Source organism: Cimex lectularius, unplaced genomic scaffold, assembly GCF_000648675.2.
Source record: "Cimex lectularius strain Harlan isolate CLEC.00 unplaced genomic scaffold, Clec_2.1 scaffold59, whole genome shotgun sequence".
Lineage (NCBI taxonomy): Eukaryota > Metazoa > Arthropoda > Insecta > Hemiptera > Cimicidae > Cimex > Cimex lectularius.
Genome location: NW_019392794.1, coordinates 1,061,487 through 1,302,575, shown reverse-complemented (window position 1 = coordinate 1,302,575; position 241,089 = coordinate 1,061,487). Strand labels below are relative to the sequence as shown.

The following is a 241,089-nucleotide window of genomic DNA, read 5'->3' as shown; positions in this document are numbered from 1 at the left end:
TTGTTAAATATTATTACATAATGTGAATAATATAGGATCTAATTTTTTATTTCTCTCCTCTCTCTCTCTCTCTCTCTCTCTCTCTCTCTCTCCCCCCTTCTTTCTTTCCCTCTTTTCTCTCTCACTCTTTCTTCTTTTATTTCTCTCCCTTCTTTTCTTTCTTTCAATAGTTGAATAAGGAATTAAGAGGACCTGAACAGTTTATGTACCCTAACTCTCTATAACTATCCATCTGTGTTTTCTTTTTTCTTTAATTAAAAAAAAATTAAAGATTTCTTTCCTAGTTTTCACAATTTTCCAAATAAATTTCTTTTTTTTTCCCAAACAAAAATATATATACGATTAGCGAAAGCAATTTCTTTGGCCAGTGGATGCCACATTGAAACGTGGCCAGACACGTTTGATTACTGTACATTAATGGCATAGAATTTGTTCAAACCTTGTGCAACTATCGTTCTATTATATTTTTAAATCTAGAGTTCATTGATCATTCTTTTACATTACTACTACCGGGGAGAAAATCCATTCGAGCCTGATATGTTATAAAGCCCTTTAAGCCTTAAAACATCAGTACACTTCAGGTCGACTTGTGGTTCCTCATTCTTCAGATTGCCGATTGGGGTAAAAAATCCACGAGCCATTAACAAGACCGCCCAGATAAATCAGGATCTCTAAGTGGAAAATAACAGGCGCTAATTGCTTAATGGGCCTGCTAAAAGGATAAATTACCGGTGTGGCTTCAATGAATCACTATTGATGTCATATTGATTGATAAATTTATATATCTAAAGTTCCTTCGCTTTACAGACACGAATAAATTATCAAAGCTCATGCCAGAAAAAAGCAACATCCATGGGAACATAACATTTCCATGGATACGGGAAAAAGGGTCAAGTTTTGTTAAGTAATTATTTCCCTTCATTGGTTGAATGATGATTAATTTCAGTTTAACCAACTCAATGAAATGATAGTAGTAATGACCGAAAAACTGACTATGCGACATAAGTAAATATTGTTTTTAAATGAAATTTCTGTGATATTGATTAAAAAGACGCCTCTCATTACAAAAAGATTGATTCACCAATACATGCGACAGCGGGATGTTTTAGATAACGACAAAAATATTAAAGAAGATAATCTGCTTTCTTGATAAATTATTATCATTCTATGTGTGCACATATATTATAGATGTAATCTTAATGATAATAAAACTTGAAATTGATTAATTTTCGTTTTAATAAGGAGAAATGACATTAAAGGATACTTTTATTGATATGGTCAGGGACTAGTCATCTCGAGATATTTTAAAATTTTTTTCGTCATTATCAATCTTTTTTTGTTTTAAGTTAATTACTATTCAATTATTTTTAAAAAATCGTCAATTTTTTATATAATTTTTTATCCACATAAATGCAATTTTCGTGATGCTGATCTTTTAAGGAAAAGTTATTTACCAGTATATAAAATTATACGGATTTGAACTGTAGTAACGTGAATTATTGCCAATATTTTTGGTAGTCAACATTTGCTTTTAGGCAACATATTATGTTGATGAAGAAAGAGAAAAAGCGTATATAAATTTGACTAGCCAATCGATTTAACTATTTAATTTTGTTGGAAAGAAAACCTTTTGTTTCTAGTAACTGACAAGAATTTGAATTTGCTTAAGCCAGATAATTAAGTGAGTGTGTAAGCGAGAGAGAGAGAGAGAGAGAGAAGAGAGATACATAGATAGATAGGTAGATTAGACATATATATATATATATATATATATATATATATATAGAGAGAGAGAGAGAGAGAGAGTGAGCATTTGTGTTTGATTGTGAGTAAGTGTGTGTGTGCGCGCGCGCGTGTGTGTGTGTGTGTGTGTGTGTGTGTGTGTGGGAGATACCTAATTTCTAACCAAAATGAAATAGGTTTTTTTATTAATAAAACAAATAATAAATAGGACGAAAGTAAAAAGTTTTACATAAACTTTATTGTCTTTTTTTTTGCGGATAAACGAGTAGTTAAAACATATTTTCTTTCCTCGTTTTCTTTCAATTTTCCTTTGCTTTATTATCTCTTTACATCCTTTACTTCACTATGCTATGATTTCAACCTATTCGTCTCAGAAGCAAAGCCATTAACATTACCCAACCAATGTAATTATGTGTACTATTTAAATTAGAGATGGTTAGATTTTGGTTTTGGTTTTGTTTGGTATTGTTCAGTTATTCAATCTTGGCGTCTCTTGTAAGTTTTTGAAGGCGTTAAAAATTAACTGATATGCAGCTTCATTTATTTGGTGTTCGAACAAAATTTACGAATTTTTTACGTCGAACAAAGGAGTGATGTCTAGCCCTACCGCAGTCAGAAAAAGGTAGCAGCAGTCAAAATAGTTAAAAATGCGTCAGTAACATTGTTTGTGTTCATATATTTTCAGGGGTGTTTTGAACGATTACTGTTGCAGCTTTTCTCATAACTAAGACCATATTAATCGTGCTGTGAATAGATAGTTCAGATCGGTTTCTATTATATACATTATTGATTTTAAAGATCTCGTCAAGGTGACACTATTGGAAAATTTTAGTCTGACTTTTACACAGATGTGTACTACATGTGAAGAACCTTATGCCTTGCATACAAGGACTAATATTCGTACAAATCTTCGAGTAACTTCCCTAGAAACAGCCTATTGTGGATGTGGTGTCATGATGTATGCAGAAATTTACCTAGGCGGGAGTAGTATGCTGCTATGAAAGGAATCTTTACTGCTGAACGGTATCTGAAGAAATCCTCAACGAATATGTTCCAACAGCCGGGGAATTGATTAGTCACAGATATATCTATTCACTTGTCTTTTTATTTATCAGCATATGAATCTCATTAATCGAGCGTCATAATATATACACAGATAGACACGCGCACACGCGCACACGCACACACACACACACACACACACACACACACACACACACACACACACACAAATATATATATATAAATATACATATATACACACATAAACTTGCACAAGCCACACTGCAATAAACCATACGATACATGATCTATTATTTGTCTACCAATAGCATACTCTCTTTTCAATGCGAGTAAAAAAAAATCCACTGGCAATTATAAAAGCCCCTCAGATAAATCAGAATCTTCAAATGGAAAATTGCAACCGATAATTGGTTAATGGGGTTCCTAAAGAGGTAATTTCGGCCTCTCGGGGAAATGAAATATACGGAATCATAATGTGCCGCTTTTGTAGTGGCCTACGAGTCCCTTTGGGGATAGATAAATCTCGGCCGGGATGCGCTCCGGTCACTAATTGAGGGCCGACGGATTTATGTTGGGGCCGGGTGCCGGGCTCATTAAGCCCGCTAAGTATGTAAAGAATCCTTGACAAATTGGATCTTGGCTTACCTGGACGAACGGGGAACGTCTGGGATCGGCCGAGGCAAATTAATCGCGTTGCCTTCAAATCAACTTGGCAACGATGTCTCAAGTAGGACTTGACTACGTCTCAATCTGTTGATACTGCCGTTTCTTTGCAACAGGTATCGACTTATGTTAGAATGGATGGTTCACGACTGGGTGGACTTTGGGATGATCGCACGGTCGTCCGGTAAGTATTCGAGCTCTAAATGGCCCAACGCATATTTCCACTTTAATAATAAATGAATTGTGGAAAATGTGGTTGTTAGATAGTCGAGAATTATCTGCAAACTAGGTTGTACTAATTACGAGTTCTGTCCGATCTCTCGCTTTTGTTCTGGTCCTATTAAATCGTTATTTATGTTCTACCTAATCTAAGGCCTGACATTGAACGATTCAATCAAAACGGTCGACATTTTCTCAATTTTTATTTAATGTACCCCTTTAACATTAAAATTAGTCAAACAATTAGACAGTTTTCTGGTAAATAAAGTCATTAAGACCACCAGACTGTGTAAGAACAAGTAGGAAAATTCTCTACCATTTAAAAAAGTCAGTTAACTCTTTAAATTTATGGTCACTGCATCCGTTTTTAAATGTATTCACTAGCTTTATTTGCAAATTTTAAACCATTAATAGTTGTAATAGGGCCATTGACCTACCTATAACAACTTTTAATAATTCATTTTTTGGCGGGGAAATATTCTGGCCTATTTGGCTTTACTTATTATTGACTTGTGAATATACCCACTACATTATAAATAGTTATATTTGCTATTACAAAGCGACTATATTCACACTAAAGAAAATAAATACAAGTAAAGAGTAAAACGTGTATAACTAATTCTAACAATACGCCATATAATCAACGGATTGTATACCAATTAATTGTAGTTATAGTCAACTACAAGTAAAATGATAAGATATGATAAAGATAATTTTAAAAAAACCTTGAATTTATAAAGTGTTTTTTTGTCCGAGTAAAATAATACTAGTGTTCCAAAAAAATCGTTATTATAAATCAGTTTTTAAGTAATTATTCAAGTAACATAACTGGCTGGACAGAATGTATAAGAATAATTACAACAGAAAATAGTAAGGACAATAACATAAAAAATTCTTAATTAAACTGTAGACCAGATCTACTAGAATTAAATAATTTTTTAGAAAACAATTAAGAGGATATCTAGTTGGAAAGAGTGGGCCGTGGCGGTATTACTGCCTCCTTGAAACCCAAACGCAATTTTTCAAGAACTTGATCCCGATCAAAATGATTTTATATTCGATGCTTGAAATGTGTGAAGATTGATAGAAATAAATCGTTATTATAATAAAAAAGTTCTCCAATTAATAAAAACACATCGATTTTAGTATATTGATGGCAAAAATTATACGGACTATATGATTTGGCCAAATCATAGAAATGGAAAGTTTTTATATTAATGCATAATTAAATTTTACAGATGTTTTAATGTTTTGAATTTTATTATTAACAATAAGTAGCTGCTTGATGAAAATGATGTCCGAAAGTAGTTACCATCTCAGTTTGTTTGTAAATAGATGGTACGTTGTATCTGATTATTTACCTAAGCAGCATAACCCAAAATAACTTTTTAATTCAAGAAATGTAAAAAGGTGGTACCTCAAAATTCTAGAAAGAATTAAGATAAAGGGTTGATTTTAACAAAATGAGAGAACTCGACTTTGGGTGGTGACCTATCCAAGTGAGCATAGTTAAAAGAGACCTTCGGAAGAAAGATGCCCCCAAGTTTCAAGAAGGGGCTCTAATATGGTGCACAAATGGATCAAAGATGGAACAGGGAGTAGCTGTAGAGATAAAAGACTCAAAAGACTCAATCAAATCCCCTTGGACTAACCCCAACAATTTTCCAAGCCGATGTCCATTCAATACAACTCTGTGCACAGGAATTAAAACAGAAAAATATGAAAGTTGCACAGATTTGCATACTTTCAGACCAGGCAGCCATAAAAGTACTAAATGCGTCCGCTTTCAACTGATTCAAATTTGTCTGGGAGTGCCTAAATTGCTTAATGACTCTGGAAAAATAAAACAAGATTAACTTTAAGTGGGTTCCTGGATATAAAGGCATAGAAGCAAGTGAGCTGACCAACTAGAACAAGGGACATCCCTCTCATCTATGGGACCAGAACCACAAGTAGGTGCAGCGTGCTTAAGTTGGAACTGGAAAAATGGCTTGAAAAAGAAAAACACAAAACTGGGCAACAACACAAGGTATGAGGCAAGCTAAGAGATTTATGAATCTCTGAAAAAGGAAGACGAAGGAACTCCTCTCTCTCGCTCTCTCTCTCTCTCTCTCTCTCTCTCTCTCTCTCTCTCTCTCAGTAGGCAGGATTTTAGAAAAATTATAATTCTAAAGAAGATGGGCAGAGCTGAATGAAGGCATAAAAGAAATATATACGTTTTAATTAAATTACATTTTTAAAAATTTTCTTGGCTCTTAAAGTCTTAGGCAGAATGCTCAGACTATCTAACATTTGTCGACTAGTATCACCAAAAAGTGTTTCAATAAAACCCGCGTCTGTTGCTTCTCCTTGTAGGATATGACAAAACGTGTAACGGTTTTCAAAAAGTGCTTTTTTAAATCATCGTAGTGCAATTTGAGAACGTTTAAGCACTTTAAGCAGTATTGTGAACACGAGTTTTGTAATCTGCGAATAAAACGTTTTATAATGAGACAATAAAAATTACGAGACCATTTCTCCTGCTAAATCGTATTTTGTCCTTAGGCATGGACTTTATCTTTTATCAAGACAATTTTAAAACCAGCCATTTCCCCGTTTTGCACCGAAATAGAATTGATGACAAAATACAAATCTTCTGGAAAATGCTTTTAACGTCTCCACAATTTACGGTTCTACCAGCAGGATTATTTATGGCAAAGTGAAAAAAAATCAGGTCAAAACCTTTGAGAAACCCGCTATTTATTTAGTTTATTTTAGTTATTTTTAAAATGTCATACTTAGTAAATGTTCTGGACAAGTTATGTTAGTCGGGGTGAGAAGTACATTGCGCCGTGTAAGAACTAACGAATCCCCCGTTCTGTGCTTATAGCACACCGGTGAGTCCTAGTTCATCAAGGAACTTGATTAGTAAGTCCTATCCCAGTGGTTTAACTTCTTCTACTGTTACACAGGGCATCCCAAAACACTTTCTTCTGCGGGCAAGTGAAGCACCACAGTCCGTATGTTCTGGAAAACTGGATGATAGACGACTAATCTTGAGAATGACAACACTTCAAACTGATGGGAATTGAGAAATGTTTATTGTTATCGAATACGGAAAAGTCAGATTTTTTGCGCGCTTCATAATATCAAATTAATATACGTATCATTAATCAATAAACGTAATTAAAAGTAATTAGAATAGTAGCATAGGAGAACCAGAAAAACGCTAATTTAATAATGGGATTTTATTGACTTTCGTTATCACATACCATTACGAAAATTTTGCTTAAAAAATAACCTACATTGATATAACCTTTGTGTTTGACATGTATTGATTTTTTTATATGTATTTCACCTTAAGAAATTTGACTTGACCAATAACCAATCGTAATTTATTCCTGAAAAAGGTGATGATATTCATTTACGTGGTTATGGTTGGGTGACTGTATGGAAGTTTGAAGTCGCCACGTAGAAAATAGATACAAACATTTGGCAATAATTAGATTCTTTATTAATGAAAATTTATTTGTAAAAAAATATTTACTGATTTTTGACCGATTTTGCTAATAGGCGAAAAGTATTGTCATCATCAGTAGCCAAACTGGCAAAAGAACGAATTAAAAACTGAGAGATTGAGCCATAGTAATTCATTTACGAACAGTAAGACAGTTAGGTAGCAAGATCACTAGAGCGAATGATTTGAAAATAAGACAGAATATATTTAACAATGAATAACTGTGAGTCTCCCAAAGTTGTGAAAATTGTATTCGTTAGGGCTTAAAATAAACAAATTTTTGACGGGGTCACAGACAATACCAGGTCTACCCGGGCTGCCAAAACAACAAAGTAGTCATGCGTTTATAAGTTAATTATGGAGTTATAAGTTAATTATGGAGTTATAAGCTAATTATGGAGTTCCGTAGCGAAATTGGTGTTTCACTGTCTTGATAAAAGAAAGAATGTTTTTAAGATAGAACTAGTATTGGTCTGCAACAAATTTTTGAATTGTTAACTACTACACGATGCCATGAAATACCTGTAAATACTAACATGGGTTCTCACCAACACGACAATACGACGAAAAGATTTGTTGAAGAAGAAATGAAAACAGACAATACGATTGGATTGTTGTATACAAAATAGCCATAGGAACCCTAGTTTGGCAAAGGAAGGAAATAAACAATGCACTGTATGTAATTTTGGCAAGGGATTTTAAAATTGGGAACACATAGGAAAGAGAAAATACGAGGCAAGGTGTTTGATGAAGTATGATGAATAGAGGATTTGCTATGTGACTTAAAATGCCCAAAATATGATTTGACATGCTTGCCATTGCTTATTGTAACTACTTAAACAGGATCGAGATTCCCATGTATAAGAAAAAAGCAAAATTTGAATTTATTGTTATTTCATATACACAGAAACATTCTCTCTCTCTCTCTCTCTCTCTCTCTCTCTCTCTCTCTTTCTCTCTCTCTCTAATTAAGGATAGCGATCTCCGATGAGAATTTCCAAGATGGCTACCCAAATTATCGAGCTGACAACATTCTAATAACTGTCTCGTTTGTTTCAAAGGTTTAGCACAATTCATTCAAATTAATTTCAAATTAAATGTGATAAAAATGCTAAATTTGCTTGTGTATCATTACGAAAGAGGAATGTGAATGACAGAAAACGATTTTCTATCTTTCTTTCCTCATCTCTCGCTTTATTTTCTATCTTTTCTCTCCTCACTCTTTCTTTCACTTACTTTATCTATTTCCCTTTTTCTATCTTCTATGTCTCTCCTCGCTATCTCTCTCACCCTCTCTCTCTATCTCCCTCCCCTCGCTATCTCTCTCTCTTACGCGCGCGCACATACACATACACACACCAACACACTCGAGTCATCGCACCGTTTTCGTTATAATTGAAAACGAAATTAAATTGGTATTACGATAAACACTGATTTTTGAGTGCGTCACTACAGATTTTGCCAACAACACACACATGTAATTTGGTCTGTCAGACGCCCATTGGAGATGACGAGAAAATAAAACGCTTCTGATAGACCAAGGCATCAATAGGATTAAATACGGCCAAACTACTAGAACATCGCAAACCCCAAGAGGAAATCTCACAATTCACCGTTGGTTCAAAACCAACTTTTTTTGTCCTTCCTCTACATCCCAGCTACAGTTTATGCCGTGAGGGTCCTAATTTGAAAATTTCCTGAATGAAAGCCAGCTCCTCGGGCCACACAGGCCGGCCGGGGAATCCATCATCGGGCAAACAACATAATTAGAAGACGTTCCATGTGCCCCGGAGGGGGATCGCAATACTTCACCCGGCTATAATCACGAGTTGCAACCGGTCATTTCCAACCGCACGGACGTATTGGTGGATAATGGCTTAATTTCATCTGCCCACACCGACCAACACTTGTTCTCGAGGTTTTTTTTTTTTTGTAATGTACATGGTAATAAAATGACGTATGCCAGTCACTAATGTTGGAATTTGTCACTTTATTATCAATCTTGAAATATGACAAAAAGGCACAAAGTCACATGGTGAAACGCTAATGAGTTTCTTCGACCAACTGTTTAAATATTTATTATTGTTTATTAAATATATATGATTAAACTCAATGATTAATTAGTAGGTCATTGACTGTCAATGTAGCAATTCTTTTTCTCGTGTCTTCTTGTACCCACAGTTATATCTCCATTGAGCGATTGTTTCGAAATTAATATGGGTGGTAGTTTTTTTCTCATTCTATAACTTACAAATCGGGTCATCATTGAGTATAACCATGTATTGAAGGTATTTTCTCAGATGCGAGTAATTGGTCCCTACCACTCCCCTGAGTTTTATCTCGTCTAACTAAATAACAATGTGTATGCATGTTTTGGTTATTAATTCTAAATCAACAATTACTCAAGCTATAAATCATCAAGACAAACATGCTATTGAAATGTCCCATTTATTCCTGACAACACGATGACCGTTTCGTGCGTCATGAAAATCTCGTAGAATAATGTGATGACAGCCATAACACGGAATAAAACAATTGTCATTAGTGCTTAATAGCACGATTCGGCGTAGGGCACGTGAAATTATTGTCATAAAAGGATTGAGCATTTCCTAGACGTCAATATGAGTTCGTGACAACAATTTCATAAACGTTTTACCTAGTTGGATAGATTGAAGTTTACTTTTCGTGTTTCATATCGAACAGGGGGGATTCTACATAAAAACGGAACATTTTCCAAGCTATGGATGAAGTTATTATTGGGTTGTCCGGAAAATAATGCAGGATTTTAAGTTTTCATTAAAAAAAATCTATATAAAATATTCTGTTTACGTTTACAGGATTACTCATTTGTATGAATGTCAACACTTATTAATCCTCTTCCAAATGATATTGTTTGTTTACCTCTGTAGCATTCCGCTACTTGGAAATAATTCAGTCATCCTTATAATGTCAAAGCGAGAATTTCGTACGATTTTCTTTTACGAGTTTAAACTCGGCCGAAGCGGAGCCCAAACGGCTAGAAACATTAACCAAGTCTGGGGCGAGGGTTGTGTTAATGAGTGCACTGTGCAAAGGTGGTTTAAAAAATTTCGGGAGGGAGATTTCAGCCTTGAAGATGAAGAAGGTCGTGGAAGGCCTTCCTCTCTTAATGATGATGTTCTGCGATCAGTGGTGGAAGAAAACCCCAAAACAACTGTTCGAGAACTTGCAGAGCAACTCAAAGTCAGTAAAACGACCGTCGCTGACCACCTCAAGGCGATTGGAAAAGTGAAAAAACTCGAAAATTGGGTTCCACACTCATTAAACGATCGCCTAAAAAATCAGCGCTTTGATGTTTGTGCATCACTTCTTTGTCGAAACAAAAATGACCCATTTCTGGCCAGAATTGTTACATGTGACGAAAAGTGGATTCTCTACGATAACACTAGACGTTCTGGACAGTGGCTCGACAAAGGAGAAGCTCCAATACATTTTCCAAAGCCCCCAACTCATCAAAAAAAGGTAATGGTTACGGTATGGTGGGCTTCATTTGGTTTAATACACTACAGCTTCTTAAATCCTGGCGAAACCATCAATGCTGAATCATACTGTAACCAAATTAATACCATGCATCAGAAATTGGCAGTAATGAAGCCCTCTTTGGTCAATCGGAAAGGGCCCATTTTGTTGCATGACAACGCTCGACCACATGTGTCACGTGTAACGACACAAAAATTATTGGAGCTTGGCTATGAAACTTTGCCTCACCCACCCTACTCTCCGGACCTCTCGCCTACTGACTACCATTTTTTTAGACACCTGGACCACTACTTACAACACATAATATTCAAAAATCAAACGGAACTGGAAAATGCATTTATTGACTTTATCAATTCTAAAAATTCTGAATTCTACTCAGACGGAATTAATAAGTTACCAACACGTTGGGAGAAATGTATTAAATTATTTTGATTAAAGAACATTGCTTTAAAGTAACTAGTTTCTTTTTTTTTGTTTAATACCAAAATCCTGCATTATTTTCCGGACAACCCAATATCACACAACCGATTACATAAAACTAAAAGTGATTCGAAAAGCTGCAGACTTTATGATGGTTAGGGAGATGGCAAATTACATTCAAAACCAAAAAGGCCTAAGGAAGGAAGAACGGGAGGAGATGGCGAACATAGTACATACAACCAAAGTCGTAAGCTGGGCGCTTGAGAAATTCCGCCTATATTAAGGAATTTACCCAATGTTACTACCCAAAGGTCAAAAAATCCTCACACCATACTTAGTGAGAATAAGCAATCCTGCCTTGCCTAGCGTTCCTAAGGACTGGCGGGAGGCACGAGTGATATATTCGATAAGTAGGATGTTCCACTAAATATAAATACAACTCGTACAAACCTATCAGCCTTACATCATTCATACCTTTGAAAGACTGGTAGAGATCAGCATCAGGCAGAAATTAAGGAAGAACAAACCCCTCAGTGAGCGACAATTAGCATATCAACCAGGGAAATGTCACAGAGCTGGCCCTGGGAGACCTGTGTTAACACATAACCAAGTCAATTAATGACAAGGAGATAGCAGTAACACTCTTCATGGATATAAAGAGAGCTTTCAACAATGCAGCCACGGCCTCTAAAACAATTGAAAACAGTGGAGTTTCGGTAGTGGACTGCCAATGAGTGGGAGAGTGTCAAAGAAATAGGATAATTATATCTAACAACCACCCGAGCTAGAGGAGCAGAGGACCCAAGGTAGTATTCCTACAAATATTGGAACAAGAATTCTAGGCCTTTCCTAGTAGCGAAAGGCCGTCATGCCGATGTACAACGAACTCTTAACCTGGTACCAAGCACAACCAACATTGTTTTCAACCAGGATAGCTAGCGCTCGTCCCCATGTTTGTTTGCAGACATGTCAACAATTGTTGGAGCTTGGCCGGTATGTTCTGCACCACCCACCATATTCGCCTGTCATGTCCCCTTCAGATTTTCATTTATTACCGTCTCTGCAAAAAGTTGGATACACTTTTCTTCGAGGACAGAATGCACATCAAGTTGTTCAGGAACAAAATGGTTAACATATTGTTAATTAAATTTGTTTACAAATACCTTAAATTTTCATTGAATTTACTATAAAAAACTACGGACTTATTTTTCAACTTGATACATTGCAGTCTTAGTTTTGTATATTTTATCAGAGTTCTAACATTTCTGTGAGATTTAATTTTTGTTGCTTCTTAAGCACAAACATAGAGTATGAGACGATGAATGTTTACATTCCGAACACAGTATACATAATTTTGAAATATATGACCTGTCACAAAAAAATAAAATGCTGCTAATCTTATTAATATTTTTTCTTGATATCACTTGTGAACACCTTTTCACCTAATCCATTTTTTAATCTATGCAATTCAATTAATTGTTCAGATAAGAGTTTGAATAACCGTGGAAAATTTGGCTTTCAGTAGTTTTAATTTTTAATTGTGTGCTATCATTCAGAACACGTATGGCCTGGAAGAAATAATCCTAGTAAAAATTCTTCCAGCGGATAAAAAGGAAATTATGGCATTCCGATGGAACGGCTTTTGACAAACGCCGCCCCGATGTTTTCAAAATACCTACGCATAATAAAAATTCCACCCGCCACCCCGATACAAGAGTGGGATTATGGGATCAGCCCGGCCCCAGTCTTGAGATAAAATTTTTCACATAGTCGTCACATTTTTACAAAAAATGTATTTCGCAACTTTCCTCACGTCAGCCTCACCTGACCGTCTTAAACCCAAAAAATTTGATAACGGTTCCCACCCAATGTTGATGGTTAATGTCACGAGTAAATGTAAACAAAAATGAGGCGCCGGGTGGCCGCAACTCTTCATCCACATGGTGAGTCACCAATAGGTCCTGGGTTCGAATCTCAACGGCCTTGATATTCGAACTGAACGTTCTTCCAAATCGAGGGAGTTGATATGAAAATAAAACAAATCAATAAATTATGTAGAAACGAGAATTATGTAGAGATGGGGCCAGTTAAAAATCATAAGGACTGCGAAACCTTAATTAATAATTTAAAAGATTACTAAACATGAACTATATTCACACTAAAATTATTTATGACATATTTTGGTATTAGGATGCATTAGGCATATTAATCTGGTGCTATACTGTCTCAATATTTAATGTCATTGTACTACCATTGAGGAGAGGAAATAATCCACTTTATTTTTTGCACTTTACGAATTGATAACTTTTACTCAGAAAGGAAGTCGCAGGTTTAGTAAATTGTATGTTTGTTTTAGCATAGATTGCGGTCCCATAAGGTTGTACAGTAGATCGTAACGTCTGTTTATGTCTTGTTGTTCTAGTCGGTATGCTGATTCCATATGTGGGTTTAGGTGTACCCTAAGTAAAATGAAGACAGATATGGGGATAGGAACATTATTGTAGTTTAATTTCGCGGAGAAGCATGCAACACCCTGTATAATTTACAAAAGTACTAAACTAAATATATAGTTAACTAAAACTAAAACTCAATAACCAAATAAATACTGGCGTTGGATGCGTTTTTTACTCAGGGTGTCCTTTCAAGATGGCGCAGCTGAAATTCTCTTGAATAGATAGCGCTATCGAAAAACCAAAAAATATTGTGTTTAGTATTTTTTAATCTAGTTTTAAATTTTTACACCTTTTTAAAATATTTGGTATCAGACTATTTCAGATCCATACAACTTCGCAATTTTAAATGAGTACGTAAACGTTTTATTCATTGTTTTAAAGGATTTTTTTACACTGAAAAGGATGGCGCAATCAGATTTTAAATCGGTCCAAGAATAACAAAGTTATGGTGACATAATGTAAAAAGAAATATAATTTCGTTTTGATTATGAACTATTTTCATTTGTTTCATTTGGTCTGCTAGCAGTGAGTACGCACGTTTTTAGTTAATAAATGGTTATATTTAAAAAAAAAAAAAAACTACTTACTTGCTACGTACTTTACATGTTTCGAACTTTTCGTATTCCCGTTTGTTGATCTTAATGTTTGAGACATGTAGATTACCTACAGAATGTAGCCGTTTATTAAGTAAATACGTGCGTACCCCTCTGCTAGAGGACTCATCATAATAATCCCAAAAAATGTATAAGAATTTTCCATAATGTGTTTTTAATTGTTTTCTTCGCTGCTTTGTCAATGATTGATTTGATATTTCTTACACAACTGGTCTTAATTGATTTAGACAACTTGGAAAGCATTAGAGCTACATTACAACTTTTATTTTCCTCCGTGAACTTTAAATATCCTTCAGTAATTTTTTATCAGTCAGTCAAAATGAGCTGAAGGGAGCGTTTTCTGATCAAGATCGAGAGGATAATTATGTACGTTGCTTTCATTGAAAGTGGAGGAATTGCTCCCTGTGCAGTCGAGTTGTACCCCTAGAAATTTCCAATCGCTCCCGAGTAAACCACAAATAATTTATTCGTGTTGCACACAATTTGATAAGATACGGATCCATTGGGAGCCAATCAAAAAACTGGTCACAACATTTTGATGAAAGACTAAACATTTTGATGTATGTTCTCGAAAATCCAGTTCTCCCTTCGAAAGACCCTTCGAAGGAAGGGTTTTGGATTTTTCATACAGGAAAGTTAGAGATGTTCTCAGAACACACATTTTTAAACCACACATCGTTCTCATCTTGTCCAGGTGCTCGGAACAGTGATTTTGATGGCCGGTTAATTTCCTTTCAGAGATGCCCCAGATTTGGGACACCAAAGAAATTTGGGCCATCGTTTTCATTGTGAATCCTTTACAGTAGTGTGTATAGAAGTACACGTTCTCAAATTTCAATGTTGTACTTGCTCTAAAGTACCCTGACAACCATTATTAAAAAAGGGTAAAAATTTAAAGCCAAACTAAAAAATATTAAATAGGTATTTTTTGGTTTTTCCATAACATTATCTGTTCAAGAGAAATTCAGCCGGACAAAACTAAAAAGGACACTGTAAACGGAGGTTTGTGAGAAAATTAGTTTGGACATTTTCAGCCATTTACCCTGTATTTTATGTATATATATTTTACAATTTTTGTTCTATCTCCCTACAGTGTAAAGTGTGTATTCCCTTGAACCCTTCTGTGATTTATTTGGCCGGTTACCGAAGGAATGCGATTACGCATAAAGTATTTCCATTTTTATTGTATTGTTGTATCGTAAAAATACATTACGCATTTTTATAGCGGTCTGGCCCGTAAATCTGTAGCATTAATGAGACAAGCGCGTCAATAAAAAAAGTGGCTTTCAAATCAAAACGGCCCGTTTTGGCGGGACGGCGTGGTAAACAAAATTCCGCCGAGTCACTTCTAAGAATTTGCTTTCCAAAATTTTGATAACCGACCAGTTTGACCGGTCAGCTGGATAAGGACGTCGGCAAAATTGATGTTTGTTAACATTATCGTTTTAGCGTTAAGAAATTTTTCGAGAGCTATACATATTGTTTGCAATCAGCTCAAAAAATATCGAAACTCTCTCTCTCTCTCTCTCTCTCTCTCTCTCTCTCTCTCTCTCTCTCTCGTTCTCTATGTATGTACATATATTTTCTGTACACAGGGTGATTGACGAATAATGTGTCAACATCAGAGGGGATTTTACACCTAAACCCTGTCAGAATTTTCTTTATTCACGTCCTAGTGTTATAGACGCCAAGAAAGAAATGGATGTGAACAAGCAGTGGGCAAATTGAACTGTTTTTGCAATAAGCAATTCTCAAGAAATATGAGGTTTTCAGGTTTTTATATGCCACATTTATTAGAAAAGCGGGTATTCGATTTTAGAGAAAAAAATATGTATATGTGTGCATGTGTGTATGTGTGAATATGTGTATGACTGTAGATGGATGTATACATGTGTTTATATATGCGCATGTATGTATATGAAAGTGTACATAAAGGTATGTGTGTGAATATGAATGTATATGAATGTAAGTGCATATATATGTATATGTGATTATATGTAAATAGAGAGAGTGATTTAAAAAAAATAATATTAATAAATTAAAAAATCGAAAATAAAATATATACAGAAAAACACAAAAATAAATAAATATAAGCTTTAGAGCAAATGGCTATGGTACCCCCACCAAGGCAAAAAAAAAAAAAAACAACGAATAAATTTTTTGTTCTAACTACTCATATTTCGTCTTCTTTCCTTTGACACCAGTTTAATGGATCCAAATACTGAAAGGGACATAAATAACTGGTTGCGAGGGAATGGCTGTAGATTGCCAGTTTGTCCGAAACCTCCGCCCTTTTCAACCGATAACTCGCGTTTTTCAATTTCTCCCTAAATTTAAGCCGCAATCGTAAATTTGTGTAAAGATGCAATTACACCCCGAAATTACACTCGAAAAATATCTATCTCATAACTTGCACAACATTACTTAATCAAATCAGCGAGGCTAGGCGGGCAAAAAAATCACGACAGATCAATGAGAAATTTACCAGTTCTCTTAAATTTGGTAAACAAGGTGTTATATATATGCAAAATAATCAGCTTTTTGATCATAATTGAAACTAGTGAGTTGGTAGAGCAAGAAACTTCTTTGTTCAATTAATGTTATGTATAAAATACGAAAAATTTACTTTTCAAGTGGCTGCCGTATCTTGGCACATTAAAAGGATTTCACCTTTCTTTAACTGAAATTTAATGTTGCAGATTTTTCTGTTAACGAGTTTAATCATTTTATGCAAAGGTGGTTCATGTTGGCTTTGACTACTGCTTAGGCGAACGACGTATCTAGTTGCCTTAAATTGATCATACCACTCTAAAATATATTAAAAATACCAAACTGTGTGGGGTGAAGGTACTTATAATTTGCCCTACTTTTCGAGTAACTTACAAAAATAAAATAATCTATTATTGGCTAACGGTTTTTAAGTTTTTAAACAATGGAATTATATAAGTAGCGGTTTACCCGACGGATTGTCGGTTTATTTAAATCAGTTACAAATTAGGGGCGAGGGAAATTCATTACCACCTTCACAAAATCGTAATTGATTCATACGCAGTTAGCCTTAAAATACTAGAAACATCTTAAACGGTAGGAGGACCGTATTTTCGGGTCTTCTAATGTGTCGGCTTAGATTTTAAAAACCTTTATTAAAAAATACGACATTTTATGTGCCCAAATAACCCGTATCAAGGTGGGTCATTAGAGAGAAACTGGTGGTTAAATGTCGAAGAGGAGAAAAAAAAGGGCGCTATTGGCTTGTAATTACAACAAGTGATGGATTTAAAAAAAACGAATCCGTAATGAGCGACTGGTTATCTAAGTGATAAATAAACTGCATTTGTTATGCAGTTGCTTCGACGTGGACCACACATGGTTTGGAATGTCACTTAAGACTAAGTAGACAGCAGCTGATATTGCGATTTATTGACAAATTTTTAGACTAATTGGAGCGTTCAATCCAGCAATTACCCGCATTCAACCCTGTGTTCTTACAAAGGTTGCTTCGCAGCAATCCAGGTATGCCGTCATTACGAGCCTCGCTAATCCACGAGCATTTGCATTATAATTTCAATACTCTTATTAAAAAAATAAATATTTTTACAATCACAAGTTACATATTATTAAACTATCCATCCACATAAGCAAGCATCTAAAAATTTATCTCTACTACTTATGTTTTTTTTTAAAGCCTTATTGCCTCTATATTGGCTTGTGTGTATATCATGTATGCGTATTTTTGGTAAAGAAAAAACGCGTGAAAAACAGGTCAATGGTGACGCGATGGTGTGAATTGAATCAACGACGGCAGGTCTAAAGGTGGCTCCAGCGAGTGGTCAGCATGAGAGACTCTCACGCCGCGGTCGTGGGTTCGATTCCCACCGTGCCCTTTTTTCACAATAACCCCCCCAAATTTGAACACACATATATGAATTGTCACATGGCTAATATGCATAGTTCATAACGAAAAAAAAAAACTCGAAATGCTCGTCTTGGCATTCGCCAAATAGCGTGGCTACATACACGTATACATACATGCGGGGTTTGTCCAACCACGCAGTTTGTGCGGAAACAAGGCATATTCGCCAAGTGCCGTGCAAGTCCTCAACTTACTATCAATCGTGATCGACAACAGCGAAGCTGCAGTTACTGTTTTGTGTAGTTGCTACAAATTCGTCTGTTCAATTATTTCGATTCTGTTCGATCTGTCATTTTCGATCTGTTTCGATGCATCAAAAATCTTTTTCCGATTTTTATGTCTGGGAAGAGAAACGTTCCAAATTATTGACTCATCTTGATCGAGACACTCCAAGACTTTAAGGTTGGGCCAACAGAAATAACTGTAAATAACTATAAGTTGTTCTTACATTAATAAATCTATACTCGTTGAGAATCGTTTATTATTAAAAAATAAATAGCAGTAAATAGAAGTAAATAATAATTAATTGATAATAAATAATAATTGATTGATTATTACAGTTGATTTAAGTATAGTACCGTTGATTCCCAAATGTTTAGATGCTTTGAGTTCGGCTACTTCACGAATAATAGTAGTACTTTGAAGTGTATAAGAACACTGACAATTAGCCGAGCATGGCGAGCTCCGAATATTGTTGCTCGGCAAATAACCGAATAAATGTCTAGAGCCAGCTTAAAATGCTGACCACTCGGCTACCGCGTTCCTCGGTTGACGAGGACTTGATAGGATTGTACTAGGCAAACGGGTAAACTAAAACCCACGCACACGACTAAACGAAAATCTACACAGCCTTTCTACATTGACGCTACAAAAACAAAACTTGCAAATTGCACTACTTGACCCATAGACTGGGTGGAATAATCTATGGGACAGAAAAGATCATCAGTTCAGTACTCCTCCAAGTCATTCACTATTACCAAACCCTACTTGACACCCATTTTAACCTCAAAATTGATTCTAATCCCTTCTCTCGACCCTACTTCCCCTGGTATATCCTTCAAAAGTGCTTAAATAAACGACGTTATCATACTTGAGAGATCTAGATTGTCAAGTTTCAGGATCAGAGAGTGCCTTTTTTTCTTATGACGGGAGTTTACGGAAGTGGGATGGGGACGCAACGGTTTAGGCGTTGACACGGCTCTCATCACTGTAAGGTAAATATCCGGATTCGAATCCAGCGACTCTGAATTCGAAACCGACATACTTAAAAATGAGCCTTTTTTTCAAAAACACCGGCATCCCGAGTGTTCGTATAACCGTAGTTGAAATACCCTCGTCAAAATATTAGTAATAATAATAATAATTAATAAATAAGAGAAAGATCCGATTTTATTGAAACTCATTTGGTGGAACTGGAATGTCGCAAATTATTAAACACAGCGTTCTTGCTCATCTACCCGAGAAGTCAGGAAAAAATTAAGTAAGTAAAAAAATATATTTTCAGCCTTCGTTGACCATGTAATTTCAAAGTAAGGATGTAGTTAGCGACCAGTATTTACCACATGACCACGTCCCCCATCTTCGTCTATCATGTACTTTCAAAGTCATCGTATATCAGTCGATTTGATTGTTTACTATCACGTTTAATTGTTAATGTTAAACCACCCTTTAAAACTCGTAAATACGAATTTTCATAACAATAAATATACGTTTTTAGACTATGTCGGCAATTTTTATTTATGTCATATATTTCACTTTAAATTATATAATCCACCTGGATTTTAACTAATATATAATGACTCTGAAATACATGCTCAATGAAGGCAAAAATTCCTACTATCCTCAAGACACATTGTATTATTACCCGTAGCATCATCAGCTCAAATGAGTTTCGTCTTTTTTTATCTTCAAGTTCAAAGTTTAATAACTTCTTTATAAAGGATACAATTTATGTAGTTTTTATTCAGCGATATTCTAAGCAAATGAAGTTGATATCACCCAAAGTTTGGAATTATGCGACACTTTGATTCGGATTCATATTATCGAACACTCGCCTATTTAACAAGAGACAATATATATACAAACACATCAATAAAGCCGAAATGTGTTTGGCAAACCGAAAATATCGTGAACAACTAAAATAAAGATTCATCAGTTCACTATTTCAGTTCATAGCTCAGGAAATTACTCTATAAACGTACAAAATTATTAATGACAAGCCCCCCCCCCAAAAAAAAAAGGTAGTAATTGACTGGAATGTAATAGGATATTATAAATGCAATGATCAAAGTTGATGACAAATTATCAATTTCTACTTTTAACTGGATTTTAAGGCCTGCGATGATTATGAAAATTAAACTCCAAATTAATTTGTTTTAAGACGAAATCGGTTTAGTTACAATAAGACTATTGAATTTCGTCGTTTGCTGCGGTTTAGTTTTTGAAAGATAGAGATGTCACATAAGTGGGGCTCGTTTTCACCATCGTACCGGTCGCTACCATCCATAATGTACATGCCATTTCGGCTGAGAAACCAACAGATCTGTATGGAAATAGAAATTAACAGGGCTCATCAGGAAGGCGTCATCAATCACAATTCTGTATAATAAAGGCGGAATTTCGATTTGTTAACACGTCATAAATCTGAACGGCCGACTTCCACACGTCCTGACGCTCCAATAGCAACAGTTCCGCCCAGGATCTGTCCCTCGGATCAGTTAACGTCAATTATATAATTTTTACGAGCCTTGAGCCCTTCACTGTTGAAAAAAAGCCCCCTCCGCATCCAGAAGAGATTTCCATTTAAATTGAACTGAGCGACGACTAGTTCCTCTCTATAGAGAACAAGCGATCAGCCCCCGTTACGAAATCAAAAAACAGGGATCGCTCCTTTTCCATGCGACTTGGGAAACAGGTTGATGAAAGTCATGAAAGTTTAATTACATGTATAAAAGGAAGTTATGGGTAATATCCAACGCAACGTTTCTAAAAACTAAAAATGTCTACTTTAATATATGTTAAATCCATCAAGCCTCCAATTCAGTTAAAAAAGACGGACTAGCATAATCTGTAATTATTTTAAATTATTGCCTTTTATAGTAAATCGACTAATTTATCCACGTGAAGTTCTTTTGGGTGGCCTGCAAGTTGTTGAAATAAAACTTCTCAACAGTGTGCACTCTCTAACAATGGTTTGCCACAAATCTTATAAATCCTCGACACATTTGTAAAAAGAAAGGAAATAATAGTAGAACAATGTTGGACTTATTTAACGTCCATCAAAACCGAGATTAATCAGTTGATCACAAAAATCAGAAAAGAAACCTCCATCTGAAGCAATTGTTAGGTAGTAAGTTGCAATACTCTCTATGCAGAATTCCTGCTATCTTTCTACTGTTAGAGATTGCAATAAATAAATAATTTAAGGCTTTAACAGTAACAAGTTAGGCTTTAAAACCGTCACTACATTTTGTAATAGAACGGCAGATATAATAGTCGCTAGTTCGAACGCGGTACGGTCCATTCCTCCTTATAGTCTTCTGACCTCCTGACTTGCCCTCTACCGACGCCCAGAAGTGGCAGAGGGTCGTACGTCGTTGCTAAATCATCCATCCATCAGACTGATATGGAAATATTGCAATATTCGTCTTGGCTCAGCGGCAGAAACACACATTCCAAGACTCAATATGACACGGAATAGGAGTTGAAGTTGAAGAATTATCACAGGAAATCCGTGGTAATACACCCAGCGTCGTTTCTGTCACAAAAGCAACGTGCACTACCCTAATACAAAACTAAGAACTAGATAAATTCACTAGTTTTCGTGATCCGCTTGACCAATTAATATCTTTCAATTAATTAAGGTTTTTAGTTGTGATAAAAAAGTCAGTGTCACAAGCGGGATTCGAACCCACGACCTTTGGCTAGATACGCCGCTGATCTACCACTTGAGCTATCGTGACCTCGATCCACTTGGACACTAACTTTCCATCTCAACCCCACCTTTTATACAATTATATTATATATAATTATAATTATATTCTGTCAAAGATTTTGCATCCGTCCATCATTACAAACAAGGTGTCAAAATGAGAAAAACATCAATAAAATTCAAAAACCGTTATAGAGCCAACATTGATTTGAAGCAATAAACAAATCGTAAACGAGAATGCACGGCTAATTAATTTATTTTAGATTTTTCACACTGTTAGAATCGTTGACCTCCTTCGTGGGGTTTATTATTGCCAATAAAATGAAGAAAAAAATTCGATTTTGAGAGATAAAAGGAGCGATCAGATTGACAGGATGTCTGAAAGATCCTTGATTGGCATTGACATTGAATAGCTGCCTCGTGAATAATCACGGAGTATTGAAACAGTTTGAATGGAATGGTATTTCAAATATTTTGTTAGTTTGTTTAACAAATCCAACGCGTTTATTAACTTTTAAAAACGAAAGAAAAAATCACTGAATAAATGAGGTCACCTTTTGTGAATCTTGCATTTTAAAAATGTTTTACATCTCAATTTCTCTAAACAAGTGATGTTATATTATTGTGGATAATTTTATCTCAAAGTTCTGTAAAAAACAGACACTTCTCATGTTATTTTCTTAAGAGGTAAGATTGCATAGCATATTAAGTGTGTATCGTTTTAAACTGTAGGCAGTCAATTGACAATAAATGTAAACTTTGGATTATCAAATTTAATGAAACCAATTTTCTTGACAGTTCAAAAATATAATACACGTCTCGTACGATCTGCCCTAGGAGTGGATAATTTTTAAGCTAATTTAAGTAGTTTTTTAAAATATATTTTTCTGCCTTTGTTGTGCGTGCATTTCAAAGTATTTAAGGTGAATCCGTTGATTAGTTTTATCACGTAGGATAACAAACCAATATATGCCATTTTATTAAATGAATTAGATTATATGAAAATTTACAAAATAGAAAAGACATTTCTAATAAAGAAGGACGAAAATTCGTTTTCAAAAGCTTATTCGGATTCGGTTTAAGCTCCCTAGGAAGCCTACAACGTGCATTTTTAAAGAAATCAAATAGTTTAGGCTGGTCTAGTCCGGGACATTTTTTTCCGAATGCCACATAAAAATTTACTCGCCCTGGTTTTTATCTACACCCAATTTTATAAACAACCGATGGAAAGTATTGTGTTTCTTGTTTCAGGCTATGTCAAGAATATTTAGATTTTATGCCATTATAAGTAAAAAAAATAAGAATTAAATTAAAAAAAAATAGCTCTCAAACGTATTATTTTATATCTCCGGTACTAATTTATTAACGGATTTCACATTTAACAATTATGTGTAATTTATAAGGTTTCCAAATTATTATAGTTTTTGTGTTTTTATTAAAAATCAAAAGTATTTAAGTTAAGGATAAGTCTGTGGATTTTTTTTGTTTGTTTGTCAAATTTGAGCATTCAGGGAGTTGTGTTTTTTTTTGGAGGGCAAAAATCGAATATCAACTTTTTCTAGATAAAAAAAGATTTTAGCCGCTCGGTCCTAATTATGTATTTCAATATCTACGAAATACATGCTATAACAACATCAAGTATTTTTTTAGCAAGAAACAAGGTAGTGAGTCCTATTTGTCCCCTCAAAAAATCGTACCTAAAATAAACATAATTTTTTTATTCTTCTTTTTCGGTTGTTGACTTTTTACATTTCTCGGGTTTCTTTTCTGGAACTAGGCAACTATCAAACTAATGTAATATAAAATATATTAATATAACTAATGTAATATAATATACAAAAAGAAAAATTTTCTTCTTAAAATTTTCGCCTTTTAAATGCTTCTATTTTTTCGAAAATCACAAAAACAGTCAGGACTCTTGTATGTTACAAGGGGTGCCATTCGAAACATCGACTAGGTAAATAAATAAGAAACGTGAGATATAAAAATAAAACGTTGGAGGATCTTTTGTTGAGATCTTCTTTATTTTTCTCATTTATAATTACATAAAATAACTTTCTGAAAGAAACTGTAAGTAGAACCATTCAGTTTTCCACGGTTGTCAAAACTTGAACATTGAATTTGGATAAAATCAAGCAGGACTCCGAAAAAATTGCTATCTAGCCGTAAATGACAAATTTAGTTCGCAAAATAATCGAATTTAAGGGCTTTAAGGGGTAGTAAATAATACATCTGTATCAGCCATGCCAGATTGGCAAGTAATTATTAAAAAAACACACTGTACTATAAATTAAAAGACAACGACTAGAGGATAATGGCCAGGTGTGTACATAAATAAACATTGTAGTTTGTAGATCAGTTTGTTGAGTATCCTCTGAAAGGCCAAAAAACAGACTGGATAAGTAAACCAAAATAATTAGAAACAACCAAATACAGGTTCATCACCCCGCAAGCCCGAAAGAGAAAATTGCAATAAAATTGATATTATGATTTAAACGGCGAAAGGACTTTCGGTGATTATTTACTAAAAAAATAATCAAATGATTTAGAATGTTCATAGCAATAATAAACCTCTCACAAGTTGTTATCTAATGAAATGTATGTTCATATATCTAAAAATAATATTGTTTAAATATTACAGGCTTCGATAATGCTCTCAGTTTGAAATTCGTTAGTGACTAAAAAACCGTCTGGGATATGACATACGGTCAATTAATTATAAATGACAAGAAGGGTATGTTCATTGGGTCGAGGGATAAATTACCGAGCAGATCCAATCGGTAAAATTTAAAAAGGTCCTAAAACCTCGTTTCGACTTTACTGGGCGATTATTCCTTAGGGCACTAATGAAGACGGTCGCGTTTTTCTTTTAGGGCCGCGATAACTTTTCGGAGGTCATAACCCTACATCTCCGAAAAAGTTTTACGACCCTCCCCGCCTAAGTCAAACAGGCCAGGCTCCAAGAGGGTTGGAGCGAATAATCTTTGGATTTATGCTGATTGGAATGGGCCGGCTAGCACTAAACAGTAGTCTTTACCGGGCAAACGCCCGAAGGCCTGTCCTCTCGGGAAATAACGATGCCAGCAACTTCTCCCCACGGCGGCAGCCTTTATTTTCATACATTTTTTTACAAGTGACTCAAAAGCATATATATTTCAAGAGTACTGTATTCAAAGAACAAAGACTACATACATAAACCAATCGTTTGTATATCCAATTCTATCTACAAAATCAGAAAAGGTGTTTCCATCTTTGATTTATTTGCAAACATTGTTCTTTGAATTAAATCATCCAAACTCCAACAGAACCTAAAAGAGTCACATCAGTATGCATGTGCTACAATTTTAAAGCCAAAGTTTTTTAATTTGTTCTCTGCATTGAAACATGAACTGGGGAGTTGTCATGAAGACGAAAGGTACATTTCCTGTCCATCAGTACTGGTGGCTTTTTCCTCTTCTTTATAGGACATTTACAACTGTAGCATTGACTACAACAAGGAAATTCAATGACTTGTATGATCTTGAGCGGTGAAGACAGTAGTAACACTCTGATTTAAGTAGCACTCAATAGTCACTAGCTGTCGCTTCTCATGACGTCGCGGGTCAGTAAAGTTGGGTTACTAACGGATTGTTGTGACTGTGAAGAGTGGAATTTGTTATATCGGAACGTAGTTGAACACAAAGAAAGGAGCGTTTCAAATACAACGGAAGGCGTTCGACTGAAAGATACAGACTCTAGGAGTCCGATGCTTTGGCTGAACCTCACATTTAAACATATTATGTCCATGTTGATTTGAGTAATATGTTTTAGATTAGTCTTTTGTTTCGAAAGTCTATCTAAGGGTTGAAAGAGAAGTTAGTCTCATTAATTAGGTTTATTCGTATCAGTCTAGTATAAGGATTCCACGTGAAAACATTGTTGATGTATAGCCCCTTATTAACAAACGCAGTTAGTTGTGATTAGATGCACACTGTTAATGATTACAGGGGGGAAGGTTTGTCAATGCAATAAGAAGGTAATATACTGGCATTTAATTTCGTTAAATTTTATACTTCACTGCTTTAGCCACAGTTCAAGGATAAGACTTTAATGAACGAAGGACTAGGTATCTGTGAGCGGAAAAGATGTAGAATCGCCTACAAGGAAGCTTTGAGATGATTAGGGTAGTGAGAAGTATATTTCGGCATTTTTCAATGTACCATAGAAAAACAACGCCCCACCTGGTTAAATGATTTCTAGTGCAAATTTTCTAACGAAAAACTAATTTATTTGTAAGCACTGACAAACATTTACAATTAGTTCAAATAAACTTCACTCAGGAGAAAGATAGTCGTTGTCGAGATTTGTCATCTGCCTGTTCTTATTTGGTTGGCCTGCCAGATACGTTTTGGCATGTCGCCACCCTCAGTGTGCCTGTGCAATTTATGTGATAGGCAGAACAAACTGATCAGTGACCACCAAATTATATGTTCATCAGCCCTACTACACGAAGAAATCTCACAATATTACGGAATTTAAATTTTCGAAGCTTGTAGGAAAATGATTATTCGGAAATCGTGAGATGCGGTCTGGTGTGATGTAGGTTTCAGAAAATCATTTTCTTTATCGTGCCAACGTTTCGATCTTTACTGAGATCATCTTCAGGGCTAAGAAGGCTTCATAAAGATCGAAACGTTGGCACGATAAAGAAAATGATTTTCTGAAACCTACATCACACCAAACCGCATCTCACGATTTCCGAATAATCATCTCACTAACCGTCACTAATCACCACACATTTCTTGGAGGAAAAGTTTTAAAAAAACCTGGCAGCCATGTATTCACCATAGTTCCAGTATGCCAGTCATCAACAGCTTCGAATCTGCTGGGAATGTTAAATTAGGTCGTAGAGCAGGTCACTGCCATCAAGGAGTGAGCGAGAACGAGCGCCTATAGAGATCTTTCTTCTCTATATAAATTATAAAATTTAAACAAGCCAATAGCAGAATGCTAAGCGCAGTTTAAGTTTTCAAAGCTTAGGAGAAAAATTAAAAATAGACTACCTGGACAGCAAAATCTTCACAATCACACTGAGTGATTAACAGCTTCGAATCTTGTGAGAATATGAATTTAGATCGTAGAGCAGGTCATTACCAGCGAGGAGTGTGCGCATCTGAAGTTTCCCTATTAGTTTCCATATAAATTCTAAAATCTAAACAAACCAATTGCAGCATGTTCTACAAACATTTGATGGTATCTGGCCAGTACAACTGAGAAATTTATTTACATGCTTGGTAGAGAAACAAACCCAAGTTTCGGAGTCGTGATTTTCTTCAATTAGAATGTTTCGCGGGCTCATTGGCCTATTCTCAGCAGACCTAATGGATTAATCCACAATCCGACACTTCATATGACGAACGATTTGATCTACAATATAGCAGGCCAGATGGTTGAGTAGGACAGACCGTACACTACCCAAAATTAAATTCGGCAAGGTGGAAGACTTCAGGATGAGGTACAAGGTAGTGTGCAGGATGCCTTTGTCTTTACAGGGCAAATACAACAATACAACATGCCAGCCCTGATCGAACTTTTGTGCAAGGTCGAGAAAGAAAGCTGGGTGTGTTTCTCATCAAAGGATGTGACTACAACGCGGTGACATTTTTGAACTGCAGAGTGTACTTGTCTGAAACCGAACTGATGACCGGGGATTAAAGTAAGGGTATCAAGTTGGGGTAAAGACATTGAAGAGAGAGTTCAAGGATCTTTCCCATCAAGTGAAGGAGACTTTTAGGGCGATAGGAGGATTGTGCAATGGTTTGTACGTGGTTCTAAGAATGATTTTGAAAAGGTAAGTAAAGTCGACCTTCATGTTTAGGTCATGAAATCATAACCTGGTATTTCTTTTACCAGGAAGTTTGTTGATATACGTTTGGTATCGGATGATAAAGTGGTAGAGCTCTGTCTAATACATTTTTATGCAAAATGCGATGGGTCAAATTCTTGGCACTACGTAGTTGAGTTCCTGTTTCCCGCTTGGTTTGAAAGCAAAATAAATGAACCAAAGTGCAGACAGTCACCATTTTTTCCGGATTAAAATGCTTATTTTGACAATGCACTTTCAATATGTTAGTTTCGGTTTGTTATATTATATTCATTTCATACCTATTTATCTTTTGTTAATGGCTGATTAGCCTATTGCTCCGTGTTTTTTTTTTCAAAACCGTTGTATATTTCAGCCTTTTTTTTAATTTGGAAAAAAATTTCAAGGTGTGTTCAGAGGCAATCTTAAAAAATACCGATAGACGTCTGTTTAGACAGGAAAATATTACAATTGTAGCTATTATTTTACAAGTGAGGCGGTTATGCTAAATTTCCCTTGTCCTACCGGCAGCCACAATTTCGGAAGCCACATCAAATGTCAAGGGTTTCCATCCGTTTGCAATGAAGTCCTAAAAATCCAGATAAAAATGGCTTATAAGGTGAACGCGTTTTCTTGTCCTAATAATCCGTCGGGCTCGCTGGAAGTCGAAAAGTAATACGCATGGTGATCTAATGATGATGTGATCCACGAAGGGCGAGTGAACATGTGTCACAACGCAACGCTCGGGCATAAATCATGAGCAAATTACTGTGTAGTGGCGGTTCCGTCTAATGGGCTCCCGAACAAGATATTAATATCATGTTAATCATGTTAATACAATCATGTAGGCGGAATTATCATACCCTGAAGGCATTACCCATACGCCACGACGGCACCGCGCACCTTGTTTTTTTCTTTGGCTAGTTAACTATTGTTTTCAGTTTCTTATATATTCTACACGGACAAGGATTAACACATGGAAGGAAAATTTTAGCGTACGTTACAAATTTATAATATCTTTTAGCAGATTTGAATATATATTAAATGTTTACCTAGTAACCGCTAAGCTTCAGAAATTTTGACGGTTTACACCAAAGAATTTTACAAGTGATAGAATAAGTGTGTACAAAATAGTAAATATTTAAATTTTATAATAGCCAAAGCTGGTCAATTTTTTATTTTCAGTAAAGTCCAACGACCTATTCGGAAACAAGTAATTCTGAGACATATTACCGAATAAATGATTATTCGGAGATCTTGAGATGCGGTCTGGTGTGAAGTAGGTTTTAGAAAAACATTTTCTTTATCGAGCGAACGTTTCGATCTTTATTGTGTGTCGTGTTGAGAGTCACAAGAATGGCACATCTACAGGGAAAACAAACACTTTGAGCGCTGAAGATGATCTCAATAAAGATCGAAACGTGGCACAATAAAGAAAATTTTTTTCTAAAACTTACGTCACACCAGACCTCACCTCACGATCTCCGAATAATTATTTACTAACGGTCACTAAACGCCACACATTTTTACCGAATAATTACCATTTAATCATGCAAACTCCCATTAGACCTCACGAGATAATTTCAAGCCGATAAAGTTACGCTAAAACTCTGACATTCAATCAAGAATTGCACGCGAAAATTGGTTGTTTACGCGCCCTAATCTTGACAAAAAATTGTGGAGTAAAAAGTTGGTAATGTTTCCAGCACCTTTCTGAATATTAAAACGTTGGAAAATAAAGTCTAACGCTTTGAAATGCTGCCGATATACTCAACCGATCTTTTAGGCATTTAGATTTTGTATGTTAACAGTTATTACTGTTTATACTAGTTTGAATAAAATGTTTATAAAAAAGGAAATGGGTCTTCAGACATTATAATCGCAGAACTAGGAAATGCACTTCGATTTGCTATTTTCCATCGTTATTAACATTGAATGTATTTTATAAGCTATTTTCATTTATAATAGGCTGAATAAACAGTTTATAAAAAAGAAATGAGTATCAAAGCTTTGTAAAGACATTGAGATATATTATCTCTCAGACTTCCAAAACATGGACTCATATTCTGCTAATACTGTTTTTCAGAAAGAAGTTGGTAATAGTTGGCATGGGTATCACTCGCACAAAAATGGAAGGTTGCGCGTTGTATTACTCCAAATACAAATATGAATATCTTATTAAATTGCCATACGAAAACAGTATTATTGAGCTGAATTATTTTCAATATCGAAGACAATTATTTATGTAGACTCCTTAAAACAAAAGAAAATTTTGATTATCTTTGATTCTCTTAGCTCGCTGGCCAAATTTAAACATCGCAGATACCATGCCTCAGACAACTACATCAACGATGAAATTACATCGATGCACTTTATTTTAAAAAAAAGAAAAAAAGGTGAAACTACTGTGGGTTCAGGTCCATGCCGGAATAAAAGGATAAAGTGAATAGATTGGCGGGGTAAAACAAAAACAGCGATTAGCGATGATGGGGGTCAAATTGTTCAGGGTTCCGTGCGCAGAGTATATAAACGGTCTGCAAGGAAGGCAAGCTTGGAAATGCAGTACAGTGAATCAGAAAAAATGATTTTAGAAACAAATACAGCCTCATTTCCATTGAAGGAGCGGCAACTAGCAGAGCTCTGGGCAAGACGATATCAATCGACTCCGCTCGAACCATGCCATCTGTGGTTATCACATAAACAGAGTCCATGTGACGGACTCACCAGCTTCCGAGTATTGCGGAGAACCATGGAGCTCATACAATAGTAATTGAATGTCCGGGGGGCCGCGGTAGCCGAGTGGTTAAGGCGTCAGACTCTCAGCTAGTAGATCCCGCGGTCGTGGGTTCGATCCAACCGTCGCCTCTGGACTTTTTCTGACGCCTAAGGGGCTCGGTGGCCGCTATTGAAAGAAATTGACACGGCACCCATCAATGGAAGGAGCGGGATCAGATCTCAGTGACTCTGAATTTGGTCCCAACCCTCTTCAAAAATGAGTTTCTTCGATGGAAGAACACCGGCAAATTCGCACTGGTGTTGTGAGCCCCCAAAAATGGAGCCAAGGATAAAGTACAATAAGCTGTACAGCTGCAGTGGTACTCCAGTTCCTGGTTAAAAAATCAATTAATATTTTATTTGACAAACTTAAATAAAATATTAAAATAGCTTTAAAAAAAACGGCCAAAAAACTAAAGTCAAAATGGAATGGCTATTGAATGAACTAAAGCATCTAATATAGCTTATGTTTCATTATAAACAATTTAGCTCAATAAATGTTAACATCTACGACAAGGTCTAACCATTTGTAAAAGAAATAAAAAAGGAAATTTAGAATAATAAATAAGTAAAAGTTGATCAATTGTCAAGTCTATGAGACAGGAAATATACATGCACTTAAAAACAAGAGTTAGAACTTAATCATTGGTAGTACTCCAATGATACTACAATGTAGTGCATTCAATTAAAAATTCTGCCAATATAAATATCCAAGGAGAGGAGATTTCGCAGGCAGATTCCGTTCCATGAACTCTGGGCCACTATTATTGGCCGTTATTTTTAGTATAGGCCAAAATTTATTACTGATTTGTATATAAGCTCAAAATCTGCACATGCATGTATATACACACATGTGGGTAAAGTTGTCAAAGTTGAACCTAACCCTTCTTGTAGTCCACCGATAGTGGACTTTTGACTTTGCATTGAACTACCAACCGGCAGCCTGGAGAAATACCCATCTCTGGTGTTGGCCGGAATCAGACCTCTGTCTTAACTGTCCACTAGGGCTCCAGGTGCTATCATAACTCAATAGTAGCTATCAGCACCCAATGCAATCAGTTCCTAAATACAAACCCATTTACACTCTCACTCACTCTTACATACATTCTTTCCTATTTACATGCCATTTACTCAGTTAGGGTAGTGGTGAACTCGATATTCTTCCACCACCATTTACACCTATTATATAACTAACCTAATTGAGGGTGAATAGGAGGTGCTCAATATTACGCCATCGTTTATCTTATACTAGACATTCTATCTAATAAGTACATTCACTCTCAGCACACGCTAGGAACACAAAACTATCATTACTACATACAACAAAACCATCCTGCTCCATCCAATAATCGAAACAGGGGGGGCCCAAATACTGCCATGCTCAAGAACGATTCAAACATCGGGTTGAATTCATAAGCGTTCTTTATATGAAAACAGGGAATTGCATCGTTCAATTAGGTGGAATATAACGAGCAAACTTTATCTGCATGCCGGACATATACACGGATGGCCCATTTTTGAATCGGGATCCGCGTACGCAGTCCCGACTAGGGAAAATTACGCGCTCGAAATAATCGCATTTGGGATATTCGCAGAGATCAGCCAAGCCGAATGCATTGGGAAGGCTTCATCCGGGCTAATCCGCGTTGTGATCACGGTAGCCCGGAGACCAGGTAAGTATTATGTTAAAATTATTATTTGTCAAGTAAAATATTTATGGGTTTTAAACGTTTTTTTAATAAGTGGTTACAATGTGGGATTATACTGAAATGGGATGAGTAAATCTTCCATTCAGATAATCAAAAAAAAGTACTTGTCAAAGAGATTATCGGCATGGTCTACCTGTGCTATAAAAATACCGGTTGCTAATAATGAAAAACATGTGATGACTACTAAATGTAAATATGAGGCGCGGAAGTATGAGATATCCAAACATGCTCCGTGTTTGTTTAAACGTTTAAAATATTTTTGTATTAATTTACAACGACTGTTATCTATTTTTTTCAAAGCGCCATTAATCATTTAATCCAAAAATCACTCTTTTTTTCAAGTAACATCAACATTTAATATGTTATTAAGTTGTTACGTATAATAATATATAATTTTTATTTTTATATTATACTTGCATATTATTAACTGAAATAATTTTAATTTAAACAAATTGCAACTGGTTGACGACTACTTTTTTATATCATTTGGTGGATTGTTTGTTCAAACCTTTAAAAATCAGTTATTTTTAATATTTTGCAGAGCCCCTGGTCCGATTGAAGGAAACAGGGCTATCTTATTTTATATACTACTTGATAGATGTATCGTCTTTTTTAAATTTTTTTTCTTGTATATATTCAGAGTAAATGTATTTATTAGTGTTAACGTGTTGTGTGTGTAGGGGTCGATGCCGGAATGTTGAGTATCCCATAAACCCCCTCAGTTAGATTAATTGGATATAGATAGTATGTGTAAAGGGTGGTGGAGTATTTGATATTCCTCCATCACCCTTTAAACGTATATATATAACTCATCTATGGAGGATCCATGGAGTAATCAATATTCCACCATCGGCCCTCTCACACTGCACATTCACGCTAATAAATAAACAAAAGGGAACGCAAAAAGACAATCTATCACTACATTCGGTTGGGTGTATAACTTTTTTCAGTTTCAGAAAAAAGTAAAATTCTCAAAATTTTAATGTATTTTATTTTTAAATTGAAAAATTCCTTCGATTTCTATAACGTGCTGGCAACGTTTTGATAGCAGAAATATCTCCTTTTTGTAACAATCCGATAACTTAGACGAAAAAATCTGTTAGTCCAATTTGCATTTTAATACCCTACCTTTTAAGTTGTTGTTAGAACAACCTGAGAGAGCAAGCAAAAATCTGAAGAGAGCGGTCTCGTGAGCATGGAGGGTGGGACATTTGGTGAACTCAACCAATTTATTCTTAGGGCAGCTGTGTGGCCTGGCATTGACGTGGTGAAACCTCTGACGTTGCTTCTGTTCAACCAGGGCTGGATGTTTCTCCTTCAACTCTGACGCAAGGCGCTATAGCTGCGCACACTATACTTCTACCTTTAGGGTTTGATTGGGAGGTAGCAGTTCATATTAAATTACCAGACAGCACGACCTTATGAGGAGGCAATTCTACGGCTTTTAACAATTTTGTAAAGGACCCCTCTTCTCATCTCCAGTGACCAAATATAAAATGAACCCTTACGTACCCCCCTCTATTCGTATTCAATGTGAAACGCAACAACCTATGTGGTCTTCCTTGTTCCTGAGCGATTTTGCAATGTTCATGCGTCGCTAAATGAATTCACGCAAACAAAAAATTGTAAAAAAATATCCAATTACGAAAGAACTTGTCAAATGATGTGTTCAAAGAGTTACCCTTAAGCCTTAATTTACGTTTTCATTCTACGTTTACTATCAAATCAGTTTTATTAAAAAATTATAGTAAACAAACATGTCGGGATGATACAAGCCAGTACACCTGAGAAATTTTATTTAGATAGTTGGCGGAGAAAAGAAAACTCGTTGCGACGAATAAACATTTCTTTATTTACATTAAGGGCTCTTTTGCACATCTCTGAGTCTCCGTACAACAGACGATTTGACATACACTACAACTATGGCCATGTATTTGATAGTTGATTTTTGCAGGTGGTGCATTGTTTTTCCTATCGTTCATCAAAAATGCACCACGCTGCATTTATTCTCTGTCCAAAACTACCTTCCCAACTAAACTTCGAAATATTCCGTTTTTATGGCGTAACTTGGACAGCAAAGCGATTGGACGATGCCCTTTGTATGTTTTCACTTTTCGGATCACTTTTCGTCATATTGAAACGACTCCTTTTCATTTTGTAGCGAGATAATAAGGTAAATTATTGTAACGGACAATTATTTTAAATCTTAATGACCTTCTCAGTCAGGAGGACTGTATGCTATGCAATTACTGGGTGAAGGAAGACACATTCCAATTTGTTGCAGGGTAAGGGGCACCCCCTTCATTTCACTTATCAGTATTTCGCGAAGGATTATTTTCGCTAGATAGATTTATAAATCTGCTAAATAGGCCAGAAGTAGTTACTAACTTATGTCAAAGCAGTCTGAACATACAGCAAATTATTAAATGACGATTTTGATTACGTTTCTTCGCCATTAAATTTCCTTATTTACGTTTTTCCAGTTTATTTCTTTTCTTTTGGCATGTTTTTTTTAAACTGATGATACTTCTTATTTATACATGTTTTTTCATCCAAAATCTGTATTTTATGTTCATACATTTATCGGGAATCAAACCCCCACTTACCATGCCGATTTAAGTTTATATATTTATTTGTAAACTAATATTTTTATTGTATTTTTATAGTGCAATGAACTATTATTATTGACTGACAACTGTTTGGACTCCCTTTGAGCAAAATAAAGACTTTGAAATCATGCTGAAATGCAGTTCAATTTTATAGTTTGACACTAAACAAGAAAATAAAAAGAATCTAAAAAAATAAATAAATAAAATCTATCGAGTAGGGGAGTTAAACAAAAAGATTCGGAAAACAAGACGGTCGCTACCCCCAATCGGCGACCTCATTTCCAAACTAAATGTTATTGTAGTTCTTTATAAAATAAAATTTAATTTTCTATACTACGTCTAATACTATTAATCTTTTATCGTTTCGAAATAACGACGTGGAAATTTTAGGTATCAGTTCGTCTAACGCCGACTAAAGTGGAGATTATCTATGAATTACAGCCTTCTGTTATCTCTTAGAGCCGGGCTTAGGTTATTTCCTAGCTTTGCACACAAACACACGCGCAATAATTTTGTTTTATTAAGAACACTAGATAAATACAAGTAGCATGTGTCTAATTTCATTTTATTATCATATCTTTGTAAAAAATCATCCAACTCCCAGTTGGTTTCATTATAAGACTAATAATTGAAGGATTTATTGATTCTGACGCCCGGTTTCAGGTGAAAATAGTATTTTTGCCATCGGCTAACGGCAAAGGATCTTGAAATTATTAAAATAGCCTCTCATACAAAATTCATGCGCGTTATTGCCTTGTGAGAAAAAAAATCAAAAACAAAAGGAGCGTTCTTTGACATTCCATCGGCCCGGCTCACAAGGCGGTCGGAGTACATCGTACACAGTTAATAGGTCGTTGTGTGGGCAGTATTGAGCTGTAAAGTCCGGCTCTAATAGCCGTACTGTTCTAAATCAGCCGGGGGCAATCGTCTCCCGAGGGCAGGAGTTTTTAACTACCTGAGCTACTTGCTTTATCCTCCCGGAGCTTCCTCCTGCCCGGTTAACGGCTATTCGAGTACACAGCTCTTACTCATACGGAGACATTCCGGCCTGATTAAAATGTATCGGGCCTCATGGGTTAGGGACCACCCTCGAACAGGGTACTCTCGTTTTGAACATTACTTTCCTTCCCAGGCAATTAGGAGGTTAATTAAAATTGACTAGAAAGTAAACATTTTTGTTTTGTTAAAACTGTAGAAATTAATAAGCTACGTGAAAATAAAAACAGTATTTTAAAATGACCTTAATCAATCAGGAAGGAAATAAGAAAAGTGGTTCTAGCCAGATTAAGCATTGGTCATTATAAAGCCAACAAGGGTCCATCTAATGGCAAGTAAACTCGCCTCCATTACATTTATTGATAGCATGCCAAATTTGCAATTAGCAAAGGCTATGGTTTATTAGCACCCACTCACAAACACACACACACACAGAGAGAGAGAGAGAGAGAGAGAGAGAGAGAGAGAGAGATTGAAAAAAGTAGAAAAAGTATATATAATGTACCCTATACTATATTACTTCATAAAGGGCAAGAACTGCTAATGCCATCTCAGAATCTTCGGGACCTCTTTAGCCTCTTAATACCCTCAGCATGGAGGATGGTTAGGTTGGTCTGGTTGCCAAAACTTAGGCAAGGCAAAATATCAAACCCTAAATTCATACAGAAGTAAGTTTTTCGACGTTTATGCAGAAATCATTGGAGAAACTGATTAACTATATTAGGGACGAAGCATTGAAAACTGAAAATAGGGAATTTTACAGACCAAGCCCTAGATTATTTAATTACCTTGACGCTGTTTATGGGCGAGGAAGGGGTTTTTAACAATGTCATTACTTCGTCCCAGATTAATATGCAGAAGAACTGACGGTAGTCTTAAATGGATGAACATAGGTATCACAGAGTGGGTGCAATACGCATTTAACATAACACACAAATGGTGTCAAAGAGAAAAACGATCAATAAACCCCAATAAAACCATCGTGGTTTCCCTTAAAAATAAAACAATATCAAGAGTATCAAGAGAGCTTGATACCATTTGTGCCAAATGGAGCCGTAGTTCCTTACTCTAAAGAAGTGAAATATCTTTGGTGAAATCTTTGACCGAAGCCTTTCTTGAAATAAGGAACTAACTATAAAGAAGTATAAGACTGGGGATACGCGCTATGGTTATATACAGCGGTTGTTAGACCCATGATAACCTATAGATCGGTGGTATGGGGGAGGTAGGCCATACTGCTGATGGTGGTAAAAATCCCTAGTACTTCCCAAAGGCAAGAGTGCCGGTTTATTGGAGCAAATAGAATGACCTCCACTGCTACCCTAGAAGTCCTCCTAAATCCACTTCCTAAAGCATCTTTCTTCACGGAGAAGAGCACCATTTTACTAAGGCTAATGTAGAGGAAAGGTTTCAATAATCTACCTACTAAAAAAGGATGAAACGAAGCTTCGACAGCTTTAGGCAATGATGTAGAAGGCACAATAATCGAACATTGAACTCGGTGCATATGATCGTAAATAGCAGACACCTAATAACCGAAACTTAAACTAGTATCCCTACTATTTATCCTATACCTGCTAGGCAATCTAGCAAATACCTACGCTTATAGGATTACAATTATTAAATTTAAAAAAAAACTGAAAAACTGTAATTAATCCGTACCTATCCGTCAGTAGTACTGAAAGCACGTGGTTCTAAATAGTATAAAAGATAAAATATGATAATTTTCACAACACTTCACAAATTAAGCATATTATGTAACATATGAATCCTAGAAAAACTAAATTTAAATGCTAAATAAAAAGTAAGGAGAAAAGTCTTAATATTAACACGTTAATATTTACGTATTTTCATCGGTATTCTGTTGAGAGGCATAAAATTTCCTGTTCGCCGAATCAATAAGCTACACGAGCCAAAGCAGAAGACAGTCGGCCATAAAAGGTTATATGTGTCTGCTATTGATGCAATATGCCATGGCGTCAATAATCCCTTCCCACCCTTATGTTTGTTCACCCCTAATATTAAAGTTCGCAACCCGCATATCATCTATGGGGAAGAACGACGTATTTTACCCTAAAGCAACCCTTCGTCCTCTTTCGTGAGGTTCCGTTAAGCAAACATCTTTTGAGGATTTAATTAGTATCGATGCCGGCCCAAATGATCGTCCCTGATGAGAAATGGGGAACAAGCTTAAATATTTCAGTTTGCGAAAGAGTGTAAACATCGGGGTAAAATTTGCTTGCTGTACTCTTTAACAGACGGCTTGTAATTAGTGAGCCCGCGTCTGATCTGAGCCATTGAACCTCCCCTAAAAAATCTTTTTCTATTCCTTTTTTAAATAATTTGTTTGCGAATCGACTTAAGGATATTTTTCTGCGTATAACCTGGCACGTAGGCGATATGCCTTGAAAATGTGCTTCAATACACTGACGTATTTAATTAACATAAAAAATTAACTCAAGTAAAGAAAAAGTAAATAACGTAATGTAACCTCTCATAAAGAGAGGAGACTTAATGTGAAAATATTGCTATATGTTGTTATTCAAACGACTATAGCGTCCTTGGCATGGCATTCAGACCTGTCCGTAATAATTACAATTTACTAGTTTTGATTACTAAAATTGTTGTTTTACATTAGATTTATAACCATTTGTTATCAAATTATTTGTTCGTTTATAATAAAAAAATGGTTAGTGTGCGTGAAAGTGACCATCATCAAGTTCATGTGATATTTGCAAAAAAAAAAATCAAATTTATGACATGAAAAGAAATTAAAGATAATTGCTTTTTCTTAATTAAAATATATGCATTTGAACAAAGACTACCGCCATAATCGTTTATGACCCCTCATATACAAAACATTCAAAATACTGTATTATAAATTTTTCCATAGCTTAATTCTGAGGCATTATGCGATGATGTGTGTATCGATTTTTTATGTAGGATTAATACGGATGTGGGATTAAGTGTAGATAAAAATTTTCATCCATTCACTCAACTTGAAACTCGGAGAAACTCGAGAGAAAGAGAGTGAGCAGGGAAGGCAAAACGAGAGGAGTGAGAGTGAGGAGGGAAAGCAAAACGAGAAGAGTTAGAGAGAGGGGGCGAGAGAAAGAGAGAGAGATTTATAATAATAAAAAGCAAAAATGAAAGAAAGCTACATGAGAATCGTAATGTTTAGAGAGAGAGAGAGAGAGAGAGTGAGTGAGTGAGAGAGAGAGAGGAGGGAGAGAGAGTGTGAGAGAGAAAGAGAGAGAGAGAGAGATTTATAATGATAAAAAAGCTACAAGAGAATCGTAATGTTTTGATAATGAGGGAGTGAGTGATTGAGAGAGAGTGAGAGTGAGGAGAAAAGGCCAATGACAATAGTGAGATAGAAAGAGGAATAATGAATAGAAGAGAGAGAGAGAGGGGAGGGAGAGTGAGCAATGGGGTAAGGAAGAGCGTGAGAGGTGAATATATAGAGATAAATACAGAAATAGAAAGAAAGAGGGAGAGAATGAAAGAGATGTAGGGAGAAAGATTGTGAAAAGGGTGAGGAGGTAAGCCGGATAATAAGAGACAGAGAAAGGAGTGAGAATTAGATAGAGATAAATAGAGGGATACAAAAATAGAAATAAAGAGACAGATATAATAATTAATAAGAGATGATAATTTCTTCAACTCATAGCTTTACTAAAACAGTATAATGTTTATATTTTGTTAGGTACAGGTTGGAAAAGATGCCCCAAAACAAAATTAAAATATCCTTTAATTGATAGTACCGTTAAGCACACCTACGCCTTACCCAAATAAGATAAAAGTCGTAATTCATCTGCCTGTCAGTTTTCATTTGATTTAATTAATTTCCGCCCTCATTACAATTTTTAATAAGGACCATTAATGAGGGATGTATTCAGAATTTATAGAAAAATTAAATTAAAAAGTATTTATTTATTGTATAATAGAACTCTGAGAGATCCAATAATAATCGTCTCTTCATAACACTACATCATCTGATAAAAGGGATGCCTCCGCATTGGAGTACTTAATATTTTAAAGATTTATTTCAGGCATGATTTATTTTCAGTTAGGCGAGGAACTCATTAAAGCTCCAATCCAATTAATTACGGATTTATAAAGGCCCTGGTTTGTGAGCAATAAGAAGAGCTAGATGGCTTTTGATTGATTGTTTTGTAGGAGGAAGAGTAGGTCACTGTGTGGTTGTCACGACTCGATTGTTTGCGTTGTCCGAAGCAAATAGGAAATGTTTACGCTTTATCTGTTGTCTATGTCCACTCCGGTAATTACACAATGGTAGGCCGGCTTGTTTTCTATGATGTTTGTTTTGTGCTTGTAAAAAAAGACTCGTTATAAAATATGGGAAAACGATAAATATTTTTAAAATCAATAAATCAAAGTGAATAGCACTATTAAGAAAAATGAATTATTCTTAAGGTTGTTCAAAAATGAAAATATAAATATATAAAACTAGACTTGTCGGAAAAGAAAATTACCATAATAATGGTTCGTATATTTTAGAGTGTAACCATATGCGCCCACGTGAGAAAACTAATAAATTCCTGCATGAAAGTTTGAAGAAAAACAATGCATACATCTTCTCATAAATTATATATCATAAAATTATGATCTTATTTGCTTTTGAAATAATTGTACACAAGTAAAATAAAAGTGAAGAATAAAATATTCCATAAAAATACATTGTTAAAAAGATCATTTTCATTAACCCTTAAATCACAGGGTCTTTCTAAGGTTCATAAGTGAGAAGAACAATCTTTTCCGATTTGGACATAAAAATTATAATTGATTAATGGTTGTTGTTATCATTACAGTCCCTTTTTTATTTTTTATTTTAATATACACTTTGGTACAAAAAGGTCAATGTCATGGATGGTATCCGAACATTCAATTTTAGAACAGTACCCCGCTCTAACCACCTGACGCGTAACTCAGACATAATATTAATAACACAAAATAAGATATCAGTTGATATAAGGTCGTATCTGAAGATAGAAGTCACGGGGCTTAGATGGTTAAATCGTCGGAGAACAATTCCGAGACCGTGGGTTCTAATGATCCATAAGAGTGAACTTTTAACTTCCGGCTACCGAACTTAGGCCCCAAGGCAACAGCTAGGACATTTAGGCCCTCAATGAGAGAAATCTATATAACCTCAACTCTGCACACCTGCACACATACAAATATTTACAGAATTGAGGTTATGGCTACCTAACTCCTACTTCGGTGTTTGGCTATCCTGGATCATACCTCGGTCTTACCTTCCCTGCCATCGAGATTAGGCTCGAGGGGCTGTTAACAGCTACATCATTTCAAACCCCAATGCATACAGTTTTTGAACTTAGACAAACTCACACTAACACATATTCTTACACGCATTCTTCTATTAAATAACACAAGCTAACAATAAAAACATCTGTCAGTACTATTACAATAAAACAGCCCTGTTTCCTCCAAAAATTGTAACAGACGACCCAAACACTCGCTGACGTCCTCAAGCAAATTTGATGGCATTCCTGCAAGCTCTCTGTCTGTAGCGAAGGAATGGCACCCTTTAATTAAGTGGGACATATGAAGCAACATTTCTCCTCTTTGGCTCAATTCTAAGTCTCTGTGTATGGCATACTCAGAGTATATTCTTTCTTCTTCGATTCAGATCTTCTAAGCACCATTTACCGACCGAGCTCTAGATACAAGTGCATTTTTTGCGGGAGGCGTTCAGTTGGTAGGTGGCTCTTATAGGATCTGAATAGATTAGAAAGAAGAAATAGACAGGTCCGGAGGTTGGGACATCCCAGAATTAGCCACCTCGTCGGCCTTTTCTTCCATAATTTCAGTTCGGGAGCCCTGACAACTACCACCGTTTTGCCGAGACAATCCATTTTCAAGTATCTACCCAACAAGATCTCAGTCTGTGCAGACATGGTAAGCAGAGCCCCCAGCCTCTCAGATCTCTTCATGTGGGTGAAAAATCGCAGAATATTTTACAATATACTATTAAAACTATTTAATGCAAATTTACAATGTAAGAATACATGTTTAAAATATTCCTCAAAAGTCAAGTTGGATGGCGAAGTTACTCTTAGATAAGTGTACTTCTTTATAACCTCAATCTGTCCACCGTTACACCAACACCTCTCGTTACGAGTTGCTGGCCACCATTTCTAAAAAGACAATTTTTTATTTGGCCGCATAGGACAATAACTTTATTATTGGGCTTTTCTTTTGTATCCCTCCATCCAAATAATATTCCAAATCGGTCAAAAATAAAAAGTGGGGAATAATGAACACCGTTTCATTTCTTTTCAAGCCCCCTCGTTGGCAGCCGGCTTGCGCGGTAGTCCCAGTTAAAAAAAGTTACGGAAGAGATCCAGGCGATAGTTGAATTCCAGTACAATTTAGAAAACTTAGTCACCGCTATTCAAGCGGCGTACGCAACCCTCGACACCCATGTGATGACTTCAAATTCTATATTAAGACGGTGTTAATTCAATGTTTTTCTTCGTACTGATCAGAAATTCAAATTTGACTGTAATAAAAGACTCCCTGGCTGATTAATCCGATGTGCCTAGACGGTTTGGCAGTGTCCTCTGGACTCCTAATTAATGCCCACATTGAAAAAAGAATCTGACGTCCTGGCTCATTGATTAGGAAAAGTAACCTCTGTCGAATTTAATTTGGATAAGCCATTTTTTTTCAAATTTGCCCTCATTTGTCAATCCCTGATATTGTCAGGAATCGCGCAACCTACTATTATTTGCGTTATTTTTCGTTTAAACTAACTCCGTCAATTAGAACGAACCTGCTGAACTCTAGCCTTACGCCAATTTAATGATATATTTAGCATTTCAGTATCATCATGATTCGTTGCATAAATGATAAGGAATAAATAAACTACACCATGAGATTTTAATAATCATTAGTGAATTCGGCATAAGGCTTAATGAATCATTTCTTCAAACTCATTGGTTAAAAAGATATTATTGGTATATATCGAGTTTCAATATAAAGTTTTAATAAAATGACCTTTAGAATATCGGTAGTTAGAAATTAAATCATTTAAAATCCCACAGTATGTTTTCTAATTACTTTATGATTGTAGGGGGTAAATTTATAAATTCCACTCTTCAGAGAAGACTCAGGTCAATTGTCATGTCAAAATCCTCTTTGTAGGCGACATTTATCATGTTGCGAATGAGGGATCATCTCGTGATTAATGACCAATCATGAATTAATTTCCCACTGGACTTACGATCACCCTTTTGTTCTCAAAATGTAACACCCGTCCATTATGGTTTTTGTTTTAGTTTCGGCCTACTTTCACTGTTTACATTCCGAGAAGTCCCTCTTACCTCACCGGGCATTTGAAACGCCGAATTTTTATCATCCGTTCCATTTACCAATAATCATATAGATATCACGGAGGATCGGGGACAGCCTTTAGAAAGATCAAGGGTAAGATGAGTCAGCTCCTAATGGCATACTACTAACGAGCCTAATGGAAACTGGAAAACCAGATAGGATATTATATGTAAGTTTATCTGACGACCCCGCCGAGTCAAACTTTTATTTGATCTTGATACGGCGAAAAAATATCTCCCTGATTCATTGAACTGACTAAATTCATCTTTTCATAAACAAAACACCTTTCCAATGAATGAACAGTAGTTAAAAAATAAATAAGCATTAAAAAAAGGGCTCAATTTCTATGATCTGCCTTTATTTATCATCAACTGTATAAAAACCTAACATTACATGTTTCCTGCAGTGATACAGCCTGGGTTGCTTATAAAAAGGTCAAAATTTGCAATGTTGAAACTCAACTAATTGGCGGTTTTTCCTAACATCAAAGAAATGTACAATCAAACGGATCCACTCGACATTCGCATCGTTGTCTACCTCTGCTTACCATTTATTACTATTTCAATGGGAGTATAAAAACAAGATGCAGGGGTGAAATATCCAAAGGAAATGGGTAAACCGGACGAAGACTGAAAGAAGAAGATGGAATATCTGTTGACTGTCTGAATAAAAATGTGTCCTGCGGTAGCACTTTGTAAAGGTTTACTCATGAATAAAGCCAGGAGAACTTAATGTCATCGTATCTGTAGACCCTTTTCTGTACTCATTGTCTCATATAATGTGATGATACGGAGAAAATATATGCGTTAATTATTTTGAGAAAAAATTTCACGTAAATAATAAGATTAGGGATGGTTAGGAGAAACGTCAAGAAACTATTTCTAGTCACCAGTTTTTGAATTAGGTCCCTACGAACTATCAATGTCATCGCGTTTCGGACGTCATTTCATCCTCTCTTGAACAGAAGCAGTGTTGTTCGGGTGTGTTCCTTGAAATTAGGTCAAGCCTCTGACAGCCCAAATTCGTACCTGACTGACCGTTACTTAGAGTTAGACAAGGCACAGCGATATCCTTTATCTACTCTATCCAAGCTGACGTTCCACAAGGGATCATTCTTCCCCTTTACACGGTATATACTGCTGACATTGCTCTCCATACAGTAATTTTTCCCCGCATATAGAGAAACCTTCAAAAACCATTTAAGAGCCTCGTCGTTGGGTCCAAAAAGTGGAGAATCAATATAAATGAATGAAGTATCAATACATTAACTTCACTTTCAGACGTATTACAGTACTACCTGTTTCCTTCAAGTGATTTCACTACCACTTGTTGAACATGAGACTTCACGAGGGCAAACACTTACTTGTAATTCGAACAAGACTAAAACGAAACGAACTAAACGGGCATTACAAACTGTTGTAACAGTTAAATTCATTAGTTTTCGTGGTCCCCCTTGACCAATTAATATCTTTCAATTAATTAACGTTTTTAGTTGAGATAAAAAAGTCAGTGTCGCGAGCGAGATTCGAGCCCACTACCTGCGGCTAGATACGCCACTACTGTACCACTTGAGCTATCGTGACTTCGATCCACTTGTACACTAACTTCCCATCTCAACCCCACCTTTTGAAAAATGGCAAAAAGGAGGGAAAATTCAGGTGGGGTTGAGATGGGAAGTTAGTGTCCAAGTGGATCTAAGTCACGATAGCTCAAGTGGCAGAGCAGCGGCATATCTAGCCGAAGGTCGTGGGTTCGAATCCCGCTCTTGTCACTGACTTTTTATATCTCAACTGAAAACCTTAATTAATTGTTTTAACAGTGTTAGCAAACACCACTACTGACAGACGATCCAAACTTCCACTTAATTACAAAGCACTGATTCTGGTTATCAAACCTATGTACACTTATGGTATCGGACTCTGGTGGTCGACCAAGCATTCCAACTCCAAACGCATGCAAAGATTCCAATCAAAAGTACCAAGAAAAATTGTTAACCGTCTTTTTTATGCAACAAACATCACCCTACACTGAGACCTTAATATTCCCTTTGTTCCAGAAGTAGCGAAAACCTATTACGAAAAATTTCATCAATCCCGTTTCTTTCATCCTTCCAGTCGACTGAAACACCAAGGGAAACACCGATGGTCACGTAATTCCCTACGTAGTGACGAAGAAAGTAAAAAAGAGAAGTCATTATTTATTTCTTCCATAGGAAGATTACAACTGGGTGAGTTCTCCTCACACGTTTTTCATGTCAATTGTTTTGTTCTTACAGCATTTTTACTGTTGAAATTGGTTTACAAATGTACAAATTAATAAAAAGAGAAAAAAGATCTTAATAATTAAGAAAATTTATGAACACCAATATCTTCACACTTGAATTAATAAATATTTTCTAAGGTAATATATGTCAATTATATGATACAATAAACAACATTGTATCATAATATATGCTCTTGTATTGTTAAAAAAATCGCGTTTTCATATTATATACATATAAATTTATGTTACCCGTACTTTCTAGTCTTGATTGCTTACAAACGTATCGTCTCCTCACGTGGGATGTGTACAGTTCAGAAAAACCGGATCTGTAAATCTATGTTGGCCCTAATTGGTACAAAAACTATTTTACAAATCTATAAAGCACCAACCGCTATTATTAAGGTATCGACCCAGATCTCTGATAAATAAACTTTAAATAAAATAAATTTGATAAATAAATTTTACGTGCCCCCCAAATTCCAGGTGATATTTAATAATTGTCACGAGTGAATATTTAATTTTAAAAAAATTTAGCCGAGCTGAACGACACCCAGTGGCAACAATGTTTTTTCCAGGCGTATGAATTATTCCCAAGTTATTAAGGAGAAAATATAGAATAAACGAGAGTTTCATTTTGCAATATTATCGGTTAGGAAAGCTATTAATTTATTATTCAACTAAAGTTTAACATTTAAAAGATATAAGTGACCGTAATTACCATGTTAATATACTATTTTTATACGTCGCGCCATATTATAATATACCATATTAATATATCAAGATGATTACGAAAAAAATTAAAATATTGGGGTTTATAAAGTTAAAATACATAACTATATAAATTGTTCAGAACTTGAACAATGCTATACAAGTAAATGGAACAGACACATTCACAAAAATATTTATTTTGTGAGATCCCGGGAGCAGTGGAACAAGAAACTGCAGTTTGGGATTTCCGGTCATTTTTGGTCTACCGATGAGTAGGAGGGTGAAGTCGAAACGCGTCTGACAGACCAAAACACAGCAAGGCAATTCTCTCAAATGATCGCCAATGATCTTCAACATTTCTTCATTTAAATTTAAAATAAGAGTACAAGATTATGGTATGATATTGTATCAGATTGATAAATGACTTTTACATCTAATTCTCAGTAGAGAAGTCTTCAGTATGATTGTATGTACAATGTATGATTGTATTTTTCAGATTTTGGTATGAAGCGATTTATTTTGCCACATAAATTAAATGGAACAAGTCAAATGGCGTAGCCGGACGAACAGGCCGTTGGAGATGTCATGTTTCGACAGGACTCATTTCTTTTTCCTCCTTTTCCTTTTTCTAAAGGTCTAATGTGTGCATTCTGCCCTGACGGGAATTCATGGACGCAATGGACATGCGGTTGATTTGAAATGAACTCAAGGGAACCGGAAGTGGACACCACATATCCGACGATTAGAAAGGCTCGAAATCTGTTAAATCGATACCATTATTCAAATATTGTGATTGGACAATAATTATTAGGATCTGTACTAACCAAAAATTTTAATATAGACAAATATTTAATTAATCAAGTCGAGGCGATATAAAAATCTGTTATGAAAACAGCAAAGAAAATATTTTACTATTTATTTTGCCATATGTTTATTAGGAAAAAGAGAAATGAATTAAAAGAAATACATGAACACAGCCGATAAAATCATAATAGCTGATTAAAAAAACCTACATATTTTTGATAAAGCTAGAAAAATACGTGCGCACTCACATTAAAGTGTGCAAAAATAGTTAGGAAGACGTAAAAACTATATTATCTTCTACATTGGTAAATATATTTATGACTAATAATACAGGTACTATTTTCAAAACAAACAGTAAACGAGGAACAAAACAACCGTTATATAGTTAATAAAAATTTAAGAAAATTAGAAAGCTGAACGAATTTTGGCACAACTGTAACAAATATAGCAGTAACACTGCCAATAAAAATAGCAACAGTTGATGAGAAAAAATATGAAAAATACTCATGAGTCACGGTAGTTTGATATCAATCAGATGGAGCGAGGGAGGAGAGAGCAAGAATAGAGGAGAGAGAAAGAGAGAGTGAGCGAGTGAGTGAGAAAGAGAGAAGAGTGAGAGAGGGAGTATTTTAAAAAAAATTGGTAAAAATTTGTGCGTAAAATCTCCTTCAGAGAGCGACAGCTGAAAGACAGAGTTAGAGAGAAAATTAAAATTAGTGTACGAGGGAGTGAGTGTGAGAGGGAGAAAAAAAGACTGAAAGGGGAGTGAGAGAGAGAAAGTGTTCAGGGGAAAGAGAGATTGCTACGAAAAGACTGAATGCACAATACGCACGTGTATAATTACTCCAACATAAAGAAAATAGAAAAACGTTGTTCGTAAAATTTCATCTAATGCTTAATTTGTTTTGGCCGTGTAGCTTATGGAAGTACAACCCCAAACGTTCCAACACTGCTCAATTTTATCTCACGTCGCCTAAAGCCATGGGGTGCACCATAACGCATTTTAATGTGCGTCTTCAATCCGGGCACTGCATCCGTGGGTAGAGAAGGCCGCCTTTGAAGATCTTCACTTCTGTTTGGCACGCAGATCTCTCGAGATCTCAGATAGCCTGGGAACTAACAAGCACCCGTTGTACTACGTGTCTCAATTATACGCCTGTACAAGGCTCGCTGCACTCGAAGATCCTAAGAGCAGCTTGCGCAAGCTTCTAAACGCCGACTCACCGTTATTCTATTTTTATTGCCGGCGGTTGTTTTGTATAGGGAACGCCGATGACTAATCAAAACCGGACATTTTGAAATAGTTGTAAACCTGGGATTTTACTTTAGAAATTGTCATATAGCTTTCTTTGAAACAGTGTGATAACTGTTCCGATTGCCCTATCCTTGCTTAAACTATTCAAGAGTCGCGATTTCCTTGAGTGGAAACCATTGTTGGGTTTTTCTGCATTAATTTCAAATTTAAATTAGCTAATTTATTATTTAAATGTAATTGGAATTGTATAAATAAGAACCTTCAATTTGATATTATTCATTTAACGTAATATTGCAACATAAAAAATCATTAATAGTGCTTGTCAAACTACCTAACCCTCTACTATTGATATAAATTTTTACGGTCATAAATAAAAAAACGGATATTTGTCTTTAAGTGTTATTTATGACTATGGGTCGTTAAGATAAGACATCTCGACCGGGATATGTGGGATGTTGCCTTTAATTGTTTAATATCCCAAAGTTTTAATATGAAATATTGACTATACCTCTATAAACTTTGGAACTCGTTCCGTTTACAAACGAAGCGTGTTCGTTTGATGGATTTATTGCTGGACCACCTAGCGAAAACTGAGATTTTCTTGAGATAATCTATGGCAACTATGTTTACTTTAGTGAAGAAGCAAATTATTGGAGTTAACCACGAAACAAACGAAATGCGTTTTTTCTACACTTTTTGCCATAATTTTGACATTTTTGGACCAATTTAAAATCCGATTGCACCATTGTTTTCAGCGCAACAAATCCTTTAAAATGATGTGTCAGCATGTATTGGGTCGTATTTGAAATTGTGAAGTTGAACTGAATCTGAGGTACCCTGTATAATTTTTCTCCAAAAAAGTTAAAAATTTGAAACTAGACTAAAAAATATTAAACACCCTTTTTTTATAGCTTCATTAATTCAAGAGAAATTGAGCCGGGTCATCTAAAAAGAGCCCCCAATTAGATTAGATAAAAGGATAAATTGATAAATAAGAATAGATAAATGGATAGAGAGCTGAAATGTAAATAAATAAATAAATAGGTGGGTAGATAGATGGTTGGATAGACAGGTGCATAGATGGAGAGTTAGATGGATAAATGGATAGATATTTAGATAGATGTGTAGTAGATAGGTGGTTGTTTAAATAGATGGATAGTTGATAGATAGATAGAAAAATATATGTTTATAACGATAGATAAATAGCTGATAGATAGATAATGGATAGATAAATAGATAGAGAAAGAGAGTTTTTTTAAATTATTTACTTGTGAATAAATTTGTTTTTAAAAAACCATTTCTATTGTTACAAAGTATCTAAACATAAAAATACTTTCGTATACAGCCAATTAAGGAAATACCTCATCTAAAATATCAAGATTAATTCGTTATGGATGCAGGTGTTACACATGTTAATCATAAACTATCATTGGGTCCGCCCATTCTCGCCTTCGTACATTGTAAAATAAATTATATTTTGAAGCACAACAGAGCCGGAAATTGTTTTGTTATTTGATTAAACATTGTTAGTCATCTAATGTGAAATATAATTTACTCTGAATACATCATTTACATATTTTTCTCAAGCTGAAAAGCAATCAAACCTCGGCAAAACACGGCATAGATTCGAAAGGAAACGACATGATTTCACCCGTTTGACGACGAATCACACGCTTCAATTAAAATTAATTTATGGAAAAAAAATTATTACTTCGGTGTTTGCGACAAGTCGTATGTACCTATGTTTACGGACACGTCCGATTTCGAACATAATGGGACAGAGCTTCAAAGTACAAGACACGGAACAAAGACGTGATTATCAACGTTGAACACTTTACGAGCAACATATGTTCGCATGTTCGACCCTGGATTATATCACTTTTCAATTAAGTTTCATCTCGAACTTAGCCCCCGGCCAGATTCGTCGTCGCCTCCGGGGACGATCATGTCGATCCAAAGAAGATTGGCCACTTCGGCAACGAGATCAAACTTAATAATTATATAAGATCATCCTAATTGGTCGTAAACATCTGAATCTAGTGGAATCTAACTGGTCATTAGTTTCGATTTTCGATAAGTCGACATGGATAAATATTGATGTAATTGATTTTCTTAGATTACGCAACAGCTAATTTTATGATTCAAGTAAATAAGACTGATCTGTTGCCAGATTAAAACTGAAACTCAAATAATGTAACACATTGAATATTTAAAATATATATTCATATAAAAAAGTTTTGAATTTATTTTATTTATTTATTTTTTAATTAACATGAACCTAACGTAAGCAATGTTGACGTCCAGTTTTTCGTCAGGTCAAAGAGAACGTACTCTTTAGATTAAAATCTACTTCCACTAAACAATGATTACTAATTAATTACTTTACATTAATTACTACAATTACTAAACATTGATTAGACCTGCCATCAAAACTTTTTTTTAATCTCAAATGTCTACAATTTCACTTGATATCATTCATGAAAATTTTTAATTTAACCCAGCTTTCGCTAAATTCATTTGAATTCAAATATAAAAATTGATGTATTAAATATTTCATTTGACATTTGTAGCATAATATTTTCAGTTCATGTCAGCCACAGAAGGTGTGTTTGAAGCTTTATTTCTTAATTTTCAGAAGGTTTTTTTTTTTTTTTTGGGGGGGGGATGCAAAAAAGACAACAATTTTTCAACCCCAACGATTAAGACCACTGTGGAAAGTGCGCTGCTTTCCCATAAAACTATGCACTTTCCTCGTTACCTTTTCGCACACTTCTCCTGGTGTGAGAATTACCTTACTAAAGGGGCTATATGGACATTCGTGAAGTAGTCTCTGGTTTCACTAAGCAGAGGTCATTTTTCTGTCTATGTTTTTCGTATCTTCTTTAAGTGGGAGTTAAAAGGGCAGTGTCCGGTATAGCCTTCCAATTTGAGAGATTTAACGAACTCTTCGTATGAAGGATATAACCATCCTGAACCATCCCCAAAAATATGAAGGATCCGATGACATGACATTACATGTATAAAAAATTACAAAATCCCTTTGAATAAAGTAGGTAAATAAAAGTTTTTGACAAACCCCAATTTGCATTCATTTTTAGCACCCTGTAAAAATGCACAACCCCCTCCGGATTTTGCCTAAATTCAACCTCATTTCAACATTTGAAAAGCGGAATACCTTTTCATTCAGGCTTCGTCAACCATGCGTAGATTTTATGCTATTATAAGAGAGAAAAGTAAGAATGAATCTACAAAAACTCCTCAACGTTTTCGTCCGCGTCCCCACATCGGTTATATCCGTCATACCACCGAAATTAGGCACCAGGAGCTGCCAACAGCTAGGTCATTTCAGACCCAACACATATAGCCTTTGAACCGAGGCACACTCATATTCTATTCATTTTGTTTTCCTAATTATATACCAATCAGTAGTGTAGTGGAGTACTCGACATTCGTCCATTCCATATAAGAGGCTGTTATATAACTAATCTAATTGATGTCCATTAGGATAGGTACTCAATATTCCACCACAGGCCCATTCACTCTAATGAATATATTCACTCTCAACACACAAAAGGAAACACACAACCAGATATCTACATACAATAAAATAACCGTCCCCCCCCCCAAAAAAAAAATTTAAAAAATCCTGGGAACAAAAACTCAAGCACAATTCTATATCGGGCGGCATTTCTATTCGCTCACAAAGTTGATGGTCAACAAGCCATCTACCTTATTGTTTAAAAATGTTCTTCCTTTATTTTCGTGAACTGATTTGTTTTCGAAAGTCACTACTGTTTTCATTGGGATTTTTTAAGCTAATAATTCATTTAAAGTTTTACCTTAATTAACCCAAACCTGCCTATGTACGCTTCTAAAGTACCAATTTCGAAGCCAATAATTTGCTAAATATCCAGAATTGGCTTGTAATTAGAAAACTGGTCTCGTCCCGTCTGGCACTATCAAAGCCAGAAACTTGTAAACTTAATGGAGCACTGGACGCAATTATTGTTAGTCTTGATGACTGTTCGGGACAAGGAAGCTCTCCGGGGGCGAAAAAGGAAAGGATGAGGAGGCGTGTCAGGCCGAAACTATCTTTAATTGTTATTGATTTATCGGCGGCCGAACTAATGAAGGGCCTTTTTCTAACGACCTCATTGCAAATGTAAATTTTCTCCGTTGAATTCACGCCAGACGCGCCCCGCAACAAGATTTAGTGTGTTTTTTCGAAACGGCCTGGCAAATTGATATCACCTGCACTTGATATGAATATACCTACAATTACAGGTTTTCGTTTGATTGTGGGATACAATATAATTAACTTTGGTTTTTGTGTTGATGAAATTGAAAGTTCATTGGAAATTAATTTAACAATAATTGCACATAAATGTTGACGCTTTTAGCTTATGCTATCAACGAACAAGCAGCAAAAAGTAGCGATTCTTTCATGTCCGACTCTGCTTTCTGCTACGAGAGTATCGCAGGACAGTGTACGTGGTCAAATCCTCTATATTCATTATATCAAAAATGTCCCAGTACACCTACCTTGCACCCTTTGCCGATGGCAAGGCATTACTGCGAGTTAAGCTCATTTGGGTCTAAAAGGCAGCCAAAGAGCACACGAAATCTGGGATGCAGTCTTGGACTTTGTGGACTTTTCTTTGAAATGCTTTCAGGAGAGCCAACATTCGGTCTCCTATTTCTTAGGTCTTAGTATGGTCTTTGAATGTGACTGAAAACTTTTGCGTTTAAAAAAGTTAGAAATGCAATATGCACTGTAATTAATTAAGCCCGGCAAGATAGAATTGAAACAGTAAGTTTAAAGGAACACTCATATTTAAAATTATAAACCAAATGGTTTATCAATTAACGAAAATAAAACAACAATAAGATAAGTTTGAAATATCAATTTGAGCATTCGAACAACTATAATTCTGTTACTTTATTGAATACTACAGATCCTAAAACAAATTGAAAAACCCACTGATTATGTAGTCAAAAATTATAATATATTTCTTTCAAGAAACCTAGTCTCTCAGGTATCGAAAAGTGGTGTATGTACAGCACACTATGCTCGTTTTAAACTTTTTTATGTTGGAAATTTAAACAAAATTTCCGGGCAGGCCTAAGTACCAAAAAATAAAAAATAAAAATAAAATATATAAAAAAATAATGGTAAAAAGGAAAAGACAGCTCCACTGAGAACTGTCTGCATTCAGAATCCATGGGAAAGTACATCAGTAGTTCAGGCTTAAGTTATAACCCTGAACAATGGGTGCAAAAACATGAACATAGCTGTCATGCCAGATGACCAAGCAGCCATCAGAGCACTAAGCTCTAACATCATTAGCGGGCTGATATATCGCAGATAGGTTCTCAGCCCTTCTGTAGCATAGGGATTCAAACTAGCAATGTGTATCGTAGAAAGAACGACAGGATGAAAATTAGGAAACAGTGGAATTCACTCATCCAAGAACCTTCTAGCGTGTTACCAAAGGAAAGAAGCAATAGAATGCATCAAAGGAAACAAGAAAAAACTCCGAATAGGAACAAGACACTGCCGAATGATAGGCGTTTAAGAAAAATTGTACAATCCAAAACGGTACTTGCAGATCCTGCAAAGAAGTGTTGTAGATGTACAATGTAACTGTATATAACAATTGAAACCGGGCCTATTAATCACATTTACAGAAAGGGGGATACAATAGCTCTCAAAGTGTGCAGTACATTCCACACCCCGAATATCACAATATTATATCTACATCTACATCTTATTTATCATATGCCATATTGACCTGAGAATACTTCTCTGTTTGTCAAGTTGTTGGTGTCAATACACCAATTTAATGGGATTTCGTAATGATGTACGAAAACATGTAGAGGTCGAGGTCGGTAATGAGGTGATATAGATAAAAAGGTTGAGTTGTATATATTTAGATTGTATAAGTTCATCATACCACTTGCACAAAATAAAAATGAAAAAGCAATGAAATAAAAAGGAAAGAAGAGACGTGATAAAATCATCTCCGCTTTCTTTAACATTCTTAATGATCTAAGCATTGCAGGTACTGACTACCAAATTGACATATACACATAATCCTTGGAGGTCTTTGTAGTCATAAAACATGACTACTCCCGTTCACTCGTGGGTTCAAGACGTATTATATTCACGTAACGAATTCAAAACCAGAAATCAAGGATTAAGTTTTCTATGGGTTCTTAAGCATCAATAGTGTTAAATGTCTTGTGGCAATGAGGGTTGATTATGAAACACTGAGACATCACTGCTCATTTAAGTTAATTATGAAGTTAATGTACATGAAGATAAACGAAATAGTTTAAAGACAACTAACAATCTACAAAATGTTTAATTTTCGATTTGGGTGTACTGTACAGAACTGTGTGGTACCTCTAAACCTTCCAAAATGAAACGATTCTAATTCTTTCAATTCAAGTATCTAATATTAACTTTAAATGCTCTGTTTTATGTTTCAACGACCTCAAAATCCTGTTTATCAAAACATTAATTCCCCAAACATTTTTCATGTTCCACTGTAAACTTCTCCATGATCCCAACATGGAGCCGTGGCTAGATCTGTCGATAAGTCGACAAAGAAAAAAAAATCCCAACAGTTTTCCATTACATATATTTAACCAATTTTATAAGTAAACAAAATTTTTTTTGGCTTAGATTGTTTTAGAATGAAATTATGCTGCAAGTTTTAATTTTAAGAAATATAAATGGTATTTTAGAGTAATAATTTGATTTTTGAGCAAGAGTTTACTTCATCTTTACCAGCAATTAATGAATGATGTGATAAGCCACTTTTTCTCATTTGTAGAATATTTGTGTTTGCTTAAAATTCCCATGGTATTATAAAGTTTACTCATTGCACTGTATAAACAAGCTACTAAATATTTAAACTACAAATGGAAAAGTTCATATTATTGCATTTGATCCAGTTCACTGTAACTCTTACTTATTTAATTTAATGTTGAATCTAAAAATAACTAAGCCTATTCTGTATGAAAAACAATTTTCAAATTTTACATTCACCAGTAGAAATTTTCTTTGGTACATAGAAAACGAAAATGATTACTAAATTAATGATATAACAGACTTAATAGGGCATACGTTATTCCAATTATGACAATATACTCAAACTACATGAATTATTAGAGATAATTTATTTATACATTTGGGTAGCTCAACAAGGTGCGAGCCTAACATTGAACAGTTCATCTCCAATGTAGAGGCAGATTTTACTGGTAGATCATTTCTAGACTCGGGTCACTGAACCAGAATGAAATGGATAATGCTCACCAGTATAATAGCCTGAGTTGAACTACCATGTACTATAGACAAAGAAAACAAGTTGGACCACAGTTTAAGTGATACTACGTCTGATAGATCTGAGTGTAACTTCTGTCGGCAAGACAACTAATGCTGTCAGACTGTCAACAACACTAATACACCTTTATGACAAGCACTTTGTATATGACAAGATCATTATATTAGCTTTTATAAGCATATATTCCACTAAATTCGTATGTATTTTATTAATATTAATTATATTATATTTCACTAAATTTATTTGTGTAACTTGCAGTTTGGAAAAAGAATTACTTAATGATGTGGTTCTCTTGTTACTTCCTAGTTTTAAAGATAATTACTGTCAAATGTTAAAGGGTAAAGTTAACTATTACTGATAAAAGATATGTGTGATACTACTGTTTGAGATCTAGTAAATATAGCATTCACTAGTGCTAAAGAAAACAATTTTTTGATAAACATACAAAAAACAGTAAACAGAAATGGAACGATTGGGAATATCAGAGGGCCAGAAGTCATGTATTTTGCTTATTAAATATCTATAGAAAAACTTGTTTGGATTGGATTTTGATAAGCTTAAATCTGCACATGTACATATATTTATAAACACCAGCAATTCCGGCTTTTGTAATTTACAATAAATTGCCAGCAGGCCTCGAATAACCCACCTCGGGTGTTAGCAGAACAGGAACAGACCTCGGTCTTATCCATTCAACCACTGAGGTTTGACTCCTTGTGCTGTCAACACCTAGCCCAATTCAGCACCCAACGCATGCAGTCCCTAGATCCAAACCCATTCACACTCTCACTCATTCTTAAAGATATTTGCACATTCATTCAATTAGGGTGGTGGTGTACTCAATATTCCTCCATCACCTATTAAACATATTATATAACTAACCTAATTTAGGGTCAATAAGGTACTCAATATTCCACCATCGACCCTTTCACACTACACATTCATACCAATAAATATATTCACTCTCAACACATGTTAGGGACACAAAACTATCATTGCTATGTGCAAAACCAACCCTGTTTCCTCCAAAAAGAGAACAGGGGATCCAGATACTCGCTTCCGTACTCAAGCATGGTTCTCATATCGGGTGACAATCCTAAACACTCTACACATAGAACTTTGCTCAGAAAAGAAAACCAGTTCACTATTAATAATATAAATAAATTCCAGTCCAGTAAAGACAGTAAATATTTTTGGAAACAAGTGTGTTATTTTCATAATAAAACATTTCAATTCAAACCTAAACCGCTCAAAAATGAATAGGGATATTTGTAATTTATTCTTATTCCACTAATTTTAATTAAATTAATAGATATATTCTTGTTAGTTGGATAAAAGAAAACATAAAATACAAACCAAATACAAACAAATGTTAATCCTCATTTTTAATAATGGATTTACTTATGTTTACTCATGTTGTTAATAAACACCTTTTCTCGTCTTTAATCCAGTTATATTCTCTGTAACCATGGAAAGACATCATCTTGATCCAGCAGTTCATAATATTGAGTCTTCGAGGTCACAGGAAATGGATACTGCAGAGGCAAAGGGCATGTCACAGAGCATTGTCTCGCGGGCTTTAGCCCCATTTCGAGAGACTGGAAGTGCCAATAGGACGTAGTGGATCTCAGTGCATTACAATGCTAAGGTAGGAATAATTATTGTCATTGCTGCAAGATGGGATGGGATGGAATTTACACTAGAGGATGAACTCGATTCCTTATTGTTGAAGGCAACCTCACTGCAGTCCATTATTTCCAAGAAATTATCAAGGAATACATCCCTCAAACCAGGGATCTCATTGGCAGGGATTTTCAATTTCTGGATGACAATACCAGACCTCATAGCGGTAGAGTTGTTCACCAATGTATAGAAAACCTGGAAATTTCCCATCTGCCCCTTCCCCCATTGTCTTCAGACCTCAATCCTATTAAGCACACTACATTCAGAGAAGGTGCAGATCACCATCCGCAGCCACTTGACCTGCAAAAACTGAGTGCAGCGTTGCAACATTTATAGAGTGAAATTCCTAATGACATTAATTAAACGGCAACCTTATTAACAGGTGCACAGAGGTTTTAGCTAACAGAGGACATTATACGTGGTATTGACTGAGCATCAACTGCAGAAACCTTACACATATTTTGTTAATTTATATGTGGCCTTTGACTGAGTAAACATGTATGCCTTATTTTTCAAATTATCTCAGTGTGGAATATCAATAAAATTGATAAATATATTAAAAAGCTTATACACTGATACAAATAGTACTGTCTGGTCTCAAAAGAGGCTATCATTAAATTTTGAGAGCACAATGGGTGTAAAAGAGGGTTGCTTGTTCAGCCTATTGTTGTTTTCATTGTTGTAAATGATATTAAGATGTTTATGGAAGGAGGAATTAACGTAAATAATTTAAAAATTAATCTGTGATCCTTTGCAGATGTTATTGTTCCTTTGGCTTTTGATTGTTTGTTTCTTGAATTGATGATTAATGCACTTCAAAGTAATTGTAATCAGTGGAATCTTTTATTAAATTTGTAAAAGTTCAAAATAGTGGGCGACTTGCTGTTACTGATAAATGAACCTATGAATCCATTCAGGTTGTAAAAAGTTATATGTGTGTACCTGAGAGTGACTCTTTCTTCATCTGTCATCAGGACATTTCAGTGAGCAGTTATGTAGGGCAATGTTCTCTTACAAAAACTTTAATAAGCTGCTGTACAATAAAAGCTAATTAATTAATTTTAAATCCAAGTTCTGTTACAGTTTGCAAATATGAAGTTTCACGATGTATGAAAGAATTGAAGTACTTTTGCAGTTTTTTTTAAATCCCCCCCCCCCAACACCAAATTACAATTTGTACTCGACCAAGGTTTATCCAACATTTATATATGCGCATGAATTACACTTAAAGTATATTTATAAATGTGTGAGATTTTCATCTAATCTTGGTAATTAATGAGCTGATATCTAATAAACTATTCTGGTATCCAGAATGGGTGAATCTTTGAAATTATCTTAATATTTCATTACCTAGTCTAATTAATAGGGAACTGGACATACAAGATGTTATAAAGAAAATCAAAACAAATTTAAATAAAAAATATATATCTATGTGTTTTAATAGTACTTATCATTTATGTTATAAACAACAAAATAATGTTTAAAATTATGTTTATTGTGATGAATTTTATGAAGATTAGTTGAATATTAAAAGTTCAAGGAGTATTTACTTATACATCTTAACAAATATAATTTTGCAAAAAGTATTAAAAAATGTTCCCTCTACAAGAAATCAGAAGATGAGAATATGTTTCATTTCACTGCCAGATGTCCCATTTTGGGAGAATTTAGAACTATGTAACTGTTGGAACATTGAATATTCAACCAATCATGCCTTAATGCTACCATGCTCACTAACCTGGCTACCAATGAGGGAATTGACTTACAATTTGTAAATCTCACCTGGAAAAAAATAGAGTTAAAATTAGAGAATGGTAGACAACAAATATTTATAATGCTGGATTATTAGATCCATGAAAATTTAAGCCATCAGTAATCAGTTCAGACAACATTTGGCTGAATAAACCTGCTTTTTTCTTCTTAAAAATACTCTTTAGACTATTCTTTCATAAGCTATTTTCTCAGGAAAAAACACTAGGAAATTAATATTACGTCATTGGGCTAGTGTTTATTTTAGCAACATATTTTTATATGTGCTTTAGCATTACTTTTAATGGTTCTTTATTTTCCCCAGTGCGCTATCGTGTGGTATTATTTGTCATTGTATTGTTTGATAGATTATCATTTTCTTGACATATTTCTGTGGAATATATATTAAAACAATGTTAAATTTATAAAAGCTAACATAATCTTCTTAGTTGAATGCAATATACTTATCTAAAGATATTAGTATTTTTGGCAGTCTGAAAACAATAGCACAGCATTGTTTGATATAGATAAATAAATTATCTCTATTAATTCATATAGTATGAATATTTAGTCATAATCAGAATAACTTACACCTGATTATATGTGGTATATCATTAATCTAGTAATCATTAGGGTTTTCTACGCATCGAGAAAGTTTCTTTTGGCATATGTAAGATTTAGTAATTGTTTTTCTTACTGAGTATAGGCTTAGTTATTTTTAGATTAAATGGTAAATTAAATAAGTACTAGTTATAGTGACCTGTATCAAAGGCAATAATATGAACTAGTGTTTTGTATTTCTCGTAAACACTTTACCATCTGTAGTGTAAATATTTAGTAGTTTGTATGTAGAGTCCAATAATAAACTTGTTAAATGCCATGAGTATTTCAAGTGAAAACAAATATTCTATGAAACGAGAAAAAGTGGCTTATCACATTTAATTGCTCGTAAAGTCATAAGATGAAGTAAACATATCTTAAAAAAAAAAAAATTGTTTGCTAATAAAAATGGTTAAATGTACGCAGCGGGCAATGTATGGACCAAACTATTGGAATGATGGAGAAATTTACAGTGCAACTTGAAAAATATTTGGGGAATTAATTTTTTGATAAATAGGATTTTAAGGTCATTATGGAGTGTAGTATTTGAAACATAAAACAGAACATTTAAAATTAATTTTAGAACTTTGAATTGAAAGGACTGGAATCATTTGATGTTGGAGGGTTTGGCGGTTCCACACAGTTATGTACTATACGTTTAAATAGAATTTTAAACATTTTGTAGACTGTTAGTTGGTTTGTCATCATTACCATAAATGGTCGCCCCCTGGGGTTCAGCTAATAGCAACTATTTTGTTTACCTTTTTATACATTAACTTTGTAATTAACTTAAATGAGTAGTGATGTAGTCAATGTTTTGTAATCAACCCTCATTGTCACATGATTATGTTGATGTTACTAAAATGGATTAAATATAAGTGGTAGACAGTGTTCGAACCGAACTATTAGGATGATGGAGAATTGAATTGGAGAGGATTGCAAAGTTTATGGTGGAATCTGAAAAAATGTATGGGGAATTTTTGAGAAACAGCTTTTTAGGGTAGTTGTAGAGTATAGTTTTGGAACATAAAACAGAGCATTTAAAATTAATTTTTTGACTTGGAATTGAAAGGATTGTTAATTTATATTGGAATGTGTAGTTGTTCTCCACAATTCTGTACTGTTTGTCCAAAACAATTTTAAACATTTTGCAGATGTTAGTTTGTTTTTCATTGTTATTTTGGATAGATGTCCCATTAGGTTGTAAAGTCTGGTCGTACCAGTGCTGTAGGCTGATTACACGTTAATGCTAGGTTGAACCAAAGGTAGAATACCCAGTCAAATATGACAATGTGATCATTGTTGATAAGGTTATAAAATGAAATTTGAGATTTTAGCTATTGGCAATTATTTTTCTCTATCTTTCTATACATGAACTCCATAACTAACCTAAATAAGCGTTGATGCAAAGATAATCAACTCTCAGTGACAAATGACAATTAATGCATAAAACTCCCTGCTGTTTTTCAATTTTTTTTTTTTAAATTCCATATCGAGTGACAATCCCATTACTACCAAAATGGAGCCCCTGAATTATCAACAACCCTCATACGTTCGTATTATGTTAGATAAACAGGCACATAAAGAAAAGTATACAAGTGCACAAATTATGTGCACTACCAGTGTATAAATACAGATATAGAATTATAATGAACTCCTTTTTAAAAAGATAGTTCCTACTCACAGTAAGTTGTTTTGGAACGATCTGGATTTCGAGCTTTTTAGCTCATCATCAGTCCTTCAACCTGATGATGAGCTAAAAGGCTCGAAATCCGGATCGTTCCAAAACAACTTACTGTGAGTAGGAACTATCTTTTTAAAAAGGATTGAACACCACACTCACTCCATAATTTATCATGTCTATTATAATGAACTGGTTAATATTACTTGGATAAGCTTTGTAAAAGAAGGTTCTAATCACAAATTTGTAGTATACAATCATCTAGTTTTCAAGCTTAAAGCTCATCACTAGTTTGAAATGGAGTTACAAGCAGGTCTCTCGATACGAACTGTAAAGGCTAGTACATACTCATAGACAAAATCGTGTGACTGTCTACTGACAAATCGTCAATTTTGTCTGTAGACTGTTATGGAACTAATCCTAGATGACCTAGAACCTTTGTCACACGTCCCCACCTATCCGGCTCAGTTAAACTAGTTTCCGCAACAACATGATGAGTGAGATAGCGACATGCGGCTTTCCTGCTTGTGCAGTTTTAATTTTTGATCAAAAAAGGAAAATTAATCGTAAACATTGGTGTACAAGAAACATTTTAGCACTGGATTGACTCTTCTAGAAAAATCAAAATTAGAAGATAGTTCAGGTTTCAGAACAATCACCACGGATTTTGGAAATTTGTTACTTATAGTTGGAAATAAAGCATGCAAGCAAGAAACAAGATTCAGAGCAACCATTCCAGCCTCCAAATTACGAAATGTTGCGCAACATGTCTCAAATGTTCCATCCTAGCTGGAAGATCATAGACTTGCGATTTTTTGTCCACAGGTAATTGCAGAACAAGCGATTTGTTCCCGATTTGTTTATAGACAATCGCGGAACGTCTGCGCGATTTTGTCTACTAGTGAGTACTTGCCTTAAGAGTGGACCCGCCAACGCGACGTTCCAATGGGAAGATGGTTTCTATTGCCGCTCCATTTTGAACTTGCGAAAAACGTGAATTACAACACAACTAAATATTATCTGCTGGCTAAGGTTGTCTGTTTGTGATCCTCAAAACAAAAATTAAATGAAAAAGAAAAGAGGATGAATTTTCAGAGCACAAATTGCAAATGTCCGGACCCTTCCACCGTTCCCCCCCCATTCAATCTTCGTTAAAGGCAATTTTATCCGGTTCGGTGGGACTAAAATTATGTCGGCTAAGGTAGACTATATGTAGTTCATAAAACAAAAAGAAAATGAAAAATAAAAGAGGGTGAATTTGAAGGTGATTTCGAGTAACATTATATTGTTCTACTTACCCCAAATGGTACTCTGCCTTTCCTCACCAATCTCGATTTCCGTTGTCTTCCTCCTTCATCGGCTTGTAGGGCACCGCGATCTCCGTCGGATTCCGATTGTGATACCGAACGATAGCGAATTTGGAAGCTAGGCAATCGGAATTAAAGGAAACGAAATCACAGAAACCACTTGCTTTCGCGGCTCAACAACGACTGACTCGCCGACAGGCCGGCCACAACACAACATACAAAGGGCGGCGCTAACATTATCTAAATAAATATTGTAAGAAAATCAATCGAAATTAGTGATTAATTTGTATGTATTTTTATTAATTAACGAATGAAAATAAAATTAATAATATATTAAAAATTATGTAATAATAAAAAGCTACTCCAAAGGGGGGTAGATTTAGAAACATTATCTCAAAACCTAAAGACAAGGTCAAGGTGACAACTGGGGCTTACCAACCAAGGGAGGAAATAGTGGTTTGAGAAATTTGAAATTAAAAAACGTAAAATTAAACATGGATATAAATGCATAAATAATATAATAGATTTAATAATTAATTGATAAAACGACATACAAATTAATCACTCATTTAAAATGATTTCCATACTGTATTTACAACGATAATGTTAGCGACGTCGATGGCCTTTTTACTTTTGTGTTGTGGCTGGCCTGTCAGCGAGTCAGTCGTTGCCTAGCCGCGAATGCAAATGGTTGCTGTGATTTCGTTACCTTTAAATTCCGTTTGCCTAACTTCCAAAATCGCCATCGTTCGGTATCATAATCGGAATCCGACGGAGAACGCGGTGCCCTACAAGTCGACGAAGGAGGAAGACAACGGATATTACGATTGGTGAGGAAGGACAGCGTACGCTACTTTGGGGTAAGTAAAAAAAATATATATTATTACTCGAAATCCCCTTAACATTCACCCTCTTTTTCATTTTCGTTTTGTTTTGTGAACCACGTACAGTGCACATAAGACAACATAATCTTCGTCCCACCGAACCTGATAAAATTGCGTTTAACGTAGAGTGAATTAAGGGGTGGGGGTGGAAGAGTCCGGACTTTTTCAACTTGCGCCCTGAATCTACAGGTATCTAATCGTCACTCGCGCTCATTATCTGTAACTTGCCGGCACCGGGTTGAAAGGTTGGATGTGTTAGGAAGAAGGGATGAGTGCAACCTTTTCTGCTCAGTAACCTACTAGATGTAAACATCCTTTAATCCTAACACCAGGTCTTTATGACCACAGACTTAGTACTGTACTACCCAAAAATGAATAGGGATATTGCCAATTTTGTAGTATTTACTTTCCCTAATATTTTTATTTTATATAAGTTGCATTAAAATTTATTAGAAATGTTTTTTACTGATCGAAAATTTAATTAAGGGATTTTGAAAAATAATAAAAGGTTTTAATTCCAAAATTTAGTTTATTGTATACTATTTTTTTTAAACAATTGATACCGTATAATGTCCTCTGTTAGCTAAAACCTGTGCACATGTTAGGCATTCTGTTAATAAGGTTGTTACTAATTTCATTAGGAATTTCACACCACGGATGTTGCAACGCTGCACTCAGTTGTTGCAGGTCAACTGAGGAGATCGAAAAGCCTTCTCTGAACACATCCCACAGTGCTCATTGAGATTGAGGTCTGGCCACAATGGGCGAAGGGGCAGATGGGAAATTTCCAGGTTTTCTAACATTGATGAACAACTCTGCCTCTATGAGGTCTGACATTGTCAATTCCTGCCAATGAAATTCCTGGTTTGAGGGATGTATTCCTCGATAATTTCTTGGTCATAACGGACTGCGGTGAGGTTCTTTCAACAATATGGAGCCAATTCGTAATCTAGTGTAAATCCCAGTCCAGACAATTACACCGCCTCCTCTAAACTGCACTGAAGCGCAGTGCCCGAACTGGGGCATCGTACGCATCCCCTGTTCTCGGTAGACTCTTCGGCGCCTGCTATCACTATACCAATAGAAACGCGACTCATCAGCATTCCAATTGGTGTTCTCTTCTAGGCGCTTGCTGCACCATATTCTCCTGAGTTGGTGGTGGCAAACTGTTTCTGCAAGTCGTCTCACTTCACACATTGATAAAGGCCTTGCCAAAACATCTTTTATTTCATTTAGGATCTGGCGGGCACTGTGGAAAGGGTTCCGTCTTGCAGCATTGACAATATTTCTATCTTCCCTGGGCGTCGTAATGCGCTGAGATCCACTACCAGGCCACCTATTGGCACTTCCAGTCTCTCGGAATGGGGCTAAAGTCTGGGAGACCACACTCTGAGAAACGCCAACTGCCTCTGCGATATCCACTTGTCGGTGATCTCGATGGTTCATTCTCACAACTGGTGAACTGGTTCGAGATGTAGTCTTTCCATGGTTAAAGAGACTGATTAAAATGGTGAAAAGACGTGAAAAGGTGTTTGTTTACAAAATGAGTTTACAAAAAAGTAAATTTTTTTATTAAAAATGAGTTTGTTTTTGGATTTCATTTTCTATTTTGTTTTATCCAATTATCAAGAATATACCGATTAATTTAATTAAAATTAATAGAATAAGAATAAATTACAAGTATCTCTATTCATTTTTGAGCAGTTTATACTTCCAAGGAATGTAACAGGTGTGCAACTGTGTTACAGTCCTTGGCAACGTTAGGAATGAGTTTGTCTTCAAGAAAGCTTGGGGTCGTTTGTAAAAGAAAATTAAATATGCCAATCTGTAGGCATATTTAAGATTGTTTTGCCTGGATGATGACCTTAATATAGGTCGAACGCTTGGCAGTAACAATTGAATTTGCTTTTTTCTTCAAGACCATACCTTCATCCAGAGTGTTAGTGAGTGAAAAGGTGGTTGATTCTTCTAGCATTATAAATGTATGTTGTCTACCACTGTCTAATTTTAACTGTTTTTTTTTGTTTTTTTTTTCAAGGTGGGATTAACGACTTGTAAGTCAATTCTCACTGCTGAAGGTCAGGTTAGTGAGCATGGTAGCATTAATGCATGTATATTTTAATATTAAACGTTCCAAAATTTTAAAACATTAAATGGTCATTTAATTTCTCTTGCCACTTATCGCATACACACAGACTCACAAACATCCATTAAAATTTAATCCATCAGTAATCAGTCTCCACTACTTTGAAACAACATTTGGCTGAATAAACATGCTTTTTTCTTCTTAAAAGAACTATTTAGACTATTCTTTCATAAGCTATTTTCTCAGGAAAAAAATAGGAAATTAATATTATGTCATTTGGCTAGTGTTTATTTAGGAATACCTTTTTATACCTCAGCATTACTCTTACTAGTTCTTTATTTTCCCAAATCCGCTATCATTTGATTTTTTCGTCATTATATTGTTTGTTAAATTATCGTTTTCTTGACATATTTCTTTGAAATATATTTTTATACAAGCCAACAAACCAGCTTGGTTGAATGCGATGTACTTATCTAAAGGTTTTGAGGCAAGGTAAAGGTAGTTTTTTTGGCAGTCTCACAGCATTAGCACAGTATTATTTGATATAGATAAATAAATTATCTTTATTAATTGATATGAATTCCAATTATGGCAATGAGTATATTGTTTATAAGGAAGTTTCTTTTGGCATATGTAATATTTAGTAATTGTTTTTCTTACTGAATGTAGGCTTAGTTATTTTTAGATTCAACATTAAACACGTACTAGTTATAGTGATCTGTATCAAAGCCCGTAATATGATTGTGTTTTGTATTTCTCGTGAACACTTTTACATCTGTAGTGTAAATATTAGTGTAAATAGTAGTTTGTGGAAATAAGCTTTTTTCTTCAAGACCATACCTTGATCCAGAGTGTTCGTAAATAAAAAAAGGGGGATGATATTTTTAATACTGAAAACAAGGTATTTAACACATCAATTTTATTTTATGATTTATTTTTATTTTGCCGTTTATTATTAATAACGGTGTGTAGGTAAATATTCTATTTTTCCGTTTCTGAATTTCCATAATAGAACTTATTAGTTAACTTACGCAGTACTGTATAAAGTTTATATGCGTATCAAAAGTGACATGGAAATTGGATTTAAAACACTAATGGCTCAGAGGGAAAATATTTTTGCCAGAGCGCCATCAATATTAGACTAATCCAAAAACTTTGTCTCAAATACCCCAAAGAAACTTGGCCATTCAATGATTCGACCAGAAAACGGTACTATTTCTAATTTAGGCAAATAATGATAAGTAGGAGTGTGGGAAACCAGAGGGGCAGTAACCTGTGGCTCTTCTTTCTTGGCAAATTTTAGATAGGAAGCCTTTGCCGCAAAATTGATAACTTCAAACGAAGTTTGAACTTCGTTTACTTGACAAAAGAAGGACTACTTTTTTTAAATTAAATGTTATCGCTACACTCTGGATATCGTCAAACCTCTCTTCAAGCGTACACAATCATTCCAATCTTGGTACAAACGACCATTTTTCATAGTCGATAGGAATAAGCTTTTGATTAGCATTCAGAAATTTCAGAATCTTAAAACTTAGTGGTGAACGATATCATTTACCCGAGAAAAATTATTCGGTAGTGTTGACAGTTTCAAAAGATCGTTATCAAAACAAGCGAAGATTAGCACAAATGGATATAGGTAACATTTGTGGCTTCGGTAAACTGTCAATGGAGAGATTTGTAAAAGTCCATATTACGTCTGGTAATGCCTTCAAGGCGTTGGAAATCACGAATCAAACCGATTATTTTTTTTTAACTCTTGTCCTACATAACTTATTGGGCTTGTACAAAAATTAAGCAGGTTTTGAAAAGGCAAACTATTTTTAATTTTTATAAAATAAAGAAAATTTATTCGAAATATTTTCCATAGCAATCTATACTAGTAGATATCTAGTTATCTAATATATCTAGCTAATGATTCATTTGTGGTGGGGTGGCTTAGCCTAATTGTTGCTTCTTTTAAAGTTAATTTTTTTATTATTTTAACTAGCAACCTATCAATAAATATTTCTCGATATCCATTGTTTTTAGCTAAGGCTTTAATAATTTGTAATTCTTTTTTATAGTTATAAGAATTTAAAGGGAGTTTTATGGAGGATCTAAAAGAATTTCTCCATCGAATTAATTATTTACACTGTAATATAAATTTTACATTGGAAATTAATAAAGGTGGTTGTTTAAACTCGAACTAGACGTATACAGACACCATGATACCAGCGGATTCGTCTCACCCATGAATCCCAAAAGCTGCTGGTTTCATTTGGCTTATGAACCAAGTTAGTTAAAACTCCCTCCTATCAACAATTAAAAATTATGTTGTTTCACTGCAAATAAAGAGCTGCCAACTCACTTTCAATGCAAGTCGTCAAATATTCAAAATTCCCCCCCAATTAAAAATTCTTTCCTAACATGTGAAGAAATTGAGCTCTTTCAATGCAAAATGCACTCTAATTCTTCAGGATCAATTCAAATCGTCTTTGCAGCACATCTTTAACGGGAGGGTTATCTATCTCATAACGATCCCACATTATAAACAATGACGTTGATAACAGTTGAAAATGTGGTCTTGTTTCTAGGGGAACGGTGTCATTTCCCCTGCGGATGAGAGGCCCATAACGCTGTAATTACCTATAAACCCGCTGCAAGCATAATTGCAATTATCTGTAATTATCAACTCGGCAACTTACCCTCCGAAATGCTGGCTGTTTTCTTGTCCGGATGTCTTTTTGGAATGTTTGAACTCATACTTGGAATTTCGGTTTTGCTCGTTTGCTGAATGCTTAACGAAGTTCATTTTATTTTAAGCGTCTTCTAAATTAATTTTGAAAACGTTCTTTTATTCACTTTTTCACTTTCACATCATTTATATGTTTTTTCCCATCCTTAGACATGTTTTTCTTTATTCCTTTAATATGATTATTAGGCGTGATTTCAAGGCTCTCTTTTTTCTAACTTTTCCTAGTTTTTATCATGACTTAACTCATTTCTAAACAATTCTCCAATTATTTATGCAGATCGAAAGACAACTAGAAAACAAGAAAAACTGAAACAAATTACAGATTTTCTTTATGGCGGGTCTTTTCGCAGTATGCAGACACTGTAAATAGACCAACAGTGAAATTAACCATAATTATAAAAGTAACCTTCCCTATGAATGATCATTTTTTAGTTGTGAGATTTCCTGCTATGGTGTGCGGGGTGATCAACCTGTAATTTGATCGTTTCCGATCATTTTGATCAGCCTATAAAATTTGATTAATAACACACACACACACACACACACACACACACACAGTACTAAAGAAGGTGAAAAGACAGACCAAAATTATAGGTAGCGACTAAACTACAAGTCATCATTTTTGGAGGACCACTAGAGGTCTGAATTCCTGAGCAACGAAGACCTCGATTGAGAAGAATTCTGCACTTATTAAAGAAACAAAAATCTTCTACGAAAACCATTAGCAGAGATCGGACACAATATACGAAAGTTTAAGGGGGAAAATCTGTTTATTCTTACAGTTCTATCTTACCGTCTGACGGGTTCCGCCAAGACCTCCAATATCCTTCGAATCCTTCCAATCAAAAGTCCTCAGATAAATTGTCAAAGCTCCTTACTGTGACACTAACCGTTCTATCCACAACGACCGCATTCTTTTATTAGACAAACTGATACCGCTTCCAAATGTTCTATGCCAAACTTTCGATCTGTCTAACCATACTGCTCAAACATTCTCGATGTATTCAAGACCTTGCCTCACAATCCTTGTTATTGAGTGCCTGCGTTGGCTTATCTTAACCAGTTTCGTCCGGGTGCGGTCTTGACGCTAGTGACAGTGTTATACCGGAAGAAAGAAACAAACGAACATATTTGTAATGTTGTATTATTGTCTTGTCAGTCGCTATGTCTAGCGTCACTTTGGCCCACCACGATTGTACGGACTCTTCTAATGCTTATCCCCTTTCTTCCAGAGTGGCACTCCTCGAATATTCATATTCTATCAGCTGCAAGCTACCATAGTCGACTATTTTCACTAATACTGGACAGTTTGTTATTAAATAACAATAAATATGGTCTTATAGCATTTATTGTTGTTTTATAGCGGTTTATTTACTATTACGTTTGGTTATGTTGAGTTCTTTAATTTCTTTTTATGTCAAAAGCCAAATTGTATAAATAGTTAGTTACTTTTTTCGATTTCTGCAAAATGAATATAATTTTAAAATCAAACCATTCTCAATGTATTTGCAACTATGTTTCTTAGGTTTGCTTATAGTTTAATTGTAAGTTTAATTTTTATTCATCCTTCAAGTGAATATGGATGGTAGGTAGATTTTGGTAAAACAGCGCTGGCCCTATCCCGAAATTCCATAATCCATTAGTCTTGTACAATTTTCAAGGAAAATAACTATGTTTGTAAATGTTTGAAACCCCTTTTATTTTGTTTCCATTGACAAATTGGCCGGAGGAAGAACCACTAACCGTAATGCGATTTGACAGAGGGGGGACGGCGTTAAGAGATAAAAGTTCTTCTTTGTTATTAGCAAGGCCGCGTGCCGTATGATTGACAATCGGGGGCGGCCGATGCATGCCCACCGCTCCCGCACTTGCCCCCAATTTGTAACTACTTACATTACAATCACCCTCCATGATTTCCCATCCGAAACCGCTTTCGCCTCTTTCCAAACGGGACCCTCTTGTTTGTTTTCCGTCCGGCCGTGAGAAAGCCGAGTCAAAACGTGAATCGATCAGATATGCCGGCGTGTTGAAAGACGATACGAAGGATGGCTCATAGGAAAGATTGTCATCTAAATCTGTGGATTATCGACATCAAATGGCCTTTGATGTGTCCTATTACAATTCAGACTGCATTCCAGCTATACACTTAATAATAATAAACATAAAAAGTTTGTATGATCGCTATCTGAATTTTACAAATAAATCCGTTTGATTTTAATTTTTTATATCCGCAAATTATATTTTAGCCGTAAGAAATCCATTATTGGGCTGGTGCAAAATAAATCAGGTTTTGAAGAGGCAATCCAAACTATTTTTAATTTTTATAAAATAAAGAAAATGTATTCGAAATATTTTCCATCACAAGTTTACCTACACATACATTGCCGTAGTCATTGCGAGAAGCGGCCTGGTGTTATCAGGAAGAAGAATCGGCCCTTTACGGTTTATAAATGTTGGACAAAGACGTTGCGGTTTCCCGTACATTTTTTCAATTTGTTGGAAATATTTCTCTGTGATAGTCCCACCATAATTCAGGAAATTATAGTGACAACCCTAGCAGTACACCACCAATCAGTCACCATAATCTTTTTTGGGTGCAGATTTGGTTTCGGGAAGTTTTTCGGCACTTCATACTTGTAAAACCACTGACCTGTACGCCTCCTGTTAACGTACAGAATCCATTTATCATCGTACATGATGATTCGAACGAGAAATCCGCGCATGGTGTTGATCACCAACGTTTCGCCTTCAACGTCTTCAGTGATAAGTAGTAGCAATTTGCCTGTTTTGGCGACGGATTCCAGCACCGGCAGCATTTCGCGGATATTATATATTTTTTGTCGGCAAGCAGAATACGCGGGCTTTCCAGCTCAATGGTACCGGTTTCCGGCTTGTTGACCAAATACAGGGAGACATAACCACGGTCGAATTGCATCCCTTCGACTACATCCAGTTCGTCCTGCAGACCAGAGCCTTCTTCATCATCATTTTGGTGGCGCAACAGAAGAGACGCGCAAATTTCAAAGCTTCGATTTCTTTGGGCTTCGGTTAATTATGTCGGTACCTACTTGTTGAGCTTTTTAACATTACCAATTTGCTCCAGATGGAGAACAAAGTTGAGTAGTCAACATTAAGCTCTTTCGCTATTTTACCCGCAATTGTAATGAATTTACTTCAGGCAACGTTTTGAGTTGCATCGCTACACCGTGCATTCGCTAATGCTTCCTTCCCCCAAACTGTATTGATGTTACGCGCGGTTTGGGCCATAATTCGCTCAAGTTTAAATTTGTACAAATAAATTTGACGAAAATCTAGTTTGGACATATTTAATTTAGCAGGTCATCACTCTTATAAAATTCAGTATAAACTAAAATGTTTTATAGGAAAGAAAACAATTGAGAGGTATTTATTATAATCCATAAATTAGATTTAGCTTTGTTTACATGACAAGCACCTGCAAAAATAAAACAAATTTTTAAATCCTGCACTAATTTTGTACCAACCCAATATATCTGATCTATCGACACAACAGTTGTTCAGGAGAATCATTGAACTGTTTCGGTTCTAAAAGTCTTCGTAGTTGTCCTAGTCTTCTGTTTTCTCTTTGTTGTATCTTGTATTCCACTTCGGTCTGCCGTCCATTATAGGCCCTATGTATTGAATTAACCGGAAGTCGGTAGCTCCTTGTTGTTGATATACAGTAGAAGCAAGACTTTTTGAAATTAATTTTTTTAATGTAAATAAATGTACACTGGGTAGATTTTCCTTACTCATCCTTGTGTGCTTCTTTGGTGTTCTTTGGTCATGAAGTGAATTATGTCGTTTTTCTTGGCTTCAAGCAAGTTGAAACACTTTAATGATGTTTGCTGTTTAAGATTTCCATAGATTTAGATTTATGCAATGATAAAACAATGTATGATGTGAACATAAGAATAATTTAGACTAGTACGGTGAAAAAAGCATCCCTTTTTGCCATGGTTAATAGTAATTAATGTACTATGAACAAAAAGTTGGATATATAGATCTATGTATATGGTCTGTAATTGAGAACCATTCAATGATTTAAGAAACATATTTATTTGGTGCGGTATAGCCTCGTATATATATAAAGGCTCCAGCGAAGAGCTGCGATGAAAACAATAATCGAAAATTGATTCGGTACTTCTTCCCTGGCGTAAATAAAACATCGCCTTTGGGATTTCTTTTCTAGGAAAAAAAGTGGTAGGTGAGAAAGGGTATCACTAGTCGGTAAGTGTGAACGTGTTTAGAGAAATAAGTAGGCCCGTTTACCGCTCCCCCATGAACACTTCGTCCTATTATATGCTTACCCAATGTTCCACTACTTTTCTTTATATTTTTATTTTTATCCCTTTTCACATTTTTTATATTTGGTTTTTCTTCTCTATCGGGCGTCGAAAGGTGGGGTAGCGACCCTCCACGCAAATGGGCTCGCCCATGGGATCGTAGCATTGTGCCATTTAGTATCCAATAAAATGGATTAAACAGTCAGGGGGACCGACGCAAATAGTATAGGATACGACCCATCCAAGAGCGAAGTATTGCCAAGCAATATTCAGTTTGAAGCTAAGATGATATTTGAAATCATGCTAAATAAACAATATTTTACTCTAACGTCTTGATATTACTAAACTGAACTGTAAAAGAAAAAATGTATAAAAATCTAATATTTAATGGTTATATTAAAGAAATAAATATGATACTTTTCGAGATGAAGGGATATATCACAAACTCACAAATGTCTGTAAAGTATTGAAATAGATGCTAGAAAGCTAAGAGAAATAATCGCCAAACTAATAAACTGTAAAATAAGTAACCGTGTAACTTTTTCAGATAAATACCTCCTTGAGTTATATTGTACGTGAAAATGATGATGGGGGAATGTCGAATATTCCTCCAGTCTGAGTAAATGGATTTTAAATAAGAAACAATGTATTTAACAATTTGTTGGGTTTGTAGAGAGCGGTCAAGAATTTTTTATGACTGGTTGTTTGATAACTTGTTGGATTCTTGTCAAGAATGAGCTAGTTTCGAAAAACACCCTTTTCATGACGTTTCGACCTTATTCGGGTAATCTTCAATACATAAAGTGTGGTGTTATTCTTGTGGTGTCATATTGGTGTTGTGTGACTTTCAACAATTTCACACTTTATGCCCTGAAGATGACCCGAATAAAGGTTGAAACATCGGCAAATAAATGAAAAAGGTGGTTTGCTAAACTACCTCATTCTTGACGAGAATCCAACATGTTATTAAATAATCGGTCATGAAAAACGCACAATATATTTAATAGTGAGCAAGAGTGTTAATGGATTTAGGAACGTATTTCGAGTTTGTGATATATTAATATTTCAGAAATTGACTCGCGGTTTGGTATTCATAGATGGTATTTACAAATTCATTTAATGATTCAATAACAAATAGTCGTTTACCATAATGATGGCCATTTATTACAAATTGGGTTACCAGGCGCCTTATTATGGTCCTTTCCAATCACTTTTGTCCTTTCCAATCATTTTGGTCTGTTTAGTACTGGGTCTGTTATAAAGTTATGAAAGAAGCAAACTTACTTAGATAAAACACTGTCCTACTACTGAAGATGGCGAGAAGGCAGAACAAAACGATCGCTAACGACCAAACTACAAACACGATTATTGTTAGATTTCTCTTTTAGGCTCTGTTTTAGTCTGTCATGAGTTTAAGTTCAATATATTTTTATTCCTACTGTTCTACTATAGTTAGACCTCTTCACAAATTTTGACATATTATCAATGTAATTCGTAAAAATTTGATTAGAAACATTCCCCTTCCAGTCAGTTTCAGATTCTGTCTGTAAATTTTGTTCGTTTTTATAAGATTTTGTCAGGGTACAAGTTGAAGTCCACGCAAATAAATTCTTGTTGTTATTATGAACCTGAAATAAATTTTCTATAATTTTGATTTTCCATTTCTTAGCTATTTTGGTTCAGTCGCATTCTGGGTTCAAAATATAACACTTAAAAAAAAGTGTTCAAAAGCAGCTATAATCGTGAATAGATTTATATTCATGATTGAGTAAGAAATGAATAGGGAAAACGTTCAGACTATCAATTAATACACCTTCCACGGAATGGATTCGTAAATAAGATATAATTTCTACAAGCCACAGCAAGCATTGAACAAAACTTAGTGATATTTGACGGGATAAACGAATTTCGGCTTATTACTTTCTTCAGTGGTGATTTAATTTTAATATAATAATTTTAATTAGGGGTACAATAAAAAAATCAAATTAAAAAAGCAGTAATGCATAAAGGCGTCTGAAGGGCCCCAAACCTGCGAGGATAGGTAGACTAAAATGATCAGAAACCATCAAAATAAATTATGTAATTTAGGTTTTATATTACATTATATTTATATTTGGTACATATTGCGATATAATATACATATTTTTTAAATATAATTTTATATATCATCAAAACAATTTATACCTTCTAGTATCTTCCTCAATATCGAAAAAAAGATTTAATTTTCTTTTTCGAAAATGGTATATTTTGGATTTTGTTAATTTGTATTAGCAGATAATCAAATTGAGCGGAAACGTTAATATAAATTTAACATTTTTAATTTACCTATTTTCACCAAAGATTAACGCTACCAGAAGAAAACGTGACCGAGGTTTTTTCCAATCATCTACAAACTTAATCGTCTGACACAAAATTTATTCACGACACACCGCCCCGTCTTCACTGTTAAGTTTCAATTAATAAAATAAATATTCATAGTTGGCACAAGCCTTGCAAGGCCGTCCGGCGGGTGCTGGCGATAAAAATTCAGCGTTGAGGGCCTCTAGAAATGCAAATTTCGCCTATTCTTAAGGGCCAAGGGCCTACGAATTCCATATGGCATATGCGAAACAACAGGTTGGGCGACAGGAGCGCAATTAGATGGGCGTCCGGTCACGTGCCGGAGACATGTGTTGTGCCACGTGACCAGGGTCTCCACTATCACAGCTTCTCTGGACATCTGTCCTTTACTCTTTCTCATCCGAATACTTAAATTGTAAGCCATATATTTTCAGTTAAGTAACAAGCAAGGTGTATTTGGGTTATTATGAACAACATTATTGGTTTAAATATTTACCTCAGTCCATACGATGATTATCGATCGTACAAATACATAATAATATAAGTTAAAATTAAAAAAAAAAATATAATAAATTAATTTTTTTGGAAAAATTACTATGAATGTTGTGATATTACATCCATTGACGAAATAAGTTCTGAGAATTTTTTCAATCAATTTAAAATTCAAACAAAATATTGTTCGAATGTTATGAGCTGAAATTGTTTCAAGAAAAGTAGCGTCATTTTACAATTCCAGAGAAGCTAAATAACTTACGTTGAAGATTTCCTGGTTTAAGGACGGCACCACCAGAAATTATACAAAAAATAAGCAGTTTTGAGAACTAATTGATCATTCCAGTCAAAAAAAAAAAAATTCCCCTGAAGTACTTTGAACACTTCTTGAAAAGTGCAAGTATGGTGCTTGGATGAATGAAAGTCTCATACATAAATGATTCGCCAAGTTTCGGTGGCAATGTAATATTGAATAAAGTTTTCAATGAAAAATTTGAGAATACAAAATTAATGCATATACAAATAAAAAAGGTCCGAGATCACAAGGACATACCGGAACAATAAAAGACCAAGGCATAGTCTGCCAAAGGCGTTGATTTACTCATCTCACCATTTCTTTAAGCCTTCTTGGCTAAATAGCTTAGTTAGTTTGTGCGTTTCTTTCCCTATACATGTGATTTATTTAATGTAGAGTTTGTGGTGTAATTTTTTTATTCTTTTGTCGCTGACACATCATCACGACCTTTTAATAGCGACTTGACTTCACAAAAACCACATAGACACACTGAGGATGTCGAAATGCCGAAACGCATCTGACAGAACATCCCAGCGAGAATAGATAGGCAACTGAGCTGATCACTAACGACCAAATTACATTTTTATTGACAATTAACATAAACTTCGAAAATATTTTTTCTTTAATATGTAAACTGAGAGGTTGTCATATTTAACAGAAAGATAAAATAAAAACAACTGGACGAAAGAAAAAAATTTTGGGTGTGAACAAATATAAAAAAAGAAATTTTTATTATTCTTTTGCACAAGTACAGTAAACTAACAACGAAACTTATATACATTACTGTAATGTACACCAACAGGCCGTTATCCCAGGCCCAGTCTGATATAAGATATGTATAATTTTGATATTTACAATTCGTATGGACATTTTTCAATCTGATATTGCATGTGCCTCGTATATGTACAAAACTGTAACAAAATTTAACAATTTATACAAATCGACAGAATAAAATACAGACAAAATATGAAAAAGAAAATCCAACTAATTAAAAGGTAACGTTCGATGGCACTTTATAGTTAAAAACAAAAAATAAAAACACTTAAAAAATTGAATATAAAATTCAATACATTCACTCTGTTAATATTTCCTATAATATACTATTTTTTTAAATATAAAAATTATAAATAGAAACTTATAAAGGGTTCCTTCTACATATTGGTTTCGTTGTTAAGCTATTTCCTTTCCTTATACTTTTATATTTTTCTTTCTTCTCTTGTGTATTTCTTTGTTTGTTTGAAGGTTTAATTTTTTATTTCATAGTGAGGTATGAAAGGATGACTAGAAATGTAATAACTATACATAGATTGAAATTTTACAACTATGAGTTGTTTACACTGTACAATTAAATTCGATTTTCAAATTTTATACACCATATACAATTATTTTTGATCCGTATACAGAGGGTATAATTCACTTGGAAGTCGGCCCGACGATCGGGCTGTAGCTCTGCGAATTGCACGTCGGCAGGGCGAAGTGGTTCATAGTCGCAAAGGGTGACGAGACCATGCCTCCAACTCCTGCAACAAAAAAATATTAGTAATTTATTCTAGAATTGCGATATGCTGAAAGAGGAGATTAAACAAAAGTATCATGACTGGAGGTTTGTTTTAAAAAGTTGACGTGAAAGATTTTTATCTAAACCTTGGGATTGTTGTTATTTAATTTTCTTTGACTTCTTCTACAAAAACTAAAGGTCTACTCAGGTTTAAAAATATTATGACACTAGAACATCATTTGCTTAATTTCTTTCTACATTCTATAAGATATTGTAGTTTGAAAATATCATTGTATTGAAATATCAGTGGACTTGGACTCAATAAGTTAAAGTAATCAGTTAACTAATAATAAAGGCAAATCGTCATAAAGAGACACAAATAACTACGGAAACAAACTCAGTTCGCTAGGTTATAAAATTCAGCGAATAAGGTATTAAGAAACAATATCTCGCATAAAAATAAATAAAATGTGCAAAGGGGCAAGATTATGCTATGTCAGACACATTTACCGCTCGTAAATATGGCAATAAATTTTTCAGATAGTAACTGCTATCCATTAAACTTATTCTTTGATCGAGATATTCATTCTCCCTGAAAAATGTGAAACTGTACTGGAAAGGTTGTAGTATGATCACTTTGTTTTAAGTATCCTCAGGGTATGGTGCAATAGATATCTATAATATCTTACGCATTTTTCATTTTCATACGAGAATCATAGACAAACCTTTTGGATCTGCTTTAACGAAGAGACAATGATTATGGGATGTTTAGACTCAATATTACCTTTGTTTGGGTACCAGAAGCATAAATTGGCCAAGGAAAATTCAATCTTGACATCTATCGGCCCTAAATCCTTTTTTAGAATGCCAAATCGCCAAAAACGTACCATCAGCTATTGAGTTAAGCATAAGTGCCCAGTTCAATGTGACTGTATTACAAGACAGAGGCATGGTAAAATATAACTACAGAACAACTAAACCTGACTAAAATGACAGTATGACTGACTGCAGACGGTACACAGCAGACTCCGGAGTCATGTTTAGACGGATCAGCAGAAAAAAGCCTGTGTACGTATTGCCAAGAAGAAGACGAGTAGCAGTTGAACCTCTGTTCCTGAGAAGACCTATGCAGGCTGAGATTCTTACTCATTGGAGAGGAAACTCCAAGTCTGAATGTTAAAAAGGTTTTAACAAAGATTTGAGATATGTTAAAAAGCATTAAGCTTAAATAAGAGCTCTAGCCAATGATAGACATTTTCAAATATACCGACAACGGTCGCAGTGCCCAAATTCGTAAGAGGCCGACTCTTAGTAACCTAACCTTCATGAATTTAGTCGTTATTATAACAAATTTTAGTTTAGGTTCATAAAGACTGGGATTGTTTCTCGGGGAGGGGAAAAACCAAGGCGTGAAGGATACACACAGGAGCCCTTAGGAAAGTTTGGAATCTGGTAAAAAGTCTGACGCTTAATGAAAAGCTTTAGTCAATAATGGAGAATGCATAATAAACCAATCTTGGTCGCGGTTCGTTAAGAGTCCGACTCCTAGATTCATACAGTCGTTATTATAAAAATATGCAGTATGGTCGTTTCTCTTCATTTTAGTCGATCTATCTTTGCTGCTTGCGTCAGTCAGACACGTTCGGCTTCTCACCATCTTCAGCGGTCGATAATTGTGATTTTTAGTTAAACAGTTCAAAACAACGAGGACAGGGAGACCAAAGTGATTAGAATCGACCGAAGGTTTATCACTCCATTGACTCCAAAGAGGAAATCTTACAATTGCTGAAAACTGTCTTTTTTAACTAAATCGTTCTCATTAACAAATTTTAAAAGGATATAACAAACCAATGAAATAATTACTCAATAAAATTAATATTAAATCATAATAAAACTGGCAATAAATAATTAATAAAATTAGGTATTAAAAAAGAAATAGGATACCCGATTATATATATCCGGATGTCGTTAAATGTGTTATGGGTGACTCACTGGATGTGGAGTTGAATATCGCCGCCGGGGTGTTGGAAGGCTGCGTGGCCGGGGGATAGCTGCCCCCGGCCGACGGTGCGCTGTTGTAGCCCCCGTTGCTAGAATGGGGCGTGGACGTGCTAGAGCCATATCCACGAGGGGAGACACTACCGGCCTGACCCCTTCCGTACTCTTCTGTAAAAGCCATTAATCAATTAGTTGACGTTTGACCGAGGGCAGTACAGGGCGGGTGCAATGTAAACACGGTTAAACCGCCACCGCGGATCGATTTGCACTTCCGACTACGGATTGAGCAACTGTTTTACAATGATATGAAGGTTCATTGTACCTTCGGTCCACTGACCGTTGTTCTCGTGCACCGTCACAGCAAGCTGACCGGAGTACGAGTTGAACGAAGAGTTGTTGTTCGGGGGCGGTGTACGAGGCGCGCCCAGCTGGTTGTTCCTGGGCATCGAGTACAACGCCTCCGCCAGATCTGCAGCCCTTTTCAGTATGATTTCCTAAAAAACATAAATAATATCTATAATAAATATAAAGGTAAAAGGCAAAAGAGAACACGTGAGGTTATTGAAACAGCAATTTTAAAAGAAATCAAATAAAACGAAGATCCTTTCTTTCACAAATGCACCAAAACCAAAGCTCCAGGAAAAACCAGTGTAATTATAAACACAACGTATTGTCAAAAGAGCGATTAGTCGCACACACTCACAGGGAGAAATAAAATACACTTTCTGAAGGAAGTGGCTCGAATTATTCTCTCCCTTTCACTCTCTTACTTTCTATCTCTCTCTCACACACTCTCACTCTTTCTCTTTATTTTTCTCTCTTTCTCTTTATTTTTCTCTCTTTCTCTTTATAAATCTATCTGTATATCTCCACATTCCTCTGCTGTCTGTCTGCTTTGCTCTGACACACATTACACACGCACCTTCATTGGCTGAGTAACCGCAGAATCACAAGTGGTATTATGTTATTAATCCTTTTTTAAAATAAGCTTTTTTTATTGTAACCGTACCTTGGGCAGTTTTTCCGGGTCGCCTGGATGCCTGGGTATGAGCTTCTGTAACCTCTGAAACCCGTAATCGATCGTCGGCTCGTTCAAAGCTATAGACACAAGATTGATTAAGCATTAAAAACAATAATTAAAAAGAAGAAAAGAAAATATTGCATAAAAAATTTAGCTAGGGAACATGAAGGCGTATTCATATAAAATAAACAAATGATAAAATCGATAAACTGTCTCGATTGTTTGTTTCTCAATAACTAATTGTTCAGTCAGCACTTACAAACATAAACAAATCGTCCTGGAGCCCCTTTGCAAAACTGTTTACTTTTGTAGGACAGCGTGACCTCAACGACGCCCGGTATGTGCCTCGGGGGCGTTTGAACTCTGATGGCGTGAGATGTTATCAGCTGAAAAAGACAAATGATTAACACGTAAAAACCACTGTGTCAACTGAATGAAAGTGGATTAATTAATTATTGTTAATTAAATTGAAATAAAAAAAAGGCTCTTCACCTCGCTCCACACGAGCATTGTGCCGAACACGACTTGGAGACCGTCGAAGAAATTGTCTCCGATTATAATGACCGTCGAGCCTCCGTTTGTCCAGCCCTCGCTCGGCGATATTGCTTTTATACATGGTGTAGCGACAGGCAGTGGTGGGTATAGACCTGAAAATAACACACATCACCTTATAAAAATACCTTTATTTAAATTTTATTGTGTATGTATCAGTTGTTTCTTTCTACTTATGTCTCTGTCGGTGGAAAAAAGTGAAAAGAGAATGAGAGAAAGATGAACAGAAAAATTGGTGTACATAGATGAAGAGAGAGAACAAGAGAAGGGGAGAAGGAAAGATAAATAGATATATAGATAGAGAGAAAAAGGGAAATATATTAATAAAGAAATTGAGATAAATAAATATAACGAGACTAAACAAGTAAAGCGAAAGAGTGTGAGAGAGAAAAATTGCAATAGAGCTTAGCAAATATAGCAAAACGAAGGATGAGAAAGGGAAAGACAGGGAAGAGAGAGAGAGAGAGAGAGAGAGAGAGAGAGAGAGAGAGAGAGAGAGAGAGAGNAGAGATAGAGAGAGAGATTAAAATTGAATGTTAGAAAAAGGGAGACAAATAACGTGAGAATCGAATTAAATATAATGATAGAGAGAGATAGAGTGGGTGAGAAAGTGTAAGTGAGAGACAATGAGAGACACTGACTATGTCTGTGATGTAATGATCAATATTGAATTGAATTCGCTAAGCCACCTTGAGGTACAATCGATTCACAAACCCATACTTGATTTGTCTAAGGAAGGGACAACTCTATGACATGATTTTAATCTGTAAAACGTTCACTAATGACTACAAATTGAAAGGTAATAAAAAATTACAAAAAATAAAATAAATATAAGCCGACTAAAGATATTCTAACAGGGTCCGACCTTTCAACTAAAGTTGTATGAATTTAAGGTTTCGTCGTGCAGTCCATAAAAATTGAAAGGAACTCGCCTCGTATATCCGAGGACGCGCCATGTTGCAGGTAGCATTGTCCCAACGAATTAAAATCCCACCCCCGCGGGGCAAACAAGATGGTCCCCTCGTGTGCGGCGGGGTGGAAAATCATGGGGTCCCGAAGGCAAGAATGAGAGGTTAGGGATGTAGCATTCCGAGGGGTGGTGCAATTACGCGAAGGGCAATAAACCTAGAGGCCCTGAACCTTTATTTATGACAGACAAACATGTTTTGAACGAAAAACCTGCACTACTTACAATAATGTACAATTTTTTTTCCACAAGAAGAACATTACACATTCAGTAAAAACAGTAGCAATTAATTTCAAAAATATTATGTATATTTTATTATGTCGGCTGAAGAATGATTTTCATTCTTAACATTACTGTCCACCTCACCTTGCCTCTTCGTATCGTTTTATTAGGCCTTCTCCCTTTCTTCGGCAAAGAATTTTAAAAGCTTCTTGTTCTTCGCCTACACACATCATCGAACCCTTAAATATTACCCCCAATCCCAATTCGGATTCCACTGCTTCTACTCGACTATAAAGCAAGCTACCTCCCTCGAGCTTAAAACTGCCCTGGTTGTTGCCTTGACATGTCGCAGGCCTTTGATCGTTTGGCACGATGGCTTTTTATGGAAGCTAAAGGTCATCCTTCATTTTATATACGACCTTATCCTCAAATCCTTCCTAACACACTGCTACTTCCAAGTAACCCAAGGCACCCCTTCCTCTTGCATTTTTCCCATTTTAGCCGGCGTCCCCCAGGGAAGCATACTTGCTCCTTTATTTTACTCCTTTACAGCTGATCTCCCATTACATTCCGACACCTTAACCTTCACATACCCCGATGACACTGCAATGCTCTCCCCAAACATCGATCCTGTTTCTTCTATCCCTATGTGTATGTATGTGAATATCTTTGAAATAACATAATTTTTCCTTGTTGAATTTTGAATGCAGTTGTAAAATAAATAAATAAATAAATGAAAAAACCTTCCAACGTGAGGTATACAATTTATAAAATGATTTTTTGAATTTATTATTAAGCAAAAATATTGCAAATAACCTTTCATAGTACGTTAAAGTATTCTAAGTGCCTTAAATAAATGGCAATTAAACTTGTCTAAAACGAATAAATACAAAAGGACAATGCAAAAGTGCAATTTATGGAAGTGAGAAAAAACAAAAGAAAAAGTCACAGAGCTGAAAATTGCCAGGCCCTTTTGGTGAAGAGGGTGACAAAAATGATTATATTAGAAGGAAGCCTCCACCTTGTAATTCCACTTTACCGCCGGCATAATTAATAGGACACCCTTCTCTTGCCCAAACCCTGCCTACAACCTCATTCTTAATTACTATTTCACAAGAGGCTTCTGACTTTTAATCTCATTGCCGCGAGAATTAAAGCCTCTTTGCACCCATCCTCCCCGGAATGCTCCACCCTCTGTTTACCTCGCCCGGGATGCCAAAAAGGATGAAAAGGAGCCAGCTCGTCCGTCGAGAAACGCTGCGCAAACCATTTCGAATTTAATACTCCTGGGACGACCTTTGTTTTCTGATTCGACTCGATTTGTCTCTTGCTTCATGTTTACTTTCTTAAACGTGGTTTTATTTGCTGTCTTTGTCGTCGGGGTTCATCACCCACCCTAATCCACTCTAGATCCGTTGAATGGATGAAATAAACGAACCCTTACATTCATGGTTCCGAAGGAAAACCAAGACGGAGGACCAAATGGACAATTGGCCGATTTTAATTGTTCTAAATGTAAGATGAAAAAAAGAATGTTTAAAATAAAAAAATGTTTTATACTTTTTACTCTTATATATATTTATATATTTTTAGTATATTTTAATATGTAACTTTAACATTAATAGAAATCCATTATCTTTTAGTGGTCATATTGACCAAATTCCTTCTTTCAATTAATTAGTCTTTTTATGTAAGGTCTCGGTTGAGATGAAAAAATTGAAATGAAATTAATATAAATATGTACGTTGGTCGTTTCCGATCAGTTTAGTTTGATTGTCTTTGCTGGTTTGCTCTGGTAGACGCGTTTCGGCTTCTTGCTACCTACAATGGTAGATTCTGTTACGATTTTACTAAAGGAATAAAATTGGCAAAGTAAGACATAGACTCACTGTAAAACTAGTATATTTGACTAAATATTTACATATACACAGACTGCAACCTGACTTAGAAGTGCGAAAGACACTGGGCTTTATAACCTTCTACAACCTTACCAATGTAATCATTTTATCTTATTTTGCCTGTTACTGCGTTTGCGGGGAAAAACTGATTATAAAAGGACATTTCACATTAAAATATGCTATTTCAGTTAGCTTTTGGAAGATACGATTAATAGAATTAAAAATAATGTCGTGTTTGTAATTTTTTACTTTTACGTGAATTCGATTCCTCTTTGATATGATTAGTTATACAACAAAAGTTGCGTCACGAAAAATATACACTGTAATATTTAAAGGTTGTGGATGTAAAAGTGATACCGTTTGTAGATATATCCGGCTACTATCTTAAAAAACTCATACTCTTCCACCTCACTTCACCTGTGAGCGATTATCGTCGTGCTGCACGAACGCCATTTACTCTTACGTGAAATAGCTTCTGATCTCGATAGATTCGGACGAAATGCTATTTAACACCTTAGAATATCAGCTAGCTAATAATAGAGAATATTACCTCAATATGGCAATAATACATTTAAATTATAAATACACTTTTCTGTAATTATTCCTATTTGAACTCTTCGATCTTCGGTCAACGGTTTGTTTTGTTACAAACTGTTGATTTATGCAACAATTAGCACAATTATTTTAAAAATTATTATTCTTATTTAAAAAAATTTAAATTGAAAATACAGGGGAGAAATTAGGCGGAATTAAATAGTTTTGCCTTTACTAACCATATTTTTGGATACTTAAAAGATACAAATTTTGTTCTATGGCATTGCTAAAAACTGAACAGTTTGTTATTTACGAAAACGGTACTTTACTACATTTGTCATGCAATTCTTTTCAGCGTGTCAAACAGGATTTTTAAGTTTCAAAATTATCATTGGACGTTCAAAATCATTCCGTTTTTTCCGTATTTTGTGATACTCGTTTTCTCGAATTACCTCCAAAGCCAGGAAACAAGTGATGTTGTCATCATATCGATTCAATATTCACCGCCGAGGTATTAATAACTTAACAATGTCGAGATATCCTTCCTCTAACTGCCTTACGTGCTTTGCTTCGAGGAGGGCTCGGCTATTATCTTCTGATTAATTTTGCCCAACCCCCAAGCTCCCACGATAGTGCTCGCTATTACGCATTTTGTATAAATCCATTAGACACGCACAATAACACGTGCCTTTATGAATTTATAATAATAGATGTTAAATTATCGAGTGTAATTTTTGTGACTAAAAAAACCATAAAATATTTTGGTTAAAGAAATTACTTTATGGTTGATACTTTGTAAAACTATTTCAAAATAAAGTGAAATATAAAAACAAATACAACATAAAATTTGGACACTGTTTTACTTACAATAATAACTCATAAAGATTTGAAAACATGATGTAATACATGATTGCATAATTATATGGTTAAATTTCGATTTCTTCCAGAATGGTAAATGTCAAGAGATTTTTTTTGCACAAATATCGAATATGAGATAAATAACGCCAGCCTTGAGGTGGCTGGCCGGAGGGGTAGTCGTGGATGAAGTCCAATCAAAAATATTCTGTCGGGGGTCTCGAATGGTTGTAGGGGTGTGTTCGGCCATAAAGACCCGGCCTAGAAGAGGGATGGAGCAAGAAGACGGAGAGTGGAGATTATGGCTGTGCAGTTAGGGGAGAGGGATGGCGGACCTGAGATGAAAAACGCAACCCCCCTCCACGAAAGCTCACCCTCGTTGCCAGACAGGAAAAACCAACCCTAACAAGCCTCGGTAACGCCGGCTTTAATTGCAACAGTTTTATTTGTCGTAATAAATTTCCGGAAAGGGGCCGAAAAGTAGGGGGAGCATTTGTTTAGCAGTATCGCTCAAAGTTCGTAGATTAGGTAAAATATTTGGGGATCCTCAACTGGTCAATATGAATAGTTTTTTATGTAGTTCACTTTGTCTGACATAAGTCATACACTACAGTTGGGTAAATAATGAAAAATATATACAGTAGCGTTAACTCTAATTGAAGCATGTGAGGGGCTTTGAACACAGTAGCTGTGCTATTTTTTAAAAGATTTATTTACCCACAAAGGTCAGCAAGATGTCTCCTTTTCAGCCTTCTAGGTTCATGTGTCGGCTGCAGTACTGGACAAAATCAGTGAAGATGGTATTCGGGTACTCACTTATGCGTTGATACAATTCCTCATGTGCCTCTCACCATTTCGGGGACGTATGGTATATGTATATCCCGGTGAAATATATCGTTCCTAATATACCATAGTGCATTCGTGATAATCCACAGAACTCGACTTTGGTGAACTTGCAGTCTTTTTAATTGAGAGATACTTGCAGACCCCAGGAAAGGTGACACATACTGCCAAATAAGACTGAGAAACCTTTTGTTAAAGAGTGAAAGTGAAGCACTCTTGTCAAGGACGGGATCGCCCCAAAAGTCGTTTAATCTGATGACTGATAATTTATGAATATGTAACTCTTTTATCTAGTGGGACGCATTAATATTTTACGGAATCAGCTTCGGGTAATCGAGTTGCAGCCATGACTATCGGTGACGTTTCAAATCTTCTGAGATAGGTGAATGCAACTAGAGTAGACTTTTGAGGATTTACTTTCGTACGCCATTTTTCATTCAAGTCCATTGTCCTTTGTCATTCCAGTTAACATAATTTTGTAATTGCTTAGAAGCTATTAGACTTTCTTTGCGTCTACTTAGTAAATAGCAAGATCAACTGCAAACATGGCTGTCGTTGTCAAGATAGATCTGAGGATGTCATGGGCATAATAGAATTTAAGAAAAGTCGCCCATACATGAACATAATGTGAAAAAATTAATTAAACACATAACTTGAACTTTATTAAATTAAGAGTTCCAACCCATGAACAGACGATTAAAACCATGCGTGGAAAGTGCGTTCTTTTTCACAAAACTAAGCACTTTCCTCGATGCCTCTTCCCAATTTCTCTTGGTTTTACCAAGGTAGCTAGGCTATACTGTATACGGGTTAGTGTTTCACATCCATAAGGATATGTCTTTGGTTTCTCCTGATACAGTACACCTTTCTGTCTCTGCTTTGCTCATGTTCTTTACCTCAAATCTTACCTGCTGAGAAATGGTCCTTCACTTTTTTTTGAAAAAAGTTTTATTGTTTATTTTCTCTTAGCTTGCTCATACCGAGTGCTTTCGTCCAGCTCTTGAGTTATTGTTTCTCACGCCATTTCTCCACGCTCAAAATTTAGCACATCTTCCTAGTTACAATCCGATGGTTTAGAGTACTGCCCCTTCTTTGGCAAGTTCATTAGGCGGTTCGTTTCCATGTTTTTTGAAGTACCGGAATTCCCCCCTCAAGGTAATCTAGTTTTGTTTTCCTAGGGTCATTAGGCAATTTAGTCTTACTTTGCAGCAGAATGAAGAAAAATTTAGTGTTTTTATAGCTGCCTGACTGTCCGAAATGATTACATGAATGGACTTCAGCTTGGAAGACAGTTGTACCTAGTCCAAGGGGGTTTTGCTAGGATGTAATTCGGCGTCTTTACCCCTACTCTCTGTTCAATCTTTGATTCATCAATGTACCATGTAATGTCAGCCCTTTTTGACTTGAGTTTGCCTTTCCAATGATCTCTGTTGGAATGATCTGTCAAAATTGAGTTTTCTTATAATTTTCTCTTTACTTTCGTGATGGATTCTCCTTAGATTTTGTGTTATTTCTTTGTATCTCTGTTGTCACTATCAAAAGTATGCATAAAGGTGAAAGGGTAGGTCAGCGAAAAAGCTGTTGTGGACATGTAGCAAAACTTTTAGTACAAAAATTTTGATGGAAGGTATTATTTGGAAAATTAAATGGTGCTATAATTTTTTCTCATAATTTTGATTTGCCTATCCTCACCGTTTTGGTCTGCCTTCTACTTCAGTAGATGGTCTGTGTTGAGAAAAGCAATTGGTCTTAAATAGCCGTTTAACGTTATGTAAATTTTAATCCGAACTAAACCAAATGAATAGCTAACTTCCACATTAAAATAAGTACTGAAAGCAATTGTTTACACATTTCAAATTAGGCGTATTTTGTAGAAAAAAAGTTGTTTCCAATGATATAAAATATGACATGGTTTCTTAAAATTCAGTCTAAGAAAATAAGTGAGAGAAGTGAAAAATTCAATAAAAACGTGGCGTTTACCTTCCCCAATCTTATTCTCTTTTTACACTATTAAAATCGTATAGATCGTTTTCTCTCGCCTTAAGTCAAAACGTTTTTAATATTAGAGAGTTGATGTTTAGACTGATTTTTATGGCCGCTGGTAAATTGGTCAATCGTTTAATGCAAATATTGGCAATTATGTTTTCCTAGATAACAAAGTGCATTTGATCATTCAAGATTAAAGAAAATCACCGTCAGTAAATAGAGAATGTTTGGTTTGTTTTGCTTACCTGTTGGTTCTGTGGTATTGAAACCGTTAACCCAAAACGCCCTGTGCAAATAGCATTTGTTCAACTATCAAATAGAATAATTCAAAGATCATAAGTCATTCTCGCCCAGGTTGAAGGGTTCTTGCTTTAAACAAATTCACCGTCAGTTTACATTTGTGTTAGGACGGATGAGGTAGAGAAGGAGGCGTCCTCCGGGCGAATGATCTAATTTGTATTCAGCACCCCCGCCGCCCCGCAACCCCCGCCGTCGGAACAACGTGCCGCCCTCGAGCCTCAACCCACTTATGTCCGACCTCTCTCCTTTCGAAGGCCGATTGAATATGTCAGATATGTTTTTCTTCGATGACTTCTAAAATCTGCCGAGGACACAATAGTGCACCTGTAACCCCCCCCCCCCCCCCGACGATCCTTTTAACTCGAGATCTATTTGACCGGTAAATCTCACGTGAAACATTCTAAAGCTTGAGCGATACTAAGTGTGAATTTTCTTTGAAAATTGTTTTTCAATTATAAAAGTTCTGATTTGTTCAACAGGTTGTTTATGTTTCACAGCAATTTTGTTGAAGTCGTGAGGAGCGGTCAAGAATGAGGTAGTATAGAAACTACACCATTTTTATTTTTTTGTTGACGTTTCGAGCTTTATTCGGGTCATCTTCAGTGCATAAACCAATATGACACCACAAGAATAACACCATACTTTATGCCCTGAAGATGATCCGAATAAAGGTCGAAATGTCGCCAAAAAAATGAAAAAGGTGTTTTTCTCACTACCTCATTCTTGACCGCGCCCACGACTTCAACTAATCATGAAACAACGGGTCACTAAGAAACACACATTTCACAGCAACGTTAAAACAATTCATTGATTCATTCATTTTTAATGCTGAATGAGTTAATGAACGTCTTTACATACTTGACTCACCATCGGAGGGGTCAATTCTTTTTGCCCTCCGTCCGTGCTTGGAGTTGTTATGGACGAACATGTTGTCGGAGACGGCGAGCAGGGGTCCTTCGACGTTCACCAACGTCGATATAACAACCTGAAAACAAAAAAAAGGGGAAAAAATTAATCATTTCATTCATCATTCAAAATTCATAATTTTTTTTATATCGTTAAAAAGGGAAATATCAAATAGTGTGTGATTTAAAGTTAAAAAATACAAATTTTAAACTTGTGAGATTTCGAGATGAGGTTTCTGGGATGATTAATTAACAGCGTAATGAAGAATTTATTTTCATTCGTTCGGATGTATTTATAGATAGAAAACTCATCATCTTTTAATTCACGGAATATAGTATTCTCCATCTTACTTTCTCCAAGTGAACGTATTCCTAACCCATGTGTCCGCCTAGCACCATTTTGGCTGTAATGTTCTTAATCCAAAATCAAATCGATCATCATTAGTTTGTTTATGCAGACAGGTGACGTGATGACTGACAATTAATTTGTCCTAGACGCTTCTTCTACTTCTGGAAAGAGTGAACAAGCAATTTTGACGTGACGTTGTCAGAGACAAGGTCATTATTGCAATGAGAACATGGGCAAACGTAGCATGTGATTTTTGAGGCGTGCATATGGTCAAACCAATGCTACAGGAAGAGGCAAGAAAAAGAAAATCAGCCACCCGATTTCCAAGCAACATTTTGGTGTTTTTGTCCGTATCTCTTTGGTGTGAATTTCAGTCTCCAGATAAGAATCTAAACAACCGATTCAGATAAGAGATACGTTTCCTGTCTCATGTCACCAGTCTTTTGTTCTTGAATAGATAAATGAACATGGTTGTCTACCTCATGTCTTCAGAAATAATCGATATTAAACATTTTTTTAATGTTATCTTTAAAGTGTCTATCGATCATAGTTCAATTTTAGTTGTAGTTTGTTTTTAAAACAGTTATAATTAATTAAAATATACGAAGAAAAAAATTGTTGTTTCAAATTAAGAAATTCAGTAAACTCGAGATAATGGCCGAGGGGGGAGTGAAGATAATATGTCAAATTTCTCATTAAAAAAATGTATTTTTGTAATATACTTATTAGAATTTCGGTATATGTGACAAAATGAAGACTCAAATATACTGAACGCGTGGCGACTGGCCGTTTTTCACGGCGCCCTAGTGCTTCCCAACCGGCAAGACGTGCGTGTTTACACGGTCACATCTGTTACGCCGGGCTCAGGATGGCTCACGCGAATCGCGTAATTGGATTACTCGGGACAATTGCCAACAAATGACCCGACCAATCGAGAGGGATGAGCGTTTGATAGGGAGCACAATCACACTAAACGATCCCTCATCGTCCCCCGGAGGAAACTCAATTTCTATAACGGCGAAAGGGACGTTTTGACGGATGGGGCGGGACGTGGAAAAACAGGTAGATTGGGAAACAATTAGGCACGAATCAATGATGCACACGGTATAAAAATTTAAAAAAGAAAAATTAACAGCCACGCCAATGTCAAACAAACACGCTTTGATCCCTGACGAATATATATTTACATGAAAATGTCCGGCCATATATTTATTTTATCAAATGCTTCATTTCATTTGTTTATATATCTAGGTCGGTATTGAATTTTTGTTATTATTCCTTATTTAAAAATTTCGCATTTTAAAAACTGATATTCCCTCATTGAAAACAACTAAATAACTTGAGCTTAGGTACATTTCTTTTATTTTTTATGATAATATGAAAAAAACGTAAGTTAATTTTGGTAGTGGGTTGTTGGTTTGGGCGAACAAATGTTGAGTTCATCAACACTTGATCTTTTTTTGGGGCTCAACTTTCGCTAGTTCACGTTACTTTACTCCACTGATTTTGGGCTTTACGCCAACTTCAGTTAAACATACATTACATTTGAAGCGTATTGGAAAAATTAATTTTTATGAAAAGGGCAGTATGTTTGAAATCGAACCAAGTAAAATATATTTACGATTGGTTAATACTGATTATTCCAAAAGTCATCATGGATAATTTTTCATTTTGAATAATATTGACAAAATGACGATCAGAAAGAATAAAATCACGCTTAAGAAGATTTTTTTTCTGTGAGGGACGTGGCAAGCATAGAACCATGGATGGGATTCTACCTTGCAATATCGAGATAGCGATTTGTCTGAGATCGGGGCAGGTAAAAGGACGTTATCATGGATTATCACTCCTAATCGAGCACGTAATCAGAGATCGAGTGCGGATCGATTCCGACGACCATTTCCCCACCCTCCCAGCCCGTCCCACCCTCACGAACGGGAGATAATACAGCAGCCCACCCCCAACCCCTGCCCCTGCCCCGTCCCCATCCCTTAGGAGATTCTCCCGAGGGAATATAGCGCAGGACCACCGTTCCCATGGGGACCCCCCAAACTCCCCCCGCCACCCTAGTTCGATTTCTAACCTTGTCCCGAACACTATTTTTTTCACCCTCCGAGGGTCCGTTGGCGCTGGCCAGGATTTATGACCGGGGGATATTTCGGAGAAGAGCCGCTTTCCATAGCCTGAAACAGATAGAATGTAAACAAGGGAAGAAGCTTTTGTTCGATGCTTGCTGTCGCTTGTAAGAGAGATGTGTTTATTTTCGAATACGATCCATAACAGGTGGATTATTTGATAGTCTGGACGTTTCCCCTATTCATTACTTACTCAATCACAAATATAAACTGATTCCCGTTGTTTTACCTGCTATCTTGGATCTCGTTTTGGCATTCCATCTTCCTCTTTTTTTAAAATTTGATTAAATTTTAAACCAGTTTGAACTGAAAAACCATAGAAAGGCACACCAGAATAATAAACTTGTTGCCAATCATTTTGGTATGTTTTTACACCATCTTCCACAGAAGGCTGGTGGCGTCTTTGGCCAATCGTATTTGTTTTATAAGGTTGTAACAGAACCAGCACTGAACATTTGAAACGCTTTGACTGAACAAAATGATCAGTAACGACCAACGTACTGGTTCATAACTCCGCAAAATTTATTTTATTAACAATATAAATCATTAAACTTTTTTTATTTTATTAAAAAAAAAGTGTTTATGCAATACAACCAGACAGACAGATCAAGATGGAAATGTGTAGAAGAATAAATCACTAATATTTAACAGTAGAAACAACTACATGACATACAAAAAGGACGAAAAATGGAAAGCTTCAAATAAAACATATTCACCATTAAAATATCTTCCAAACAAAAATTAACAACAGTTCATCATATACACCATCCAAAACACTACAAATTTAAATGAAAAAGGATCGATTTTTGATCGTCCGGAATAATTTAAATACCTAAACTAAATCCAAGAAAGGACCAAAAATAAAGTTAATTCCAATAGACTCAACCAATCACCACGTCCTTTTAAAAGAGACTCACAGAAATCACTAGAAATACTGAGTATGGCGAAATGACCGAAATGCAGCCGAATAAAATGCTTTCAACTAAGCGTAGAAGGACAGACCAAAAAGGTTCATTACCTCGCTAACCCCAGAAGTATACCTCACGAATTCTTAAAATAATAAAATTAATATGAAGGAAAATGTTATTTTTAAGAGGTTAACTACATGAATGTACATTATTACATTTGTTAAATGCAACATTAGGCATAGGAGGTATAATATATGGAATAATCATTCAGCATCGTGACAGAGCGTTGTTCTACATTGACATCATTATTTGGCTACGGTCACGTTCGTAAAGAGAGCTAAATCAATCTTCCTCTGAGTAAATAACACCTATAATCCGTATAAACAGTAGCTACTCAGCGAGACGGCGGGGAGGGTTGCCGGTGATACCCCCGCTATATAAATCTATCTACTGCCTTATCCTTATTACCCTGGATTATATGTTCTGTCGCCCCCTTCTCTCCCTTACTCGGGGAATTGCCTTTTATAATTTATAGACTCGGCTAGATTTCACCCCTGTAACTCGGAGAACCCCCCGGCCCACCCCTCGCCATATTGGACCCAGTCCCGCGGCAAGGTGGTTAATAAATTATCTCCGCTATGATTCAGAGGGATAAAACCATGCTCTCTCTAATTGGCCGCGATGTATAACAGAACAATAGGAGATAGAAAATTTAGAAAAAAATCACTAGAAATTACAAATTTACACAAGTAAGCGGTGTTACATGTGAAAAAGTAGACTTCCCCACCAGAATTTTATAACTTAATTTTACGTAAGAGAAAGCTATAAATTTCTCTAACCGCAGGTTATTTCTTTTATTCACGAATAAACTTGATCACTTGCTGAAAAAACAAATTCAATTGTAACTGCCAAAAAGTTGTTTCTTCGGTGCAACAATTGAATTTGTTTTTTCATCAAGACCATATCGTGATCCAGATTATTCGTGAGTAAAAGTGTTCGAACATTTAATTCTTAAATTAGATGTTTCTTTTATTTCTAATAAAATACAATTAAAATATTAAAATATACAATAAACAAAAACTAGGTGTGGAACTTTTAGAAGGATTTTAATTAAAAATATATGTTGAAATCGTACAAATGGAATAAATTTTTCAACAACTGTAACATTGTTGAAAAATTAAAAAAATATCATCATCAGATTGAAAGTTGAGTTCAAACGTTTATTAAGGAAACCTCAACTTTCTTCACAGAAAAAAACAGTATGGGGAGAGGTAGAGAGGATGAAGAGAGAGAGAGAGAGAGAGAGAGAGAGAGAGAGAGAGAGAGAGAGAGAGAGAGAGAGAGAGAGAGAGAGAGAGAGAGTGAGTGAGAGAGAGAGAGAAAAGTAAGTCAAAGTGACATCTCTTCAGAAGACTTAAGAGGCGAGTTAACAAAGACTTGGATGACTTCTTTTATGACAAAAATCTATTTTGACCTTCAAAACTCAGTTCTATACAAGACGTTACTGCGACCACTTTGGACATACGGGCTGTGACGTGTGCATATATATGTAATATGTATTTGTTTATGAACAGGCTACAATAGATTATTTATATAAAAAGAAGTTATTTTTGAAAAACAGAAAACGGCCGGTAGTATTGACAAATGTTCGATAAATGTATTACGTGAATATTTTTATAGCATTTACAGAATGGTAAATTATTATTCTATTTCAATTCAATCAGAGATAGAAAGTTAAAAAAGGTTTTTCAATCTTTTTTTAAACAATGTATTGGACACATGCAAATTTAACAAATAGTAAAATTCTCTACTTGAGCATTATATTCAAAGTGCATGAACTTTTGTTTTGCTTTTTTGACTTTTCTCATTCCTTCCCTGACCTTCTTTTCTTTTTTTCCTTTTTTAATCAGCAGATAGAGGAGAAGTGAAAGAAACGTCCAGGCTCTCTGTGGGGAGAGAGGACTAATTTTCCACGGGGGTGTTTCCCGGAAGCAGGGGTTGGGTTTAGGTAATTGCCTCAAGGAAACTCGTCCAATTTTTCCCTCTGCCGCCCCATGCCATGGCCTGTGGGGGGTCCGCTCTGCCCTCCACCGACCACCCCCTTGCTAATTGTAACTGTAGCCGCCTCAAGGAGTCGAGGGTTAATTCCTTTACATTCCAGGAGTAGAGGCGTTTAATCGGGTCGACAGAACCTCGTTAACGGAAGCTCCTCTTTTCCTAACTCTTAACGACTCTTCCAATGAACACATGTTTGATTTTAAATTACCGCAATAAATTCGATATCGATCAGATGAACATGGATAAGTTTGATCAGAAGAAACGATTTAAAGTGTGAATTCTTCTTGTCTATGTTTCACATTTTACAAGCAGATTGCTGGACTGCTTATCTTTACTGGTTTGACTAGACGCCCCATCATCAGGGTTTGTTAAATGGGACGGTAAAAATAGATTTTTTTATTTTTATTTTGTCATTAAACTTTCGTCTACTGGGTCCGATTTCTACTAATGGTTTTCCTGGTAAATCCTGTCAATGTTTGTGCCTTAAAAAATCTTTAAAGAGGACTAGCCAATATATCCTCATAAGATGGTATATTCAAGAAGCTATTAAAGCATTAACATGTAAAAAAATCACATCAAAATAGTGACTGCAACGAAAATATCCAAATCCTGGAGGAATAGATTGACCTGTTGATATCTCGGGTACCAGGACCCAAAGGATTTAGGGATGACGAAAAATGTGACCCCTGGGCCCGAGGAGGATCTGCAAGACCATATATAGCCCTGAACCCATTCTTGGGATAACAAAAACAAACAGAACGACAAAAGGATAAGCGGATAAACTCTAGGGTAAACAAATGCTAAAACAACCCCCACCAAGGGTGACAAACTCACTGCTACAGTTAGAGGGTTAAATTCACTGGAGTGACAAGACTAATTGCCGGTGACTACAATCTGAGAAAACATCTTCTCAACATGAGCATATTCAATGGTGATCCCATTTATAGACTATGGAATAAGGAGAAAGAAACAGACACCTTATCATCTTCGAATGCGAAGCAACCGCTCAATAAAGACATTACTACGACGTTACTGAGGAACTAAGAAAGAACAAGCCAGAAGCTGCAACGTTTAGGAAATAAAAAACCCCATTTCCCAGTATATATATTATCATCATCATCACCTGGTAGATTTTCCTTTAATACGATATTCTAGCGCCTTCATTGTTCAGAAATCGTTTTTTAGCTATCAAAGTAGAGCCTCCTCTTGATATAATCGACATTGGTCACGGTTAAAAGTTCCATTTTTTAAGTGGAATTTTACTGGAGCATAGATTAGATATTTTGTTTTTTCCTTTTATCTTTTTTCCCCTGGTGTCTGGCATAAGTTTCCATTATTTTTTGTGTTCTGTTGTCATCAAAGATTCCAGTTCTTTGTTAGTTTGGTTTTTATTTATGCCATAAAAGAAATTTAGGCTTAGGTATTGTTCCGAGGCACTACTTTTAGCAAGGGTGTCTGCTGCCTCGCTACCTGACATTCCCTTATGAACTGGACCCACTGTAAATGTACATATTAAAATACATTGAATTGAAACATACAACAGACTAAAGCAGCGATAGTGAGCCCACAAAGATAAATCTAATAATAAGGATATTTGTGTGGTGTTTTGTGACCGTTAACCAATGATTATTTGGAGATCGTGAGATGAGGTCTGGTGTGACGAGGTTTTAGAACATTTTCTTTATGGTGGCAACGTTTCGATCGTTATTGAGATCATCTTCAGGGCTTGGGATTTATAAACATTGTTTAAATTTTACAAGTACATGTAGGATTTGGAAATGTTAATTTGATAAGCCTAAAGCAAGAATTTGGCCTATACACGACAAAGAAAATATTTTTCTAATACTTACGTCACACCAGACCGCATCTCACAATCTCCAAATAATAATAATGATATTTTTAGTGCTGTCTTTACCGATAATTTTGATCTGTCTTTTCACCTTCTTCAAAAGTTTGTCTATGGGTTATTTAACCAAACTTATTCATTTTATAAGTTTGATTCCATATTGAATGCGGCGAAATGTTAGAGCATATCTGACAGACTAATTTAGCGAGGAAAGGCAAACCAAACTAGTCGGTAACTACCAAATTCGTCACCCCACCGACTTCAAAGGGAAATTTCACAAGATTGATTTTACCTGCACAATATTTTTTATGGTAAAGCAATGATTTTATTATTTGCATGTTAAGCGATGAGAATCAATTTTATGATTTGATATAAACCCAGAATATTCCGTAGTAGGTTTAATGTTGTTGGGTAAGAATTTCAATTTTTCTTGATAAAGGGTGAAACTGAAATTTTTCCCTGATACTTCACAATTTAATTGTGGATGCCAACAAGGTGTTTTTCAGCTTCTCTTACTATCGATGGCAGAAAAATTGAAACTCATTTTAATGAATAATTTTTTCTCCAGTTCTTTTTATTGATTACCGTTTTTATAAGTTTTTTTTACTGTAAAACTGTCCCTTTGATGCAAGGGTTGAGAACGGAATTCAGTTTTATTTGATGGCTACTATTGTGAAGTGGTCAAGGGCTAAGTAACCCGATGCCACTTAGCGGTAGGCCTGAGGGCTAATAAGGTTCGCAGGCCTTATCTGTCAACTCGCCTAACCCTAATCATGTTTCAGCCTTGCCCCTACCCATTAGTAACTTCGATAAATATCTTTCGATTCGCCGGATTTGATTTTTTTCCATCGGCGAAAGTATAATGAACTGAGTCAACCCTGGTGGTAGAGGGGGATAAAGCACTAAGATAAGAGTATCTTGTTTACTTTTACTTAGGGCTAGGAGAAATAAACTGTTCTTCCCGATAAAAAAGGAAGAGAGGAAAACCACTTACTTTGTCCAACAGGGCTTGACGAGCGTAAGCTCGCTACTTGTAATCCCGCTTGGAAATAAATAACATGACTGACATATTTTTGTAATTCACCTCCAATGTTTTTCAAACTATATTTAACTTTAATGTATATTATTTTACATTTAATTTGCAGCATGAAACAACATAATCATTCTTTTTCTTAAATATTGAACGCTTCTTCATCATGTTTCCAATAGGATAACTTTCTCTCGCTGCTTCTTTATACATATCTATTTTCCCCCTCTCTATCACTTCCTTATTGTGTTTTTAAAAATATTTTAATTTAACACAATAGATTTCAAAATCTCTTTTTAAACAACCTAAAAACACACTTTCCCCACATTCTCTCTTACTCATTCATTCTCTCTCTCTCTCTCTCTCTCTCTCTCTCTCTCTCTCTCTCTCTATTTATCTAGCTATTTAGCTATCTATCTTTCCTTCTATCTCTTTCTTTTTCACACACTACCTCTCCATTCGCTCTTTTCACACTCTCACTCTCTATCTACATATCTCTCCTCACTCTCCCTCTATCAATCTATCCCCCCTTCTCTTTCTATCTAGAGTCCATCTATCTATTTATTTATTTATATTGACTCTAGGTGTAATCGTAAGTAACTGACTTAAGTGCAAATCGGTAGCTCTTGTGTTGTACTACAGTGGAGGGCAAGAGAGTTTTTGCGTTGTAATTTGCATTGGGTACATTCCTCATTAAGTCGTGTGTCTACTTTGGCACTAATCTTTGGTAAGTTCAAGGTGTTCTTGGATGTTGGAGGTTGCTTTGATAAGATTCGGGTTAGAAGATAATATTGCGGTATCAACCACATAGTGGTATTGATGGAATGAATAAGAACGCAGTATAAATGGTATACAGGATGGGGGCCAAGATTGCACCTTGCGAAACGCCTGAAAACAATTCGTCTATTATTGCATTTCTTTGACTATCTATGCTGTTTTGAAGTTACAGATAAAAACCAAATATAAAAGAGCTAAAATGATTAAAAATGACCAAGGTTCATCACCTCGCAGACCATAAGTACCATCGGTTATTTCACAATGCAATCTTTCACTTTTAGGAAGGTATTTCTTTAAATTTAATTTTAACTTCAATTACAAACTCCTGTTTTCCAAAGCCTTGAGAAAGCACAAAAATCTGATAATATCATATTATGTGTATAATTGCTAATATGTTACATATTTTCTGTATAAATGATTCTAATAGGATTATTGTAGACATTTATATGCTATATATATATANTAGTATATATTATATATATATTTTTGGTATCGATTGCTATACAATAATTATTTCGTTAGAATCACCTCCCGCAATAATTTTATTTGGTGTCCCGGTCTCGGTTATTCCAGGCTTATTACTTTTCTTGTTTTCGATAAAAATTAATTGGCCCAATTCCATTGGAATAGGAAAACCAATTTTACAGTGCGGATGAAAGAAGAGTCCGTCAAAAAGCCGTGTTAACGCTTTAAGGGTAGCGAACGGAGTAGTATGAGTATTTAAAGCAGCATCATTGCTCTAGTATGATGTAGTAAGCGGGTGGATGATGTGCTTTGCGACGGGTTGGGCCATCATCTCACCTTCCCTATGCAAATCCCCATTAACAATTCAGAGCCGGGCCGCGTAAAATCCCGGTTTATACCTTATAAAGTATACCGGGTCGGGGGATAATTAGCGCTCAAGTAGGAGGAGGGAAACCGCTCAAACCCCCTGGTCCGTCCCTTTCTCATCATAATACCAGGCTAGTATCTCATTTATGGATACTCTCTTGTCGTATCATGTCTTAATTGGTGTGCGCATTAACTTTGAGGGGTTCAGCCGGATCAGCTTAGTAGTTAAAGATAAATTGTATTTCGCGTTGACATCTTTTACATCTTTTTATATGGTTAAAAATCAACTTTTATTAAAATACACATGGGCCATTTTCCCAGAATGAGCAATCGCTACTTTCAATTTTCTGGAAACTAAAAGCGTCTCTTTCCAAAAAAAATCATGGATGATCTGTACACTGTACTGATCTAAATTTTACACTCGGTCGTACAGCACGTTGCTTCGTCCTGTTTTTACTCCTCATTTTTTAAACTGCAGCAATTTATCGTTATACAAAAATGGTAGCCGATCATTAAAACCTTAGGCTGGCAACTAGCGAACTGATACAAAGTTTAAATATACAGGGTGGTTTGCTATGAGATGTACACAACTAATTAGCTGATATTGGCCCAATAAAGTAGAATACTGCAAAAACTGATTTTCTAACTCATTCCGTCGGGAATATACGATTTTTTAATTTTTTCGACAAAACAAATACTTTTAAAAAAATCTCCGTTGTTAAAGATTTTTCATAAAAATTAAAGTCGCTGAAATCAACTTTACATTTTTTCCGGTCTCGTTTGGAGAAAAACGTTAATTTTTATTGAAAGTGCCTTTGTAATTAAGAAATTCAGTTTTTCTAGCATTATAAGTTCATTTCTTCGATTATACTGTAATACTTCTAATCATAATTGCTTTGATAATTTAGGGTAACGATAATAAAAAAATTGCTTAGTTGTCGATATCGATTGTCAGACAATCCTTGGCGACCAAAACATTGAGCAAACGTAAGTGACTGAAAAAGTCTAACAGCTTCATCAACCGATAGATCCCATAAAGAAATCTTAATTTAAATATCAAATTGAAACACTTGAATAATTGTTTTACTGTCATAATTTACAAAAAATATCTTGTTTGATAACTATTAATTAAACAATATAGAAATGTCTTACCTGAAACCTTCTCATGTCTCGCGGGTTCCCAGCGTTTTTCAAGCAATTTTGATTGCACTTGAGAAAAAATTTAAGGAAAAACCTGAAAACAGAGAAAAGAACAAGAGGTTAGAATAATATTCAAAAACCAATTTACACCGGCGTGGCTTCCTTCCGGGACTTACGATGGCGAGTCCAATTCCCGTAGGACACGTCGGCGGAATTGTGAGAGTAGTCAATATGCAGATGAATTTGTGAAAAACAACCGCCGGTGATTACAAGTAGAAATAAAGTGACTCCGCGGAACAAGTCTGTTGCAATCAAAATGCATGAGTGGGGCACCGAAGGGCTCGGTGCCAATCAGGACATCCCTCTTCATCAACGATTCGATCCCGACAATACGCCCGGGGTCGCTTAATTTAAAAAGTTTCTCCGGTATTCACAGTTGTGTGCGTGTGTTTTTTTCCCTCTGACATTTTTCACAAACACGGGCTTCGGTGCATATTTGATGTCGGCCGACGTGAACCTCCCTAGCGGAGATCGCCGGCGAAATTTGACGAACGTGCAAACAGCCACGTACAAAATGAAACTGGAGGGGTCCCATCGGAGCTTTTTTCCAGCCCGCTTGGACGTTCATAATTGATGAGGGAAATGAGGGTGGGTCTGTGTCGCTATGACTACAAGTCCTAGAATCTTATAACAGTCTAATATTACCGGATGATCATCCCATAAAGGATAGTTGAAGCGGGCCCACAGATAGCAGCAATTGCTAACATTAAGTAAACAAGAACAATTCGCTAATTCATATTCACGTTCAAGTAAAAATACATATATTTAAAAAACAACATATAATCTATTTACCGATTTCTCTTGGATTCTTCAATATGACGCGATTCGGCTTTACCCCATTTTCATGTGATGTCTTCTATGTGTCGGTTCCAATGCTCGGCTCTTTAAGTCTCCTAAACGAAAATAGAAAAAAAGTCGAAGGGCTTCGTCGAAATTGGCTTTTTCTTTTTACCCGTGCCCTTTGGCAGATTTGTGTCTTGGATCTCCTTGTTTTGTATAAAACGTTATTTATTTTGAGCCTTTCCACTCCCAATACTTATGTTGCAGGGAGTAGTTTGTTTATCTTCAGAAAAATTGTTTGAAATAATGATGGAATTACTCACTTAGTGCCCTTAGCCACCTTTTACATCCTTAGTATTTTATTATGACAACTGAATAGATATTACGTTTTAACTATTTTTACAACTTGTGTATTTGAGAAGTTGTACTTTCATAATCCCAAGGGATAAAATTTATATTCCTTGGTATAATTAATCAAGGTTTTTTTTTTGGTTTTTTTTTAATGAAGCCTCGGGGTGCCGGTGTTTTTGAAAAAAAAGCGCATTTGTAAGTTTGTCGGTTTCGAATGCAGAATATCTTCTTTTTAAAAATACTACGTACTGCAATTTCATAAAAATTCCTTTTTTCAATGGATCTGTAATGATGGTAGGAATAAACAGAATAAAAAGAGTACACGATATAAAGTTCAATCAATATATAAAACTATTGATGATTACTGCGGCTGAGGGAAAGGAAGAAGAAAGGGAGAAAGTGAGAGTGAGAAAGACAGTGTGAGAGGGCAGAGAGAGAGATTGAGTGAGAAAGCAAGAAGAAAGAGCAGATTGAGTGAGAGAGCAGAAGGAGATTAAGAAGAGAAAGAAACAGAGAGAGAGAGAGAGAGAGAGAGAGAGAGAGAGAGAGAGAGAGCGAGAGCCGAAAGAGATGTATAGATGGATAGAGATTAAGAAAGATTACATAGAAATATAGTTTCATGCAAGTTCTTTTATTTTGTCAATTGCAGTAGTTTTATTAGAAATTTTATACAAATTCAATAATAATTGATATAAAACAGCATTCTAGTCAAAATTATTTTCTTGTCACCTTTCTAGTTACTTTTGTTTCTTTTTATTCTCTGTATTAATGAGGCTATCATGTATTTTTTACAACTGTAATAGGATCAAATAAAAGTCAAGTAAATTTATTTTTGTATGACTATTGTAATCTTTATAAAAATGGAGCTTAATTTGTTATTATCGTAAATTGACTTATTTATTTTAACATATTGCATATAGGATGAGATGATAAATTTATATAAAATTGCAATAACCAGTCAACGTTTTAAGATCTGTTAATAGTTATCCCCCAAGCTTTTTATTTTGTGAAGAATGATTTTTTTCGTGGATTGACAAGTCAGGTGGCACGCTATATTTCACCCAGCCGGTCTTCGGCAAACACCCCCGCTTTCCAGATAATCTTAATTCAATAGGGCGCTCTCGGGACTATCGAGCAAGGGATCTAGAATCCAATTCTTGTCCTAACAAAAGAGCCGGGGGTGGTGCGGGGTGGCCCTCGCCCATTATTTACACACTGGTCTCATTGTAGGACGGGATGTCATCTGGTGAATTAGATACGAGCGGCTGTCAATCATTTCGGCAATCGCGGAGCCGCTGGTTTAAATCCTGCCCTTTTGAAAATCCCTGCGAAGCCCACGACGGCGGAAATTATCGATTGCGGACACGCGTGAGAGTAAGGAGTCGTTGGAGAAAAAGTGTAATGGGGCTACGAGGAGGCTGGCGTCGACTCGGCCAACCATGAAATTAATGTTAAATATTAGACATCGGATGTGTCTTTGTCTTATGCCTTCTATACACATCCCCGGCAGCGTGAAATCACCTCCTTCTACGCTACGGTGAAGAACGCTTAATGGCCGCGCACATTAATTTAGTTTGGAAAGAGCGAGTTTGGCAAGGGAAGTGCGGAGGAAGAAATGGGTGGAGCTTGAGAACAAATGTAAAATGTTCTTTTCGCTCTCGGTATACAAGTTCAATTTATCTTCATGCTGTTAGAAAAGCTATCTAGCTCTCGGTAGATTCATAATAAATTTTTCGTACTTCATCTCGTTAATTTACGTTCTCCGATAATAGGTGAATTCAAATTAACCCATATTTTATTAATTCTTAATAGCCAGCTTAAGCGCCAGCAGAGATAGGCGAGCAAGAAAAAAATCTATGTTCATATCAACCTGCTTTAATATCTGAAATTAAGAATATCCTAAGATTAAGGTATATAAAGGTAGCTTAGATTCCTGATGACTGTTATATTTTCTTGGCGGTATCGCTGATATTTTCATACAAAATTATGATATTAAAGGCTGAAAGAGGACCGCTATAGCCAAGTGGTGAGCATGTCAGACTATCGGCTCGAAGAACCGCGATCGTGGGTCGATTCCCACTGTCGTCTTGGGAATTTTTGACCCACTCTCACAAAACTTCGTAATCTGACTAATATGAAAACCATAGGGCAAACAAATATGTCAAGTTCTACGAAGATTAAATTGTCTAAATACATTGATTTCATGAATAGATTTTAAGTGTTATTTACGCAAAATGAACAAATCTGCTATGATTATGAAGAAATTAAATTCGAAAAATTGTACTATATTTAGATTATACATCGCTACTTTAATGGGTAATAAAATGTTTAGTATAAAATAATCGAACAGGGTGACTCAACTCACACAAAGAATTAGGGTGTTACAAATTGGCCATTTACTGCGGCTGAAAAAGCATTAAAGAGAGAGAGAGAGAGAGAGAGAGAGAGAGAGAGAGAGAGAGAGAGAGAGCGAGCGTGACAGTGAGAGTGAGTGAGAGAGAGAGCGTGACAGTGAGAGTGAGTGAGAGAGAGAGAGAGAGAGAGAGATCGTGACAGTGAGAGTGAGTGTGAGAGAGTGAGAGAAAGAGAGAGAGAGAGAGAGAGAGAGAGAGAGAGAGAGAGAAAGAAAGAGCGAGAGCGAGAGAGAGAGAGAGAGAGAGAGAGAAAATATGTGTACTTTTGTAGTTTTTGCAGTAGTTTGGCAGTATACAAACCTCGTAACCTACCTTGTTATTTTTTTCTTATTTAAAATATTAAGTAACGTGCAAAGAGAAAATATTTGTTGTAGTCAACATTGCCTCTAGTATAGAAGTATACAACCTATTGATTGAGTCAAATATTTATAATATTTATTTTGAACTTTAGTTCTTGCCACATACTTTTCTTAAGTTGAAATCAAGCATGCAGTTAGTTTGTTTTAAAACCTTTTAAATTTCATTTAAAATTTGAGTGATCTAGAATTTGAACGAGAAAACTAAAAATCTTTGCATTGCGTTTTTCCTATAATTCTAAATGCTGACGACGTATAACTATAAATATCAATGATTCAGCTTTAATATTAACAATACTGTTAAGGTAATAAGTTATTCATCAGGTCTTAGAGGAGGTGAAGACGGATTGAAGACGATAAATAACCGGAACGGAGAGGAAAAGGCCCCTCCTTACCTGGATGTCTATCTATTAGTAATCATAGTATCAGAGGAGGTGAATAATGTAAGAGTTCGGCCACATTATCGGGTTTACAGGTTTAACAAGGATCACGAAATTATGCCGGGAGGCGAACGTCCCGGATGTGGGGGTGGTGAATATTTTCCACCCGCCTGAAAAAAATCCAGTTACGCCTTACACGAATCTGTCTAATTGCCAGTTAAGAGATGGCGTGGCATATCAGTATGCGCATATCTGTTAAGGGAGCCATCCAGCGAGCCGGGTAATATATGCCGGCTATATAAATAGTGTGGCCCGGGGGCAAGTAGACCCGCCCTCGCTTTAAATGTATTAGCCGCCCCCGACCCGGCCCACCCGGCTAGACATCTATATGTATGACTTGCCGTAATTCGTTTAGCGACAATAGGAAGCTCACAACCCTCGCATTAGCGCAGCCCCGAGGCGATTGGCAAAAAGGGATATGTTATCTTTCGGTTGACATAAGCTCAGAGCTCACCTCACAGGAAGCCCAACAATTGTCAAGATAAAAAAACCCTATTTCCTACCAATCCGACTTAAACAGAAAGTGAATATATATACTATTTTCATGTTATTCGTAAAATTTACTTAATTCAATTAATTATTCCTTTTATCTAAGGTCTTGCCTAGGATGAAAAAGTTAGTGTCACGAGCGGGATTCGAACCCACGCCCTTCGGCTCAATATACCGAAGTCATGATAGCTCAAGCGGCCTATTGGGCTGAAGGTCGTGTGTTCGAATCCCGCTCGTGACACTATCTTTTTCATTTTAAACAAGACCTTAAATAAAAAGAATAATTAATTGAAACAATTAATATGGTCATTATGACCGCTAAACATAAATAGATTCATTTACTTAATTTTTAACCTTTTTGAAACATGGAAGTGCCATTATGTCTATTTGTATTTTGAAAAAGGTTAATAAAATATCGTTCAATGCCGCGATGAAAAGCCGTAAAAAGAAATGATTCAGCATACATTATTTTGTAGGTACTGTATTTATAGCAAATACTTGCTAATATACATTGTAGGTAATTAATCTTTAAAATTTCTCCTGATTCTTAGTGTTCAGAATTATATATACACTTATAAATGCATTTTTGTCAGAAATAAATAAATGAATTAAAATTTTTAACTGATCTATTCTTGATCACTTCAATGGATCCGATTACACTCGCTGGTTTTTATTTAACACATCTCTCCCTCCCTCTCCCTCCCTCCCTCCCTCTCTCTCTCTCTTACTCTCTCTCTCTCTACCTCTCCCTCTCCCTCCCTCCCTCCCTCCTTCTCTCTCTCTCTCTCTCTCTCTCTCTCTCTCTCTCTCTCCCCACTCTTTCTATGTACATATCTTTATCTCTTCCTATATGTGACAAAAAAATAATGGTATATCTGATTCCCAGTGGCGGTACAAAATAATTAGGTCACCTAGCGTTGAAGGGTTCGAAATGGGATCTTTTTCTAGATTCCTGAGGGCCCAATCGACCCTTTGTGCCCCGTTGGAGTTATCATTGCTAATTTGGTTCGCAGCAACCACTGGCATTATGACGCTGCATCTCTTGTCACAAGCTAGGCAACCGTATACATCAGCCCCCGGCGTTGAACTTATATCAACCTCGGACGAATATAACGGCGTTATATTTTCATGTTAAACGCATTGTTGGTTATATATGCGACAACTTCCCTATCTCCCGTATGACATGCCGTATAAAAGATGGAGTTTTTATTGCGGTCTAGATGTGATACGGAAAACTCAGAAACTTTCACCCTGTGGCAGGGGAGGAGAGTATATTCCTCCGCTATAAAAGATTATAAGAGAAAAAAGACCAAGATTAAAAAAAGCTTCAAGTATCTGCTGTTGTTTTTTTTTTAAAGAAAGTTTGTCTCCAAAATAAATCCCTTCCCGACTTTACCCTTGGCTGCTAACAATGTATATTATTATGTTGGAAATCGGATTTAACTTTCGAAAGAGGTTCTCCACGAAAACCGGCCGGGTAAATTAGCTGTTGTTAATAATTATTTCTTAGGTTGCACAATGAGAATTTACAGTGCAACTTGTTCCTGAGTGGCATGGGCTTTCTGCTCGCAGTAATAGCGCTCTACGGGCCCACCCTTAGAAAATCCCACCGCACGGTCCGAGTACCCTAACATCCAGTAAATCAAAATAATGAGGGCCGCCGGGGCTCCTTAACACCTAAACTAACTGACTCGATCCGTTCGAGATGTGATTCATGGCATCGTGATTTCCTTAACGTGACGCTTTTTTGCTCAAGACGCCAATTTGAATTGCTAAGGGCACAAATTGGCCCACTCAACACATATCGGGCCCATTTGCAAGAGTTTGTCTGTCAAAGTTGGATATGTACACATGGCCCGCCAGCAAATTTTTATAAAGTGAGGGTATGTTTGATATTTTTTCAGTAAATCTTGTTTATATGTTCATGTTAATTTATGATACATTTAGAAATGTATACGCTAATTATCTTTAACCGAATTCCAATTTTTCTTGTATTTTTCACTCATCAAATGTCGATCAGTTCCACTTCAAATGTGTTCACAGTCACGCGGACCAACAACCACCACCAATTTTAAATTTACTTATGAAATTAGTACAGTTTATTCGTATATAATAATTTTTGTCAATTATGTTTGTATATTGTGTATGTATGTAAGTGAGGAAAGGAAAAAAAGAGAGGGAGATAGCGGGAAAGAAAGATTGCGTAATATGGCATTAGTTCTTCGGGTAATGAAAATAGCTGAGGAGCTAAGGAAAGTAAATACTCCAAAATTGGCAATATCCCTACCCATTTTTGAGCAGATTATATAATCATTTTTGTTTTCGTAAATTTAAACTTAAGTGATGGAATGATCTACCGATGTCTAATATCTTGAATTAATATCTACAACCACAAGTTATGTACTAGAAAAAATAAGTTCCAGCTAATGAGCACTATAATAATGCTTAAAACAAAGAAGTTGCAGAAGAAAATGTAAGCCATTCTTCCTTATAATGGCTTTATAGTTAGAGATTCAAGAGAGCTCACGTTAATAAAGGGCTGGAATGTAAACACGCCGTTTGTCTGGGAAAAGAGGCCGTTAGCTGAGATAAAGTCAGTGGTTGCAGAATGGCGTGATGCAGCGGGGGCCCGACTGCATCTTCAAGCGGGCGCGTAGGGGGTGGGAGACGCGTATCCAAGGCAACCCTCCATCTAAACATGGCGATCTTGTAAGGAGATCTCTCTAATGCCCCTTTCATAACCGAAGACCCCCAGATCAAGAAATTGCCTTCGCCTGGTATGAAGACGGGGTTGAGGAGTGTATCTCAAAGCGACTACTTGCATCACCGTGACCACCTGCTGAATACCGATTCGGGGTTGAAGCATCTATCTGTTTTTCGACGAAGTGCAACATTATTGTAACCACCAACCTAAAGTAATGAATGATAATACAATAATGAATATTGAAAAATGTAAGAAATGGAAAAAATCAATTAATAATCAAAATCAATTTAACTGGGGTGCGCTGAACATGAAAAAACAAATGTACTTCGTAAATCAATAAAATTGATTTTCCTAAAATTTAGCTCTTCTCACACTTCCCACCTTAGTCGTTTTTCAATAGAATTGAACTAATCGACCTCACTGAAAATGTCATGAGTGCAACGTAAACCACAAAAAATAAATATATATATATATANATATATATATTCCCTAACCATCCATATATATATATACACGGATCGGACGTTATCAAGCTGAACATGAGTCCATTCACTCGCAGACCAACAAACCCGACAAATTTTGCTACAGATCCTTCATCTAGCAATACCAATAGTTTGTTGTTTCCCGACATCCTGATATGTCTACCCTCCTGGTAGGATTTTCGTATTTATTATCATTAAACTAAATTTTTATTATACGCCATACTGAAGAAGGCCAAACGTCTAAACGCGTCTGAAGAACAAACGACTAGTACATCTCCAGACTGTACTACAGCTTAGCAGTTTCCTGACCTATTGAATTGTATAAATACTATACTATCTACAGGTACATCACCCAGCTGTACCCGTAGTTTGGCCGTATACTGGCCTATATCCTTTAGCAATTTGCTTATTTTTATTATTAATTTCCTCAATTTTTATTACAGTTATCGTGAAGATGGCAAAATATTTAAAAGCTTCTGAATACCAAAAAAGTTAATCCCCACACTGTAGTATAGCTTAGTAATATCTAAGCAGGGTGCATTTGAGAGACTAAAACAGCGATTATTGAAACGATAACTACAGGTCAGAACTGTACGAGTAATTTAGCTAGTTTTTGCGTAATTTAATATTTTATTATTAGTTAACTAAATTTTAATTACACAAACCACTGAAAGTTGTGAAATGTCTAAGAGCGTCTGAAAGATCAAAAAAGGGTTGGAACGGCCTAGCTGCAAGTTAATCCCCAGACTGTACTCTAGACCTGCTGAAATGTCTATACACTTCTGAAAGTGCACTTCATTGAGAAATCTGAACTTATTATCTTTGTACATCACCCAGTTGTACCAGTAGTATGGCCGTTTTCCATCATCCCAATATACCTATCCTCACTGGTTTTAGCCTATTTCATATTTTATTACTAGTTAGTTGTTAGAACCAAGGAACATCTTGCCAGTTGTCTAACCGCGCCTGACAAACAAAAACAGGAAGATTGACAGTCCAAAATGGTTGGAAATGACCTAGCTGTAGGTTTGTTGTTAGGCCCTGCAGTCTACAACAAATAACTAAAGATTGTATTTAAGACTACATTGAATTAAAGATTTTCTAGCAAAGACTGTAGAAGGAACTGGGACAACTGAAACATCGAGATTTTGGATGGAATATGTTATAACGTTGCCTGCCTCTTCTTCAGCCACTCCAACTTTAGAGGCACCTCCCTAACCATATATGGAATTTAGCAAATAATCCGATTTCCCCACATTCTTAAGTTGTCTGCCATGCTTAGAATAGAATTGATCAAATAAGAAATAACTGGAGCAGCAAGTGTAGGTGGGGTTTGATTTTCGGAGACGACTGAACAATCTAAAGGATTTTTTGGAATATGAAATGCCACCAAATTAAATTTTTAATAATATGGACTTTTAATACGAAATGTAGACACAAAATACGTAAAAATCATAAAACGTTTTCGATGAACAATAGTCAGTCTATGTAAAACATAATTAACAATCCAGCTTTGTAGCTTCGTTAAAAGCAACTTCTGACCTTTGGTAAAAGAGCTAAGGGAATGTTTGTTCATTATTTGTGTTCTACAACTTTTTATAAGACTTTGCAGGGATATTTTCAAGTCAGGCTAATCTCATAGTCCGCCTTTAAATTTAGTATTACGGTAATACATATTGAATGTTTATAAAACATAAGCTACATTGTGTGGATGACATGCCATTCACCTTATTACTTTGTAATTTACTTCTTTACGTTTATTACACCAACGCAACAAATTCTAATTATATTAGAGTACCGTGATGTTGAATTATTCTTCGAAATCCTTGTAGTAACTGATTTTGGTAATAAACAAAACTACTTTATATCAGAATATCAGAGGATCTGCTTAATCAAGATGTGTTTTTAGTAACGTGAGGCTAGTAGAGTAAACTTTCTATATTGGGAAGTTTTAAATTTAATTCTCAATCAATCATCTAATTACACTAGTTCAGCATTTTTTTAAGAACCAACAGCAAATTGACTCATAGGTAGGTTTTATATTAAGTTTTAATCTATTAATTTTAAACTAATTATAATAAAAGCATATAAGAAGATCAATTATTACATTGACCACGGTTTAATCTATCTGTGCTACCTCCCTTTTGACAAGTTAGCACGGAGTTGCTATAAATCCGTTGGATTATTGCCCAAGTTGTAATATCCAACAAGTGGACCGTTTCAGAAGTTGATAAAGTCACGGTTGTACATCCATCGGCCCTTTTCCCTTAGCCACTCATTACTTATTGACCTACGCGGGCCGGAACAATTCCCATGTGAGCAAAGGTCTCACTTACCAGGCCGATCTCGTCTTCCTCGTCCCTTCAAACTGACGGACAACCCTCGTTTTCCTAACGCACCTTTATCTTATTGTACGATTGGCTCCGACCCGCCCTTAAATAAATTACGAGAGGAATATCCCTCCGCGATTCCAGGGAAAGCGGTAATTTGGGAAGGCATTAATATGATTGGAATCACGGAGGATTTACACAAAAACAGGATTCGACCGGCTGTACGTAAGTCAGTTTATAATTACATCAATTATTCGACAAATGGTGGTGCATGACTCATTTCCCTGACGTCTAGAAATTTGGCCAAATCAGATAAATGTATTTTACTACTATCATTTTAATTCAATAAGGCGTTAACACACATCAAACGTACTAGAGAAATTAAATAGCTATAATAGAGTCTAAAATAAAGTTTGTAAGCAAATTCACTAATTTCGTGGTCCGCTTGACCAATTAATATATTACAATTAATTAAGGTCTTTAGTTGAGATAAAAAAAGTCAATGGCACGAGCGGGATTGTTTGTAAGCAAACTTTCTCGTTCGTAAATTATTTTAATATTATAGATATGCATATTGATAAATAAATAGGCATATATAAATAGAAAGTTAAAGAAGTGAAAGAAGTAGGTAGAGAGAGAGAGAGAAAGAAAGAAAGAAAGAAAGAGAGAGAGAGAGATTGAGAGAGAAAGAGAGGTTTTAACATTATATAAGGTTTTAAACAGTTCAAAAAAATTAAAATTAAACTTTTAGGTTCTTGTAACAGGTATGAAGTTTTAATAGGTATAAAGTTGGGGTGTATGTGAAAAATAAAAAAGAAGAAGAAGAAGAAGAGAATGAGAGAGAGAGAGAGAGAGAGAGAGAAAGAGAGAGAGAGAGAGGGAGAGAGAGAGGTTTTAACATTATATAAGGTTTTAAATAGTTTAAAAAAATTACAATTAAACTTTTACGCTCTTGTAACAGGTATGAAGTTATGAAGTTTTAATAGGTATGAAGTTTGGGTGTATGAATGTGAAAAATAAAAAAGAAGAAAAAGAAGAAGAAGAAGAAGAGAGAGAGAGAGAGAGAGAGAGAGAGAGAGAGAGGGTGAGAGAGAGAGAGAAAGAAAGAAAGATATATTAATAAATGGATAACACAGTTTTGAAAAAATATTCGGTTCAGGATTATTTAATACATTGAGAATGTAAAGATGGGGATACGAGATAGGGAGAAAATAGTAAGGCGAACATAGATGGAATGACAGAGAAATGAAAGGGTGAAAGAGATAGAGAGAGACCCCTTTTTATTCATAGTATGTAGTAACTCTGTAGCTACTTTAAAGAAAATTAATGTTTTCTGAAACCTAATATAATGCTAACAATATCCGATATTTTAGCACGAAAGAAGACACAGTATAACAAAATTTAATTTACCTAACCTTGAATGAGTTGTGAAGCAAATTGAATAAAAGGTTCCAGTTAAAAAAAAGTGCTGAAGAGTGAGAATCGTGACACTTAGAGAGAGCGTAACTCAGAGAAAGTTAAGTTATGCGATAGTAAGTGAGAAATTGGAACATGAATATATAGATTCATATATCAAGATAGATAGTGGATGAGAGAAAGATAAAGAGAGATTCTGGGTTTGGGAAGGGTGAGAGCGATGTAACTCAATTATTTAGAAATATAAAAAGAAAAACCTAATTTATCATTTCATAATTATTTAGTTTTTGTTATTAGTTTTGATTTTCATGTTAAATAAGAATGCATACGTATGCAATTCACACCAATGAATTGGGAAAAACAAAAATCTCGGCATCAAGCTTTCCTTGAATATTTGTTAAAAAAGGATTCGGAAAAAATAAGTCCATAATTCGCACCCTCTCCAGGACTGACAGAAGGGCCAGATCGGGCGCGCGTGCCCGCGGACGAGGATAAAATGATTTATAAAATATAGTAAATCCGTTGGTGTTGGCGTCAGAGACGTGTAGGGGGAGGGAAGAGTGTGTATTGACTCGCTCCCTTGGGGCTTCCTCAGTCAATATACACTCAGGGGCAACGGGGAGGCCGGAAGGAGGAGAGGCGGGCGCCCCTTCTTCCCCTCGACCATTTTCTTAGTCCACCATCGGAACAACCCAAGTTTGAAACTCGCTGAGAAATTCCACGTCTGGCATGATCCATTCGTATGAGTGGAAAAAGTAAATTGGCCTATTTTCACAAATTTGTTTGAATCATTTATTACCAATTTTTCATCCCTTAGCTGAAATCAGTGTTGCATAGAATAGTCATGTCATTTTATATTTATCTCATTTTATTTCACCTTTACTTATTATAAAAGAGAAAGCAGGTCAAATATCTTTCACATGAGTCAAATTTTTTTAAATTTTATTTTATTACTTGATCAAGTTCAACCTTTGTATACAAAATCAGGCCATTATTTATCTCACCGAATTCGACTATATTTTGTTATTTCTTTTTCTTTTTTATTTTAGGTCGAACAGGTTTGGGGGAATTAGAAAGAAAACATTCATATTCTTTTTTCCAGCGTATGAGGAATTTATTCCTTTCATCAGGGCTATAAAACTATACTAATTTAAAATTTGAAAAATATGAACACCATTTACAATTTTGAAATCTATGAGTTCAAGTACAACAAAATTAAAACTGATACAAAAACCTTTTTGTAAAAATGAAGGGTTGAAAGAAACGACCTTATGCAATGCGTCCAATATTGCTCTATTGTTCTCCATCATTTGATAAGTTTAAACACAGCTATTAAAAACAGCTATTTGATAAGTTTAATGCATTTTAACCGCAGAGCATTATTAAGGGCTCCCTTGAGTATCCTTCAGACCTTGGGTTTTTCTTCCCCAGCAATCATAACCTTCAACTAAAGTTTCTTGTAATAAAGACTGTATGAATGTAGGTTAGGTTACGAGGTGCCGGCCCTCTTTACCACGTTGCGTATCGCGAACAATATTGGAGTATTGTGCAATCTCCATCATTGTCTAGATCTTTTCGTTAAACTTAAGGTTTTGTATGTAGGAATCTAATTCTGCATTGGTCTTTGGGTCATCCTAGTCTATACATATGCTACCGGAGTCTGCTGTGTCCATTCGGCATTCCTACTATTATTCTTGTCTTAAAACTTCTCCTAGGGTTAGTAGTTGGTCTTTTCAGAAACTAATTCTTATTTCTTTGTACTGGAATACATTCCCATTGAACTGAATATTCCTAACCCTAATGGATTGACGTTTGGCTGTTTAGTATGTCTTGAAAGGGGTTCAGGAAATTATCCTGATCGAACTTTGACTAATTTATCGTCCTCTTGTTGTCCCTTTGCGATGTATGCCCTGGTACCCAAACAAGGGTAAATTTTGTAGTCGCCACTAATCTCTAACTACTTTACTAACGATGACCTAATTGTCCAACGAGTTGTCTATTATTTTCTTTGTAATACCATGATCTCCTGGCACCGTGTCTTGAAATCAGTGGTACATTCCCCAAAGCTTATAAGAATTCTGGTCTTCTGTTTATTTATATAGATACCTTCTCCTGACCTATATTCGTATTGGAGCCATGCGGTATTGCATTTTTTTAAAATTAGTTATAATGTTTAATGGTAATATGAGATCTCTTGGACACCATGGTAATCCCATGAACTTGTACTGTTTCTTCTTTCTCCAATGTATGGAACATGCGCACAACCTGGGACATATAACTCCGAGGTCTGTAGTGTCTAGCAATCCTATTCTCATTGTAGTCTTAACCTTTCCTTATAGAATGTACGGGTTATGTATGGTATGATTCGTAAAATTTTTTCAAGTGAATAAAAAGTCAAAAACGTCCATTCCTCAATCAAGTATGATGAATGTAGATTTGGCTTTGTTCTATTTGTTCATTATCATAGGGACTTTGATATAAATATTTGTAAACAATTTCGATCTCCTGATTTGTGATTTTTCTTTTTGTAGCACATGAAAATAATAGTGCACTACCAAAAAATTACAATTTTTATTATTTAAGGGAGCAGATAAAAAAGTCAGACGGTAAAATCTTACCGACCTACTAACTTTAAAATAAAAAAACACATTATTTTCATAAAGTAAAATAATTTGTATCATTATTATTATCTTAATATTACTTTACTTCTCATCTTATTAACAATGTAAAATAATGAATTTCCTGAGATACAGGAGGCCTTAGCCCTTGGGTATCGCGGACGAGGGTTCAATACCACTTTATGGATTATAATTTTCGATTTTGATCGAACTTATCAAATAAAGGATTTCACAGACGTCTTATTTAAGAGGAATCACGATTCTTGACTGCTCCCAAAAGGATCATTAGACCATCAAAATATAGCACTAACTTTCAATGGGTCAAAATTTGATCATTCACTAATGATGCTGAGTGATGTTTTCAATATGCGTTGTAATTTTTAATCATACATTAACGTCTTTCGGATTATTGAGCGATTTGTGCTTTTCTATACACTAGTGTTTGCTACAGTATCATTTATTTTTTACAAAATACAGTAGAAAGACCACAAAATTTCGGTTCATTGTGAGAATAAATAGAACTTACATAAAAGTAGGAACTGGTCTGATCAGTAAAGATGAACCTTTATGATTATAATTTTGTTTTTTGAAATTGACAACGGTATTATGATAAGAAGACTTTTGATCCGTGAAATCTTCTATTCTAAACCTCACTCTAATTTTGATTAGGAATATAATGATTAGGAATCAAATTAACATCGTTTTGTATGTGTTCTAATTAAGAAGGAATACCTTTTAAAACAGAACGTGAATAAAGAGAATTATCAGTACCTTTACCGTTTAAAACTAGGAATTTCTTTTAATGTAGAACTTCTCGTTAGCGCATAAAATCAAGTGTAGTCTTGTGTTTTTGTTTTCAATTCTGTTAGTGTTTTCCCAGCTCGTAGTAGGTAAAAATAAGTCGCCATGCGGGAATAATAATAAGCTTTCGGGTTATAGAAACAAGTGATCAGGGAAAAGGGATTTCAGAGGGAGGAGCGGTGTACACTGTGATTGTCGGAGTTGGTAAAGGGTGGCGGAGTAGAACGGGGAAAAGGTCGGGGGCGGAAAGTATTAGCTCGCTCCGAGCCGGTGGGGGTGTAAACAAATTGGGGTCGAGAACGGCGGTGCGGGGGCGGCAGAGGAGGCGCGTAGAACTGGAAACAAATGAAATCCAGTTGGGAAAGAGGAAAATGAAAGTTTCCACCCTCCGCTCACGTGGACATGCCAATGTATACCCGTCTCCTTGGGAACTGTCGAGTCTGTTTATAACAATCCCGGGGGTAGGGTAACAGCCGCATAAAGCTTTACTGTGTCAACAAGCTGCAAAGTCCCTAAACAAAGTACCACCCATCAATCTAGACACGGACGTAAATTATAATTATATCTCTAACCTGTGACTGCTGTAATTTTTCCTTCGGTTTGTTTTACAAATAAAATATCTCGTTTTTAGAATGGTCTTTAAAAGAGAGTCTGTCATCAGTGACAGAATTGACCAAATGGCTTGGCCTTAATTGGTTCCCTCCTTCGAGAAAAACCCTAACAAATTGGCCGACGACAAAATAAGATTACATCCAACATGCAGTCGTGTTTGCCGTCATGTACTAATAATGCAACTGGGCAAGTTTATTCTAACTTTTGAAATAATAAAAGTTTTGTTTTTACGAATAGGAATTCATTTTTTTGTGCAAAATAAATTAAAAATTTGTCAATTATTTATTAAATACCTACTAAGAAACGCCCGTTACATTTTGACAGCTTGGAGTTACCCAAATTAAATTGGGTCACGTTAAATTCTTCAGAATTTTTTTACAATAAATACTTTCACGAAATATATTTTCTTTTGTATTCCTTCGAAATATTTTAGCATATATATTTTTCAATCAGTTAATGAATAGCGAAGATAAGATATAACAAACCACATTAGAAATTAACATCAAAAACATTTGTAGAATCAGTATTTATTTATTTCTTTAATTTCGGCGTTCCTTCCCTTCACCTACTTCCTCAAAGTCCGATCATACTTGACTGACCGCTTCTTTCAGTTCAGCCAGGGATCATCTTGCTCTGACTACTATCCTGTAATCCGCAGGGGAGTATCTTCGGTCCGATCCTTCAACCAACGTACACTTTTGCGAATAATGCTGCTATCCTATCCTCCAATAAAGATCCCGTCCTCTCACATCGCACCTTACAGGCTCACCTAATCAAACTAAAACCTAGGTTAAAAAGGTGGCATATAAAAATAAATGTAGATAAAAGGATTAATGCCTCTACTATATCTACATCACAAATCCCTTCCTATACCTAACTATAAATCGAGAAACGACTAACATGGAATCCCCATACAAGGTTAAAATGCAAGAACTGACTAAACGCCACAAAACACTCTCACGAGTCCTAGACAAACGATCAAAATTGACGTTCTATTACTACTTGTAATCAATAGGTCGGGGGAAAAATAACACATCCACACACAACGGAAAAGCCATTTTTAATCCGTCAAAGACAGACATGGTTAATACATACACCACACTTTGACCTTTCACCAGCATATAAACAGGGCCAGACTGAATAAAAATATTTTAAAAACCAATCAGAGTAGAAGGTGAAATGTCGAAACGTGTCTGGCAAAGCTAAGCAACGAGGATAGCTGACCAGGACGATAGAAAATGGCTCGTGCATAAACCCTTAATACATGCAACTTTATGATGTAGGCGATCATTGCCACAATAATGTGCTAAAGCTGGGATTTATTATATTAAACACGCCGAAAAACCTGAAGTGGGGAATGTGAGAACGCTGGAACGGAAGAGCTTTTCAGCCCGGTGGGGCAGGTTGGCTAAACACCGGGGATGGAAGTGTAAAAGTTATTTCCATAAAGCAGGGGGTCACACGGCGGGTTGCCTCACGGAGGAAGCGTTTAAGTGCCTCTGTGTTTTGGTTAGTTTGACAAATTGCTGTGGGAACTCTTAGCACTTCCTCTTCCTTCATTCATCACTCCTTTGGGTGTTAATTTCGGTTCCTAAAATTTAATTTAAACGGCAGAATCGTCAGTTTTTAATGTCTGATTTTGCGGTTGTTTATTAAGAACAATATGGCTGAAAACACAGCCAAAAATATATAAATAAATTAAAACTAAGCGGACACCGCTAGAAGTCTATTTCATTTTCATTTAGCTTCTGTAATGCAATTGCGGATATTTTTCTAATCTCATTTCTATAAAAACTATTTTTTATAAGGTTGTGTACTTTTTTTTATCAGGAAAGGCAGTAAAAAAGTCGAGCCAGAATGATTAATAAACTTAGTTTATCTTGTAAGCCACATACTATTTAATTTAACTTATTATTGGAAGACCATGTCCATTTTTATGACATACAGCCACTAGGCTGCTTTGATTTTTATCAAATTTTTATGTCGTACAGCGAATATTATGTAAAAGTAAAATCCTACCATACCATAAGGGTATTAACGTGTAACTATCTATTAGATGTCGAGGACGAGGGATGTAACTAATTAACAATACTTTTTCAAATTTTCTTACTTAAAATTCCGTGATGGGATTTAGATGCCCTAACCACTCAAAGCACATATGTAATATATCAAATTTGTGACTTTTCTGACCAAAGTAAAATATAGCTGGTCGAAAGGCCGAACCAGAACGATTAATAAGTGTACAAATGTGGATTTTATTTGAAGTGTTACATATTTTCTACTGAACTTGATAAAGAAAAGTTTAAATTTTATTATAAAGAACAAATTTGAGTTTGTGTATTATAAAAATGTATTTACTGATGAAATGAAATACTTACCACGAGCTGTAGTATCGTCGTATTGTACGAGTTGTACATGAACTAACCATCCAAATGATAGAAAGTAATTATATTGGTTTATGAAAAGATTTACATTCAAAGTATTTTGACCGTTTTGCGATAAAAGTCTATATTTTTGTCTTTTCGGGCTTTAATCGGTGACAGTTGTTAGCCGGGCAAAATATTTACCCTCATGCGATCTTGGTTGTTATTCCTTCTAACCAGTAAGCATTAGCACAAAGCGGCATTTAATCCAGCCGAGGGGGCGGAGGTAAACAAGAGGATCCATAAATAATTAAGTGGACTCTCTGAAAACATCCCGGTCAAACAGTGTCAGCTGTTGGAACCGCAAAGGAACAGATGTGGCCCTCTTCGATGCCCGCCCTCCCAACGAACAGTCACTCATTATTTAACCCACTTCAATTTTTTATTAGCCCTTGTCAGAATTAATGGGCCCTTCTGATCTTGGGGGATGAGCGGGGATTTGATTTATGCACTTTATGACACCCTTCGATCACCCTACACTTTTGTATTTTTTTTGTTGTAAGAAACTCTAACCTGTCCGCTAATGGGGAATTACATGATTCATTTTGCCATGACGTTATTATTTTAACTTCAATGATTCATCACTATTATTCCAACTACGATGAAATATTTAATAAAAAGCAATTGTTATTATTTTGTTTTGTTTTTAAAGGAATGGATTTTGTGTAGTAAACACAGTATCGAATACGGTTAATTGAATAGTTAAGTAGAAATATCTATTGAAGAAATTGACAAACCACAAGGGTACAAATCAATTAATATGTAAAGCTATATTTCAAAGCATAGAATCATTATTAGATAACAAATAAAACAGAACGTAATAGACGTTTATCCTTAGATTTGGAAAAATACTTCTGGAGACGATGTGCTGTAAGGTATGGACTGAACTGAAATGGTAGTCAGTTGAAATATTTTCCAATATACCAAGAAAAAAATTCACATACTTTATCCATGTAGGGTTGAAAAACCGTGTATGATGTATGTGGTAAATTGGAAAGGACCACCACGGAAAAGGAAAAACTTAGAACTAACTGGATATGGTTGAAGAGAATTTGGCGGGTCATGACAAACCAGTGACAAGTTTTTGGAGGTTTGGAATTATTATTTAATATTTTAAGGCAACTAAAACACAATAGAAAGGCCGTAGTGGAAAAAATCAGGTGCCTCAAGTTCTAGACTAATAGCGATTACAGACTTGCCAATAGACATCAGTTCAAATTGAACCAATTCACTACTAGTTAATTAACGGTTTAATTTAACCTGTAAATCAGATCGGTTAAAAAATGTCAAGCAACATTTTGTGATATCTATTGGGAAACTTTTTCATTTATTACAAGTGCATTAGGCGTGTTTCCGTTTAGAGCTGTCTCCTTGGTGGTAGTCGGTTTATTTGTTTTATCACTAGGCATTCATTTAGTAAAAAAACAACCTAGTCACGAGGATGAATTATCGCCCTCAGCCGAAAAACGTATCATTTCCAATTACAAGAGAAAAACAGTTGTTGCGCTATAGAGTCACAAATTCAATGGCAGGGCGTTTTAGAAAATTAAGCCAGACAGAGATAAAGATAAAGTCGTCTAGAGCGGTCTTTTTTTCACCGAGGGCTTTAGATAGAAGCGGGAGTGTGGTTTTTGCTGGTGCGGCCTGCAAGTGGTTAGTGGTAATTAACCGACCCCCGCATTAGCACGACACTAAATAACCGAGAGTGTTTACACAACTGCGACACTCCTAGCCCCTATCTTTCCACGCCCTCTTTTCTTTATTTGGGCAAATTACGGAAATGAATACAAACATTTTCCTTTCTCCGGGTGCAGTAGAAGCTGTTATCAAAGCTCCCACCGATGCTACTTGGTCGATATTATTTGAAGTAATGGTCAAGTTTTCTGATATGGCCAGAAGTTCTTTCTGTCTAAACTTTTAATGAAAAACATATTTGATGTGATGTGATGGTTTGTAATAAAAACTATGAACATATTTATGTAAACTTGTTCTCAACTTATCGTTATACACATTCCTAATTTGATGCAAGAATAGACTTGTTACAGAGTTTGACGTGTTAAATATAATTAGTATTATCAACAATTCCAAATATAACGTACAAATATCGTACGTCTTTGTCGTTTTTCATTAGTTTATACGATGTTAACAGTATAAAAATGGAAAGTGAAATTTATGACATTTTGATTTGTAGTTTGCTTTTTCCGACCATTTTGAACTGTCTATCCTCTCCGTTTGGGTTTGTTTCGGTGGCCAACTTCAGTGTTGATCTGACAGACGAAAAGAGCAGCGCTAGGCGGACTAAAATGATAGGAAACGTTCAAATCCAGGTTCATCAACCCACAGACCACGAAAACAAATTTCACTTTTTTAAATTTATTATTGTAGTTCGTATAATAATCTAAATTGTGAGTTAAAGTTAATTTTACGTTCAGACTATTCCTAGGATAAATTTTTTAAAAGACTCTATATACCAATTTTTCATTTTTCTTCCATGCTTCTGTTTTATTGTAGTTTGACCACAAATATTTTTTCAAGCCCGTCTTTAGTGTAATATTTTTATCATTTTTTTAATATACTAACTTTATAACAGGCAGTGGAAAATTTGTGACACCATTAAAAGTGCTCAACCAAAGAAAAGTGAAAATAGTAGAACAAAAGATTTTACAATGGCTCCTCTAGCAAGTTATTCATAAACCAAACTAATTCCTCTTAGCAAGAAAAGCAGAAATAAGTAGGCCGTGTTTCAACAATGAAATGCAGGTGAAATAATTATGCAGCTTGGAAAGATTGGCAAATCATAAACAAAAAGTATTCAACCTATATCTAGTGAGAGCATAGTATAAACAAGAAGCTAAAAAAGCTCATATTGACTACAGAAACCACCAACTAAAGGCGGACGATGGGCAAGACCTGGAGGCCCGACCATCGGACTAAGCACCGCGAATGCAATAAAAAACGTTATTAAAAGAAACAAGCAGCGTCGTGGGCCGGATCGGCAGAGCAGCTCAACGGTATCAAGAGAACCGCGATAGGTGGCCCTCGGACGATCTAACTCATAGAAAAAGGGTCATACTCTTCCTGTTAAAGATAGGCCACGCGCTGTAGGCACGTGGACACTTACTTTTGGGTAAAACCCGCGTATATTCCGGCATGTTGAGAAAGGTTGCTCGTTTTCTTATAAAGAGCGTCTAGGAATACCACCTGATAAAGCTGGTAGCGAGTATGTGCCCTCTGTTCTGATTTTTGGAGTAAACACGGTTGTTTTATTCTATATAATACTGAGAGTTTTGTGTCCCTAGAGTGTGTTACGAGTGAAAATATTTGTTGGCGTGAATATATCCAGTACGCCACCACTCTAACTAAGTGATAGGCTTGTAAATAAGAAAGAATGTATTTAAGAGTGTGTGAGAGCGTGAATCGATTTGATTTTAGGAACTGATAGCGTTGAGGGCTGAAATGATTCAACTGTTGGTCGGAACCTCGGTGGCTGGACGGATAAGACCTATAAAAAATTAATTAGATGGAAACTAAAACTTTCGGGCATGCAACAATAATAAATAAAATCAGACCCTCATTTTTGTAAATGGGGACTAACGACCCTGTAAATAACTGAATTTACATTATGTATGTTATATATTTTCGTTGGATTCTAATAAGGGTTGGAAAGAACAGTTTCCTATTTATTATATTTTTGCTGTATGCTGTTGTTCAACGGGTTTTCGTTTTAAGCCAATAATTATCACTAGGTCTAATGAAGTCATTGACAATTAGTTAAACACGTTGATCTTAAATTTAAAAGTTTTTTCGTTTTATCGATTTATTTCTTTGAAGTTGCTTATTGACCCACACGCAAAGTTTATCAAGAAGGCGTAAGCCATTAAAGCCCACAAGTGGTAATAAAACAAACCTCCATTTGACAAATGTCTGCTCGTTAGGTCTAATCCGAAAATTCGTTCCGCCCGATCTCGCCACTTATCTGCCCCCGGTGGTGTCGCGCGACTCGAATTATACACGGCGATCAAATTATCGTCGCTCCCCCTAATCTTGTTAATTAAATCCGACACCACGGGTTTTATTATTGGGACGGGACGTGCAGGTGGAACTGCGATCGCGTCTAGACACAAGAGACGGCCGACTCCACGTGCTTCTGTTTACTTCGTTAGGGCGGAGAATGTCGATTTACCACCTCCTGTCAGTCGTAAATCCATCGCCCTGAGCTCGCTTTGATTCTCAAACCTGGGATTTCAACACTCTCTGACGGATGGATTTGCATAGAGGGTGTTATCCAAATTCAGAAAAATATTGTCATCAACACGGATACACGGTCCACACGAAGTTCTAACATTCAGCGCGTACGACTTGTAATTGTACTTTAAAAAATCTGCTATCAGCGCAACAATTTTATTAGAGTTTATTTATGGCTGTACATATGATCATTTTAATATAATGCGTTTTTGATAATTAGAACTAAAATTAGTGTTCTAACTTCGATGTTCCTCGAAGTCCTCCCCAGGGAAGTCAACAATGTAGTTTCAATAAGCAACGAAGTTTGTAATTTAATTCTATTCACTCATAATTTTTAACTCATTATTATCTTACCAGAAATACTCGATATTTCTAAATCATACCTATGCACAGATAATATAACTAACAAGTTATGTTGGGCTACTCAATAATCCGCGTAAACAACTCATTCCAAACATTCATGCTAATAAATACATCCACTCAGACAACATGTTTTCACTATATACAATCAGAGGTTCTTTTTGTAATGGAGTATCAAACCCAATCAGAAAGCTCACTGGTTTGCTCCAGCAGAATTCTCGGCGTACTTTGGCCTAAAATTATGCGTACCTGTGATCTAATATGAATCGGATGGAACTGTACTTCCTTTTAGATTATTTGGAGATCGTGAGATGCGGTCTTCCTTTTAGACCTAAGTTATCCTGAAGACCATCTACTAACAACACCCAAGATGACCAAGATCTCAAGGTGTTTTGTGCCAGTTGGTCGAATGCAAAATGTCAGTATTATCTATTTACTCCTTTATCGATTGATTTGTATTTTTTTTATGCGTATTAGAGTAGCATCACCGTTGTAGTTTTCACACCCGTCCTACAATGATTCAATCCTGCACGGTCCTTACACCTTTTATGTTGCTGACTTTCCTATATATCCCACTATCATCATTCAACCGGAATCCAAGCAACGTCCAACATCCAAGAACACCTTGACCTAATCAAATACTAGTGCACAAGTGGACACATGACTTAATGGAGAATGTATCCAGTGAATATTTACAATGCAAACTCACTCTTGACCTTCATTGTACAACAACAAAAATACATACAATAAGCGACCGACTTCCACTCAAGGCAGATACTTACGGCAGTAGTATAGCAGATTGATGTAGATCCCCACACAAGACTAAGAAACAGCTAAACAGAAACTTGGACTAGGAAGAACGAAATATGTTTTGACTGTCGCCTTCTACCAAGTCATTCAATATCCAGCGCATCCTTCCACTCAAAAGTGCTCTCTACTACGTTACTATCATCAACGACTTCAACATTACTTTTGTCTAAGAACAGGTCCTATCCAGCTTCCAAAAGTTCCACACCCGCCTCAGCTTTACGGATGATGGCATTGATAAATATATTGAGTGACGGGTGCCTCAGGGTGTAGTGTCACTGTTGTGACCTGTAATACGTATTGATGTTTATAGCTTACAAACCAATTTTGTTTAAATAAAAGACAAGAACAGTTTATTTTTAACGCTGTTTATACTGTTTATCTCGTCCTGGGAATTGTGTAAACCTGTTGCCTTGATTTTAATGACTCTGTTGAAGAACTATGACCTATGTTTATTGGGGTGGTATTTACGAATCCTGTTCTTGGCCCTCGAAAAATATATCCTATTCCTGTGGTCATCTTCCTTTAGTGTCAGTGGGCAGTATTGTGATTTACGTATTATTCAGTATTTAATCAATTATTTAGTACCTTGTTGGTTATGCTATATTCTGTGAATTCCCTGTGGGGTCGTGTAAAGTATATTTTGTTCATCACATTAGGAAATACTCTTGTACGGCTGAGGCTAAACAAAAACACCGTTGGTACTGCAATTTGTATCATGTTTGAAAAGCTTATTAATTTTCTTGAGAATTGTAAATGGAACACTAATGACTTCAACTTCTGCGGTTTTTAGAGCATTGAGATACTTTTTGGGTGTAAATTCGTATTCTTTTTTTTTTTTTTTTTTCGCAGTTTTTTTCCCACACCATTTACAAATTTGGTATATTCATAATTCTAAAGAAGATTATTATGGTTTAAGGAATGAGTAAATTGAATGGGTCTATGTTCTTGATACTACCTTCTTGTCAGTAAGCTTGTAAGATTTAAAAGTCCAAGTGTTTAATCAATGAGAATAATACTTAAAAGTTACAAGAAAAATAAATATGCTGACTTCCCAAAACCAAATTAAAAAAAAAAATAAAATAGATGTTTCATTCTCTCATATAAATAATGTTATAGAAACAATAAGGTTCTAAGGCAATTGTTTTTATTCTTAGATAGTTCCCTCCTATATGTAAGCTTTCTCTCGGCTGGGAGAGAAATGATAATTCATATCAGGTTGATATGAGTAAGTTATGGGGAAGGATCTTGCGGTTCTTCCTTCTACATTATTAGCCTCTGCTTCCAGCTCACTCACTCATAGCCCCTCTCGCAACTATCCCTCTCCCTCATTCGCTCCAGACGTGAGTTATGCCCGAGTCCCTCTCCAAGTTGCGCTTTCCCTACTTCATTACAACTGCCTCCCCGCACAGACCGCACTCGCCTAACTAATTCCGAGATGTGTTTGCGGTGGAAACTTTATTAAAAATAAATAATCTCCCTTCTGAATAGCGACTCTGGCTACATGAATTAGTTCACCAACAAGAGTTTCTCCGCCTCGATGTAACAAGTATCCGTTATTTACTTAGTTAACTAGTACCAACTCGCAAAGTCTAATTGACACATAAGGTAATAAGTTGAAACCGTATTGTATCGATGAATAAAACTAAGCAACTCGCCCTTGATATTAATTCCTGAAAACATACTTGACATTGTGCTTCCCCAGTTTGTCTCGCTACGTTTACTGGAAAACTAATGTTAGGGTTAAAAGGAGTCGACCTCATTATGACCTTACGTACCGCGACCAATATTGTGCTAGTTCTTCTTACGCTTGTCTTTTTATCATATTCCAAAGCTTTAAGGATTTCCGTGTGTATCGTTTAGACCTTGGCTTTTAGGAATAGGAATCTCAGCCTGGTTTGGTAGAAGCCTTGTTCTACTGATTCTTACAACTGCGCAGGCTTCTTTCTGCTGTTCCTGGTCTATACATACAGCCCTGGAATTTGCAGTATCCAGTCAGCAGTCCTACTATCATTCTAGTCCTAACACGTGCTAGGTTTAGTAGTTGTGCGATGGTCCTTTAATGAATTTTTTTACGTGGCTCTGTCATGGAATGCGTTCTCATTGAACCGATGACTTTTCTTTCCCCTAAGGCACTTTGTTATGGGTTCAGGTAGGTTTTCTGATCGAACTTTCTTCAACCAAATTATCTGCATCCTCGTTGTCTCTTTGCACTGTATACGTTGATACCCTAAACAAATATAATTTTGTTGTTTTCCCAAATTTCTTATAGGGCCTGTACGCAATTCCAAACTCTTACAGATTTAACTACCGCCAAGGTTGCTTTTTCAGCGCAGCCTGGCTGTTCGAGTATATGGTTATTCTTTTGTTCGTAATAGCGCGCCTTTTCTCATTGGGGCAGTATTCAGAACCACGGTATAACCACTGTGAATATATTGCATATTGGTTATAGCTTATATGAATAGTCCTTGGTGTATTTCTATAGATATCATATCCTGCCTGATAGTCTTGGAGCCATCAGTATACCGGGCAATAACTAGGAAACTTTCTAGCAGCGGGCTCTATCGGATATTTTGGTATGAAATTTCTTATTAGATCTTAATTTTGAGATCATTTCTTCGAGGAGACCAAAGAGCCTCAACTGCCTGAAATTCTTCCCGAAATTTTAATTGTTCTTATTAAGTGAGAGGATAATGTAGGCCTATCTTTGATGAAGATATTTAGTGGTGGTAGATTTAGGAGGACACCAGGAAATAGTGATTGTTGTTCTCATTGCTTCAGTAATGCCCATGCACCTTAGCCTTTGGGCAGTAGTTCTGATCCTGACATCTCTCAACTGTAATGTCTTCGTCCATCAAACTACCATCCTGTAGGTTACTATGGATTTAACTACCAATGTACACAGTTTACGAACTATAGGAACCTTTTTGGATTTAGTCTCCAGATTTTTCCGCAAAAGCTTTTTCGTAGAGAAAAATTCGCATTAATGTTTTCAGTTTTACTATTAACTTCATCAAACTAACTATTCTTAATCAGGGTTACATATTTTGTGATAACTCTAATTCTTATTCATATGCAAAGCCAGATTATTAGTTATAAATAATAAATAGTTATTTTATTTATTTTCTTGATGTATAATCTACCCTTTTCATTGTTAAAAAACATTTTCTTTTGAGCATTTTTCAATAAGAACACTCGTTTCTTTTTGTTATTTAGTACCAGTTGCTGCATAATTGAATTATATTTTTATACTCATGCTGTTTATCAAATTTCAATTGAGAAAGAAATTTTTTAAAGTTAAATTGGGCTTAGGCCTTTGTTGTTCACAAGGGTTTCCTTTTAGGAGGTGACGGTGTATTTATAAATAACGGCCACCCCAGGCCGACTACGTTCGACGTTGCCCTTAAATAAAGGGGTGGAAGCATGACAGAGCTGCTGATAAGAGTGGGCCGTGTCACAGATAAAATAATAAGTCTGATATATTGCCCTTATATCTTCGGCGAGCCCCAGTTAAATCATATGACTTATGCGCCAAGCCCTTAGTGCAACAGTTTTTTTCTTGGACACGTCGAAATTTGATTGTAAAAAATGATATAGTGTGGTCTTTGATATAATTTAATTATTATAAAATTTCTTGAAACAAGTTCAAGATGGCTTTCAATTTGACATATTTTGACCGAGTTTTATCCCAAACTGATATTTTTCCAAAGCTGTTTTCTTCACATTCGAACTATTCGATTTTTAATTATGTTTCCGGTATCGCTCATATTTGAATATTCAATCAGCGTAATAAATAATTTTGTAAGAATTAACTTACATAGAATGAAAGTCCTCAGAAAATAGCGGTTTCTTTCAGTAACCCAGGCTTAGAAGTTTATAATCTATGATTTCTTAACTTACCCTTTGTCATCCGTAGGATTGAATTAAAGATTTAAAAAAAAATTCTACTGATGACTAAAGCAAGATGCCAAAAGTAGTGTCTAAACATTTTGAAAAAGTGATTTTATACCCTAAAAATCAGATTTGGATGATTTCATTACGCAATCCTCGATGAGTCGAGGAATCCGGTTTATAAGGCGTATTCAAGCAGCCCTCTGACGACCGGCCCCTTCGGGTTAAACGTCCCGAAACCCGTTTGAGGATCAAAGGTTGGAAGGGAAACCAGGTGAAGGGGTTGGAAGGGGGAGGATTCGTAGGTGGGGCTTGAAGATACATAATGTATGAAGGCGCATTTCAACACTACCCTTCTCCGGCTCTTATTTCCCAACACGTGCACCCTTCAAGGTCGGAACAACTCTTCCGCCTCGAAATAAAATACTAACCCCTTCCTGAAAGCTCTCCCCTACGCGCTTTTCCTAAGAACAACGACGAAAAACAGTCAGATGACGGGGTAGGTCGGGTCACGTCTGGTATACACACGGCGAAATGGGCCGATTACAGTTGGTTTTTATAAATTAGTAATTATTTAAAATCTTAAAAACAACAAACATTTTTTAAGCAAATTTATTCCACCTAACAGCAAAAGTATCAATCCTAAGACCCAAAACGATATCACGTTCGCTTTGTAAAAGTTTAGCTAATTTCTGTTCCATAAGATACAATTTTTTACTGAAAATGCACTTAGTATGTTGTTACACATGTTTTCATGTTCAACATATTTATTTTATGGTTAAGTGTTGATTGAAGTAGCTATTAAAGCTAGTTGTACCTATTGATTCCCTATTCAGATTGCTTTTTTAAATTATGCCTTATTATTTGGTCCAAGAAGGCACTTGGTCCTATTAAAACGTTTCAATATCAGTTATGTCACATTGTTTCGTGCTTTCATCTAATAGTGGATTTCATTAAAATATGGAAGGCTGATGATACTTTTCCAGGAGAGCTTGCAGATAAGGCCATTTCTATTGGTGTAATTCAACTCTTTATTGACACATGATTTGTTTATGTCATAAGGACAAGAATTAAAGTAAATCTAATGACAGTTTGAAAATGATCATACTTCTGACAATCTTAAGAAAAACTTGAAATAAATTCACAACTTAGATATTCTGTTCTAGCAGATCGACTTAATGTCAGTAGACAAACAAGAGAACATTTATTTTCACAAAATAAGGACAAGGGCAAACGACCAAGACGATGAGTAATGACAAAGCCTCTGCAGAGAAACACTTCCTTAACACAATTTGTAATGTAAAATAAGTGTGAAAGACGGAATATAGTTTGTTAAGCTGCTAGTTTATTGAGAAAATTTGCGGTTTATTTAATAAACTTTAAAAAACTACCTTCTAAAAACTCCTTTAACAAACTGGCATAATAAAAATGATCCATAATGCATGAACAGCTTAAATGCTTAGACATAATCTTAACTTGGCGTGTTTTATTTTTTGTAACGACATAACTTCAGATTTCAAATTTGGCTAATCAGTCTTCTTCATGAATGTTTTATGAATGGAACTTCACTTGGCTTTCACTACAACATTCGTAAAATCATTTTTTTCTATTGTTTACTTCCTCTCAATTACTCTTGACCAAACGATATGTTTTCCTTATTCATTATTGAGCTTATCTTTCAATTCTAATTATTGAATTTGTTGTGTATTAAAATTAGCTTATTTACTGATTTAACATATTTTAACGTTAAATGTTTTATCGTAAATTATAACATTATTATTTTTATAATGTATTTTTGCCAAGACTACAGAGGTTTTAAAATTCATTTTATTCGAAAGAGATCTTGTTATTATGCTTAGTTTTATTTATTTTTAAACCCTATATGACGAGTTGTAAAATAGGGGAAAAATATTTTTTCTCTCATACCCAAAACACGGGGAATTAGCACGTCGAGAGTGATTGGGAACCTAATCTGAGGATGATTATTAATTTGCCAGAAATTGATGACGAAGATGAATAATCAAAGACAAGAACGTTTCAAAGTCCCAGAATTGGAAAAGTGTAACCTCTATAATGTGAATAACACGATTTTGCTCTCCTTTACTTAGAGCAACAAGGTACATCTTCCTTTTCACTAATGAAAATGCCGAGAAAATTTGAATAGAACCGTTGTGTTTGGTACTCTTTTTCATTGATATCATTTTCTTTGCGACATCATATCATCCAAAAATCATGCAGTTTGTAACTTGTTTTAATTTTTTAAAGTTAGTTTTTATAGTTGTATAACACCAATTTATTCTGCATCATGTTAATATGTACACAGCAGTAGTTAAAATCGTTTTATAGATACGTTACGAATAAAGCTGTTGTAAAAATTCTTAAAAAACAAACAAAAAACTGGAAGTTAGTTCAGGGTTTGTCTATACGTGCAAGGATAAAACTCTCCCTAGATCTCTAAGCTAAAATTTAATTCTTTGAATTTTAACTTTCCGCGTCTAATTTATAAATATGACCACGCCATCAGCGAACTTTGTTATAAATTTTAACAAAAATAAATTTTTCAACGAATGTATACTTGAAAGCTTGATTGATGCTGCTAGTTGTATTACCCGGCTGCATGATGTAAGAAACTAAAGTAATCCCTGTTATATAGGAGGACTTAACGTCCCAACACCCGTTGAGTGTCGCAGACTAGGGGTTAAATTACATCACAATATGTACTTCTTCCCATCTCCATGAAAATGACATGGGCTCTGTGAGGATTCGAACCCTGGACTGCTGGCGGGCAGTCAGTCGCCCCAATCAGTTGAATACCGCGGTTTGAAAATTGAAACTTATAGATCTGTTAGATCTACATATGCACTCACCCCAGGCAATTAGTGTTGTAACGCTCGACTTTTTCCTTGTCTTAGAAACGAAACCGCTTTCCCAGATTAACAATATACCATTTTATAAAAATTAAGAATGACTTTTAATGATGAGATTAGAAAACAATATGGTTTTGCAGGTTTATGTCACTTTTGTCATTAGCAAACAATCGAAGGTCCGCAAGTGACGAACCTGTAGTTTGTTTTTTCCAACCACCCTGGTTCACCAATCCTCCCTGTTTTATTCCGTTAAGCGCGTTTCATCATTTTCACTCCTCAGTGGTGGGTACGCGCTATCAAAATTAAATTAACGAACAACAAGGTTAAATAAAAATTATTTATATGGTTTGGTCGTTCCTGATCATCGCGGTCCTCTTATTTTGGTTGGCAATCTTCCTGGTTAGGCATTAATTGTAATCCGTTTCAGTATTTCGCAAGTAGAAACAATTTGAGAAGGTATAAATGGAAGATGGTCTGAAGTAGATGGTTGAAAACGAACAAACTGCAGGTTATTCAAGCCATGAAATTATCTACTTTACAAAGAAGCCTAAATACCGAGAAGCAATTAATGAACTATAACAGTCTCAAAATGGATAATTTGTAGGTAATAATAGGTGGGTTTTTTAACATCTGTGTCCAACAGCATGACAGAGATAATTATTTCATCTAAGCGACATAAAATAACATGAAATAATGTTCAGTAATGATGTACTGCATGGCAATAGCGCGAAGTGCGATTTCTGAAAACTCGGAAAAGAAAATAGCATTTTGGGCCTTCCCCTTCCAATTGTTTCATCGGAGTAAAACGGGAAACGCATCCGAATGCCGACCATCTTCGCACACTGACGAATTAGACTGTAGGAGTGGGAATGGAATTTTAAATTCAAATAAGAAGCTCGCCAACGTCTGCTTCCTTCCTTTTGAATAAGTGAAACGGGGGAGCAGGACAGACGAATGGGGTGAGAACGGAGCACCTTAATTCATAAATAAATTAATTTCGGTCTGGGATGGGATTGGGGCTGTGTTCTTCCATCGGGGTGCAATAAACCAAGGAGGGGCCGGGAGAGGCAACCAATTCGGACTCCGTCTTTTATTCAGGGACTTTTCCTGCTTCTTCCCGACGCATCCCGTCGACAACCCTAAGCGTTTGAATCAACCCGCGTTACAGAACATTTCAGCCATCCCCACCAACAGCCATTCTAAATCTCTCCATTTATCACCGATTCGTGCCCATATCTGCGATCTTTTTATCTCCGATTTCTTTTAAAATGTATGTGATGCCCTTTTCAGTACACAAGGAAGCTAGATTGTTTAGTTTTTTGAATATTCGATAACCTTTAACACTATGTACTTTTGACTGCTGTGGCCTAAGCAAGGCATATTAATGAAATAAACATTAGAAATTGAGTGATAATATACAATTTATATTTCACAACAGACGGCGTTTTGCTCCTTGCTGAGACGATAGTAAATTGTTCTTTCAATAATATTGTAAATCTTTGGTCAGTATATTTAATCTTTCTTTATTTGTGTACGTAGTTGAAAAAAAACTAAATTTATTTTATACTGTTATTCATCAAAATCAATCAGGTTCTTAGGAAGTTAACGCTCTAGTATTTGGTAAGATCTATGTGGGTTTTCATATTTCTCATTATGTAGTTTGGTCCGATCATTTTGGGACTCATTTTAGTCTAACAGATGTATTTCTGCTTATTGTCATATTCAGTGGTACGTAACTAGAAATACACAAACCCACTAACAAAGATATCAACTGAGCTTCGATAAGTTAGGAATTACCTTTACTTCTCCACTTAATTGATCATTAATTAAATTTTGAAAACACGAACCCATTACAGAAGGTGGCGAGAAGTCAAACTCGTCAGACTAGCAAAAACAGGAAGGAGAAGAAACATCCATACCACAGACTTAAAGTGCTCAGAGTTGGCATCTTATATACAGATATCTTACACCTTTTACAGCTTTACAATAAAGTTAAGCATTCTCACTTTGGCTTCCCGTTCTGTGCACAATCTAATATTTCGTAAATAGATTTATGCTCATAAATCATTGACGATGATGTTCAGCCTAATGGTGCATCACTGATGATGTTTTATTAAATGATCGACCATAATATGGTGCTTTCAAAATCTAATAAACAAACAATTTTTTAGGCTGAATAAACGGTAAGAAAGATGTGTTGCTTTAGTTACATTGTTGCTTTATCTGAAAAAAGCTTCTTGATTTGATAAGAAATATTTATGCTACGTTTAATTAAATTATAATGTAGGTGTTGGAAAAGTCAAAAAGTCTCCGGTGCACATTTTTAAGTAATTATGAACGTCTGATTCATGGCAGGAGAACATAACGTCAACAGCTGCACGGGCGGAGAGTTACGACCGGTCTGCAGGGCGTTCCTGTTTACCGATTCTATTTCTTCCCTTCCGTCCCCCGTTTCCTGACTGGGTGTCAAAACAATAAACGATAAAACGATAAGAACCGGCATGGTTGTTTTTTTCTAACCAGTCCGGTGGATCAACCCTGGGGGAGGAACATCTTAGCAAGGGGGTGGACAAACTGCAAGATGATGACCAGGAGAGCAATCTCGGTTGCCCGGCAACGGGGTCCGGCCAGGCTGGACATCCTTTTACATCCCTACTCACACACAGATCCCGGTTTATCAACAGGACGTAAATCCTTTATCAGCATTTGGTTACAATTTTGAATAACCATTTTCACTGGCCCAAAGCAGAACAGTTGGAATTTTTCTCGAAATAATTTATCAAACACATTAAAAAATAGAGCTAGCCCAAGTTGAATATCATGTATGTATCATGAATATCATTTCGTTGAATATCAAAAAACGCCATTTCCATTATATAAGCTCAAGTCATAAAAAAAGAACTTTTAGTTTTTTAAAGGCTATAATAATAATAGTTGTTTTAAGTTAACCATTTTTAGACACATAAAGTTCAAAAAAGTATTTTAGGGTTTCATTCACTTATTAATCTTCGGTCATAGCAGTTTAAGAGCTGTCTGTTTACCACCTAGATTTTGCGAGCCCAAAAAGCTTCTTTGAAAACAAAAAATTACCAATAAAGTACAAATAGGTAGGTACAAATACTAAACATTTCACAACTCTTAGTCGGTTTTTTTGTTTTTTTCATTCGGACACAGATGTCCGTCATAAATTTTATTACCTTGAGTTTCAAAGCTCCCGAAAACCCAGATTCCACTGTTTTAATTATTCGCCCATCGATTAAGCCCGACACGGCTCATGCCACTGATCTCATGGACCATCTGTCCGCTCGGTTTCGCTAGGGCTTGCACGCATTTTTCACGCTCGGGCTGCTCCGGTGTCTACCTAACACGGGGGCGGTGCCCCATGTGTCGGAGGCGTCGACACACGCATAAGGAGCTTTTACAAACTCCAATCAATCGTCGGCGGAGAGGTGAAGCGAAAATGTTTTGTTTAAGTACGCCAAGCCATTTCTGCCCAATTTTGTCAAAAAGCTGCATGAACAATCCGTCGTATTTGTAATTCACAAAAATTAAATGTTTAGTTGCATTCGATTTAAATCTATATTGAAAAATATCTTGTTCTCATTTCATCTGTATACAAAGTTAGACCGAAGATGTGTATAATGTTTTCAACAGCAAAAGATAAGAGACAATATGCAATTAATTTTGGAGATTTTATAAGATAATAATATAGTGTTAATAGTTTTTGTATGAATATATTGGACGTTCTAGTTTTCTATCAGATAGCCCTTACTATCAAACAGTCAGATCTAAACTCGGGTTCATCATAAATTCACCAATGCTCTTTGATATGTCTTAATTAAACACTCCACTATATCCTTGATAAAATGACCTTGACATAAAAAAAGAAACTCGTTCAAACCAATTTCAAAATTTACATAGCACGCTTTCTGTTTAATCTCTTAAACAAACCACGAAAACTGATACGATCCAAGAGATCTCAAGCAGATTGGGAGAAAGGGGTGTCAGTTAATGCCAGTTACTAGGTAGATAGTATAGGTCAGAGGCTTGTAACTCCAACAGCCTACTCTCATAAAACGGTCCTACTTCTTCTGGTAAAACAGTTCTGGAGATGCCTGGCGAAATCATGATCTCAACATTCAAATATGACCAGAAATTTCAAAATCAAAATATCCGATAGTGAAAGAGATTCTCCTGTAAATGCCGACCTGGTAATAGAAGGCTCCAGGATCGAGTATGGGTTAGAAGCTGCTATCTGTAGAAACAAATCGAGGACTAAGTTTCATATAAGCTTTGGGATCTATGCCACTATATTTAAACACTGTATTGAACACTGGGCCTGGGAGATCAAAGTGTAGGGTAGTACCGACAAAATAATAACCTTCCGACAGTCAGGCGGCACTTACATCAACTTCAGGAATGTTTAGGGTTGTATTAAAGCTCTTCCATTGGGTAAAATAACAAAATTACCTTTGTTTGGGTACCCAGGCATATAGGGCAGAGGAAACAACAAGCTGTTACGCAATAGTAGACTATTAAGTAGTTAGTATGCTATTTAGTAAGCGTAACGAGTCAAGATGGACAAGCACAACCGTTACTGATTACAGTTTTATTTTTTTCAACTATCACTATGTTTCCCTATTATAAAACATAATAATGAATTTTTCCACCAAAGAAGAACCTTGCTGGTAGGAGTAGTCTTAACACTGAACACTTCACTTTAGTTAAATCTCAGAGTTCATATTATTAGAGATGCTGAGGACCGCAGTGGCCAAGTGGTTGGTATATCCCAAGTTAGCGGTTCTGGGTCCGCATCCCGGCACAGTCCATGGACTTTTATTTGGAAATAATTTGTAAAAGTATTGTAAAATGGTTTGACCCCTGGTCCGCGACACCGAATAGGTTAAGAACGTTAAGTCTTCCTGTATCACTAGAACTACTTTACTTTAAATCCATGCAGTACTGCCAAGCAATATAGCAATATAGCCTAATCTAAACATTGTTGAAAGTCTTTGATGAAATGACCTTAATATTTTGTAAAGAACACTCCAAACTAATTTACAAAGTTTTATTGCAAGCTTTCTGTTATCTCCTTAAGCTTTACCCCTTTCTTTAACCATGAATTCCGTAAACACTTCACGAAAACTGCAACGACTGTGTCCAAGAGATCTACCATTCGCATACAAGTATTTTAAAAAAGAAATTGTGAAATAGTGTATTCATATTTCTAAGTGAGAATGCTGGAATATTTGTAATTACTAACTTAGCTTATATCGTGGAATGAATAACTAATACAAGATTCTTGAGCAAACTTTCTTCATAAACAAGCCTAAAACTTGTTTACTATTTTTACATATACATAGATAAAACATTATTTTAACCCAGCTGTTAGCTGTTCTCTTTTAAACTTGAAAGATTTCATTATATCATGTATGACTTTCTCCGCGGGTGTCCGTGGATTTTTTGGGGCGTCAATTACACCCCTAATTCAGTTTGCACATGTTACCGACGGCCCTTGTATCATTGATAAGTTACAGGTCCCCGTCCCTCTCTATAGTTAACACATGTGCATTGTAGGAGGAGTGCATTAAAGGGAGGGTAATGCAATAGGAGACAAAGGGCGGCCTAGGGCCTCGCTGCTTCCCAATATGTCTCTATTACATAGAGGACGGACACATCTGTTCCTCTCGGGCAACAGATAAAGAATCTGCGGGTGGGGCACTTGCTAATGTTTTGATTCAAATGCAATCACCCCCTCTCGTTCTGCCTCGGTGATATATGAACATCGGAAAACTAACAATGATACCGCCCTTTGAAAAAGGACTCCGATCGAAGAGACATTTACGGGGATGAACGTCGAGGGGGTGAGGAAAGTGGATTTGATTACCGTTTTTTGAAAAATGATGATTTCTAATAAAAGGCCTCATGCCATTTTGCTAATTCCTTACTAGAATTATCATTTTTGACATCTTCACTAATTCTTCACATATCTCAGTGAATTGAATAGCTTTGTCAATTCCTTCAAGTGGATTTGATTACCGTTTTTTGAAAAACGATGTTTTCTAATAAAAGGCCTCATGCCATTTTGCTAATTCCTTACTAGAATTATAATTTTTGATATCTTCACTAATTCTTCACATATCTCAGTGAATTGAATAGCTTTGTCAATTCCTTCAAGTGGATTTGATTACCGTTTTTTGAAAAACGATGTTTTCTAATAAAAGGCCTAATGCCATTTCCTAATTCCTTACTAGAATTATCATTTTTGACATCTTCACTAATTCTGCACCCATAACTCAGTGAATTGAATAACAGTTTTGTAAATTCCTTATAAAATGTATCCATGAATCTAACTCTAGGAGGGGAATTAGGAGGCTGATAGGTATCCTAACGGGCCATTGCCCCTTGAGAAGACACCTCTTCATAATGGGTACTCTACCAGACCCCTTTTGCATCTTCTGTGAAACAAAGAAAGAAACGGCTCGACACTACCTTGCAGAATGTGATAGGTATGCTAGGGAAAGATTTGAAACTTTCGAAGGAGAGGACATAACCAAAACACTCCCCGAGATAAAATGGTCCAAAATCTTGGGGTTTGTGAATAGGTCCAAAAGGTTTATGCAGGACTCGTGAGCCGACCAGGTCCCAGACCTGTTAGGGATGGGGTACTGGCCTACCTAGGCTTTTAACCCCTCGGGTCTTGGTCGCCCGTCCTGCGTAATATATATATATATATATATATCCATGAATCAATAAAAATTTCAATTAAGTAAACTTCCGTAAATATTATACAATATTATGTTAAGCTTTGATTATTGGAGCAATGATGTTTTCTTTTCATAATGGATAAATGTTTAAATCATTGTAAGATTTCTTCGTGAGGTCTACCGCGTGATGATGCATTCGTCAGACCGGACAATTTTATTTTACACAACATTATTTCCTTTACTTTACTGCCGTACTTCTAATAAATGGACATTCTAATAAACGGACAGGAACAATAAATGTATAGATTTTTCGATGAAAAGTCTTGGAATTCTGGGTTGGTTTTCTTTGTGCTGTCCGCTTATAACACATTTTTCGTTTATAAACTTAGTGTCCACTTTTTAGAATTACGTTGTTAGAAGCACTATTCTTACTAAAGTAAATGGAATAATTCCAGATAAAATAAAATTATCTGGTCATGAGAAATGTACGATTAGCAGATGTGTCCGTTTGTGGAACACAAACTGTATTAAGTGATTTCTCTAGCCTATTTTATGAAAAGTAGCTAAAGTTCTCGAACATCCAAAATCCATGGGATTTTTTAGTTTCATTTTTATTTGTATTTAATTACAAAATAATTACATAACGTATTTACATAAAGAAAATGAAAATCATGTCTCAAATCAAAATAATAATGAGAGTATAGTTACCCTAGAGAAATATCTGTTTAAGGGCTACCATCAAAATCTTAGAAAAAAATTTATTGAAGGAGATAGTTGAGGGGACTTCTCACTGTATGTTAAGTCTTTAAACAGGCAATTAATCGATATATAAAAGAAAAATTATAAGAAATGCGTTAGTTTATAGGTACTCAAATAGGGGTAAGTCAATTGAATAATTAAATGTTTATTTGATTTAATTCAATTAAGGCTAAAAGAAATTCAACTGTGACTCTAAAGAGCGAAAATTTGATTTTAATTTGATTTTTTCTTAATTCACTTTTTAATATAGAAGGAATTATGCCATTTTGACTCAATGTATAGAAAATAATTTAACATAAGTGTACAAATAGGCTGTAGATAAAATTGCAGGATTGCTTAATTTGTATTTTATGTTTTTGAATTTATCAGTGTGATTCCTTTATTGAAAAATTCACGAAGCCTCCTGTAAATAAAATGGCAATGCAATGGCAAGAGAATATGGTAAAAAAATAAGGGTTCCTCTTTACGATAGTGAAACTTGGTTTTCAAACATTTTTTGAAGAGTTTTTATATGGTTAGTTGTATTTTTATATTCGCCTCCCCAGCATACCATACTACATTGAATATACGATTGAACTCAGACATAATATACTTTAATTAAAAGTGCTTTATTGTATTTGTCTCGCTGAAAGTAGATCTTTCTTTAACTTTATAACACATAAAATTGTTACTTCTTACCCCATATGGGGTAGCTGTAAGCATTGATTTAAAATAAGGCGTATGAAAATGGCCGCCTTTTAGAAAACAATGTAATGATTTATGAATAATAATATAAGAATACAAACCAGGAATGAAATAGTTGTTTTAATTAATTTTATCTTATATACATTTAAAATGACAGCCAGAGACATACTTTGATTGGTTCAAAAATTAAAAATAAACGAAGGATTTTAAGGTGGATTTGACTCTATAAAAAAATGAGTGTTGTAAAGATTTTACGAAATCATTTCTTTGATAAAGTTATTCCCTGGAAGCTTCAAGAAGTTAAGGCCGCAATCAATTTAAAACTCACCCCCTTCCGGCCGGGGTTAAAGTTATCCTCTTTAATCAGGGAGCAACAAGTCTTTTTTAAAGTTATTTAAGGCCATTATTAGGGAGGGAGCGGCTCTCGAGGAAAATCGCAACCCGAGAAGCGACTCGACCCGGCGGACCATATGACTGGCACATTCCCCTTTTCGCCCCTTTCGCCCTTATCTCGGGTTATTACCCAAATGACGTCACCGGTCACACGACACCGCAGATCTTATCGCATAGCGACGGATTATTCAGATCGGGAAAAGGGCCGAAACTTATCTCGATCCATGCGCTTTTAAGTGTTTACAAGCATCTGTAATGACCTTATAAATATTGACTCACTGTTTATTTTAGATCTCTCCATCCTAGAAAACGGTCTTGGGACAAGCATACACTTAAAAAAATACTGCCAAATAAATCCTTGTTGTTAACTAACATGGAAGCAAGGGCAGCAAAAGCAGCTAAACCTCTATTGCAAGTGATGAATATACAATTTCTCCTCATTCATAAACAACCACGTACGGGTAAACATGTACATGTACTCAACATCGAACCGTGGTTCTACCAGTTTGTGGAAAATTGATATGACTTAATACTTGACTATGGCTTTTATCCCATTCAAAATTTGTGAAATATTATTACGATTCTGCGATTCTATCACTAGTACATTCATATTTTAATTGATTACAACAATAGTGTAACGATAAAACTATAAATGCAATTTTGTAAAATCGGTTGTAAAATAAATCCGTAGTATTTCACAATATTTTGATTGGAAGCATTTAGTTGTGCTTTGAAGCATTTAGGCATTCTGAAAAAGTTTAGGCAAGGTGTTTTTATTCGTCAGATTATTGCAACATCTATTAGTTTTACTAGGTTTTTATTAATTTAAAAGGTCGGAAAACATAGTGCAATTTAATAGTTACTTAAAAATAGGGCAACTTGATAGTTTTTATCGGCTCAAAGAGAAACCCGCAGCTCAAACTGCTAGGAAAATTTGTGATGGGTACGGCGATGATGATTTTATAGAAAGCGCTGCCCTTAAGTGATTTTCTCGGTTCAGTAGTGGAAGTTTTGATTTGGAAGACCACAAAGATCTGGTCGTCCTTTCGAATGAACAAATTCTACCTTTGTCACAAATAAGCCTCACTCAGCGAACCAAGACATCGAGAAGACAAATATTTCATACAAACATTTCAACGCATCTGAGAGTAACTGAATATACAACAGATAGAGCCATGGGTTCCTCACATGATGACCGACAAGAATTTATTGGAATGTATTTCCTCTGCGATTTCTTCCTAAAAGCAATGTAAACGAAACATTTTTCAAATGATTAACTAAGGATGAACAGTAAGTCCTTTACAATAATTTTCAGTGGAATTCCTGAGGAATACACAGCGACCCATCTTTAAGAACTTCAAAAGCAAGATCTTTTCGGTATAAACTACAAGAATATTCTACACTAGAATAAACTGTAGACATAGTAACAGAGTATAAACTGTAAGTACATTCTACATTTGGTGAGATTGGAAAGCTTCTTTCTCTCAACCAAACCGTTAATTGCAGTATATACTACACACAATTATACCGATTAATGTCAGTAATTGACCAGAAACGACCACCAATGTCTAATCGCAAGGGGATTTTTTCGCTCCTTCAAATTTCTACTAATAACGAACTTTACAAAACTCTGCTGATGGTAAACACTTTACTTCACTTGAGGAGTGCAGAAAACATGTCGAGGATCATCATCGAGCCTCACTTATAAATAAACAAGAAGTTCGCAACGGAAGTGGAACAAAATTGTTCATATATTGTTATTTAAATTTGTTTAGAAATACCTGAAAATGTCATTCAATTTAAACGCTATGGACTTATTTTATGGCCCAATACAAAGATACGTTCATTGTAATTATGGTCAGCACGACTTGGTCAATTTGGTCTTAACAGATAATTTATACTGCCTATCCTCATTTTTTGTAATGTGACATCAAAATGCAAGGATAGTAGATTAAAATGATTGGAAACATAATCTCTGTCACATAATATAATCTGTGTCTTCAATATAAGCAATTCTTTCATATTAATAAGTAGTAATCCAAGTCTTACAGAATATTTGTTCTTTAAAAAAATCTCTTTTTATTTAATTTGTGATAATGGGAATTTTAAATGAAACTTCCTTTATTTGCTAAGTAGTTTCAATTTCAATCATCCGCAAGGCTGAAAAATACATCACTGTTATTCAAAGGAAAATTCGAAATGACAAATGGTTTTTACTCTTTTACCTAGATTCACAGCACTTTACAATTAAAACTTACATAATAATACGCTGTGCAAAGTAAAGTAATTCCTGCCATAAAGGAGGGCTTAACGTCCAACTACCTGTTGGGTGTCGTATACAAAGAATCGAACCATTTTACAATACCTTTTTTAATATTATTCTCACTTAAAAAACCATGGGCCCTGCTGGGATTCGAATATAAAACCTCTAGAGCGGCTAATAGGTTTCGGGCTCCCCAAACACTCGGCCACCGCACACCCCCTAAATAATACGGCGTATTGGGCGAGGGGTGCACAAATTCTTACAAAACTAGAACTTAGCTTTTTTCCTTAAAACAGTGCAATTTGGGACCCAAATGTCAAAGAAATGATTTGCGAAATGAGATTCAAATAATTTAATTTTTCGGAGTTTCTTAGTCGCAATATTGTACGGTTAGCAAGCAAACGGTTAGCAAAACAGTATTAACTGTGAGAATACATTTCAGAATTAAATCAGATGTAAACAAGAAATTGATTAAAATACTGCCATATTTTTCTTTTTCTTTTGCTTTAATCAGATCGACCTCAATGATAAGCCAGAATAAACGACCCCCATTAATTTTATTACGGCATCAAAACGAGTGGAAACAAGTAGAGTTAATTACGCGGTCCGGCCGGTTAAAGTCGAAACATTCATTTTCTGAAAAACAGATCGGAGGTTTATTGGTTACGCTTTGACGTGGGTTTATTATGAGCCCGGGGGTGCTTTTGATGTGTAATTGACGACACTTCATTAACAGGGGTTTTGCCGGATCGCTCTTTCCGCCGCAGCCCTCCCGTTTTCGTTTACAGGCCTGTTAATACTTTACGCCCGGTGTCAATCCCCCTCGATTCGAAACTGGGAAATGGCCGTTGCCCGATCCGGCGGACAAATTGTTTTCATTATCGCTTTGCGACGAACGTTTATTACCGCGGGTGAAATCCAATTTCCAGACAGTGCCTTTGAATTATTCGGCGGCCTGTTGCAGCTCTTGTCCGAACAACCATCCTTCCTCAATCATTTGCAAGGGACTTGGTAAAACAAATACTAATAAAGGCCTGTTTAATTGCGATATTTCTACTAACAAACTACTCACATCATTCTCTGACACACACGATATGCTATCTGACGATTCTATATTTAGTACAATTCAAGATTCAGACTACTAAAAAGATTATTTGACAAGCGATCCAAACTTACTGTAACAAAAAAAGATTATATACTGCCCTGCTAGCCCCACTATGGACGTATGGACTTCAACTGTACGGATCCGCTGAGCGTTCAAATATTAATAATCTACAAACCCTTCAGTCTAAAATTCTTCGAACAATAGTTAATGCTGCCTTTTATGTCTCTAACCATACCATCTTAAAAATCCCATTCCTATCCGATCTTGCCCAATTTCGTTTTCATTCTAAATTGACCACTCAAACCCCTTAATCCGCGAATTGTCATCCTCAGCCTTACCCGCCAATCCTCGTCGGGGACTGACTGAAGCGACAACTTTGCCTAACATCGGCAAAAGATTGTTGCCAAGTGATCTCCACCCTATTGGTGAACTAATGGCTCCCATCACTGGATGGACACCGTTCATGCCGTTTTGTGTGTCCGTGCATAAAACCTTGTGTGCACGTTCACACAATATACTGACAATTGCATTTTGCTTGCTGAATGTTTAAAGTGCAGTCGTAAATAAATAACGGAATTTATAAAAAAAATTAGAATTCCTTGGTCACTTTGATAAATTTAAGATAACCAGCAGCAAAAAGAGTCAAACAGTATTTAGTGGCTAAACATTAGACTGCATAATAATTTACAACTTTTCTTTTACGTATAAATTAATATATTTTTGTCTGTTATGACAGACAGGCTATCGAAAAGGTTATTTTGATCGAAGGAACCGTTGTACTTTATTGTGGTTGATTTCACTTTTTTTGCAAAAGAAAGAGGATCGCAAACTTTGTAACGGGATGGTCTGCCCTTAATAAATTGCTAAAAAAAAGATGTAATGTTTTAAACTCGAGTTCATTCAAAACGAAAAAGAATTAGCAATGATGATTTGGCACTTACAAACACAACCAAATAGAAAACAATAAAGAAATCTTACAAAAAGAACAATTTAAAGACAAAAGGAACATATTCTCACCGCCTTAATTAATAAAAAAAATCGCAGGTAGCTCACACTCCTTCGCTTTTCAGCTCAAGAAGAAAGTAAAATTTTTTTCCTCGCACCGAGTCCCAAGTTTTCTCCCGAGGTCATACCAAGGCGTCCGAAATTAATAACTGTTATAACTTCAAGGTTGTTAACTGAGAGAATAGCGTATTAAGAGAACGTTTATGCTTTCATTTCGTCATTACCAATTAATAGGTTAGCAAAACCGACCAACACAATGTGCATAAAAAATTAGAAATATTTCCCTGCTTTCCTTGGCCACTTGTATGGCAAGGCCGAAGGAATCCATTAAGTTCCTTAAGATCCTTTACATTTGCAAACCATGGAAACTGATTTCGTAGCCGTGGACCGCCGGTATGGAATCTCTTTTGGCATGGCGGGGAAGTAGATGGGGAAAAAGTCAAAGTTTAATTTGTATACTGGTTTTAAATGTTCTGTCTCATGCTTAAGATTATGACGTGAACATGCATTAATCTGACATTGAATGTATTTGTCGACATTGAGAGTTGTCGGATGTTGTGTGTTTATTAAATTAATCTGTCCTCTGAGACGCGTTTGAAGGAAACAAACAGCGAAAATAGGCCGTCTCGAGATAGCACTGATCATAATGTCTAATGCTGAGGTTTTTTTTGGAAAATCGATGGGGTATTTTTTCTAAAGATGTTATAATAAACAAATAATGAACATTTTCTTGCAAACTAAGAATAATTTATTATTTTATTATTTAAAAAAGGCTAGGGGGATAAAGGGAGTTGTACCGCTTCCTAATTCTACACGTATACTTTATAATTTACCGTTTATTTTTGCAAAATTCCATATTTTCTGTGCCTTTTACCTCTTAGAAGAATCGATTTCAAAATTAAAGAGTTGAGAAAGTTGGGAAGCAATACATTATACGTCGCCTATCCGGAGGCGCATTAGAGAAGGCGGCGAGGGAAGGAAACGGAAAGAGCTAAAAGGTGTTCTCCTTTTGAAATGATTGATCTGGCCCTATTGCCGGCAAATGAATGGATAGGGCCCGTTTGACAGTTGCACGCCTTCCGAGGCGGCCCCGAATGAAGATAAACAAAGCCCGAGGAGAGAAACAAAGGGAGGCGGAGGAGATAGCGGCGGCATTGTCGGGGGCGGCATTATTTACAACCGGACTCGATAGGGATCTCCAAGAGGCGGCAACACCTGATAGCAACCGCCCCACGCCAAACCTTATATATCAATCGCCACTTCCACCGCAGAAATGCTCTCCCCAATCCCGTCCGCCTTATATTTCCTTCTTTCTTGTCTATCTTTGCACCGATATTTATCCAGGCGTACTTTATTCTTTGTGTGTAAAAAACATTGATCTTTAACATCCTTATTTCGACGTTGAAAATTAGAACCAAAATTTAAATATTTAGGGGTCATATTGTGAAAAATAAAGATAAAAAACTTATATTTCTTTAACCGGATAATTAAACGAGAAATTCCATGCTTTCCTGAGGGTACATTTTCCAATTACGTACATCAATTTTTTCTGAATTTAATTTGCAACAAATTACTGAAAACTAGAACCGAACGGTAAATAGTTAGTAGGCAAGTATAGTATACCACAATAAAGATGAAGAGCTATGTGCGTCTATTAGATGAATTTTGGCATTTCACCATCTACATTTTATTCATAATTTAATTCGCCAGAGTTTTTGTTTTTTCGTAGTACGAAACATAACCAAATTACAGATCTATTACTTTCCAGACATCAACCAGAAACCTCGCAAGAAAAAATTATGTTTAGAATTGTTAAATGAAACATGGAAAACTAAAAAAAAAAAAAAATAAAAAAAAAAAAAAAAAAAATTAGCAAGAAGTTTAGTGAATGAAATGAATGAAAAAAATTACAAAACTTTCAATGAAACTAAGTTTTTCAAAAAGTGCACCATAATTTTCAGAAAGGAAAAAATGACTGTACTCCAAGGACAGTCACTTATACTGCCGTTCCCGATTATTCTCGTATATCGATCTATCTTCTGATGTTTTGCTTTATTAAACGTTTGTTAATTCGCCATCTTCCTTGGTTCGTGTTTTCATAATTTAATTAGGCAAGGTTTGTGTTATTTTGGTCGTGTTCCTCGATCTTGATTTGCAATGTTTTCATCATCGGACATGAAGAGTATCAAAAGTGTCCTTTTTTTTGCAGTCAGAATTACTACGAATGCTGATTATTTTACCTTTTTTCAAGTACACTTCGTACTACATTTTTAAGCATGGAAAATGATTATTATTGATAATCAAGGGGACTGTCAAGTGTATACATTTACTAAACGCGTTAAACGGTCTAGCTTTAACAAACGGAAAATCGGGGGCACTTGACAGCGCATTGATTGTGATCGGGTTTTAGGCCTATCATTTCAAGTGGGCTGGTCCTGCACGAGGCCGGAAATGGATGAGTGCTACGCTGCTGGTTTTATGTCGATAATGCCGACGAGGTGGTTGGAAGCACGCCCCCCGGATCCATTCGGTTAATTGAGTCCGGTGATTCAAACCGTATCAGAAACGTAGAAAGGCGTGCAGTTGAGGAAAAAATTAAGCTTTGGAATAGCAGTTAGCAACAAGCCCGCATCCTATGAAAATACTTTTATAAATTATTTCAAATTATTTTTGTTTAATAGAATCTATTATTATAACGTCCAAGGGCAAAATTATTATGGACAACCATAACAATCCGAAAAAATTCTCAATTATCTTCTAGCAAGACTCAAATTTTAACGATTTCCAGACAAATAATGAAATCGTGGCGAAGAGTAAAACAACGTTTCTTATGTCATTGCTGACAGGATTTAACTTCAGCTTGACAATATATTGCACATCTCATTAAATTCACTAGTTTTCCGCTGGACCAATTAAATCTTTTAATTAATTAAGGTTTTTAGTTTAATTTTTTATCTCTCCTTTTTATCTCATCTAAAACCTTAATCAATTGAAAGATTTAATTGGTCAAGCGGACCACGAAAATTAGTGAATTTAATAAGTTAAAAAGAAGTATATCTTCACCAAAGCTCTCCGTGGCCATTTCGTTTGTTGCCGAGAATCAAATAGATTACACGACATTTGAAAAATGGCAAAAAGGAGGGAAAATTCAAAAGGGGGGTTGAGATGGGAAGTTAGTGTCCGAGTGGATCGAAGTCACGATAGCTCAAATGGTAGAGAAGCGGTGTATCTAGCCGAAGGTCGTGGATTCGAATCCCGCTCGTGACACTGACTTTTTTAATCTCAAATAAAAACCTTAATTAAATGAAATATTGCACAACCTTTCAATATCATCTACACACGATCAACTTTATTGCACAAGCCCGATTATTGCGCAATAATATTGCAGGTGTGTGGGTCGCTAGTAGTAACTCGTCAGGTTGTGTATTTTTCTCTAGAATCTGGTACAAATCGTTCATTAAAACAGTTAGAAACAATTGAAAATTAACGGACACTTATCCTAAATTTAAAAAAAAAATCTTCCCAAAACATAAATATATCTTGGAAATGGCCAAACCCAAACTTCAGGTTCGCCCTGAAGACATCGAAGCAATTTTTTTAACATTTAAACCATTTTGAACAGAAGGCCAAATTAAGTTAATAAAATCATAAAGTGAACTGATTGTATTGCATTGCGTTCATAATATTTATCAGATTTTAAAAATATTTATAAAATAATTATTGCCTATTCCAAATAGTCTAATTGATTTTTTAAGTTAATGTTCAAATTTTCCATTTTGAAACAGATGAACCTAGTTGTGTGTAATTCGACTACTTCAATCATAGAGAAATGATTTGCGTTTGTGGTCGTAAATTGGTTAATCCTAGGTGTTTAGTGGGCGGTTGTGACCGGAAGGACAAAGCTTCCTGTCTGAATGGTCCCTCGTTAGGGGGCGGAGAGTCAATAGTGCAATCAGAGGAGTCAATCGGCAATCCGCCTCTTAGGAGGCAACTTGCTCCTAGCGACACTTCTATTATTGTCCTCTCTCCTAACTAGGTTTGAAAGGAGGCAAGGGTGGTGTTTACCCCCGAGGCTCTTCCGCCGCGTAAAAGTAAAACGTGTTGACAAAATTTTTCGACGACGGTGTAAGACAACTTTACCCTAAACTGACGGGAATTTTATAACTTGTATTTCTCTTTATACGACATTTTTTGAGTAAATAAAAGAAAAAATCATAACGGACAATTTCGCCTTCCGTGAACTAGTGCTATCTAGTATCTATCTATAACTACTGCGATTAAAGAAAGAGGATTTTTTTATTTATCAAGAACGTTTCTGAAATGTTAAAATTGCATGAATTAGCTTTATCTAGTACCTATCTATAAGTACCAACATTTAAAAAAATCAAAGTATATTTCCGAATTGAAATGAGCAATTACAATGTGATAATCGCTTTCTTGATAGACTTATTTTTCGGGGAGATTTTTGATTTGATTGATCAAGAATACTCCAACACTGGGAAACTAAACAAAATTAAATTGAAAAATAATATTTAAGAGCCGTCAAATTGAAATTAACTCCACAAGAAAACTTTTATTTATACACAAATACAAACCAAAACCAGAATATAACTTCATATGAAAATAAACTGGGATAAATAAAATTCAACAATACCTTCCACCTACCATTCCAACACCTAAGGTTGTGACCTTCGCCTAGACCTTTATGCAAAAATTAATTAAAATGTTTGGTCCCTGGCACCACGAATCTTTTGGGGAGCCAGAGTAGACTTGGAGATACATATTGACATGTGGAGTGGTATCACACTAAAGACTACAATTTGAAAATCTTTCCTAAGATTTTAAAATTGCATAAACTAACATTATAGTATCTATCCATAATTGGTGAGATTAGAAAACAAATTAAAGTACATTTCTGAATTGAATAAATAATTATAATGGCAACGATTTGAAAAGCTTAAAAACCTTCGGATTATCTATTTATGAAAATTCGAACCTTTGTGAAATGTTCAAATTGTATAAAGTACCATTATCTAATACAGGGCTTCCCATACTTTTTAGCCTGCGGACCCCATTCATTGAACAAATCCAGGGAAGATCCCGCGCATGGAAGTATTTAAAATTAGACATAGTATGTGTAGTAAATTAAAGTTTTATAAATTAGCATTAGCCAGTCTATTCGTAGTTAGGTGATGGAGAGGGTATCACTATGAAACCAAACATTAGGCTGACATACTTAACTTTTTTAGAAAATCTGAAACACAAAAATCATATTGGGCAGAATGGATTTAATAGGTAAAACTCGAGCTTTTCAAAAATATTAATTTGAACAATGACTAATGAATTTATAGGAAGAGTGAGGTTGGTTCAGCTCGCACAATTTGGATTTATTGGGTTTAATTTTTGATAACTGAAGACGGATGTCGGATTCAGCATCGAGAAAGCTTCGGTAGTTAATCTTGGTGGCTGTGTAGATAGAAAATACGGATTCGTATAGGTAATTTGAGGCAAATAGAAGAAGAACACATGTTGCTTTTTCAACGAGAGGTTGAAATTTTTTGTTTTCTAGACGGAGTCAAAAATGGGGATAACTATCAGACTGGAAAATAGATTTCAAGGTGGAGTCTGAAGTAATGTTCATCAAACATTCGTATTCATTTGAAGATAGACTGGTTGACTTTATCGATATAGAAAACGGTTTGACCACCCACTCATGGTCTTGCAGCGTTGTATCTCGAGCTGTTGGGTAGTAGTGCTCAAATAGTATTTCATCAATCCACATGCCATTCGCAAGCTGCAATATATTTTAAAAATCATTTAACTCGGGAAAACCCTCTACCTCTTCCTTCTCAATAGATTCAACCCAAAAATGGATTTTTTTTAAGGCGTCAACTTTGTCATTAGCTTCGAAAGTTGTGATACCCTTCCCATGCAAAAAAGGCTGTTCTCATTCTTTTTAATGAATATAACTTAACATACGACAGTATACATTGTCATATTGAACACGAAAAACATTGTGGTCCATCAACAGAGATAAGAATTGATGTAATTAATAATTTAAACAGACACATCCAAAACTTTCTTAAAAGAGGCTGGAATTTTTTAATAGCTAAAATATGACGGTTCTCAATACAATGACTACTGCTGGAAAATAAAAACTTTCGTTTTCAGTACTTATTATTATTAGTGTTTTTTATATTTTATTTATTCATTCTCCGTTTATTTTTGTAATTATTACTTTTTCTCTAAGTTTGCCGCGGACTACAATCTTGGAAGCCCCGATCTAATATCTATCTATACCGCGATTTAATAAAGAATATCTGATTGGAAAGAACAGTTACAAAGGTAACAATGTGAAATTTTAGAAACGTTCGAATTATTTTCTTCTATTTATGAAAATTCGAACCGTTGTGAGATGTTTAAATTGCATAAACTAACTTTATCTAATATCTATTTGTACCTACCGAAATGTAAAAAAAAAATTTTTTTGAGTAAAAAGAACAATTAAGTTTTTCTTCTTTTTTTAATCAATCAAATCATTTGAACATTTCTCACACATTCAAATTGCACGAACTAACATTGTATAGTATCTACAATGGAAATACAAAATTACATAGAAAATGATTTCTCTTAATATGCTTTTTGATTCGGTGTTCTTACGATTCAGGTAAAAAATATTTTTATTATTTCCTTTTTTGAAAAAGGAAAAAACACTATCGAAATAAAATTTCCGTCTCTCTTAAAACATTGAGTTTTCTGGTATTCTTGAAATCAGGTTTAATGCATGACTAACTGAACTAAGTAGATCAATCGTTCGATCCTCATTTTTTCTTTTATTTTTTTTTAATTAACTAAAAATTAAATTTTTAAGGGTCTCATTGCAAGTAATTCTTAATTAAATGTCATCAAAGTTAGATAAAGCAAGAACAAATGCAGATTAAACCTCGTAATAGATTATTTAATTAGTATAATATAACACTAGATTGTTATGTTAACATATATGTTAATATATATTAATCAAGTGAACATATTCCAGTGATATTGATTGGCCTTTAAGAACTAATAAAGTTCGATGAAACAAGAACTGGCAGATCAGAATGATCTAATCGTAATAGATTATTTAATTGATAAAATATTATAATAGATTTTTATGTTAACATCAATATAACATATCAATCAGTTGAACACATATACAGTGTTGTAGATTGTTCATTAAAAGGTCATAAATTTTAATGAATAATCAGAGTATATCGAACCTAGTATAGCCTATTTAATTGATAAAATATATCATTAAGTTCTGATGTTAAGATGGATATAACACATCCGCTGAACATATAAACAATAGTGCAGAAATCCAAAAGACACTTCACTTTTTCTCAGAAATTTCACAAACTTTTTTCGAATATTTTGATCAATAATTTCGTTATTCTTTAATAAAAGATTAAAGAAAATCTTATTTTCAATTATGTTAAGTACTGTTCAGGTCGATGTTTTTAAATCTTTTATTTTTTCTCGGTCATTACCTTTTTTTCTAAGGATAGTTTCAATAAGGATAAACCAAAATAACGGAATGCGATAAACGAGAATAGAAGGACCAGGAGCCGATCAAATCACTGTTTTTAATTTTTATCAGGTTTTCAGTGTTATCCGGCTATAATTTATGTTATAATTAGGTGGGAAAATTTCCAGTAGCGTACAAATCTGTAATGGTTTCGAAATTTGTTCATCAGCTACCAATCGGAGCATTGTGCAAGATTTCCACAGGCCAATTGTCCAATGAAACACAACTGCGCCCACCGAGGATAAGGCGGCCCGGCGGAGAAAGTTTAACCATAACACTTAGCGTAGATTATTTCCAGGGGAATATATAAATATTTAGCAGGACGGCGATAAGGGAAGGAAAGGGAGGTTTGAATACGGGCGATAAGACCGTCGGGGCTGAAACGCGGCCGGGATGGCAACCCTGCCGAGACTTGCAATTATCATGCATAATTAACTAGGGGGATGTCTCCCAGGTACCTATTTTCGTACGGACATACGTGGCCCTGCGTTTAAACAACGTGCATGAACTATTTTACCTCACTTTTCTTCTCTCTGTTGTTTTGAGGATTAATGCACTCGACTAGATTGTAAGACTTTCAGATATTACCAATGTTTATTGTACTATTCTCAAGGCAGACTAATTTAGAAATGCTGATTAATTATGATAAAACAATATATTTCATCAAAGGATTTATTGATACAAGATCGTTGATAACAAATAATTGTCCTCCTTCATCTTGGATCACTTCTTATTCCTGTCTGAGTTCGGTAGATATCTTTGTAATTTTATTTAAAATTCTATAATTTCTCAAAAAAGATTAAATCCCTCTTTGCTCAGTCGATACTAGAATAGGTGATAAAATGACAAAACCTTGCAGGTCTGTGCTTAAATATTCTCAGGCCCCACAACGAAACGTAAACGTTTTGGTTAAAAAAAAATTAATGTGTGTTTTGGTCATATCCGATCATGTTAAACATTTACAGTTATTCTTTTTATGTAAGGTCTTGGTTGAGATAAAAAAGCCTATCACGAGCGGGATTCGAACCCACGACCGGCTTAATACGTCACTGGTCTACCACTTGAGCTATCGTGACTTCGATCCTCTCAGACTCCAACTCTTCATCTCTATCTACAACCATTCAAATTTTCTCTTTTTTTTGCCATTTTCAAATGTCGTGTAATCAGGATTCGATTCTCAGCTGACATATGAATGTCCATATATGTCCAATCCAATGAAATGGCCACGAGGAACGGTTGTAGGTTGAGATGGAGAGTTGGTGTCCGTGAGGATCGAAGTCACGATAGCTCAAGTGGTAGAACAGCGGCGTATTTAGGGCCAAAGTTCGTGGGTTCGGATCCCGCTCGTGAAACTGGCTTTTTTATCTCAACCAAGACCTTGTATAAAAGGAATAATTAATTTAAAGAAGTAACTTTGTCAATTTATACTAAAACGTAAATGGATTTACAGTTATGTTGGTCGAAGTAAATGAATAATGAACATAATTTCATTTACGAAATTTACCATTATAGAACAAGTCGACAATGTAGGGATGTTCAAATTTATTATAAAATTATATAATTGTATAAAATTTTAACGCCTGTTACTGACATTGTGTAAGTGATAAAAATGAGATTCAATAATGATAAGTAAAGTGAGATTTCCTCATGAGGTTTGTGGGCTGATGTACCTTATTTGGGTTGTTTCTGATTCTCAGAGTTTTGATCGGTCAGATGAATTTCGGCTTCTTACCATCTTTTTCATTTTCTCTTTTTTTTTTTTTAAATACTTTATGTACTTTTACTTTACTTTACTCTTATATTTTTATGTACTTTCATTTTATTACTATTATTATTATTATTTTACTCAAGTGTTGGTAAGACCTATAACGTTGCGGGAGCGTATTTATGACGTTGGGGAATTAATATGCTTGTAAAAAAAATAAGTTAATATCTATTTAACATAAAAAAAGTTCTTATATTACAAACAAATAATAGAATCAATAAAATGTTATCAAAGGTTACTTATTATAAAGAAACTAAGGAGGAAAGAGAATATTTTCTTATCACTAAAATTTAGTTTATATAATTTATATATAAATTTATATAAAGTTATTTTTCGGTATCCTTTTCACTGGACAAGTATAGAGTAACGGACCTTGTTGAATGAGCACCACCCGACAAGAATTCTTCACAAACAGTGTTTTTGTCTTTGATTACGTCATACACTTTTATTTTTACATTCTCCTTTTTTTTTAAACGCTTTAGCCCTCCGCCGTCCTGCTCTTCTGCCTCCTCAATCGTTGGAATTCACTGCCTTATAGATTGTTCATGCCGCTTTGGCGGCCTTTATGAAATGGCTTGTCATAGACCATACAGTTAGTCAAGAACAGAATACAACAGCATATTGACAGTGTTAATAATAAACAAGTAACAACAGGGTTATCGCAACATGTTATAAACAAAACCATAATTTCAGGTTAGATGAGGTACAATTAATTGCAAGGGAGAATAACCCGAAAAAGGTAATTTGGCTAAAAAATGTATTTATTAACTTAGAAAAGAATAATTTTAATTTGTAATTAGATAAAGATAAAATAGGGAAACAATATGAAAATATCTTAGATTTATATATAAAAAAGAAAGACCAAATGGAAAAATAATGTAATAGTTGTTGGTCTGAAATTAGAGAAAAAAAGACCGGCTGATGTAATGATAAGAACCCAAAGGTCACAATGCACCATGGTGCATGTTTAAAGCATAACTTCCAGGTTTGAAATTTAACATCTAATTTCATATATAATTTAAAAACATTTATGTTATAATTTAACTTATTCATTTTTGATGATTTTTAATTGTTAATTTTTATTTATCCCTAAAGAATGGACAAGGAGTCCCGAAATATATGCCATGTCTAAAAACTAAATGGCTGTTAGTGTTTCCATGTTTTTAATTAGTCTGTCCACCAATAGAATGAACAACAACTCTAAGAAGAAAATACAGATACAACGATAATAGTATCATAAAAACGCTTACGATCTAATATCTAATTTTGGATTAGAAATTTTTAATATAAAATTAATACATAATTTTTGTTTAAATTTCCATTAAGGTCCAAAGTGATCTTGTAGTTTGATCGTTTCTAATCATGCTTCTCTCCAGCTCTTCGCTGTTTTGGCGTGCAGGATTTTGCAGCTTCTCGTCATTTTCAGTGATATGTTTTTAAAAATTGTAAATTATGACAATTCTGTAGCTGCCTTTTTCGTAGAATTTTTGTTTTCAATATTTTCGAAAAACCCTTAAGTCCCTTTTCCAAGCAATAAAACACAGCAAAGTCAAGCTTACCTCCCCTTCTTGTATGTTATGTACATAAATGTACAGGACTCGATAATAGAAAAAACACGTAGACCTAACAATGAAGATGGCGAGAAGCCGAAATTCATCTGAGCGATCAAAACAGCGGAAACAACCCAACTCACAGACCTCATGAGGATATTTCACTTTATTTGCCATTACTGAATCTTTTTCTCGTCACTTACACAATGTCAGTAACTGGTGTTAAATTTTATTCAATTAAATAATTTTATAATTAATTCGAACATCCCTACATTGTCGATTTGTTCTAAATGGCATAATTTGTAAATGGAATTATGTCTATTATTCATTTACATCGACCAACATAACTGTAATTGTTTAACATGCTCGGATACGACATGTTAATTTTTTAACCATGACGTTTAAGTTTTGTTGTGGGGCCTGAGAATATTTAAGCACAGATCTACAAGGTTTTGCCATTTTATCACCAATTCTAGTAATAAAAAAAACAACTACATGATTGCTATTCTTTCCATGTTTTTGGTGTTGTAGCTGTCTGAACACCAATTGATACTTATTATTTTTTAACTTTTTTTTCCGGTTTTATTTGAAAATAATAAGAAATTCATGAATTTTCTATTGGCAAGTTTGGAAAGGAAACAACTGGAAAATCACTGTACTATGTTCCTGCAATAGCAATTATTATGATGGCAAACAAAAGGCCTTTATACCGTCGTGATCGGGGCGTTGTTCCGCGAAGGGTTTGCCAGATGGTCTAAGGGATAATCCTCCAGGACAAACATACCGCCCACAGAGCTGCGGGGATCCTCAGTCCCTGAAAAGCCCTTTGTCATCGTCCTTTGTCGTAGGCCAATTACGCCGGGAAGCTATGTTTGCCGTCAAAACCGCCTAGATGTTTTTCAATAATTTCCCTCTGCTTTAAATTCGGCCCGGTTAAAAAGGGAGCCTCTATTTTTAGAGGGTGAGTCCGGATTGGTGGCGAGGGAGCCATTTTGTCTCTTGGTCCCTTTCTAGACCTTTAACCGACCATATCTCTCTCCCGCTCCCTCACCCTCTCGCTCGCTCTTCCCTTTGAAAGATCGATAGGGAACACATCCACTTATACTTTTTCGATTGTAAGGAAATAGGCTCCTAACGCGTTAAAGCCCGTTTCCAGCTACTAGGGGGGGTCAAAACATTTATTTTTATAAAACACTTTGGTGCTGTACGAATTATTAAATTTGATTAAAACATTAAAAAATTAAATAATCTCAATAATAGTAAATAAGAACAACGTAAAATAATATATCTTGGGTCATTTAGTTAAAGGTGTTCTAAATAAAGCCCATTATTTAATGAAAATAACAACCTAGCAAACTTCGTATTTAAAAATATCAATGAGATTTTAAGCATTGGTTAAATGTTTGATACTTATTTTGAATGGCATGCTTGTCTGAATCCTTTAAACGTGCCTCACTTTCAGTGTTTTGTTAAATATTTTCTAAACTTTTTGATTTTGTGCGGTAGGACACACTGATATTTGATGTTCCTACAGTTTTATTTTCCATTAAAACTATGCATTGAATGCAGATTTTATTGAGTTTTTAACATTAGCTTAATTAAGTTTCGTACATATTATTCTAATTAGAATTATTTTTGTAATTGTAGAGTTTCATAGTAACTCTATTCTCTTTTTGTATTTTGGTTTTATTTCACACTTCAGAAAATAAATACAGTTATTTTTTGTGACGAGAGTCTCTCCATGGTTTCTACTTGTATTTAATTTATAGTACAATAATATTAAAACTTTATAATTGTTTATCAACTTTATCATATATTTTTTCCATAATTATTTGTTCTAACCGAAAATCAATATGCGCCAGATGTGGGCTGGTAATGCCACAAGGTTTTGGACCGGTTCGACTCAGACTTCGACGTTTGACATCATGACGTCCAGCGGGGAATGACCACGTTAATAAATAAATAGAACAGGATTGTCACTATTGCGATCGGCTCCCTTGCGCCAAGCACAATGATTGTCAATGGTAATTATAGGTCGGCTATTGACAAAATCTGACACTTACCTATCTATAATCACCGGGTCAGAGGGTGTCTCGTTCCTGTTGCCGCAGCTTTTTTTATCACAACATCGGCTGAAACAAAGTAGAGATTATTCGTAACATTACGTTTATTTAATCAGCAGGTAAAAATTAGGAGTAGGTGGGAGACAAAATTTATAAGGTTTTGTGCAAACGGTCTATGTACATAAAATATAATTGTAATTATAAAAGTTCCTTCCCACTAAATCTCTGTTTTTATCTATCTCTGCCTCTCCCCTACCTCTCATCTTATCACTCTCTTTCTACTTCTCCCTCACTCATTCTCTCTTTCTACCTCTCTCTCAGTCTCTCTCTCTCTCTCTATATATATATTNTCTCTCTCTCTCTCTCTCTCTCTCTCTCTCTCTCTCTCTTTCTCTCACTCTCTCTCTCTCTCTAACTCTCACACTCACACTCACTCTCTCTCTCACACTCACACTCACACTCACACTCACTCTCTCTCACACTCACACTCACACTCACACTCACTCTCTCTCTCTCTCTCTCTCACTCTCTCTCTCTCTCTCTCTCTATCTATCTATCTATCTATCTATCTATTTATCTATCTATCTACCTCTCTCTCAGTCTCTATCTCTCTCCTACTTCTTTCGTCTTTCCCTTCCTCCCTCCCGCTCCGCTCTTTCTCTCTCTCTCTCTCCCCCTCTCTATCGCTCCCTCTCTATCTATCTATTTATTTATCTATTTATTTATCTATTTCTGTCTCCCTGTCTCTCTCTCCCCCTGTCTCTGTTTTTCTCTTTCTCCTAATAATTAAGTAAGCTTTTTCACTTTTTCATATTTCCGCTCTATATTTTTATTTAGCTTCCCTTATCTTGCTATTTATTCCATCTTTCTCTATCTATCTGTCTATATATAAATCATTCTCTCGATTTATCTATCTCTTTTGCTTGCTATTTGTTTAATATATACAAAATAGTAATGACAATTAATTATAAATAGTAATAATAATTAACGTAAATATAATAATTCACATGATTCTGATTTTTCGAAAGATAAGTAACTAGTTTGTCATAAAAACACATTAAAAAAAAAAAAAAAAACAGATATTTTTATTTATACTTGGAACAAATCTCAGTTAAAGAAATGACTGTCTTGTTAAAAGAAATGAGGTATAATTAAAAAACAGGAAAGCCCAGTACTTCCTGAGAACAAAATTAGACCAGAGACAAATTACGATATCTTCAGCTGCTTTTAATAAAATGAAAAAACCCGATTATTAGTAGACGCTCTCTTTGGAAACAGAACAGCATATAACAATTTGTCCGCCCGCTCTATATTTATATATAAAGAAAGGGGGACTCTAAGATGGGGTGGGACGTCCCCTGGGAGCAGAGGGGTGACTTCCAAAACTACAAGGCTAGTGCATTAGTTTTGAGTCCGTAAAGGCATTAACATATTGCTGCGGTCTCAAACTACGAGGGATGAGTCAATGTCTTGATATCCCTTAGGTAGTTTGACATAAAAGTGAGCGGAGAACCATCGGAAATGGGGTTGCAAATGGAATCATCGAGTATATGCAAAAGGGTATCACCCTTATTTTTTGTCGGCCTTATATCCAACCACTCTGTCCCCCCCTGGACACAAGATTTTTGCGTTATGTTGATTTTAGTTTATACATTTATTTGAAGCATTTTTTAAAAAAATTTTATTAAACCAGTCTACTGATTAAAGATTAAGAAAGGTTTAGAAGTGCATTAAGTGGAATTAAATATTAATAAAGATGGGAGAGGATCAAAAAGAATGAAAACAGATATAAAGATAGATAGATAAAAAATAATTAGATAAATAGATGGATTCGTAGAACAGTAGGTAGATAGGTAGATTGTTCAATATGATTGCAGGAGAGAAGCATGCAAAAATGTTCATTAAAGGATCATTACAGAAACTAACTGCAGACTTTGGAGACATACATATGTACACTGAACAGCAGAAATAAGTTTCTGCTGATATTGCCAGGAAGAAGAAAAAGAGCGGAACATGTACACTGTGGTGCGAAGGCCTATGCAGGTTGAAATTCCAATTCGTGGGACAGGAAAATACATGGTCTGAAGGATTCTTTTACCTTTTCTACCTCCTAAACAAAGCTTTGGAATTTGGTTTAAAGCCTTAAGCTTATTGAAGAGATATAGACATATAGCGAATGCACATTTGTCCAACACTGGTGGCGGTGGGAAAGGTCATAATAGGCCAACTGTTACCAACCTATCCCAGATCCCCTATAAAGAAAGAAATAGAGAGAGAGAGAGAGAGAGAGTGAAAAAGAGAGAGAGAGAGAGAGAGTGAGAGAGAGAAGTAGAAAGAGAGAATGCTAGGTGAAAGAGTAGAAGACAGAAGAAAGGAAGAGAGAAAAAATGTGGTACATAATGGTAGAGAGATGGTAATTGTGTGTTTAAAAAAGAGATCAAGAATGAGAGATTTTGCTTGAGAGAAAGAGAAATAGTGGACATACAAGAATGCTAAGTGAGAAACAAAGAGAGGACAAATTTGAAAAGTGGGAGATAACGTAAATGTGATTGAGTGAATGACCATGTGAGAAAGAGAGAATGAGTGATTTAGAGAGATAGTGAGTGAGAGAGAGAACGATGGAATAAAGAAAAGGAAGTTTAACAAAGCCAATAAAAAGAGAAAAAACAAAAAGTGGCAGAAATTGCGTGTGAGTGACTGTGTAGGAGGGAATTATTGGGAGAGTGAAAGGGAATCAGTAAGAGATGGTGAGATAGAGAGAAGAGAGAGTCATAATAATTGAAATAAATATAGGTAGATAGATACAAGTGAGAACCAAGAAGGAGAGATAGTAAAAACAAGAGACAGAGAGATATTGAAGCGTTATAATATTTATATTAGCACGAACAGTCTTGATATAAAGATTTGTTGAATAAGGTTTCTTCGTCAGACTTTTTTATTGGTACATTTCATCAACTTATCTCCACTTAATGGTCTTTCATAGTAGAATTTTCCGTAATGTTATATGTATGAAATGCTTTCACTTAGGATTGACAGTGGGTCTCAAAGGAGTCAGACGTTTCACTTAAAAGTTGAAAGGGTGCCGAGGATATTAAAAAGTTTGATTGACGGAAAACATTCATTAGCCCCTGCGGTCAAGTGAGCGGCCTGGGCCTATTATTCAAATCTCCGGATTTGCATTTCCCTGGACCCTTGAATTGACTACCTGGCTCGGTATGCGGGGGGAGGGGGAGTCGTTTCCATCTCAAATCATGGCATAACAAGGGACCTGCCACCCTCGCCCCAGGAGCTAGCTGACCGAGGATTGATTTAATCGAAACGTCCCACGGGTGTGAAATCTTCACCGTGGAAAGGGGAAAATTTTGAAATATAAAAATGTCACGGCGTGAAGGTCTAACGATTTCGCGATGGTGGACGATTTCTGGCCAAATGGAGCTACTTTGCTCTCTAGTTGTTATTGCTGATATATAAGTAATATTTAATACAAATATGTATTACAGAACTATGACCCAAATTGATGATTTTTTTTGCTTATTATTCTTTATATCGCGGTAGGAAAGAGACACCTGAATACCTATCATTTGGCTAACCATAGCAACATTTTTACTGTTATTCTTCTTATCCGTAATTTGTAAGGAACCACCCCCAACCTTTGCTAGTTGGTGTAGTTATCTATCATTGGATTACATATATAACATAAGAGATGGTTATTGTTTAATTTAATTATTATAGGTATATAAAATTATCAGAATATTTTGACATATTATTAACAGCCACTTCACACACATATACACACACACACTCCACACACACACACACACACACACACACACACACACTCACTATCTTTTACTCTTACTATCACAATTACTCGATATCCTTTTTTCTCTTCTCTTCATAACTAACTTGGCGTTCTATTTGGATTTATATAAGCTCAAATCCGCACATGTATGTACGTATATTTGCCTCATACTGGAACCAGGTGGAACTACAGTTTATCATGAACTCCAGGAGTTTGCTCAGACAGTTTGTCAGGGAGATCGGTCTGTAACTCGTCGTAGTAACTTGGTTTTGTCTATTTATCTATCTATCTAACTCTATATTTATCTATCTATGTTTTGCTATCCATCTCTATTTCTATTTATATATCTCTCCCAATTATTCTCTCATTCTTACACAGTTCCTAACACAATCACAATTACGCTACTTTTTTTTTTTTAATTTTTCCTTTCTTTGTTATTAACTTGGCACTTCTTCTCTCTTCTCCATCAGTCTTCTCTCTCCCTCTTTCTCTTTCTTTCTCTCCCTCTCTCTCTCTTTCTCTCTCTATCATTCATTTTCACATTCTCATACAGTCATTCTTACAATTACGCTAATCGCTCGTTTTGTCTGCTCATTATTACTTACATGCCTTCTCCCTTTCGCTTTCTTTCTTATATATCTGATTTTAGTTTTTCCTTTCGTTGTTATTAACTTGGCTTGTTTCTCTCTCCTCCATCAGTTTCTCTCTCTCTCTCTCTCACTCTCTCTCTCTCTCACTCTCACTCTCTCTCTCTCACTCTCTCTCTCTCTCTCTCTCTATCTTATCTTATCTTGTTGTTTTTTTCTCTTTATTTGTCTCACATTTTTCGTTTTTAACTATTCAAGCACAATCACCTTTTCTCATTCTCGCCGAGACACACTCATCATTTATTTCTCCTGTGTTTGTAAACTTTAAAATGTTTTCAATTTGACCTAATTTCATATAAAAACGGGTGTGAACAAACTGATATTCACTATGCAAGGCCAATCTTAACAGTATGAGGTATATAACTCAACATTGATGCACTTTTCTCAAAAACTATGAAATCAATTAAACTAAACTTTAATACTTATGTTTGTAAATTAATTATTAGTTAGGGGTTGAAAATTTTCTATGATAAGTTCTTTTAAATTAACAAACATTTCTTCCGAAATTTTTGAATTCTTTCCTATTTTATTTTTTCTTTATGATAAAACGTACATTCTAAAATTCTTAGCCATAACAATTCCAAAAAATCTACGTAATGATTCTAAAGTTTTTTTATTAATTATTATGATTATTATGATTTTATTGGTTGATTGGATTCAGGAAAAAGCTTTTATTCGTAAAATTGTGATTTGTCAGAAAAGGCAAAGTAAAGAAAAAATACGAATTCAATTTTAAGGAAAATCCATTAATATGACATTTCAATGTAATCGTGTGCATTCTTCGGTGATTCAAAGAAAAATAAATTAGTAACTATCAATTTCACTGTTTTCATTGTAGTTGTTTTCTTTTCAACTTGTGTTTTTTTTTTTCATTTTTGAGATGGGTCATCTAAAACGAATTTTCACAAAAGTCAAAAAAAGGCATTTACCACAACTCAGTGTCTTTAGCCAGAAAGCCTCCGAAAAGCACAGATATCAAGCTCCAAAGCCAAAAGGAAGTTGGAGTATATTATATGAGTATGTATACGAAGGTGGACAATCAACGTATTATATAACTCTGAAGCTTCTTTCAAGGCAATAAATGTTCATTTCAATATGGTTTAAAAATCAATTTAAATTGATGGGATTACTATTTCGAAAACACTGTTAGATGCAGAAAAGCATGTCTAAACTGTTAAGTTTTTGTCTTGTCATCCATTTAAATTAGTTAAAAATACTTAGTATTTTCTATTTTTGATCAATCAATTTTGCTTTAATATTTTTGAATTATTTTAATGTATAATTGTGAATTTATTTATTTATGTTTTTTAAGTTGGACCACATACATAGTAATCAAATGAAATGAAGGGGCGTACAGAACGTTTGTATATCATATTCATCCCTTACCTGCACATGACTTCGTGTGTGAGCAGAACCCTGCACATTTCCGGGTTTTTATCCTGCCCTTCATAGATAATCGCCTGGAAAACATAACAAACACTTAATTATCAACTCCAAAACATGAAAATAATTCTCTCTTAGAATATTTGTTAATGATTATTCGGAAATCGTGAGATGCGGACTGGTGTGATGAAGGTTTCAGAAAAACATTTTCACATCCTACATATATTTGTAAAATTTAAACAAAGTTTATAAATCCCAGGCCCTGAAGGTGATCTCAATAATGATCGAAACGTTGGCGCGATAAAGAAAATGTTATTCTGAAACGTACATCACACCAGTCCGCATCTCACGATTTCCGAATAATCATGGACTCCTCACGGTCACTAATCACCACATATTTGTTAATGGCCAATCAAGACCAACTCAGAAATGCCGATCTTGAACAAAAATGATTTAGAAACATCGCGAATCAAGATTTGGCATTTTTTTCCTGTTTGTTTACGCCGAGGAGCCGGAGTAGATTTCAAAGAGGATGCCAACCCAATGAGGAATCCGCTCTCGAGATCATTGAACAAGGGGGAAGAGCGCTCAACCAATAAACACCCCGGTAAATAAACAAGCCAACTCCAACCATTATTTATATACGAAGGCTCACAAATTTAGAAACCCCCCTCGCAAGTGTAAAACGGGAATAGAACAACTTAAATACCTTGTTTTATAACGGGCATCTTACACAGTCAGCAGTTTAAATGGTTTTTGTTTTGCTTCTTTTTTTAAGATAAAATCAGCCTAAACAAACAGTATGTATTCTGCTGATGATTAGTACGTGTTGAATACGTGATAAAATACTGGATAATGAGAAAAGTAATCTGAGCGAAAATAAATATGATCTAACAAAGAAACTCAAGATTAGTTAAGCAATTAATTATTAAAAATAGTTCGACTATGTCTGATATATCTGCAAGCATTAACCACTGAAGATGGCGAGAAAGTGAAACGATTCTGTCATGCCAAAACTGAGATGGGTGGACCACATGGTTGGAAATGTCTACCTGCCTTGGATCATCACCCCGTAGACCCCATGATTTACTATAACAATTTACCATAAGAAAGCTAAGAAATGTTTATTTTGACCATGTTGGATAAAGTAATAACCATTTAACCTTTTTTTTATTGAAAAAGGTTAACAAACAAAACAAAAGCTGTTAAAAATCAGCAAAGTTTTCAGGGGTACTGCTAAGTATCCAGGCTCTATTTACTATTTTTCATGCAGATTGATCTCTACTCGGAATAAATTTACTAGTGTGATAAAGGCGATTGGTGACAATTGTGAAGGTGTTTTGGTTAACTCGGTCTAACAGCCTGATCACCGACCCGGGTAATAATGGGCGGGCTAATGGGGAAAGTTGTGAGCAGAGAGGGACCAATGCTTCATCTCACCTGTTTACAAGTTTCCGTTATTAAGCCCAACAACACTGTACAATGCGCATAGATAACATCACTTTTATTTAGCACCGACCATTTTTTTTTGTCTAATTATGAACAACTCCATAGATAGAACCGATAGGTAAACAACCCCGTGTGTCAAAACAGCTACAGGTCTGATTAATGAAAACCCTTTGGCAAAGGTCATGTTCATGAATGAAGACAATCTCTCTGGTGACGTCATTAATTAGATTCCACCCCCCCCACCCCCCAAGTCTGATCCTTCGATAAGACCCATGGACGTTAAGTACCGTCCCGGTGGTTTCCTCCTCGACAAGCTATTGTACGATGAATGAATGACTAAATGTCACAGGCGTATTGACTTTGATCTTAAATTATTAATTCAATGGTAGAATAAATTACAAGAGTGGATGAAAAAGTATAGATAAAGTTAAATTTAAGAGAAAGGACAATTTAAAGATTTTCTTTTTTACCGTGAACATATATTATTAGCAAATCCATTACAGTTCGTGGTCCGTTGGACCAATTAACTTTTTTCATTAATTAATCTTTATGAATGGTATTGGTTGAGATAAAAAAGTCATTGTCACGAGCGGGATTCGAACCCACGACCTTCGGCTAAATACGCCGCTGCTCTACCACTTAAGCTATCGTGACTTTGATCCTTTCATAAAGATTAATTAATTAATTGGTCAATCGGACCACGAACTGTAATGGATTTAATAATTAAACTGACGTAAATCTTCACGAAAGCTCTCCGTGGCCATTTCATTTGTCGCCGAGAATCAAATAGATTACACGACACTTGAAATATGGCAAAAAGGAGGGAAAATTCGAGAGGTGAGGTTGAGATGGGAAGTTGGTGTCCGAGCGGATCGAAGTTGGTTTTATCAATCAAGTTGGTTTTGACTGTGTGGTTTACCGATTGTGTTCGTGGACTTCAGTGCTGTTTTAATGCCTAATTTGCCATATATGTGAATTTGTCCGTTTAGAGACCTTTTTTTTATGTGATTTTGTTTATTATTTTGATGATCATTTTATGGTGAAGCAGTTGTGTTATTGTTTTTAGTTCCTATTTCTATTTTGTCATCGGTGATGTTTTTAGCCTCGGTGTGATGTATTAGCTGCCATTTTATGGGTGTAGCCGGTATGATGTTGCCGATACTTGTTTTTCTGTAAATGTCGACTTGTTGGCTGTCAATATTAATTATCATTAAGGCAAATGAAGTTTATTCTTTTTTAGTTGTGTGACTTGTATGTTTGCATCTAAAGAGTTCATGTCTGTCAATATATGATTTATGATGTTGTTGTTGCTGACGTCTACCATGCTGAGTATGGCATGTAGTTACTTGGGAAAGGGTTACAAGAGTGAACGAAAAAGTATAGATATAGTTGAGTTTAAGAGAAAGCACAATTTAAAGATTTTTTTTACCGTGAACATGGTTATATCATTACAGAAAACTCAAAAATAAATGAAATTTTCACGTCTAGTGAAATCAGCGAAGACGAACCCCGGAATGTGCTCATGTACCTTAAAACCATGGCAATATCGAAGGAGCGCCTGCTTTTGGGGCAAAGCCCGCGCAGGTGCCCCTTATGGAGAGAAAGGTTGCTCGATGTGTCCCACATAAAAGAGGCGTGTCATGCCGTGGCTCCATACAGAGAGCGTGTAGGCATGCCGCCGGATCTAAGAAGAGTTCTCGAACACAGTAGCGAGATTCAGGGTCCCCTGTTCCGCGTTTTAGGGGAATTGGGAATTTTTTATTGTATATCGCCTTCAAAATGTGTTTTGTATGAGTGAGTGTATTTATTAGAGTGAATGGGGAGGGGCTGATGGTGGAATAGCATCCCCATCGCCCCTCGAACTGTGTACGTGACTTGAGTCGATGGCGGAATAGACGTAATATTTATAAAAGTACCCCATCGACCCCAATTACATTAGTATTATTGTATGCAGATCGATGGAGGAATATTCAGTCCTCCATCCACCAAATTGAATAAAATGTATATAGGTGAGAATGTATTTATTTGTATTGTATTGGATCTAGATGACAGTAGGAGAAAGAGATTTCTAGAGTAACCAGAGAAACCAGAGCCTCCAGAAACTTTGGACAGATAGGGCAATAGAGAAATCCTACAGTACAATATTTGCCTTTGTTCAATTATCTTATCTTTCTTGTTTTTACCGGTGAATATAAAACAAGATTGTTAAATATTCAAATTAATCCAAATATTTACTAACATTGGGAAGAAATTTGGACTAATGATGGTTAGATGAAGGTTTAAGATCCCCCAACGACATACAAATGGGCTTTTTTTTGTCAAAAGACCGGCACCCCGAAGATTCATACGACTTCAGAGCTGAAAAGAACCCCTTTTTTTGATGATTTTACTCCTGTCTGAGCGTTCTTGCCAATCAGACGTAGGAGCCGGGATAAAAATTATATAAAATAATTTTTTGAAATAGGTTTTCTGACTTTATTGTATATTTATTGAAATTTGTTTGTTTATGTAACATGAAAAAATAAGATGCACGATTGGATTAAATAGGATTACATACGGGTATAAACAGTAACAAAAACCAAAATACACTTCAGGTAATGTAGGCCAAAAAACCGTTTTTAAAAAATACAATTCCGATTTATTTTAAGCACCCTTTAAAGACCTCATTTCAAATTTTCATAGAAACAATAAATTAGATATTTTAGTCTGAATTCGCTGCCACAATTTTTTCTCTCTGATGCTCGGTGTTCCTCTTAATAATTGATAACTCCGCTGTATTTTATCTAAATTCACAGTTACGACAGCTGTTGAAAAACTGAATTTCTCTTCTTTTAGCCGATGTTAGCAATGTTAGAATTTACGTGTATATAAGAGAGATAAAAAAAGGATAAAATAAACGAAAACGCCTCAAATATGTTATTTTATGTCTCCGGTTCTATTTTTTCTCCACGGAAGGAATGTTAAACCCATTACAAGTGGGTTCTAAACCTAAGTAGATTGGAGAGTTTAATTTTCATACGGATTAGCGGAATCGTTTGAAATTATCTCATATTTGCGGTTTTTGAACAAAAAAAATCAGTTGTACTAATGGCAAAAAATTGGAGGATGTAATGAGAGTAGATGAATTTTAGTTTAAAAGTGTAATTAAACGACGAAAAAGAAAAATATCTTTAACTTTCCCAAAAATTTGTCTTACCGAAGGTTTCGAAATGGAAAACAATTATCAAAAAAATTATTTCAACTACTTTGCTAGGTAAGTTGAAAAGAGATTTATTGCAATAAATACTCACAACTATGGCTGCGTGGCAAATAGAATTTCGACGTGACCGATCCAGCCCAAAAATCTTTTTTTTTTATTGCTATAAAAATCTGCATCAAAGGCTTTAAAGGGATCTTAAAACAAACCTGAATAGTTGTATGAGAAAATCGGCTCTTAGGGTCTTAGGGTAATATCTGTCTACCTAATATCACCAAAAAATGTTTGATCGAATTTCTATACTATAGAAATTTAACTACACATCCGTGGCCTTCACTTGTAAGTAGCATTTTTAATAAACTGCAAAATTAGCATTGACTAGTGAAGAAATCGTACCCCCGAACATACTTCACTCGTATTAAGTTTTGTAAAAATCCGTGTACATATCGTGATATTTATTTATGACATAAAACTAAGTTGAATTTCAAAAGTTTTAAAGTAAAACGTCGTTGTTTTTTTCGTATTTACGTATTTAAATGCCTTGCACACTGCCTTGTTATCAACTTAAGTTATTTAACTACTGCTCTTGTTAATTATTTTACTGTTAGGGATGTTCATTTAGGTTTCCTTATTCAAGAAAATTAGGCACTTCTTATAGTTATAGTAATTCCTTGGGTTTTCTTCTTTGTCCTTCACCCAGTTTTTAGATCTCTAATATAGAATTTTCCTGACGTTCACCTGGATTACTAAGCGCGGTACAAGCCGGAAATCACGTATTTGAGTCTGTTGTGTGTTAAAAATAAATATTTATCGGCCGGGAGTCACGCATGAGGAGGGATTAGGGTTTCTTGGGACGTACGTGGCTAGTCTCTGCCTCTCCTCCCTTACCTACCAGGCAAATCCCCCTGATCCGGGATTATCCTCCCTCCCGATATGTTCCTAGCTTTAATTGAATATCTAAATCTATAATCGAAATACGATGCCACCCTAATGCCCATCCCATTCGGGGGCGGCCTGTTTACTTTAGGCCCGTTACGACTTTTTAAGACCTCTCTCCGCCCCCTACATGTTTATTTATCATCGGGGATGCGCTGCTGGGATTGATTATGGATAATTATGAAATCCGCCTTATGTCGGCTCTTTTTACACATGTGCTTCAACAAATCCTTTTGTTGTGAGATTTTTCTCTGTGGTCTGCTTGGTGATAAACCTGTAATTTAGTTATCCAGATGTGCTTATCCTCGCTGTGTTGGTCCAAATTTCAAATCTTTTTGTATTTAATCTTCTACTTAGTAGTTAGTAATTCTATGTTATAGTAATAATTGTGAGTAAATCTTCTGTGGATCTTCCAAGTGATGAAGTTGTAGGTTGGTATTTAAGACGCGTTTCGACAGTTCTATATGCTCAGAGGTGGATTTTGTAAAGCTGTCGTTTGTATAACCAAATAGCAAGGATTGTCAAACCAAGTTGATCAGTTAAACTACTGCAATGATGATACTAATAATTTTTCCTTGGGCTTTGGAATTTACCGAAAGTGTGGCAATTTCACTTACGTGGAAAATCCTTCACTGATCATTTTTATAAACATAGCTTGAACTTTTCAGGATATTTTGATCTTCCTAATGCCATTTTCTGTCAGTCTATTTTTGGGCTTTGTTCGTCACCTCATTCATCTTACAATATTTCACTTAATGTATTGTTTATCTTGTAAGTTCTGACGAAGTCACCTACAGTTTACATTTTTACATCGAAATCAGTTCACCCTTGTATTACACGATCTTTCTTAATCGGGGAGAGGCGATTCTTCAAATCTGTCAATAGTCAGGATTATTGATTATAATAGATCTTATATGTCTCACTGGATAAGTATCTTCATAAAGGCCTGTTTTCTACGTCTAACAACTAGTCCAAGATCATTGGAATGAGGAAACATCAGCTAGGAAAATTTCATATGTCACCTATGTGAACTTTATTTCAAGATAGTGAACGGTTGAGTAAAATCCTCGATTTGTAGGTTAACAACACCCTCAGTTTTCAAATATTTGGGCCACGCACTCTGCGATACGTTCAGAAACGCCGGAAATAGCGGGAAATTAGTATATAAGAAGAAGGAGGACCAAGGAAATTCGTTTTATTAAGCGGTTGCAATATAAAAATAGTGCTTGGGTCGTTGTATAATGGAATGGGGGAGGGTTAGTGAGTCCCGGCGGGGCAGTGGGGCACGGGCCGCCTGGGACCTGTCCTGCCCTTGGGGCTACTCAGTACATATTCCCCTGGGAATTAACGATAAATTTACTTTACTTCTTAATTGCCCTCCCCCCTCTGTCCTCTGACTGCATGCAACGCGAAGCGCGGCGGACCCAGGGGCTTTCTTTCGAAAACGGAATCGAAAAAAAAGGCAATGCGGAAGGAGATATCAAAAGGAGAAAGTTATAAGCTTTGAATTTTACTTATATAATTGCATTTATTAGCAATACTATGCTATATTATGCAATTATCTTTATTATATTTTGATTAGAGTTGGTCAAATTTGGTTTTCAAGTGACTCTTTTTATCTTACCTATGATTATTTTTTTATTTATTTTATATTATATATGATATTCAATCTTTGAATAAACACAAAAAATTTTATAAATGCATATGAACACATAGTATTCAAATTAAGGCCAAATAAAACTAAAGATGACACTCAATTTCAATTTAATTTATTGAGATTTAAAATATAAAAAATTATGTTTGAAAAACTGCCAATTTGTTTAAAACTTTCATAACAAAAGATCTGGCTGTCATCTGTGTTTTGCCAATATTACCAAATAAATATTTTCTTGGGTCTTATGTGGCAAACTCAGCATAAAAACTGGTAAAAAATATGTTATTTGCTCAGACGTCTGACAAAACATTTAATGCTTACAATTTCAAATCAGTTTTTCGTTGATAATGAAACAAAACTTTGATATATAAAAAAAGTAAATCTTAATTTTTACGTATCTCCTCATGGTTTTTGAGCCCTCGTTCAAGCCGTGAAGTAACGTCTAAATTATTAAGGGGGCCATTAATAATGATTGGAATTAATACGCGGGGTCCGAGTTATTATGATTAGCTTATCAAAACAGGGCTCCCCTCCTGTTCGTGGAAGAATGGAGGGAGGGCCTGAGTCACATAGTAATTGCTCCTCTACATGGATTTAATCTTGAACGAATTTACTTTGGTAATTAAATCCGGTTCGGGTTTGTTGCCTGGGGAAGTTTTGTTTGGCTATCTCGACACGTGATGTGCACGCGACTCAGTTTATCTCCGACCGGGATGCTGCCGCAGCGAGATACGAGCAGCATGTGTTGACAGCTTGTCATACAAAAAGAACTATGCTTTTCGACGGCGCATGCTATCATGAAAACCAGTTTAACAAAAATCCAAAGCCTAAATAGTCTTTTATTTTCTAATATTTAAACATTATTGACAATAAAACAGCGGAGAGACAACATATTCTTAGTGTTTACTAATCATTGTTTTCTTGCATTCTCATAAATTAACTAGTGTCGTTCTTTCTGTTTAGTGTAATGTCGTACTGTGTTGTTTTGTGTAGTTAATTTGGTGATTTATCATTTCTACATTTTTGCCTTCTGCCAGAAAATTTAAAGCTTCTCTTGTCTGAGAGTTAAGAGTGCGACAGGTTTAGTCGAACTTTCGGACGTTGATTGATTTCGGTTTGGACTATTTCTAGGATTATAGCATGTACTGTACGCTATTTGTTGTTTATATGCTATTAAACGAAACAAAACATTTGTTATTTTTGCTATACATTCTTTGCTGTAGTGGATAATTTGTCCTTCAATTTGGCAAAACAATTTTCATTGTGTGTAGGGCTTTATTATTCCTGTTTATGGGTCTGCTAATATTTTTTGGCTTTGAAAGACAAACAAAAATATTGCCTCGGAAATGAGTGTGTATTAAGACTGGAGCTGTAATCTATGAATAGATGAGCTGATCACTTTACTGGGCCCTCTTTTCTCGCTCGTTTTACTTATTACTCATATACTTATATTTATGTTTAATGGTGAAATTCAATGCAATGCAATTTTTATTATGTCACGTCTAAGCTATTCCTCAATCGAATTTTATAGTATAATCCCCGACCATCAATTTGGATGTCGGCGTCACCATTCCACTGTTCAACTGCTATCGTGGGCACTGGTCAGGGTACTGGCCTCAGTCCGTTGTTTACTCGTTATTATCGGACCACAACCGAGACCTAGTGCAGGGTATAAGACGCGTCTGTCTCACCCGGAAACCGTGAGTCAGTGTCAGTTAGAGAAAGAGTTGAGATGAAGAGTTGGAATCGGTCAGAAACAGAGTTCAGATGTTGTGTCCAGATCGAGTCATAACCAGAAACTGAGGGAGAGTTATATGCTAGTCATCAGAGTCCGGAGTTTAAGTTTTCTCGAGGAATCTGTCATCAGAAAAGGTCTTCAAGATTTGGTAATGCTATTCTATGCTCCAACTCCCGAGCACGTAGCAAAACTATCCCTCCAGGCACATCTATATATTCGATTAAATAATGGTTCAAAGAGCCTGTGCGACGTGGCCGCAAAGGTATAGGCGTTGACACGACGCTCATCACTGTAAGGCAAAGGTCCTGGGTTCAAATCCACCGACACTGCATTCAAACCGGACATACTTACAAATGGCGTTCGTTCAAAAACACCTGAGGGTTGATATGCTCTGCTGTTGCGAACCCTTGTTAAAAAATATAGTTAAAAAATAGCTAGTCTAAATTAAAACCCACACAGTCCCAAAACAACCTTTACCCTGCACAGGAAAATGTCTTCTTCCTGTATTGGTCTCTATCCAGACAAGCGACTCACCTACAATTCCCGACCTAAAAGGGCATAAAAGAACTGTTCATAACGATTATGTAAAGGACTACGAGGCACCCGAGCTACACTCTTCTTTAACAATAAAGTATTTACATACATCCCAATACTGAAACTAATATGGACATATGGCTTAGAACTTTGGGTTCAACCAAACTTTCCAATCTCCGGAGAATCCAGTCTCCGAATCCTTCGATCCAACATCAACGTCTCGTTATATATTTCCAACCGCATCATCCTTGACGACCTAAATGTTCCCTATATATATTATCGCGCATATTTTCCCAATCTTACTCTAATCCTCACGTACAACTTTTCCCGAACTCTTCCCAATAATCATCCTCGATATCTAACAAAACCGTGGCCCCATGATCTTCCGAGATCCTCGTGATGATACTGAGAGTGATAGGGATTATAATTATTGGAATGATTTAGGGAATTTGCCTCGCACGGATTGTAGTTCAATTAAAAAAAATAATATATTATTAACTAGAGAGGGAAATGTGATCATTGATGTTTCGCTATGGAAAATATCATGCAGAACACTTACGACAGCAAAGTACAAACGTGTTTCCTTTTACGACAAACAAGAAGCAACAAAAATAATAGTAACTCATCAGTTTTAAATATATATAATAAATATTTAGGTGTTTATTTCTCCCTTCAACAATACAATCTCGGCATTCTGTCGCTATTGTAGTATGCGTTCGCAGATCGATGTGAGCCTTGGCCGTGGCTAGGAGCATTAATTCTAGAGAGAGCATGTACACGCACTCCATTAAACCAATTAAAATTTATCGGCCTTTTTACCGGTCTAGTGCCGAGCAGACGTCTCCCGACTGTTTCATTAGGAGAGAGTGGGAACAAGTGGGTTTAGTCATTCCACACTTTATGCCGCGCCTCTCCTCTTTTTCCCCGATCCCTCTACTCCTGGCGAATAGTTTCGTACCGATTTCCAATGGAGGTGATGTCCAATTTAAAAAAGATGGGGTTTTTGGCCGAGATACTCCAGAGAAATCGCAAGGATATTATTAACAAATAAATAAACTATACATAGAAACTAATGTTGTCAATACGTTTTCTGAATTTGTGCAAGGTGGTCCTCTTGTAATATACGTCTAAACAGAAATCCAATTTCGACACAGGATATAATAACTAGGAGAATTTTTAAAGAATCAATATACTCTTAATTAGTTCATTAAATCAAAGAAGCTCTTACGTGAAACAGTCACGGTCTAGTGGCCTACTGGTCAATTGTAGAAAAATTAACAGCGCCGCAGAATGCAGTGAACAGGCACGACGCCACAGCACCATCCAAGTTGCTGCTGTAGGTGATTTGATACACATTCATACAACATTAGCACTTATCGATTTACACTGGGTAGCACGTACTGTCTTAAGCAACATTTCAGGATGAGCGTTGATTCTAGCAATTCTACGTTCGGTTCGTCCCTTAGCGCCAGTTCTGCTTACTAAAATGGGCCCATTTGGCACGCAGATCCGATTCCCGTGGTTTCCCTCCAAGAAAATTAGGAATCTCATTTATTCGGAGTTAGGAAATAGGTTGAGGTCATTTTGCCACTAATCATTTGCTTTACCGGATGAACTCGTCTCAAACGAGCGCATTCTATCCTCTGCGAAATTTCAATCGTGTAGGGCACATCGAGAATTTGTCGTAATATATCATAGATGTCTTTTGGAAAAGAGCAACCAAAACTCTCTTTGAGAATCGTGGACGACGGGTCAAATCACTTTGCATTACTTTCTTTATATACTTTATTTTCATACTATTATAAATTAAAACACTAAGGCCTATTCAGGTATTCGAACCAGGAACAGGTAGCATGGCAAATACGATCGGACTGCGGTTAACTAGATGTCTTTTGTGTGTTAAATATATAATGAGATTGAAGTTATTTATTAGCGTGAATATGTAGGGGAAAGGGTAACATGGCGGAATTTTGATTTCTCATCCATCCTCATTTAAAAACCAGTCTGTCAAGAAAAACACTATTTGCTGGTGAACTGATGAACACAAGAAAGTACTAAATGGTAAAACCAACTACACATATCCCTCCCCCCATACGCAATTGTGAGACGTACTCAATTTCATTTGAATAGGGGATTCAAAAATAAGGACATAGCTATTTTGTCGGAGAGGCAGGTAGCCATCAGAGCATTAAACTCAAGCATCGTTAGCTTAAAAATGGTGCTAGATCGCACAAATAAATTAAAAATGCGCAAAGCTAGGTTACACTTGAACCTTGAAGGAGCTCTACAACCTGATGATGAGCTGTAGGTTCAAAATCCGTATCGTTGAAAACAACTTACTGCGAGAAGGAATTATCTTTTTAAAAAGATTGAACGACACACTCACTCCACCATTTATCGTTTAATTAATTATTTATACTATTCCTCTAAAGTTCGACGAAGAAACTGAGATGTTTTGTTACTAATTGGCCTCATCCCTGCTCCAGTTATAATATAAAATTACAACGTACATATTGATCACTAATTATGTCAAAAATAGTTTGTAAAGTTAGATGGCTATAAAATATTCCATTGTAATAGTAAAAATATGGTGGAAAATATAATTAAAAATTAGTGAAATATTGATTGGAAATGTGTAATGCTGTTTCTTCTTCTAAATTTTTTCAAATCATTACAAGATTAATTGAACCTATCAGTTTATAGTTAAATTACATACAAAAAAAAGTAGGTCACATATTATTTCATTTTAACTAAAGGCTTTATTCCTTCACACAACACAACATTAATTATTCGTCACTATTGATTGTTACATGGCACTTTTACCTAAATTAACTCGACTCACGCTTTGAATTGTTTAAGCAATGAATTATATATTAAGAAAACGATCGTTAAACGGCTCTAATAAAATAAACCGCAAGGAAGGATGAGTGTGGATTTGAGAAATTCTCCTAGCCACACATGAGTAATGAGAAGGTAGAGATTAGGTTAGAAGTGAATTGCCTCCTTCTAACTAACTCACCCCTTGCCTAATTCCCACCTCTGCTAATCCGTTTTCACAGCCACCTCTAATTCCTTCTTCACACTTTAACAAGACGTTTCCCACCGCTCCCGGGGATCTTTGAGAGACGGAGCCCCCTTTATCTCCTCCAGGGAAGGTTTAATTTTAATTTCACCAGGTAACTGATCGCGGCCGAGGATTAGAGCTGTTGATTGAAGTTATACAAATATTTTAATTTGTGATTTTTTTAGCTCAGTTACTGTAAAAGCTTCTGTCTTTAAGATTAAGCCATTTGTATTATGTATCTTTAAACGAACTGTGATTCTTTCTTGATTTCTCAAAACACAAAATATAAGTATGGCGGTTTAATGCGTGTATGTGTGTAAGAGTGAAGGGAGTGTGTATAAGAGAGAGGAATGGTGGGAGAGAGGGAGGGAGGGGGAGAGAGAGAGAGAGAGAGAGAGGGTGTGAGAGTGTGAGAGACAATGAGAAAGAAGAAGGTAGGCGGACAGATAGATGCGAGGACTTTTGGGGTAGAATGATTCCACTAACTGCCAAAACGAACGGGTGAAAGAGAGGGAGAAAGAGAGAGAGAGCGANTGAGAGAGAGAGAGAGAGAGAGAGAGAGAGAGAGAGAGAGAGAGAGAGAATATAAAGGAGGATATAATTAGGATAAAATCAGCACATATACTTTATATAAATTTAAGATCAGAAGTGTTCAAAAGCTATCTCAGTTTACTGCCAATCTGCAGTAATTATATCGGAAAATTGGTATTATTCATCCCCTCTTTTTCCCCCGGCCGTATCGGATTCGGTGGGCAAATTAAATTTTACGAATTAGGGGTATCGGGTAGCATTTAATGCCGACTGGAGGGGTAACCCTAGATTTCCAATTAGCAAATGTGACAGATGCGGACATTCGAGTCAGCAGTTCTTTTTCTCCAGGCGCGGGCGTCTGGGAACATTCTCAATTATAAACGGCAGTCGGGAGGAAAAAATTGCTAGGATTGTCTCGTTAACTAATGGACAGGTAATAGTTTGGTAATACTGCATGAGATGACCGTCATTAAGAGCAATTTGCCTTGGATTGCGCACCCAGGCCTGGAGATGGTTACATAAAGTCTTATGGCAAATCGGCTTACCTGTTTCGTGACGGAGTCGATTAACCTCACGAATATATCCTGCTCCTGCCGGATACCTGAAATAAATATATTCAATATTAAATCCAATCCTTTTATTCAAAAAGTATTAACATGTTGAAAAATTATTGGATATTTAGAAATATTTTTTAAAATGTTTAGCTTACTACACAAATGTTGAATATATTTTGTCTTATTTCTTCTAATTTTAAATAATTAAGAAAGATAGCAAAAATGGGTTAAAAATTAGTATATCTAGACTAGAAGTTCAGTTACTAAGAAACTTAAGTTCAGTCTTGAAATGACAGTAATACGTTTCAAAAAATTCTAATATCACATTTTTCTGTGTTTGAATAAGTTTAAAGGTATTTATTGCTAAATTGTTCAATAAAGTGTTCAACAAACAGTTTATTAGGCAAAACGGGGTTGTTGTCTGGGTGGGCCTGGACACATGAATCTGGAGTGTAATGAAAAGGCGAATGCAAAGAATGTAATAAAAAACATGATTAAAAGAAGGTGGCAGCGTCAATGGGCCAGATCGACAGAGAAGCTCTCGCGTATCAAGGGCACTGTCGATGCGTGTCCCTCGAAGGATCTGCCTCGTAGAAGTGTCATCCTTACCCGATTAAGAATAGGCTGTGCGAGGTTGAAATACGGACACTTACTTTTGGGCTAAAGCCCTCGTATGTGTCCGGTATGCAGAGAAAGATTGCTCGATGTCTCCCATCTAACTGAAGAGTTTCCTTACCCCATGACAGTGTGATGTGAGAGGGTGGATGGCGGAATATCGAGTACACCATCGACACTCAATTAGGTTAGTTGTATGATGTTTGTAAGGGTTGTGTTGAGAGTAAATGAATTTATTAGCGCGAATGTTTGATGTGAGAGGTTCGATGGCGGAATATCGAGTAACCCATCGATGCTCAACTAGTTAATTGTATAAGGTTTGTAAGGGTTGGGTTGAGAGTGAATGTTTGTAAAGGTTGTGTTGAGAGTGAATGAATTTATTAGCACGGATGTTTGATGTGAGAGGGTCGATGGCGGAATGTAGAGTAACCCATCGATTCTCAATTATATTAGTATAATATGTGTAAAGGGTTATGGAGGAATATCGAGTATTCCATCACCCTAATTGAATGGTATGTCATAGGATTGCATGTATTTAAGAATGAGCGTGAGAATGAATGGGCTTGAAACTGCGTGCGTTGAATGCTGAATTGAGCTGGATGTTGATAGCCTCCACCCTGGAGAGCAACCTTGGTGGCTAGACGGATAAGACAGGTCTGACCCCGCATTGCCAACACCTGGGGTGGGTCTGGCCTGCCGAGACTACAAGAAGCGAATAGGCCCAACTCGGCATGTCTGTATGTATGTATGTATGTACATGTGCGGATTTGACCCCACACAAATCCAAATCCAATTTATTAAATTTTGTGTTTAGTTCGACAAGTAAGTCGAAAATAGTGCACATAACAATTTATAGTTGGCGTAAACAAATAATGAAGTCTTATTGGAATTCCATAAGTTGTTAATGACTTGATAACGAAATACATATTAATAATTGCGTAAATAATTATATAAATCAAAGGTTTATTTATATAATAGATTGGAGGCATTTTCAACAGGCAATTATTTTTTTATGGAAAAACAAGGACTTTACAAGGAAAGAATTATGTCTTTCGAAAGCATGATATGTTTAATTTTAAAAATTAACTTGTTGTTTGTTTATATCAAAGAAAATATTGCTGTATAATGACACAAATCTTGTCTGTTTTGTCCGACCGACACTAACAGGAAAACAATACGCCGCCGACTCTTAGACGAAATTTTAAAATTAAATTTTTCGGCCATACAATATTAGTAGACGGTTAAATTTAATTATAAATGAGGTGTAGGTAATTAATCAAAAATTACTAGCCATTTCATTTTTTCAAATATTACTTTGATTGGCAATAAACAGTTTTTGGGATTTTTTTTTTTAAACCTGAGAGAGAAATAATAAGCGTTCGCTCTATCTAACCAGGGAGTTTATTTGCCCGGGCGGATAATTGATTCAACCCCGGTCTAAAATGGAGTTAAAAGTTTTCCCCGGCGTCTCTTCAAATTGGCACAAATTTCAACTGGTATTCCGATTATTTCTCGGTTCGCCGCAAATCCGAGAAAATCCGCGAGTCGGGACCTTGTCAAAAATTCATGTTTCCCGTTCTGGAAAAGGGGAATATGCGTTCCTCTTTGAACAATCGCGCTTTTGTCCCGGCCCAGTTTAACCGCAGGACATTAGCAATGCTCTAAGAATCCAAGGTTAAAACATTAAACGTATAAAGTGGGCCGTCAGGAAGAAGAGAGAGTTCTCTTCCTATTATCACCAAATGTTTACTCGCCAACGGCATCTTATCAAATTTTAACGGGTCGGGTTTAACCGCGTGGCTGTTGAACAGTGGCGTTTTAATAATTGAGGTTTACCAAATGGGATTTTATTTGCTTTATTTTTCGCGGAAAAACATGAAACATGAAAGGTGATTAATTTCCATGCAATGCTGATACAAAGTACATTATACCTATAGTTGGTGGTGTCAGATGATCTCTGAGTATGGAGATTCTAAATATTTTACTTACGAAGTTATTGCTCGTCTTATAATTCGTAAGTTCAGTTAATAATAATATATAATAATGATTATTTGGAGATCGTGAGGTGGGGTCTGGTGTGATAGCCAAGTTTCTTCTCATTGCTTTTATTGAAAGATGAAACTTGCATCGGCTATCAATCAGAGAACTTTTTTGTTGAAATGCACAACACAAAGCCCTGAAGATGACCTCAATAAAGATCGAAACGTTGGCATAATAAAGAAAATGTTTTTCTAAACCTACTTCACACCAGACCGCACCTCACGATCTCCAAATAATCATTGGCTAACGATCATTAAACACCACATAAATAATAATAAATTATGGTAAGAATTGCGCATTCTTATCCTGAATCGTAACAAAAGAAAACGCAATAGACTAATACCATTGTCAAGCTTTCAGTGAAAAATAATATAGATGTTTTCAGATTTCTTTTTCTAAAACATTTTTATTTTCTTATGTTATTACATTATTAATTTGATACATTCTACGCTTGGTGCTATTATTAAAACTAATTGGGATATTTTGCCTAACGTAGCGCGAACGGTAACGCTAAATTGATTGAGTGCGCATTTAACGGAACACTATCTGAGATCTTAGTCTTACGTTAATTGGCATAGGACAGCGGGCTTATTAACAGGTCACGGTAAAGTTAAAAAGTAGATTTTTGTTAGAAAATATTTTCCAATTAAAAAAATGATATATTTAGAAATATAATAAAATGGTTTATTTTATAGTTAAAATTTTACAATTCGTGCAAGTTTTCATGAATCCCAACTCCGAAGAACCTTTGATATGAGAGCTTTTTTAAGAAGGATGTAGTTTTTATAATAGCAAGCTTACTATTTGAAGGAGTGTGTTAGAGATCAAGGACTGCAATTGGGAGTCGCCTATGCATGATATATGATATTACAAAACAAGTGATTGTTAGTGAATATTTTCAAGTTATTAATAAATGAATAGATATTTTCTTTTTCTTTTTTAATAGACATTTCTTAAGTTTTACTAATTTTTTCATGTCTGCCTATAAATGATGTAATTATGTACAATTTGTTAGTAGGCTTTTATAGAAAATACCAACACACGAAGAATAATAAACCAAAATAATGATTATTAATTGATAGCGTAATTAATTTTAATGGTTTTTCTGATCTGTAATCAACAAAAATAAACCATTTTCCCACTCATAGGCCGAAGAAAAACGCAAAGGGTTGGATCGTTTATCCATTAGTATAATCGAACCGGCAATTAGCAAATCCCAAGACGCATATTCGGCCAATAAGTTATATACAGGTAATCTCCGGATGCCCAAACGTACGATTAATTTCCGCACAAATCCGACCTTTAAATCAGTAATCTCTACAAATCCCTTTTCATACCGTCGTCCTTCTTGCCGATTTAAGGACATTAGACGGCTAATCGCACGTTAATCCTATTGTTTCAGTTATTACGTTTATTTTAAGATATCTCATGGATATATTTAGTGTTCACGATACAATATACAATATGCTAAGAGTACTAAGTACTCTCCAAATACTAAGAAGCTGCAACATTTGCCATGTAGTACTGATACAATTAGAATACTGAGTAAAATAATAATCTATCAGATAAAAGAGTTTGAATTTTTTATTGTTAATCATTTAACAACAACCATTTTTAAGATCATTCCTTTAAAGAATATCTTCTCATTTTATTCGTTTAATTATAGAATGAGAGATTAAATCAATTATTACTTTTCTCAAAGTAAAAGCGTCTTGTTTTGGCCTTCTATTTGCTATTTGGTATTTTGAAAGTGAATCAACTATTGAAAGTTATTTACAAGTATTTAAAACTTGGTTGGATTGTGGAGTCTTTCAATAAGAGAAAATTCGTTAAATTTTACTGTTGGTTACAGTTTCGACAAAATTAAGCCACACTTTTCTGTACTTCCAGTCCCAAGAACCATGATAAATGGAACTTCTAGATGATTAATGTCAAAAAGAAGGTTTTGTTCAATGATGCAGTTGGCTAGCTTTGTACAAATTAACCTTCATAACCAATTTTAAGGCAAGATAAATTTATTATCTTCTCTTTTTTAAGGGACCGTAAGAACTGCCTATTGTTTTAACATGTTTTATCAATACTGTATCTAACTCGACTAACTATTACATTATAACCATTACATTGTAAATTTAATATGACGCCTCTCCAAACTCATTGTGAATTTATTTGTAGAAGCAAGAAAAAAAACAAGTGAAAAATATTTACACCACCGATTTTTTGGGTAAAAATCGAAGAACTATAAATTAAAACATAATAATTCATTATTCAATTTAAAATTATTAAAGCAGATTCGACAGACCCAAATAATCTCGTACTCTTGTTTTGTCACAAATTCATTCCGAATAATAACACAAAAATATTCAGTTTATCGAGCTTGAGAAGAACATATCATCTCTCTCAAGAATATGAAACTTGAATTAATAATTTAAAAGGGAAACAGATAAGAACATCAAATCACAATTTGTTATGCTTTTATATTCATATATTTTATGATTAATTATAGTTTCATAGTTTTGATGACGCCCGACGAAGGAATACATTGTAATCTTTCTAATCGAATTGCCTTTATATTACAAAATAAAATTTTAGTTTAAATATTGAATATAGTATTATAAGAGTAACACTCACCGTTGGCGTAAAGGAGCTGTAACCTGTACTGGATACCGTTGTTCGTTTTTTGAGTTTCGTTCTCCTGAAATCAAAACAGGTCTAGCATTAAATTAATGTCCAACTAATTAAACTAGTTAGACTATAAACTAAACAGTTGAGTTGGTTTTGCGCAAACTAGCTGGGTAGGTAACGGTGAATAGTTTAAAGGGGAGCGGCCATGTTGAAAGCAATCAATCTGGTCGGACCCTATCTCGTATCACTAATGCACATCATTCCTCAGTGATACCGTCTTGAACATATATTAATTATAGTAAGTCAATTAATTTGGCCAGCTCCTCAGATAGGTTTGGCATAATTGGTCGTGATTGGTCCAGTCCGCTCGAAGGATCCCGAGGATTATTAACGCGAATTAACCTTACGCTAACAGCGTTAAATTAATATTGCAGTACAAATTTACAGTTATTCTAAAACAGCAGAGAGAAACTCTGAACCAAAAACGAAAACGATCCCGAACACATTTGAATTTAAATGACGATCCGGTCTAAGATGGACCAAACTGGTCACTGCTAACAAAAATTCGTTAGGTCAGATTTGTTAGTTTTAAATTACAAAAATAAAATAAAAAGGTAGTTATTTCCCATTCAATTCAATTCAAAGCAGTAGAGTACATTGGGACAATTTTTTTTTTAAATCCTTGCATACATCTAGTTAAGCTCTATTAGAGTTTAGGAGAACTAAAGCATCAGGAGGACTTCAGCCATAGGTTCTAAGGAGTGCTCTTGACCCCGTGATGACAAAGTGTAGATTTAATAAGACATTTTAAATCAAAATATCAATTAAGCAGATAGAGCAGACTATGAGAAAGATGCTGCAATTAATGTTTAAATATATTTGGTTTAAAGATTGCTCTAAGACTGGGTATGGGTCTATCTATAGATATAAGTAAGGACAAGAATTAGAGTCTTTGACAATATGCCAATGTCTTTCCGGCAGAGACGGTTACTATTGAATACTGTGCCAGGTAAATCGAAAGGCTGAGTTTTGACAATAAAAAGAAAGCTATCTTCTTAGACAGCCAGGCAACACTAAAAAGCGAGGGCATTTGTAAGCTTGTTGGATTGCATCAATGTCCTGTCAGTTATTGCACAAAACAGCAAAAATAGCCTTGTTTGAGATCAGGGTGTAGAGAACAGAGATTCGATCAGAACACCTATCAACCCTGAAACCTTTTGAGGCATGCCAAATTGCTAAAAACCTAGATTCATCAGGTAATAAATCCTATTTTCAATAGGAATATATTCCTGACAGAGTCATGTGGAAAAGCGCATCCAAGGACTATGGCAGAAACTAACGGATGAACTACCTCGGAAGTGTTAAGTCTAGAATGATGGTATGGCTTTTCATTTGACAATGCAGACTTCCGATGTGTATCCTCGGATAAGCAGAAACAAGTCTCCGCTTTTTTTTATTACTGCTGTCCGTCCTCTGCTTTTTTACTTTTTTAGTGGTTTGAATGGTAAATGGTATGTGAGCCGTTGTTAATTTTAAAGCAAGTGAAACAATTCTTGCCATACAGGAGGGCCTTACGTCCAATTACCGGTTGGGTATCTGGGATGAGGGGTCATTCCACTTTAGAATGTATTTTATACTATTATAAGTTAAAAAAGAAAAAGACGGAATTCTAACTGAGACTCGCTAGCGTGGCATATAAGAGTCGGACGCCTTAACAACTTGGCCACTGCGGTCCCCGCGACTATCTTAATATCGCGAACACTCCCGACAAAACATTAACTGTGAATCTTCGTGTGTGTGTGTGTGTGTGTGTGTGTGTGTGTGTGTGTGTGTGTGTGTGTGTGAGAGAGAGAGAGAGAGAGAGAGAGAGAGAGAGAGAGAGAGAGAGAGACTGCACATGAGTGTGCATGTGTGAATGTCTGCTTTTACCAAAGTTACAGTTTCAAGTTAGTTTTATCCAATTAAAGCGGCAGGAGTATCGGAAGTATTATTCTTTTTGCGACTGAAAATTTTGGGAAAACGTCATCATTCCAGGTAGCTATAGGTTGGGCTACTTATCCCGTACTTATTTTTATTAAAGTCAGCGTCACAACGTGGCGCTTAACACTCACTTTACACATCGATAAACGCCTGAGTTGAGAACCTTGTAACCTTAAAAAGTCAAGGGTTCCACCTGTCGGGGAAATTATCACAGTGTGGGCTGATAAAATATTTTTTTTAGTGTTTCAGTCAAATTCTGTACTTTAATTAAAGTTTGTGTTATCAAAATTTTAATGTTCAATTTTTAGGAAACCTTTTGTGAATATCATAGTTTTTAGTAATATAAACTTTTCTTAATGCGAATATAAATATTTAAACGAAAAATATTGTTTATTAATGTTGATTTCTTAATATTTAAAACAGAACTGGGAAAATAGTCTGTCTAGCAAATGTCAGCTGTAAAATAGTTGAACTTATTGGTATTTTAGGTTATATTATATAAAATATTTATATTTTTATTAAAATTTATGCAAATATATTGTTTTTAGTTATATTCTGGGAGGTTTGTTAAGTTATTGGCTTTTTCAGCTGTGATTAATTGTAGATATTCATAAATTGCGCAAGACAGTAAGGAGAAGACAACGAGACGTGAAAATAATGTGAATTCCTCGTGTGGATGGTCGGCCTGAAGAAGTTTCAGTGAGGAAGTTATTCAATTCGTTTGTCAGTGCTTAGGGAACAGGTGCTCTGAGAGTTTTGCGGAGAAAGAAAAAGGGGAGTCGGAGTGAAGGGGTGGGCCCGCAACTTGATACAAAGTCTCTGCATCGGGAAGATAATGTACGGAACATAATTGTTGAACAACCTTTCCAACCCCTCTTATATCAACCCTCTTGCCATTCAGAAGTGCGACTCTGTAAAGTCGACTCTAAAAGTACGTACATGAAGATCACATACAAATCTTCCATGAAAATAATACTCGGAATTATCGTTATTTATTTTTACTGGAGGGCTTTTCAACGCTTGCCAGTTTTATTCAAATGCCTTTCACACTCTACATAAACCATTTCTCATAATATGACTGAACTTATGATTTTTTATGTTTCCCAAGTGACTCGAGATGGATGTTGTGTCAAGTGAGTTAACAAGTCGAAAAAGTCCACCCTCTGGGGAGGTTAACATTAATATAAATAAGTCCAAGTTCGGCCGTTCTACCTGTAGCTTCCAACAACCACCATAACAGCACTTAAAAAGTAATATCTCTTTATTTCCGCGACTCACTGATGTCAAAGAGCAGAAATGTGAGAGCCTACTATTGGCTATTGATTTAGCACAATTAGAAATTTAATTGATATGTAATAATTACTTTGTGATATCAAGGACCGCGGTGTCCGAGTGATTAGCGCGTCCAACTCGTATATATTTATATGCCACGCTAGCGGTTCTGAGTTCGAATCTTGAAAAAATATATTTTTTTTACTTATTTTATTTGTACCGTGTATATATATATATATATACACACGNGATATATATATTAGTATATGTGATCATAAAACGTTTTTTCACACATTCACAGCACTGACGTAGTAACGAAATTTGATGGTTTGTCCGAGGAATTTAGATTGGAAAGATTGGATGCCTAGATGGCTTGGTAATAGCCCACAGTTTTACTCCGTATGATCAAAGAGGTTGCAGTAAAGTCTTGTAAGGTTAGTTTTGTGTAGATGGTCAAAACGTACTTTTATCGTAGTTGCCTTCCTAGATGTCCAAGTCTTGTGTTACAACATTGCCTCTTAAGTCTTGTACGGGAATTACACGTTAGTCTGCTATCTAGGTGTAGCCCTAAGCATTTGACCTGAATTGAAGTCGGTATCTCATGTTTGTGATGAAAAGTGAAGGGCAAGATTGTTTTTTAATGTGAAGTGCAGTGAGAACATTGTTATCCAGTTAGTCTTTATCTCCTCCACTCTTTGCACTAGTCTTCCATAAGCTCCAGGTGTTCTTGGATGTTGGTGGTACCATGGATAGGATTCGAGTTAGAGGGGAAAACAACGGTATCTCCGCGTACGTGATGATGATGGTATTAGAGTGTATAAGTAGGTCAGCAGTATAAATGTTATAAAAGATGTGACCAAGAAAAATAATAATCGAAATAGCAAGCCTATTTCAATTGAGAATAGTATTATTGTAAAGTCGTTTTGCCTCTCGTAAGCTGAACATCAGAAGATTAGTTAGACGTTAAGATTTCGTTATTACTTACATACCTAATAATAATAAGTGATAGATTCACTTGCTTTAATGGCCACATTTAAATATAAAAAATTGAAAAATTGAGAGAGAGCAGGCTAAATACTAGCAATAAAAAATTTCACTGAAGACGGAAAAGCAGAATTAAATAAGATACAGCACAAAACAGCGCAAACTGCATTACATAAGCCAGTTGAATATTACTAGTCGTGGTTTATATTAAAAAAAGAATAACACAGAAATTTGCTTGAATGACTTGAGAATGTGTATGGGTTTTTTAGCAATTCGGAAATAATGAAGTTTCATAAGGTTGCTTCTGGGTCTAGTCAGAATAAAATGTAGCTATTAATATTGTTGATTAATTTGTGTTTATGTCCCTCAGAACATTTTACTAAGCAAAATATTATTTTTTTGAACGGTTCTATATAAACAACATCTTATATGCCAGGAAACTGGCGATGATTAGGAGACAGAGAGATCTCGTGGTTCCAGTAGTGTGCGATGTTCATCAGGGCTCCATCCTGAGCCCCGTTGTTTTCTGGCCACAAAAAATATGTTTCTGCAACCACATACTGTTTGCTGATGATCTCCTAATCTACATGCAATGTGTATAGTTCAATATGATTTTTTAAGGCGTTCAAGTTTGCCTTGAAAAAGAAAAAAAAACATTCGAAACAACGGCGTCGTCCTCTCCATATTCTTATTAAATAATATAATACATTTTTCCATATGAACTTTGGGCACTGTAGATAGAATTAGAGGTCATGTTGAACCAGCACACGGCCACTACTTGGCCACTCGCGGGTTTTTGTTTGAGTTATTCAAACGCATTTCGGCATTGCGCCATCTTCAGTGAGAAACTGAGAATTAGAGGTCATCGCCAAAGAGTATGTGGTATTCATTTATTGTAATAGATCATAAAGGACTCCCAAGACAAAGTTCTGAAAGACACCCCGCTTTTCTGGCAACCACGAGATCTCGTTTTGTCTCCCCATGATCGCCTACTTCCATCCAGACAGGTAAGACAAATGGTTATTGAAAAAAAATAGTACAATTTGTTCTGTCAAATTAAAAATCTGGGATCTAATATAGGTTTTGAGTTTCTTAACGTTTAAAACCAAATTTATAGCACAAAAACATTATTTAAACATTTAAAAAATGATAAGTAGTAGTAAAAGTAGTAACAGTTCCCTTTCCCTCAAATGCTGATAACAAAAAAGTGTTTTCACACTTTATGCTCGTTTTATATTGGGTCGGTCCCGTCCGCAAATGGTCGTTAGGCCTGATTACCCCGCTATCAGCATTCTCTTGTACGGCCATCAGATAGGGAAAGGGCCTATCTCTACGTCAAATATTAAATTATTTTGGCCGGGGCGGCTCATTACTTTAACCGTCGACCGATCCAGATAATGTCCACGAGGAGGGCAATAACAGGCGGAAACGGGTCGATTCGCATCGACAAAAACACCGGTTAATGAGTAATTACCGTCGGGTCGACTATGTGATGATGTTCGCCCTAATCAACAGTGTAAGTTGTTTGTTGGAGATTGTCGATTTTTGCTAGATCAGCTTTTTTTTTTTTTTTTTTTTTTTTGCTTTATGTTCTGAGCATATTAGCCAACGACAATGTTATTATGCGTATTCGTTTTGGGGGGGAAGGGTAGCGCGAAAAAAATGCCCGAGGCGACGGTGGGAATCGAACCCACGACCGCGGGATCTACGAGTAGATCAGCAATTAGGTAGCAATAACGTTATATTTATATTCGCTTTTTAACGGCATCATTAAGTCGTATTGCAAGCAATCTTATTGCAAAAGATGGTCATTTCTAATATGCAACTGTTAGAAATGTTTACTAATAGTTAATTGCTATAATTAGTGTTTATAACTTTAAATTATTATCGGAATCCTACATACTTGGGGAATATCACACGAATAAACATAAGTATACCTTCCTTTAAAAGTAACCATTTTTTCTTAAAGTTCAAACATACTTCAAAATGTCATATGTGCTTTATACTTAGACATCCGTTTTATCAGTCGCAACGCTGACAAAACCATTTCCATAGGAAAGACAAACTCTTCTCAGTTCTTTCTCCATCCATCGAAAAATCAAAGAATGCGGAAATCTACAGGGGAAAGCAAAAGAATTTGAGGGACCTTACCTTTAAACCTTGTCGACATTGACTGGGTCTGTTAATACAATCGTACGAAAAACAGCCAAGCAACTTAATAATGAAATATAAAACAGATAGTTTACAAAATATTAAATAATACGAAAAATATTAAAAACACGAGTTATTGTATAGACCTTTGTGCGTTGTTCTGACTTGTAACTACGTTGCTGGTGCGCGCGCGCGCGCGTGTGTGTGAGAGACAGAGAGAGACAGAGAGAGAGAGAGGAACAAAATAGAGAAAGAGAGAGAGAGAGAGAGAAAAAGAGAGAGAGAGAGAGAGAGAAAGAGAGAGAGAGAGAGAGAGAGAGAGAGAAAGAGAGTGTGAGAGAGAATATGACTTTGTATGTACTAGCACCCAAATTTTAAGATAGTGCCCGTATCGAGCCCAATGCCATTCCAACATAAAAGAAGAAGCACCCTGCGCTCATGTAATTTTAAAAATCATTTAAAAATGTCCGCAACGGTTGACACGGCGTTCACAGGTATAGGTCCCGGGTTCAAATGCAGAGCCACTGGATATAGATATACGTACAAATGGACATTTTTTTAAAAATACCGGCACCTCGAGGGTTCATTTGGCACCTCGTCATTGAAATACTCTTGTAAAAAAACCCATTTTCAACTTTAAATGAACAGTTTTTAACTTCAAACTAACCCATTTTTATTACAATGAACCATGTTTAACTTCCAATTAACCCCCTAAAAACCCTAAGTACGAAATTAAGGCACGTTACTTAAAATTTCAGCATTTAAAAAAATAAATATAAAACAATTAGGTTCTTAGAAACCCATACAATTTAATTAAATTTATATTATACGATAATTTAAATAATTATAATTATAATTCGTATTATTGGTTTTTTTAAACCAATACAAATTAATTAAAATTAAAAGTTATTAAAATTAAATATAAAAAAATGATTTTTTATTTTGGTATTTGGTAATTTTTACGTATAAAATAATTGAGATATTAAAAACCATAATTTTTCACATTTCTCAAATAAGGAAGAATCATATTATTGTAATTAAGATTATATAATTTTTATTTTTATTTATTATTTTTATTTTTATTTTATTTTTTGTAATTAATTTTCGTATAGTTTTTAAGACCTCAATTATTTTATATTTAAAAGATCTCAAAATAAAAGAAGAAGAATTTGTTTTTTATTTATGATTATATAATTTTTAAATTTATAGTAATTCATTTTCATGTTGTTTTTAAAAGCTCAATATTTTAAAATTTTAAAAAATCTCAAATTAAAAGAAGGATGATTTGGTTTTATATTTATGGTTATATAATTTTTAATTTTAATGCTAATCAATTTTCATACGGTTTTCTAATAGCCCAATATTTTATATTAAAAAAATAGACTGAACGTTCACTTTACATGATTACATTTCATACTATAGCCTAAAGTTTTTTAGTGTTTAAAAGAAAAAAAAGAAAAGGTTAATCTGAATTTAGAAAGGGTTAATTTGATGAAAAAAAGCTAAAATGTACTGAAATTCCATAAAAATCGAAATATTGATTAACAGCATTCGTAAATAAACCACAATATAATTATTTCAATTATTTATTCTTTTTAACTCAACCAAGAGCTCATTTAAAAAGAATAATTAATTGAAATAATTAATATGATCAGTTATGACCGCTAAACATATATGGATTACCACAATATAATGTTAATTAAATATCAATTTGCAGAGCCTCTTGATTCTCGATAGTAGTTGATCGAAATTGATTGACGACCATGTTGGTCGTAAGTTGATGATTAAAATAGACCATTCGGTTATTTTTCCATGCAAAAAGCATGAGAATCGATTTAATTTTTTATCATAGTGATGTTTCAATTATGGAAATAACAGTAAAATGTTGGTCATTGGGATGAAATTTCTTTATTAAGCTCAGAAATCGTACATATTGAAGCTGGTCGGACCAACACCATTGCCCCCATCCCCGTGACATTAAAGAACATTTTTTCCCCCAACCACATCCACGCTGTCGTTTTAGAGGCTCTGCGAGGGCTCGAGGAGGAATGAGAAAGGGCGGGGGTTTCTATCGTACATTTTAACTTTTAACATGACCCAACGTTTTGTGTATATATATTCCTTTTTTTTGGATGGCAGACGCCCCTCTGAACAATTCCGCGAAATATGAAATATTACGGACTGGCTGAGCCCCAACCCGCTTTTCCTTTTCCGGCTGATAATTAATTGAGCCTCTCGCCTCCGCCCCCGGCCGACGACTGCTTCGCCCTTCCGCCCCCAATTAATAGACGTTTGATCCGAACGACGTGGAGGAGAAAAACCTTATCAACCAATAAACCACGTCAGCGTCAATTAACATGTTCCGCCTAACATCTGACGTACACGAGAGAAAACAAACTCTTCAAACATAGCCTGGATATTTAAAAAAACATGGTTTTAACAGTGGCTTAATTGGCACCGTATTTAATCCGTATTTTTAATCCACAATGTAAATCTAAAATAACGTGTTCTGGATGTTTTTCAAAATTACAGACTTCGGTGTCTAACCCATGAAAATGTCAGTTTTTACGTACAAATTGTTATAACAATCGTAAAATTAAAAACAAATAGTAGACAAGACGTCGTATTTTTGGCGTTTCTCTCAAAACGGGCAATTTATTTAGACAATCGTTCCCTTAGAAGACCCTCTCACTCTTTCCCTTTCTCACTCCAAATATATCTCACCGAACTGCTCGATAAATAGAATGCGCAGACAATTAACGTGACTATATTTACGATTAAACCACTTCATCAATTATCACGATTCAAAGGCGCTGACAAGGTTCATGAAGGAGTTCATCGTTTTTACGAGAAAGACGAAATGGCTAGTCTAAATAGAAAATCTAAGACTCATATACATTATTTCTCATTTTCCGTTCTGTCGACCAAATAAATACAGTTTTTTTATTACAAAGATATGCTATTTGATATTGCAACAACTATTTTTCATTGCGTTGTTGGACGATTTTCAGAATGTGAAACTATTTTAGTTACTGAAAATGCCTGTGATCTAATCTAAACAATAATTTCAATAAATTGGATCGTCAGAGTGGTTGAGCCATTAGTTTTGTCTTTGTAAGTGTAATAACATGAAAATTACAGATAGCATAAAATAATGCCAGTGAAAGAAAGCGAGAGGGAGGTGGGAGAGGGGAGAGAGAGAGAGAGAGAGAGAGAGAGAGAGAGAGAGAGAGAGAAATGCAGGGAGTATTGGGAGTATTAACAGAACAAAAGGGCGGAAAGAAAAAACGACAGAGAAAAACAAGAGAGAGAAAGAGAAAGAGAAAAAGGAATAAGAGTTAAAAGATAACGGGAGGGAGTGAAAAACAAAAAGAGGGCGAGAGAGAGAGAGAGAGAGAGAGAGAGAATGCGGAACAGATAGAAGGGAAAGAGAAAGAAGAGAGTGAGTGAGAGTAAGAGAAAGAAAAAGAAAGCATGAGTGTTAGGGAGAGAAAGAATGCGTGAGAAAGCAATAAAAAATAGGAATGAAAGTGAAAATGGAGAGATAATGAGAACGAGAAAGCAATAATAATAGAAAAGGAATATAAGTGAGAGTGAGAGGGGGAAAGATAGGAACGAATAGGAAGAGAGAGTGAATGTATAAAGAAATGAGAGAGTGTAAGAGAAAGAGAAAGCAATAAAAAGAAATGAAAGTGAAAAAAGAGAGCGAGAGTGAAAGCAATAACAAAAAAGAATAATGGTAATTTCATGATTCATGTGGCATTATATATATTGTCAAAGATGAAAAAGGCTTAATGTACGAAGGAAATGATTAAAATTATCCAGTTGTCTTTGATGGGCTATGAAAATCCATAAACGTACAGCGAGTGCTTTAAAAAAAAGGATTAAAACATTTTAGCATTTTCATTGTAAATACAAGAAGGATGCGTATGTATAAGTAAGTGATGATGTGGAATGCAGTCATATATTCTTTATTTCTTTTATTTATATAACAGAAATTTGGGAAGACAGATATAAAGAGAAAATGATTACAAACCATACATGTACAATTCTAACAGGTGTTTAAAAAATTTGTCGCGCTATCGTCTTAAATGCAAATGAACCACACGGCATACAGACTTATTTTAAACTTAAGTGCGATCCAATGCCAAAAAAATTGTTTGGGCAGTATTTTAAGAGAGTAAACCTTTCTAAAAGTCAGGTTTTTAATAGGTCTGATTGATAAAAGGAACATTCGAATTAGGAGTGGATTATCCACTTTCGGTATGGGCTCCCCTCTATTTCTTAGCAACGCCCTCCGTACGATCCCTATCTTCTGCCGTATAGAATATAAAAATGAAGCTTGAACGGTTTGAACTTTCTAAACCAAACAGACAAAACATCCTACCGTACGTGCAAAATTCGAGTTCAATTTCAAAAGAAAAAAAAATTGAATATAGAAAAACTACTATATAAATAAAAATAGTTTATGAATAAATTGGAACTGTCACTAGAGCAACCTAAAATACCTAGGACTATGGCGAATAATTTCATATCATTCGTCATGTTATGCTGCTTTCATAGTACATAATTTTTTTTAGCACTGTCAGAAAAATTGATAAACTTCTGTTTTATTTAGCCCTTTATCATTTTTCGATGTTGGACTTAATTCTGTTCTTGCAAAAAGGGGATTTGTTTGGTTGATTCTGATCGTGATCTTTTGCCAATTTTTTCTTTATTTTTTATTGATTTTTACATCTGTAAAATAATTATAGCCGTAAAAGTTCTAAAAATAAAATTAACGTGAAAAATATGTGGGGAGAAATCACCCAGTGGTGAGCCTCCTATAGAAAAAATAAATATGACCACTTTTCAATTTTCTTCGTCACTTAGCGACCTCACTTCGTCACGTGGCCATTCGACGGGGGGATTATCGGGGATGGTAGTGGAACTGAGTTGACGGACCAAGGCATTGGGATGGGTGGAATGGGATTGATGGAATTTTTTGTAATGGTTTTTCGCTACTTCTGGAATAAAGGGAATATTAAGGTCTCCATGTAGGGTGAGGTTTGAGACATAATAAGGAGAGTTATCAGTTTTTCTTAGGACTTTTTATTGAAATCTTTTGATGCGTTGATTGTTGGAATGCTTGGTTAACCCCGGAGTTCGATACCATAAGAACACAGGTTTGCGAACCATGGTATATATTAATCTTTTGTAATTCAGTGGAAGTTTTGAACGTCTTTCGTGTAGTGGTGATAACAGTTTGCATCGTCTGTTTAGTTCTTTTCGTTTTAGTCTGCTTGCGGATTTCAAGTAAGTCGTTTGTCCAGGTCCCAAGTAACGTACGTGTTCGACAGAGGGTAGTGAAATCCCGTTAAAGTAAATAGGTGGTACTGCTTACGTTTGAGTGAGTATTGGCTCTTGTTGGATTTATTTTAATTTTCACTTTTTGTACCAAACGTGGAAGCTATGCAAAAGGTTTTGAAGGTTTCTATATGCGGGCAAAGGATTGCTGTATCGTCAGCAAAAGTGAAGGGATTTGTTTCTGGAAAGATAGAAATGCAAGCAGTATATATCATGTAAAGGAGAGGTCCAAGAATGCTCCCTTGCGGGACGTCAGCTTGGCTAGAATAGAGAATATCGCTGCGGCCTGATTAGCTCTGAAGCAACGGACAGCCAGGTACGATTTTAGGGTAAGGTACTGGGTAGGATGCACTTCAGCTTCCAGAGGCCCGGGTGCCAAACCCTGTCCAAGGCTTGAGCAACGCCAAGAAATACAAAATTCATAATTTTATTTTTTTCATTCATTCAAATTCACAATTTATTTTACCTGATCTTTTTCGATAAAGCCGATGAAGGCCGTCCTTTCGATTTCGATCGGTTGGCCCGCCCGGTCATAAAGGGCGATTACGAAGTGGAAGAAGTTCGATTTCCTTAGATTACTAGGAGGCTGTTTTTCGAAATGAGCCCGGCCAACGCCAACACTGTAACAGAAAGAGTAAAAAATTTCAGTACGATAGATTTTTCTAGCTTAACAATTCGACGTAAAACATTGTATCTTATACATTTTAATTCTGAATAATGTATTGATCAAAATAGTCATTAACGAACCCTATATAAATGATAATAATAAAACATTACTAAAACCCTACTAATATTCATACAATTTATTCGTATTTGTTAAAAGCAATGTCTGAAGCCGTCTGCTGAATTGGTTGCAACTTAAACACAAAAGAAATATAAAAACTATATTAAATGGCAACACTAAAATATAGAAGTGCTCCTAATTAGAGAATATTCCCAGGTTGATTGATTTAAAAACTTTCTTATGCATAAAAATCAAAGTGGGGATTATTTAAAACAAAGACAATGCTGGGACGCTTACTTATCGGATAACAACCATTCAGAAGTTGCACCCTGCATACAATTTTTCAGAATAAACAATACTTATTTTAGATGGGATCAGTGATAATTGAGTACCCCATACAGTTATATGTTCGGAATTATAAGTGACAAGAATATATTTGGAACAGTTGTATCCTTTTTCCTTTTTTGTACCAAAATGGTTTTTTTTTCAAACTTTTCGGGATTGTGAAGAAATAAAGACTTTAAACCGTATTTTGTATGAGGTGAGAGAGTAGATGAAAGTAGAAGACGCAAGGTAGTTTCAATGGCCAACATAAAGTTTGGGGTGGTCGATGTGACCGATGGTTCGGAAAGTAATTTTTCATTTACAAATTCGCTGAAATTTTTCAGGTATCTCACATAGTTGAAAATCCCTGATTTGAGCACCATAACTGACCTCTGAGTAAAAGGCTGGTTTAAATATATGGGTTGGTTACAGATGGATTCCTCCAGCCAATATTATACGATATTTCAATTAATTATTCTTTTTATGTAAGAAGTTGGTTGAGTTGAAAAAGCTAGCATCACGAGAGGATTCGAACCCACGACCTTCGGCTCAATACGCCGCTGCTCTAACCAGTTGACCTATCGTGACTTCGATATGGAATCGCATCTCACGATTTCTGAATAATTATCGACTAACGGTCACTAATCAGCACACATTTTTTGACTTCTTTTGTACGAGTCAGGTTAAAATTATGATTCATTAAATCCATAGTGGTCTATTGACCAAATTACTTCTTTCAATTAATTAATCTTTTTTCGTAAGGTTTTGGTTGAAACGAAAACGTCATTGTCACGAGCGGTATTTGAAAAATGGCAAAAAGAAGGGAAATTCGAAAGGTTGTAGGTTGAGATGGGGAATTGTGTCCGAGTGGATCGAAGTCACGATACCTCAAGTGGTTAGAGCAGCTGCGTATCGAGCCGAAGGTCGTGGGTTTGAATCCCGCTCGTGACACTGACTTTTTCATGGTAACCAAAATCTTACGTAAAAATATTAATTAGTTGAAATAATTATGATTTATGATAAACCGCTCACCCACGAAAAAATTACCTGGTGCTGACTTTATAACCCGTCCACTCCTTAAGAATTTATCGCACAGGACTTCGCTTCTTCTTACATCAATCTAAAACTAAATGCGTCGCCTAATAAAAATAAATTGATATGCAAATAATGATTAATAACTACGTCACATTTTGTTTTTTAAATTTTAAATAAATAAACCCTCGGCTTGTTTAATCCGTTTAGACGGTGTTTTGTTAGTCAACACGATGGGTCAACAAGTGTTTAACAAACGATCGTTATAAATCACTTGTATCCACCTATTCTCTTCGTGGTCGGGAGCGGTTTAGCCGTCCGATAACATAGAGATCCAACGAGCATAGGCAGACCCGAAATTGTGATACGTGCCTTAACTTTATGATATGGTAGGCATTACGGTAAATCGTGTTTTCAACAGAAAATTTTTAGAAAAAGATTAATATTAGGAGAGGGGGTCGTATTGTATTCTAAACCGTGCAAAATCTGCCGCAGGTATTTTTTAATAGTTGTATTAATAAAGAGTAAAAAATGAAAATGATAAGACAATGAAGCGATACAGACAAAAATGAGTCATGATTCTGACATAAAGTAATTAATTTAAAAAAATGTTTCTCTAGTATAGAATAAAACAGCAATATTATTAAAGGAAAGTAAATAATGTAAGATGTAACGTTGAAAAAATCACTCCATGACAAAAATAGATTTGTGTCATATCAGACAAATGATTGACTCTCGATTTAGCCATTAAAATTGAACAAAAAGCACCAAGTTAGTTAAGCCCTTATTTCAAAATTCTTGTATATATGTATACATTTGTATTTACATAAAACGAAACATATACAAAAAATACTTGAAACAATGACAGACTGAATAGCCGTAGCGGCTATTGTGAGAATCAAATATAAGTGGGAGACTTTTCGAATTGACAGATTATTGACTAAAATGTAATGTTTTTCTTTCACCTGAACCTTCCAAACAAAATAGCTAGTTACATTTCACTGATTTCTCAGTTATAATCAGTTTTTCTCAGTTTCATGACAAGTTTAACCAGTCCCGTCCAATCTTCTCCATTAATTAAATTCAAGAAGTTGTCCGAATCCACTATTGTTGGACGCAACATAAATTGCATAACTTAGTGAGTACACACTGGTTGTCTGTAGGCGTTCAGTTTCAGAATCTAACAAGCCATCTCAGATCGTGCATCATTGACAGATCATATTTCAAGTAAAGTAAAAAAAAAAGAGATTATATTGTTAGATAGACGTATACAAGATACACGTTATCGAAAGAAAAGCAGAATACATTATTGGACGAAATTATATACGGACCTCTTACAGTATCTCGCCAAACATGAACTTAGAGATATTTAGTTCAATTCGTGGTAGATAAAACTGCACGAGGCTTCGGGCTCGAGCTACCGATCAGTGTACAATCGTGGCACAAAGTAATATTGACTGAAAGACCATCGGGGGACTGCAATCCTATCTTCGCCGTTTTTTTCTTTTAAATTTAAGGATGTCCAACTCCCCCCTTCCCAACCGAGGAGAAATTTCTGACACTGTTCGCCATCTCCGGAGAACAAACCAGGTCAATTAGCAAGAGGTTCTGGATGACCACCCATCCGATCCAGTTCTCAGTTGACGAGAAGACAACATCCACCTAAAAGAGACTTTTTTTCTCTCTTAATATTTGTACATATCATTTCTATATTTCTTCATAGAAGACCAGCCCAATTCCTTATTTTGGTTGTCATACTAAACTTTTACTAACTACTACAGATTCTTTTGTTTTAACTCAAAGCTCGAAAGGTGGGATTTTTCACTTCATCTTTTTGTAAACTTTTTGTATTACCTTTATTAATTTAATACATTTCCCATCAGGCCCCAGCCTATAAAATGCGAGTATAAATTTGTCCTTTTTGGTTTTTATAGGTTTATGTCGATTCTATACATTGCAACTATTTCTACCCACACCCATTTTTGCAAATATGATTCAATGGTTTGCACTATATTTTGTAAATAAAGTATTTTCTACTACTATATCTATCTGCTATGTTTAACTTTCGATATTAGCATGAATGTAAAGATATGATTTATTGATGACTCTCCAAATTTTCGTGTTAATTTTTATCGATGACAAATGAACAAAATATTGATGATGACAAATGAATAAAATTCAATGTTTCATAGTGCTGGTACCCTTGGGGTGGCTGTCGAAAAATTCAATTTTAACTTCGAAAAATTGTGATATTTCCTCTTGGGGATCTGAGGGGTGGCGAATCTGTACTTTTTTATTTTCCAATCATTTTGTCCTGTCTATCCGCCCTATGTTGGGTGTGACGCGTTTCGGTTTCTCAATATCTTCCGTAGTAGGTTTGTGAAGACAAATTTCAATTAACTAGTAAAAGAATTTAAATAATCCAATTATTATTTTTGGTACAGCCCAATGTGATGGTTTTCTTGAGATGACTGTCAAAAATTTTGTTAATTTTTGTGTTCCTTATACCAAGTAGGTCATGTAGTAAAGCAAGTAATAATCTGATAGGAGTCTGGATGAAATTGTGGGTGAGATAGAGTTCGATGAAGGTACTCTAACTTTTTCTAGTTTCGAAGGGGTAAACGTTATCTAGCTGCAACTAAACTCCATTAAAGTAAGCCAAATTCAATTTCACGTACAGTCTTTCTAATTGAACTGTAGAATCAGAGTTCAGACTTGTACCGGAGAAAAACTAGTGATGAACAACTTCGTAGTTCCAAAACAATCATGAAGGTTTTTGTTTTAATTGGCTTTTCTTATCATCTGACAAAGCATCTTCACTACGATCTAGCTATTTCTACATGTATAAGGATACAACATACGCGACAATCTTAGTCCATATTTTGTCTGCAAAAATTAAACCTTGATGTGACCGTAATTTTGCCGATTCACATGCCCTCTCGGATTGGTCAGCACTTGTTTTTTGTTTTGTACCACAGATGACGGGATTTTTTTCCCCCTATTTACAACCGAGTGGTAAAAAGATTATCTCATCCTCCGACATCTGGTAAATGTCTCTCGCTCAATTAAACTGCTAATCTTCGAATTGAGACAGTGCAAAAAGTGCGTACAATGTCGAGACGGGAGGCGTGAACCAACGTTTAATTGAGCGAGGCAAAAGCCCCGGGTAAAGCGATTTAGCGGTGTAACACCTCGGCAAAACTGATTAACAACATTGGCAAAAGGGTGTTTGAAGTCAAACAGAAAATCCCCCCTCAGCCCACGGAATTACAGGGGGACCCCGTTTTATGCAAGTTGCTACAGGGAGGGAGCCGCCTTCAAACATTCATTCCGGCCTTTCTTCGGCTTCAGCCTGCGGATAAATCATTTACGCCGGTTATCGTCTACTGACAGTTTGTAGAGAGGTAGTTTTGAGTTTTTAAATTAGGATATGTTCGAGATGTTTGATTAGGCCGGGTTTGAGGACATACTCTTTCCATATGACCTTTAAATAAATTTAACCCTCTTCTATTTTAAGTCTAACTTTTTCAGCTAAGATACAAAATAAATAAACAAAAATAATCTTTAGAATTATATTATNAATATATATATATATATATATATATATATATATATACAAAGTATTTAATAAATCTTTTAACTTTTACACGGTTAGCAAAGTACTTACTACGCTATGGATAAGTTGCAAGTCAGGTTTTTCACTAAATCGCCTATTTTTATTTTTAGCTTAATATAACGGAACATGTTGTTTTTAAGTATGATATTTATGGTATATGCACTCCGATGTTAGTACATATAAGCATTCACTTATCATTCGTTGTCACTTGGAATGAGATCATGGGGCCACCGGTGTTTCATTCTGGTTGCGGACTTTCAGGAAATGCGTAATACTATATGAGTAATACCATTTGATAACCAGGCAATTCGAATGCTATGAGACCTACTCAAAACTTGGCTGGAGCTGCCTGAATATACTAAAATCTGGTCCCAGGGCTTGAGGGAATTTTAAGCGAGGCAGCCGACCGCTAAAAAGAGAATCTCGGAACGACGCATACGCCCAGATCCTTGTTGTGTCAAAAATTATAGCTATATAAAAAAAGAACTGGATTCTTGAGTCACTAAAAGCCCTACTAACAGAGGAAACGTATATTCCAGGCATGAGGTAATCAAAAAATAAGAAAAAATCCGGTGATAAAAAGGAGAATTCCTACTCAACAGAAAAGAATTGAAAACTACAAATATATTTACCGAGCACGCTCCACAAAGTACCACTTTTAAAAAAATTTGGCCATCAAAAGTTGACCAATGTCGACCACGTCGACGGAGGCAACAGAACGTATCCTATTCAACTGCCCTGCAGTAGCTAGGAAAAGGCTGTAGTGTCTTTTCTAAGCAATATAGACCTAGATACCTCCGAGAAGAATTCAGTACTTACTTCCGCAAAGAACCAAAAATCTTACAAGAATTCCAGAAGTGATCGGTGATAATAGAAGAAAGTATACGTGCTAAAAGGTGAAATCTGTTCGATTCCAAATAGGGGACAAAATGCAATAAAACAGAGAGTTTTAGACTGGAAGGATTGTACTCTATAGTGACCTGAGTATATTTTTATACAGTAAGTCGATGTTGGAATTGTAGATTAGTCTTTGGTTATTAAAGTATGGTGTTGATCATCTGTCTAGGAATGGAGGAAGAAGTTCGAACAGTCTAAAAGTTCTTTTCCTTTCAGTCTTGTATGAAGATTACACGTGGGACGTTTGTGTATGTAGAGTAGGGTAGAGAAACTGTATGAAGGAAACAGGAGGAAGCTTGCCTTAGTGTGAAGGTATTGTCCTGATTTTTGTTTAATTTTATCTTCCATTTCTTTAGCCAGATCTCAAATCCATCCGGTAATGCAGACAAGTGGAAATGAATGATACTGACAGGATTTTTCTGAGGGGACATGATTGCAGTGCATAAGTGAATATGGGGGGAAAGATTGGGATGGTTAGCTATGTCAGCCTAATATAGGATATAAGGGTAATACCTTGTTCGTTACCTACAACTCCTACAAGTAATGGTCGGCAAGGTAGGACTGTAGGATAGGTTAATAGGTATGGGGGAGGATGTCTTTGAGTTTACACAGCATCCCAGCATGCTGACATGTCGAATGATTGTGAAACATCTAGAAGGGCAGCCTTACAGTATTACTTCTTAAAAAGAAGGCGATAACGTGGCATTGCTGAACTGTACTGTTAATTTTTCTTTAAAGTCTTGGTTGAGATCAAAACGTTAGTGTCACGAGCGGGATTCCAACCCACGACCTTCGGCTCAATACGCCACTGCTCTAACCACTTGAGCTATCGTGACTTCGATCCAGTCGGACACCAATTCCTCATATCAACTTACATCCTTTCGAATTTTCCCTCTTTTTGCCTAGTTTCGAGGTTTTTTATGCCTAGTTTTTATTGAGATCATCTTCCTGGCAATATAATTAACACGATGATCCTTATACAGATGAAAATTGAGATAATTATTGAAGTTTTCTTAAATCACTTTAGGCAAAAGAACTTGAAGAATCTTTGCTTGTGACATTTGAGTTGAAAATAGACACCAACTCCTCAACCTACGACCTTTCGAATTTTCCTCTTTTTTGCCATTTTTCAAATGTCTTATGAAGTGACGGGGAACTGTTAGCGAAATGATTTCTTCTTTAATTCTTATTATCTTCCGTATATGTTTAGCTGTCATAATTGACCGTATTAATTGTTTCAATTAATTATTCTCTTTTTCTAAGGTTCAAGTGATTAAAAGTAGTTAAAACAGCGGCGTATTCAGCCGAAGGTCGTGCGTTCGAACTCCACTCGTGAAACTTTTTCATCTCAACCAAGACCTTAGATAAAAAGAATAATTAATTGAAACAATTAATAAGGTCAGTTATGATCGTTAAACATATATGTATTAATATGATGTAGCGTTAATGTTGGAAACCGAACTGATGATAGAATGAAAGTGTGGGATAAAGTCGTTGTAGAAAGTTTCCAGGATTCAATTAGACAGACAATTTTCAGTTTTTGCAATAATAGAAAAAAAAGGTTAATTCTATTTAGAAAACGTTTGGATTGGATGTTAGAATTTGGTTTGCAAAAAGTATAATTAAAAATTTCTTTAAATTTTAAAACAATGTATATATANATATATATATACACATACATACTGCCTGAAGATTATTCCGACTTTACTTTCCTTTATTTTTATATTTTAATTTTAGAATTTATTTACTGTTATTTTACAAAAAATTGTGCTTAGTTTGGAATTCGGTTTTTGTTATTATAATGAAATAATAGAGCATGAAATTAGACTAAGGGTAGTTTTCTTCCTCTCTGGACCTCGAAATTGAATTGGCACACAATTTACCAAACAATCAGGGTGTGGCCTGAAAACAATGATTTTTATTAAGCTCGGAGCCGAGGTATATTGGCATTAATCGGATCAGTCCGGTGTCCTTGCAAAGATTGCTTCTGGACTGTATTAATTTGACAGAGGAAAGATGTGACTCGGCCGAGAGGAGCTATGTCCCCGGTAACACGGTTAGCGCTAACTCGGTTTGCCCTGAACCGCATCACCCTGTTTATTAATGAGCCCCTATTCACGACCCTAGATCTCCTCCAAAGAGGTACCTGTCTTCGCCCCGTTTATGCCGGCGGCCACATCTGTTTATGTTGGACCCCAACTGCAATTATAACCGCACCCCTCGTGGGCGCATCTGTCCTTAGCGATAAATAATTTCGTAAAACTTGAATCGGTATCATTACACGATGAGTCACTTGACGCTAACACGTCTAAATAGGATTTTGATACCGAAAAAACCATAAACCATGATATACGATTGTCCCATCTTTTTCCACCAGCAAACGAGCAGTATTGGTTTTACAGTTTGATTAATAGATTTTGGGGACTGCACGGGAATTTCAGTTTTGACCGTAAGTGTGCAAGGTTTAAAGTTCCAATGAAAAAATTATTTTAATTTGAAATATTATTTTCTTATTATTTTACCAAGAATGTAGTTTTATATTTTCAGTATAATGTTTTTTATCATTTTTTTAATATTTTATGTTTTATTTATTTATTTTTGTTAACAGTCGAATTTTACGAAGTTATTTTCTTTTTCCATCTTGGCCAGGCGACCTGTCAGCAAATGCAAGATTGCCATTTTTTTAAATTCAGTATGGATATAATAAGTTATTATTCTAATACTATACACGATACTATGCACTGATGATGGGTTTAATTCCCAAACGTCCAAATGTTTAAACGTAAAGTTTTTACTGTCTTATGAAATAAAAACCACATGGAAATTTTCTTTGACGTTAACCAACAAATACAATGTTTTTGTAATGATAAGCAAGAACAGCTTGAACAGTTTTTATTAAAAAAAGAGCTTCGTTCTAGAGGTTTGGAGATTTATAATGTTCAAATCTTCTGGACATGACCTAATTACCTCTATTATACCTCCGAACTTTCCTCAGAAGGCCATAGATTTTTAACTCCAATAAACTATGCCAGCCTAGGTATTATTAACTTTTTCGTTTAAAGGAAGTATTCGTCATTCTCTACATTGGTCACAAACCCTTTACCAAGCAAACCTCTCACAGACCAATCACCATTCGTCCTGTGGCGTCCAACATACTCGAAAGACTAGGGTCTAGTAGTAGAGAGTGAACCAATGACAGACTGTTCAAACGTAAAACCCAAACAGCTTAGGGGTGGGGTAACAGCGCTTTAGTTACGCAAAAAGTTTGCTGTTAGCTCCAAATACCGGCAGGAGCAGTATTTTCAAAAACATTTAGAAAAAGATTTTGATGAATTGAAAAAAAAAAACCAAGGGTGAAGAAAAAACCCATAATCAAGAGTTAAAAAAGAAAAGAAGAAAAAGAATTAGTCAAGCCTTATGATACTGATAGCAAGTGCCAAAGCAACCTCCTTTAAACAACAACCAGGTGAATAATTTAGGTAATATTCTTCATTCTAATTCAACACAGATTTGATTGCAATTTCGTGCCAATATTAGCTCGTATTATTTGTCGGAAGTTAATAATATTTTGATTATTGTCGAGCCAATGTTTTTGATAAAGCACAATCTTTCAACGATGTTTGTTTTGTCTATTGCTCATTATGCGTTCATTCTTAATGCTTTGGGATTTTTAGGATGCCTGCATTTGATTCAAAAACAGCTCTTCATAAAAAGAATTTTTAAACCTAGTAAATAAGGGTTGTTTTGGATTTTGAAATTTTCTGATAATGCACAAGTTGTTGACGTCTTTGTAAATCGAGAAAACATAGATAAAAGTTGGTGGTAAATAGTAATAAAGAGAGAAATTTTCTTAGATGTGTCTGCTGTTCGACCCCATACGCTAAAGTCATTTTTTCTCGTCCATTCAGATTCCGTCATCTTTCCACGGTCCAGCAAGTTTCAGAGTTGTTGACCACTCACTCCGCCCTACAGAACAAAGATTTCTTGCATTCCTCAAGAGTCCCATGCTTCGATAAGTTAAGGTACCCAGGCATCCTCTATAAACTTAAACACTCACTACCAACTTTTTAATATTTGAAATTAGATTTGACTGACAGCTGCGTCATGGTGAAATGCGGCAATGAGTACGCAGAACAAATCAATACGGCCGGCGTCTCACAAGGGAACATTCTTTGCCCTATCCTATTTGCCATTTAAAATGCAGACTTTTTTTATACATCCAATACAGTCATTACCACCTACGCGAACTATACGGCAATTTTGTCTACTAAACCGAATACGTTCCGAGCAATGTCCAAGTTCCAAGAACACCTTGACTTTATTAAAGGCTGGTGCGACACGTAAACACGACTGAATGACGACTGCATCCAGTGTTCATTTACAATCTTTCTCTCCACTGTACATCAAAATCAAGGAGGTACTAACTGCCATTCAAGTCAGAACTTAAATCCATTATCAAACTCCAGTATTCCTAGTCAAAAGTCATCAGATATATTATCAATAACGTACTTGAGTATTATATTTTAATTGATACGAATTTTTTATATCCATGTAATTAACAACCGTACTTGTTTAATGACTATTTTTCTCGCAGAGGCAAAAATTAATAATAAAATTCTCGATTTCCTATAAAAACTACTTTGCAGATTAATATAAAGATAGATAGAAGACTCTTTAAAAAAAAATCTTAAAATGCAGAGAGATTAATTGGGCCAAAATGGTATAGAACGATCGCTCTTCAGAAAAGTCATGGCGTAGAAGTTTTTGAAGACAAATTACCAATTTTTATTTAATTTTATTTTTATTTATTGTCCGTTTGTAATTGTATTTGGCTAAAATGAATTAATAAACCGTTGAAAAAGGGATCTCGTCTCCCAGGCACCTTGTCGTTGTCAAGTGGGCGTTGGCGAGTGGCCGATAAGAGCGATAAGAGGGCCAACATGTGTTAAATGTGTTAATTGTGAGAACGTTTGTCACGGAGTAAACACTGCTGGCGAGCAAATAAACTCGTCCCCTGGCAAACAACAGCTTCGCTGGGACATTACACCGGTCAATCGACGATACCGGATAGTCTATATTTGTTCCCTTTTAATCCCGTGGGGTTATATTTTTTTAAGCTGTACTAAATTCTCGATCAAAGTAAGAATTTATACTGGTGAGTCGAGATTTTTTTTTTAAATAATGAACAAGTCGTATTTTCACTTTTACGAATTACTAAAATAAATAGTAGTCCAATTCAGGGAAGACGTCCAATGAACCATTTTTATTTTATTTTAGGAACAGAACTTATTCCATCAGCATGAATATATGCTAGTAATGCTGAAAAAATATGTTTTCTACGTTCCCACTATTTACCCTGGCCATACCTTGCAAGCATATCCCTACATCTAGTCAGGGTAAAACTCATAGATGTTATAGGCCGCTACATCGGTCACTGGAATTTGATCAAATAACTACACAACATGGATACAATCAAACATGACACTTTAAGTTGTGCAATGAGATGGAAGGAATATTATCTTCGAATTTAAATTCACTAATTTCGTGGTCCGCTTGACCAATTAATATATTACAAATAATTAAGGTTTTTAGTTGAGATAAAAAAGTTAATGGCACGAGCGGGTTTCGAACCCACGATCTTCGGCTGCTCTACCACTTGAGCTATCGTGACCTCGATCCACTCGGACACTAACTTCCCATCTCAACCCCACCTTTTGAATTTTCCCTCCTTTTTGCCATTTTTCAAATGTCGTGTAATCGGATTGGATTCTCGACGACAAATGAAATGGCCACGGAGAGCTTTAGTGAAGTATACTTCATTTTAAATCATTAAATTCACTAATTTCGTGGTCCGCTTGACCAATTTGAACACGACAAGTCAGTATTATTAGTACTTTTTTTTTTTTTTCAAAAGACCATGTTTATTACTGGTTATATGGGCATTCAAATGAAGTCATCCTTTGAGTAATTTTGTCAGAAGTAAAGCTACCAGTAAAGTTTCACCCGGGATATAAAAATTAAGGAAATATCGGAAGAGTATCTTTGAAACGAAATCTACCTTTTTAACTTATACATATGTATTTTCTATCTGAATAATATCAACTATGGGCCGTCAAATACCGATTACACAATTTAATGTCATATCCACCACGTACAAGTTGAACACTGGAGGAGAAAATCCTTCCCGTCTGATCTCACAAACTTTGACAGGGATTTCAGCGTTTTATCTTTTTTTGCTATATGCTTGTCGTTACTATGAACAAAACTACACAACATAAAATGATTATTAATATTTCTTTTGAACTTTTTCTACGATTTATATCTTTCACTATAGCAATAAAAAAAATTCATTCTTGGCAAATGTGGACTCAAGTATGGAGATCAAAATTTAGTGATGTTATGAATCATATATGATAATTTATGGCAGTAATAAATGTTTGACACGAACATTATCTTGATAATGAGCTTTTAAGCAATTAGAGCATCTGTTTCATCGCGTATCAGATTGCTAAGGCTGATCTTTCAAAAAAAATTGTCTATTGCGTACATTGTAAGAAGCTGAAACGATTAAAAAAAACTTAATAGTATTTTAACGACAAAATAGTATTTAGTTCTGCGCTGTAACATAGTCGGACGATGAAAAAACAATATGCTGTTTCAATTTCAATCTTAATGAAAGGACCCACCGAGACAGACTTTTATTTATTAAATTTTGCTATTTTATTAAACAGACAACAAATGAGAAAATATTTGCTTGAAAAGGGACTTTTAAAAAGGGTTAAGATCCTTAGAAAATAAGTGGACAGGGTCATATATCAATGATGGTCAGGTAAGCCAGGATTAAAATGTCGACGTGTACACACCCAGCCCCTTGCTTCCGAGAACGCCTTCATAATGTGCATGCAATAACGGATGTCTGGCTACCTTATAGTATGTACTATTTGGTTTGTTACATTAGCGCTGTAGGTTTAAGTACACTAATAAGTTGAAGATAAATTATAAGTTCATTAGATTTCGTGTTCCGATTGACCAAATAGCATCTTTCAATTAATTAATCTTTATGTAAGGTATTGGTTGAGATAAAAAAGTCAGTGTCACGAGGGGGATTCGAACCGGCGACCTTCGGCTAAATACGCCGCTCTACCACTTGAGCTATCGTGAAGACAGAAGTGAGAAGTCACGATAGCTCAAGTGGTAGAGCAGCGGCGTATTTAGCAGAAGGTCGTGGGTTCAAATCCCGCTCTTGACACTGACTTTTTTTATCTCAACCAATACCTTACATAAAGAATAATTAATTGAAATAAACCATTAGTACAAAGTAATGTTTAACCACTGAACCTCGTAATCCTAACTGGCCGATCATTTGTTTTTACAGTTATAAAACTAGATATTTAAATCGTATATTTAGGAGTCTCTAACAATTGCTGACTCTAGTGGGCATGTAACGTTGTAGAATGGCGCTACATAGCTACCACGCCATCGTCAATAATAATTTATTGCATAATTAACCGAGAAAAACTGCTTTTATATCTCGTGAATGGTTGTTTTTGCAATTTCGTTTTGGATATATGTATACCTTTTAAAATATTGCAAGATTATCAAAAATCCTGATAACATTTAAAGCCACGTTATTTTTGAAACCATAACTAAAACTTGTTTAAGCCGACAAATTTTGTGATCTAAAGTTTCTAAGAAGGGTTGAAAGATACAAATTATAATTCACCATAATTTATTATCCATTTTTTTGCTGTGTCCGTTGCTTAGAATCGTCTTTAATTGCAGATTTAATAGGTGGATTTCATTCTTGATTATTCAATATATCATATATATCATCATATCACACATATTACATATAAAACAATTATTACATTCCTCATACCAATCATTTCTACAAAGTCTAATTTTTCAACAATTTGGCTTTCCTTTCTCCAATTATCCCCGTCTGTATAATCCAGAAAGAATAATCAGGCTGAACCACTACCCATTCTTTCTCATTGTCGGCCCCTTTCATCTCAAAGAAGCCTCATATAAAAATGTTTTTCTATCACTACTTCTTTCCTCACCCCTTCAAAATCCAACGTATATAAACATAAAACATCAATATCTCACTGGCATTCTCAACACGAAACACAATAATGACACATCTACACAAAAAACAAACACTTTGAGTGAGTACAAATACTTTCATTGAATATAAAATTTCTAGCATTGGATAAATTCATTTTTTGCACATCCTACATGCATTTATAAAATTTAAAAGCTTATAAATCTGCCCTGAAGATGATCTCAATAAAGATCGAAACGTTGGCATGATAAAGAAAATGTTTTTACAAACTTACATCACACCAGACCGCATCTCAGGATCTCCAAATAAATTTCATATATTATTCAATATGAGATTTGAGTAGACTTCTTTATGTGCAAATATAATTATTTGACTGTCCATTCCGTCATCACTATCCTATTTGTGTCTAATTCTTGAAGGAGCTTCATCAAAAGTTGGATAAAAGCATGTGCTAGTGTGATTACAGGTGGATCCACATTGTGTAAACGGATTAGAAGACGGTCCACTTTTCTTTTCCTCCTCCTTAATTTTATCAGTCTGTACCCGTCCGACCCTTAAAGGGTTGAAGGGCACGGGTAGGGCGAGATGAGGGATAGAAATATTGTTATTACTTGTTCCCGGGGTAGTTTGTAATTTTCTTGTGACAGAGCCACCACCGCCCCCCGTCTACGACCACACCCGGAAAAACCTTGTTTTCAGATATTCTGACCTCCTTAAACAACCCCACATTTCCTCCTGACAGCTTTCTTTCTTTATTCCTTTTCTGACTTCTCCCTGCAAAATGTATCCCATTTTTTGTTTTCGTAGAGCTAATTTTTTTACAAATTATTTTATCAAAGAAAACAATTGATTTTCACAATATTAATCCATACTACGGTTTTTTTTTCAAGTAAGGTAAATAAAATGCGTACCCATAATTGTAAGGACTCATGTTAATTTTATACAACGGTAAAACTACTAAGAGGTAGTACAATATTTTTCAAGGGTAGATTCATGACCTATATATGGCCTTGCAGTTCCTCCTCATGACGGTGTATCTGCCTTTTCACCCCTCAATTCCTTTATGTCCTGGTACCCACTTTGTCATCAGGTAGTTGTGCTTCCCCAGATTTTGGAGATTCTGGATGCAGTCGCTAATTTGATGTAATTTTTTTTACAAACTATTGCTAGAATAGCTGCTTGCCTATCCGATCTTATGAGGATTTTTTTGTCAGTGTAACCCCTTTTAAGAGTTTTTTTTTGTCACAAGCATTGATGATGGCATGTAGTTAAGCTTGAAAGTCAGAGGCGTACTTCTCAAATTATGTTTGAATGCTCATATTTTGAAGTTTAGAGAATAGTATAAAGAGTAAATGAGAAAGAGAAAAAAGAAGACAAGAAGGACGAGAATTTAACTAGGAAACAGTGAATAAGCAAGAACGTAACAGATAGACAGAGAAAGAGAGAGAGAGAGAGAGAGAGAGAGTGAGTGAGAGAGAGAGAGTGAGTGAGAGAGAGTGAGAGAGAGAGAGAGAGACTGAGAGGGGGGCCCTTTGTGTTTTCAATCAACTAACATTTTAACTAACTAATTAACTAACAGAGAATCGTCCAATTTGTAAGCCGGATAAAATAATTTTTCAGAAATGTCTTAATTTATGGACAACTGCTAACAAACAACAGTGCAATAAAGTATACATTTACACACAAACAAAAATAATTTAATCTTCATTTACAATTTACTTAAAAAAAATATCGTCTAAAATATATTTATTTACTTGCTAAGCACTGTAGTTTATTTTTCTTTATGCTTCTAAATATTTTATTTTTGGTGTCTACATAAATTTTATCATGTTTTAATTTTTTACTTCTTTTGCACAATTAGCTTAATAGTCGGGTTGGTAATTTATCAAATTACCCTAACAAAAATGGTTGGTAAATTGCAAAAAAGTTCTGTATTTATTGTAAAGTAAGGAAACAACTATCTCTTAACACATTGTAAAATTTATTTAGAGATCAACTATCAATTTGAATCGGCTTCTCGCCATCTTCAGTGTCATCACGTCTGGTGGCTATTTTAATGCCCAATTTGTTCGATCGATTTTTTATTTCGTCCTTTATTTGGCTATGTACGTGGCTATAGTTCATTTAGAGTCTGTTTTTGTTTTCGATTTGTTTTGGTATGTATGGTTTGTTTAAAAATTTTTCGCCGTTATAGTGTACTTTTTTTATAAATGTTTATAATAAATTTTTAATNAGTAATAATAATAATTCTAAATTTTTATAAATTTATAAACTGAAACATAAACAACTAATTATAACCATAACAATAACTACAAAGGTTTTTTTTTCAATATTCTCGCAAAATGAGTAATCATCGAAACTGGTGGCTCTTAACAGCAAAATTTTAAAAATGTATGTGTATTTTTTATTCGCTTTTCAAATAATAATCATAATGTGTGGTGTTTAGTGTTAGTCAATGATTATTCGGAGATGAATATACGGAATAATCAATAATCATAATCTGTTGCAAAATACGACAAATCTTGACCAACATATGATTATGAAAAAAATAAAGGATGCACAGTTTTTCGATCTTCTCCAATATAAAACAAAAAGTTTACAATAAATAAATTACAATTAATTAAGGTTTTCTGTTGAGATAAAAAAGTCAATGGCACGAGCGGTATTCGAACCCACGACCTTCGGCTTGATACGTCGCTGCTCTACCACTTGTGCCATCGTGACCTCGATCCTCTCGAACACTAACTTCCTATCTCAGCCATTTAATAAATAAATGATTCATGATATATCAGAATTTTTTGCATCGATGACCCGATGATTTAATAACATATTCGTCATCTCAATTAGTGCAAACGTTATTTTATCGTTGGTCTATTACATAACGGGTTTGTAAAGCCATTTATGAGAGTGATACGCTTCAACTCTTCCCAACATCTTAGCAGCTCTCCCTATCTCGAGGAAACACGCAATCCCTCGGATACACCAGTTCTAAAACTACTTTCTAAATGGTGCTGTACGTATAAAGCATCCTTAAAACTTCATTTAAACCGTACTTATTTGATAAAGTATTTTAAAAGAAAGATTCTGACAATTTCATATAAATCATTGTTTTTTTGAACTCGTATTTACTTTTTTTTTGCTTTTCAAAAATGTACCCGTATTCCTTTTTCCAGGGGGTTTAGATCAAAACATTTTGTTTCATGAGAAACTAGCCAAAAATAAAAAGTTTACCTGTCTAGGGTTTTTTCCCAAAAACGCCCCCATAAAAAATAAAGAGGGAACAGAAGTTTAAACTTACCCTGTATGGAACATTGTTCATAGCACTTATAATGACAGCTCTAGGATAACCATTTCTGTCAAAACGTTTTTAGCGGTACTATTTACATACTATTCACTCAATTATGAGTCATCGATATTACATGTATTTTATAACGAATCTAATTAAAAGTCGATGTGGTGTTCAATCTTCCACCATCGGCCTTCATTCAGTTTCTTTTCTAAAGTCGTGGGCTGTCTGTCGGTGTCTTCGGTGGATTAAGTTTTGATTTTTATATTGTTTTATAGTTCTTTTTACTTGGTATAGTGTTATAAATATTATACGTGGGCTGTTGTCAATTTGCGTATTTTTGGGTACCCAGATTTAATCCACCAAAGGCACCCTATGACATTACAAAAGAGACTCAACTGAATCACAGACACACTGACGATGGCTAGAAGCAGAAACCGACAGACCAACCCAGCAAGGATAACTAGATTATGATGATCAGTAAAGATCAAATAACAAGCTCCTCACACCATAGACCACTAGGAAATCTAACGATTTATAATCTTACGACCGACATAATTATTGCATTATTGTTAGCTTATGAAAATTCAATACAATTAAAATCAATCATTATTTAAGATGATCATCAATAAATATACAAAACTTTATAGTACCGTAATTACTTGACGTGAAACAATAACACAAATGGGTCTTTTTAAAATCTGCAATTTCCTCGTAGATTAGGATCCTTTGAATTATGGCCGTGTTTCCGACCGTCACGTGACGAGACTACTAATTACATCGATTAACAGACGTTCAATCATTTTAATTTAACGGATTCTAACCGCAACTGGGTCCGCATGATATCGTCGAGTACACCGTTTTAAACCCGGGCAGGGAAGAAATTCTCATATCAGATCAATCAGAAGAAGACAATGCGTATTGAATATAAACTTATATTTTTTTGTTATAGTTTGTTTATCGGTGAGTCTGAATTCCATGTCATGATTGTGATTCCGGATCTCTTATATTTAAACTAGTCACGTTCCTTTGATCTATTTTTACGTGGAGACTATCAAAGACAAAACAGAAAAAAAATTGCAATTCGTGGACATTTTCTTAGACATTTTATGTATTTGTAGACCTTATTTTGACTGTATAGAAACACAGGCATTGATTTTAATAAATATCAAAATTTCTAACTTTGCCAGACAAGATAATAAACAATTTAATACAAATTCAATTGTTTTCAATGTTAATAAATTGTTTTATAAAGAGAAAAACCTGGAGTCTCACATTGTTTTCTAGACCGTACACCCGGAGGCTGAGCCGAACCGGATTCGATTTATGCTTCCCCTAAATAATTCATGATCATGCTGTGAGCCCTTTCCCGTTTTACGGCAAATCAAGCTTTAACGTTAATACCGTTGTGTTTTACTGCCCTATCGGCGGCTTTTACAACGACGGTCTTAGCCAATTAAAGGCCATTGTTTAATTCTGTACTTAACGGTCCCAAAAGCTTCCTGTATGATACACGGATGATCTGTTAAATGGGATTCGGGTGAAATTATGCTGGCTGGTACGCGATGAGATGGAATGCAATTGTTGACCTATATCGATCCTATCAGGTCAACCCAATCAGGCTGTTAATCAGGGGTCTGATGATTTTATGCTAAGGACATGCAAACCGCTGCACTCGGCGTAAGTACATTACCGAATTATAATAATATTAATAAATATGCAAATACATGCGAACGTACAAATATAATTTTGTCTCATATTTATAGTGCAATAAAACTGACGATTTTTTTTCCGTCCTAAAGGGTTACACAAGATACCCACCGCTGAGCCACCAAAGCATTATCTATGTTATCCGAACAAAATGATTAAACCTTGAATTTTCAACGTTTTTGAACAGCACAGTCAGTAGCAGTGTTTTTTTTTTTGTTTTTTTTTAATTTTTGTATATATTTTTTTTATTAATCCATATATATATTTAATAGTCATAATTGACCGTATTAATTATTTAAATTCTCAGCTCAATTGGTTGTAGGAGCGGCATATTGAGCAGAAGGTCGTGAGTTCGAATCCGCTCGTTGCACTAGCTTTTTCATCTTGGCCAAGACCTTAGATAAAAGTATAATTAATTTAAATAAAATTAATACGATCAATTATGACTGCAAAATACGTGTATGGAATTTTTATATTTTAATCCACTAGCTATTATGTTTTTCTTGTGTCTTTTTATAAGCTAAGTCTTTACATTTTAATTCCCCCTTCTCGACCTTACAGTCTGACATATACATTTCTTTATGTACATTTAGTGTATTATTTTATTTTGTAAAAAGTTATTAAAACTTGTGTTGGTAGCACTTAGGTCATCAGGGTACCTATACTTCAACTTGTTTTTAGGTCAAATTCAGGTTATTTTGTTTTAATAACGATGCTGTTGTTTCAATATTTAATTAAAGTTACTAAGGACGTGATTGCGCCGGCCGATGGTCGGATGTCCGTCTCGTATGTGTCAAGTTATCGGTTCTGGGTTCGAATCCCCGAAGAGCCCATGACTTTTAAATGATAATGGTATAAAAAATGTATTGGAAAGTGGTTTGACCCCCCCCCCTTTTCAGCGGCACCCAACTTGTAATTCACCCAAACTTGTAATTAGACATAGCCAAAGTTGCTAAGGAAAGAAATTGTAATTTCAGTAATTTTGTTAATAAAATAACAATTATAAAATAATAAAATACCAAATATTGCTTTTCATTTAAAAACAAAAATATGAAAGAAATCCTAAAGTTTAGTAAAAATATAGATAGGTAATAATATTTCACAATAGTATTTTTTTTAAGTAAAATTATTATTTTATACCCAACTACTTGCTTTAATTAGAGACAACAACTGTCCTTTTATTCTTATGCGCTTTGAAACTTTATATTTTTATTTAAGGATGCATGACTACAGACTTTCCAAAATTACGGTGGCTGAAGTAATAAATGCTAATTTGTCTCGGTGCAAAGCGCTCAGTTCACTAGCCCTTGATTTCAATATTGGCTTTGTGTTCACCCTTAACGACCACAAAGAATGGTTATCTAAATCCACGGCTTTTGAATAATCTTTTTGTTCCAGGCATGAAAGTTATACTTCTACTATACAGGGAACTGAATCATTCAAAGACTTTTTCAACTTAACAAATAAAAAGGTGTGCTTTAATAATTTATGTTGGTTCTTCAAACACTTGTGAGAAGATTACTAGAGGGAGAGATTACTCCCCTTTCAGAGATAATTATGCTCATTGTGTAGCTTATGCGTGAAGAAGGATCTCTTTTATTTTTTGAATAAGTGCCCCATTTTTTCAATTTCCTGTTCTCTTTTGAGGAACTGCGAGATTTTTGGGATCGTATTTGATTGCAAAATTTAATCCTCCCGATAGTACAGGTTAATTTTGCAAAGATTGCACTGGTGTACCGAAAAGAGCTCGTGGATCTGCATTCGAACCCGACATAAAAATGGGCTTTGTAAGTAGTTTTGTAATCAATGATGTTTAAGAACTTTTCGTCTGTATCAACTATCTTATGAAAATCTATTTTGTTTTTGTAATCAGTTCTTTTTTCAACCATGCTTCATTTAATATTTCTCATCTGAACATTTCATTTTGAGTATAGTTCCACATTTAAAAGGCAGCATTCGTATAAATTCCAAAATAATTAATTAACAAATGTACATTCGTGAAAATATGCTGTTAAAATCCGCGATCTATTTGGGGCTTAAAATGCCAGTAATACCTAGTTAATTTTTTAAAGCAATTCAACCTTATATCTTGAAAATATGTAATTACAAATAAATTCTAGCATAAGCTTTGATGGCCTGAAAAATATATTTAGACACACTTTGGCTAAAACTATTTAAAAGGGATTTACCAAAAATTAAGAATAACACGGAATTATTCTTTATTTAGATTTAATTGTTAATATTCTGTTTTATCGTTTAACTATTTTTATTTAACCACCATTTGTAACAAATAATACTGTTAAATCTAAAAACGTATTTTTTAAATAATATTCCCAACACAATTTAAACACGCACTATTAAGAGCGTTAAAGTATCGCAATAAAAAAAATTACATTCAGTTAATTTTATGACCTAATATTGTAAACCGTCAATTTCGTTGCGTGTTAGCTTTATCAGTTTTGTTTGTTTCATGGAACTTAGTAAAGCATGAAGCCTACAAGTGTAAACAGCCAAGTGTGTCAATAAACGTCAATATATGTGCAATCTTTTGTATCGATGGCCTTTCTCAACTGAATACAATTTCACACTGAATACGAAACGTTGAAGTGGATCAATCAAATAAGACAGATTTTCATGGAGATTTTTAACAGTAGCTCGTTTTTACGAATATAGTTAGCAAATATTTTTTGAATTTTTTTAAAATAAAATAAGAATGCCATATAATGTTTATGTTTAGGTATGTTACAAAAAATTGTTAACCCAGTGGCAAAAATTCCTTAGTTAGCTATTTTTGTATTTATTTTTTACCTTTCATACTTGCAACATTATCATTGATAACAAAACTTTAATTTTTTAAATTTTACAATTTTGCTACAGCTTGACAGTGTAATTTGGTTTCGTTATTAAAATGATTTTGCCGATTTAATGGCATCATTTTCATTCATTAAATCCTGCCAACTTTCTCATGTCGCGTTTTTAATAGACTTCTTTATAGTTACTAGTTTTTAAGTTGATTTTCACTAGATTTATTGATTACCAGATTTGGTAAACATGATCAATACAAATTTAACAGAACCTTTATTAAGTTTCCTTGTGACAAACAATGAGAGGTATACAGTTAAAAATGTAAACATAGTTTTAAAACAATGGGAGTAAAAGTAAAGAAAAACAAAGTATTTTTGCCATATGGGAAGGATTAACGTTCAACAACATTTTGTGTGTCGTAAATGAGGAGTCACACCACTTTACAATATGTACTTCTTTCACATTATTCTCAATTAAAAAGCGTCTGCCAGGATTCGAACCCAGGTCCGTTAGTACTGGCCACCGCGATCCCGTGGATGTTGTAGGTGATTAAAATGAGATGAGGGGTCAGAACCACATTCAAATACTTTTTTCATAGTCTTCCATTAAAATAACCTGGGCTACACAGGGATTCGAACCCGCTAGACTGACGAGACGTACGCCCTAACGGAAGTAAATTAATAACAATTATATCGTAGGCGTACCAGATTTTCTTAATGAATAATTTTTATTTATGTTCTCAGGTTGTTTTCCAGCTTGAGGAATTATTTTTTGTGCTTTATGAGTATGCAATAAAATAAACTTGACAATATATTTGAAGTATCGACAAATCATCATTTCATTTTTTCAGGCAATAGGCTTTAGAATATTTTTGGTTTAAGAAACTAATATTTTTACCCAATTTTTTTGTATGCTTTATATATATAAAAAATGACAAAATTCATTCTGTGACAGGCCTTTCGATTCAATCTTTTTCCCTTTATTCGGAACGATTTTTCCCTCCAAAATAAGGGTTTTAATGATGATTAAACTACACAAATACGATCCTTTTTTTTTTTTTTTTTTTTTTTTTTCAGGGTTTTGCTTTATTTGTTACTTAATTTGACAATAACCAGTCAGATTGGGTTTCGTTTGTTGAGTTTTTGAAATACGAAAGTCTTTGATACATGAGCCTAATTCGATATTTTGAAGAATGTTTAGGAAAATCGTTATTTAAAAAGAAAAATGTGTTGAAATTGATTTATAAAAGGAAACATCAGAATCTCGATTTTTTTTTGCAAACATATTTGTCAGCCTTCAACATAAGAAAATTTTCTTCATTTTTGTTGTTTTAGTGAAGGTTAAATAATTGGCAACACTAAAAATCGAAATATTTTTTTTTTTAATTTTTTTTTAAAACAAAATCTAGATACCTAAGTTTACTCCCGAGCCAATTTGACAAACCGAATTTCTTTAGTACTAATTTTATTACAATTACAATTTTAACACATCATTTCAAAAAATTGATACTCTATTTTGATTTTGAATGTTTGAGCAAATCTTTTAAGAAACACGTATATCAATGATTTTTCAACAATTTATACTTGTTTGCTTATTTGGGAGGGAAAATAGGGGATGTTGATAAACATTAAAAAATATGTTAGCTGATTGGCATATATTAGTTTGAGAATTATTTTCCCTTGTTTATATTCATCTTTTTTTACAATATTCTATATTATCGGTGATTTTATTTTTTAATTGTTTGTCTTCGTAATATTCTAAGGTGAATATTGTTATTGTGTTACGTTTTAGGCTTATTTGGAAAGTGGTATAAATAAAAATATGGTACTTAAACACATTAGAGGTTTTTGTTTTATTTTTATTTTAGGATTTTACGTTTTATTCTATTTTCTTTGCAAAGACAAGATTTATTATTTGGCCATGTAAAAATTGAAAATTATACTTTCGCGAACTTGTAACATTATTGTTTTACGTTTTTTAAAAAATTGGGTTATCTAATAACGTGATTCAACAGGCTCATGACGTGGTTTCATGGTTACGTGGTTTAACTTCATGCATATTATGTATGGTTACGCAATTGAGAAATAGATTAATGGATAGGATACTGTACAAGACACTAAAAAATCAGAAAATTGCTGTCTTTATATTCAAATTTTCTTCTCTTGGACTAGTTAGAAAGAGGAAGTAAATAAAATTTAACTCTGACCTTGAATTGTCGACTGGCCATGTTCTCGGAGGTAAAGGTTCTTCCTTTAGAGCTGATACTGGTCCCCTCGGCTGATGTAAGGTGTCCTGCAGGAACATCCGCGAACCAGGATAGAGTTTCCTTCCCCATGCTTCTAAGTCGGCAGCCCCGCAGAGGCTCGCCGCCCAAGGGGAGCTGGAACCGTAGCCACCGCACTCGACAGCGGTCATGATGTCAGACGAGCATCCCGAACACGTCTCTGGTGGATAGACCACGGGGGAGCGGAGCCGGGGTGCGCTACCCCCACCCTCCACACGCCCCCGGAGGCGTGGCCAAGGCGGAGCGCAAAACGGCGACGCCCTGCGGACCACCCCCGTTCCCTGTCAACCCGCTCTGCCGCTCACAACCCCTTCGGCAGGGATGTGCTTCACATCTCCTTCTTGTCGCTTTTCAACGGAAAAACTCGAAAATCCATAAAAATATTCCATAAATTAAATTCCCTTGGATTATTTGCCAATCGTCCGGTTGGCAGAATCATCCTGATCAACTGAACCACCAAAGAACTTAACAAAACTAACTTTTCAGATTTAGATAAAAAATGGCTGTTTATTATTCTAAATAGATAAAATCAAGTAATCTCATCTTTCACCCCATGTTGTGTTATATCAGGTACAACTTTCAAAAATAAGCGAATATATTTTTAATTATTCGTTCTGATTATGTTTAGGCTGTCTAACCTCTTCTTTTATCTGTCTAATCCTTTCTTCTTTTTTCGCCGTCATCACTAGTGAGTTAGTGCCAAAATCATACAGAACAAACTAGATAGGATAGGCTTACCAATGTGATAGCTACAAGTTCAACATGTATGTTGTTAGTTATTTCATTCTGTGAATGTGAATGGTTTCTTCTTTTGATATTTTTCTTCGTATTTTCCATTATAATGATTTTTATTGTCATTTATTAGACCGCAATTCGAAGGCGCATATTCGGGATTGTTTTGACAGGTTTTAGGCAAAACTCATAAAGAAATCTTGCCTAATACAATTAGAGTTTTGTAATTACTGTCTTCTTTTTTATTTTCCTTCGTATTTTCCATTATGAACCATTTTTATTCAATTTTATTCGATGTAGTTAGTCGTTCTCTCAAAGGTGTCATATTTTTTCACATCATCAACTTTCGCGAAGTTGCTGCAACTTTTGTCCCATATTCAGGATTGTTTTGCCACCTTTTTCATTCGATGCTAATAAATTTAAATTCTGTTATTATGTTGTAAATTTGTTAAAGCAAAAATGTCCAACTAGACACGATAGGCGCACCAAAACGATGGAAAACGACCAAGTTATAAACTTCAATCGTAACAACTTCTCATTTTTTCGTATTTGCCATTATGAAACCATTTTTATTATGAAATTTTAGTCGATGTAGTTAATCATATTTTCGTCGATATCGGCTAACTTTCGTAACTTTGCAGCATCTTTTGTCATATAGTCAGCATTGTTTTATCACCTTTTTTACTGTTTTTATAATAAATTTAGTTTTTTTATCATGTTGTGAATACGTTAAAGTTAAAATGTCGAACAATACACGATAGACCAAAACAGGAAACGACCAAAATACATGTTCAACACCACGTAGAAATCTTGAACAAAATCTTGCCAATAAAGATTAATAATTAGTTATTTAATTTGGTAATTATGGCTTTCCTTTTTTAAAATAATATTTCACATTATAGACAATTTTTCTTGTATAATTCGTTAAGACCGTTATTTTCGCCTTAAAAGTTCAGTACAAACTGTGCTAGGAATAGAAAAGTTTTTTTTTTAAACATGTCTTATTTCCCCACTGAAGGAAAGTGGACATTTTTTAATGATGGGCAGCGTTAATTTCCAATCATTCAATTATTTTTATTTTTCTTCCCTTGCTGTTTTCGTGTGTCAGACGCGTTTCGGCTCTTTGCCATCTTCAGCAGTGGATTAGTCTTGTCCAAATTTAATAAACAACGAGAATAGGCGGACCAGTATGACCGTACAATAATTTCAAGATCATACTCAATATTCGGCCTATGTTCGATGAAATAGGCTTTGTTAATGCAAAGAAACTAAATTTTGGGACGTAGCATGTTTTGTGCAATGTTCGGTATTTTTCCCACCTTTTTTACTTTATTTCATAGTAAGTTAGTTAATTTTTTGTTATTTATGTTGCGAATATGTCTCTAGCTAAAAGATCAATTGGAAAGGGTACGGATACCAAAACAATCGGAAACGCTCAACTACAAGTCCAGACAACTCGCAGCATCTTGCCAGTATCATTATTGTTATTATATATGTAATTATTGTTTTTATATATGTATATTTAATTTTTTATATACCCGAAATTTGAGATAAAAAGGTCACTGTCCACGGTCTCCGTAACTGAGACGGCGTACTTCGGATACCCGCGACACCGGACTTTCTACCTCATCAGCACATAGCATATTTTTGTGAAATTCCCTTTTATTGTACAACATGAACATCTCTGCTTAGGCGGTTTGATCGTGTGGATACAGTTCCAAAGACCATGGGTTCAAATCTCATCCGTGACAAAGCCCTTTTTATATAAAACTTTGTGTATTTAAATATTGGGTTGTCCGGAAAATAATGCAGGATTTTAAGTTTTCATTAAAAAAAATCTATATAAAATATTCTGTTTACGTTTACAGGATTACTCATTTGTNAAATTATTTTGATTAAAGAACATTGCTTTAAAGTAACTAGTTTCTTTTTTTTTGTTTAATACCAAAATCCTGCATTATTTTCCGGACAACCCAATAATTAACTACACTCTACGTCAAAAAACCGGACGCCAAACGTATTTTGTTGTTCATTTCAAACTAAATCTTTTATCTCGATTCTAATAGAACATGTTAAGCTAAGCCAAAGTAAACGAGATTAGAAATTCATGAATTTTAACAGAAAAGATTAAATTATTATTCAGAAATCGTGAGATGCGGTCTGGTCTCACGATTTCTCAATAATTATCGATTAACGGTCACGAATCACCACACATATTTAATAATGATGGTTTGAAAGAAAATTCTCCAAAACACCAGAAAGTCATTTAGTGATAGATTAAAACTTTTTTACTCAGTTTTGCTCTTAATGCGTTACTATGAGCAAAACCACGTAATAAATAGTTAAAGTCGCTCCTCACTAAATGATTTTCCGGTGTTTTGATAAATTTTCTTTCAAACCGTCAAAAATAATTTTTAAACTCGTGAATTTTTGATCTTGTTCAATTTGGTTTACATTAAAATAAGTATGTTATAATTAATGTACGATAAAGTACATATCGTTAGGAATAAACAACAAAATATGTGTCCCGTGTAAAACTATTAATCGGCAATAAAACAAAAATGACCATTAATTAATACTGTTTATTGGCTTTTTTTTAGATTGTTCTTGTAAGAGAGGACGTTCGCGGCCTAAATTAGCGAGTTTTGTTAAGTAAAACGATATTCATTCGTAATAAATTCATTCCTTCGTATTTTCCATTATGGGCCGACGTTGCAGCATCTTTGCACTATAGTCAGGCTTTTGGCCACTTTTTTATTTATTCTATAAAAACTTAGTATTCTTTTGACTTCAACACTGATGATCTTTTAATATAATAATGTTGAAGGCTGATCTCTGACTTTACAGGAGATAGTCATTAATCCTAACGCATGTAAATAAAAAAAAGTTTCGTTTTTTCTATTAGCTAAACTTGGCGTGTTTGCAATTTTAAAAAGAACGGGCTAGCCATTCATAAAATACATACACAACATCTTTTTACCACCTCTTTTGTTTAATCATTTAAATAACTTCCATAATTACATCGTCATTTTATATTATGAGATAATTAGAAAAATTTTGAGAAGATAGTTTATAAGTTAGTAATAGTGTAAGAGTAAGTTTGTAACATACATTTTTTTAAGTCTGCGAGAGCATTCAACACGAATATGAAATATTTTATGATCCCGAACAAATGATAAATTTAATGTAATGATTAAAGTTTCTGTAATCCACGTGGTCACAAATGACTCGGGATAAAACGACTTTCTTTTATCCTGGCCGTCACTCTATTAATTATTTATTTACTCATTGTTAGACTGCTCAACAATTTCTTACAACACTTTCAGGCCAGTAAATCATACAGATTAACGAAATCTACAATGACGAAATGTAGTCAGAAGATAATATTGAGTTTGATCTTGGAATTATTGTACGGTCATACTGGTCCGCCTATTCTCGTTGTTTATTAAATTTGGACAACACTAATCCACTGCGGAAGATGGCAAAGATCCGAAACGCGTCTGACATACGAAAACAGCAAGGGTAGAAAAATAAAAATAATTGAATCATTGGAAATTAACGCTGCCCATCATTCAAAGAAATGTCCACTTTCCTTCAGTGGGGAAATAAGACATGTTTAAAAAAAAACCTTTTCTTTTCCTAGCACAGTTTGTACTGAACTTTTAATAATTAAATAAAATCAAACTTCTTTTGATCAGAGGTACTGCCTAAAGGAAAAATGCAGATAATAATATATCTTTTACATTCATTACCATTATTGCACCATTTAACAACCTATAATCATACAAACTGCACAATCTACAGTACACTAAACCTTCTTTGTTCGGTTTTGAAAGTCGTGTGACATACTCTGCCCCGACCGTGCAACTTTTCCAGAAGAAAACTCGAAATCCATTAAGGATTTCCATAAAGACAGGTCCCCGGCGATTCGGTTGAGCGCCTCGCGGGACAGCTCTTGCATCTGTCAACCTCCTTGACACTTAGAGAAACCATTTAGGCTAGGAAAAGAAAAGGTTTTTTTTAAACATGACTTATTTCCAAGGCACTAAATAATACTGAAAGAGATAAATTGTTCTTACATGAAACAACTATTTGATTTAGATTAAACTTTGATATATATATATATNATATATATATATATATATATATATATATATATATATATATATGGTCCAGCATATTTTTCTTTTTCTAAAAAATCAAACGTATTTTTCACCAAACATTATGTTCATTTCTTCTATTTTCAACTCAAATATTACAAGCAAAGATTCTTCAAGTTCTTTTGCCTAAAGTGATTTAAGAAAACATCAATAATTATCTCAATTTTCATCTATATAAGGATCATCAAGTTAATTATATTGCCAGGAAGATAATCTCAATAAAAACTAGGCATAAGAAACCTCGAATCTAGGCAAAAAGAGGGAAAATTCGAAAGGTTGTAGGTTGATATGAGGAGTTGGTGTCCGACTGGATAGCTCAACTGGTAGAGCAGCGGCGTATTGAGCCAAAGGTCGTGGGTTCGAATCCCGCTCGTGACGCTAACTTTTTCATCTCAACTAAGACCTTACATAAACAAAATTAGTTGAAAAGATGAAAACGTTGGCACGATTTGGCACCGCATCTCGCTATATCTAAATAATAAATACAACCCAACATGTTGAGATGGGAAGTTGCTCTCCGAGTGGATCGAAGTCACGATAGCTCAAGTGGTAGAGCAGCGGCGTTTTTAGCCGAAGGTCGTGGGTTCGAATCCCAATCGTGACACTAGCTTTTTTTATTTCAACCAATACCTTACATAAAGATTAATTAATTAATATAACGTTACGATAAACATTATTATAGGTATTCAAAACTTAATGAATATATAAAAACTTAAACTTAGTGAATAACTGCTCCTGTTCCTTGATCTTAAGCAAGTTCAGGATGGATTTATTCATCTGTATATTTTTCTTAACATTAACATTGTAACATTGTTTTAGGCCGTTACCCAAATTGTTATTACTCTTTCAAATGAAATTTGGTTATTATGGACAATTTTGGCTTACCTTTCCTCGCAGGATTGGCCTGACAAACGCGTTCCGCCATTTCGCCAACTTCAATGTTCAACAAACTTCATTTTTCGTCTTTTTTCTATATAGTGTTGTTTTTTCATGCTTGGATGTATTATTGAGTGTTCGTGATAGTTTTCTATGAGGTGATTCGCGAAGTTTGATTATCTGTCATTGTTTGTAAATATTCTTGCATCTCTCCTAATTTTTTGTCCTATCTGTCGATGCATTTGTTTTTCGTATTTGCATATTATGGCGTATATACCATTTTTTGAGTTAGCGGCCTTTAGTACTGTCTGCCTAATATCTCAAGTTCTAAACTACGTTTCTAACACCGAAACGTGTTTAATTGTGCATCCGTTTACTCCGAAAGGCAGTGGGTGGATAAAGTTCATAATGGGTCTGCTTTCAGTGGGGAAAATCAATTCCATTAATCCCCGTATGAGCCCCATTCGAACCTTGTTTCATCTCAGTATTACATTTATGTGTTTATACATTGTTGGCTTGATTAACACTTTTATAAATATATGGCTTCTTAAGAATTTTTTAAATTCATTTACGATAACCACTCGTAACATATTTCATACTGCGTTTCCACGCGTCTGACAGCAGCTGGATATGTTTGGGTTTTTCACAGTTGACTAAGAAGAATTTATTGGACCACATCTCTATTTGTGATTCCTTCCTAAAACACAATCGAACCGACCCATTTTTAAAAAGATTGATAACTGGGGATGAAATTGGGTCTTTGCAACAATGTTCAGAGAGGTCTCCAAAATTATACCCCGAGAAAATTGTTCGTTCGGTATGATTGGAAGGCAGGAAATGCTTGATGATGAGCTTTTTCCGTCCAACCAGATAGTTAATTCTACTGATCAGAAACGACCTAACTAAAGATTTCTTAGCTAACCTCGAGCTTCTTTATTATGCCAATATGAAATACATTAAATAAACTATAAAAACTGCAGACGAATAATTTTACAAAAACCAACACTGAAGATGGGGAAATGCCAAAACGCGTCTGACAGAGATCGGTAACGACCAAATTAACCTATATAAATTATCAATTTTTTATTGGAGATACGGGTTTGATAAAAAACATCGATATATTTAATTTTGTCGATCCATATTGAAGATGTTACATTACTGCTGAAAACAATAAACGTACACATTATTTATTTTTCATTTTCTTTTAGTTTAAAAATGTCATCAAGAATGTTTGATATGTAAGAAACATAATTTTATCATTAAAGCAATTTTAAATAAAATGTCTCTTAATTTAATATCTAGCATAGAAAATTAATTTTAAAAAAATATCCGTTAAAAACATCAGATGTATTTTTAAAATAGTAGTTGTTAGTGTTAGCTATGAAGCAGGTGACATTCCTTTCTTTGAGAGATACTGTTTGAGAAATTTAAAAATAATATTTACGTTTTATAAATTTTTTGAGCCAAAAATGAACCACGGTGTTGTTCTGACTAAATTTCTGCGAAGGTTACCCTGTCAAAATTGCATCGTTAGGTATTTCGAAGACGAATTCTGTTCCACCGCCGACAAAAAAGTGAGTGGGGGGATTATTTTCATAAATTTCTCTGTATCGGCTCAATATTGATCCTATTTTATCCGAACGGTCCAGGAATAATGCTAAAAATGAATGCAAGACACAAAAATGTTGTTTTTTCAGAAAGGTTTAGTGCTTGGAGCATATGATGGTTGCCACGAAGGCGAATACAGGCTAACAGCTGCTGGAGAAAAATACGATGTCGAGTTAGGGGGCAGAATATCGAGTTTACTTAAACAGTACTAGCTTATAGCAGTTTTTATTTATTTTTTTAACCAGTATTATCAGCAGGTCATTTGTTTTAGATCTGGTATTCAGCTAGGTGAGACAGTGATCTACAATAATTTAGGCGCGGAGTTTTATGCAGTTGCTGTATCCGCGCTGGGCCAAGAAGGCCTCGGCTACAATGAGATCGAATGCCTGGAGGAATGCAAGGAGAACATCCGAATCGCTTCTGCAGTGGGGGCTAAAGCTCTGCAAGAGCAGCATGTAAGTTGGCTAAAGCCTTTTACTCGAGCCGGCGTCATACTCGCCCCTATTTCCAGGGTCTTCCGATCGTGATGGTTGAAGGTTTCACCAACCCTGAAGCAGCAGCGGAAGGAGCCATCCTATCCGTTTGGCGCTACCAAGAGCAAAAAACCAACGTTGCCCGCAAAGTTGTCGAGCCCGTCCTCGAACTGTACGATGACCCTGATAGAGAATCCTGGGATAGGGGAATGGTGAAAGGTGGGGCTCAGAATGTCGCTCGTTATCTGGAAGAAAGCCCCGCCAACATCATGACTCCATCGAAATTCGCTAAAGTAATAACTATTATGTAATCAGAGGTGTGGTTTATTCGTATTTTATCTCTACTTTTAGTCGGCTATAGACATACTCTGTCCGTGTGGAGTCTCTGTCGAAGTAAAAGACAGGGAGTGGATAATGGAAAAGAACATGTGCGCGTTTCTCGCCATGGCACGCGGTTCGTACGAGGCCCCACTCATGCTCGAAATGAGCTACTGCGGTGGAAGCGAAGACGACAAGCCGGTTGTTCTCATAGGTAAATAAAAAGTCCAGTTGGAATGATCGACGGTGGGTTCAAAACGGGTGTTTTCAGGAAAAGGCATCACCTTTGACAGTGGTGGATTGTGCTTGAAACCCTGCGAGGGAATGGCGGAATTCAGAGCTGACATGGCCGGTGGTGCAGTTGTTATCGGAGTGTTAAAAGCTCTGGCTATTCTAGGTATTCCTCTCAACGTGACAGGTAAGAAATTCGCCTCCCCTCTCTCTCTCTCTCTCTCAAAAAAAAAAAAAAATCGCTTGAAATTATTGTTTACAGGATTGGTACCGCTGTGCGAAAATATGCCTGGCGGGATGGCGATGAAGCCCGGAGACATAGTCTATGGCTGGGAAGGGAAAACGATCAAAATCGAAAATACGGATAAAGAAGGACCTGTGATACTGGCAGACATCCTCGGCTTTTCGACTACCTTCAAGCCCTGCCTCGTCATCACTATCGGGACCCTATCCCGTAAGTCTTTTTCTATTCTTTCACAATAAACCCACCTGAATTTAAACAATGTTCCGTTTCGTCCTCTCCAGGAGCTACGAGAGCTGCTCTCGGCACCAGTACTTCCGCCGTTTTTGCAACGTCAGATGTCGTCTGGAGAGAAATGGCGAGGGCAGGGGCAGAGACTGGAGACCGGGTCTGGCGACTGCCGATGTGGAAACACTACGCCAACAAAATATTAAGTTAGCAACTAATTCAATTTTCAATTTAAAAAAAAAAAAATTTAACTAAATTTTAAAAAAAGCCTCTTATGATGAAGACTAACTTTTACCATATTTGAGTAGGAAGGGCAGTTTATAACAGCAATTTAATTAATGAAACATAGCTGTGATTTGTTTGTTATAAATTAACATATTATACCGTTATATGTTCACATTAAGTCGTATCTACTTTGCTACATACTCACTGTAATATACTTTTGAAAAATAAGTAGGTACTAACAAAAGCCTAAAATAATTTTATAGAATAAAGAAATGCCAAAGTTATTCACTGTTGCATAAACAAATCAAATCACGTTTTGTTTTAACATTTTTTAAAACATTTATTTTAGAAAGAACGGACGTAGATGTTTGCAATGTTGGCCTGGGCATCGGAGGCGATCCTTGCCTCGCTGCAACGTTTCTCCTTGTAAACTATTTCCATATTTTTTTAATAATAGTTTACTGTATTCATAAATTATAACTGTTATTTCAGGAATTCGCGCCGGCTGTTGATTTTATGCATGTTGACAATACTGGGACGGGTATGGAAGCGTCTGAGATGGCACCGCCGTACCTGAGGCCTGGCTACATGACAGGTCGGCCTACGCGGACCATCGTACAGTTCCTCAACCAAATGGCCTGCCCGCAAGATAAGTCGGTGTGTTGACCTATTTGCCAAAAACTGAAAATCCTAGAAAAAAACGACAATATCACCGTTGATCGGGAAAAAAGAAATTATCTAAAAAATTACAATAAAGCAAAAATTGACAAAGAAAGATTAATTTTCGCTAAACTGCTCAAGTATGACGGTTGTGTAACGAAATACATCCTTACTGTGTGGTATGGTATGTATATGAGATGGAAATCAAATATTAGTGATCGATAGAGACCTAAAACAAAATCATTTTGTCTACATATTCTGCAGAAAATCATGATATTTATTCTTGAGGTGTGATTAACCAGCAGTTTAGTTGTTTTGTAACATGCTTTTAAACTAAAGGAAAAGAAAATGACGCGGATCCAGCCTTCACAACGCAAAAATACTAACAAATCGAGTATATATTTTTTTCTCAAATACATGAAACCTTCTTGTCATAAAGTTAACTCAGGATGTATTGCGATGCCCACACATTATTTGATAAAGGGAGGAAGTGACTCCTTCCGGTTCGGCTCGGTTCGCTAATGGCAGTTTGAAAAAATCGGAAAGTTCGACCATTTAGGGTGAATAATTGAGAGAGTGCCCTTTTATTAATTCATTTCCGAAGTGTGTTTTTTGTTTGTTTTATTATTGCAACATTTTTTTTCCAATCGCCGCTTTTTGCAATCGAACTGAATTTTTACATTCAGAACACTTTTGAATAATAGAACAATTCCTGCGAAAATAATATTGCTAGATGAGCAACAAAGTGAAAATTTATTTTTCAAACACTAATTTTGTTGGCTTAGGTTTGTTCATTTTTAAATATCAAATTGGACATAATCAGCAATAATATTGAGTTGAATAATACAAAGATGAACGCGAAACGTGCCCATCTGACAAATATTTTAAATTTATGGTGTGAATATTTTATTTAAATTTGTTGTACTTAATTTTTGAGCGAGACAAAAGGTTGCAAACTTGTGCGTGTGTGTGTGTGTGTGTGTGTGTGTGTGGGTGTGGGTGTGTGTGTGACAGTGAGCAAAAGACACAGGGGGAGGAATATGGAGTAGATAGACTGATAGAGAGAGTGAGAGGGGGGCAGAGAGGAAATAAATAAGAGAGACAAATAGAAAAAGATTGATAAATATATAGATAGATTAACAGATAGATAGATAGAGATAGAGAGAGCGAGAAAGAAAGAGAGAAAGAGAAAAAGTTACAAAAACCAAAATACTATTTCCTCTCGATTTTGTCTAACATCCACGGTATAAACTTGCATTCATTTTTTTAAAATCTTTCTATATTTAACGTAAGCACAACAATTGGCACAGGAATAAATATATAAGGAACCAAAATATTATGTACTTGAAATATTTTTTCTCGGCTCGTACGATTGTATGATCTTTCGACCTATTATCACCAAAAGTTTCATTAAAATCTCTAATCCTATGTCCCTAGCTTAACTTAATTTTTCACTGAGACAAAACGTTACAAATTTGACAGAGAGAGAGAGAGAGAGAGAGAGAGAGAGAGAGAGAGAGAGAGAGAGAGAGAGTGAGAGAGTGAGAGAAAAGAGAATGAAAAAAAAATAAAGAAGATAGTCACAACCAGCAGATAGATACATAGAAACAAAAGATAAGGAGAGAGAGCGATAGAGACAGAGCGAGAGAGATAGACAGAGAGAGAAAGAGAGAAAAAAGATAAAGAGAATGAGAGGGAGAGTGACAGAGAGGGGAAGAGAGAGAGAGAGAAGAGAGAGAGTGACAGTGAAAGATTATATAAAGAAGATAGTCACAGGCAAATAAATAGACAGATAGAGTAAAGAGAGAACGATAAAGATAGATAGAGAGAGAGAAAGAAAGAGAGAAAGAAAGAGAGAAAAGAGAATGAAAGGGGAAAAAAGAAGTCTCAAACAGCACATAGATGTATAGAAAGAAAGATAAGGAGAGAGAGCGATAGAGACAGAGCGAGAAAGAGAGAAAGAAATATAAAGAGAATGAGAGAGAGAGAGAGAGAGAGAGAGAGAGAGACAGTGAAAGATGAATATAAAAAAGATAGTCACAGGCAAATAAATAGAGAGATAGAGAGAAGAGAGAACGATAGAGAGAGAGAAAAAAGAGAATAGAGAGAGATAGTGAGAGATAGAGAGGAAAAGAGAGTAAGCGAGTGACATTGAGACAGAGAGAAATATAAATAAGAGAGTAACAGACAGACAGATATAGAAAAAGAGAAAGAAAGAGAAGACAGGGTAGAGAAATAGGAAGAGAGATAGTAATAGATAGATAGATAGAGATAGAGAGAGAGAGAGAGAGAGAGAGAAAGAGAGAGAGAGTGAGTGAGGGAGAGAGAGAGAGAGTGAGCAGGAGACAGTGTGTCAGACACAGAGGAATTCCAGATTCTCTAGGTGAAGACATTATTAATTTTCATAATTTTGTATTTACCATTTCACCATTTTATTGGTGTCTTGGAAAAGACCTTACATGTTAATGTAAGATTGATACTCAATTTTTCTTTGATTACTTTGATCTTAGAATATTTACAATTACTTTGATCTTTTTACGAAAATGAACACCTTGAGCACAGGTGAACTGCTTGAAAATGACAAACGACAGAATTTTTTGGGCGTTGGTGGTTTCATGAGCTCGACTCTTGAAACAAAGTCCAATTATCTGTTACTTTGAAAATTGTACTTTAAATTATCATTTTCCGTGAGAATGGGATCTATTTTCTCGGAAGGGACGCTTCCTTGGAAGATGTCAGGTGCTAATGAAGTCTCCCATGGGAGAGGGCGTCGCTCACCATACCTGGATGCGTTGACACGCCTCTCTTCGGCTGTCGGCCCATCAGTTGAAACGCTTCCGGATTATATATTCCCCACTCTTTGTAGTACCTGCCGGTCCGTGTGTTCAAGTTGTGCTCCTCGGAAGTGAGGCAGGAGCTCGTGTAATAGGAAAGCGATGTCGGTTAGAGAAACAGCCCCCAAGGGTGACCTACCCCGCTTTCTTATACCGCCCCTGTCGCCGAATTACACTTTATGTCACGGCCCAAATAACAAATGTAATTCTTTATACCGACCGGGAAAGTGATACACTAAGGTCAGGTAAATTTCCTTCCTCTCTTAACTATTGAACGAATTATGTTATGGATAAATATAAAACTGTATCAATAGCGGAAATGGTTTTATTGCTTCACTTACTGAAGTTTCAACGGTGCTTATAATTTGTCAAGAAACAAAAATAGAAACACAGTGGATTAATAATTTGTCCACCCACGTTGTTACTATTCTTTTTATGAAATATTTGCTGCTGTCACATGCGTCCTTCAGATGTAATAAATAACATACATAAAGAAAGAGCGAGATAGCGAAAGAAAGAGGAGACAAGGGAGAGAAGGGGGGATTTTCGAGGATCTTTGTTTTCTCTCACACTTCATTCTTTCTCTCTACATGCATCTCTACTTCTACATCAGTAATATATCTCTTTCTCTGCCTGTCTCTCTCCGTCACACACATACCGGTTGATCGTTCTTTCACTATCCTTCTCTCGCTATCTGTCTGTCTGTCTCTCTCTCTCTCTCTCTCTCTCTCTCTCTCTCTCTCTCTCTCTCTTTCTGTTTCTCTTTCTCTTTCTCTTTCTCTTTTTCTCTCTCTCACATGACTCATCTTTCTTTCTCTATCTTGCTCTTTATTTATGTATGTTCTTTATTACATCTGAATGACGCATGTGTCAGCAATGGAAGGTAAAACTTCATAAAAAGAATAGTAAACAACGTATGTGGACAAATTTCTTTTCTCAATCTCTACTTTTCCATCACCCTTCCGCCTCTTTCCATCGTTCGCTCGTACTCTCTTTCCATGCATCTCTTTCTGAGTCTCTCCTATCCCTCTATCTCTTTCTATTCCTCTCTCTCTCTCTCTCTCTCTCTCTCTCTCTCTCTCTCTCTCTCTCTCCCTCTCTCTCTGTATTTGCTACCTCTTTCTCCTTTTCTCTTTCTCTCTCTCCCTCGTTTCGTATCTTTCTCTCTCTCTCTTACTCTCTCTCTCTCTTACTCTCTCTCTCTCTCTCTGTATTTGCTACCTCTTTCTCCTTTTCTCTTTCTCTCTCTCCCTCGTTTCGTATCTTTCTCTCTCTCTCTTACTCNCTCTCTCTCTCTCTCTCTCTCTCTCTCTCTCTCTCTCTCTCTCTCTCTCTCTCCCTCTCTCTCTCTCCCTCCTCCCTCTATATCTATCTACCTATCATCTCTAATCTCTCACTCTAGCTATATCTCTGACGCGTGTACGTTCACAATTAGAAAGAATGTGAGAAAATGAGAGAGAGTGAAAGCTTGAATGATTGTAAGTCCTTTTATCGTCGTTAATCCCGCAAATTTAGGTTGAGAATGACCCTTTCTACAATTAAGGGAAAAGAAAACGAGAGGAAGAGAGTAAGAGGGAGAGAGAGAAAGTAAAAAAGGAGTATAGAAAAGGTGTAAGAGCTAGAAGGGGAGGACGAGAAAAGGCAAACGTAAGACGGTTACAAAGAAATAAAAAAAAATAAAGAAGTTTTGAGAAAAAGACTGTGAGAAAGAGTGAGACATACATAAGATATAAACAACTAATTAAATGATAAAATACACAACAAATAATAAATCGTTCAGTGTTTACCGACCTTCTTGTTCAAATAGAAATTCATGCCAACAAAAATACTTGATTCGTTGATTATACCTTGATTAATGAAGATCTAATAAATATTAACATATGTTGTCTGAATGTTTTATTTCCGTTGTGAATACAAACATCGTCTCTTTTGTAAGTTTCTCCACTTCCTTAAAAGTCAACTACCTCAAGTCATTGTCATAAAACTCACTTCACTGTTTGAAAGAAAGACAGGTAGGAATCCTTCAGTCGTAAAGGCTTATTTTATGGCTTTCAGACATGTACAAGGGCTGTAATCATTCCGGTGAGGAGGAAAATGCTACTGTTAACCAATTCACCCATTGTACAGCTCACCACGGAACTAATGGGACCAATTGTGCCTTTTGCCCCTTGTGGCCATTCAACCAAGTGCCGAGTTCTAACAGTTCTACCTATATCAGTAGAAAAAGCAGTAGTAGCCATTCAGGAATAGCCCATTTGCCCATTACAAAAGTACACTTCTAAAAAACCGAATAAAAATAATCAAACGATTTTTTTAAAGTTATTTTTAGAAAATATTTATAAAAAAATATTTGTTATATGACATTCCCTTAAATTAATTTCTTTATTGGGAGTGGCTCTTTGGTTGTATTATCTACCAACCAAATGTTTTACGAGCTACAAATAAAAAAACACCGTTTTACAAACAACCCTTGTATTTTTTAGTTTTTTTAAATACTAATTTTTAATGTTACTCAAAAAAACACTGGTTAACAATCGTGAATGTACTCATGAGGACAAGCTATTTGATACAGAAATTGGGCAATGGTTCTGACAGGACGACCGGACATGCTCTGCTTTCTTAAATAAGGCATCCCAGTGTGCACGTTGACCGTACCAGTACCCGATATATCGATGTTGACAAAATCTATGCACGGCGGGATAAACTCTAAAAGGAATGCAGCTGCCAGGCACGGGTAACCGCCCGGTCCTCGTCCGACGTTGGTCGTGTCCACTCCAACAAAGTCTGAAATGAAGATACAATTGACATCGCTCAAAGAAGTAGCGGTTTTGAAGAAACTCACTTGTGACACGTGAACGGAAGAATTTCCAGAACGGGAGTCTCCAGACCCTGTCTCCGGTGTACATGCCAGCTCTGTGCATCTCCCACCAGATGATATCTGATGTCGAGAAGACACCATTCGGCGGCGCTCCGAGACTGGTCAGAAGACCGGCTGAAAAATAAAAGATTGACTACCGAAATCCGTTTGATGAAACCCAGCGGGCCCAAATAGACCCAGAAAAATGATTAAGTTTCAACTAAATAATTAATTCTCCTACAAGCAGCTCAACATCATGGACATGCCCCTAATTCATTGATGACCCAAGCTGTAATAATGCCTCACCACAAACGACTTTTAAATGCACCATGATCTACATTTGATCGCTCTACTGAGTTTAGGTTTTCACTAGAATTCTTCACTGAGGATAGCGTGAAAATTGAAAAGCAAAAATCTAAACCGGCGAACCCAGTAGAGATTATTTAGTGCTACTTTTAAGATCCTTTGTGGTTGTGTTATACAGATAGTTGCTTACGGTTAGAAGTTCCCATGTTAATGACGAGACACGGCTGATAGACAGACGAATAGGATAGGACATCGGCGAGAACGACTCTTCCGTCGTTATCCGTATCTTCGATCCTTATGGTCTTCCCGTTTCGGGCCATGACGACGTCTCCTGGCTTTACGGACATCCCGCTCGGCATGTTTTCGTAGACGGCGAGCAGGGCTGTCACGTTTAGGGGAAGCCTCATCCTAGCTATCGCCCTGAACGTTCCCACGGTGACGGCAGCTCCGGCGATATCGGCCCTATGGACCGACATCCCTTTGCAGGCCTTCAGGCACAAGCCTCCAGTGTCGAAGGTGGCCGCTTTGCCTGAAATAGAAAATAAGTTTTTAAATTTACGCCGTTTCCCGCGTCATTCGTCTGGGTTTTACCGCTTAGGACAATCGGTTTCTCGTTGGACTGCACTCCGCAGTACCTGAGCTCGATGAGCACTGGCGGCTCGCAGGATCCTTTGGCCATCGTGAGGAAAGCGTGGAAGTGGTGCCTCTCGATCCAGTCTTTATCCTTTGTCTCAACAGTAACCCCGCAAGGGCACAAATGCTCTTGGACGAACTATTTTTTCCATAAATTATTATTAAACAGAAAAATTAATACAAATAATATACTGTACCCGGGCGAATATGGACGGAGTCATGAGGTTTCCAGGCACCTCTTCTAATTCTCTTGCCATGTTCTGTGCCTCCGCTTTAACAAGGCCCCGATTCCAACCTTCCCTGAAATATTCCAATCATATTAGTAAGTTTTCATCTTTAAACGTGTTAAAAATTTTAGTAGTCAAGAGGCTGATCAAAATAATCCGCCTATCATAGCTGTTGGCAGATTATTAACGAGAATATACAGAAGAACACAATTAACTTCATATTTTTACTTTAGCCGTTAAGCCATAGTCATGGTCACATGCATGTTAGTTATTAATTAAAAACTTCTTCGGTTCCGACTGAGGGATCGCCGAACCCAGGCTTGGAGGAGGTGGCGGATGAATCTTGGGGATTTTCTCGCTATTGAGGTCTTGTTAAATTTTTAGACATTGTGATTTATTTGTTTAATATATTCTTGAATTTGTATATGTACATTACAATTAATTAAAATTAATTTCGTAATTAAAAGGGTAGGTTAATTATTTTTCGACCCTTTCGAAGAGGCATTTCCGATGATAGATGGCTTTCTTTCTCTAAATATTTTTCGTACTGTACAGAATTCTTAAGCTTGATTTTGGTGAGATATTCATTACATATTCCTGGTTTGCCCTTAATCTACGTATTGTTTTAGTTTTTTATTAACTTTCTCTTTATTAAACCATGTAACCCTTTTCACATCTGGATCAAATTATTTGTAAAATAGTCCCTTTCGAGAGTCTTTATCTTGTTTCCCATATATCTATATCATTTTTTATTGTACCGAACGTTTCATAATAAGGGATTTTAAATTATGTTGATTTATCTTGGTTAAATGCCTGTTTTGATAATACTTCTACCTTATCGTTATGTTTTATCCCAGCATGTGATCTTATCCAAATGAACTGTATTTCTTTCTGTCTCTGTTTGAGGTAGAATAATTTTGATAATATGGCATAATTAATATGATTATCGGTGTTTCTTAAGCCGTTTTGTTCTAGTTTTAAAATTGAGCTTTTTCTGTCCGTTCTAATGACACATTCTGGACAAGGTAGATCTGACATATAACAAACCACACTCGATATGGCTTAAGTTCTGCGAAGTATGTACTCGTTCCGTCTGGGAGTTTAATTAGGTATTCATATTCTTCATGGGATCATAAAAGGCACATCCAGTTCCGTCTAACGATTTAGATACATATGTCAAAAACTGTAAAAGATTCGCATATTTTAATACTAAAATTAACCTTACCTCCCAATATATTTTTGGAGGTTGGAGTCATGGAATTGTACACTCTTTTGCTGGTATTGCCTTTATTTTATAGAGAATTGTGTGGCATTTTTTAAAATAAATTCACAGGGGTAGGTGGTAGTGCGGGAAAATTTGTTTTATTTGTAATTACGTGTGCATAAGTAATTTTGGAAAATGATTTTCGACTTAGTATGTATTTTGTGTCAAATATGATACATTTTCATAAGCCATTATAGTTTTTATAAATTTTTGTTTGTTAAATTCGGAGCATTCCCCTCGAGAAAAAACTGAGTATGGTTAGGGTTTTTTTTTAATTTTTTTTTAATTTTTTTTTAAGCGGTTCCAAACAAATCGAACACCTTCTGCTTGGTGGTGCTTTCTGTTTTAATCAGTTATCCGGATTTCATCATCGTCCTTCATCACTCATCGTCAGACTGGAGATTACAAACACGTCTCTTTTAGATATAAACGAGATAACATATATCTTCAGCCTGATAAACATTTTACTCGAAATCCGGATAGCTGGTTAAAACAGACTGAAAATACAACTGTGTTTTCTAAAAAGCGAATTGACATACTCACCCCACCTCAAATTATTTCTGTTTATCATTACGTGTGTAACATGGCCGTTAATAGCTTTTATTGCAACTCTGTTAGCTATACTATTACCAACTATACCGCAGCGCCACGGTACACAAAGCCCAAATAAAAAGAACCTTGATATTTTTAATTTTTGGTGATTGTATTGTATAGAAAATGTTCTCTACAAGAACATCATAAAAAATAAATCTTACAGCCACTGCTTAATACATAAGCCTGTTTGGAATGTTTAAAAAAATAGTATTAATTGTCTCATAGCTCAAATAATGGCTTTTTGATTGCATTTGAGATGCCTGAATAAGGAAAAACTGATTAACTACAAGCAAAACCATATGGCACTGTTAAATTATTGGATATTGGCATGTTTTTTGACTGATACACCCATTTTTTGCGTCACCATGTGGGGTAAGGCTAGTTTAACAATTTAATCAACCTTCAGAGAATATTTATTAATCGTTATTTTCATCTACACGAAATTAATGATTTTCGTATAATTAGATAGGAAAGATTTAGAAAAAGTGTTATGTGTAAAAGAAAGAAGGCCATTTCGAGCTTACTCGATTTTTCGAAACTAGAATAAACCCTTTTTAAAAAGATAGTTCCTACCCACAGTAAGTTGTTTTTCAGCGATTCGGACTTCGAGCTTTTAGCTATCGTCAGGTTGAAGGAATTCTCTAACCACGTCTCGACATGAATTGCAAAAGTGAACCCGCCGTTACAATCTTTTTAAAAAGGATTGAACACCGCACTCACCATTCATCATTTCTACTAGAATAAGTTGTAATCACATCAATGAATTCATATTAAGCCTACGTCTACACTCGTGGGTTGAAATGCTACTCAAACGCGTTTCGGCTTTGCCCCATCTTCAGTAAGGAACTTTAAAGGCGGCGCAAAGCCGAAGCGCGTTTGAGTAACATCAAAACCGATGATTGTAGACAGACCCAGTGCCGTTTCAACATGTTTTAACCAACTTGCAGTCCAACTTAAAGCGGAAAACCTAATTTTACAGAAACATGAAGATATATGCTATTATAGCATTGTGTGACGGTGATATATACGTATACATATTAAATGGTTTTTCAGTTTATACCTGTCATTTCCAGTATAAAGGTCGATAGCGGAAGCGGTTAACTGCTGTTCCTTGGCCTTCCAATCCTGGTAACGCCATACGCCCAAAGCTGCCCCTTCCGCTGCAGATTCAGCGTTGGTAAATTCTTCAACGAATATATTGGTAATAGTCTGAAAAATGAATGGAGGTCAAGGCGCTGAGGTATACACTTAATTAGGACGTACCTGGTCCTGTAGTGCTTGAGCACCTACACCTGCTGCGATTCGGATGTACTCTTTACACTCGTCCAGCCCTTCTGCCTGATTGGTTGTGGCACTTTCCGGCCCCAACCCAGCCGCAGCCACCAAGTAGAACTCATCCCCTAAGTTACCGAAAACCTGGACTTTGCCAGATTTCAACTTAGTCCTGTGGTAGGAACAAAGAAATTTTAATTGCTAATTTTATTTTAATCGCTTAGAAATCTAATGAGAGTTTCCCCCTATAAGCTTACCCTTTTAACAATTCAGTCAATCGACCTGAGACACATTCATCGAATTTTGCGGCCGTCGGCGACAATTTAAATTCTCCCGGGCAGCAGCCATCGTACACTCCGAGGACTAGTCCTTTTTGCTACCGAAACATTAAAACAAAAATTATTTTCATACGGCTGCTTTTCGTTCGTCGAGACTTATTAAAGAATTTCGGATTTTACCTTCTGAGCTGTGCATGAGGTACCAGAGTATCTCACACGTGGCCTGTCAATCCGGAGACGGTTAGTGATTCTTCTGAGCATGTCGCGATGGCAACATGAAATTTAGAGCGTGTTTACTTGAATAGATGGTGAAATTTTGAATTTGGACATCAATGATAGAAGTATTTCTGAAAACTTGTGTTCTTTAATTTCCCATATGATTTATCTGAACATAATATTTACATTTTGTTATAATATAAAATCTGTTGTTAAATTATTCTTATGATTAATTTACGCACACATTGGGCTAGAAAATTTCGATTTGTAAATTGGAATTTTACAGTAGTAGACATAAAAATAAGTCAACAGTAATAATGAAAAAAAATCAAGCTGGCAACATATGTTATGAAAGACAACTCTCAGCCTGTCCTAAAATTCATATTCGCATCAAATTATGCCTTCAACATCAAATAATTATAAACTTGTAAAGAATTGAACATTTTACCCAAAAATAAATATAATATTCCATCCTCGTGCTAATCACTGTATTCTAATAATAATAATAATTATGTCCACGTTAAATTTTTAACCAATGTTAAGAAATCTTGAAAAATTGTGGTTAAATATTGGTTAATAAGCTGATGACCCTTTTGCACAAAGACAGTAGTTTGTCAATGATTTATCTTCTCTAATTCTGATTTATCTTTTAAGTAATTAATCTCTAGGATGACGAAATGCCAAAAGGTATTGATATCAACCACTGATGATCAGGAAACAATGATGATCAAAGATGATATAGCTGCACAATCATTTTGCCCCATCAATTAACGTAACAAAATGTCAATATTAACCAAATTTTAATAAATGCGGAGGTGTTTCTTCCAAAAGAACAAACATTGGAAAGCACCTCTAAAAGTTTCAATTTTTATGAGGTACGGTCTTTACTGAAAGGGTGCGGATTTATAAAAAAATAAGCCTTGAAAATAGTTAAAACTTGCGAATTTGTTAGAAGTTTCCAACTAACGATTTACGGTACTTTATCAAAGCATAAATTCCATTTTCATATTTAAACAATGAACCTACCTTCTAAAACGCCCTAATAAAATACACTAATACAAATGATCCATTGATTGTAAATTAAAAGTGTTTTGGTAGTTGATCTGCCGTAGTGAATTATCGAATAATTTTACTTTTAATATTAGTGATTATTTAATATTGGATATGTGCAGTATCTGGTTTCTATAGTTGCATCAGGTCTATCTGGTTCAGAAGTTTGATTTCTATGATGCTTTTTGTATGTTTTTTCATATTAGCAAGAGTACTGAATAATATTTTGGAGGGGAGGGGAGGGTTAGGAAATTCCAGGAATGGTGATCGGAATCGAACCTACGACCGCGAGATCTACCATCCAAGAGTCTGACGCGGTAACTTCTCGGCTATCGCTATCTCCTAATTCAACTATAAGGTAACAGAAAAGATGTCAAAGATGCTTCTATGAATTTTTGAATTCATGGTGGGTCTATTAGAATTATCACATAATACTTTTATGTTGGTTATGTAAGCTTATGGTTTGAATGTAAGCTATTTCCATTTATTTATTTAAATAATTTACAGCATTGGCTCCGAATCTAATGGTGAAACTCAAATCTTTCTTTTCTAGTACATACAGTACTTCATCATATATCCGTACCTAACACAATGGCATCTTCCTTGTTACTTACCACACCTCAATATATTACATATTATATTAATCCATTTATGTTCAGTGGTCTTATTGACCAAATTACTTATTTCAATTAATTATTCTTTTTAGAGTTCTAGTTAGTGTCACGATAGCTCAGGTGGTTAGAGCAGTGGCGTATTGAGACGAAGGTCGTGGGTTCGAATCCCGCTCATGTCTCAACCAAGACCTTACTTCTTCCTTAAAAAGAATATTACATATATTTTATCCCTTTTGGTATTCCACAAGAAAACCGTTTATTTTCAGTATATAGATCGCGGAAATCTCTCAACACCCTGACATTCGCCATTACCTACGATTACGACAGCAAACCTTTCTGCAAACCACGATCATTGCAGTGCAGAATTAAAATAAAACCAAACCTCTATATACTTTACGCTCAAAGCGCAAAATACTTCACAAAGTTCCACTCCTTGCGCCAGATCGCGTGCAATACTTGGGATTGTACTTAGACATGAAATTCACATACGCGATTAAAATGGCAGGATTAAACTACGTGTACAAGTCAACTAAAATGTGTTAAAAACTCACCATTCACAACAAAAAATATTTTACAGAGGTTAGTCCTATATGGACTTACGTACTAGAACTTTACGGAGCGGCTAAAAAAAAACTTTAACAGGACCCCATCCCTCCAGTGAAAATCCTCGCCACGATCACTGTACTTTTGTTGTTAGAAACCACTCAGACCTCTAAATTCCTTGCTATAAACCTACCCAAATTCCGACACTTAAAATTCCACTCCAAATTATTTTTTAATTCCAAGTCTTTCATCTGTGACCCTCTCACTTTTACCCATTTTATTCTAAAGTTAGGACTTCGCGACCAACTACGCACATCTATCGGTTTCATGTCAAAGTCAAAGAGGCTACCGAATGTTGGCTCATCTATGGGTTCTCACATTCACACTTAACTCTCTAATTAAAACTCTTGTAATTACAGTTTGTTTTTTGTAAACAAAAGAAAACAACTATACTGTGTTAGTCAAAATAATGTATTTATTCATGGCAGGACAGAACATGGCAAGGACGCAAATTCATGCTTAAAGAAAAAAGAAATCAGCAGTCATCGCCTTTATCATGGGGACAAGCGATTTGGTAGAGGAATTGGACAATAGTCCTCACCGGACGTCCAGTCAT

General features: G+C 35.4%; 4 protein-coding genes and 2 non-coding genes across 9 annotated transcripts in view; 2 read left to right on the top strand and 4 right to left on the bottom strand.

Moving 5' to 3' along the window:
- Positions 1–32,133: 32,133 nt before the first annotated feature.
- Positions 32,134–32,292, bottom strand: LOC112127274. The gene has a single exon (XR_002910492.1). It is a non-coding gene; the product is annotated as a U1 spliceosomal RNA (small nuclear RNA).
- Positions 32,293–76,555: 44,263 nt separating this feature from the next.
- On the bottom strand, positions 76,556–218,225 carry LOC106662038 (transcription factor collier). 4 transcript variants are annotated; one of them, XM_014385842.2, is made up of 14 exons: positions 217,956–218,225; positions 193,757–193,910; positions 181,564–181,627; positions 176,272–176,327; positions 162,628–162,701; positions 156,793–156,861; positions 100,504–100,585; positions 89,374–89,500; positions 80,851–81,005; positions 80,618–80,744; positions 80,347–80,435; positions 79,675–79,831; positions 79,332–79,505; positions 76,556–77,361 (listed from the first exon to the last, which is right to left on the bottom strand). In XM_014385842.2, the coding sequence occupies exons 1-14, from the start codon at positions 218,162–218,164 to the stop codon at positions 77,255–77,257; spliced, it is 1,644 nt and encodes a 547-aa protein (XP_014241328.1). In that variant the 5' UTR covers positions 218,165–218,225; the 3' UTR covers positions 76,556–77,254. The 4 variants fall into 4 exon arrangements, with proteins under 4 accessions (XP_014241328.1, XP_014241329.1, XP_014241325.1 ...); XM_014385843.2 differs by having other exon boundaries at positions 79,284–79,505; positions 79,660–79,831; positions 217,956–218,224; XM_014385839.2 differs by having other exon boundaries at positions 79,660–79,831; positions 217,956–218,224.
- A 5,231-nt stretch (positions 218,226–223,456) lies between these two features.
- Trnak-uuu lies at positions 223,457–223,529 on the top strand. The gene has a single exon. It is a non-coding gene; the product is annotated as a tRNA-Lys (tRNA).
- A 1,624-nt stretch (positions 223,530–225,153) lies between these two features.
- Positions 225,154–227,900, top strand: LOC106662010 (cytosol aminopeptidase-like). The gene is made up of 10 exons (XM_014385806.2): positions 225,154–225,375; positions 225,499–225,614; positions 225,681–225,864; positions 225,921–226,175; positions 226,234–226,414; positions 226,472–226,618; positions 226,694–226,885; positions 226,957–227,106; positions 227,475–227,551; positions 227,618–227,900. Exons 1-10 carry the CDS (start codon positions 225,271–225,273, stop codon positions 227,789–227,791), a joined length of 1,581 nt encoding a protein of 526 aa, XP_014241292.1. The 5' UTR covers positions 225,154–225,270; the 3' UTR covers positions 227,792–227,900.
- Positions 227,901–233,074: 5,174 nt separating this feature from the next.
- Positions 233,075–238,566, bottom strand: LOC106661974 (cytosol aminopeptidase-like). The gene is made up of 9 exons (XM_014385761.2): positions 238,231–238,566; positions 238,030–238,148; positions 237,764–237,944; positions 237,561–237,709; positions 234,613–234,715; positions 234,374–234,554; positions 233,973–234,311; positions 233,462–233,611; positions 233,075–233,403 (listed from the first exon to the last, which is right to left on the bottom strand). Exons 1-9 carry the CDS (start codon positions 238,309–238,311, stop codon positions 233,147–233,149), a joined length of 1,560 nt encoding a protein of 519 aa, XP_014241247.1. The 5' UTR covers positions 238,312–238,566; the 3' UTR covers positions 233,075–233,146.
- Positions 238,567–240,925: 2,359 nt separating this feature from the next.
- Positions 240,926–241,089, bottom strand: part of LOC106661954 (cytosol aminopeptidase-like) — a 4,177-nt gene continuing 4,013 nt past the window's right edge. The window contains exon 10 of the mRNA XM_014385732.1: positions 240,926–241,089. This exon is cut by the window's right edge and continues 96 nt beyond it. Coding sequence (XP_014241218.1) covers positions 241,009–241,089 — 81 coding nt within the window. The 3' untranslated portion in view covers positions 240,926–241,008.

Bases quoted from the DNA above. Each gene is read 5' to 3' on its own strand.
- LOC106661974 (XM_014385761.2), bottom strand. From the start codon at position 238,311: ATGCTCAGAAGAATCACTAACCGTCTCCGGATTGACAGGCCACGTGTG. The intron at 234,716-237,560 runs GTATAAACTGAA...GGAATATTTCAG, and splicing joins CTTTATACTGGAAATGACAG to GGAAGGTTGGAATCGGGGCC. The intron at 233,404-233,461 runs GTGAGTTTCTTC...TCTTCATTTCAG, and splicing joins CTTCCGTTCACGTGTCACAA to ACTTTGTTGGAGTGGACACG.
- LOC106662010 (XM_014385806.2), top strand. From the start codon at position 225,271: ATGAACCACGGTGTTGTTCTGACTAAATTTCTGCGAAGGTTACCCTGT. The intron at 225,865-225,920 runs GTAAGTTGGCTA...CCCTATTTCCAG, and splicing joins AAGCTCTGCAAGAGCAGCAT to GGTCTTCCGATCGTGATGGT. The intron at 226,886-226,956 runs GTAAGTCTTTTT...CGTCCTCTCCAG, and splicing joins CACTATCGGGACCCTATCCC to GAGCTACGAGAGCTGCTCTC.
- LOC106662038 (XM_014385839.2), bottom strand. From the start codon at position 218,164: ATGACCGCTGTCGAGTGCGGTGGCTACGGTTCCAGCTCCCCTTGGGCG. The intron at 156,862-162,627 runs GTAAGGGATGAA...ACTTTGTTTCAG, and splicing joins ACACACGAAGTCATGTGCAG to CCGATGTTGTGATAAAAAAA. The intron at 79,506-79,659 runs GTACAATGAACC...TGGCTTTTACAG, and splicing joins CAACGGTCAGTGGACCGAAG to AAGAGTACGGAAGGGGTCAG.